Genomic DNA, 270,704 nt, shown 5'->3' with positions numbered 1-270,704 from the left:
AGACTCAGACCGGCTGACAGCAAAAATTCATTGCTAACACTAAAATCTAAAATATCATACATCAACATTAAAATTAACCAATACATATAGGATAAATTACATAACAGCCATTCACCAAGATATAATCATGTCCAACTCAGTCCGTATATTCAGTCCATATATTGTGGTCAGTAACTTTGGTCAATTGCCGGTCTCAGACATCATTCCGCAAAAGCTTCGTTCCACAGCCAAGTTTTCACTAGCTTCCTATAGGTCAGGATGTATGTAATGTTCCTATTCCGACGTTTGTTCATTTTTTGGTGCTGGTCATTGACCCTAATCAATAAATATATATCACTCAAGAACACTTTATATCCTTTATATCCTACCCCAATCTAACCAGAGTGAAGCCAGCATCGAGGGCACTTAGGCTGAACCTGATAGCCAGTGAATTCAAACTTTGGTTCAAACTCATTGATTGAAGCATAGGAAACTGATGGCATACTAACTTTGAAAATGACTGGATTGATTTAGCTTATTATTCATATCCCCTATTTTCCTATCTCTGCACATCAGAATTGGCAATTCCATCAGCTGCTCTCTTTTTCTCTCAAATTGTGCATTTTTTTTAAAGATTTCTTTTATTAACCGGAAATGAAACACTTGTCCATTCCTAATGGCAGTCCCTCCCAGCCCTCCCTTCCTTGACTTTTCTCACTGACTGGCAAAGAAAATAGTTTTGGATACATGGTAAATATTGGTTTCAGATGTGGATTAATTTTTCCCAGTTCCTTAATCCTCAAGCATAAGAATGGATTGGGAACACATTCCTCTGCACAAAACTATCTCTATGTTCCTAAACATGTGGCTATCAGAGGTGTCATTTTAGCTCTTTTAAAATTCATACTAATAGTTGCAACAATATTTGTTTTAGATCAGCATGATCCTAGTAGTACAATGTCCAACAAGCATTCTAGAAATCACATTCACATCAAAGATATGGGATGTTCTGGAATTTGGATAGGAATAAACATAGTCATCTGCCATATAAATCTTCAAACTATTTGGATTTTTTTTAAGTATAGAAGGAAGAATATGGGAAACCTTTACCTTTACCTTTTTACTAATGAAGAATAGTATTTAAATAAGTGAGGGATTTTTAAAAAAATACAAAGGTACTTCAATTAATGGTTTGGTGACTCTTGAGAACGAACAAAGTAAAGAATGACTTTTAAACTACTTGGGTGGAAGAGTTTTGAACTAAAACTGTAATTAGTAAGTAATTTAAAATAGTTTTCATTCTCTGATGAAAAGACTACTCTTCTCCCTTCCAATTAATCAAAATGAGGCAGTTGCCTCGAGCAATGCATTTTGGCAGTTAAGAAAAGGCAGCAAAGTGTTAGTTATTCATTTTTGTTATTATTATATATAGATTTCCATAGATAGCAAGAGGGGTTTGTGGGATTTTCTGGCTTATGCAGCAAAATAACTTGGCTAGATTTGGGGGTCTTTGAACCTAAGCCAGAATGTTTGTGTTTGTGTGCCAGTTATAATTGGCCCACAACAAACCCAGAAAGAGGTGTGCTGCCACCAAACCTGAGGAGCCTAATAAAGCAAATTAATAATGCCCTGTTTGTCTCTGAGTAAACGATACTCATCCTTAACATTGAACAGCATCTCCTTATGTTTTCAGCATCATTAACACTTCTTAAAATCATTCTATCCAAGGCTATCGTGTTTATTCAGTTTTTTGCAGGTGATTTCAGTTGTTTCATTGCATCTTCCTTGCACCCTCTGTAGTGCTGTGCATTTTAAACTTTGTTCTTTTAAATAGATTGTTCCAAAAGAGATTGTTTATATATTTGTTTATATATTTTTACTCATTTGTGGGACATACTCAGAAGGAACTTTAATATGGATGAAAACCAATGGACCCTAACCATGTCTGCCTGCTGAAAGAGAACAAGCTGATAATGCAGACTGCAAAGTTCAAAGAGACCTTGCCTAAAGACAAAGGCAAGGTTAGAGATTACTTGAGAAAAGTAGAGCAGGGCAAGGATTACAAAGAAGGGAGGACACGGGTTGGAAAAGATGATAGCTCTTTTTAAAAGATTGCTCTTCCTTAGAGCCTGCTATCTAAAATGTTTAAGTTCAGTGGCAAAAGACACCATTACATTCAAGATCCTGATTGCTTAAGCATTTTTTAACCAAAAATAAAAACCATAAACTTGAAGTGTTTCAGCGGTCAGCAAAAAAGTTGTAATGGCCTCTCATGAAACAAGGATGAAGGTTATCAGTGTAACCTCCAAAGTTCTATAAATTTTGCCACTAAAATGAAGTCATAAGAAAAGTGGAGCTTGGAGAAATAAGGTATTCATGGATGCACTTTGGAAGAAATCTTCAAGGGGACCTTAAAATTTTAAAATGTATGTTTACTCACACAAAGTTTATCTTAATTGGCTATTTTATTTTAAAAATGTATGTCTTCTTAGTGTTAGATAAAATGTTATCTGAAACATATCTCTTTCTCCTCCTCCTCCTCTTCTTCTGTTGGAATCTATTCCTATTCTTTCCATGTGGTTTCTGCCTCTGACACCAAATTTTCTCTTTAAAAGACATGCTCAGGAACGCATCTAATTTGTTAACTGAGGCAAACCTACCACACCTCGCTGAACACACCCAATTATGTCCAAATGTGAGAAACTATCAAGATAGTTCCCACCATGGAAGACCAAAGATCTCCAGCAAGGGTAGGAGGGAATCTAGAGAATTGTTGCTGCCTTTTGGAGCTGACAACACTGAGCTAAGTGGATCAAGGCTCTGGCTTTGTATAAAGTAACTTCCTACATTCACAATTTAAATGTGCACTTGTGACACATTGTCTTATAAGAACACTCAAGTAAACAGGGTGTGCTCTTTGTCATCTTCAGTTTAGGCTTTGGAATGTTATTTCCAGGATTGAACACTCTAGGCCTATCCAGAAGAATACTGTGTGTCTTCTACAGACATGTGAGAAGAGCTGTGCCACACAGCCCTATTCCTGATGTACACAATGAAAATTTATAAAAGAAAAGAAAGTTCTGTCCTAAAAGAGTTTTACACTATACATATGGATGCCAGAGCAAGGGTAGTCATTATATGCTGCCTCAAGAACTGGGCCAAGGATTGTGCATTGATAGAAATTGTCAGTTGTTGTTATGTGCCTTCAGGTTGTTTCCGACATATGGAGGCATTCCTCCATCAGTTCACAATGTATTTAGTAGCAGCTTCAACTGATGTGCATGTGTACACACACACACGATATTCATTCTGCAATTGAACTGTTTGTATCCTAGTGGTTCCATATGAAGAAGAATTTCAACATGGATCAGGCTTCATGTGGTACCGCTATAATGTGTTTCCCTTGTGTGGCCTCATGTAATCTTAAACCTTATGGCCACAGGGCTCCCTTTTATCTATTTCTGATCTGTTTGCCTCATGTTCTTTCCTTCCTACTAAGATAGCTCCACCTCAGGAAAGGTATAATCCCATGCAAAATTTACAGAGCTTTCTTGCTCTCTTTCTTGTGCTTGTCTGTGCCAAGTCTGGAAAGCAGTTCTCTAGACAAATATCTTTTTCAGAGCTGCTCAAGCTATGCCAGAAGGTAGAGTTGTTTATTATCCTGCTGTCAGATTTGCTTTTTGGGGAAATGGGATAGGGTGGGGAATAACATACTATCTGTTGAGGTTTTTTTTCCCCCAAAAGGGTTTTCAACACAAAGTCAATTGTTCCTGTCATATCATCAGTAAATGTGCCACAACCAAGAACAGAGCTTGGAAAAGTGACTTCAAAAAGTGTCTACTAGGCTTGTGCAATTCGGCTGGAGGGTAATCTGTTTTTGGTATCTGAATTTTGTTGGGTACCTAGATCCATTTTCAGGAACCTCCCAAAAATCACCTAATAGAAAAATCTATTTTTGGATAGGCAGCTGAAAGATCTGGGAAGATCCAGCCAATTGGTAGCAATGGGGACTTACAAGACTCACCCCTTTATTCCTGGGACCCTTTCCATTCTTCCTTTCAAGGGAGTCTGGGTTTGAGCAATGGAGTTAAGAAAGAATGCACCACGTGCTCCCAAATACAATGGAAGAAGCTGCGCCTGGCAGCCACATGAGCCGTTTCAGTTAAAAAAACAAGATGCCTGGGCCCTTACCGATTCCAGCCTAACAAACCAAACAGGCCTGATTGGCTGAAGAGAACGAACCAAACAAAATCTGTGCACAAGCCTATTGTCTGCAGCTCCTGTAATAGCCCCAGCCACCATATATTCAAGGGCTGGGGCATCTGGGCATTATAAGAATCTTAGAATAATAGATGGAAGACACCACATGGACTATCTAGTCCAACCCCTTGCCATGCAAGAAAACCACAATCAAAGTATGTAGATGTTATTTCCCTGGTTTGAAAAGTAACATTATTGTGTGTTTGCCTTCCTCATATTTAAATATATTATTTCAAGTGGGCAATGTTGTTTGAATTATATATTTTTATTGCTCTGATGTGTTGTGAACTCATATTTGAGATTTTAAAGATGGAAGCAAACAGATAGACATCTAAAGTAGCCAAGATAGTGCCAGGAGAGGTATGAGGTTTAGTCTAAAAGAGTAAGTTGTCCGAACTCTGAAAAATTGTATTGATAGACACATAATTAGAACCCCCATAACTGAACACCCTTCTCTGGACCAGAAATATAAGCACAGTCCTGATAGATCAGAGAAAAGGCCTTGGTAGTCTACCATTCTCTCTATAAGCATCAAGATGTCTTCAGGAGGCTTCAACATACTGCCCGGATTTGGTCACCCCAATTAATCTTTTGTTATTCCACTGTTTCAGCTGCTTTTAAAAATATCTGATTTTCTCTCTCCTCCACCCACTTTCCCTCTTTGTTCTCAGATTTTTTTCAATTGCCACAAACTAAGTTGAAAGTACAACAATAATTTGCCCTCAGTTAACCCAACAGGAAAGGGGAGAGGAGGGGACAATATCTTGTCTTTTCCAATCAGCTCAGGAAAAAACTACTACAGTTTATCTAATCTAATCACTTTCTAAGTCCAGCTTAACAAGAACTCATTACAATAGTTTGGGCTGTGAATTTCATAAATTATTGATGATATAGAATCATAAAATCATAGCGTTGGAAGAGACCTCATGGGCCATCCAGTCCAACCCCCTGCCAAGAAGAAGGAAAATTGCATTCAAAGCACCCCCGACAGATGGCCATCCAGCCTCTGTTTAAAAGCTTCCAAAGAAGGAGCCTCCACCACACTCCAGGGCAGAGAGTTCCACTGCTGAACGGCTCTCACAGTCAGGAAGTTCTTCTGAATGTTCACATGGAATCTTGTAGTTTGAAGGCATTGTTCTGCGTCCTAGTCTCCGGGGCATCAGAAAACAAGCTGCTCCCTCTTGTCTATTACTTCTTCTCACATATTTAAACATGGCTATCATGTCTCCACTCAGCCTTCTCTTCTTCAGGCTAAACATACCCAGCTGTTTAAGCCACTGCTCATAGGGCTTGTTCCCTAGACCCTTGATCATTTTAGTTGCTCTCCTCTGGACACATTCTAGCTTGTCAATATCTCTCTTCAATTGTGGTGCCCAGAATTGGACACAATATTCCGGGTGTGGTCTAACCAAGGCAGAATAGAGGGGTAGCATGACTTCCCTGGATCTAGACACTATATTCCTATTGATGCAGGCCAAAATCTCATTGGCTTTTTTATTTTTTATTTTTTTATTTTTTTGCTGCTGCATCACATTGTTGGCTCTTGTTTAACTTGTTGTCCATGAGGACTCCAAGATCTTTTTCACACGTACTGCTCTTGAGCCACACATCCCCCATTCTGTAAATTTGCATTTCATTTTTTCTGCCTAAGTGAGGTATCTTGCATTTGTCACTGTTGAACTTCATTTTGTTAGTTTTGGCCCATTCAGTAGCACAATCATTATACATTGGTCCATATTCAGTAGCACAATCAATATACATGGCACTTCACAAGTAAAACAATCAAAAAGAGGTCTTGCCAAAGGCATACAAGCTCACAAATATTTGCATGTTCTTACATACATGTAGGGAAGAAAATAATAATAAAATACAATTGCAAAACAAATTATACAAATAAAATACAGAAACTACAATATAATATAAAGCAACCTGATCAATACATGTAAACAAAATATAGAAAACAACACTGAAATAACATTCCAAACTTCTGGGGGGAAAGGGAAGTTTTAAACAAGATTTTAAAAAATAAACAAGGGAAGAAGCAATTCGTAAAAGTTTAGGAAAGCAATTCCAAGAATATGGAGGAGCAAATGAAAAAGGGTGAAGTCAAGTCAAGAAAGTGGAAAGCTTCGGTAGGACAAGAAGCCTAGAACTCCAAAGAGCTGAAAAATATGATGAAACTAGATTGATGAATCAGGTTGAAAAATATCTGAATAGTGTATTGTCGAAGGTTTTCATGGCCGGAATCACTGGGTTGTTGTAGGTTTCCCCCCCCCCAAAAAAAAAAAAAACCTACAACGACCCAGTGATTCTGGCCATGAAAGCCTTCGACAATACATTGGCCATATATCTGAATAGTGTTCTGCCTTTTGAACATCATTGCATCTTTGCTTATGATGATGATGATGATGATGATGATGATGATGATGACGATGACGACGGCGGCGACTTTATTTATATTCCTTTCTATCTCCCCAAAGGGACTCAGGACAGATATTAATTGTTCAGGCAGTCCCCAAGTGATGAGCAAGATAGGTTCTGTATATTGGTACTTAAATTGAATTTGTTTGTAAGTCAGAAGAGGTACATTTTTAACTCAGGCCATGCAGTGGAACCTTGACTTGAGTATCCCAACTTGAGAGTGTTTTATTTAAGAGCAATCACTTGGTCCAGGTTTGCTTTGACATCCAAGCAGCATTCTGAGTTAAGTGTTAGTGTCAGAGGAAGTGCTAGCACCAGAGGGAGTGCTAGTGAGAGAGTAGAGAGCTTTAGGGCTTCAAGAGAGCAGCCTCCATGCCTTATGCCTCCATTTTGGGAGATTTGCTCTTGTCTCTTGTGCTAGCGCTCCCTTTGACACTAGCTCTTATCTCAAAACACTGCTCTTATATCAAAGTGAAACCTGGGTCGAGTGATGGGTCTGAAGTCAAAATGCTCTCAATTTGGGATGCTCTTAAGTCGAGGTTCCACTGTATTAATACATTTATAACAGAAACACAATGAGTGAACAGTGACTAGGGGACTTTAGTCTTGCTGTCCAAGTTCATGCACAGGTGAATAGTGTGTCGGCCAAGTTTGAGAGGGAAAGTGGAAAGAGATCATCTTAGGAGATGTTTCGTACTTAAGTTAATTTGGCCCAACGTGTCTATGGATTCAATCATCAACAGCTTGAAAATATTCCAAAAAGATCCCAGAGAGCAAACTTAGATTTTGTTTTTTTATATAAGGAACGTCATGTTACAACACTAGTGTATATAATTGAATTTGAGCATCCATGGATTTTGCTATCCAGAGGGGAGACTGAAACCAAATGGCAACAGATACTGAGGATCCACTAGAGCTGATACAGTATTCTGGGAAACAGGAAACTTGATGATGTGAGCCTTCCTGTTAGGTACAATTTTCATATATTAGAAAATTTAAGCTGCTGTCCAGACTCTATAATGTCCACCTGTGTTTTCATATTAAAAGAATTCAGAACATAACCTAAAATCCATTCCTTTCTATCTTCCTCACTTCACCTCACCCTTACTCTCCAAATCCCAATAGGTTCATGAGCACAAGGGCTGGGAAGTAAGCCAAAAGATCAACATGTTGATGCGATGATCAGTAATCCTTCTGTGCATATACATAATATAACAGAAGGGAGGATCACTCCTTGCTTTTCTCAAGACACATATCTATTTTCCTACTTTATTGGTAGGTAATTGCACACTGTGGAACAAAACATGGAATATTTTGTCTCTCCAAGTTAGAGAAACAGAATTTTCTCCCTCTCTGTTTTTCTTTCTTCTTCCAATGTCTATCAAATGGTTGGGGATTTGGAGGGGGTTGTTTCTCTCTTTTTTCATGCACAGATGGCATGACAATTTTGTAGATGTGGTTCTTATGTTGAAATTAATTATCTGTCAGTTTTTGCTATCTGATAAGTCTTTTATTACTATTGCCCTGGAAATATAAACATTTTCAGGTGGGTGCAAATCAAAACAATGATGTGGGTTGGGGCAAAAGGAAAAAGAAAGTTGTATTTGGTAATCAAAATTCTTGAACAGTGATCTGCTGTAGTCTTTCCTTGTATAAGAGAATAATAGAAATAGTAATCCAACACATTTGCACATTTGGTTGAAAAGGTTAATCATACAGTAATCAAGAACTTTTGCTCTGTAACCAAACAATTGCATCTTGTATAGGAATGGAAATATTTCTTAATAGTCAAAAACATTTATTGAGTGTCAAGAAACCTATGCAATAGAGATTTATTCTGCACAAAAAATTGTATTTGCCATTTTTATAGAGGAATTTTATTTATTTATTTATTTATTTTGGCAAAAAGGTATGAATTTTATAGAAGTCTCCAAATGTAGCAGTTCTGTACAAGTATCTACTGTGCAGAAAATATTGTTTGCTCTGGAGTGGGGAATATTTGAATTTTGCACAGGAGAAGTTATATTTTCTCACAGTGGGAATACAATTGTTAAAAAATGGGGCTGGAAATAATAACATTATCAGAAAGACATCCCTATTTTTTGTGGTATAAAGCCAGGCAAAATTATTGGGAAGCAAATTTTGCTGTGTTCAGTGGATCTCTCTTCATACAACCCCAAATTTATCAGAGGTCATGTAATGAAACTTTTCAACATGTTTCAGCTAGAGAGCATGTAAATGAATGGAAACGAGAAAATCCCATATGCAGAATGAGAAGGGAATTAGCTTCAAAGGAAATATATGCTCTGAAACTAATTGCCTATCTTAACTCCATGATCTTTTATTTTAAGAAGACAGGAAGATTGACTTTCCTGTAAAGACAAATACTGGCTTCCCATTACCTTCATGGGTAACTTGGGTCATTAGGTGTGAATCAGTCCAGTATAAAATATAATTGAATATTGGGGAGGGGAGACACAGAATCCCCATCAAAGTGCCAAACTCATATATAGTATGTAATGAAGGCAAACTATAAATGCAAAAGGGGGAGGGAGCTAAACATAGCATCTTGGAATGGGTAAAGTGTTCTGAATGAATTTCTGGAGCCTGTATTTCTCAATGGTATGGCCTAGGTCAGATGCAGTCATTAAGGAAAGGCATGATCTCATGCTATAGGAGTTCTGTCTGATCAGTTTAGTGCATTAGGGTATCAGCAACGAAAAGCTTGACCTCCTCTAAAGTGGAAGTGCATAAAGGCACCCCAGGGATTTTCTTTAAGACAAAAAAGCCACTATTCTTCTTGCAAAATATTACATGATAGTTGATGGACAGACCTAGCTAGCTTGCTCCTAACTATGTTCACTCAACAGTAAATCCCACTAACTGCAACATTTGCTTTTGAAAAAACATGCTTAGAATGGACACCCAAGAATGGTTTCCTTGTTGTTGATGTTCAGGTTGGACAACTGTGTGTGGTAATGTTAGGAGTGTTGGACCAGCAGTGAATAGACCTGAATTCCATAATTCACATGAAACATGAGGTCATTCACTAAGAGGGTTTGAAAAAGATCCTTTTGTAGTCACATTGTAGAGGCTACAGCTAACATACTGAGTTCAAGGATTCTGAACACTATCCAGACATTCTCTTTCTCAGGTTCTAATCATTCCTTCTCAATTTAGCTCAGAAGGTTTCTATGAGGATAAAGTGGTCAGGGGAAGGACCATATGCATTGCCTTGAACTTTATGGAGTCACATAAATAAGTTTTCTATCCCAAGAACTCTGTGTGCACACACAGCTGTGAATTCCATCATGGTCAACAAATCCTTCTTGAGAAGTACTCTTCCGTTCATTTTTGCCACTGGGGAAGTCTGCGTTGAGAGTCAATAATTCAGCAATAGCAGCAATCTTCTAGCTTTCATGCAGGGATAAAAACGCTATAAATTGCTTCCAAAATACTGCAACATACTGTAAAATGAATGTTAAAAACATTTTTAAAACTGGCTTTGAATTGTTTATGAGCAGTTGCAGGTGTGGTTCCATTTTGACAAGTTGCTGTGCACAGCCTTTAAGTGCCACCCATACTCTGAGTCTTTTGTTAAACTATCAAAAGGGAATGGCTTAATCATCTTGTCTAAATAAACCTTGGAAATCTGTTCACCAGCTATGTCCCATAAAACATGTCACAAAAGTGAGATTGCAGTTAAGGTTTTCCAATTTAAAACTGAGATGAAATGAGAATCATGCCCATGGGTGGCAGATACGTGCCAGTTGTGAAATCACCCAGCATGAACTTGCTTCAAAATGACCAAGCATAAAAAGCACAGTGAGCTTAGGAATATTGCTTGCAGAGACACCAACTGTGCTGCTAAGAAAAAGATCTACGCCAGTGCAAAAGCTGAAGTCCAAAGAAGGACAAGAGAACTCAAGAACATCTGGTGGACAAAGAAGGCTGAAGAAATCCAACACCTGGCAGATACCCATGATGCTCAGGGATTCTTCAAAGCCACAAAGGTCATCTATGGACCAAGAAACCATGGCATACAGCCTCTATGCTCATCAGATGGAACCAAACTCCTGAAGGACCAAAACTCAATTGCACTACGTTGGAAAGAACACTACCAAAGCCTCCTAAACCGCAGCTCCAATGTGGCCGAAGAGGTCCTCTTACAAATCCCGCAACAACAAACCAGGGATGAGCTTGTAGCACTGCCTAGTTTGGAAGAAGTAAGCAATGCCATTAGCCAACAAAAGAATAACAAAGCCAGCAGACCGGATGGGATCCCTGCTGAAATCTTTAAAGAGGGAGGACCTGAGCTAACACAACAACTCCACCAGCTCATAGAAAAAGTGTGAGTGACCGAGAAAATCCCAGCAGATTTCAAGGAAGCCACCATCATCACCCTCTTCAAAAAAGGGGAAAGAACAGACTGCGGAAACTATCGAGGTATCTCCCTTCTAACCTCCGCTGGGAAAATCCTCGCAAGAATCCTTGCAAACCGCCTTCTGCCCCTCTCAGAAGACACCCTCCCAGAATCCCAGAACGGCTTCCGCCCCTCCAGAGGAACCGTGGACATGATCTTCACTGCAGGACAGCTCCAAGAAAAATGCAGAGAACAAAATCAACCTCTGTACATGGCATTCGGAGTTTCGGAATGAGATGTTATCTCTACGCAGATGATGTCCAAATCTGTCACTCCTTCTCACCTGTCACCAAGGAGGCTGTCCAGCCCTTGAACCGGTGCTTGGCTGCTGTGTCGGACTGGATGAGAGCTAACAAATTGAAATTGAATCCAGACAAGACAGAGGTCCTACTGGTCAATCGTAAGGCCGAGCAGGGTATAGGGTTACAGCCTGTGTTAGACGGGGTTACACTCCCCCTGAAGACGCAGGTTCGCAGCTTGGGAGTGATCCTGGACTCATCGCTGAGCCTGGAACCCCAGGTCTCAGCGGTGGCCGGGAGAGCTTTCGCACAATTAAAACTTGTGCGCCAGCTGCGCCCGTACCTTGGGAAGTCGGATCTGGCCACGGTGGTCCACGCTCTTGTCACATCCCGGTTGGATTACTGCAACGCACTCTACGTGGGGTTGCCTTTGAAGACTGCTCGGAAACTCCAACTAGTCCAACGGGAGGCAGCCAGATTGCTCACCGGAGCGGCATACAGGGAGCATACCACCCCCCTGTTATGCCAGCTCCACTGGCTGCCGATCCAATTCCGAGCACAATTCAAGGTGCTGGTTTTAACCTACAAAACCCTATACGGTTCCGGCCCAGTGTATCTGTCCGAACGGATCTCCCTCTACATCCCACCTCGGAGTCTAAGATCTTCTGGGGAGGCCCTGCTCTCGACCCCGCCTTTATCACAAGTGAGACTGGCGGGGACGAGGAGCAGGGCCTTCTCAGTGGTGGCCCCCCACCTGTGGAACTCACTCGCTGGGGAGATCAGATCAGCGACTTCCCTTCTCTCATTCAGGAAAAAGCTGAAAACTTGGATGTGGGACCAGGCTTTTGGAAACTCTGGCAGCTAAAAAGAAAGACCATAATGATGGGCAAATAATGAAGAAACCTATTGGACCTATGGAACGCGGAACACTGACCATGAGACTGTTTATTGATGTGCTATTGTGCTATATATTAATGTTTTAATCTGTTAATTGTTTAACTATTGTAATTGTTTTTATATTTGTATGTGTTGGATAAGGGCATCGAATTGTGCCTTCTTTTTGTAAGCCGCCCTGAGTCCCCCCTCGGGGGTGAGAAGGGCGGGGTATAAGCAGCAGAAATAAATAAATAAATAAAATTCATCGACCTTGCAAAGGCATTCGACACAGTGAATCGCAGCGCTCTCTGGACCATCCTCCAAAAAATCGGGTGCCCAAACAAATTTGTGAACATCCTGCGGCTCCTCCATGATGACATGATGGCAACAGTTTTGGACAGCAGTGGCTCCCAAAGTGACCCATTTAAGGTGGAATCGGGTGTCAAACAGGGATGTGTTATTGCCCCAACTCTATTCTCCATCTTCATCGCTATGATACTTCACCTTGTTGATGGGAAGCTTCCCACCGGAGTGGAAATCATCTATCGGACAGATGGCAAGCTATTCAACCTCAGCAGACTGAAAGCCAAAACCAAAGTTACAACAACATCTGTTATAGAACTCCAGTATGCTGATGACAACGTCGTTTGTGCGCATTCAGAAGATGATCTACAAGCCACCCTAAACACCTTTGCAGAAGCATACGAGAAGCTCGGCCTGTCATTGAACATTGAAAAAACCAAGGTGCTTTTCCAGCCGGCACCAGCCATCCCCTCTCCAATGCCAGTGATACTGCTTAAAGGTGTAACATTAGAAAATGTTGATCATTTCCGCTACCTTGGCAGCCACCTCTCCACCAAAGTCAACATTGACACCGAAATACAACACCGCCTGAGCTCTGCAAGGGCAGCATTTTTCCGAATGAAGCAGAGAGTGTTTGAGGACCGGGACATCCGTAGGGATACCAAGGTGCTTGTTTATAAAGCTATTGTCCTCCCAACCCTGCTCTATGCCTGTGAGACGTGGACTGTCTACAGACGTCACATGCAACTCCTGGAACGATTCCATCAGCGCTGCCTCCGGAAAATCCTGCAAATCTCTTGGGAAGACAAGCGGACAAACGTCAGCGTGCTGGAAGAAGCAAAGACCACCAGCATTGAAGCGATGGTCCTCCGCCACCAACTCCACTGGACCGGCCATGTTGTCCGGATGCCCGACCACCATCTCCCAAAGCAGTTGCTCTACTCCGATCTTAAGAACGGAAAACGGAATGTTGGAGGACAGGAAAAGAGATTTAAAGATGGGTTCAAAGCCAACCTTAAAAACTCTGGCATAGACACTGAGAACTGGGAAGCCCTGGCCCTTGACTGCTCCAGCTGGAGGTCAGCTGTGACCAGCAGTGCTGCAGAATTTGAGGAGGCACGAGTGGAGGGTGAAAAAGAGAAACGTGCCAAGAGGAAGGCGCGTCAAGCCAACCCCGGCCGAGACCACCTTCCACCTGGAAACCAATGCCCTCACTGCGGAAGAAGATGCAGAGCAAGAATAGGGCTCCACAGCCACATACGGACCCACAAGAATATTGGAAGACAATCATCCTCGGAAAGCGAGGGATCGCCTAAGTAAGTAAGTAAGTAAGTAATTGCTTGCAGATCTTCTCTAGACTGAACCATACACTCATCCCCAACTTTTGTGAAGTTTATTTGCACTAGAACAAGAAGGTTGCTCAGATATTAGGAGCGGTTCAGGCGCCTAATGGTTTCAGATGATGATGATGATTATTATTATTATTATTATCTTTATTTGTACCCCACTAGCATCTCTCGAAGGACTCGATGCGGCTTACAAAGGCCAAGGCCTCAAACACAGTATAACAATGCACAACCTAAAGGAAATAAAAAACAGTTAAGCAATATTAAAACAGCAAGCAATAAAAAAATACACCAAGACACAATAAAACTGGGCCAGGCCAAAGCAATGGGTACAGATTAAAAGTGCTGATGTAACAGGTGATACATAGGATTATAGGGTAAGTGCAGTGTGCAGCAATCTTAATTTCTACTAAAGTGCTTCTGGGACTTGATGTTGGAGTTTTCCTATTCTGGAAAGGCACATCGGGACAGCCAGGTCTTCAAGTTCTTCCTAAAGACTCTGTTTCCTGAAAATAAATGGTTACTTAACTTATCTTCCACAAAACTATGTTCACTCACAGGAGACCTAACTGGGCTTTTCAAAACATCTCAGTCCTCCCTTCCAGAGGCCCCTAATATAAGCACTCTGTCCCTTAGAGGATCTCTAAAATGTAGTACTTCTCCCCAAAGGCTATTGTTAATTCCCTCTTCACAGAGGTTTTTCCTCCAACCTCCAAACGCTTCCATTCTCCCTCTCAGACTACTCTCCATCTAACAGAATACCACTCTCTCTCTGGCACCCTCTAGCTTCCATAGCCAGGCAACACTCTCTAACGCCCCCACCAATCAGGTACCACTAGCATATAAGGAGCGGGCTGTTCCCTCCTCCTTTAACTTGGATTGGACCTTTTCTCTCAGGGCCTAGAACTTTTCCTACACTAGTCTGGCAAGGTAGGCCCATTCCGTGACACAGGACCTGTAAAAGTGGAAAATATTTGAATAAAAAAAAACACTCTGTTTTTTATCCTGAGAAAAAGCCGCTCTGAGTCCCCCTGCGGGGGTGAGAAGAGTGGGGTAGAAATGCTGTTAAATAAAAAAATAGGAATTTCTACGTCTCCCGACAATAACCTGTCATCAACTTCAGCCTGTAGCTGACATAATCAGAGTGGAAGATTTAAAGATTCTTAGATAGGTATTCTCTCTAGGAATCCGTAGATTCACCAGCATGATTCTATCATCAATTTTCAGTGGAAGCTGACCATAGCGTCATACTAAAGGACCTAAAGATTCCTAGAGGGAAGATTAAATCAAATTGATGAATAATCACATCTGCCAAGGTGAAACCCACAAATTTGGAGGGCCAGCAGTACATAATTCATAGATTAGTGGTTCTCAACCTGGAGTCCCCAGATGTTTTTTGGCCTACAACTCCCAGAAATCCCAGCCCATTTACCAGCTGTTAGGATTTCTGAGAGTTGAAGACCAAAAACATATGGGGATCCCAGGTTGAAAATCACTGTCTTAGATCAACCATCTTTGGCATTCATATTATTCAAAAACTACTCAGAACCACTGGGGTTTTATAAGGAAGTATAAAATTAATGATACTAATGATTGATGAGCTAGGATGGTTAATGATTTCAGTGTTGGACAAGGATTGTGAGGCACCAGGGTTCAAACCTGTGACCTTGTCACAGGGCCCTTTTGGGCTTTTGCCAGTGAAAGGGAAGGTGTGGGGAATGGCTCGGGGTGCCCCGTGCGCCTTCCCTCCTGTCCTCATCACATGGTGGGGATGGGAAAGGGTGCGTTGGTGCCCCGCATGTTGCCTCGCCTTCCTTTCTGCAATCACTCAGAGATTTGGGGAGGAAAATATGGGTAGCTCAGTCAGAGCTAACCGAACAACACTTTCCTCCCCGTGGTGGGGAGGAAAGTGGGTGGGGCCTGCCATGCATCATGTGCTGGCATACGGCAGACCCCGTCCAACCCATTAAATAAGGTGGCAAAATGGGGCATTTTTGCCCATGTGAAGGGGTCCCTAGTGTCTGACTTAGGGTAAGTGATACGCTTCAGAGGAAGGTGATGGAAAAACTCATTTGAACAGATTCTGTCAAGAAAGTTACATGATAAGTTGGACTTAGAGTTGCTGTAAATCGGAAACAACTAGACGGCACACAATGTCAGCAATAATAACAAGGTATGGTCAAGCAGTATGTCGCAAAACGTGACTTTTAGAGGAAAGTTTGTTGAAAAATATGAATATTGGTGGGGAAAATGTACAAAACAGATTTAGGGAGGCAGATTTGGTAAAAGTATGTATAACAGACAAAACTGCATAAAACATGCGCGTGGACAAAGTCTGCATTCCTTTCATTGGTCCTGGGAAGGGTTTTGGCTGAGAATATCAAAATATTTTAAATAACTAAGTATGTAAATAAATGTCCAGCATAATATGTCCTTGTTCCAAACTATTACTTTCTTTAAATTACAGCAATAATACTTCTACAATTGTAAGAAGTACACCAATAATACTTCTACAATTGTTATTAGTATTTATGCCTCTTTTCTTCCATGTGATCCTGAATATCTAATTTCTTGAGTTGGCCGTATTTCTGTTTTATAGCTTTTCAGTTCATTGACCTTGTCTTGTGTTTCTATCTGCCTGTTCAGGCGTGATGCATTTCTAGTTGCAAACACTGTATGAGGTTTCACTGCAATGTGAATAATTCCATGGGAACCATATATATAGGTGTCTTTAGTAGTGAGCGTTTTCATTTTATATAATGGTGAACTCTAAGCCAAATGCCCTAAGTGGAGGATCAAGTTATTTTTCTTTGTCTGCACCCAACCATAGAAGCTTACACATAATAATACATCACCAGTGCTCACCAATGCCTGGAGGCCTCTGACCTGCACACCAAGAATTTAATCCTGCCATCCATGTCCAAAGAGCTACAAGTGGGAGCAGAGAGCAGGGCCATATCTCTGTATCAGACCACCTACTTTCTAAAAGAAGGTCTTAGATTCATTCTCTAGCATCTCAAGGAGCCCTTTTACACCACAGTTTTAATGCCATCATTCCACTTTAATTGCCACAGCAACATCCTATGCAATTTCGGTTAGTGTTATTGTGTGCCTTCAGGTCATTTCCAATTTATGGCAATCTTAAGGTAAACCTTTCATTGTTTTTTTTCTTGGCAAGATTTGTTCTTTGCCTCCTCTGAGAGAGTGAGCAAGCATTGTTCATGTAATTTCAGCATGGAAGCAAGTTGGGGACCAATTTAGGCCAACTCATTCAAGATATATTTAGCCAAACTGTCTTTATACTGGTCCTGCAATGCTGCATCATTCCAGGCCAAGTACTGAACCAAGAGCCAGTAGGTGGTAATTTTTGTGGCAATAGACTCCTTCCTTTGAAGGAGGCAATGGATACATTGGTTTGCAATCCTCCTAACTCCTTGTTTTCTTCAGAGTCAATTGGGTTGGTCATGAGAGAGCTTGTTTGATGGAGAAAGGGGGCAGCTCATTTTGCACCTAGACTAGTGAGCAGCCTATGAATGCCACCTTTATCTGGTCCTTGGGGAAGTCTTCAGGACGGAGCTGCATGTTTAGCTGGCAATGTGTTGAAAAGGCCTGGAACTGATCCAGAGGAGTGGGGGGGGGGGTAATTCCACTGGCGGGTGACACAGGGCACTTGCCCCAAGGAAACTACTGTGGAGGTGATGGTTGCTACTCTAATAGATTTAGTTCACTCAATCCACTGCATTGTAGGCTTACTGGCCTGCATTGTCCATCACAATTCTGGGAATTGTAGTCTGAAATAGTAATGTTTCACAAATGTGGGCCTTTGTCACTTATCTATGAGCCATTCAGATAAATTCAGACAGTTGACAGAATCACAGTTTTATCTTGAGCAAACATGCTGGGTTACCACATATATTAACACAATGTGTGATTGTTCTGCATATAATTTTGCATTCTAGACCTTAAATAACCATTTCACTTTCAGTAACAATAATTGACTGATTACTTTGACAGCTTGTCGGCCCAGTGAGATTTTTATAGATCTACAGGGGCATGGTCTTTTCACAGCATTTCATTTATCTTCATTAATATAGGTGTCATAAGATAGGTATTATAAATGTATTGTTACAAGTTTGGCTTAGTCTTTCCACTCTTTCATTTCTATTTCTTTTTAATATCTTGGCCTCTTCAGCATTCACCCACTAATTTTTTCATTCATCATGTACATTGTGTCAGGGTCGCTCTCTCTTTTTAATCTCACTGCTTCAGACATTCTTCCCCCAATAGATTCAGATATCATCTTCTCTTCCTTTAATCACCAAGGTCAGTTAAGCATGCTAGAGGAGCACAAGTCTCCACCAATATATTTATAATATTAGGGAGAAGGGAAAGCTGTTCCCTTTTCCATAATCCCGAGGTGTGCTATAAAGGGGACTCCCAAGAAAACTCTTGTCCCCACAGCAATTGAGTGGCCTGGGGATTAACTTGGGTTTATGCCAGGAGTGTTTGACTAACTTTTTTTTCCATGTCAGGAGCGACTTGAGAAACTGCAAGTCACTTCTGATGTGAGATAATTGGCCGTCTACAAGGACATTGCCCAGGGGACAGCCAGATGTTTTCATGCTTTATCATCCTTGAGGGAGGCTTCTCTCGTGTCCCCACATAGGGAGCAGGAGCTGATAGAGGGAGCTCATCCGTGCTCTCCCCAGATTCGTACCTCCAACCTGTCGGTCTTCAGTCCTGCCAGCACAAGAGTTTAACCCATTATACCACAGGGGGCTCCACTTGACTAGCTGGGGAAGAAGGAATGGAGATGGAAGCTATTCCTTCTCTGGTTGTATGAGGGTAGCTAGAGTGGCCTGGATACCCTCCTGAAGCAAATCTGGACGCCCCCCCCCCCCCCCAAACAAAAATGTTGTAAATTTGTTTTTGAGCATTAGGGACAAGCTTGGGGAAAGGGTAGTATTTGAGAAGATATTGGATATCTTCTTCCCCAATGAACATGGAGCATCTGGGGATTACATCAATGTATTAAGTCATTAATAGAATTCTGGCCAAAAAAATATTTATTTTTCCTTCTGTGAACCTGCTTGGATTAATATCTGATTAACAGAGAGAAAGGAAGCCACAAAATGCTTCTCTGGAATGAACATTAGGAGCCAGCTTTTAATATTAAGAGTCAACATGATGTAGTTGTTTGAGTGTTGAACTAAAACCTTAGAAACATGGTTCAATTCCCTGCTTGGCCATGGAAACCCACTGGTTGACCTTGGGTGAGTCACACACACACACAGTTCTCCAAAGCTCTGTGATAGGTTTGCCTTAGGGGCACCACAGTTGGAAAAATGACTTGAAGGCACACAGCAATGACAACTAGTCTTATATACTTCGGTTTCATGTATACTTAGGGGGGTTCCTTAAGGGTTACAGAAATGTCTTTTGGCATATTGAACACTGAAGTCTTTATCAAACTCATGTGTTGGAATGTGCCTGCCAGTGTTTTTCTTCTCCTTAACTTTAGACCTGATGGTAAGATATCACCTTGTGTTTCAGTGTCTTTCAAGCTTGCAAATCTCTTAGGAAGACAGGCGGACAAATGTAGGTGTGCTGGAAGAAGCAAAGACCACCAGCATTGAAGTGATGCTCCTATGCTATCAACTCCACTGGACTGGCACATTGTCCGAATGCCCGATCACCGTCTCCCAAAGTAGTTATTATACTCCCAACTCAAGAACAGAAAATGTAATGTTGGTGGACAGGAAAAGAGATTTAAAGATGGGCTTAAAGCCAACCTTAAAAACTGTGGTATTGACACTGAGAACTGGGAAGCCCTAGTCTTTGAGTGCTCTAACTGGAGATGAGCTGTGACCAGCAGTGCTGCAGAATTTGAAGAGGGGGGGGGATGTGCCAAGAGGAAGGTGCATTAAGCCAACCTTGTCAGGGACCGCCTTCCACCTGGAAACTGATGTCCTAACTGCAGGAGAACATGTGGATCAAGAATGGGGCTCCACAGCCACCTACGTACCCACCGCCAAGACACTACACTTGAAGGACCATCATCCTCAGGCTACAAGGGATTGCCTAAGTAAGTAAGCAAGCTTGCAAATAAAGCTCTGTTACCGTTTTAACACTTGCATGTGCTTTTAAAATACCTGCATTTATCTTTTTGCCTCTTACTTTACCCCTTTATCTACAAGATTTTTTCACTTGCTGCAAACTGAGTTCAAAGTTCAAAAGTAGTTTATACAAATTAACTCAGAACTTGGATTAGAGAGAAGATAGTGGAGTCTTGCCATTCTCATATGGTTCAGGCAAAAGCAAATTGCTGCAGCCTCCCCTTGCTTATTTTTCTTTGTCATCTTGGCCACAAATGTTAAATGTTAAATGTTAATAAAGAATAATGCTGGGTAAGGTAAAATGCAGTAGGAAAAAGGGAGGACTGCATTCCAAATAGATTCAATCAACCATAGAATCCATTGGATCTCGGAAGCTTTGCATTGTCAATATGGAAAGGAAGGCCATCAGGGAAGAGCAGATGTTGCATGCTATATTTCAGAGGAGGACAATGGCAAGTCACTGCTGAGCATTTCTTTCCAAAGGGTGCATCTATTACACTGTAGAATTAATGCCATGGCTCAGTGCTATGGAATCATAGGAACTGCAGTTTAATGAGACACCAGCACTCTTTGGCAGAGAAGATTGAAGGCCTTGTAAAAATGCAACTCCCACTATTCCATAACATTGAGCCTTGATAGTTAAAAGTGTCAAGCTGCATTCATTCTACAGTGTAGATGCACCCTAAGAAAAACCCTGTGAAATGCCTGTGATCATCCAAAGTAAAAAAAAAAAAAAAAAAAGCATCTTGAAGGCATATCATAAAGGTGATCCTGTATCTGTTTACTCAGGCATAAGTCACAAACTCTATGAGGCTTAGCAGGCAAAGCTGTAAGCAGTATTTTGTGTACATGCAGACACACACACTCTTTATCCTCAGTGTAGTTGTTTGCCACTTGTCCTTTGCCTGGACTCCTTGGGGAGTACAATATCCCTTTCACGTCATACCGCGCCAGCTCTCCAGTGCAAGGGGGATGCTTCCTGAAGGGCTTATTAAGCACCACAGGGGAGAAGCAGTCAGGCGGCACGGAGCACACACGGCTTCCCATTGTGGGAAGGAAGAAAGAGAAGCAGAAAGAAAATAGGAGGCCGGGGGTTCATGGAAGTCTCGTTTACTGGCACTTATAACAACCTCTGCTCCCTCCCCCCAGCCCTCGCAGGAAGGAAGCTGCTTTGACAATGACGACTTTGGGTTAATGCAGAAATCAGCCAAAAGAAAAAGAAAGAGATAAAGATATAGTATCATTTTTCTCCACAGGAGCCCCCAGGGTCGAGAAGCACAATTGATAGAATAGGCCAAGAGATAGAGGGCTCTCAGTCATCAATGAGGACAAAGACAATGTTATCGGCAAAGCTGTTTGTTTTGTTTTCTAAATTGATTGCCTTAGTGGGCACCAGGAGAGACAGTAAGACCAGAATATCTTTCGTTCTCTCTTTGGTATGTGTGCATGCCGGGCCAGTGGTGGCATTCAGTTGGCAACAATGGTGAAATCACACAGAGAATTCTGTTGGGAATTGAAACCAGTAAAGGGCCTTAATACCTCAAAAGAGCCAGATCTCATCTCATTTTGGAAGCTAAGCAGGGCCAGTTCCGGTTAGTACTTAGATGAGGGATCACTACTGAATAGGAAGTTGTATTTCAGAGGAAGGAACTGGCAAAACTATCTCTGAGCATTCATTGTCTAAGGCCCCTTTTACATTGCCATATAAAATCCAGGTTATTTGCATTGAACTGGATTATATGGCAGTGTAGACAGATAATCCAGTTTAAAGCAGATAATTTGGATTATTTGCTTTGATAATCTGGATTATATGACAGTGTACAAGGGGCCTAAGAAAACTCCATGGAATTCTTGGGGTCTTCATAAGTCAACAGGTGATTTGAAGGCAATACACTCACAACAGGCACTCTGAAGAAGTGGGAAGCTTTGCTAGCTCACAACTCCTAGTCTGTGCCTGTGCTGACTGGGGGATGCAAGAAGTGATAACTCCCTAAAATTAAATCCCAATAGGCTACTGGGATAAGGACATTTTTCACTCCTACACCTTCTGGGATGCATGATGAGATCAGAAGTGATGTTGTGTCATGTCTATTTTCATTTTTGGCCTCTGAAAGGGAAAATTTATTATTTGTTTTGGGTGGGGAAAGGCAAACCTAGTTTGTTTTGCAACAATTTTGATGCTTTGGAGTGGTTTGGGGGTGAAGAATTTTCAGACAGATAGAGAGCAAGATTCTTTTAATTTGAGGGGCTTCAGTGGCTGCCAGTTTGAGTCCTGAAAATCACGGGTACTCTATCAGATGCACTTTGTCAAGCCAATCTATGATGTTCAGTTTGTCTGTTTTGACTTCTCTCTCTCCATCCTGAATATGAAAAGGATGGACACATTTTAGTAAGTTGGTATCAAGACAAAAAAAAGCTAAATTCCCACCCATCTCTACTTACTGGTGAGACTTGGGGAACCCTAAAGTTTATACTTGAGCTACAAGGGATAGAAATGGTTGTAGATGGTGAAATGGACAAATTTTCTACTTTGATCAAAGAAAGGGAACCCTTAATTGCCCCTTTGTAGAGAAAGGGGGATAATATGGATAATGGTAGGTTTGATAATTAGTAGGTTTCAGTTATTGGGAGAAATGTATGTAGTATTTTTCATTAGCTAGTGAAGTTAGGTACTTTATATTAAGACTCACAACCAAGGTGAAGAACGTTGGTATCTATTATTAACTTTTCTTGCCTTTTTTATCTTTACTCATATGGATAGGAATGATATAGAATTATGGAATCATAGAGTTGGAAGAGACCTCATGGGCCATCCAGTCCAACCCCCTGCCAAGAAGCAGGAAAATCGTATTGAAAGCACCCACGACAGGTGGCCATCCAGCCTCTGTTTAAAAGCCTCCAAAGAAGGAGCCTCCATGACACTTCAGGGAAGAGAGTTCCACTGCTGAACAGCTCTCAGTCAGGAAGTTCTTCCTAATGTTCAAGTGGAATCTCCTTTCCTGTAGTTTGAAGCCATTGTTCCACATCCTAGATGGGTTGTGGTGACTCTGTGCTTGAAAGGGAAAACACTTCATTTTAGTGACTGCAAGGCAAACCTATTATGGGGGTTTCCTGGCAAGATTTGCTCAAAAGGGCTTTTGTCTTTGCCTTCCTTTACAGTTGAGAGAGTGTGACTCTCCTAAGGTAACTTGCAGAGTTGCCATAACTGAGCGGGGATTTAAACTCTGGTCATCTAAGTCCACTGCTCAAACCACTACACTTCACTGGCTCACAAAACACTCTAAACATGTTCAACATTTGCATTTAAATGGGTTTTGTTTTAGTGAGTAGCATATAAGAAAGAAACAAAGGTCCAATTCTAACAGCTGTTACCAAAGATCAAAAGAATTGATATGTAGTACAATTTCGAAATAGTCACTAGAGTGATGCCTCTCCTCCTCTTGGTGCAAATGCAGTCAGAATGTAAGATAATAATTGACATTTGAGGTGTGAAAAATTACACATTTCTCCAAAACAAGTGAGAAAAGGGTAGTCAGACTAATTAACAAGTGACTAAATAAGTTTAAGAGAAATCTTGAACCAGTTTCAAAGTGCTTAAGTACTGGTCCTCTGGTTTGTTTTTTTAAAATGCATACAATTCCTAACCATCTTAAAGTCCATTTTAAAGGAATGCTGGAATGGCAGCTTCAAAACACCTGGAGGGCCAGAGTTGTTCAACCTTTACCCTTACTCACTACACAATTACACCATTTTGACACCACTTTACCTGGCTTGGTGGCACCCCATGTAATCCTGAGATTTGTCATTTTGTAGAGGATGATGCCATGTTAAACTAAAATCTCAGGATAGAGCGATCAATGTGCTATAACTGTGTAGCAAAAAAAGAAACTTTAGACCATGGAATTTAAATGTCCCAATGAAACAACACATTCTTGGCATGAAAAAAAATCCATAGCATACATACAGCTGCCTTGCTTTGCCAAACGTTTCCCATTTAGTTCAGTGGGGTCAAGATAATCTGTACTCTTTCCATTGGAGTGATTGGGGATAAGTACTGCGAGGCTTGTACATTTTGGATGAATCCTGACCCTTTTCCACTAGCCGGATATCAGAAGCCCCCATATCATTCCTCAGCCAAAAAAGGCTATTTTCAGTCCATTGGCGGTAATGGGGGGGGGGATTCCCCTACCCTTCCCATTATTTTAGGCAATAGCATTGTTTGTGCTTATATCCTTAATTAAGACCTGAATTAAAAGTATCAGAGTTGCTTAAGATACCACTCTTCCTGTGATGCTTTCCCCTTGGTCTGCAGAGGAGACCTGGTTTTCAATAAAGGGCTTATGATACCATTCTTCCTGTGATGCTTTCCCCTCAGTCTGCAGAGGAGACCTGGGCTTCAATAAGGGCTTAAGATACACATTCAGGACTCATGAAAGCAGGGGGGGGGGCAGTGATAGTCTCCCACTTACTTTCATATCGAGCAGGCTTTCATGCTGGGGGGGGGGGGGGGGTTCCTGTTACAAGCTCGTGAAGGTGCTGCAGGTGTCAAAGAAAATGGTACACAACCCTAACGCCTGCATGTGCTAGAGTGCTGCATAATATAAAATACAGCACATGTACATTGCAAGGCACATCTGAATCTGAGAATAATAGTGAACCTCTGTATCAAATGCCTACTTTTCACAATGCATACATTTCTCTGTGTGTTTCCATTTCACCCTCCATCCTTCTCTCTGTTATTTCCTTCTCTCTCTGAATCTGTCATAGCATATTTCCCTTCTTGTAGAAAAATATATTGTCATCTCTATACAAATATGAGCATAACAAAATAAACATTGAATTTGGCATAACAACCAAGGAAAATTCCAAGCAGTCAATTATGATGTGGAGATGGAATTAGAAGACAAAACTGCCTTTGTGCCACAGCTAGAAGTAACCCATCCTAGCAGACCCTCATAATGCTGTCAGACAGATTTTTTTATAGTCCCTAGCACAGTTTGTATTTTTACACTGACCAGTGTCTCTATCATCTACCTATTTATCTATCTTTTTTGGAAAGCAACATAAGCCAATGATAATAATTCAGCCACTTTTTCAAGTGCTTGATTTTAATTCATCTTCCCCAGTCTTGAAATCATCTGGGTTCATATATATGCTTCTTGAGATATATGGGCCATTTAAATTGCCTTATTTTATTCTGTTTTTTTTTTAAAAGAAAAACCATAAACCAAGCTCTGAAAATAGTCACTAGAGTGAAATAAGTAGTTAGACAAAGCCATCTGTAAACCATCCCGTTGCTGGGAAATGAATAAAGCTCACAAAGTAGAAGGAATAAGGAGCTGTACAGCAGAAATATGGTGAGCTATCCAAGCAAGACACTGGCAATGAATCTATTTCCCTTGGTATGACCTTTGTTTGTTTATCCCTACCCCACAACCAATCATTTGATTTCTTCCATTACCATGCATGGAATCAGCAAGCATTTTTGTCTATTAGAGATGAGGCATCTTTACTTTTCCAGTGATGGCTACATTGGCTGCTTATCACAGTAGTTAATTTAGCCATTTATTTTAATTGTGGGTAGATGCTGCAATGTTGATTATTTAGTGGAATTACTGTGATGGGGCCAGCTGTTACAGCATCTGAAATAAAAGCCATTTGAAGACCATTTCGTTAACCAGCTTGGTATTGGATAGTTAAATGAGTCTCCAAGGAGTGATATAAAAACTGGAAGTAGGGAATTTTACTTAGGACATAATTATGAAAACACCTTATCATGGTGCTTCTTTGGCAAAATTTATATCAGAGTAGGTTTGGCATTGCTTTCACTGAGACTGTGAGTCTGACAAGGACACTGAGTACTAGTAGATCTCTATGGTTGGGTGGGATTCATACCCTGGTTTTACAATATCCTAGTCCAGCACCTACTAAGTCCCCAGATTATCCAGATTATCTGCTTTGAACTGGATTATGTGACAGTGTAGACAGTGTTATCATTCAGGAACCAAGTAAAAATATTCCTGTGGTAACAGGCCTTCCCCTGAATGAATGCTAGACCTATCATGTGCAATATTTGAACTGAACTGGATCTCCTGCAATGTATTTGACTACAGCCTAAAGGAACTAATACTAGATAAAGTTTTAATCCTGTTGAAAGTTTTAACTGTGTTTTTGTTAAGATTAATAATAATAATAATAATAATAATAATAATTTACAAAAAATAACAAAATGGCAAAAATTCAATGCCCAAAAACAAATAGACAATCAAATATATTAACTATATTTGATGTGGATTATTATAATTTTATTAGATAGGAGTGTTTGTGATGGGACTGTTTATTTTCATTGTACATTATGTCTTTGCTTTTTATATGTTGTTCACCGCTTTGAGTCCTGATTTGGGAGAAAAGTGGGACAGAAATAATATAATATAATCAAGTTGAAAGCAGATAATCTGGATTCAGAAACTGGATTCTATGGCAGTATAGATGGGGCTTCAAGTACACAGGACAAAGTCCACAAATCTGGCTTTTGATCTTCCTCCCCACAAATAATTATAAGAATATGACTTTTTCTTTTCAATGGGAAGATGTCTTTTTGAAAAGGCAATACAAAAAGGAAGAGAGTTGGAATGGAGCCATAGTATCCACCTTCTCATGGTGGCACATCCACTATTTTCACCATGGCAATACTAACTTGGGGGGGGGGGGCATTAGACTTTGCAATCAATAATTTTTCAAGAAAACAAATCCAGATTGAGTAGACCAGAAGAATTATTATCTATAAGTGTGGACTGCTAAAAAGGCAAAGAAATGGGCCCCAGGGTAAATCCATTTTGAACTCTTCCTGGAAGCCTAGGTGACTAAATTCAGACTGTCAAGCTTTGGCTATGTCATAAAAAGGCCTATCTTTCTTTAAAAAAAATACAATTATGCTTAGTAAGGTGGAGAAAATAAGGAAGGCTACATTCTAGATCAGTGGTTCCCCACCTTTGGTTCTCCAGTTGTTTTGGACTTCAACATCCAGAAACCCCAGCCATCTTATCAGCTGTTAGAAATTGTGGGAACTGAGGTCCAAAGGTTGAGAACCACTGTTCTAGATGGATAGACTTAATCAAGGAAGCCATGGGCCTGACTCTGCAAGGAACTAGGTGGTCTCTCATTCATATGGTCACCATAAGTCCAAATTGACTTGATATTAGTTAATAACAACAGTAATGTTGAAGTTGAGATTCTTAGAAGGGTGGGTGATAATATATTTCAACTATAGACCAGGGATCTTCTGCAGTAGCCCCCCAAATACCATCCTTTCTTGTGAAATTTGTGGGAAATCTCTTGTGAGACCCTACAATTTTTTTAAAAAGTTAATCAAGCTCTACTCCTTCTCTGACCTTGGCATATAATTCTTGTCCTGTTTTAATCATGTCTTGTTTAACATATGTTTTCATGACAAAGCTATAGTATAAGGGCCTGCCTTAAAAGGCAAAGTAATTGTAGAAATAAATAAACAAACATAATTAATATCTGTAGGGTATGATAGTTCCATACTTCTTCCAGCATGCTTGGCAGACAAACCCAGAAAAAAGCCACAGTCAGAGCATTATGCAGAAACGAGGAATCTCACTACCTTTTGCAAGTCTGTGGAACAAGACCCTAATTCCCTAGCATTGCTTAACACCCAAATGACCACATTCATCTGGAAACAAGAAGTACTTATCAAAATGCAGTGAGACTGCTGTGACCCCATGGAAGAGCTGGGTAATGTACTGCTTGACTGTTACACGCATCACAAGCCATTTAGCAAATGGGCTATTGCTTTCTTTATTTAAGACTCTCTTTTACTTTATTTTTTGTTCATCTATTTATTCATTTATTCTTTATGAAATACAAAACTCGGACTTATCAGTGTAATGAATGATACATCAAGTGACTTTTGAATCTTTTTGAATCCTGACATGCAGACTTTAAAAGCTGAGTCCTCTTAAGTATTCATTGCTTACTGCTGCAAAATGTCACCCATATAGCCAGGAAGCTGTTATCCTGCCAAATATGCAAGATCTAAGCCAGCAGGATCCAGTTCAATGGATCCTTTAGCCAACTTTGGAAAATGAATAGAATTTGTGACCCAGAACATAGGCAGTATATAAACGAGTGGTCAAGTACAGCTGTTCTACATCGAGCTTTCCAGCTTTCACATCTAACACACAAAATGTTTTGTGTCTTTGGAAAACACATTGGCTGTTGGTCCTCAAATGATTTCATGAAGCACGCACACATTGGAACAACTGACAAAAATACTCACTGCTAGTTATATGAGTTGTTTGTAGCTTGCCCATCCAAGTTCTTATTGTGTCATTTCCATGGTGTGCCTGAGAAATCCAAAAAACATGTGAAATATGCTTTATTTGGTGCTTCCCAAAAAATCTTTTATGTGTGCCAACTGACTCAATAGAAGATCTTTTTAGATGTTCAAGAACATATCTTACCTTCATATGTAGAGTTTCTGGAAGCATGCTGAAAGCAACATGACTTGGGCAATTAATTGTAGTCCATGCAGTTTTGAGCATTCTTGGATTCATATTTATAAAGTGCCACTGGCCAGAAGCATTAACTACCTGATCAGATGGGCCCTTGGAATCACCACGCATATGGTGAATCCAGCAGTGCCTGGCCAGGGGGGCATGAGGAACTCATCGCCTCATACCCCACATCGATCTGTTTCTCACCTACCTCATCCCATGGGGGAAGTGTGTCCCTCCTAGCTCACCCCCCCCCCCCCAATGATCCAATGAAACATGGGAAGCCTCCTGTGTTGATGCTGTGGGTGCATGCACCAGTTCCTCTATAGTTCTATGACTGAGCCCCACTGGAAGTAGTCCTATGTTGTAGGAGGGGAGCCAGCGGGCTCTGTTGTTAAAACTATAGAGGAATCAGCATGTGCCACTGAAAATTACTTCATCTGATGAGGTCATAAGACACCATAGACAACCCAGATAATCAAATATTGCATTTCTAAGGAAGAAATTGGCCCTCTGGTGGCACAGAGGGTTAAACTGCTGAGCTCCTGAACTTGCTGACCGAAAGGTTGGTGGTTTGAATTCAGGGAGCAGGGTGAGCTCCCACTATTAGGGCCAGCTTCTGCCAACCTAGGAGTTCGAAAACATGCACATGTAAGTAGATCAATAGATACCACCTTGGTGGGAAGGTAACAGCACTCCATGCAGTCATGCTGGCCCCATGATCTTGGAGGTGTCTATGGACAACGCCAGCTCTTCGACTTAGAAATGGAGAGCAACATCCCCCATAATCGGACACGACTAGATTGAATGTCAGGGAAAACCTTTACCTTTATGGAAGAAAAGGCATTAGGCACCTAATTGATTAATATATGAATTATCCTTTAACTCAAAGAGTTTTAAGAAATTTACACTAAAACCATAGAAACAATAACAATGCCAAAATTGATTTAAAAACACACATGTTGCAATGAAACAGGAGACCCTTCTAAAAATGTCCTAAAATATTTTAGGCTTCTACATATTGAATCTGATTTTGTTATCACTCTATCCTAAACCTAACTAATATTGGTTGGGCAAAGGAAAGCAAATGACATCTCCATCATGTTCTTTGAAAGGAGGAAATACTTTTCCACACAATGTGTATGGAGTTCAGTACTATAGGACATAATATCACCAAACTGATTGAAAATAAGGCTGTGATTACCAGAAGTATCTGAGATATCTTTCAACAATGTTACTGGAAAATGTGAGCTGAATGGGATTATTACATTTACATCCTTCTTAGGGGTAGCTGTTTTGCCAATGTATAAGCAGAACCCTCGACAAAATAAGTCTTTGCTTTCTTCTAGGAGTACTCTTCCTATACTCTTCACTGTGGCTAGATTCACTGTGTAGTAGGCAGTCCATATCGTCATCATAATATAATGACATTAGTAACCAGAAGCAAAAGTAATTATTATACCATATGGAGGGAAACATATGGGAGTATAATTCATGCTGAATAGTTGGAAGACAAGGGTACGTTTGATGGGATATTTTGTATAGCACGTAAAATACTATATATGTGAAAAGTGTAATATGTAATATATTCAAAATTAAAAGTTCAAAATTTTCTATATTTACACTCAATCATTAATCATAATAGAAACTTCAGTTAATAAATCACTAGAGGCACATCTACACTGACCACTTACATCTGTTTCAAGCCAGTACTGAAGTAAGTTATTTCTCTGTGTATCGTATAGATAATCTGGGAATGGGTTTGAGGCCTGGATAGTGATTAGATGAACTACAGAGCAGTGATATGCATGAAGGCATCCTTTCATGTGTTTTTATGGGTGTTTATTGTTTAGTTGACATAGTTTAAAGCTATTTCCAATCTACATTAAAGGGTCGGTGTAGGTGGGTCCTAGGACTTGGAAGACAGTAATGAAATAGCTAGATGAGATCCTGAAGTATCAAAATATCACCAAACACTTACATTAGGATTGTCCATGGCTATTTCTATGTATAATTGTAAAATCTGGACAATGAAGAAAACTGATAGGAAGAAAATCAACGTATTTGAAATGTGGTAGAAGACAAGACTTGTACAGATACCATGGATTGCTAAAAAAAATCAATTTGTCCTAGAGCAAATTCTGCCTTAACTCTCCCTAGAAGTCAGGATAACTAAACTGAGACTTGTATTTTGTCCATATCATGAAATCATTAGAAAAGAGGAAGATGGCAATTGGGATGGATAGATTCAATCAAGTAAGCCACAGTCCTGAGTTTGGGGAATGGTATTGCTGATACTCAAGAGGTAGCTGCGAAGCCCAGAAATTCAAACCTTTAGTCCATCAGAGGGATCCTTAGATAGACAAAGTTAAAAGGAAGAGTGAAATGTACTCACTTTTTGCTCTTCTGCTGCCATCATACAACATAACTTTTAGGGTATCTGCAAGGTTGTTGATACCCGCCATTCCTCCTCCCTCTATGAGCCACAGTATGTTATCATGTACCATTGTTTGTCAATGATTGGCTTATTCATTTCTAAACATAAAGACATTAATAGCTGGCATTTTAATTTGTCCTGTTTCACTTCAACAACAACAACAACAATAACACTTTAATTATATTACACCCTTCTCACCCTGAAGGGGCCTCAAGGCGGATCACAGTACACATACATGGCAAACATTCAATGCCATTTTTTGGATGGGACAAAGTCAGACAGAACAGAAAGGAGGTATATTGTGTTGTATTGACATCCAGTTGAACATCCAGCTTGTCGGCACCTTTGGAAGTTGCCAACCACAGAGGGGCACTGTCGCTTCATCAGGACTTCCTCCTTCCTTTTGGTCACTGGCATTCTTTGATCTTTTTCTTTATGGTGTCGTAAAATACCTCCCCTGCATTAGTGGTACCTAATTTCTCTAATCACAGCTGTAAGCTGTTTTCGAACTGCTTGGGTAAACAGTGAGCAGGGCTGACAGTCGGGTGCTCATGCAGACCCAGGGCTTTGAACTTACAACCTCTTAGTTGGTAGATTTTATTATTGTTGGTGATTTACCAGCTGTGCTAAAGCCCCGGCCCCTTCTTGCCGCTGGGCTTATGACAAACCTCAAAAAACCACATACTAACATGAAGTGAGGCATCTTTTTTCCAAGCCACAATAATTCATTATTCATTCAAATCTGGAAATACAGCAACTGTTTTTTCACTGAAGTAATTTTTGAGTGGTTTATTTCATCTTGCTTTCCATGCTCTCTCCCACATGCACGCACAATAAATGGTTTTCTTTGTTGGGGTTTATTTAGGAAATAACTAAACAAACAAGTAATAAATCTTGGCTGTAAGTCTTCTATCACAGTGACCACATCATCATGAGATGTCGTCTCATCTTCGATCACAGCTTTACAACTATGCTAAATAACCAGAAAGACACAAAGAGCTTGAAAGGGAAATAGACTGTGTTTCTCACTGGTCTGTTAATTTGTTATTAGAAATCTTTGATGAATCAAACAGGTATTTTCCTTCACGCACATTGCAACCCATTGGAAAAGTTATTTCACACCTCTTCCCTAAATCAGCTGGAGAGACATTCTTATGATTGTGTGTTCCCTCTCTCTGAAAGACATTGGACCTGGCATATCTTCATCTCACATCCTATCTGCAGGAATTGGTCTAGTACAGATGTTGGATTCTCTTGCTACAAAAGTGGATAGTTGCCATGTCAGTAAGATGGAGAATTTATTCCAGATTTTACCCAACTTGAATCTTACTGCCAATATTTGCTTCAGGTTTTAGCCTGCAATTTAAAAGATCTGACCAAAATCCCCAAAATTTGTTGTGGCTTTTCATCCACAATTTAAAAGATCTGGCCAAGGTGCTGAATCCTATCCCCAAAATTGGATCAGTACTTTGGTAAGCACTTTTAAAATTCAAATTAAACTACAGAGTGGATTTACTACCCTAAGGGCATGGAATCTACCAGCTACAAGAGTTCTTCTTGACAGTTTATGCATGATGCCCTTGCCTGGTAAAAGAGGGCATGAAATAGGTAGTATATCAGCAACTATGAATCACAAAATATGCACTTCTTCCTCATTTCCCAGGTCAAGATTGCACCTCAGCAACACTCATAACTACAGAGCTAGAGTATTGCCTTGCATTCCTTATTTCATGAAGAAATCAATAGTGTGCATGCACATGTCAAAATAAGTGCTATACCACCATCCCAGCAATGAATAACTTCTTAACCCTGGGATATTTCTGTCCTTCTCCTGCCAACCTACTTAAAGTCTACAGCACCATTGTGAGGTTTCAAAATGAAAAATATTGAGAGTGTACATGATTTTATAATCAGCCTCTATTAGGATAGAAAAGAAGTCCTCATCAGCTTTTCTTAATTCCAAATTAACTGTTCAAAATATATGTGAACATATTACACTGTCTTGCAGTGAGCTAGATAATTAGTCTTCTAGCCTAGTTTTATCTATTGTGATTGGCAATTACTGATCAGGCTCTCAAGATATTTTATCACATAAGTTCTTCCAGGGATGAATTCCCATTCTTCTGGTAACCAGACAACACTAATTTACTCAATTAACTAGGTAGCATGAATTCAAGGACATAGCTGCACTAGTCTGGAATATTAGTATGTAAAGAACTGTTGCAGTACCTTGGAGACAAATTGAGAAAAAGACTAGATTGAGAATGCATCTACACAATCAAGGTGTATATATATATATATCACAATGGTGGAAATCAAGGTAGATATATATATATATATATATATATATATATATATATATATATAAACACAATGGTGGATTGTTACTCCAATAGACACTTGATGGGCACTTTTTTCTCTTTTCCTTTTTTATCTTACCTTTCCCTTATTTTCTCCAATTCTTCATTCCCCATATTCCATTCCTTTTTATTCAAAATATAAAATGTGCAGTTAATAAAAAAAAATATTATTAAAAGGGGGGGGGGAACCCTCTGCCTAAACTTTAGAAAGTTCTTCCTGTATTTTGACTCCATTTTGTTATTTAACGTTATTTACACAATACATGTAGGAGGTCTAGCGCTTCCCCAGCAGCTGGTCTTGGTTCCAAGAGGGAAGGAAACAAGGATTCAACTATGTATTGAGCACACGCTTCTTTCCCTCCCCCAGGAGCCCAGAGCACTTCATTGTACAAATTGCTTTTTATCCCTTCTCACCTCACTGTTAAGCAGTGATAGTAGCAGCCCCTCAAAGACTTGATGGATACTGGAGTTTTTCAACCTATCCAAAGAGAGAGAAACATGCCTGTTAGCCATGTTTATAGGAGTGTATGTTTCACAGAATCATAGAACCAAATATCTGGGGAAAAAAACACAAGGGCCATCCAGCTCAACCTTCTTTGAAGGTTTTTAAACAGAAACCTTTTTTGTTATAGGAATGAGAGTAGATGGGCATCCAGTTTCTGCTTAAAGACCTCAAGAGAAGGAAACTCCAATACACTCCAAAGCAGAATAATCCACTGTGGAATAGCTATGACCACTAGGATGTTCTTCCTAATGTTTTAGGTGGAATCTCTTTTCCTGATACCTCTATATGTTCACCAAGGGATGGGGCAAGCAAAGTTTTTCTGGCAATTTCATATGCCTTCTCAAACTTTCATTAATGGACATTTTCCTTAAATGTCAGAAATGTTTATATTTATATACATATTGAGATATGTATTTCAGAACATCTTTTCTGTCAAAACACGTGCTTTTGAGCCAGAAAACAATGTGTTAAGTCATTGAGGATTCATAAAACTGATGAATTACTTGGTGCTGATCTTCATATTAGTCCATAAAAGAGATGATTTTGGAATCTGCAAATATCACATTCCTCAGACATCCATAGCTCCTCATTTTGTGGTCTTTTCTTAACTGTTTTGAGGACCACCAGGGATGAGGGGATGAACCCATCTCTTTCTGTTCATATAATCTCTAAGCACAATGAAACACTTGTGGTTTAATAGAAACATAAAATATGAAGTTGTTTCCTCATCTTGTAATTCTCTCTGCCCTTGTTTTTCTTTCTTTAAAGAAATAATTGGGGGTTTTTTGCCACCAAAGTAATATGTGTCCATTATTGCCTATTAAAATGTCTCTTTCACACATAGATGTATAAAAAGTTACATTGCTCTAGAAAAGATAATTGCATTAGCATGTTATTCTGTTTCTTTGGCAGCCGATGACAAGACTGCAGCTTCAAGTCTTGCCATTTTCATCGTTCTTCCATTTTATTGCCTTTGTTTTATCCCTTTGTAGGCACCCTAGTTGAAAGAAATGGGTGGCCTACAGTCAAAATGGTTGTGGCTTGTGGATGACGTAGCTTCTCTGATAAAGAAATAAAAACTTTCTGTTGGTTTCTCTCTTTTTTTTTAAACTGTGTCCTTAGCCAAAAGAAAGCAATGCTGAAATTGGTGGGATTTACTTCTAATTTAGTATTGGATTCTAAAGCAAAGAAGCCTTCCAGCTACCTAATATTCTTCAACTAAGATGCTATAAGGATGCACACCGGATGTGGGAGAGAACCTTTTACATATACCAAACAAATGCTCTCAAGAGATGTATGACTACCTGTGATGTTTCCATGATCCAGAAACCACAAACCAAACATCTGTTATATCTAGCAAAGCCAGATGTGGGAAAGGAAATATCCTCCAAAATGTTTGGGAAGTTTGTGGCCAAGCAACATCAGAGTGCTGAATGGCAAACGTTATTTCAGAGTGCTGAATGGCAAACATTATTAATGAAAATAAAAATAAAAAATACATGGGGGGCCATGGGGTGGGGAAAGGACATCCACACAGTTCAAAAACATAATGAAAAAAGGGTGTATTCAAAGAAATATGTTTATTACCCAACATATTTCCATCAATTTCTACATATGGTTCCAAACCAGAGCTGGGTCATATGATGTGTTGCACATGGCAGTTCATATTAAACTGATATTTATCTTGGGCAGAGAAGACTAAAAACCTTGTAAAATTCTAATGATTCCATAGTATTGAGCCATGGCAGTGAAAGTGATGTCAAACTGCACTAATTCTATAGTGTAGCCTTACTTGCAGAAGGGTTCATAGAATGTATAGTCGAAGTCTTTCATGGCCAGAATCATTGGGTTGTTGTAGGTTTTTCGGGCTATATGGCCATGTTCTAGAAGTATTCTCTCCTGCTGTTTCATCTGCATCTGTGGCAGGCATCCTCAGAGGTTGTGAGATGCAGGTGAAACGTCAGGAGAGGATCCTTCTAGAACATGGCCATACAGCTTGAAAAACCTATAACAACTCAAAGATTCATAGATCTTGTAGACATTTGCATGTGCCAGATTTGTTGTGAAGTAGCAGCTTGCAAAAGCTACAGAAGCCAAAAACCTATAAATGGTATCTGGAATGCACAGTTTAATAAGCCTTTCTGTTCTCAGAGGCAAGTTTAGCCTCTTCCAAATACAACTCCTGATTAAAATGGATTAGTCCCTGGTACCACTGTTACTCAGGCCTCTTTGACAGTTTGTTCCTAAACAACTTCTTGCATTTGAAATTGTAGACAGGTATCTGGTGATCTCTGAAACAGGAGTAGAACTGTCATGTTTCTCCAGACTGTACCAGGGAGTGAAGGAATTAAAAATTTAAGGCTGCCCAGCCATTATTTCTTGCCCAGAAGCCTGAAACTGTAATTGTCTCTTTCTGCTAGGTTCTGCCAGCTGCTAGTTACTTTCTCCTTCCTGTTTTAAGAGTTGAGATTGTTTGTGTTCTGTGTTCTTTTGTGCTTGCTAAGAGGGCAAGGGAATTGACAGCAGAGGAGTCTATTCCTCAATCTTTCATCGAAAAAAATAACTGCCCCCCCCCCCCCTGTCAATAGTAATCTTCAGGAAAACTAAATGCATTTGGGGATAATTTTCAATTAGCATTCCACAGTGACTTTGTGCTGTAGTTTTTATTTATTGTGTCAGAAGCAAATTGAGAGTACAGTTGTAATGTATACAAAAACTACAAAGTTAAAAACTTGGAATTATACTAATTTCCTTTTACCAAAAGTTGGCTACTTTGCGTGCCTCTGGTGTTGTGTAACAAGGTCCTCCATTGTGCATATGGCAGGGCTCAGACTGCATTGTAGTAAGTGGGCTGTAGTAAAGGCACCAAATTCCATATGATCTTGGAAACTAAGCAGGATGAGCTCTGGTTAGTTCTTGGATAGGAGAGTGACAAGGAATACCAGGTGTTTTACGCAAACCACCTCCGTGTATTTTTGCCTTAGAGACCATCCACACTGCAGAATTGTAATGAATTCAGCACCACTTTAATAGGCATGGCACAAGCCCATGGAATCCTGTAATTTGTGTTGTGTTGTGGCACCAGAGCTCACAGAATTACAAATTCTAGAATTCAATTGCATTGAGCCATGGCATTTAATGTGGCATCAAACAGCTATAATTTTACACTGTGGATAGAGTCTAAGAAACCCCTATGGAATATATGAGTTTGCCATAAGTCAACAGGTGACATGAAGGCAATGGCACACAGGCCTTCCAAGGCACCAGAGTTATCACCATTGTCTTTTAGCTTATGCTTTCATTGTTTAGGAGCTCAAGTGAAACAGCTTGAATCAACCCAGTGACTTGTACTACATAATCTTCTATACTTGTCTCAAAGCTCTCTCTTTCCACCACCCAGCATGGTCTCCCTCCTGCTGTTTCCAATGCTGTTTCCCTTCTCTGCTTTCATTAAAATGGCAACTCATTCTAGGAAAGGGTACCTGGAATTAATCTCTTCCGGAATACCTTCCTTCTGTTTGTTAATTTAGCATATTTATGCAATTGCTCCTGCTCAGATTTCTGCCTTCTGGACAAGGCAGAAAAGAATGCTCACCCCAAAATAGCCCCTTAATCCTGTTGCTGTAGTGTTTCCTACTTTATGAACTACTCTTTAGAATGGCACACTCTTCTTCCACAATGGGTTTCTTTTCACTCTGGCATGATTCCATGCCGAGACATATTCCATACTGAAAGTACAGAAAAGAATCGAGGTGAAACAGTGAGACTAGAAGGGAAAGAACATGGATAAATGGTAAATTTAAATACACAGGCAGTAGTCCTTCACAAACATTGGTGTGGAAATAGAGATCCTATCGGTTAAGGACTTGGTGGTTAAAATAGATTCAAGCAGAACTAACTTCAAATTCTACAGTTTTGGACAGCAAGCTTTAATTATCAGGATGAAGAAAGTGCATTACTCAAATCATGCCTCAAATGATTTTAAAAAGTGTGCATTACACACAATCATTTATCAACATTTAAGAGGTAAACAACACATGTATTATATACTCTCGAACTCCTAATATGTCAGGGCACTATTGATACTCTGTTGTCCCACATTTTCAGCTGCTTTTTAAATGTTTTGGTTTTTCTTGTCTCTTCTCACCTTTCCCCTTTGTTTTCAGCTAACTTCAATTGGTGAAAATTGATTTCATGTTGCTCAAGGTGTTTGTAGCCCATTAATTAATCATAACAGAAAGACAAGGAGAAGGTGGACTCTTGCCCTCCCCAGTCAGCTAGGAAAAAGCCAACTGCTGCAGCCTTTTTTAACTTGTCTGTTCAAATCGCACCTCAAGTACAATCCAATATTGCTTGGCCCCGAGTTTGCTGGATTTTGTCTGTGAAATGTTGAAGAACATGTATTAAACCTTGTGCACCAGCTGCAACCATACCTCAAAAAGCCTGACTTGACCACAGTGACAAATGCCTTAGTTACATCCAGAATGGACTACTGTAATGCACGCTATGTGGGGCTGTCTTTGAAGACTATTCATGGGGCTGCCTTTGCAATTGCAGTTAGTGCAAAAGTAAACAGCCGGATTAATAACCAGGACGAGTATTAATAACCAGGACGAAAGCATACCGCACCCCTCCTAAACCAGCTCCACTGGCTCCCGATGTGTTTCTGGATCCAATATAATGTGCAGGTGATTATCCATAAAGCCCTATACACTTCAGGTCCAACCTATCTTTGAGACTGCATCCCCTATAAACCGGTGTGGCCATTGAGATCTGCTGGAGAGACCCTTCTCTTGGTCCCACCACTGTCTCAAATATGGTTGGTGGGGATGAGAAAGAGGGCCTTATTGCTGGTGGCACCCGGCTCTGGAATACTCTTCCTAGAGAGATCAGGTTAGCCCCCTCACTTCACAAGCCTTTGATCTTATGTAGGTTTTTAAGGATTAGTCCGAGGACTTACTATTGGCGTTATATCGGCACTGGGCTGTGTTATTTTTATGTGACTGCATCTTATGAATTTTTATGTTTCACATTGTAATTATGTATGTGCATGATTGAAATTCTATGGTTTTATCATTTTAGATTTATGTATTGTCTATATGCAGTACTTTGCTGTATTTTGTTAGCCTCCCCAAGTCCCTTCAGGGAAATGTTGGCAGGGTAGAAATAAAATGTATTATCATTATTATTATTATTATTATTATTATTATGACACAAAAATACAGTATGACACAGGAAGCAAGATATATATGCTGGATTTCATATCACAAAACCATAAGTTGAATATTTCCCAATCGTTTAGGACTGTGGGATGTATTTTCGAATGCTACACACAGATCCAAGTAAGGTGGCCTTTTGCTGTTGACAGACAGTGATTTTGTTAATGTTTATTGTTTCCAAATGCTGGCTGAGATAAATTGTTGTTGTTGTTGTTGATGATGATGATGATTATGATGATTAAATGCACAGCACAGAGCTAGAGGCCAGAAGAGAAACAGTATTGCATATAGTGGTTTGAGTGTTGGACTATGATTCTGGAAATTGACTGGTTGGCCATGGGCAGGTTATTCTTTCTCAGTTTCAGAGAAAAGCAATGGCAAACCCCCTCTGAATAAATCATGCCAATAAAACCTTGCAGTAGGCTTGCCTTTCGGTTGCAGTAACTAAGAAATAATTTGAAGACAAACAACAACTAACACAGCTTAGAAAAAGTTTTACTTGCAGATTAGCATACAGGGCCCGATTACAATTGGACTCAACAAACAAGGTAGAGGACAATTAACCCCCTAAATTTTCTACTTGCCTGGATTCCTTGAAATGCTCATCCACACACAAACAGGTGACTTCATTGACACCGATAACTGTTTTAACTGGGGGGGGGGGGGAGGAAATTGGGGGGGGGGGTAAGCAGCTGAGGTTAGGTTCAGACCTTTATGTGTTTAACTGTTAATAAATAATAAAGAGGTTTAAAGTATACTGTGTTTTCTTCAGGGGTCCTGTGAAGCCTGTTAACCTTTTAACATAACTTTGAAGGAGGTGTTTTGAGAAAGTAGTTTCTCAAAATGATCATTTGTGTATTCTAGTTAATGACCCAGGGTGGGTACTGGGGAGGAGGTGCAGTCAGCTGTAGGATATTGTTGACACAGCAGCCAGAGACATCTGGAGTTCTGCTTGGCAAGTTGAGACCAGTTGGTTTTTGTGGCTGCATGTAGTTTGGACCAGAGCTCAGTGCTTTCTCCACCAGCTAAGGAGGACTTGGATCCACTGCTGCTCAATAACCTTAAAGAACTGGGTTGGGATGTGGGGATGTGCGTCCTTACCTGGAAACCTCTAAATTGTGGGAATGGCTTTTAATTGAATTCAAGATAAAGTCAGTTCTACTCAAATGACTCAGCTGGGGAAAAGGAGAGGCAGAAGCAGCATCTTTCCCTCTCCAAGAGGCTCAAGCAAACACCACTGCAGTCTCTCCTTGTTAGTGTGTATACACAATGTTCCAAAGCAACACAATTTTCACCCGATATGGATTTTATTCATTTGTTTTCCATGCTGTTCTGTGATCAAATACACATTATGGGTGTGCATTTTGTAGCAACCCACCCACCCCCTTTTATCCCACATTCTTCTGAGTTTTCAGGCCTATGTAGATGGGCCCCTAGAGAGAATTTTTAAATCAAACCCATGAATAATCAAATTCACAAATGTGGAGGGGCAACTGTAATTGCATGTACTCCTATCATTTTCAGCCTCATTACTCACTTTTTTTCCTTAATGAAAAAGAATTATAGCATTATATAGGAGGTGGCTTTTCTGTGATTCTAAGATTCCATCATATAAAGCTGCTGCTACAGCTCCTCAATGTTGCTTGTCTAGTGGGACTTAAAAGTGACGCATTCAGTCACACAATACTTGGAGTTTTTTCAGAAATTTTAATTTTGGGGATTTATCTCTTTCGAAAGGCGGTTGCCAGTTTTCAGTCAGACAACATTTTCCAGTTGTGCAGCCATGTGTTGTGTTGCTATTTCATCAATGGCATGGGTACATTCAGCAAGATGGTGTTTATTGTGTTTATTGCTTAGGGGCTTCAAGTGCTCATAAAGCACACCCAAAAGTTAATTTGCATCGAATCAAACACATGCTGTCACGGTATATTCATGACAGGCTCCATTCATAGAAGTCAGCCCTGAAAACTGGCTGCCACATGCAGAGAAACTTGTGGGAACAAACCCTGAAAGGGCAAGAAAAACACATTAAAAGTCACCCTCAAAGAATGGGAAAAAATGTTTCATTAAAACATGCTGGCAAAACATTTGACCCATCAAGCCAGATATAACCAACTAACCACAATGGAGGCCAACCAAGCCCTCAATGATCTGCAGAATGTGTTCTGTGTTAACTTTGATGATAAAATGCAGACTCCATAACAAAAATGATAACTTCATTGGTTTAACACAATCTTACACTGCGCCTGGTAAGATCTGACAAAATTCACTGTTTGTTCCTTGACCAAAGAAAAAAGGGAATTGAGAAGATGAAAATGGATTATATTTTAGAGATTTGCTGTTTCTGAATAAAATAAAGGAAATCATTTTTTTAAAAAAAATAGGTTTTTGAAACATTTGTGCATTGCTTTGAGATTTATCAGAAATTTTACATATAGAAGTCATACCTTCAAATGGAGTCAAATCTGGAACAACCTAGGAAGTTACAGAAGATATTCAAGAATGTGTTGATGTTGTTGTGTGCCTTCAAGTCATTTTACAGTTATGGTGACCGTAAGGCAAACCATAAGGTTTTTATTTTTGGCAAGATTTGTTCAGAGACGGTTTGCTACTACCTTCCTTTGAGGCTAAGAGAATGTAATATGCCTATTAGACATGTTCTCCAGAATCGTAGTTAACTGCTTAAAGCACTACAAAACTCTGGCTTGAGGAATTCTTTCAAATTTCCAGCTATCTGGAAATGTTCCCAGTGGCACAGTGGGTTAAACCTCTGAGCTGCTGAACTTGCTGACTGAAAGCTCTGTGGTTCAAACCCTGGAAGCAGGGTGAACTCTCACTGTTAGCCCCAGTTTCTGCCAACCTAGCAGTTCAAAAACATGCAAATGTGAGTAGCTCAATAGATACCACTCTGGCAGGAAGGTAATGGCACTCCATGTAGTAATGTCAGCCACAAGACCTTGGAGGCATCTATGTACAACAGTGGCTCTTTACCTTAGAAATGGAGATGAGCACCAACCACCAGAATCGGACACGACTAGACTTAATGTCAAGGGGAGACCTTTATTTTTACTTATATACTGAGAAATTCCCACCCTGACCCAAATTTTCTTCAGTTACCAGTTGAAGCAAGAAGTCAATACCAGGTCCTCCTGTTTTGGCTTCTTTTCTCCAATTGCAAATCAGAAGGTTGTTAAATATTTGGCAGACTATACTACATGTTTAGTGGACTGTATTAGATTTCTCAGGTCACAAGGTGTCCAGTCCTGCTTTAAAATATAACTGCATGTTTATCTCTCTCCCTGCCTCCCTCCCTTCCTCATGCACATATTTTCTGTTTGTGTGTGTGTGCACCCATGTCTATATGGAGGGAGAGATAATCCCAATTTTAATAAGTGTGTCTACTGGCATAGTAAGCTATTCAGATTCATTAACAATAAGCCTGCAGATAGGCGAGGCTATGGATACGGAGCATGTGAAACTGTGCCAGAAGTCAGTTATGCTCTGCTACATCTTATGCCAGACAAAATCTTAGGTGCAGTGAGACTTTTAGCTTGAATCAGTTAAGTGTGCTGGGATTAGAGAAGAAAAAGGGAGAAGGGAAATAGAAGCATTCAATATAGGTCCACTACAGATGTATATGACAACTGTCAAAGAGGAGAAATAATCTATCATAGACGGCACAGAACAAACTTCTGCACAGAAGGAAAAATAACTGTTGAAATCAACAAAACAAACAAACAGAAACCAAATAATACAGATTGGAATAGAAGGTGGCTGAAGCAACCAAAACTGTGATAATTGTGGTCTGAGTGTTGAGCAGATTTACTAGGCAATAAAGGCTACAATGTATTGTTGGAATAAAAAGGCCATGGTGTCATCAGTTACAGTTGAAGAGGTTTGGCTGTGCACAGACATGGGTGCATACATGAGGTACAGGCTAACTGCCTTAAACCAGTATTTCTTCCCAACACGGGTTGGGAGATGTCAGAACCCACCCGGAATACTGTGTCCAGTTCCGGACACCACAGATCAAGAAAAATTTTGACTAGCAGGATTTATCCAGCAGACAGTGATCAAAATGGTCAATAGAAAATATGCTCTGTAAGGAGTGGCTTAAGCAGCTGGGTATGTTTAGCCTGGAGAAGAAAAAGTTAAGATGGATATGATAGCCATGTTTAAATATTTGAATGGATGTCTTTCATTGGAGCAAGCTTGATATCTGAAAGTTGTCATATTGGAGATATTGGAAATACTGTTTTCTGCTGCTCCAGAGACTAGGACACAGAGCAATGCATTCAAATGTAAGGAAATAAGATTCCACCTAAATGTTTGGAAGAACTTCCCGATGGTATGAGCTGTTCAACAGACTGTGGTGGGGTCTCCTTCTCTGGAGGTTTTTAAACCGAGTCTGGGTGGCCATCTGTTCTCTGAGTGTGTGTTCCTATGTGGCAAAATGAGGTTCAACTAGAAGGCCCTTGTGATCGTTTTCAATGCTGTGATACTATGTAGGATTGTCTATGGGCAAAGGCCACCATGTGGCTTTTCATGGCATGAAACAGGCTGATCAGCCTCCAAGCTTGACTTGAAACTGGCTGCCTACACCTCTAAATGGGATCCCTAAACTAGAGATGACAAGTACTCCCACTCACAAACTGGATCTTTCCCTTCACTAAAGCCACCAACAATTGTGACAAAGGAAATAGTAAAGAACAAAAATATAGTCAAAGAACCCCAGCACATTGGAAAGCAAAACTAGCACTTAGGAATAGAAAGCAAAAAAGTAAATCCCAAATATGGGCAGTGTGTTGTGACATATGGCAAAATGTTTTGTAGGCATAAGAGAGATTGAAGTAATGCCAAGAGGCAGGATGGCCCACTGTAAATGTGTTCTTGGAGCAGCTCTAGATGCAACATTACCCAGACAGCCCATGATCACATTCATTCTGCTTTGCTATCTGCTGTGCACTCTCCATTCCTTCTTGCTGGTCACGCATGTGCCCCATTCTGACATCAGCACACAACAGACAGGAGCTTGGCTAGACCTCCTTATGTGTGAGTGCGCGCACATGAGCATGCGCATGCATGACAAATAATTAAAGGACCTGTGAATATCTTCTTGATCTCTAAAGACCTTCCAGGACAATCCTATAAAACAAATTAAGTCAAGGTGACTGTCAGGCAGGCAGGGAATAGGCCATGCTACAACACAAATTATTGCAAGATTCTGTTGCCTGAGATCAGGCAAATAAAGTTACACTGCCCACCTAAAACTCAGAACTGTTGCATCCAGAGCAAGGTCATGCTGGTCTAAGGCAGATGATCCCACAAAAATACATATCAAAATAATTATAGTTTGCTTCCTTCCAAGTCACTCAAAATTATCAGCCTTTGATTGCTGCCTGACACTGCTCAATAATAGATGGACAAGCCGTAACTATGACTAGCTTGCATTGATTTTAATACAGGGGTGGGTTCATGAGATCTAGTTGCTCTCCTCTGGAAAGTGTCCAGAGGAAGGCAACTAAAATGATCAAGGGTCTGGAGAACAAGCCTATGAGGAGCTGATTAAAGAGCTGGGCATGTTTAGCCTGAAGAAGCGAAGGCTGAGATGAGATATGATAGCCATGTATAAATATGTGAGAGGAAGTCATAGGGAGGAGGGAGCAAGCTGGTTTTCTGCTTCCCTGGAGACTAGGATGTGGAACAATGGCTTCAAACTACAAGAGATTCCATCTGAACATTAGGAAGAACTTCTTGACTGTGAGAGCCGTTCAGCAGTGGAACTGCCCCAGAGTGTGGTGGAGGTTCCTTCTTTGGAAGCTTTTAAACAGAGGCTGGATGGCCATCTGTCAGGGGTGCTTTGAATGCAATATTCTTGCTTCTTGGCAGCGGGTTGGACTGGATGCCGATGAGGTCTCTTCCAACTCTATGATTCTAAGATTCTATGATTCTATGATTCTGATATTGTTGAATTGTAACTTCCGTCAACCCTAGAAAGTATAGCCAGCGATAAGGATTACTGAGAGCTGCAGTCCAACAATATCTTGAAGGATACATTATCCTGTGGTTTCCTGGTTGTTTGGGATTCTTTAACAGTGCATTTACACTTTAAAATTAATACTTTAACTGCTATGGCCCTATACTATGGAATCATGAGAGATGTATTTTACAAGGTCTTCAACATTTTCTGCCAAAAAGTGCTGGTGCCTCACCAAACCACAACTCCCATGATTCCATAGCATTGAGCCATGACAGTTAAAGAGGTCTCAACTGGCATTAACTTTAGTGTAGATGTCATTGTTTGAAAAAGGCTATATTTGATTTCTCTATGAAGTGACTGTGATATTCTCGTGAAGCTAAATATAATATTGATCTTTTTAATAAATATTCTAAAAATAAATGTGTTGCTATACTGGTTTATGATGGTGACCTCATACTTTAGCTCTGAGAACATGGGTTACTTGAAAGGGAAAAGCCTACTATGACAAACCTAGTTTACTTTACAATGTTTTGGGAAGAAGCTGAATGCCAATTCAAGGACTGACACAAGTATTTAGTTCAGAAAACTTGTGCCATCACACATTACTTTGCAAGGTGCCAGCAAGATTCAGATTTTCTATATCTAGAGAGAGGACCCTCTGATATCCTCCAGCTATATGCAGCGATTTTAAAGTCAAAATTGCAATTTCTAGTAGAACCTGCATCTGTGGCGCTTCAGTCATAGAGGACATTCTTTATATTTTGTTCAATTGTTGTTTATATGCCTAGGTGAGATCTCAACATTTACAACCGCTTTTGATTAGAACAACCAACTGGGATCCAAATGCCAAATTGTTCTATTTATTTTCTGGGGAGAATCATTCCACTACATAGGTGAATTTATTATAAAAGTTGTACACCTGAGAGATCTCTCTCACACACAAAATGGAGTCTCTTGTCATGGCAATGAACTTATTTCAAATCATTTTGTACTTTAATCTAATTAGATTTTAGCATAGTTATTATTTAATCAAGTTTTAGGTGCTTAAATGTATTTTATTATAGGAGTGTTAGGATAGGGATTTGTGTTTATTGTATCTTTGTATACTTGTCTTTTGTCTTTTACCATTGATATATTAGAGCAGTAATCAATAAATCTATCTATCTATCTATCTATCTATCTATCTATCTATCTATCTATCTGTGTAGTAGAAATATGGAATGGCAGAAAAGTAAGGAAAGAGCTCTTTTTTAGTGGTTCCACTAAATCCTCCATCTATGCAATGCTTGTTAATCAGGAGAAATAAAGGGAAGCATATAACTTCCTTTTGCAACAACTCAACAGGCTGCTGGTCTGTTACTAGACACATTTCAAATTGCTAGTTATGATTTATGAAGCCCTATATATTTTGGGCTTAGTCTATTTGGAGGACTGTATCTATCTCTATAAACTATTCTGAACTCTAAGATATTCAAGAGAGGTCCTTTTCTCAGTCTCAAAAATGTCTCATGCATGTTTGGTGGGAACAAACCACTTTAATTGCCATGTCTCAATGCTATACATAGAACCTTTGGACTTGTAGTTTGGTGAGACACTTGCAATCTTAGAAGAGAAGATTAAAGATTTTGTAAAAAGATAGCTTCCAGGATTTCATAGTATTGAGTCATGGCCATTAAAGTGATGCCAAACTGTATTAATTCTACAGTGTAGATCAGGCATGGGCAAACCTCCAAGTGTTTTGAATTCAATTCTCAGAAATCTCAGCCAGTTTGGCCATTCATGGCTGTTAGGAATTGTGGGAGTTGAAGTCCAAAACACCTGGAGGGCCAAAGTTTGCCCATTCATGGTGTATATGATATGTACCCCCAGGATCTCATCACACGATGCAAAGCTACTTCTGGCGGGGCTTGGTGCCAACTGCATCGGTGAAGTGTGCTATGAGGGGGAATTCTGAACATGGGAAACTACCTGTGTTCAGATAGGAAATCATGGGTACAATACGGGAGCACTCTGGAAAGGTATGCTTTCCGGCATGTGATGGGCAAGCAAGTGATGCAGGTGATACGGGACTCTAAGCGATGGAGTCACCCCGCTGCACCAAGGTTTGCTCTTCTGCCCTACAGATCCCCCAATGTCCCCTGCATCAAGTACCTCCATGTGATAATGTCCCTAGTGTGTAAGACAGATGAGGGAGGAATTGCTATGCTCTCTGTTTGGTATATACAAGTATGGCTTTAAAATACACTCTACCTCCTTCTCTTCATAATGATGATAACAGCATGGATTACACAGAGCTTGGTTAAAAAAAAATTGGCACCAGGCCTCATCTCTCTTTTCTCTATCTGTCAAAACCAAGTAAGGCTTTGGTCGTACAAGCCCACCCCATAAACTTCCAGCAAGCTTGCAATTTCAGCATATGTCCCCTTCCCCATATTAGGTCATTCTAAGTGTTCAATTTTAAAGATACAAAGGAGAGGCAATGTCTGCTTATTTTAAGCGAAAGGTTTTAATCAAGCTTAGTCAACAGTATAAACCATTTTCTAGGAACCACAATGTTTTCATTTATTGAATAATCGACTAGACAAGAATTAATGCTGATGTGAGACATTCAAATTGCACTTCTGATGATGTTACATTCATAGCTTTTTGAAAATCGGTTCCTTATGGGGTCAGGGGAAGTAAAGGAGATCTAGGGGCAACTCAAGGACTAAAAACCTCCTACAGGCCCAAAACTGATTGTTCTGCATCTGCAACTTATTATACATCATTGTTTTTCCTGTCTAGTTTAGTAGCTCCAATTAAGACTAATTCATCTTCCTTTGTTTCAATTGCTGGAAATAATATAATATCTACCAGGAGGCCGCTACATCAATGAAACACCAATGTAAGCAGAAACCTCCTCTGTTCTACTGGAAGTATTCATTTGAGAGCCTGGAGTGGAGTGTTTTTCATCTAGGGTGGCACCTAGCTCTACTGGTCTTTAGTCCATTTCTTCCGGAAGATTACTAACATGAGCCAGGGACAGGGAGCCATATCTACCATGTTTCCCTGAAAATAAGACACTGCCTTATATTTATTTTTCCTCAAGAAGACACACTAAAGTTTATTTTCAGGAGATGTTTTCTTTTTATTAACTATGTTATAACAATCTACATTCATTCAAATATAGTATAGTTCTTCTTCTACCTGAGAGCACACAATACGTAAGGCAGAGCATCCTGCTCCACACTTCACTGAGGAGACTTTTACTTTCACTTTCTATGTCTCCGTCTATGCCTCAGCTTGCACCATGCACAGAACGACCAGGACCTGACAGGGGAAGCTGACCTTGTTGATGGGGCTGCCCGGTCACCTCCGAGATAGCAGCTGTCATGATGGGGCAGATGAGAAGGGATGCCCATCTTCCTTATCACTCCATGCTGGTACGCTGCATAGACACATCTATCACTATGTCTTATTTTTGAGGTTATATTGGCTTATATTGATCAAATGCTTAGAAATCATGCTACGGCTTATTTTATGGGTGTGTCTTATTTTTGGAAAAACACAGTAGGTGGTTAAAACCTAGATTTGGATTGGCTTTCTTCTAGACAAGATAAACAATGATTCAGGTTTTATAAGTACAGAATTAGTCTGTTTCCCAAAAAGTAGTCACACAATACATGTGTTGATTCTGGTTTTTATTTTGCAGTTACTTTGGACTTCTGTTCCCAGAAGCCTATATAGAATGGTCAATAGGATTCCAGGAGTCCAAGTCCAAAACATCTGAAGGTTCCATAGTGGTGAAACACTTGTTGTTTTCTGTCTTCAGAGAACAATGCATAACGTAGACTTATGTTTTCATAACCATGCCATATTCTCAATAGCATAGGGAACACATAGGTATTGTAAAAGTTCCTCAATCCTTGTGAAGAAAATGCCATGAAACCTCGAGGTCATCATGAGTCAGGAAATCCTTGAAGGTTCACCTTAGTGTCAGCTGTCATAAGTTGGAAACTACTTGAAGGCACATAACAACAACAGATTGCAAAAATCCTGCAGCTTGACTACCTAATTTGGTGATCTTAGTAAATGCTTTACTACGTTTTTATCAACTCTCTTCAACCATAAGAGGTCTAAGATGGCAGTTGTATAGTGAGATAAATACACTTGAGGTTTCCTCTAAAAGTGTACAAGAGGAGAACAAGCAATCTCTCCCCCCCCCCCCCCCCCATTTTATTGATTTCATTTTTATCTATAACAGATAGAGTAGTTCTGAGTAGTTCTGGCTGCCCAAATGTCATTGAAATGATATTCCCATTAGTACTAGCCTGCAAAGCCAATGCTGGATAATGGATCTGCATTCCAAAATATCCAATTGACCATAATTGCCTATCCCTGGCATAGAACATTACCAGTAAGAGAGGTGGGGGACTAAAAAATCTAGCATTTGCCTTGGTGCCACAAGATGGCACTATGTTCAAGATGGCACCTGCAATATTTGAAGGTTTTCCCTCTTTAACATGACCTACCTGGCAGTATTTGTGGCCCTTGATCTTCCTGACCCCTTTTTCTACACCCAAACTGCTGCATTGCCTGTCCTAGAAAAGTACAGGAGAGAAAATTCATCTTTTAAATAGACTGCAGGGACAACTCACATGGTTTAATATTTTTAAAAGAAACAAACCCACTAAATGATATTTATGACCAATGATTTCCAGCAAGTTTAAGTTTATTTTTATGTGGGGGACAGCATTTTTAGCTCTCCAAGCATCCCCAAGAAGGGGTGTATACAAGAAATTGATCTGGGCCTGCTGTAGTTGCCTCAGGAAAAGCAAAAATGCAATAGAAATAAATACATACATATTGAAATATTTGTACTCTGTCCAGAGGTAGCCTCTCTGTACTGGCCTCTGATGGCAATGTACAGTTGCCAGATCCTCAGGTCCTGGCCGTCTTCAACAATTCTCAGCATGAAGAAAACAAATCTCAAGGTGAGAGCACTTGAAAAGTATGTATATACACATTTTCTAAATTTGTTAGACTTTATGATTTTTTTTAAAAAAACAAACCGAGCCAGCTTCAGTTGATTTGATATATACTGCTTACAGACATCATAAGGGGTTTATCCTTATAATGTTGCCCTTGCAATATCCCCAATTGGAATAGGAATTGTAAATGCAAAAGCATGGACCATCCTAACTTTAGTATGATTCAGTGATATATCCTGACACTTAAGAATCTTGCATAGTTCCTTCATAGTGTCCTTGCTCAGTTTCTACTGGCCCCGGAGTCTCAGTAACTGGGATGGTCATATCCACCCATCCCACCTTAAGTTTCCTGTTGTTGTTTATTTGTTTAGTCACTTCCGACTCTTCATGACCTCATGAACCAGACCATGCCAGAGCTCCCTGTTGGCCATTACCACCAGCAGCTCCTTCAAGAACAAGCCAGTCACTTCAAGGATACCATCCATCCATCTTGCCCTTGGTCGGCCCCTCTTCCTTTTTCCTTCTATTTCCCCCCAGCATCATTATCTTCTCCAAGCTTTCCTGTCTTCTCATTATATGGCCAAAGTACTTCATCTTTGCCTCTAATATCCTTCCCACCAGTGAGCAGCTAGGCATTATTACCTGGAGTATGGACTGGTTTGATCTTCTTGAAGTCCACGGCACCCTCAGATTTTCCTCAAACACTACAGTTCATAAGCGTCTATCTTCCTTCGCTCAGCCTTCTTTATGGCCCAGCTCTCACATCCATAGGTTACTATGGGGAATACCATTGCTTTAACTAAGCAGATCTTTGTTGCCAGTATAATGTCTCTTCACTATTTTATCGAGATTGGTCATTACTCTCCTCCCAAGAAGTAAACGTCAGGAGAGAATGCCTCTAGACCATGGCCATATAGCCCGAAAAAACCTACAACAACTAAGCATCTTCTGATTTCTTGGTTGCAGTCTGTGTCTACAGTAATCTTTGTGCCTAGAAATACAAAGTCTGTCACTGCTTCCACGTTTTCTCCATTTGCCAGTTATCAATTAGTCTGGTTGCCATAACCTTGCCCCAGCATTGGTTTGGGACTGCTGGGGGGTGGGGGGGGGGAAGCATTTAGAGAGTTGACTATTCCTAGTATAGACAATGAAAATCAGGTCCAGCTTTGAAAGGGATCTCAGGCCTAGTAAATTCCATCTTCTACAGTTCAAAAAGGCCACTTTGTGGAATACAGCTACAATGTTGGTGTAGAATTCTGGGAGTTGTTGTCCAAAATGTGGATTCTGCTTGTTAGTGCCAATGTTCTAAAGAGTTTGGGGTCACTGTGTCTTGGCAATCTTTAAAGGTGCCACAATGCCCTGGGTATGGCATTTAGTTTTGTTGTTGAGTGCCTTCAGTCAACCTCAACATATGGTGACCTCATGAATGGAGGACCTGTAAGTCACTCAGTCATCAGAAGCCCTGCTTGTATCTTACAGACTCAAGGCCATGGCTTCCTTGATTGAATCTACCGGTGGAATGTGGTCTTTCTCTTTTCCAGTTGCTTTCTACCTTATCAAGCATCATTGCCTTTTCTAAGTTAGTCTTGTCTTCTTATGATATCTCTGAATTAGGGCAGTCCCAGTTTAATCATTTTAACTTGTAGGGAGAGTCTAGACTTGATTTTCTCTAGGCTCCTTTGATTTTGTCTTTCCAGCAGTCCATGGTATCTTTTGAAGTTTCTCCAGTACACCATTTTAAATAAGTTGATTTTCTTATTGGCTTCCTTCACTGTCTGTATTTCAGAACCATACATAGCAATTGGAAATTTGATGGAATGGACCATCCCAACTTTAATTTTCAGGGATTTATCTTGACACCAGGTTCTTGCCTAGTTCTTTCACAGTGCCCTTCTTAGGCTGGATCTACACTGCCATATATGGTATCATTTGCATATCTTGCATTGCTACTGTTCCTTCCTCCAACACCTCTTTCCTCCACATCTAATCCTACTTCACTTGCATACCACATTAAATAAAGCTGGTACAACCATATTTTCCTGTCCATTGTAGCTGTTCTTGAGGCGGTTACCATCACTGTTGCTATTATTGTCAGCAACAGTCTTTCACTTGCTCTTGTCATCATCTCCCCATCTCCTCTTAAAGCACCAAATGTTGCCTTTTTACTACACAATTGCCTGACAGAGGCACCACCAGCTCGGATGGCTCCTCCTGAGATGGTGATGAGGTGCTGCAGTTTGACACAGTGAAGGCTCAGTTAGTCACAATGGAGGAAATGGGTCCAGTTCCTATAAAGACAAGGAGGAGGGGGTGATTTGGCTTTCTACTCAGCCTGGCTGAGACTTCACTAACCATGCCAAGCAGAGCAACAGTGAAAACAAGGAGTGTGATGGTGACTTGGCCCTCCACCTCACCTTACCAGATGGAGGAACTGCTAGTGGTGGAATCAAAATTGAAAGCTTTGGGGTATGTCAGCCTTCCCCCTGAAGTAGTTGAGCTTTCAGAAAGCATGCTGAATAATGGAAGCAGTATCTAGCTGCTTGAGGAAGTAGTGACAATAGTGCCACAGATGAGGAAAGCAATGGCCTGTCCTTTAGCAACATCTCCACCACCTTCCTCCTAATCTCTGCCACAATTTATTGACCAACCTTTTTTCTTCACTGCCACTTTTACCACCCAGCCTAACTCAGGGTTCACTGGTCATGCTAAGCAGCAGTGTCAGACCTTCATGAAACATCCTGAACAGGGTATCTGGGACATTTTTAAAGAAATCCAAGAAGAAAGAGGCGGACAATACAGGGTAACTGTCCTTACTAAAATGGGACAATTGGCAGTTGTAGGGTATGGGTTTTTCTTGGAAAGATTAGAGGCTGAGAGAAAGTAACTTGCTAAAGGTTGCACAGTAGGTTCCATGGCCGAGCAAAGATTTGAACCCTGGGCTCTCAGAATCCTCGTCCAACACTCAAACCACAACACCATGATATTTCATTGAATGACAATAGTCAAGGGGTTAAATTGATGGATTATCTATTTATCATCAGTAGTAGCCCTGCTAATGCCCTGGTAATTGTTGTCCAGACAAAGTGGGGCCTAAGACTCACCTTGCTCTTTTGTGAACTTAAATAAGCAATAAGGCTTAGTAATGCCATATTCTAGGCTCCTGGTCTATTTAAGCGTGTCACGTTCAAAATGCCTATACAGTGAGACTTGCCTTTGGATCTGACCTCACTTTTCTAGCACGAGGCCCACTGGCACGTAACAAAGCAAATCCAAACATGCTGCTGTGTTCACTGAAGCAGCAAAGACAGCATAAAGAAAATTTCCCTACATCGCCCCCCCCTCCCCAACCCCCCCAGTTCATGCTGTTCTTCTAAACTGTTTATAAATAACTGCAGTCAGTCCTTGGCTGAAGAATACTCTGCAGCTCTAGCCTTCAAGGATTTGGTCCAACTTTAAAACAGAGGTCAGACTGACTTCCCTGCTTTAGAAAGCAAAGTGAAGAAGGAAACTAAAGCTGCAACGGTGAATACTGGGGCACTGGGGTAAAAAAGAAAAAGAAAAGCAGACCTTGTGCCAGTTCCCTTGGTAAAAAACCAAATTGGTCAGTAACCTTGCCAGCTTCTCTGTCTGCTGCCCTCAATTTCCTTATCAAGCAATGACTTCTAATCCTGCTTAATCTGCTTGTGGCTATTTGGTGTCAGTATCAGTGCAGGACAAAATGTGTTGTTCTTCCTGCAGCAAGCTCCAATTCTAGTTTGGCCTGGCGTTGATCCCATCCTTATCTTCCTTGTTTTATGCAACAAAGTAATAGATAAATCTATTGCTCTAATTTTTTTTCTTTACTCCCATAGAAAATCTGATGCCATAAATGGATTCTTGTACTGAGTCAGATACTTGGCTCATCTAAGCATAATTGTCCACTGTGACCTGCAGTGGCTCTCCAAATACTTGATTATACTTGATACAGTAGCACCAAAAGCACCAAAAATCAAAGGGGTTATAGACATGTAAATAGTATGTAATCAGAAGAGATATGTAGAGAAATGAACTCATACAAAATATATTTAGACAACATATTTCCCAAAAACTAGATTCTACCCTTGCCAGCCTCCAGCCCAAACTATCCAAAGGGATTTCAAGTGGGACATGAACTTGCACAATAGGTATTTCAAGATTACTGTCCTTAAGATCTTTCCCTAGGAACAGGATTGTGAGGAAAATCTCACCATTGTCAAGGTACCACAGCACTCATGACTGATAATTTCAGTATATTTTTATGGCACATTCAAAAATCTTTACCCACTCAAAACATTTAGCTCCAGCATAGTATTTGCAGTTTATAGAAAATATTATTTGTTTCCAACTTAAGGAGAGTTCAAGGTGAGAGACGACGGCTTGCCCAAGATCACTAATGACCTCTTCATACAATGCTTTCGGGCCATGCCGCTGCGCTGGCAATTGCCGGTGAAAGGGAAGGCGTGTGGTTCAGCAATGGAGGCAATCGTCACATGGAGGCAATGGGAGGGGGTACTTTGACACCTTTCCCTCCCCCCATCAAATAGCAGAAATTGCAGCAACGCACATTGCCATGCCATCCTTTCTGCCATCACATGGCAAAAAGGGGAGGAAAGTGTAGGCAGTTCCATTGGAGATAACCAAATGGCCCTTTCCTCCCAGTCGTGGAGGAGAAAGTGTCTTTTGGCACTTCTCCACTTTGAGAGGAATGTGAGCAGCGCCGGCTGTGCATCATGTGATGGCAGGCCCCATCCTTGCTGTGCATAAAAGTAGTAAAATGGGGCAAAAATACCCCATATGAAGAGGTCCCAAGTAGGTTTTCTTTGAATCCTAGGCTTCAGAGTCATAGTGCAACTCTCAAACTACAACACCATTCTAGCTCTTAGAAAATACTATACAAAGGGCCTAAAGGTTCAGCCTCTTCAGAAACAAGCATATTCCTGATCTTTGTGAAGTAATTCCAAAAGAACAGACTGACTGACCACAAAGATACAAGACCCTTCAGGACATCTTATTTGTAATCTAACGTTTTTTACTTTATAGAGCACACAAAACATGAACACTCAGAAAATATGCATATTTTCTCAAAATCAACAAAATCAACAGTCTTGCAAGGCCTTGCATTAAACATGTTAAAAGAAACTATACAAGGACTAATCAAGTCAGGTTTTACATCCCTGTCTAGGAATACTCAGTGGAAATTTATTAAAATTAGCAACCATTCCATGCCTGTTCTCACTTATTGCTCTAGTTTGCATGATACTATCTAGTTATTCAGGCACGGCATATATATATATATATTAGGCCTGGGTAACAACGCAAAAATTTGTTTCTAAAATCGATTTGTAATTGGGGTGTTTTTTTGTTTCGATATTTAAAATAATTACAAAATTTTCCCTTAAAAAAGTTCGGTATTTACGAAATTTCGTAAATATTTACGAATCGATTCGTTAAGATGGCGGACCCCCCGCGCATGCGCAAATCGCTTCCGAAGCTTCGTTATTGGCGTGGGGTCGATTCGTTAAGGTTATAACGAATCGATTCGTTAAAATGGCGGACGCGATTTGCGCATGCGCAAGAGCGACTTCCGAAACTTCGTTATTAAATACGAATCGATTCGCTATTAAAATAACAACGAATCAATTCGTTAAAATTGCGGACGCGATTGCGTAATGCTAAATGCTCTATAAACAAAATCATTTCATAAAATAAATCAAATAAAATAATCAAATAGAACAAGATATTAAGATATTAAATAAAAAAGTAATAAGTAAAAGTAATAAGTAAAAGTAATAAGTAAAAAGTAATAAAAAAGTAATAAGATAAAGTATCTTATTACACAAATAACGAGCAAAAGGAGCGCACTGGTTGGAACTACACAAATGAGCGAGCAGTGTATGTAGCACTTTGTGTTGGCAAAAGGAGCGCACTGGTTGGAACTACACAAATGATGAGCGAGCAGTGTATGTAGCACTTTGTGTTGGCAAAAGGAGCGCACTGGTTGGAACTACACAAATGATGAGCGAGCACTGTATTATAGCACTTTCTGTTGGCAAAAGGAGCGCACTGGTTGGAACTACACAAATGACAAACGCACACACAGCCACCGAAGACTCTTTTATTTTTTTAGAATATTTTTTGTATTTTTTTTAAGAATAAAAGACAGGTATTTTTAAAAAATATTCAAAAATGGAAAATTAACCAAAAACTGGCCCTGATGTAGAGCTAACACAGGCAGGAGACAGGGCAATCGAGAGCACACACCAACAGGAGACTCTTTTCTTTTTTTAGAATATTTTTTTGTATTTATTTAAGAATAAAACACGGGTATTTTTAGAAAATATTCAGAAATGGAAAATGAACCAAAAACTGGCCCTGATGTAGAGCTAACACAGGCAGGAGACAGGGCAATCGAGAGCACACACCAACAGGAGACTCTTTTCTTTTTTTGGAATATTTTTTGTATTTTTTTAAGAATAAAACACGGGTATTTTTAGAAAATATTCAAAAATGGAAAATGAACCAAAAACTGGCCCTGATGTGAAGCAATCACAGGCAGGAGACAGGGCAAACGAGAGCACACACCAACAGAAGAGTCTCTCTTTTTTTGGAATATTTTTTGTATTTTCTTTAAGAATAAAACACAGGTATTTTTTTAAAAAAAATCAGAAATGGAAAATGAACCAAAAACTGGCCCTGATGTAGAGCTAACACAGGCAGGAGACAGGGCAATTGAGAGCACACACCAACAGGAGACTCTTTTCTTTTTTTGGAATATTTTTTGTATTTTTTTTAAGAATAAAACACAGGTATTTTTAGAAAATATTCAGAAATGGAAAATGAACCAAAAACTGGCCCTGATGTAGAGCTAACACAGGCAGGAGACAGGGCAATCGAGAGCACAAACCAACAGAAGACTCTTTTCTTTTTTTAGAATATTTTTTGTATTTTTTAAAGAATAAAACACAGGTATTTTTAAAAAATATTCAAAAATGGAAAATGAACCAAAAACTGGCCCTGATGTAGACCTAACACAGGCAGGAGACAGGGCAATCGAGAGCACAAACCAACAGAAGACTCTTTTCTTTTTTTAGAATATTTTTTGTATTTTTTTAAGAATAAAACACAGGTATTTTTAAAAAATATTCAAAAATGGAAAATTAACCAAAAACTGGCCCTGATGTAGACCTAACACAGCCAAAAGACAGGGCAATCGAGAGCACACACAGAAGAGTCTTTTCCAACGAAGCCAACCCAATGCAAGTCTTTTTCCTACCCAAGCCAAGCCAAGCCAACCCAAAGCAAGCACAAGCAGCCCTCCCGGACCTCTCTCCTCCCTCGCCTCCGCGCAACAAATGAGCTCCGCGGCCACGCGGAGCCGCTTTTAAAGGCCTTGCCGGCCAATCAGACACTGCCACGGTGCACTGCTTGCTTGCTGATTGGCTCCAGCCTCCCAGGGCACCAGCAGCATCCTCCATCCCATTTCCAAAATGGGTGGAAGCTCGTTAAAAGTATGGGGGATGCCGCTTTGTTATTTTTAAACCCTTCCGGGTTTGAAAATGTGTTTCGTAATCGTTTTGTAATTCATTAAAATAACGAATAATTAACGAATTACAAAATTAACGAACGAAACCGCCCAGGCCTAATATATATATATATATATAGAGAGAGAGAGAGAGAGAGAGAGAGAGCGCTTAAGCATTTCTTCCCCATGATGTCTTACTTCCTGCATTGAGGTAACTTGCAGCCAGCCTAGACCATTGATTATGGACTTTGGAGGGCAAAGATATCAATTCCTGCCGCCCCAACTCCATGAGAGTGCTTGTTATTATACTGTATGTGCTCATCTTTATTATTCTTTTGAGGACACTGTATTCTCCAAAACTGATGAGTCTGGTTCTCTTTCATTGTCCACCTCTGCAGACAGATTTTAAAATATATCCATATATCATAGTCTAAACAATTATAGTCTTGTGAAGATATTATTAGTTCCTCTGTGATTATTTGATTTGTTTTACTTCCTTAAAATGTTTCCAGATTTAAGCCATTGTTAATATGTGTCTTGAATTATTATTATCCTTCTCATCATCTTCATCCTTTATTTATTTGTCATCTCTAGAAGTGCATTATTATACCATCACTATGGGATTGGGACTAAGGAAGTGAAGTTTATCTTGGCTTAACTTTTTACAACTGTGGTTGTCTCTTTGGCATCTCTTTTGTGGAGGAACTATTTGTATAACAGTTGTCTGCCTCTCTGCTTGTGGTTATGGAGGGTGGAATGGAGACTTAGTTGTACTAAGATATTTACTTTATCAATGTGCTGCCTACTCACAGATTATTTACATAACTTTAAACTAGATGATGAAGACACTGGAATAGAAGGTGTTCATACCTTTGCTCAATCATAAATCAAAATGGAGCAATTGTGAGAATCAGTGTATTGAAGCAGTTTTGAAAACTGTAATCTTATAATGTTTGAATAAAGAGAATTTTTGGATATATACATAGCCTCATAAACTTATGGGATAATATCAATCTCACATCCAGCACCATCATTTGAATTTCATCCTTAGATCCTGTAAATTCTATATAGCTGTCTCTCTGTAGCCGCATATTCTGTATCCACAGATTTAACAATCCACAGTGTGATTTTTTTTAAAGTAATTAAAAATTATTTTGCTATTTTATATAAGGGACACAATTTTCCTACGCTTTTGTATATAATGAAACTTTAGTATCCATGCATTTGGTATCGTGTGCGCGGGGTGTCCTAGAACAAAATCCCAGCAAATGCCAAAGATCTACTGTACCTTCTCACTGGATGCTGTTCATTGCTTTTATTCCAGCAAACATCATCAAACAAAGAGGAAGCCAAATGGCTTTATTCTTCTTTCAAGTGTTTTTGTGTTTTACCCTTCTGTTGTGAACATCTTTGGCCATTTGATGGTTTAAATGTAAATCTTTTTAAAAATACATTTAAAAAGGTGAGTATGTTCCTGCTTTATCAACAGAAAACATTGGTACCAAAGACAGAAATAACATGGAAAGAATCAGCATAGGTTCCTACACCAAAGAAATGAACAGCAGGTCAACTGTTTTCTAAAATCTTCTATCAAGAACTGACAATCTGAAATGCATATTGACAGGCTGACAAAAAGGTCAGCCAAAACCTGCACAGTAAACAAAAATATTTTGGCCAATACACCTAGAAATTTTTTCCAAAATGTATCCTCTTTCACCACTTCCTCCTTTTCTTATCATTTCCATTTTGGAAGCTGAACTTATAGACCTCTGCTTTTATGCACTCACAACTTGCTGGAAATAGCTGGTGAGACAGGCATTATTTGCAGTCTTTTATTCTCCCTCTTTTGGTGTTCGTGCATATCAGTAAGAGATTTTGGAGACAGCTGTCATTAAAGAATTACACATGACTATAAAATGGTAGTTCCCAGTCTTTGGTCCTCCAGTTATTTTGGACTTCAACTTCCAGAAATTTATTTATTTATTTATTTATTTATTTACACTATTTCTATCCCAGCCATATCAGCCCAAAAGCGACTCGGGGCAGCATGTTTTTATGATCTATATGACAACATCAATTTAGTTTTTCTTTACAAGCAAAAATCCCAGCCAGTTTACCAGCTGTTAGAAATTGTGAGAGTTGAAGTCCAAAAGACCTGGAAGAACAAAGGTTGGGAACTACTGTTATAGAAAAATCTGTTATACTAGAGTCCCATACCTTCCCATCCCAAAATGCATTGCTGCAAAAAGGAACTTTACTGTCAGAAGCTTTATCAAGTCATTTTTAATTTTAATACTGTTAAATTGTTTTTTAATGTTTGTATTTGCTCTGTCTTCAATTGATCGAAGTGTGTTCGCCACCTTGAGTCCATTCGGGGAGGAAGGCAGGGTATAAATAAAATAAATAATAAATAAAATAATAATAATAATAATAATACTTTTGCTTGTAAAGAAAAGCTAAATTGATGTTGTCATATAGATGTTAAAGACATTACCCGTGTAAAACTTGGCATTACATACCAAAAGTAACTGAGGGAATCAACCTGGGTTGGCTCCAGAAAACTAAACTGTAAAACAGATGGGACAATGCCAAGAAAGGATATCCAATGCATCAATATTCACACAACTAACCAGAGGAATGGAGTATAGTAAAACAGGACAGAAAGCTTGCCTTGGAAGGTGCAGCTATGCAGACATAACTATGTCCCTGTAGTCAAAGCAATATCCACATTGCAGAATTATAGCAGATTGACACCACATTGGCATGGTTCCACATTATGGAATTCTGGGTTTTGTAGTTTTGTGAGATATATACCCTTCACTGTTAAAGAGCTCTTGTGCCACAATAAACTATGAATCTCAGGATTCCATAGGGTAGAGCCATGGCAGTTAAAGTGGTGCCAAACTACTATAATTCTGCAAATATTCTCTATGCCTCCCTATGCTACCTGCCAAAACTTCCTTTTAAGCAGGACATTCTCCTACATTACTATAGGAAAAGAGCTCAAAAGGTAGATTTGGGGAAAAACTGTAGACATTGCATGGTATGTGCAACAACTGAAAAAGTGAATTACAATGGTTTAAACCAGACTTATGCCATCATAATTCATGAACAGAATGCCAGCCCAGATTTGCTGTAAGAGATAGAGTAGCAACCATGCGTATGCGTGTGCTGAATAGTTTATCAAGCAGAAACAAGAAGCAAGCATTTGATAAAAAAATAAATACAGAGTTGTAGCTGAAGCATACAATAAAATATACCAGCTTTTTGGAGTGGCAAGTTCAAAATCAATCTTCATAAAATGCATTTGCTGGCTTTATGTCAATACTGCATAATCAAACTGATCATGTGTAAAGAAGCAGATGCATATTGTATAACATGTTACTACAACAGAAATGTCAACAGTCTTTTTCATACAGTCTCCAGAATTTTTGCAAAAGCACTTCACTGCTGAACATCTTCTTTGCTGCTGTTCTTATCTAATAATTGCCAGAATAACTGTACTTCATTTTGTATCCATCAGAGTCAATTTTTAAATTCTATTTGGGAATGGAACATATTGCTTTCTAATGCATTGTGGTATCATGACATAATAATATTTTGTGGATTTCTATTCACAAAGGAAATAAATCCATTTGCAGAAGTATATGCACAAAGTTTCATCTAGAAAAAAATAAGTGAAGTAATAAAAAGAAGATAAGGAACAATAGAATAATCCAAAACAGTTTTTGAAAGACATAATGGTACACTACAGGTACATAGGACATATTTGAATCTTGCCATAAGCCAATATACTGTATGAATCCTGGTTTATCAGGGATAAACCAGAATGCTATTCTTTCTCCTTGTAGCAGGAGTGGCTAGGGAAACTATAGCCATTTGGTCCATGGTTGGTTGGTTGGTTTTACAAAGTTGACAACTATCTATCTTCCACAGACCTATTCATATTATATTACTATTATTCCATTCTAATTGACATGGTTGTATTCTGTGAAATTCTGGAATTTGCAGTCTGTTGAGCTACTAGAGCGGTGGTTCTCAACCTGTGGGTCCCCAGATGTTTTGGCCTTCAACTCCCAGAAATCCTAACAGCTGGTAAACTGGCTGGGATTTCTGGGAGTTGTAGGCCAAAACACCTGGGGACGCACAGGTTGAGAACCACTGTACTAGAGCTTCCATTTGAGAATTCAAAATGCCAAACCTTATTGGCAAATTCAGGCTTCCATTGTAATCATGGCAGTTAAAATTGAATACAGTATGACCCCCCCCCCAAAAAAAAATCACCACAGGGGGTACATTCCAAAATCCAACTGAGATTATAAATAATACTGAATTATTATTAGGCCAGAAGTATACCACAGAGCAGCCCTGGAGGATTTAGAGATGCCCACAAACCCTTCCATGGAGTAATTTTTTTTGAAGGGTGCATAAGTGAAATCATGGATGTCAAGTCCATGGTAAATAGAATCATCTTGTAATAGTGTTATAGTTTCATAATGTGAATGCGCCTCAGATGTGTTTTTTAGGCATGGTTAGGTTCAGTCAGAATCTTTGTAATTCAGAATAAATTTGGAAAGATTTGCTTTTTGAAGTGATTTTGAAGTTTTTAAGGAAACCGGAAGTCCCTTTGCCCTTCTGAAACTTTTTCCGTAATTTCTGTTATGCAGAAGTAAGTGAGTTGGAAATTATTCAGCTTTTGCCTGCTTCTGGTCCCTGGCCTTGGCTCAAGACTGAGAAGCCGTTTTAAACCAGAGTGAATGAATTTCCTCCCTCTCCTCTCCCCTCGCTTCTGTCTCAAGCCTGTGAAGCATTTTAAACCAGAGTGGATGAATTTCGTCCCTTTGGTTTCCCCCCACCCCCCTGCTTCTGGAGTAAAATAACTACTTTCAAAGTAAAAACCACCCAATGATACAGGAAACAACACTTTCAAATCATTAGGGAAGGATTCAGAAGTCACAGAAGTTTTGAAAATTTTTGAACATTTTTTTTTCTGTAAAAATCGGAATTGACTTCCGAATCGAACCACCAGCATCCCCTACATCTGAAACAAGTTTTGAACCATTTTTTTAATCAAATAAGCTTAGTTTTGTTCTAAAACCGCTTGAAGCCTCAAAGAGCATCACTACTGGCAAAGGCTTACCTGAGGATATCGTACAAAAGGAATGAAAATCATTTCTTTACTAAAGAATAATAGACCCAGAGCAATAAATGGATCATATAACAAATCAGTCCTGAATTCTCCCAAGAAGCCAAAATGACCAAACTAGAGCTATTGTACGTTTGACCCCATCGTGAGAAAACATTATCCATAAATAAGAAAAGAGGAAGACGGCATCCCAGATGGATAAACTCAATCAAAAAAGTCACAGTCCTGGATCTGCAAGACAAGAACAGAACTGTTTATGATAGGGTAATTTAAAATTGAAATCAACTTGAAGTCGAAGAAACAACCCCCAAAACCCCCAGACAGTCTGCTCTTGGTAAGATTTTTTTCAGTTACAATCCAAAACTGCAACACTTCTAAACTCTCCCGATATAACTGAGTAATTCTCTTTTGTAAACAAAGAGACATTAATTTCAAACTGATCTACCTCAAAATGTACTACTCTTAAGAAAAATGACTTCCTTTTTGAGGTAGATTTTTGCATGGGTGCCAGACAGTTTTTCACCTGAGGGTCTTTTAAAAGCGTATGGTTCTCCATGTGAAAACTGAAGAGCTAAAATCTCATGAGACCATTGAAAGCCAATGTTTGGCTTGGCTCTCTGTTCTAATGTTATCAATTTTATGAACTCACAGGAGGCACAGTTGTGTGAGCCCTACACAATTGCTTCTTTTTCTCTGCAGAACAAAAGGGAAGGCAAGCTCCTTACCAACCCCTCAAGAAAATGTTTCAATTCTGTGTTTTCTCTTTTTATTATCTGGCTCACATTTTTATAGTAACTAGAACTGATGATATAGACAAATGTTGCCTCAAAAGAAATGATCTGTTATAAATATAAACACAACCCCTAGATAGATTCAGGCATGAAAGCAGAACTTGTCTTCTGTTTAATTTTCTTCCAAAGCCATCTGGTATCTTACATTTCATGGCCAAGAAATACAGTAATTTTATTTCATTTTTTTAAAAAGAAGAAGCTGCAGTTTCTAATCTTAGACTCTGGTCTCTCTTGGGTACCAGTTTAGACAAGATATTTCAAGTGGTACAGAAGAGTTTAACTCAAATTGGTAGGCGGTTTGAATCTATACCAGTGATATGAATGCATTTTCGAGGAAGGACCCAAACAAACAGCTGCAATGATTGAACAACAACATAAATGCAGTGGAGGAGTGAGGCAGAAAAAAGAAATTTGGGCTGTGTTTGGATAGGATGCTGTTTTGTTCCATTTGCTTTCCCAGAGAAGCATTATCTTAAGGTTCAGCAGCACTCCCACATCATTCCAGAGGAATCTGCAGCAATAAACTCAATATATCAAAATAACTATTATCCCTAAAATCTGGCTGTACAATTGTGAAGGAAATAATTATGCTGAAAGTTGTGGATGGAGGGAAGCTTTTGGGAGATACTGGCGTTTTCTACTATGCAGTAGCAAATAGGGCCTGCAGTGAAATATTATAGCATCACATAAGCACTTTTATTCAGCCAACCATATACCATCATTGCATGTGGTTGTGTTGCAACCAGGAGAACTCTGTTATATTTTCAATGAATCTACAAGAACAGCGAAGGACTGTACAGCCATTCTTCCCTCTCTCTTTGGCTGCATTCTCCCTTTCTCCTTTTCTATAGAAAGGATGCTCGTTTTGCTGCAAAACAAACAAGTGATGGGACCAGAAGAAAATAAGGATATATCCTTTTTTTCTTCACGCCGAAGGTTTACTAAAGAGACAGAATGGCTTCTCTAGTTGTGATCCTGGCAAAGAACATCTCCTAGAAATGCAGTCTATCCATTGAATTGTAGTTATTGTTGTTATGTGCCTCCAGTGTTTTTGTATGACTCAATATGGATTAATAGGATCAAAATATCATATACCTGAAAGAAACCATCAGGGCCATCCAATCCAACCTCTTTTTTGTTGTTTATTGGTTCAGTTGCTTCCAACTCTTCGTGACTTCATGGACCAGCCCACGCCTGTCAGCCATCACCACCTCCAGCTCCTTCAGAGTCAAGCTAGTCACTTCAAGGATACCATCCATCCATCTTGCCCTTGGTCGGACCCTCTTCCTTTTTTCCTTCCATTTTCCCAAGCTTTCCTGTCTTCTCATTATGTGGCCAAAGTACTTCAACTTTGCCTCTAATATCCTTCCTGCCAATGAGCAGTCGGGCTTTATTTCCTGAAGTATGGACTGGTTAGATCTTCTCATGGTCCATGGCACTTTCAGAGTTTTCCTCCAATACCACAGCTCAAAAGTGTCTATCTTCCTTTGCTCAGCCTTCCTTATGGTCCACCTCTCACATAAAAGCACCCTTGACAGATGGCTATACAGCCTCTGTTTAAAAACCTTCATAGAAGGAAACTCCATCACTTTCCAAGGCCATGTATTCCACTGTCGTACAACACTTATCGTCAGGAAGTTCTTCTTAATATTTGAGTGGAATCTCTTTTCCTGTAATTTGAATCTATTGCTCTATATCCTAGTCTCTAGAGCTGCGCAACAGTTTGCTTCCTCCTCAATATGACACGAGATGCAGAGCCAACCTTTAGAAATGGGGCTACAAAGTAGAATCCTCGACATGCGAATGTGGAGAAGAGCAAACCACTGACCACCTGCTGCAATGCAACCTGAGCCCTGCCACATGCACAATGGAGGACCTTCTTGCAGCAACACTGGAAGCACTCCAAGTGGCCAGATACTGGTCAAAGGACATTTAACCAGCTACCAAACTCATAAGTTGTGTATTTTTCTGTTTGTTTGCTTTGTTCTGTTAGAAATGTAATATAATGGACTGGTTGCTCTGACACGACAAATAAATAAATATGACATGCTTTTAGATATTTAAACATGGCTATTGTGTCACCTTTTAACTTTCTCTTCTTCAGGCAAAACAACCCTGAGCCACTCTTCATAGGGCCTAGCTTCCAGATCTTTTGCCATTTTTGACACCCTCCTCCGAACCCGTTCCACCACTCTATGCCTTTATATCCAGTAGTTGAACTGTTGGCTTGAACAATATACCAGGTCATCACACATGGTTTTATTCCACTAGAAATGGGAGTGTCATGCAAACATATGCTTTTCATGTTCATACTGAGGAATACATCTTTCACTGTAAAGAAAGAGGCAGTCTATACAACTGCATTCCTCCCTGACAAGAAAGAGGTGACATCCAACAGAAACATATCAAGTTGTTTCATTCCTCAGTGACAATTGTTGAGATGCAGCAAGCAAATGTGTGCCAGATTGCTGCAGCACAAGCAAATATAGCTGGCAACAACTCAATCATTCCTGATCATTTAAATAACATTGTGGAAAAGCACCAAGTTGTTTCACTGTCTATATTTTATGCCTGTCTGAGTTGGCACAAGTGATCTTACCGCTTAAGAGAAAAACAAGAGACCAATCACTTCCCAGTCTAAGTATAGCAGGGACAGAGAAGGTATTATCCCTGAGCCCCATTTTAATTTTTTTCTTGGACTTTCTTTTCTTGCTCCCAATTTGCCAGAAAAGAGATCATTTTTAAAAAAAACTGCAGTAAATGTGTTCTCTCAATCCTCAACATGCCCATAATATGGCTGAAAATAAAAGTAACACTGATGGAAAATAAAAAAAGTTTGGTACAGTGGGGAAACCTGTGAGGAGGCAGAACAACAAATGCCATATTCTCAGTGCAGTTACCCTCCCATGAAATATAGTGGACAGTCAGTATATCTATCTTTGATTTAATTGATTGGAGGCCATTCACTACTATATCTGACCCCCAAAGGTCGTGTTGCACTACACAATTATAGCAAGGTAATTCCAGTTTAACTCCATAAGCTGCAGCCAATGGAATCCAACAGCTTGCAGCATAGGTAGACATTCTCTAGCTGAGAATTGTAACTACCTTTCCTTAACTATTTAATTCAGTGTATTCATGGCTGCTTGAGTTTTTGTATTATGATTTATTGTTTCACTGATGACATCCAGAACCTGGGTTGCCAAGCAAAATTGAAAATATGGCAAGATAAACTGCAGTGGTTTGCTTTTGCCTGAGCCCAATGGAAAGGCCAGATTCCATCCCTTCTCATCTCTTTCCCCTCTTGTGTTCATTGAGTAAATATCACTTTTGCACTTTGAAGCAAGCCAAGGATAAAGGTCAAAAGGAAGAGGAAATAGTAGCTAGGAACTTTAATAGCAGCTGAAAAAGTGAATGACCGGATAAACTGGATTTGTCTCTAGTAAGTCAGGGCTCTTGGGCAGGAGGATGGGGGGGGGGGAGTATGAGGAATGCACTGAGAAGCCACAAGGACAGATGTGACAGGGATACTTCTTCCAAACGCCAACATCTGCCATCAGAAGTAGTCCTTTCACATCGCTTTACAGAAGGTGTGGTTCACATTTGTTTAACATAGGACCTTTCTATACTGACATGTAATCCACATTATCTACTTTGAACTGGATTATATGAGCCTACACTGCCATATAATTGAGTTCAAAGCAGATAATCTGGATTTTATATGGCAACGTAGAAGAGGCCATACAGATCCATTTCCAGAGGGAAAAATAGATGGATCTATATATGTGTTCTTGTGATATTGTTTTCTGTCTCTTAAGAGCCAGATATCTGAAGGTTTTCCAGCTGTAAGAGAAAAAGATACTTTCTTTGTGGGCTTGTTTTTGAGCAATATGTTTATGACAACATACATTATGTAATATTTAATGTAAGAATGCATGGTCATAGAGTGAAAAAAACCTCTCTGGACCTTTATAAAAGCTCCTTGTTTCACAAGTTCTTTTCCGTCTTACAGGAAAGAAGCATCTGTTGTTTTTCCACTTAATTGGGTACTATTTATAATTTTGTTGGCAAACTCACTTGGGTCACTCTTCCAAGCACACTTGTTCCTGCAGCCTCACCATCCTGTTATGATGTAAACTTATATTTCTTTTCTTATAAGAAAACCGCCCTAATTTCAGTGGAATTGAGTTCACTGAAAAGTAGAAAATATTATGGCAAAACGGATCAGTGGAGCATGAGCATTCAACAGGGTGCTAAGCTCTCCAAGAATACAGTTTAGTGAGATATTGTTTGAAAGAACAAAAGTGTGTAGAAGGCTAAAGGTGTAGCCTACTACAACCTCAGGTATGAGAATAAATATGGCACGAATGTTGTAGGTCACTGTACCATCACCAGCACCATCTATGTCTTTCCTCTCCATAAGCAGTGACCGCTAGACTTCCTGCTTCATACTCAAGCATTAAGCATCCACATAATACATTCCATTTATCTCCCTGTTAACTCACTTTCTGCTCATGAACTCACACAGATTGTGAGCATGGCTGCATAAAGTTGTGGCTGCTAACGCCACCCCAACCAAAGGTTTATCTACACTGCACAAATAATGCTGTTTGATACCACTTTAACGACTGTGGCTCAATACTATGAAATCCTAGGTTTGCAGCTTGGTGAGGCACCAGTACTCTTTGGCAGAAAAAGCTATTTTTAATTAAGCTACAGTGCCTATGATTTGATAACCTTGAGTCAAGGTATTTAAAGCAGTGCCGAACTGCTTTAATTCTATGGTATAGATGCACCCTACATTGGCAACTTCCTTCCTCTTAACACAAACTCGGGCCTTTAAACCCTGTGCTCTAATATAGAGCATTTGGCTGCAAAAACTGTAGAAGTGCATAAAAGAGTCTCCAAACAGCTCAGCCAAATAACTGGCCTTAACCCAAAAACACAAGCTCATCTTGTTCTGTCTTTTCCACATATCCCACTGTTTGATCTCTCTGTTTATGAGCTCTGATTCATAACAAGACATTTTCTGCAAACAATCTGTGTATTGATGCCTTATTGTATGTATGTGTATACATACATACATATAAACACATGCATGCACACACACACACAGATCATATCCGGTTTAGGTTATCCTGGTTTGTTGTTGCAGTTACTGCAGCTGCTTGTGTGTGTGATAGAGTGTGATTTGTTATCTGATTTTTACAAAATGCAGATTCTTGAAAAATTCTTGAAAAAATCCAATAGTCTCATAACAACAAACTCTCTCCAAAGCTGCGTCTCACTCTAGTTAATTTTCACCCCACAACAGACTATTTTCCAACTTTATGTAAAACAATTATTGTCTGGCAAATAAGTGTAAAAGTAAGTGAACCCACTGTGTTAAATCTAGCGTCCTGCATTTCACACAGAGCCCCCCAACTACCCTGAATCCCTGAAAGCTAGAGACTGTAGGGCCATGATATTTGGGGACAACAGAGAAGTGAAATCCAGAGTCAGGAGGACTAGCTACTGCTTAAGAGTTTGACCATAAATTAAAAATCTGTCAACCAGTGCATGATCAAAAGCTTTTGCTTGGCAGGCTGACATTTGAAAATTACATGTACGCCAAGAACCCACAGGATTTTGGCTTCCTGGCTAGGCTTGCAAATCCTGAATGCTCCAGGATTTGTAACAAACGCTCTGGCAAAATTACTGAGAATATATTTGTAAGAGATAAGTCTCCTTGTAAGGGTAAGACTCACAAAATTGAGGGAAAAAAAATAGACAGTTGGGAGAAACACAGAATCTTGAGTGAACACACATGATAACTTGAGGACACAATACCAAGAAATTGTGAGCACCAAGCTTTCTCTGGATTGTATCTATGTTTTTTTTTTTAAAAAAAGGATGTATAAGAGTTCAAAAATAATGGAATGTGAAACCTGTTGATTTAAAACATGATTCCTGTTATATAGATATAGATATCTAAGATTTTAGACTAACCACTCATATAAGAGATAATGGTTAATAGAGACCGAGTATCCAGTTGGTATCCAGTTCATTAGTCAACATCTCAATCTGTTGGGTTATTGTATGTTTTTGGGCTATATGGCCATGTTCTAGAGGCATTCTCTCCTGATGCTTCACCTGCTTCTATGACAAGCATCCTCAGAGGTAGAGGTCACCTCACTACCTCTGAGGATGCCTGCCATAGATGCAGATTAAACGTCAGGGGAAATGCCTCTAGAACATGGCCATATAGCCCGAAAAAACCTACAACAGCCCAGTGCTTCCGGCCATGAAAGCCTTTGACAACACATGTCAATCAGTTGTCTTTTGTTCATACTATATGTCCTGCCCATCTTCTTTTTGCCTCATAGATTTCATTGATCACGTCATGTATCCCGGTTCTTAGATGCACCTCTTTATTGCTGACTTTATCTCTTATTGTCACACCACACATCCTTCTTTACATTGTTTTCTGAGTCACCACTAGTTTTTCCTCCTCTAACTTTATTGTTGCCAATATTTCAAATACGTATAACATTGCCAGTAGAACTATAGTGTTGAAGATATCTCTTCTGGCCTTCATTGGCAGCATATCATCTGTTTCAATTAAAATATGTCCAAGCAGCCTTACGTCTTCTTGCCCATTTGTCTTCTGCCAACTGGATATCATGAGACCACAAGCAGCCCTTGGGCAGACCTCGTATTTGATGGGGCGAACCAGTGGTTAAGCTATTCAGTCAGAAATGGAAAAGAAAAGCACAGGATCATATATTTTTTGCAAATAGTAGATTTCCATGAAGCTCAAAGGAGTGGATCGATGACAAATTGGATGGGACATGATAGAGACCGAACACTCTTAGGTAAAGTTGAATAATTTGGATAGAAATACACAAAATTTTGGCAGTAGTAAAAAGGAGGATGAATGATAGTGATATGTAGTAAATCTTGTATGCATATAATACTAAATAACTAATAAACAAATTAAATTAAAAATTTCTAAGACATAATAAAACAGGAGTTAAATGTCGCAGCTATCGTGTCGCTGCTTTAAAGTTGGAGTTGATTCCAAGCATCCAAACCCCCTTTCCAGAAGCTGCGCCCCGTTGCCCAAGGAGTACAACCAACAGAAAACAAACTCTTTTCCAGATAAACGTTTATATACAATAGTCACAAAAATAGTTTCATTCCTCAATCCTCCAGCAAACCTTTCTTCAGCCTCTTCAGCAATCTCTTGCTCTTGCTCTTGCTCTCATCTCTTCATTACTCTAGCATTCTCTGCTCATTCTCTTCTCTACATTCTCTACAACACACAGTTTTTAGTCCCAATTTGTAGCATCTAATCTATCACAGGTGGCTTAACAGTTGCTCTCCATGCAATGCTTGGACATGGTCCTTACAAATACTTACTCACTTTTTCACTTAAGAAATGACTCAATTGATATAAAACTCTGACACCCCTTTCCTTTCTTAAGTGAAAAACCAATACAAAATATTACAATTATACAGCAAATAATATCACATTTACATAATTTTACATACAGGCATACAGGATACACTTATCTATTCAATTTTCTTTTACATTTACCAAACTCAAACCATTTTTCTTATGTAAAAACACCTTGCACCATGAACCTATCTGGAGGTACCCCTATATTTGTTCTTTTTGACCTCTTAGGAATTTCAATCTTTTCTACTTTTTTTATCTTGTTCATCACTGCTAGATTGATGTTCCCTTTTTACTCCAGTCATGGATCTAGCCGCTTTATTGCTGGTGCTAGGATATGCTGTGTAAATTGTATAAGTTTTTGTCCTGAAGCCAAAGTTGGAGTCGGTACAAAATCCAGTTCCAGCTCCTATCTAAAACTGCATTTGATTCAGACTCTAACACCCATGAGACATATTGTTGAAGCAAAAGTGAACTCATTGTATTAGTTCAATCACCAGTATGTTTCAAAGGTCCCATCTTCACTGCACTACAATGCAGTGTAGGGGGCATGTTGTCATGAGGCATTCAAATGATGCCTTCTGACAATGCAAATTAGTCCAGAATAAACCTGGAAATTCAGGTGTCTTCCAGGTTTTAAAAATATTTTCAAACATCCAGATGTTTCAGTAAGATCCACATCTTTGGATGTGTGGGGCCTGTGGAGACTGCTCCTGAGATTTCCATTCACGATCTCAGGAGTGGTTTTCACAGTGATCCTGCCTCTGTGGGCTCAAGAGGTCCACGGAGGAGGAATAGCTGTGCCAGTCTCCCCTCCTTTGTCCCTGTTTTGGCATTAAAATTCTAAAAAAGATCTTCTTACTGAGCCTGGAAGCTTTTCCCTCTGCTGCACCTGTAAATTACAAATTGAAGCTTTTGAGAGGGGAGAGGGAAATTCTCCTTTGAAAGCTCTGTGCATCATTTATAGGTGCCACATAGCAAGGAGAAGCCTCCAGGCTGGGTAAGGATCATACTTTTAGCTTTTTAAAACAAAAGGGGAGGGGAGGGGAGGGGAGGGACTAGTGGCCATACCTCTCCACCTGTGTGCAAATTGGCATAGAAGGGAATGTGACCACCCCTTTGCCAAAATGGTAATGTTTTGGCCTGCGGTGTGGGTATTAAATTTACATGAAATTGGCATTTTAAATACTGATTTCATGCAAATTTGGGCCAGTTTAGAAGGGACCATAGAATCATAGAACTGGAAGAGACCACAAGGGCCATCCAGTACAACCCCTGCCATGCAAGAACACACCATCTAAACACCCCTGATGGATGGCCATTCAGCCTCTGCTTAAAGGAGACTCCACCATGCTCCGAGGTAGCATATTGCATTGCCAAAAGCTCCTGATGCCGGGAATGCCTGCCTAATATCTCCAGAGCAGCTGAAAACAAGCTTGCCCCCTCCTCAATGTGAAATCCGTTCAGATATTTTAATATGGCTATCATGTCACCCCTCAACCTTTTCCCTTCTAAGCCAAAGACACTCAATTCCCTAAATCAATTCTCATAAGTTTTTCTTTCCAAACCTCTGACTACTTCGGCTGCTCTTCTCTGGACATGTTCCAGCTTGTCAAAATCCTTCCTGAATTGTAGAGTCCAGAACCACAAAAGGTGAGGTCTGACCAAAACAAAATATAACAGAACTATGACTTCCCTCGATCATGACATTATACTCCTATTGATGCAGCCTAGATTCGGAGTGGCTTTTTTAGTGCCATGGCTCAGTGCTATGGAATATTGGAAGTTGGAGTTTGGTGAGACAATATCACTTCTTGGCTAACCTGAAAAGATTAAAATCCTAGCAAAATTACAGCTCCCACAATTCCATAGCATTGAGCCTTGACTGTTAAAATAGTGTCAAAATTAATTTTACATTGTAGAGGCACCATAAGACATGTATTGGAGCAGCATGGGAATAATTTCCCATAGCTCAGATCTACACCATTCCAAAACATGTATACAGAGGAACCATCCAAACAAAACCTTTTTTCCTAACTGAAATACAAATGTTACCAGAGTCAAGAAGGAATAATATGAGGACCTTATCACATGAACATTGGAACAACTGAAATCCGTATGCATCAAATTGTTTTTAAGGACTGAGTGCATACTATATTCAGACGGGATGCATATAAACCCCATTACACCTGGTTTCTAACTTTTGGAAATACAGCACTTTGACTCATCACACCACAGAAGGCTGACTCATCCCCGTTCATTTGAATCCCTCCTTACATCACTTCTGTTTTTGTTTTTTTATTATAAATTTGTGAAGTGATATATGAAAGTATTGAACTACAGATGTCATGAGATTTTAGAAGATCTTGTGTTTGTGCTGTAGTAGGTTTCGCTGGTTGCTATCCTTTGATGCAAACAGGAAAATCCAACAGAGGGAAGAAATTGTGCAGATTTCAGTCAAAACAATGAGAGGGGAAAATAAAAGTTAAACCATCAATTACTGATTTGCTGATCCCGGCAGTCTTTCCCTGGTAACTACCAAAAGAGAAATGGTGACTGCTTCCATAACAAAGACTCCTGGGGTCAGCAGAATCCACCCCCAGATACACCCCCAAAGGAAACATCACAGCACAACTGATGGAATGCATACTAATTTTCTTATCGCATGTAAAAAACAGTGCTTCAGCCTATATGAAATCAGTTTCTTAGGCCGTTTGCAGACAGATTCAATCAGATTGCTGAAAGAATGGGACAAATTTCATGTGATAAGACCTGTTTGGAATCGTGTACAAAGGATCTCAGAAACAGAGTATCTCGTAGTGTGATAAGGTTCTGAATCAGACCTGCTTCTTGCTGGAATCAGAGCCCATCCAGACAGTATCTTTATCCCAGGAGTTTCCACAGCAAACAGGAGGGTGGCCAGATGCCGTTCCCTGTAAACCTGGAAGCAATCACTACAAAAGGCAAAAAACACAAGATTTCCAGGTGCGGGAATATCATGGTTTTCAGCTGAATATCCAGATTTTCTCATGTCTGTATAGGTAGAAAGAGACAGTCCCAAAAAGCAAAAGATAAATCTCCAATACAAAGGTTAAAGCTTGAACATCAATCCAAAAAACAAGGAACAAAACAAGAGCTTGAATCTATAGGTAAAATCCCCACCACTGGGTAGCAAATCTTGATGAGAAAACTTGGCCTGAAGCTAAAACATGGCCAGGAATAAAGCAGGAGCTTCTCACTCCAGTCATAACATTGCTTGATCTGAAACCTAACAGCTTCCTTTCCCTAATTAAGGACAGCAATGCATGTAGGCATTCCGTTTACCTTGAGAAGCCTTTCTCTGCCTCTCTTTCCCATGGCTCTGCTTGCACCTGGATTTCTTTCCCAGCAGGAGCAGCCTTGATTCTCTGTCCAAACCCCCTTCTTTGGGTGAGCTCATGTCCTCCTCCCTTCTCTGCCTGTCAGCCTCTAAAACAGTTTCATTTTCACACAGAGGAGCAGCATCTAATTCCAAAACCCCTTCCATTCTCCCAACTGTGGAATCACCATCTTGTTCCAACATCCCCTCTGTTTGAATATCTCCCAAAGCATCAGCATCAGGCCTTGCACCCCCAAACCCCTCATCATCATTATCAGTTGGCTGAACTACAACAGCAGAAATCCCAGGACCAACAGGTCTGTATGTGGAACTCTCCTGAAGTCCCAGGATTTTTTGCCCCTCACTAAAACCCATGATTTAGTGCTGTCTGGAAGTACTCTCAGTGAGAGAAGTTAGTCATTATTATTTGAAATCTTAGAGATTTTGTGGATTTCATGTGGATTTAGCTATCTGTGGGTTTGGCTGACACATTCAAGTAATTTTAGAACTGTTGACAAACAGAATCAGGTTGATTGCTCAGTAATTAATCCTATCCTAAATCACAAGAAGAATTTGGACTTTAGATGCATTTAAATGAAGCTTTATAAGCTGCTGGTTCAGTGCTGCTTATGATCTTTAAAGCCCTATATGGCTTGGGTCCAGAGTATCTGAAAGACTATATCTCCCAATGTAATCCTGGCTGAGTTTTTTATTAATATTTTATTAGCTAAAATCTACATACAATAATAGAAGTAGCTTATGACTAGTATATATAATACAAATAATATGACACAATAGCAATTACTAAGCATTTGCTAATTTACTAATCTACAAACTGCTAAAATTACAAACTGAAAAAATACATTAAGTAAAAACTATAAAATGATAAACATGAAATACAGATCACGAAAAAAAGTTTAACTGCATTAAAATGTTCCTACTGATAATAAATTCTACTTCCCTTACATACACAAGACTATACGCTTCTACTTCTTGTTCTAAACTACTACTTCTCAGTCTGTACAATTAATATCTTCTTGCATCTTTCTGCAAAAAAAACAAAAAACAAACAAAAACAATTAAAGACTCCCAATCTTTCATAAAATTTCCCAGTAATTTTTCTTTGATCAAAATAGATGATTTGTCCATTTCCATCAGTTCAAACACTTTGATTATCCAATCTTCCTGGATTTCTATTTTTGTCAATTTCTTCACCTTCAGCAATTTTGCTGATGTGGTAATGTACTGCAGGACTCTTTCACCTGAGTTTTAACGATCTATAGGAGAATGCTTTGTTTTGCTCCCACCACTATCACATGAATATTTAACAAGTATGTGGGAGAGAGCCTTCTGAGTATGCATCTATACTGTAGAATTACTGTAGTTCATCACCACTTTAACTGTCATAGCTCAGTGCTATGGAATTACAGGGGTTGTAGTTCTACAGGTCTTTAGCTTAAATCTCAAAGAGTATGGGTGCCTCTTTAACAGAAATTTCAGTATTCCACAGCATTGAGTTAACACTACAGTGTTGATGGCCCCTCAGTGACTGTTCTCAGGTTTTGAGTTTTCATTCACAGGTAGCTCAGGGCTACTTGATCAGCTCCGTGGCAGCCAATATGCAGCTGAGCCAAGATAATATAAGGCAAAACCACCTTAACACAGCCTTGTCTATGTTAACCAAAGTTGGGGGATAGTCTGAATTATGCCCAAGAATTCAGACTGTCTCCCAACTTTGGGCTTGATTGAATAGTTGGACTGGTTCTACAACTGTCCCCATTGCCATCCTATGTTTCCAGGCTTGGGTGCTCTAAGAACATAGTATGGCAGTCACCATTGTCTCCTGCCTTCCATTTGCAATGGTTTCTGGGCATGACATGTGACCTACACACCTGTCATTCTCTGTAGTGACAGCTGGGGTGACTGAGCACTTTGGGAAGGAAGAGGAGGTGAATACTCTTATTCATGTTCCCTCCTCTCCTTGCCCTGTTGCTCCATCCAACATCACTGGAGGTGAAAGCAGATTTTAGGTCCCAGGTGAAGGTCAGAGACTGTCTCAACATGGAGGGTGGGAGAGGATGGTTAAGGTAGCCACCCAAAGGCACTGGGCCAGCTGGGGAGGTCCCATATTAAGGCCAATCCAGCATATGACATCCCAACACTGGGGATGATCCAATATATGACACGTCAATATAAGGTCAAAGGCTTTCATGGCCAGAATCACTGGGTTGTTGTAGGTTTTTTGGCTGTATGGCCATGTTCTAGAAGCATTCTCTCCTGACGTTTTGCCTGCATCTATGACAGGCAACCTCAGAGGTTGTAAGGTCACCACACAACCTCTGAGGATCCCTGCCATAGCTGCAGGTGAAACGTCAAGAGAGAATGCTTCTAGAACATGGTCATACAGCCCGAAAAACCTACAACTTATGACATGTCAGATTGGCTGTGGATTATCAATCAGTGTCGCTCCATGTCCAGTTGGTTTTTTCTCTCCTCTTTTCCCAACAAGAGGCAATTGGTGGCAACTGACCCACTGATGTAGCATAAAGGGCTTTTAATGGGGCTGTCCTTTCATCTTTTTTTATATACTTTGAAAAGTCTTAACTTTGTGTTTTGGACAGAACTGTGTGCTTAATTTTGTTTTAACTTTTCTGCTAATTATTTGTGGGTGGAAGGGATGTTAACCTAGGCCCTATTTTAAATTGTATCTAAGCCAACTTCGGTCCTGTGTAAGAATAAAAGCAAGATATATTAATATTAACTACTCAGTGTGTTCTTAGTGCACATATTAGTTCCAGAGCTGTCTGTAAGTAAAAGCAGATCCTTCATGATAGGAGTGTTGTTTGCTGAGTTTGCATTTAGAATTAAAGCTTCAGATCTTGCGTATCTCTTCAACCAGGCTTGGATTTCCCTGCTGTCTCAGGCCTCTCATCTGCAAAGATTCACAACACTGAGCTGTACAAGGCTTGTCTGTATATCATCCAAACTGCCAATAAAAAGTCATTTTGATTGTCAAATACTATACCACCCACGACCTGATGGCAACAGCAGGGGCTGATCTATAGTACCATTCCACAGTTGATGGCTCTTTAAGCATAAGCATAAAAATATGTCGATAGGGGCCTGGAAACAAAAACAAAACAAAAAGCATCTGACCTTTTAGCGTTAAATTTGGAGTCACTTTGAAAGAAGAAGAAAGAAGAAAATCAACATGATTTACATGGTCGTCATGACTATCGCAGGATGCATCTATTCCCATTAACCACAATGGCACAGTTAAATGAGTTTGTCACTGCAGTCTTGTAACACAGTATAATATCAACAGACCTTAATACTGTGCATTATTCTTTAAAGCATCTGTTTCCTTATGGTGCACATTTTTTGCAGAGAGTCTAAAAGGGTAAAAGGTAATCAAGATTGCAACCCTAAATGCACTTCTGAAAGAGTAAACTCTGTAAAACACAGGGAGATTTACCTCCAAGTAAATAATGCTATTGACTTTAGAGCCTTCTGATAAATGATAATGTTTAGATTTTAGGGTAGTTTTTTTCAAGATTCCTTTTATGTTTTCCAGATTTCCTGTGTTCTGTTTGAAAAATGGAACAATGTGAAGATATGGTCACAAAAGCTTATCTTAATGTGATTTACTTGAATAAAGTAAATTAAAATAAAGTAGCATAACAGTCTGTGCTTCACATTACAATTTAGTTTTAAGAACTAAAAATCAGGACTGTACAAGGAGTTGCTAAGTTTACCGTGATGTCTTCTAGCACCTTTATATTGATATTTATTGTGAAATATTGTAAATGCTTTATGATTGCCCACTTATTGTTGGATGCTTTTATACAATTTGATATCCTACAGATGTGTTGAACTTCATCGTCCTGTGGAAGGCTATTGTTGGGGGACACATATGTCTTTCCCACCAGCCAAAAGCATGTATTTTGGGAAAATCATTTTCTGGAGGTCATATTGTAGTGCTTTGTAACCCAAAAAATGCAGTTTCCACTCCAGAGATTACTCCAGTTGTAATTTGCTATTCTGTGTTTATTATTTATCACATGTATATCCGGCCATTCATGTTCAGGATGAAATATGCATTTCCTCTCCCCTTTGCTTTGTCACAGTGCTGTGACTTAGGTTAAATTACAAGATAGAATCACAGAGTTGGAAGAGACCTCATAGGCCATCCAGTCCAACCCTCTGCTAAGAAGCAGGAAAATTTCATTCAAAGTACCCCCAGCAGATGGCCATCTGTTTAAAAGCTTCCAAAAAAGGAGCCTCTACCACACATCAGGGTAAAGAGTTCCACTGCTGAACAGCTCTCACAATCAGGATGTTCTTCTTAATGTTCAAATGGAATCTCATTTCTTATAGTTTGAAGCCATTGTTCTGCATCCTAGTCTCCAGGGCATCAGAAAACAAGTTCGCCCCTTCCTCCCTATGACTCTATAGAGGCTGGCCTAGGGTCTGTTCATGATTTGTATCACTAATTGAAACTCCTTTAGAAAGTGGGCTCACTGCTGGAAGCTACAACTGCTTCTAGCAAGAATTCTGGGAATCTAGGAGTTAATCACACAAGGATGGCAGTTGCATGATCACTGATAGTGGTACATATTGGTATGAGCACCCTTGGTATGTGCATTCATGCAACAGCACCAATTCACCATATGTGGTCCTACCCTCCTACTTCCGCATGACCCCATGCTCCTGAATTCTGTATCTCCGTTACACTGTATTTTTTTAAAATAAAAAATGCAATTGCAGGTATAATTAATTTTAAAAATCAAGTACAACTGAACATAATTACTTCCTTGGGAATAGTGAGGCAGGAAGATGAGGAGAGGAGGAGAATCCTACTGCTTGACATCATTTCACTTCATTTTGGCACAGAAGTGGAATGACCCAGTTGCACCCGGTAAGTGATGGGAACAAGTGTGATTTGACTGTCTTTAACAGGGGATGGGTTTAACAGGGGTAGAAGGAAGACCAGCAACAGGATGCGCATGGCATCATGCCTCAATGCTATTTGCCAACTTCAGGTGATAAAGTTTCTAGCTGAATACATCATACGTACTTCTGTCTTCTCACAAGAAATTCAGCTAGTTTCACTTCAGTATTTTGTCTTTGAGGCAAACACTGATTTTGTTTTATTTATTTGTAGTTTCTCAACACCAGACACATCATTTTAAGGTATAGTGTCATCTTTACTATTACAGTGAGCTATAAGTTGTTGAACGACAACAACAATAAGTTAAAACCTACAACAACCCAACAATAAGTTAGCTCTTGTATACATGATAAGACTGCCAGAACGAAAACTGGAGATGGTACTTGTGTTGTTAATGTGTTGAAGAGGGAATTTTAGCAGGTATTGCTTGTGATTTAGCTGTGTAACAAGCTAAAGCTACTTCTTCTATATTAATGGTACATAAATCATCTCCAGTTTTCATTCTGTCAGCTTTATCCCATGGGTATTCCAAGAAGTAAGGGATTATAAAATTTAATTAGGATGAGAAGAACAAACATGCAAACCATCCATATGTACGTTCTCACTCTTATGAACAAATGTACATGAAGAAAAACAATGTTGGAACTGCAATGCTGTGAGCAGAACATGATGATCTTGTACTAAAGATATCCTACAAACATGTAAGAAACAATGGGGGGGGGGGTGTGCTTCGACATCTGAAGGGGTCCTAGCTTTGTGTTCTTTCTAACCTCTGATTTTTCACACATAATGCTAAAGTTCCACATCTACATAAGTGATTGGCTTCCATCAAAGGATGTTCTTAATTTAGAGCAGTGCTTGTCCAGGAAACGTATGCCCAACAGACTGAAATAATTTGAATTGGTCTTTTCCATTCTCTGGTTTATTTTAGCTTGTTTGGACCTGCATTTATATATAACATTAGCTACTAATAAGCGAATGTGGTTTACAAATGTTGGACCTCGCAGCATAGTTTCCGCTAGCGCCTCTTAAACATGTTGAGAAACATCCTGACATGCATCCAGGAATATTTTGTTATGCCAAAATGTTCAAGGCTAGATCCCCTCATGACCCAAATTTAGGATACAGCTTAATGCAACACGAATCTGAAATCCCAATGAACTTAATGGGACTTCCTTCTGAGTAGATTGCACCTTAATTTTAATACCTTTTTAAAAGTCTCCTATGTCTTTATGAGGGAAGAGTTTTGCTTTTTTATATTGTTAATCTGATTTGTTTATTGCCTTCATAGAAATACAGATCAGTGCAGACTAATTCTCATGAAATTGTCATTTGCACTATCTGCCAACTTTGGTTTAAGCGGGACAAGGTCATGTTGAGATGACCTTGCCCCACATTATCCTGGATCAACTCCATGTGGCACTTGGCCACCAAGGAGCTGACCTAGAGCCCATCCGACTAAAGCAGTCAGTGTAGATGTGCCCTTTGATATTGTTTCTGCATCAATATCAAGCAACTCACTAGTCAATATTCATTCACTTCCTTTCTGATTTCTATACTAAAGAGCTGTGCTGGGAGTAGTGTAACTACCAGCAGGTCTAACCAAGTCAGAGAGGTCTCAGCTGAGGAGTGGAACTAAGAGCACCTAAGAGCACCTAACCCATTAGTACTATGGAGAAGCAAACCAAAACCAAGTCTATACTGGTTCGGTTGACACCCAGGATAAAAACGACCGTGATGGATGCTGCTGATTCTAGACATCCATCAACAAGTGGGCTACAGAATCAAAATACAAATGAACAATCACTGAAGCAGCAGAAGTATACAATGCCAGAAAAATGCACTATTATTATTATTATTATTATTATTATTATTATTATTATTATTGATTTTCCTTTTTGTAAGCTGCTGAGTTCCCTTGGGGAGAGGAGGTGGGATATAAATAAATAAATACATAAATAATAATAATAATTATTATTATTAGGATGTAGGTGCTGGATTTAACTAAGAGGTAGAGAAGAGATTTAAGGGAAACTTTGCTTTCTTCATAATATGGTTGGATATTACAAGTTGGAGCAGTTTGTGTTTCTCCGAGCCAATTAATTACAAACTTTGGCAACACCACTACTTCTGTTTATTACACAAGCTCATCTTCCACCAGCCTTAAAACTGCTATTTTAAGCATCGTAGACTCAAGCAGTTTGCGGGCTTATGTGAGTTTACAGTTGGCTTGTTTGAATAACCTGGGGCATAATGGATAATCTTGAAGGAAAGTGGGGAAAATATTAAGAGTAAACAGAAAACATCATCATTCAAAAGTGAAAATGCAACTAAGAAGCATGTTGATTCAGTTAACACTCATTTCACTGCTACTGTTTTGCATCTTACAAGAAAAATCTGTTTCAGGAACTGCTGAGCTGGAAGCATAATGGGTTTCTTTACAATTTTCAGATATATGTGAAAAATCTATGGATTGTGTGCACTTGTGGGCATGTTTTTTACTCTGTTGAGATTTGTAACAAAATTAAGCCTTGCTGAGCATAGATATACATATCCCAGGGATATGCTAGGCTTCTTGGTGCTCATGATGTCCTTCAAAGTAATTATTTTGATTATTTGGATAAAAACTAGTAAATCTGGGTAAACTTTTATTGCATCACCACAAACTGATTTTGGAATGGTTCTAACTTCAGCTTGACAAATGAACAAAAAAAAGTTACAGTATTTCTATCCTAACTTATATCAAGAGACTTAGGATATAAATAACAGAGGTAACATAACCAATGTAAAACATGTAATAAAGCACACAATTAAAAGGTTTAAACAATTTTAAGCAATGTGCACAGAGACAGACCTTCACAGTCAAGTCATACCATGATTTGTAGGCCCTGAAATCCTTGAAATGTTAGCCCCAATTGGTCCCCCAAGTGGAGGACATTTCATAACCAATGTGCCACAGGAGAGAAGGCCATCTCCTATGTCCTTACAGATTGGACATAGAAAAGACTGTGAAAAGGACCCCTGGAAAATATTGAGAATTCTGTTTCCATGGTCTTGCTTCTTGTCAGAAGCACAACATGAGCTTGAAAAACTGGAGCTGGGAACTACAGAAGAATTACAGTTTTGTTCTAAAAGAATCACTGAATAGCAAATGACTTCAGAATGTTGTATCAGAAGCACAACATGAAAAAAATAATTTCCCAAGTTTTGTAAGAAAAATCTGAAATAGCTTCACTAAGGGATTTGCTTTGCTCTTTGCTCCTTGTTTTTAGACAGATAGCCATGGCAATTGCATTTCAGAAATTTTCTCAGGTGGGGTGGGTATATCATGCATAGTATGGTGTTGAGTTGCTGATGCTCTTCATTCTGTTGTTTGTTTAATGTTGTGAGTTCTGTAATGTTTTTGGAATGCAATAGACCAAACAAGGGAAGTCTAAGCAAGTGAAGCATTCCCTGCCTGCAATATGCTTACTTGTTGGATGGAATATTTATTTTAAATAATTCCCTAACACAAATAGATTGATAGTGCAAAATTTAAAAAATGGAATATATACACCATCGTTTATATTATTGGATTTTGATGTACTACTACAAGTCAAATATCCCTCATCCAAATTGTTTGGGAACAGGAGTGTTTTGGAGGTTCAATGGAGTTATTTTTTTCGGGGTGGGGTGGAATATTTGTAGCTGCATATACATCTCATATACACTTAGGCAATCCCTCGTTGTCCAAGTAGGATAGTTTTCCAAGATCAGTGGACTGGTGGTCCGTAGGTGACTGTGGAGCCCTATTATTGATCTGCATCTTCTCCCACAGAGAGGGCATTGGTTTCCAGATAGAAGGCAGTCTTGGTCGGGGTTGGCTTGATGCGCCTTCCTCTTGGCATGTTTTCCTCCATCTGTGCCTCTTCAAATTCTACAGCACTGCTGGTCACAGCTAACCTCCAGCTGGAGCGCTCAATGGCCAAGGCTTCCCAGTTCTCAGTGTCTATGCCAGAGTTTTTAAGGTTGGCTTTGAGCCCATCTTTAAGTCTCTTTTCCTGCCCACCAACATTCTGTTTTCCGTTCTTGAGTTCGGAGTAGAGCAACTGCTTTGGGAGACGGTGGTCAGGCATCTGGACAACGTGGCCAGTCCAGTGGAGTTGATGGCGGAGGACCATCGCTTCAGTACTGGTGGTCTTTGCTTCTTCCAGGATGCTGACATTTGCCTGCTTGTCTTCCCAAGAGATTTGCAGGATTTTCTGGAGGCAGCGCTGATGGAATCATTCCAGGAGTTGCATGTGACATCTGTAGACAGTCCATGTTTCGCAGGCGTGTAGCAGGGTTGGGAGTACAATGGCTTTATAAACAAGCACTTTGGTATAGGCCTGTAGCCAGGATTTTGATTCAGGGGGTGCTGAGTTTGATTCGAAGTGGGGGGGGGGGGCTGAGGATCTACCCTAGCAAACTTTTGTATTGTTATCCCAATACCCCCATGCATATGGGATATATTGAGCAGGTGATCAGATCATGATATGAATAAACATAACAGTTTAGATAATGTACTAGTAAGGCCTTCTCGCGGACCACCCTGAGAATTTCGGAGGGGGGGGGGCTGAAGCCCATCAAGCCCCCCCCCTCCCCCGGCTACATGCCTGCCTTGGTATTCCTACAGTTGTCCCGGTCTTTTTTCTGCTTCATTCAGAAAAAAGCTGCACTCGCAGAGCTCAGGTGGTGTTGCATTTCAGTGTCAATGCTGACTTTTGTGGAGAGATGGCTGCCAAGGTAGTGGAAATGATCAACATTTTAAATGTTACACCATTATTTCTGGCATTGGAGAGGGATTGGCTGGTGACTGCTGGAAGAGCACTTTGGTTTTCTCGATGTTCAATGACAGGCCGAGCTTCTCGTATGCTTCTGCGAAGGTGTTTAGAGTGGCTTGTAAGTCATCAGCATATTGGAGTTCTATAACAGATGTTGTTGTAACCTTGGTTTTGGCTTTCGGTCTGCTGAGGTTAAATACCTTGCCATCTGTCTGATAGATGATTTGCACTCCGGTGGGAAGCTTCTCGTCAACAAGATGAAATATCATAGCGATGAAAATGGAAAATAAAGTGACCTTAAATGGGTCACTTTGGGAGCCACTGCTGTCCAAGACTGTTGCCATGGAGGAACTGCAGGATGTTCACAAATTTGTTTGGGCACCCAATTTTTTTAGGATGGTCTAGAGAGCACTGCGAGTCACTGAGTCGAATGCCTTTGCAAGGTCAGTGAATGCAAAGGTATTCATATACACTTTATATGTATAATCTGAAGATAATTTAATACAATATCTTAAATAATTTTGTGCATGAAACAAAGTTTGCATACATTGAACTGCCAGAAAGCATAAATCCCACTACCTCAGCCACTGTGTGGACCATTTTGGAGTGTTTGGGATTTTGGAATTCCAGATAAGAGATGTTTAACCTGTATTCACTTTTTAAAATGTGAAGCACACTGTATGCATGCCCTCCAACATTTCACCAATGAAACTGGAGAAGATATCTAATCAACATCAGAATATAGTCAAGATGACACTTTGCTTTTGGAACCCAAACTACAGCAACTAAAGTAACCTGAAGATGAAGTGGGGATTCTGGAGAAGGACAGAGAAACAGGGACATTTTAAAAGCAGTTGAAACATTGGGGTGGTAGAGTATTCTGTTATTTTCTATGCCAAACTGGTACAATGGAAGGTATATGTGCACCATTTAATATGAAACTTCAAACTCTAAATATTGTTGCTATTAATAATTTTAATCCAGGGAAAAATCTCTTGGCAATAGAATGGTTTTTTTTCAATAGCATGCAGCATTTAAATGTTTGAGAAATTGAAGCCACTGAGTGTGGAGGAAGCAGTTTGAAATCTGGAATAATTATTCTGCTTAAAAATGGTAAAACACTATTGTAGGCACTACACTATCCTTCTTTCCCGCAGTGAAGCTGCAGTAAAGTGTTAAGTTCATTACTGACTTCACTTACGATTCTCAAGTTGAGTGTAAAAAGGGATTCAATTTAAATGATAAAATATATGGACATGCACAATGGTCTCCATTATCAAAAGCATATATAAATAGATGGATCTTTCTGTATTAAGCTCGGAAGTGGCATTTGGGAATGAATCACTTCCCTATTTAATGCAGACGAATGAGGCCATTTAAATGCACGTGCAGAACTCACAACTGACAGGACCAAATGTGTATATTGCTATTTTAATTAGGATACTTTTTGTACTAAGGCTTAAATAGTAAACGGTGACTCTGATGTCAATTGAGCTGTATCATGATGACTACAGTTTCATAGGCTAGTAGGACAATTAATGAGGATGAGTAAACTTTATTAGGTACAAAGCTATTTATACTAAAGTCTGATAGCATCTGCTCCATACTCCCATTTTCTTCAAGCCCTGCTCTTATCTCTGTGTTGATCCTCCCTTCCACCTTTAAGATTCCATTCCTTAAAGCTACACAAAGACACAGACATATAAATACACTCTAATACTGGATTCATTAAGCCTTTGGGATGTGCAGATTTAAGTATTATTCAACCTTCAGGGGATGGTAGGTCTTCTGCTGTTTTACAAATAAACATTGGGCAGGGTAAACTGACCTTTTCTTCAAAACTTTGCCAAACCAAAAAAAAATGGCAATCCAGCACAAATCCTATTATAGTTTTACGAACTCAAAGACATAGTCATGTTAGTTTTGATCAGAGCACAAAGAGATATTGTAGCATCTTTGAGAGTTATAGCAAAAAAGGTTGTAGCATAACTTTAATAGGTTGAATCTACTTCATTAAGTAGACTCAGTCTACAAAAGCTTACGCTTCATTAAGTAGATTCCATTCATGAAACCTAATCTAATACTAATGATTTTATTTCTTACCTGCCTCTCCTCGTGGCTCAAGGTGGGTTAAAGCAAAGTTAAAACACATCAATATTGTAATTTTTTTTATAAATACACATATTAAATATATTTCTATAAAAGATACATATGAAAACATATTTCTATAAAGTACATATTAAAATACACAGGACACGAGTTTAAAATTCATGACTTCAAAAATGCTACAATCTCTATTCTTTTTGTCAATCTCAAAAGTGCTAAAATATCCCTTTGTATACAGAATTAAGAGTTATGTGTTATGTATTTATATATTATTGGTGCATTTCTGTCCTGTCAAAATGACTCTGGATGGGATTTCTCCCTATTTTAAACCTCTCAAGCTTGTCTACACTAGGAAGGTGCTAAAAACTTCAAAAGTTTTGAAGACTGCCATCACTGGATTTAGGTGAGCATAGATGTTTTTCCCCCCATGTAGACACAGTCCTAGCCTGCCATATTCTAAGGATGTTGTGGCTTTAACATTGTTGTTCTGTTGGATCTAGGGCTGAACTTGTATACATCATCCCATTGTGGGATTTTTTTGTGGGAATAGAGGACATGGTAGACAACATCTATAGAATGATTTTTTTTCTTGCCATGGCCAATTTTTTGGACAAATAGTGACTGCCACAATGGAACTCTTTTGGATACTGCATGAAGATTATGCACCTTCCTCCCTGTATGATCCTGATTGACTTTAAGAAAGATAATACAGGATGATCTATTGTACTTAACTAGGACACTATGAAGGAAACTAGTTGCTACCAATAAGCAGCCATGGAGAAGAGCAAGCCGAGTTAGAATGATATTTACCTTATGAAATAGTTATATATCTTCTCTGTATATTAGGATCTTAGGACAGTGTACAATTAAAATAAACTGAAGCCTTTAAAACAAATAGCAAATAATAATTTGAATCCATTAAAACATATCAAATTAAAATAGTTTAACCATTTGGATGTAAAAATTTGGACAGTAATATTATATCCTCAAAAGCTTCGTTTTCTAAAAGATGGTTTAGCTCAGTGCCAGAATTAAGGCAGCATCACTATCAATGTGACTTCCAAAGTGTAGGCATTCTATGATCAGGGTGCCGTAAGAGAAAATCATCTCCCATGTCTTTTCAGCAATTGCTCCCACTGCTGGGACAGAGAAAATCCCTTTGTGAGGGTTTTCATTGCTGATTTGCTTAGGCAGCAAATATCCACGCTCTATCTAAATACTTTTGTTCATTTGTCTGATTTATGGCTGTGAGAAGAGATAATCTGTAAATGTATAAACTCTTCAAAATCACATATAAACAATAACTTCATAGAAATCTTAATAACCTGTATTTGGTATTGTGGGTCAAACATGTCATAGCTTTGCTTTACATATATAGGCATGAGTATACTATGATCTTTTTTTAGACTGAGACACCTGGTCTACACAAGCAGTAGAATGAGACTCCCAATGTAACAGTCTGGACAATAGAAAATCATGCTGCAAGAACAGAATTCTCAAGGGTTAGAAAAAACCTGCAAATTAACTCACCAAATTATCAATTTGGTACGTTTTTCTAGTGATTAATCCTAAATCACTAAATCCCCCAATTAACACTGGAGTGACTGACAAAGAATAACAATTATAAAAGCCAGCAACTTGGTGGCAAGAGCAAAAAAGTGGGACATTTTGAGACTTGCCTAGGCACTGTGATTGCAGAGGATTACTGGTGGTAGAACTAGCTGATGGAGCCAGATATATTGTGCCAAGCAGATAACCAGAGCAAGCCATATTTATATATTTACTATCCTGCCTTTCTCCCAAAGTAAGATTCATGAAAAGATGGGAGGTTAATATTGTCCTGAGACTATCTTCTTGTTATATTTATGTTCAGTGTTTCTCACCTTTTTACTGTAAGAATGGGCAAGCATTGTGAAACAAAAATTACAAAGAAGTCTTACTAAATTCTTACTACTTTTTAAAATTAAAAGATGTCAAGACAATGCAAGAGTTTGACTTTCCAAGAAGGAAAAAAAGAGCAAGGAAGACATTGAAACATTTCTACTAATACCACAAAATCCAGAAATTATTTGTAAGATGGGTTTAATCCTGGTAAAATTAGATGTGATTAAATTATTACAGAAGAAAGCTGTGTTGGAATTAATTAGGTTTCTTTTTGGAGGAAACAAGAGCAGCTCTCTAACTGAAATAAACATGATATTTTGGTGGTCACTCCTTTGGAGGCTATTAAAACAGAAGCTGGATGGCCATCTGTTGGAAGTGCTTTGAATGTAATTTTCCTGCTTCCTGGCAGGGGGTTGGACTGGATGGCCCTTGAGGTCTCTTCCAACTCTCTGATTCTATGATTTTCCAAAAAGGTATCTCACTTATGAGGGAAAGCCAATGTTTTATCTGTAATATTATCTGCAGTTAGTGTAAATATAAATGGTAGTTTCAACCCATTCTTGCTGCCTTTTGCTTGGTGCAGCAGAGTCCCGGCTCAGCAAGAACAACAATGGGTTTTCACACTCCATAAAGTATTAATAAAGTGCTTGATCGTTTCAGATTAACTCTTAATCCACGGAAGGATAAATCTGGACAAATTTTGCTGGCTGCTGCCTCACAGCTCCAAAGCCTGGAAGTCACTTCTCATTTACAGAAGAAGAAATTACACCGATGTGGGTAGTCTAATCTTTCCAAAAGGGAGGGCAATGGTATCTCTAGTGGGCTGTAGAAGAAACGGATTATTTTCAAAATATAAACTATCCATGTACCCAACTACAATCACAAAAATAGATATACTTTATCAATATGCCTAAAAGGCTAAAACTCTATGCTGATTTACTTCTTGAATCTTCTAGTGCACATGATCTCTGGTCACAGCTATGGTTATTATCCCAATACAATGCTTTCAATCACATGGTTTTGTCTGCATGCACTTCAAACAATTGATTTTATTGTTGCTTCTGGTTTTGTATTGTGTCATTACATCCAGTGATGTATGGGGATTATGATTTATGTGTAACATCAGCATATGAAACATTACTAAGGATTCTATATGTATGGTTTGATACAGAGGAGGCCCATGGGGTAACACCATGATGATACCAACCCTGGGGCACATCTACACTGACCACTTAATGCAGTTTGAAGGCAGCTTGGCAGTGTAGTGTTTAAATTATACACAGTGAAAATATGCAGCAAAGCACATTAAAGGGCTTTAAACTGGGATAAGCAACATTAGGGGATATTCCAAAACAGAGCCTGTAATGTGCATCAGTGTGCCTAAGTGTAAACCACATCACATGGTGAAACTGATTAAGAGCCACGGTTTGATAAACTGAAGATACTGCAGATCCTTGAACTGGTTAAAGGCCATTTGATACTACTTAAACTGCCATGACTGAATGCTATGAATATGGTTTTTACAAAATCTTTATTTTTCCAGTGTCAAAAAGTGCTGGTATCTCATGTGCATCCATAATCCTGAGCAACAGCAATTAAAGTGGTGTTAAACTGCATTAAATCTACAGTGTAGATATACCCTGTAAGCACACCTAGACCTTAAATCAGGACCTCACAGATAATCATTTTGTTTCACTGCTGGTTTCACACCAACCTAAGTGGCCTATGTAGATGTACCTCAAGTGGCACCACTGGGAAAAGAAGAAGATGGGGTACACACAAAGGAAACCATACGCACCCACACAAAATGCCACATTGACTACTTTTGGGGGATTTGATTCTATCCTGGGCGACCATGTAGCCCATTCCAACTATTAAGAGAACTCTCCCCAATCCATGCTTAAGGAAGAAAATTTTTCAAGGCAGATGCATCATGACGGTGGCTCAAATTTTGAAGAAGTTAAAGGTCTCTGGGATTATATTTGACCCTACAAGACAGAGGCTACTTGTGCTATATAAAACTCCAACCTCCATGATTCCATAACATTGACCCCTGGCAGTTCAAATGGTGCCAAGCTGCACCCATTCCACAGTATAAATGCAGCCTCTCTCTCAGGGAGAAAATTCTTCAAGTTGGACACATGCTGGGGGCTGAAGTCGGTCTTTGGGATATTATTTGCCCCTACACAACAGAATGTACTGGTGCATTACCAAGCTATAACTCCATCATTTCGTAGCAGTTAAAGTGGGCCAAACTGTGTTCATTCTACAACGTAGATCAATGGTTTTCAACCTTCGTAATGTCATGACTCCTTAATACAGTTCCTCATGCTGTGGTGACCCCCAACCATAAAATTATTTACATTGCTATTTCATAACTGTAATTTTGCTACTGTTATGAATCGTAATGTAAATATCCGATATGCAGGATGTATTTTCATTTACTAAACCCAATTTGGCACAAATACCCAAATTAGAATTCTGGTGGGGTTGGGGGGGGGGTTGATTTTGTCACTTGCGAGCTGCAGTTGCTGGGATTTATAGTTCACCTACAATCAAAGAGCATTCTGAACTCCACCAACGATAGAATTGGGCCAAACTTCCCACACAGAACCTCCAAGACCACCAGAAAATACTGTGTTTTCTGATGATTTTTGGTGACCCCTCTGACACCATCTCATGACCCCCTCCCCCCGGAGGTCCCGACCCCTAGGTTGAGAAACACTGATGTAGACGCATCCTCTCTCTCTCTCTCTCTCAAGGGTGAGTTTTTCAAGACTCATGCTGGTGGGTCATGTTTTTGAGAGGTTGTAGGCCTCTGGGATTATATTTGAGCCTACACTACAAAGATTACTTGTGCCTCAAAAAGCTACAGCTGCCCTTAGTCCATAGCATTGAGCCCTGGAAGTTCTAGCAGTGCCAAACTGAATTCATTATACAGTGTAGAGCAGGCATGGGCAGGTGGAAAACATCTCACCATGTTAAAACAGTGGATATGGCGCTGAATGAGACATGCCACAGGATGTCTATACCCCACACCACTGGAGAATTTACACTGTTTAGCTCATATCGCACCACCTGACATTTGCTGGGAAATAGCAGCCAGCAATGAACGGACCAAGACATTGACATCTTCAGCCCATCCTCTGTTCAGTTATGTGCCAGAATGCCAACACCTTAAATCAAGAAACAGCTTGCTAAGACTTACAGAGATACTCGCAGGAGCACCTCAGCAAGCAAGAGTCCTAAAGCGGCAGGTGAAAACCCAGTACCTCAATTAGTGGCTGAGACTAGATGAGAAACTCCCTCCTGGGCAAAAAGAAGAGTGGACGACCTGGAAGGTGCTGAACAGACTGCACTCTGGCACCATAAGATGCAGAGCTAACCTTAAGAAATGGGGCCATGGCATGTGAGTGTGGAGAAGAACAGACCACAGACCACCTGCTGCAATGCAACCTGAGCCCTGCCACATGCACAATGGAGGACCTTCTCACAGCAACACCAGAGGCACTCAAAGTGGCCAGCTTTTGGTCAGAGGACATTTAGTATAATGTCAAGTCCTTTTTAAAATATACTCTGTGTCTTTAAATGCATTTTAACTGTACCCTCTACTTGCATCTGACATGATAAATAAGTAAAGGCTGCATTCATTCTACAGTGCAGATCAGCAGGTTCCAAACACCTGGGGGATCAAAGTTTGGGAACTGCTGATCTAAACTGTAGAATGAATGCAGTTTGGCACCACTTTAAACTCCCATGGCCCCTTGTTATGGAATCATAGAATCACAGAGTTGAAGGGACCTCGTGGGCCATCCAGTCCACCTTCCTGTCAAGAAGCAGAAAAATCGCCTTCAAAGAACCCCCAACAGATGACCATCCAGCCTCTGTTTAAAAGCCTCCAAAGATGGAGCCTCCACCACACTCTGGGGCAGAGAGTCCCACTGCTGAACAGCTCTCACTGTTAGGAAGTTCTCCTAATGTTAGAAATGAGATTCTGGTGGGATCACAAAGCAAAGAAGGACTTCAGATATGGGGAGCATAACGGGCATCACAATGAGGGAAAGGAGAAGAAATTATTATATGAATTTTAGAGATGAATGGAAATGTAATAAAAACTATTGAGAAAAAAGGAAGTTCTCCCTAAAGTTCAGGTGGAATCTCCTTTCCTGTAGTTTGAAGCCATTGTTCCCAAACTTTGATCCCCCAGGTGTTTGGGACCTGGAACTCCTAGCAGCCCAGGTGGCCAACTCCTAGCTTGGCCAACAGGTAGGAACTCTGGACGTTGATGTGGCAAACATCTGGAGAACCAAAGTTGGGGAACTGGTGAGCTGGTGTCGATGCAGCTCTCAAGGGAGAAAGTTCTTCAAGTCGACTGGTTTTGGGGAGCCTGGGCTATATTCCACCCCAGAGGACAGAGCGAGGAGAGGAACTAAACCAGGGGAAGGCCTTGGTGGGGTGAGGCAGGGTGCCCCTCTCTCCCAAGGAGAGTTGGAGCTGCTGCCTTCCCCCGGGCCGTGCGCTTCCTCCCTCCTTCCTCCCTCCTTCCCAAGGCAGAGAGGCGGGACCTGGGGCGCCTTGGCTGCCCGCCCCTCTCCTCCAGTATCCTAAACCAGTTCCCAAGCCCTCGGGACCAGTCCAGCGGGCCGGCCGGGAGGGGGAGAGAGAGAGAGAGGGAGGGAGAGAGAAGGGAAGAGAGAGGGGAAGAGCGGAGGGAAGGCAGCCCCTTCACCTCTCTCCCCAAAAGAAGCTCAGCCTCTCCAAGCGCGCCCGGCTGCACTATGCGGGCGCCTCGGACTCTCCTCCTCGGCTTCCCTCGGCTCCTCCCGATCCAGTTGTCGCCGCTGCCGAACCCGGGACGAGCCCAGCTGGAGGAGAGGGATCCTCACGTTGAATAAAGGGAAAGTGAACTTGCGGGGAGAGGAAGAGGAGGAGGAGGAGGAGGGGAAGGGGAAGGTGTGGGAGGAGGAAGGAGGAGGAGGAGGAGGAGGAGGAGGAGGAGGAGGGGGCCAAGCCGGGAAGGAACAGCTCTCTCCCTCCCTGTCTCTGAAGTTTGGGCTCCAGCTGCCCTCCCTGTCCCCTCCCCACGAAGGCGAAGGAAGGGGAGACGAGAAAGCACTTCTTCTCCTTCTTTTGGTGGTTGCAACCACCATGCAGCTGGTCTTCTGGGCGGTGGGATTCAGCACGCTTTTCCTGCAGGATTTCTTGGAAGGAGCCGGCAGGAAGCAGCAAGGACAAGGTAAGAGGCTGGCTCAGTGGCTTTGCAACCAGGAAAGCTCCCAAAGGGGATTCTTGAGTTGGAGGGAAAGTTTGGCACTTCTTTGCCCCCCTTTCCCCCTTCCTTCCTTCCTTCCTTCCTTCCTTCCTTCCTTCCTTCCTTCCTTCCTTCGAGGAAGAGAAAATGGCAAGCTGTCTCCAAGGGCGCATCTACACTGTAAAGTGGAGTCACTTTGACACCGGTGGGATCCTTGGACTTTTAGTGGCAGAGAAGGCGAAATGACCATGCTGGCCTCGCTGCCAGGATTCCAGAGCACCGTCCCCTGGCAAAGTGGTGCCAAACTGTGTCCATTCCAAAGTGTAGACGCGCCCCAAGCCTCCCCGCTCTCCTTGCGGCCCCGCCTCCCGAGGTAAGCTGAAAGTTTTGGGCCCAGAGTGGAAACTAGTTCTCCAAAGTGCTGAAGAAGCCAAGAACTGTGTGCCATGCGTTGGTGGGCCTCCCCTTTGGCATTTGCATTTCAAGTCAGCAGCAAACTTTTCCATGTTGGCAAGGAGGCACAGTTGAAAAGTGCAGTCTGCCCTGCCTGGGGGGAAAGACCTTTTGATGGCTTATGGGGTGTTAAGATGCAGTTTAATTGGTCTGCTCCTAGGGCATTCTAGCTTGCTAGGAGATAAGCTCAGTGCCTTCATCCCTGGGCATGTCTGATTGTAAGGATGGCAAAGCTGTATTGGCAATCCCACTTGAGTTTGAGTTCTGTTCTGGAAGTGTTGCTGGGTGCACGATTTCTGCCGCTCACTACTGCTCACTATGCTGAGGCATGGTTACATAAGGGCAAAAAAGTTATTCTCAATTTGTTGGAGGCACTTTCTGCACCACTGATCTAAACCAGTCAGCTTTCTTATCTCCCAGGCTATCTGTTTGTATGCCTATTACAGCTACATAAAAGAATAAGATGACTGGGGGAGGCTGATGAGCAGCACTTTGGAGAAAGATTCCTTGCATCTGAAGATGCCTGCCATAGATGTGGGCAAAATGTCAGGAGATAATGCTCCTGGAACATGGCCATATAGCCCAGAAAACTCACAGCAACCCACTCGGGAGAAAAATCATCCAGTCTACAGTTTCAGGCTGGATCTTCCCCCAGTTGTTGGCTGAAGTTGAAGAGATGGCCCAATTTTGGTTCTTTTGCCTGCTATTGTCTCGCAGGATAGGGTAATATCAGATATGTGTTATTGAATGCTTTCATGGCCGGAATCACTGGATTGCTGTGAATTTTCCAGGCTGTATGGCCATGTTCCAGAAGAATTCTCTCCTGACATTTCACCCACATCTATGCCAGGCATCCTCAGAGGTTGTGAGGTCTGTTGGAAACTAAGCAAGGGAGGTTTACATATCTGTGGGAGGTCCAGGGTGGGAGAAAGAATTCTTGTCTGTTGGAGGCAAGTGTGAATGTTGCAATTAATCACCTTGATTAGCATTGCAAAGCCTTGCAGCTTCAAAGCCTGGCTGATTACTTGTCTCCAACAGACAAGCGTTCTTTCTCCCACCCTGGACCTTCCACAGATATATAAGCCTCCCTTGCTTAGTTCCAACTGACCTCACAACCTCTGAGGATGCCTGCCATAGATGTGGGTGGAACGTCAGGAGAGAATGCTTCTTTAAAATGGTCATGCAGCCCGGAAAACTCACAGCAACCCAGTAATATCAGATAGTTTGCACACTCATGTATGTATCCGCAATGGTGTGTGTTAACTCTTCACAGCTCAACTGCTGGAGACGCTTAGCGAGTACGAGATCGTGACGCCCACCAGGGTGAACGAGTTTGGAGAACCCTTCCCTACCACAGTCCACTTTCAAAGGAAGAAGCGGAGCCTTCGCTGGGACACTGAGAGCCCGGATGCTTCCTCCTCCTCCTCCTCCTCCTCTTCTACTAGTACCACCCAAGCACACTACGAGCTCACAGCCTTTGGGCAGCACTTCTTTTTCAACCTTACAGCCCATTCAGGATTTATCGCCCCTCTTTTCACTGTCGACTTCCTTGGAGAACCTGAGGTTAACCAAACTGACTTTTACACTACGGAGCAAAGCAACATTAAGCACTGTTTTTATAAAGGACATGTCAACACGGATCCCCAACACATGGCAGTCATCAGCCTCTGTTCTGGGATGGTAAGTGCTTGTCTCACTGTTTGCTGGATTCAGTTTCTTTGCTTCTGCCTTAAAAGCCTTCTTATCTTTCTTTTTAATCCTCAACTCTTGAAGTTGAACCTCCCTGGGAGATCTGGAATCACATACCACAAATATCCTTGTCCCAGTTTCCTGTGGCTTTCTCCATATTGGAGGGATGGGGGGGGGGGCATATTCAAATACAGTATGACCTCAGTATATGCGAAACCAATACCCACAGTTTCACTTCCTCAAAATAGGTTATTTGTAGGTCTACGGTAGCCATGTGCCATAAGTCCTTTGATTCGATAAAGTTTGCTATTATCCTCAGTTTTGGTTGCTGTGAGTTTTCTGGGCTGTATGGCCATGTTCCAGAGGCATTATCTCCTGATGTTTTGCCCACATCTATGGCAAGCATCCTCAGAGGTTGGGAGCCCCTGGTGGCACAGTGGGTTAAACCCTTTTGCTGGCAGGACTGATCACTTGGAGGTTGGGTTGCTGACTTGAAGGTTGCCGATTCAAATCCAACCCGGAGAGAGCATGGATGAGCTCCCTCTATCAGCTCCAGCTCCATATGGGGACATGAGAGAAGCCCCCCACAAGGATGGTAAAAACATCAAAAAACCATTTGGGCGACATCCTTGCAGACGGCCAATACTCTCACACCAGAAGTGACTTGCAGTTTCTCAAGTTGCTCCTGACATGGAAAAAAAATCCTCAGAGGTTGTGAGGTCTGTTGGAAACTAGGAAGGTGAAGTTTATATACGTGTAGAATGTCCAGGGTGGGAGAGAAAACTCTTGCCTGTTTGAGGCAGGTGTGAATGTTGTAATTGATCACTTTGATTAGCATTTAATAGCCTTGCAGTTTCAAGGTCTAGCTGCCTGGGGAAATCCTTTGTTGGAAGGTAATTACCTGGCCCTGAGAATGCTTCTGGAAGATGGCCATACAGCCCAGAAAACTCACAGCAACCCAGTGATTCCAGCCAAGAAAGCTTTCAGCAATACATCCTCAGTTTTGCTCCTCCACACAAGTCCAGTGACATATCCCCTGCAGACATTGGGGTCACACTGTAAAGCAAGACAGTTCTCTCTCTTAAAAGGAGTCTTGTAGTGCTGGCTATCAAAGCTGTCTACTTTCTCCAGACCTCCCCACTCTTGTCTGAAAGTTTTCAAAGTACTCAAGTGAACGCATAGTATCTCCCTCAAAGCCAAAGTCAGGGAATCATAATTGAAGTCCGTGGCAAAAGCAATAGATCATGAATCAAAGGCTTTGCTTTTAAGGAGGGCTCGCTTTGATTGATGGGAAGGAGGGGGAATAGGGGAGGACCGGGGAGTGGCATTAATGAACAAATTCAGCATTTTCCTCCAGAGGTCATTAGAGGCAGGTACTCTTTTCTTCACACAGGGAGACTCTTAACAGGGGTTCTCTGACATGAGGCTAGCAGTGCAGTGGGAGCGGAAGCAAGGAGGTGGGATTACCCCAGGCGGCTTTTCAGGGGAGGGAGGGGTGGGTTGGGAGGAGGGTCTCCAGTCAGAACCCCAAACAAGGGTGGTGCTTTGAAGCATGAGAGCCTTTTAAGGTGGAGGGAGTCAAACCCGAGAAAGCATGCTGTTTCTTGGCTTCTCCCTCTAGTGATATGAAGTTGGCTTTAGAGCAAAGAGTCTCTTTTTGCCCTCAGCTGACACTCAAGTGGAATTTCACAGCAATGGGTCCTTCTACACATCTCTATATCCCATAATATCAAGGCAGAAGATATTGTGGGATTTTCTGCCTTGATATTCTGGGATATAGCGCTGTGTGGAAGGGCCCCCACTTCCACTCTTAAGGTTTTTAAGACTACGGGGCTAGTCACACCTATTGCAAAGAACCACTCTCAGTGATGATAAATAATGAATATTATTCCAACTATGTCTTTGCGTGGGACTTTTCAAAGTATGAAAGCCACTGATTTTTTTTTTTTTGGGGGGGGGGGGGGATTTGTCACATTACAGTTTAGGGAGCACGTCCTTTCTTCTAACTTTTGGGAGCTGCACGAGAGCCTCTGTGCCAGGCATGAGCAAACCGGCCTTCCAGGGATTTTGGACTTCAATTCCCACAATTCCTAACATCCTGCTAGATGTTATGAATTGCGGGCGTTGAAGTCCAAAACACCTGGAGGGCCAGAGTTTGCCCATGCTTGTTCTAAGCTAACAGTTTCAATAGCTTGTCGAAGGCTTTCATGGCTGAAATCACTGGGTTGTTGTAGGTTTTTCAGGCTATATGGCCATGTTCTAGAGGCATTCTCTCCTGATGTTTCACCTGCATCTATGACAAGCATCCTCAGAGGTTTTGAGGCCTCTAGAAGATGGCCATATAGCCTGAAAAGCCTACAACAACCCAGTTTCAATAGCTTTCATCCCCAACTGAACAGCACATGACACTGCGTTCTGTTGTGCGTATATAAGATCCTTCCTGCAAATCAAACTGAGAGGAAAAGAAGAATGTGTCCTCTCATCTCTGAACCCCCTCATGGTCCCCTCTGTCCCAGAGGCAGAGATGCAAGAAGCTAAATTTAGCCAGTACTTACCAGCCAGGCAAAACTGAGCTCTTGTTGGGGTTCTCAGTAGTAGTGCCCTACAGGTAGCACAGCAAAAAGAAACCAAAGAGGAGCGCGGGGACAAAAAACCCAATTCCGCCACCCCAAAACCCTCTTTCGTTCCTCCAAGGTGCTGCTTGCGCAGTAGTTAAAGCAACCCTCAGTGCTTGTTGTTGTTGTGATGTTCTGGCCTTTGGTGGGCGGAGGCAGGGAAGGAGGAGGGAGCCCATGGTTGTGTAGAGAGAAGCAGCGGGAGGGTGGGAGTATGTTATTCCAACCCTCCAGGCAAGCATCATGTTCCTGGGCTGGTCAGAGGAGGAGGGGGAAGAAGCATTCACACCCTCTTCCTCATGGAGGAAGCACAGACCCAACTTGGGCATTCTGCCTTCTTGCTCAGATCGACTTTAAGGGAGTTCAGGAACTCTGCAGTCCTTTGCCTGCTGGAGGCTTAAGGCGGAAAGGAAAGACAGAAATGTCAAAAAAGAAGTCTTACCTCCATGCTTAGGAAAAACAGGGATTGGGGGAGAGCAGGAAGCAAAAAGAGCAGGTTTGTTATGGGAAAGTTTCCTTTAGTGGCAAGAACCTTTAGAAATATGTAGCTGTTTTGCAATTTCTCCTGGCCAGTCCCTGTAATTTCCGAGTCTTTAGTTGTGCCCCCCCCCCCCAGTGGCGCAGAGGGTTAAACCACTGAGTTGTTGAACTTGCTGACGGAAAGGTCACCAGTTTGAATCTGAGGAGCGGGGTGAGAACCCGCTGTTAGCCCCAGCTTCTGCCAACCTAGCAGTTTAAAAACATGCAAATGTAAGTAGATCAATAGGTACTGCTCCAGCAAGAAGGTAACGGAGCTCCATGCAGTCATGTTGGCCACATGACCTTGGAGGTGTCTACAGACAATGCCAGCTCTTCAGCTTAGAGATGGAGATGAGCATCAACCCTCAGAGTTTAACACAACTAGAATTAAATGTCAGGTGGAAACCTTTACCTTTACCTTAGGTATAAGACCCAGAATTATTTTCTGGATGGGAACATACATCTTGTAAAGAAAGAATGTTTCCTTCAACTGTATTCTTTTCTGTCAGTTTGAAGGTACAGTAGTAATTGCCACTTCCTGGTATTGTTGTGATTGCACACCTTCAAGTTGTTTCTGATATATGGCTACTCTAAGGCAACCCTATTATTGGATATTCTAGGGTTGAGAGTGTGTGCCTTGCTCAAGATCACTCAGTGGCTTCCATAGTTGAGTGGGGAATGGGCCCTGGTCTCCAGAGATGTTATCTAAAATCCAAACTACAGCTCTACAATAGCTAGTTCTACATCATTTTAGATACAGCTTGTTTTAGAAGCTAACTGAAAAGAGACGTCAACATTTCTCATTTCTTGTTTCCTACCTTGATTACACCCCTTTGTCTAGTACAGTGGTTCTCAACCTATGGGTCTTTAGATATTTTGGCCTTCAATCCCCAGAAATCCCAACAGCTGGTAAACTGGCTGAGATTTCTGGGAGTTGTAGACCAAAACACCTGGGGACCACAGGTTGAGAACCACTGGTCTAGTAACTGAGTTATTGGTAGAACACTTCAGAAGATAGTTTAGTCCTGTTTGGTTTGGAAAAGGCCATCAGGAATTCAGAGAGAGGAATGACAAACAAGCCTGGCATTGAAGTCTCAACAGCTTCTTGTGCTGGGAGACTTCAACGTCCATGCCGAGACGACCCTCACAGGCGCGGCTCAGGACTTCATGTCTGCCATGGCAACCATGGGGCTGTCCCAACAAATATCTGGCCCCACCCACTGTGCTGGACACACATTGGATTTGGTTTTCTGTCAGGGATGGGAACAGGGTGGCGGTGTGGAGGAGTTGTCCATCTCTCCGTTGCCATGGACCGACCACTTCCTGATCAGATTTAGGCTCACTGCGCCCCCTAACCTCTGCAAAGGTGGAGGACCCATTAAGATGGTCCGCCCCAGGAGACTGATGGATCCGAATGGCTTCCTGACGGCTCTTGGGGATTTTCCCGCCACCTCGGTAGGTGACCATGTCGAAGCCTTGGTGGCTCTCTGGAATGGGGAGATGACCAGGGCTATTGACATGATTGCTCCGGAACGTCCCCTCTCAAGTAGCCGAGCTAAACCAGCCCCTTGGTTTACTGAGGAGCTGGCAGCTATGAAGCGAAGGAAGAGGGAACTAGAGAGCGTGTGGCGTTCGGAACCGAGCGAGTCAAACCGAGCACGGTTTGTGTCCTTTCTTAGGGCATATGCCGCGGCAATAAAGACCGCAAAGAAAACTTTCTTTGCGGCCACTATTGCGTCTGCAAAGAACCGTCCGGCGGAGCTGTTTCGGATTGTCAGAGGTCTTTTAACTCCCGCCTCTGCAGGTGGGAGCCCTGACAATTCGGTCGCGCGCTGTGAAGCATTTGCTCGGTTCTTCGCAGACAAAGTCGCCTTGATCCGTTCTGGGCTGGACGCCGCGTTAGACGCAGACTCTGTGGATGTAACGAGAGCACCTGCTTGTCCTATTTTGTTGGATTCTTTTCAGTTTGTGAAACCCGAGGATGTGGACAAGATACTTGGAGGAATGAGGCCCACCACGTCCATCCTAGACCCCTGCCCATCCTGGCTTCTGAGAGAGGCCAGAGGGGGATTGGCCGAGTGGGTAACAGTGGTGGTGAATGCCTCCCTTCGGGAAGGCAAGATTCCAGCGAGCCTAAAACAGGCTATTATAAAGCCGCTGTTGAAGAAGCCATCACTGGACCCCACTAAATTGGACAACTTTCGGCCTGTTTCCAATCTCCCCTTTTTGGGCAAAGTCATGGAAAGCGTGGTGGCCTCACAACTCCAGGTATTCTTGAGAGACACGGATTATCTGGATCCGGCACAGTCTGGTTTCAGACCGGGGCATGGTACCGAGACGGTCTTGGTCGCCTTAGTGGATGATCTCCGCCGGGAGCTAGACAGGGGGAGTGTGTCCCTGTTGGTGCTCCTGGACCTCTCAGCGGCCTTCGATACCGTCGACCACGGTATCCTTCTGGGGCGCCTTGCGGAAATGGGTCTTGGAGGCATTGCTTTGCGGTGGCTCCGGTCATTTCTGGAGGGTCGCACCCAGAAGGTGTCATTGGGGGACTCCTGTTCCGCACCACAACCTTTGACTTGTGGGGTGCCACAGGGTTCCATACTGTCCCCCATGCTGTTTAACATCTACATGAAGCCGCTGGGTGAGATCATCCGGAGTTTCAGGGTGCGGTGTCATCTGTACGCAGATGATGTCCAACTCTGTCACTCCTTCCCACCTGCTACTAAGGAGGCTGTTGAGGTCCTGAACCGGTGCCTGGCCGCTGTAACGGTCTGGATGAGGGCGAACAAACTGAAACTAAATCCAGACAAGACAGAGGTACTCCTGGTCAGTCGCAAGGCCGAACGGGATATAGGGTTACAGCCTGTGCTGGACGGGGTCGCACTCCCCTTGAAGGCGCAGGTTCGCAGCTTGGGTGTGACCCTGGACTCATCGTTGAGCCTGGATCCCCAGGTTTCAGCGGTGACCAGGGGAGCATTTGCACAGCTTAGGCTCGTGCGCCAGCTGCGCCCGTATCTCGGGAAGTCTGACTTGGCCACGGTGGTACACGCTCTGGTCACATCCCGCCTTGACTACTGCAACGCTCTCTACGTGGGGCTGCCCTTGAAGACGGCCCGGAAGCTTCAGCTGGTCCAGCGTGCGGCAGCCATGTTACTAACTGGAGCGGGTAGCAGGGAGCACACAACGCCCTTGTTGTCCCAGCTTCACTGGCTGCCGATTTGCTACCGGACCCAATTCAAGGTGCTGGTCTTGGCCTACAAAGCCCTAAACGGTTCCGGCCCAAAATACCTTTCTGACCGCATCTTGGCCTACGAGCCCACGAGGACCTTGAGATCGTCTGGGGAGGCCCTTCTCTCGATCCCGCCTGCATCACAGGCACGGCTGGCGGGGACGAGGGAGAGGGCCTTCTCGGTGGTGGCCCCCCGGCTGTGGAACACTCTCCCGGCACACATCAGACAGGCGCCCTCCCTCATGTCCTTTCGAAAAAGCCTTAAGACCTGGCTGTTCGAGAGGGCATTTAATTAAGTGCTAAGCAACAACATTACGGTAATGAGAACTGGAATGGTATAAGGAATATGAGACTGGCTATGATTCTACTAAGAGACGAAGCGGATTTTTATGTAGTTTGTATTTGTTGTATAGTCATATGTTGTTGATACTGGCCTCTGTAACTGTCTTTTTTATGTGTACTGTACACCGCCATGAGTCGCCCGTAAGGGCTGAGAATGGCGGTCAATAAGTGCATCTAATAAATAAATAAATAAATCTATGCGATAATGTGCTTCCTTGTGATAGCATGAGGAAGCACTAAGGCCATTTCCTGCAGTGTGCAGAGGCAAATTCCGGTGGGTTTTTTTTAAAAAACCCACTGGAATACATGACATAATATGCATTTGACCAGGGTTGAACTCATATAGTGCCCCCCAAGGTTGTTAAACTGCACTTTCTATCTGTCCTGATCAGTATATTTCATGATAAAGAATGCTAGGAGCTGCATTCCAACAACATCAGGAAAGCTTCATGATTTTAGTCTTGACACTACAGTATAAGATTTATTTATTTATTGATTTATTTATTTAGAACATTTATATCCCATCCTATTCTCGACCTCCGAAGAGGGACTCAGGGTGGCTTCCAACAATATAAAAACAACAATAAAATACACAATTACATAAAATGATAATAAATATACATTAAAAAACAGTTTGCCAAGTTTAAAACATGCTCCAAATCAGTCCAAAAATGTGGTCCATACAATTTCATCTAAGCCAATAAAAACCGTCTATTCTGCGAATGCTTGCTCCCACAGCCAAGTCTTAAGTGTCTTGCGAAAAGTCAGGATGGAGGGGGCAGATCTAACCTCTTTAGGGAGGGAGTTCTACAGCCAAATTGAGACAATTGAACAAAGAGAAAGGTGCAGAGCAGCTTTTCTGCGTACCAAACATTCAGTGCGTAAATTTTGGGTTCTCAGTACAAAATTTAGAAGTTGATCTCTTGATTCTTTTGTAGCTTCTTTCGTGTAGTTTCATTACAAGTTTTATGATGTTTCCTTCCTTCCTTTTCAGCTAGGCACATTCAGATCTCATGCTGGAGAGTATTTTGTCGAGCCCCTCATAACACCAGGCCAGCAAGAGTATGAAGAGGAGCACAAAAAGCCACATGTTGTCTACCGACGCAGCTTACCCCCAACATTTCGGCCAGAAAACAAGCAGACTTGTGACACTTCAGGTACTTGAGATTTGGATTTTTCCAGGCCTTTGGTCTGGGTGTGGAAAAAATAAAATAACTATGCATGAGACGCCATGTGGTATGGAATCTTACATCTGATATGAAGTCGTGTTGTAAGTGGGCTGTTTCTTCTTTTATGTACTCTAAAAATAGCTTCCCAGAATTTAAAAACTGATACCACTGTGTGATTGTGATGGCTTTAGGCTTTAACATTATTGATTACCCTAAGGCAAAGTGCAGCCACTTTCAACTCCACCTTTCATCCCTTGTGTTTGAATATTCTTTTTGTTCCACCCTGCTTGTGTCTGGAAACGTGCCCTCTTTCTCCTTCAAACAACAGGAGTGCAGACTTCTGTGATACTCATCTGAAACTTCACCCTACAACTGTATGATCCTTTGCCACAAATATTCTTTTGGAACAAAATCCAGCACCCTTCCACACAGCCCTATATCCCAGAATATCAAGGCAGGAAATCCCACATTATCTGAGTGTGGACTCAGATAACCCAGTTCAAAACAGATATTGTGGGATTTCCTGCCTTGATATCCTGGGGTATAGGGCTGTGTGGAAGGGTGCTGGATTTTGTTCCAAAAGAATATTTGTGGCAAAGGATCATACAATTGTAGGGTGAAGTTTCAGATGAGTATCACATAGTAGCCACTTCCCACACTCCAGAAGGTTCCCTAATTCCTCTATGGCAGGCTGCAGGGAGAAGACTGACCATGGGAGTTGCAGTTTTACAAGGTTTTTAACTTTCACTGCCAAAGAGTGATCATGCCTCACCAAATTACAAATCCTAAGATTCCATAGCATTGAGCCATGGCAGTTAAAGTTGTGTCAAACTGCATTAATTCTACAGTAAAGGTGTAACCCAAGTCCATGTCTGCTAATTCCAATCATTTCCTCAGTGAGCAAAGTAAATAATTCTCCTCACTTCCCAACAAAACTTGATTTTTAAACTTGTTTAATTACCTTTCAAAAATTACCCCCCCCCCCCTTGTCTTATAAATCTGAAAACCCATAATTTGGCCAACATTGAGAATGTTACAACTAAAAAATGCCTGTGAAAAATCTCAGGATTAAAATAGGATTTCAGGAAGGAAAATAGTGTCGTTGCAGCTGTTCTCTTTGCTGGTTCCACACAGGCACAAAATGTGGCTCTGAACCGGCATGAAACAGTTTAGCATGGTTGGGAATGGGCCTGGTTTCCACACATCTATTTCTACACCAAACAGAGTGAAAGTGGGATATACCTGATCTCCTGCCTGTTGACTTCCTGGTCCCTGCCTTGCTGGTCACTTGGAGAAGGACCAGGAAGTAGAGCTGCCAGAGATCAGGTACTTCCCATTTTTATTTGGTTGTTGTTGGTGGTGGGGGCAAAGAGCAGGAAGGACCACCATCCCTATCCCCAGGCTGCCTGATTCCAGGGAGTGTGAGATGACTGTTGGGACACCATCCGATTCTACATAGGTTTACACTGCTTCAATACAGGGAAAGACTCAGGTCCTGCTGCAGGGTTCAGATTTTCCCCTGTGGTTTTTAAACACAGGCTGCAATTGCATTACACAGTTTACCCTGGATTAAATGGCATCAGCCTGCATGTGTTGCATAGACAGCTGCAACCTGATGAGACCCTACACCCAATGAGACCCTAAATGGCATGTGTAGAGTCACCCTTAGACTCATAGAGTCAGAAGGGACTGCAAGTGAGAAGAATGGTCAGCATTTGCATCATTGTCAAATGAGGGATTTGGCGCAACCCTCTTGGACATCCATAAATGTGTAAAAGGTTTGCCTGAACTCTCCATGTGTCAGAGGTAGAAACATTATGTTGGCACATAGCCAATGAGGCTGTGTGTTAGTAGTTCTAGGGGGCAATGAATCAAGCAGTTACCTTTGCTAATGTGTGTGTGACAGAAGACACATCTACTCATTTTCTCAGAGAAATGTAGGCTATTTTGTATGTGACATATTTGCATTTCTGCCCCCTTCCCTGCTGTGACTTCCTTCCTGATTCTAAGTCATTCCCAATTCATTTGATCTTGAGGACAGGTAATCATTTATCTGTACCTTCCTGTGTGTAGAAAAGCCTCTACATTGTTTATCAGCATGATGTGCTTATTTATGGTGTGAAGTGGAGGAAGGAGTTCCATTCCTGATAATCTATGTTGTGTGGAGATAGTAGCACTAAGATTATCACAGGAATTGTAGTCGTCCTTCCACATTTGTGGGTTTGACCTTTGCTGATTTGATAATCCATGCATTTGATTAAAAGGTTCCCATTAGGAATCCCTAGGACCTCAAGTGTAACTCTATGGTCAGCTTTCTCTGGTCATGCTGGAGGACCCAGAGAGAACATCTCTCTAGTCCTCCAGTGCAATTCTTTGGTTAGCTCCCAGTAAAAGTTGACATAAACATGTGCTGGAAGATCTTGAAATTCCTAGAGAGGTGTTCTTTTGGGTAAAGAAATATCAATTTCTTTATTCACAGTTGTTCACTTTCATGGGGGTTCAGTGCCCCTAGCCCCTGCAGATGAGAAGGGCTGACTGTATTAGGAGTGATAATGGGAAAGGGGGGAGTGGGACCTGAATTGACTTCCATACAGTTGTAAAGAGAGGTCTTTTAAATCCTACTTGGTGATTCAGGGGAATGGAGAATGGATGAGAGAATGGTACTCTCACAAGGTTTTTATTGTTTGTTCTTCCAAGGGTTGCTGCTGGACTATGCCACTCTGGTTTCTCTCTTCCAGCTGTCTCTGCTCCCTTCTTTGAGATCAGATGCAGGAGACTCAGAACAGTTGGAAAGAAACATGGGATCTGGCACAATTCATCAGCAACCCTTGGAAGAACGCATCTGTGGAATGTGAAGCTCATGGACTCAAAGGTAGTTGAAGGATCTTGAAAATTGTTTAGTGATTCCTCTGCTTTCCCCCTTATCTCCTGCCTCCTTTTGCTATCTTACCTGCCCCAACATCTGGAGAAGATCATGAGTGCTGTCTTATTTTTTAACCAGAGGGATGCTTTGCCCATTTGTTTCTTTGCTTGATTTTAAATTTACCAGGTTGAATCTAAGAATGCCTCTCTTTTCCAGAATGTCTTTCCCATCCTTATTCAACTTCTTTATATTGTTGTGCTGGTGACACCTTGCCTTAAAGATGTATGAGAGGCACCCCATAGGTGGCATGCTGCTCTGCTCATATTCTTCTGTTCTGACCTTTCTATTTGAGTGAGTGGCTTGCTCCAAAAGCGAGGGGGTTAGTTGGGGGGGGGGGGCACTGACTATTGTCAGCTCCATCACTGGACTTTGGCTTGCCGCAGTCCTTTTGTGAAGGCTGACTTCATCAGTCACAGCCGCTGGCCAACCAGAGAAAAAGAAATAATCTCATTGCCACTTTGAAGCTCAGCTGTATTCCAGAGAGACACTTGGGTTTGCTTTCATGGCATTACTGGAACAAACAATCATTTACACACTACAACTTAGCAGCAAGGCTTGAGTAGCTAAAGAATAAAATTGCAAAGACGGAAAATACCTTAAAGCCCTGTTAGTAATAGTTAAGCTCTGTGCAGCAGAGAAGAGTTTATTGTAGCTTAACTGGAAATGAAGATTTCTAGGATACCATCATCCAGGAAATATTTCTTAAATGTACTGGCATAGAAGAGTAAGTGTTCCACGACCTTTTTTCTACTTAGGGGGCCTCAGAAATGTGATTTGCCTTGGTTTGGGCTACACACTCATCCTTGAAGTTGTTTCTTTGAACTTCTTCTTTCCAGAGGTGGATTTACCCCACCCTTTTTGAGTTGATTTTAAAGAAAGATTAAATGTTTAAGATAAGGAATTACAAGATGACTTTAGGACACTGATTTTTCTCCTTGACCTTTTACTGATTAAAGTGACTAAATAAATGAAGCAATTGTTACACAAGATAGAAATCCTTCTTATAATATCCAGGAAGTGTCCAGAAAAGAGAAAACATGCTTCATTTCCCTCTGTCCAATATCACTGCACCAATCCCCAAATATAACAACCCAGGAAGTGATAGCACATCATGTCCTAGTGACACTCTCCAAAATTTTTAATGGACTTTATCCTTTACATCAGGAACTGTCCCTTATTACAGCTTCAAGCAAAGTAAAGTAGATATAATCCGATTTTAGTATTTGTGTATATCTTTAATTATTTTATGTTCTGCATGGAATACTTGCTGTGTATATGTTGTGCTCCACCCTGACTCCTCTTCCAGGGGAGAAAGGTGGAATATAAATGTTTCAAATAAATAATAAAATAATAAACTATTTTCAGTGTGTGTGAGAGAGAGAAAAAGGTGGGGGGGGGCAATCTCCACTGTGAAATAAATGAAGTTTTATACCACTTTAACTGCCATGGCTCAACGCTATGTTAATTCTGCAGTGTAGATGCATCTCAAGAAACCTTGAAGTTCTGCCATCTTGTAAATATAAGTAACATGAAAGTGGTGCAGTATATTTAACAAAAATAGTCTTACTACACATAGCTTCAATATTATTTGAGGACATACTGGGAAACATTTGCTTCCCGCCATTGACATGATCTTGCCCATCCTTGCTTCTTGGCTATTGCGAAAAAATTTAAAATACTATTCTTTGTGAGTTTCCTATGACTTTTAACATAATAAACACTGGCTGCCTGCGGAAGTCACGTTCATGATCTTCCAAACTCTGGATTATTCCAAACCTTCTCCCTTTATTTTTCTTTTTTCTTTTGTTTTTTGTTATTAAAATGTGTTGCCAAATTATTAAATATCCTTTTTGTGTATACATAAGAAAGTTTGTTGTCTCGATATTCTCCAATTCATTGTGTAGGATATAATGTAATAGATTAACTTTTTAAACATAAAATCCCCATGTTGAAATTTTCTTCTCTTCAAGGATTTTTTGAAGGGTTCTCAGCCTTTGTTGGACATTGAAGGGTCCTTTATCTGAAGATATCTTGTCAAAATGTCCATTTCCACTTTTTCAGATACTTCTACTATTCATTCTTCCATTTTTTGTGTTTCTTGTAGTTTCCACATTCATGTGTACACAATTCTTGCCACAGTTATCATCAGAATGACAAGTTTGTCATATGTCTTCAAAAGTGTTCTATCTGTTATGTTTAGTAGGAATACTTCTGGATACATGGGCACTTTTAGCATTAATACTTTTTCTATAGTTTTATGGATCTCAATCCAATTTGTTTTGCCTTCTTGCAGGACCACCACATATGAAAAAGTGATCCCATTGCTTGTTTATATTTCCAACAGATATTTTTTTCAATTGTGGCTGCATTTTGACTATTTTTACAGGTGTCATGTAGTATTGATAGAACATTTTGTTAAAGTTTTCCAACAGTTAGTAATTTCTGAATAGTTTTATTTTTTTACTTTCCAGAGGCATTCCCACTTGTCTAGACTAATCATGCAGCTAATGTTTTTAGCCCATTTCCGCATACATTCTTTGATAAATTCATCTTCCATGGATAGTTTTAGCAGCTGGGCATAAGTTATTTATTTCTTACTTGTAGTATTTTGTCAAAATCAGCCCTTTCTTCCTCAGATCCTATGTGTATACTCTTTTGGCATTGATAGTGCATTTGTGTAAATTCAAACCAGTTTGGGCTGTAGCCATGTTGGATTATTTCTGTCATTGTTTTTAGTTGGAGATTGCCTCATGTCGTCTTGAGTAAATCAACATAGTTTAACCATCTTCTGTTACTCTTGGGATCTCCACTTTGCTTAAAGGCTTCCTGAGTTGAAGTCTGTTGTGAGACAGACTTCAACTTCAAAATTTTGGTATAAAATTTTGTTTTGTGCTTTTTCAAGTGCTCATCAGAATTTTTCTAATTGGGTGTGAATTAAAGTTTGGGTCCTCTGCCACTTTCCCATAAATCAGGTATGTCTGCAAGCCAAATTTTAAATTGCACCTTCAAGAACGATGAGGCTTTGATTATCAAGATATATTCATTACCATAAACAATTTAATATAGCTGCTTCTAGGTATAGTTTTAAGTTTGGGATGGCAGGTCCTCCTCTTCGTTTAGCATCTTGTACATTTTTTCGTCTTTATTCTAGGTTTTTTCCCTCTCCAAATAAATCTGGTAATTTCAACATTCCAGTTCTTGTATACTTTTTCCTTAATATCAATTGAGATATTTTGGAACAAGAAGCATTGAGTTCTTTTTTTTTTTTTTGGATGTTCATTTTCATTGTAGCTATCCATCCTCTCCTTTTCTTTTTCTTGTAGGACACTTCATAGTTTCAACCAATCCATCTTTCTGTCCTACCATACTAAAGGTGATAATAGTTTCTAGTATGATCACCTTGCAAGCATGGGAAGAAGTTGAACAATATGGACATGAATGGACAAAATCACAAAATCTGTGCATAGGTTTGCCTCATTGTGTAGAAGCAATAATTTCAGCAGGTGTTCATTGCATAAGAAGCAACACATGCTGAAACCCCATCTTCTACATGTTTGAAGTATAGCAGCTTTCTTTCTCCTATGATACATATTTGTGTATCAAAGTTGTTGAGGAAAGTTTATGATGAATTTGGTGGCTATGATTTATCCGGAGGAGTATATCTAGAAAGTTACCTTATACTTGATACACAACTTTATATATCTTTACAAAGATGTAGGCCCTGCTAAACGCCATGGTGTTTCTCCCATGTGCTTGGAAACAAACATAATCTACATTTGGCTGTATAATTTGAAGCCAGTGTGGATCATTATACTTCCAAATGGCCCCAGATCAACCAAGATGGCAGCCTCATATACCTGGCTGAATCAATTGGGTGTCCACACAGACCAGTCAGACTGGCTCTTGGTCAGCAAGGAAGCAGTGGTGACATGAGGATGACCCATCCCCTTTCCTTCTCTGATCAGCACAATAATGATGCTCATGTGGGCAATGGATCAGACCAAATTGAACCTGATCCACCTGAATGTCCTTTGGGTATTACCCCTGATGACACTCAGGGCTTTCCTGAACTTAGTCCCCTGACTTTGCTTGCTATGGTGCATCTGTGTTTGGGATCAGAAGTCGTCTGTTATGAAGACTACTAGTTCCAGCTTCTGGGTGAATACAGGTCTTTTTTTTTACACGTGTAGACTCACCCATAATTACAAGTCTCTTTTCCTGGTCTATCCTTTTATGTACTTAAACTGATTCACAGTGTTTCAATCCTCCATATATTGTTGGATGGCAACTCCCAGCATTCCACCAGCTATGGCTGATGAGCGTTACACTCTTACAGTTTTTACAGGCTTGCACTTTGTGTAGCAGTCTAAAGTTTCAGAAGATAACTTGGAAAATTTCTTTGAGATGCTTTGGTTTGGACCATGTTCTTTGCCAGTGAGCTGCTGCCCTTCATGTATGCATACCAGAGGATCCCCCCCCCCCCCAAAATGTAATCTTGTTGTGCATTGGAAGTGTCAAATAGCTGAAGTGTCAAATAGCATTTTTGTTCCACTTTTAAAAAAAGTCTAATTGCACCCCAATCTTGAATTTTGTTCAGTGTCCTTTTGATGACCAAGGACTCAACACACAAGACTGAGTGGAGCTAGAATAACTTGGATTCTCTAACTGCAAGCACAAACCTGTGGCAACTGTTGTACTCCTTTTCATTTCTGTGCCAGCATCCCTGTTGAGTGGCCTTTCAAATCTGAACTTCAAATAGCATTTGATCTAAACATTTCCAGTTATTGTGGGGAGGGGACATGGGCAGGGAAGTGGAAGGAAGAAGGAGGGGACTTGGAACTTAAAAATAAGCTTTAAGAAAGAAAGGAAATTGCTCACTGCACAGCTCAAGAACTGCCTCTTTTCCTGAATTCCTGAGAAGGAACACTGGGAGGAGGAGAAAGAGGATGGGCTCAATAATTAGGGTGTGAGTCCAAGAATTACAGGAGATGGAGTATAGTTTAAAGGTTGGGAGTGAAATTTCTGGAGCTGAGAGGATGATTGCATGGTATCCAAGTCATAGGATTGTGAAATACCGGACACTCACTTCCTACCTTCCCATAGTTCATATTTCAATTGTTCCCACAATGTGTACAGATGGTGACTTGGATTCAGACTTTGTCATGCTTAGAATAGACCTATGGGACAAATTATGGGACATGTTATTCATGGGACAATTAATTACACACTTTAATTTCCACTGGTTTCAATAAACATGGTAAGCATGACTAAGACTGGACTCAACCATTATGCACAGAATTACTTTCTACTGGTGGAACATTTTAAGAAGTAAATATTTACTGTTGTTGTGTTCAGTAAATTGGGGTGGGGGGAGAGGGGACAAATCAACAAAAGGCATCTGTATCACAAATTATGTGGGGCAGAAGTAAAGAATGAGTAGCTCTAAATCTTCTTTCCTTTATTTCAGAATTCTGAAACAGAGGAATTGTTTTACTTTCATGTCTCTTTTGGAATCTTTTAAAACATATTTGTCATAGGAATCTTCTATTTCTTCACTTTTATGGCCTTTGTGTAAAAACTTTCCTTAAAAAATCTCTTTTCTACCATGCAAGGCTGCAATTATATTCATCTAGCATTGTTGTTGTTGTGCCTTCAAGTCAACCCTTATGGCAACCCTATCACAGGGGTTTCTTGGCAAGGTTTGTTCAGAGGGGATTTGCCTTCGCCTTCCTCTGAGACTGAGAAAGTGTGATTTGCACAAGGTCACCTGGAACTTGTCTACACAGGTTTAATAACTGTACGCATCATGCAGCTTGTTCTGGCTGTGTCCCCACTATATTCCGCTACGTCGAGTGAGTATTGCAGAGTGAACTGGATTAATCTGATTTAGCTCTACATTTTGTTGGAAATTCCAGAGCAACCACGTGGCTTCAGCAGAGTGTAGACAGTAGGACAAGGACCAATGTGGACTGGTCCACCACCCCATGGACCAACATCCCCTTTCCCCTGTGCGTATCAGCTCAGAAAAAAGGTACAGATGGAACCCGTGCCACTGCATGACAGTTGCTCTGTGGGAAGTCCTGGCCATGATGGGTACACCATGCTAACATCAGCAGAGGTGCCCACAATAGTAAGGAAAAGGGAGGGAAGATCATTCTATGGTCACCTGACATGGCCACATGGTGCTTATCCAGAGAACCCAATGAGGTCTCTTCCCGGTTGGACCATCTGGAGTCTAACCCATGGATTGGGGATGGTGTGTGTGACTGAGACTGCCACCAGAGCAATTGGCTAACATAGATGAGGCCCTAGTGGATTTTCATGTCTGAATGGGAATTTAAATGTAGTTTCCAGAGTCATTGTTGAATATTCAAACCACTACACAAAGCACACATCCAGGTGACTGTGGTTGGAGAGACTGGCTATTGGAAGGGAACCTCATATGAAATACAAATCCATCTTGATGCTTGTTGCTTAGCTAAAGTTCTGTATTGCTTCCTGGTTACCAAGGCCACTGGTGATGTTGCCACTTTGTTTCAGTTTGTAAGAAGGCACTCAGCTATGTGATCAGTGATGGGAGGATTAGTCCAGTCATTCCCCCACCTCTTCTAACAATCTCAGAGTAAGCAATGGGGCTCTTGCGTGGGAACATGGTGACTTTGAAAGCTCAAACCACTACACCACACTGGCTCCACCATTCCAGTTAATGTTGCAGTACTGGATGGGATGAAAACACCTGTAGTCCAGGTGGCCAAGACTGATTACTTTGTAAAGTTAGCATGGAACCTCAGAGTTAAATTGACGTTCTCATGACTTCCTTTCTGCCATCCTTCTCATTTACTCCCTGAAATTCCTTCCAGAGAAAATCTGGAGCATGTGCAGAAGTGCGAAACAGGAGAAATAAATCAATTTTGCATTCTTCCAATACAGCAGGCAGTTTGCTCTAGTTTTCTATCCAAATATTATGCAAAATCTAAATTTTGTCTTTCTCCCCGTCTGCATGCCCATGTGTGCTTATTTTCTCTCCCTGGTCCCAGTTGTATTTAAAGCCTGTATTTTTAATTAGCTGTTTCTGGAATTTCCTTCTCAGTGTCATGAAATGATTTTAAACTTCTCTCCCCTTATCGGTTGACCTTCCTTAGGCTTACTCCATTTCCTTCCTGACTTTACCTTTATGGGATTTAAAGTATGTCATACTGGTTGCCCTCTTCTTCCTCTATTCCACTTTTCCTCTGACCTTTTACTTGGTATTGTAACAGAGTCTGGCTCTGGTTCCTGTAGCTGATAAGAAGTTTTATCTCATATATTAGGAATGAAGACTAAAAGCAGTTGGCCAAGACTGGCTCCCACATAGGAGGCTGTCTGCACGTACAGAGTCTTTTTAAAACGGTTTCATAAGGGCAGGAATTCCACCAGAATAGCACCGAGGTTCTTTACATCTCCTTGTGTCATACTTCTTTCAACAAGAGGTGAAATGTTCACAAAAGGCCAATTGCTCCAGTGACCTAAATTTATTCATCTCCTTTATGAGTAGGAAGGTCATCAGGGACCTTTCTTTCTTGAGGAGAGAGAAAGAGGGGAGGACACTTCCACCAATTCTCATTACTTGTGGCAAGGGACTGAGCTTGTTCTTAGCATGGTGCCAGCCTTTAACAAAATGTGTGGGATCTGACACCAGAGTTTTGCTTCTCCTCCTATCAGTGAATGATAAGGAGAAGTGGAGGTGATAAAATGCTTCAGGACTTTGCCTGGGATCCATTTCCATTTCATTCCCACAAATCTCTTGGGGCTCAATGGCACAAAATTACTTGATTTGGAGAGTATTAGGCCTGCAATAGTTATTTTAACAGATATCTTCATGTTTAAAAATTGAATTTTTATATATTGGGACAATTTGAATATCTCTATTTTATTTTCCTCCAACTGACTTTTTTGTTGTTTAATGTCCTTTCTCTCAGTGAACAAGGTAAATAGAATAAAAGTCCACACTTACATTTTACTGTTTTAGTGCAGTTTGACACCACTCTAACTGCCATGTCTTAATGTTATGGAATCATGGATGTTGTAGTTCTTTAGCAATTATGACCTTGTGAAAAATCAACTTTATTTCATTTTGTGTTAAAAGCCTTGCATAAGTAAGTATAAAACTGATAAAACAGAGGGAGCACAAGCGGCTAAATAATTTTTTACCAAACAGCAGCCTCATTGTCTGTGGCTTTAATCAATTCTTCCTCTGTGCATGAGGCAGGGCATTGTGGGCAAGCATACAGATGTGGAATTGTTTGTTCTGCTCTACAGTCACACAAGATGGAGGGTTCTTCTAGGTAGTGCCATTTTGCCAGGTTGTCTTTTGATCTGCCCAATCCACTTCTGAGTGTATTCAGGGACTTCCTGAATACACTGCTAGTTCTTGGTTTGCCCTGGAGGAAGACCCCCGTGGAGGACCATTCATTTGGGATTTCCTGGTTTAGCTGCCCAGAGGGATACTCTTGCTTTTGGAGGAACAGAGTGGTGGTTCTCATGAAGCTTTTCCTTGTGAACCCTTGCTGGCTGTTGTACACTAATATGGATGTTTTCTTTAGATTTATGTTATTATAGAATTTGGTCTGATTACATGTAGTTTAATTTATTGATGTCAGGTTTAATTTACTGATGTTAGGCTTTAATATTACTTTTATATTTGGGGGTTTTCTGGGATTTTATGTTAGTATTGTATGTTTTATGTAGGCATTGAATGTTTGCCATTGTTATGTTGGAATTTGCCCTGAGTCCCTTCAGGGAAATAACAATTATTATTATTATTATTATTATTATTATTATTATTATTATTGATTTGAGTCTGCTGGGAGGCTTATAGCCATACAGTGGGTGGCTTTCACAGTGTTCAACCTTATTTCTCTCATACTTAGTAGCAACTTCCTATCACACATCAGGGTGGGGGGGGGGTAAGCGTTAGGGTTGATTAGAGTCTATCAACAGGTGTGGGTTTGAGACATTCTGTGATTATTCTACATGTTTCATTCAGTGCTATATTCACCTTTTTCGTGTGACAAACATGTGCCAAACAGGGCAGACATATCCAGCAGTTGAGCAAGACAAGGTCAGGGCTGATGCTCTTATTAATTTTGGGTCTGCAACCTTTGCACTGCCAGTAAGTTTCTGCAGGATGTTATTGCGTGCAGCTAATTTGTGCTTGGTGTTCATACATTGTTTCCTAAATGTTAGGATGGGAACAATGTTCAAGCTCTTGGCCTTCCCAGGTAACTTTCAATTTCCTGTTGGCTTCACAGTTATGAAGATAGAAAGCACACATTGTGTCTTGGCAGGATTAGGCTTTAGATGGTTATCTTTGTAGTAGCAACGAGATCTTTCAAGGCATTAGTAAGTTGGTTTTTGACAGTTTCAAAGTCTATTGCTTGTATTGTTAGACCAATTATCAGTATATATAAATCTCTTTGTGAGTGGTGACTGTAGCTGAACATTATACTATGATGCCATAGAATAAAGTGGTGACAAACTATATTAATTCTGCAGTGATAAGTACCCTGAATGTAAAACCACTGACAAGATGGGGGTGTTGATGATGCAGCAGTTCTTTTTCAATGAATTTAATCCTACCTCAACCTTTTGATATTGCGGTTAGACTTCAATGAGTGAAGAACCTTTGTTCCTGTGTATTTTTCTTTGAAAGAAAATGTGGCACCAAAGGCAGAAATATGGAAATTACAAGCATCAGTTCCTGCACTGTGAAAAAACGAAGGACAATTCAATTTGTTTCATAACTTGTTTTTGTTTTTGTGACAAGGTCCTCTTTCAGGTCCTCACCAAAAGTACTTGAGATTTTGGGGCTGCTGAAGCTCTCAGGACTCATATGGGTATATTTGTATACACAGACATCCCACGACAGTTCAGTGAATGTCCATTATTTCTGCAGAATCATGCAATCATATAATGTTGTAAAGATGAAGGAAACTGTAAGAACCATCTAGTCCACCTTCCTGCCGTACAGGAAGATAAAATTAAAAATTTCTGAAAAATGTACACCAACTTCTTTAAGGTTTAAGAAAAATCTTTGTAGATAGAAATTTCTTTACTACTTTGCTTAGCCTGACAGGAAAAAACCCAATGTGTGGCTAAAAATTGCATTATTGTCCAGAATATAGGGAAATATAATTTTGAGGTTACATTTCTTTAGATGCATTCCTAAGTGTGCTAGCTCTAGAAGCTGTAGTCCCAAAAAGTAACTTCTGAAAATGTACCTGTTGCAGAAATGGACATCAGCCCTTTCACACTGAAGGATGGACAATAATAGAAGACTGCCGTTCTTGAAAAAATTAGAATAGGGATTCTGCCCTGCTTTAGTTTAACTTTAGTGAGGTCTTTCTGCATGACTGTTTTCATTTTTGCTTTTTATTACACTACCACTTGCTGCCTTAAGTATCCCAGCAAAAATACGTAACATAAATGTTTAAAACAAAGAAATACAGTTGAGTGTTTTGCTTGTGTTGAAACTTCGCAAGAGGGGAAAGAAAAAGGGAGTGCTGGCATATTTTTCTAGTCTTGCCTCTCTGGAATGGTCTCAGTTTCAGAGTCCCCATTACAGAAACATAGGCCAAATTGGGTTCCTTTTGTTGACTGCTCACTTGACTGGACACAGAAATGGAATGGTTGCTAGCAGTGGCCCCATAAAGTCAAGGTTGAAACACATTAGCAGAATATGGGAAGCTTGGATTACTGCGGCTCATGCTGGGTACCTGGAATTCCTTCTTGCTTTTTTTTTTTCCAAAGGGTAATGCCAATAGAGCTTTGATTCCCTGTGTCTCCAGGTTTAGCAGCTTTCATTAGCTTTAATCAAAGGGTCCTTTGAAATCATGGAAACGATTTATAATGGGTTCATTTAGAGATAAGCTGAGTTGAAAAGGTACTTTTGTTGCTATGGATGTTTTAGGATAGCCCCCATCATAAGAAAAGAGTCAGGATGGTGCCACTCTGCCATTCAAGTACACTGTGGAACAGAATATGAGGAAGGGGTGAATTTATGTCATATTTTCCTTATGCCTCCTTATGTCTGTTTGGGAAATACAAGTTTGACCCCTCTGTTTGGCATATGAAACACATATTTCTCAGATACAAACAGGATAATGTTTTATAAGGTGAGGGTCGATTTTGATGCTTTGTACTGTATTTTATCAATGGCATTGGATTTTGCCAAGGCTGTGAACCGCCCTGAAGTCCCCTTTGGGGTTGAGAAGTGCAGTATACAAATACCACAAATAATAAATAATAATAATAATCAATAATAATAATCTTAAATTAAAATTGCTTTTATAAGAATTTAATTTAAAAGCAGAAGTGTGAGCATTTGAACTTCAAGTTTGTTTTTTGTTTGTTTTGCCAGCAAAAGCATTTCACAGAAGATAAACTATGGAAGTCTCAGGACACATCTACATTAACCAATTAGGTCAGTGTAAAACTGGCAGGAAGGAATTGATTTCACTGTGTGAGCAATTACATTTGAAGTCCTAGTTTAAGGCTTGGAAGGTGCACTGCTGAAGTTGGTCTTGAATAAAATCCAGTAACCACAGGATCCCTGGCTTCTCAGTCATGGAGAAATTGAAAGCCCCCACCTCCCCTCTGTTGCAATATGCAAGTGCAGATTGCAGCAGCACCTATCCCTTTATTGATTTCACCATGCGATGTGGTTTACACTTAGGCATGTTGATGCACATTATGGACTCCATTTTGAAGTATTCCCCAATTTTGCTTGTGTTGGTTGAAAGCCTCTAGTGTACGGTGTTGTGCATTTTTATGGCATGCAGCATCTAAACACTGCATGCCATGAAAAGCTGCCTTTGAAATGCATTAAGTGGTCAGTGTAAATTTCCCTTCAGTAACAAGTAGAACTTGGTGTTTGCTCTTACCACACAATTTTAGATAGTAGTATGGTTCCACTTTAACAGCTATGCCTACATTGTATGAAATCCTATTGTCTACGTTTTGGTGAGACCCAGAGATCTTGAGTTGAGAATGCTAAATAGGCCTAGCTAAATTGCAAGGATTCTGTAAAATGGAACCATGGTACTAAAAAGTCATTATGGCATTATAATTACATAGTTAAGCTGGGAGCTAAGCTCTAAGCCAGTGTTTCTCAATCTGGGGGTTGGGACCCCCGTGAGGGTCATGAAGGGGTGTCAGAGGGGTTGCCAAAGACCATTAGAAAACACAGTATTTCTTTTGGCCATGGAGGTTCTGTGTGGGAAGTTTGGCCCAATTCTATCTTTGGTGGGGTTCAGAATGCTCTTTGATTGTAGGTGAACTATAAATCCCAGCAACTACAATTCCCAAATGTCAAGGTCTATTTTTCCCCAAACTCCACCAGTGTTCACATTTGGGCATATTGAGTATTCGTGACAAGTTTGGTTCAGATCCATCATATCTGGATGGAGGTGAACTACAAGTCCAAAACTCAAGGCCAATGCCCACCAAACCCTTCCAGTGTTTTCTCTTGGTCTTGGGAGTTCTGTGTGACAAGTTTGGTTCAAGGTCTTCCTTGGTCGAGTGTAGAATGCTTTTTGATTATGAGGGAACTATAAATACCAGCAAACTACAACTTCCAAATGACAAACTCAATCCCCCCAACTCCACCAGTATTCACATTTGGGCATATCGGGTATCTGTGACAAATTGGGTTTAGTGAATGAAAATACATCCTACATATCAGATGTTTACATAACGATTCATAACAGTAGCAAAATTACAGTTAAGAAATAGCAATGAAAATTATTTTATGGTTGAGGGTCACCACAACATGAGGAACTGTACTAAGGGGTCACGGCATTAGGAAGGTTGAGAAATACTGCTCTAAATATTTATTTATTTATTTATTTATTTGTTTATTTACGGTATTTTTATGCTGCCCTTTTAACCCCAAAGGGGACTCAGAGCGGCTTACAATATATATTTTCATACAATATATTATATTATATACTACAATTTCTGAATGTTTGAAGCAGTTACTATAACAGAACCTAAAGAAATTCAATCTGCAGTGTCAATTCCTCTTATCCTTTCTCTTTTCTTTTGTAATAGCATTGACTGAGGGGTTTGTCTTTTGATTTCAACCTAAGTGATGGATTCTGGTGTTTTTTCCCCCTCAGTAATATTAATTTATATTTTCTGTTTCCAGCATTTCTCAGAAAATATCTTTGTAGTCTTGGTAGAATCTCACATATGGGAGAGCAAGGAGAGGCAACTGTGTGGAGCCAGGAAGCTGCATTTAACCCTAAGGTGACCTTAAAGGTTGCACAATTCCAAAGGAATTGCATCAAATGCCCTCTAGGCTTGGGGAGCATTTTTTACCCATTTTTAGCATCTTTGAGCCATTTTAGGTCCAAGAGAGGCCTTTTATTTTCAAAATTCTTGTTTACTTCCATTTATTAAAAAGAGCATTTACTGGGCTTCAACTGGACATGGTTGAACCAAAACCTGGGGGGGACGGGACGACATGTGCACTGTAGAATTAAAGCAGTTTGATAACACTTTCGCTGCCAAGGTTCAATGTTATGAAATCCTGCTCTTTCAATTTGGTGAGAAACTAGCCCTCACCAGCAGAGAAGACTAAAAATCTGGTAAAACTACAACCCACATGATTTCATAGCATTGAACAATGGCAGTTAAAATGACGTCAAATTAATTCTATTGTGTAGATGCATCCTGGGAGGCTTGTCTCATTCCTAGGGTATATGAGGAGGAGAGGCCTTCCAGTCAGTTCAGTTTCTGTCACTTTTCTATAGGAAACTATAGAAATGCATGGCTACTTGGATGATGACAGTGAGGTGCTAGACTGTTTTTCATGTTTGTACAACTGTCTAGTTCTGAAGAATGGTTCCCATATTCCATATTCCTATATTCCAAATGTTTTAGGCTTAAACTCCCAGAAACCCCAACCAGTTTGGCCAACAGTCAGGAATTCTGGGAGCTGAAGCCCAAAACATCTGCAAAAGCAAAGTTTGGGAAACACTTATAGAGGAATTATAGTAAAATATGTTATAGATTAGCATTTGTGAGTAATAAGGTAAGGCATGAAAGTCAGACAGGAAAGAATGGTAGAAGGCTGGAGTGTGCCGGGTGGCTGGAGAAAGCTGATTAAATATATTTCTCTAATAGTTTCTTGTCTCTTTTAAATGTTTTCTTTGCTTTATGTTCCTTTCAACCATACTTCAAATGTAAAACCTGTCTATTCTACCGTCTGCTTCCCATCATCAAATTCAAAGGTGCTACTTCCTGACTCCTGTTTCTCCCATCTCAAAAAGATGCATTCAATCAGCATTTTATTGTTTAATAAAATCTGAGCCTTCAACTATGCTGGATTACTTGATCAAACTATCCAGTGCTTTGTCAAAGCATCAAAGGAATAAATATCATAGGATATGTTAACAGCGGTTTACCATTAAAAGATACAAAAGTAAATGGTATTACCGTTGCCCCTCCACATTTGCAGTTGTGACATTTGCAAATTTTATTATTCACCAATTTGATTCAGAATGTTCTTGACAATGGAATTTGGGCAATGTTTTTAACTAGGAGACATGGATGATAATGATGATGTTGATTTTTATTGTTTCTGTTGTGGTTTTATATTGTTTTAATGCTTAATCTGTATTTTGCTATTATGTGTACTCACTTGTTGTAAACTGCTTTGAGTCGCCGATACGCTGAGAAAGGTGGTATACATATAATAAATAAATAAATAAATAAATTCTCTCTAGGAATCACCAACAAGTTATGTGATCACCCACAAGTCATGCTGGAAAGACAGAGATTTCTAGAGAAAACACTCCTTTAGGTATCTCTAGTTCTTCTATGCCATTCAATGGTCATTTTCCAGCAGAAATCAACCATAGAGTCATGCTGGAAGATGTAGAAATTCTTAGGGCCCTTCCAGAGAGGCCCAAAACGTGGGACCTGTCTTGCTTTTACCTAAGATGTTCAAACAACACCTCAGGTAAAAAAAAACAAAACAATTAATGCAGAGAAACCTGGGTTTTCCCAGTTTACTGTGCATTAATTTGACACCTGGAAAGATTCTGACCTTAAGGTAAGTTCCAGATCTTTCCAGATGTGGATCCTGTGGGGTTTGACTCCTGGAACTGCTTTCACAGTTTTGGGGGTCAACCCCCACTGTTCTTCAGGCTCCTGGAGGTTGATTTCAACTGGAAAATGACCATAGAATTGCACTGGAGAACTAGAGATCCCTAGAGGGGTGTTCTCTCTACTCCCCCCCTCCGGCCCCCCATTTCCCCCCCCAAAAAAACCCTTACTGTGATGGGAGGGGGATGTGTGTGTGCCAGCAGTGCAAGCCCCTCTTCACAGTACTTCTGACGTGAGAAAAGCACATCACAGGAGGTAGAGGGGAGGGAGGGATTTCTCTCTTGACAACTCCGGAGATCATTTTCTCACATCAGAAGTACTGTGAAGAAGGGCCTGCACTGCTGTCAGGCCCCTCCAGTAGGGTTTGGGAAAAAAATGGAGGGCTGGGGGATGGCTCCATGCAGTTGTGCCGGCCACATGACCTTGGAGGTGTCTACAGACAATGCCGGCTCTTTGGCTTAGAAATGGAGATGAGCACCAACTCCCAGAGTCGGATACAACTGGACTTAATGTCAGGGGACAACCTTTACCTACCTTTACTAACCCGCACCTCCCCCAAGAGAAAGCCTGGGTTTGTGGGAGGGAGACTGGGGACTGAAACCCAGGAGTTTTGGGGCAGCGTTGAAGGGCCCTTAGAGAGGTGTTCTCTTAGGCAAAAAAAATAGCGATTTATTTATTTGTGGGTTTTCACTTTCGCAGGAGTTCCATGTCCCTAAGCCCAGCAAATGTGGAGAACTGACCATACTATAAAATGCAGTCAGAGGAAGTAAAGGTGATTCTGTTGACACATTCGAGGTTCCTGTAAAATTTCATGCATGGCAAAGGAGAGATGCAAATGATGGGAACACCATTTGGATCCAGGCCAATTACAAACAAACATTTATTTTCAGCCTATAACACATGTAACTGCCCAAGGCTATATTGGTTAACATTTGATAATCTCCATGAAGGGCCATGAAATAATTAACTTCCTAGTTATCGTATTTGGCTTCATCAAGGCAACTCGGAGTCACTGTAGAAACTGTTCTCTCTCCCCCCACATACTCAAACTTTCCTGAAACTGCACTGGATTTGCTTTCATTGTCACATGCCACATTTAATAGTGCAAAATGCCTTCTATTCTGAAGGACAAGTTAATGTGGAAATGAAAGGGATTAGTGTGGCTAAGAAGTGATTGCCTTCTTTCATTTTCTCAGTTTAACATAACAATACTTGTGGACACAGGGATTATATATATATAGTGTTGAGTTGCCATACTGACTTGGGTAGCCAGGGTTTTTTTGGGATTCCAGGCCTGCCACCTTGTGCCTGTTTGGGGCATTCACTGCCTGTCCCAGATTCTTAGAAGCATTTACTTAATAATTTACTTAAAAGGTATTTCTGGCCTTTATAGTTTCCAAGATTTAAGGGAATTGTGGAAAATATTCTTCTCAATCATCCAGGAATGACAATCTTGTGCTTCTCTATTGCCAGTGTGAAGACTGGCAGACAGCTATTGGAAATAAAAGAAGAAAATAAAATTTCTCCACTGTGTAATTCATTCTAGCAAAAAATGGTCCTCCAGATGTTTTTGGGCCACTCTGCAGAATGATAGCAGTTCAAAACCACATTAACTGACATGGCTCCATCCTATGGATGCTGTGGAATCCTGTGATTTGTAGCTTGGTGATGCACCAGCACTATTTGACAAAGAAGGCTAAAGAACTTGTGAAACCACAGCATTGAGCCATGGCAGTATAGATGTGTCTCTATAGACACAACACACTGCAGAATTAAATCAGCTTGACACCACTGTGACTGTGATGGGTCCATTCCATAGAATACTGGGGTTTATAGTTTGTTGTGCCACCAAAACACCCGACAGAAATGGTAAATATCTCACAAAACTACACATCCCAGAATTCTATAGCACTGAGCTATTATAGTTCACATGGTGTCAAACTGCTATAATTCTGCAGTGTGGATGCAACCTTAGCTAGAGTAGTCAGCGGTGAAGCAGAATGCGAACTGCAGCCCAACAACCTCATTTGCCAAACTGACAGGCATTAAAAGTCCCACTTTTGATATCAAATGGCAATACAATTATTGATACTAATCAAGTTTGGGTTGGGAGCTCTGTCTTAAAGGAATGGTGATTGACTCTTTCTTTTTTAAAAAAAACCTACAGGACATGCAAAAAATCACAGGAAGTTTAAGAGGAGAAGCAAAACAGGACAGTGGCCTCCTAATACCATGTTGTCTGATATACAGTCATTGAAACACAGCTTAGTCTCAGAACAGTTTCCTGCAACCAATAAAAACAAGACAAGCAGTATCAGAGGAAAGAACACACGCCGAAGAACCAAACGCTTTCTCTCCTATCCTCGATATGTGGAAGTAATGGTAGTGGCAGATAGCCGAATGGTTGCTTACCATGGAGCCAACCTCGAGCACTACATTTTGACATTAATGTCCATAGTAAGTACAAAAATCAAGGATGATGTATTACATTGGGGTAGATTTTACATAGCTGTTATTAGAATCTAATCCCCAGCTTCTTCAGCTTTTTCATTCGTGACCCCTTTTGGTCAGAGAAATGTTTACATGACCCTGGGTATATAGTAGTATAAAAACCAGAAATTTACTGATAACAAATCATCATTTCGAGACTTGCTGAACAGGCTGTTTTTCCTTTTTATTAAGTACAGCTGGAGCATCTTCTATAGAGTCTATCGTAAATACTACACAACAAATTTGTGTAAATGTCTAAAACAGACATGAGTGAGGCTCAGAAAACTTTTGCCGATTTTTGGGACACCAATATTGAGTTAAGGGGACCCCATTTATGTTCAGGACTCACAGTTTGAGAAGCGGTGGTGTAATCAATGCATCAGATATTCCAGCAGGTTACATCAAAACTAGTATTTCCTGTATATTTCAAAGCTTCCAGCTTCCCACCCCAGCAGATGCTGGGATGGGAGGCAGGAGTGGAGGGGGCGTCAGTGCGTTGTCACTTTGCCTGATGTGAAAGTAAGTACAGGGGATAAGGCCGGCAGCTTGTCACAGCCAGGAGCCACCACGACAGAGGGGACATCTAGGGCAGCTGCCCAGCTGCACCAAACCATGTAGATTTCCATTATTGGTAAATGCTGAAACAAGCTGGGTATATTTTACTTAAAGAAGAGAAGACATGACAGCCATATTTAATTGAAAATGAGGTGGGAGCAAGCTTGCTTTCTGGTGCTCTGTAGACTAGGAAAAGTAGCAATGGATTCAAAAGACTCTGTCTGAATATTGGGAAGAACTTTCTGATGGTAAGAACTGATCAAAGGTGGAAAATGCTTCCTAGAATTGTGGTGAAGTCTCCTTCTCTGGGATTTAAACAAAGGCTGGATGGCCTTGGATCCAGGCCAATTACAGGCCAATGTATTTGCTCCTATGGCAGAGGGCTGGACTAGATGGCCCTTACGGTTTCTTCCAGCTTTTTGATTTTGTGATTCTATGAGATGCTTTCTATTAGCAGTTATGTAGGGCAAGCAATGATTGAATCTGGCTCCATGCTCAGGGCACTTCCAGTTATAAAATCTGTGTTTTATAAAGGAGGCAAAAAAATCCCAGGACCTTTCAGTCCTGGGAAATGGTCCCTCACCATCCTTTGTTGCAGATCAAGATGAAAGGTAGATGGGGGACATCCAGCAGAAGATTATTTTTTTTAAAAAAAATATCAATCTGTTATTTCGCTGGACCTCATATGTGCACATGCAAATATCTTAATGAAAACACAAGCAGATTCACATGTGTGCATATGAGTCCAGTGTGTAATGGAGTGAATTTTTAAAAAACCTTCTGTCAGATCTCTCTTCACCCAATTGTTAATTCAAGCTCTGTTTAATATTATAAAGTTTTAAAGAAAGAGTTTCAGAGAGTTCTAATTGTTTTCCATTCTGCTTCCCTTGAGCTACCTGTGTGTCCATGGCTCCATGTTTTGACAGCCTGATCAGCTGAACAGCTGTTTGGGGCTTTTAAAAAGCACAAGTATGCTGGAGCAGTCCACACAGAGGGAAGGAAATTGAAGCATGTGTTTTGCATGACTACAGGGATATACAGTCATGCAAAAGTTCACATTTTTCAGGTGGAATTGTGTTTTAAGTGTACCTTTTTAACTCATGCTTTTCAGCTATTAACCCAATTCCACTCGCACTTTGTCTAAAGATCATTTACCCACCCACTCACCTCACGTTTAAGTCACTTTCGGGGTTTTAGCCATGTGTAGAAGGGCCCTCGGCTACATTTCTTTAGCAGGAACCAGCAAAACTGACAATTGCTTTCAAATCCAGCAAAGATGTCTTGTTTTATTTCTGGCTGAGCAGAACCCATCCTTTGCTATTGGGCCTACAAAGTTCTTATGTCCAGAATTAAATCAGGGTCTAGGAGTGAACATCTTCAGTGTTTTATGGGGTGGGGGTAGGGGCATTGTTACTTCCTTGCTAGCTTGTATGATTATAAACACTAACTTAAAGTTTTTATTTCCAGGTAGCATCTATATATAAAGATCCAAGCATTGGCAATTTAATTAATATTGTTGTTGTGAAGTTAGCTGTCATTCCTAATGAACAGGTAATTACTTTTCAGATTGTGTCTTACTTTCCTCATCCACACCCTTCACACATTTTATCTCCTTGACATATCTCTAGTGACTTCTTATCGTTAATTATTCTTTCAAGTACATCCCTTTGCAACTGGAAAAACACAGTGTGCTCTGCCCAAAGGATCACCAAGACCTGGCTGGATAAGGCAGGCAGCTAGTGTTTTGATTGCCTCTGATATTGGTGGTAGTTAGGAAATTATTTGCTAATCTATTTATCTTAATTTGCTGTCTTATGTCTGCCGTTTTTTATGTTGTACTGTTTTAATTGCAGATTTGTTTCGTATGCTTTTATTTTGGTCTTATTGGTATCTGTTGTCAGCCCAAAAAGTGACATGCAAAAATGTACAGTCAGCCTTCTGAATACAAGGATTCTGTATCCACGAGTTCAACTGTTCATGGCTTGATAATATTCCTAATTTGCCAAAGCAAACTTTGATTTTTTTTTCACTTTATATAAGGATCACAATTTTATGCCATTGACTATAATGAGACTTGAGATCTGCTGGTGTTTGCACCCTGGAACCAAATCCCAATGGATGCCAAGGCCCCATTATAATAGTACTTGTAATGGATCTTACTTCTGAGTAGATATTCCTTAATGATCTAGAATGGTATAGTGCTTTGAATGTCAGATTAAGACTCCAAGAGATCAGAGTTTGAATCCTCGCTTAGCTATGAAAACCCATTGGGTGATCCTGGGCAAGTCACACTCTCTCACCTTAGAGAAAGGCAAGGGTAAAACAAAATTGAAGAAACCTTTCAAAGGCAGAAAAGGGATAAGTGGAGAATGGTAGTTTATAAGAAGTTGTAATACTTTTTGTCTGTTTGAACCTAGGATGGTCCTTCCATATCTTACAATGCTCAGACGACACTAAAAAACTTTTGCCAATGGCAGCAAACCCAAAACCATCCAAATGAAGACAATCCAGAGAAACATGACACGGCTGTATTAGTGACAAGGTATGTTCTGGGCAGATGGTTGTCTTGGTGCGAATGAAATAGCAGTATGATTGCTGAATTGTATAATGTGTTGTGTAGAACATACAATCGAAGTGTTATGGCATAAAAATTAGCATTTGGGTTATGGTGAATGGATGTGAACCAATGTTTCAGCTCCCATTTGTGATCCACAGTATTTAAATTTCTTAGAAAACAACTCTGACAACCGTGTTTTCAAAACTGAAAGGTCTGTTGCAAAGAGTTTAAAGTCAGGGGAGGAAGTGGCTTCAAGAATACACAATCATTTCCATTTCAGTTGTGACTAACATGTACACATTCTTTTCCATTTTTGCTCCAATTCCCGGTCAATTGCAAAATTCATTTTAGATGTGTGAATTTTTAAAAGGGGGTTTATCAGTAGGGTAGGTGGGTAAGTGCTGCTGAAGTGCAAGTGTTGGTTTGTGGGTGGAAGGAAACCACATGTACAAGTTGTAGTGCTTTCAGTTGATACTTCTAGATTATGGTTGTAAAATGGAAAAAAATACTATAACTGGTTATCCCTGTAGAAAGTTCTAAACCTATCCAGTATCATAGCATACACTGATGACTTAAGATAACAATGCTATGTTTTTAATTGTAAACAAAAGCAGCATCTGAATTGTATTGTGTTGGCAATATTATAAGATGCCTGTGAAATAAAAGATACTGTCAGATGAATGACTCCAAGTCTGGGTAGATCCCCTGGGGACTGGAAACCTTGTTAACTACCCTAAGGATTAGTGCATATGTGGTTCTTCCCATCTTTCTGAATTAGAGGTCCCATTATGTCTAATCATTAGTTTGTTGGCTAGGAGTGCCATGCTAGGGGAAAAACATAACGGATTTGATTCCAGATCTCACTGAAAAGGGAGAGGATAAGGTAGATATTAGATAGTTCCATTGCTGATCATCTGAAATTTATCACGAAAATGTAGAAATAACTAGGGCTATGCACATTTCTGTTTTTGAAAATGTGCTCCGTATGGTTAAGAGAATTTGGCTGCAGAATCCATGAAAATGAACCAGGTGGGGAGTAGCCAAAGTCTTAGCTGGAATAGATCACAGCAGCCAGATCTTTTCAACTAATAGGGGCTAATAGAGACCAATAAGGCTGAGTGAGTGGCACTGACTATACCTGAGGTGGACGCGATGGTGTGTAGGCAGAGCAGCCTTACTAATCAGGAAAGCTGCTGCTTCTCCTTTACTTTATACCCCAATCGCCTCCTCCATTCTGTCCCAAAGTGCCCCCCCCCCCCCCCGCACCTGCTTGAGGCAAACGGGAACCTGCTTTTTCAGCAGCACTTTGTGCTACACAATCATTGATGAAGTCTTGTGCTACCTTCCTAGTCATGATGAGAGTTCAGGTTTTTCTCTCTGTATGTTTCTCATTTTCTTTCTCAACTAATTAGAGACCTTGATGATTGTGTTCATTCTCCTTCCCTCTTGTGGGGTGTGCACTTTGGACTTCAATTCCCAGAACCCCCTTTTGTGGTTTTTTTTTAAAATGGTATGGTAAAAACGTTTTCCAAAATATTAGCAGATTGGTGAAACATTCTGAAAGTTGGCAGGCTTGCAGAAGTAAGCCAACAAGTGAGGCAAGTTTCATGTTGATAAGCCTAAAAATGAAGGAGAAATGAGCCTCTAAAGTGTGTAGCAATGGACCAAATCTCTTCAGCATGAAAACAGAAACCCCTCCTGAATTTAGAAAGTTCCCTAAAAACAAAATAGGAGGCAACTGAAAACCGGACACCAAAAATTGCATCGTTTGTTTTTTTTTAATTGCACACCCCTAAAAACAACCTTTTAGTTGTTCCTTCATTACCGTGATAAATTTCAGATCATCAGTGGTTGAAAGCAAATCAGAGGTCTTCCAAGTTTTATGTTGGTTCTTCTGATGCTGGAAACAAAATTTCAACTGTCTTTTGAAAAATGCAAATTAGATGTTACACTGTTAGGCGTCTTGAACATTTGGGACTCAACAGGTTATATATAGACAGAAACTGAAAAATAAGTGTCTGGCAATAAACCCAGTATGTTTTGGATATTGGTTAAATTGTGCATATTGATTGTTTATTCTAATTGATGGAAATTAAAAGCATCGTCTGTTTGCTTTCAGACAGGATATTTGCAGAGCTCACGACAAATGTGATACTTTAGGTAAGCTTAATCTCCTTTTGCTTACTCTTTAAGGTAACTATATTAACATGTTCTTGACAGAATGTTCTGTGTCTTAATTTAGACTACAAACTTTATTTTGTTCTGCTTTTGGTTTCCCAGGTCTGGCTGAGTTGGGCACAGTCTGTGATCCATACCGGAGCTGTTCAATTAGTGAAGACAGTGGACTAAGTACTGCTTTTACGATTGCACATGAACTTGGCCATGTGTATGTTCTGTAACATTACCAATAAATTTACAGCAACATTGGACTATATAACAAGCCTGTAATGTGCATGCCGTATAAATTGCATGATAAAAAACTTATTGTGGGGCAGGAAATTGGTACACTGGAGTCAGGCCTGTAGCTGGGGGGGGGGGGGCTTGAGGGACTTCAGCTCCCCCTCTGAAATTCTCAGAGTGGTCCGCAAGAAGGCCTTACTGGTACATTACCATGATCTGATCACCATGCTCAGTATATCCCATATGCATGGAGGTATTGGGATAATGATACAAAAGGTTTGCTAGGGTAGATCCTGAGCCCCCCCCCCCCCCCCAGAACCAAACTCACACACACCCCCACCACCCCCCGAATCAAAATCCTGGCTACGGGCCTGACTGGAGTAGCACTGTGGACTTGAATCCTGTCTTTCCTCCTATAAACAGGAGAGAATTCAATGTCTGCACAGCAACGCTTTCCTGCTCTTTCCTTTCCTGTCCCACCCCAGGGCATTGCAGGAAGTCCTTTGGGAATGGAGTGGGATCTAATATAAGAGAATGAACATTGGGATGGAGTTGGCAAGAATGCGTTTTCCACAGGGTTGTAGGAAGAATGTAGGATCCAAACCACATATGTTTTCTGAATTTGAAATTATTATATTACTGTGAAGTACTTTTTGCTTCAAAAGCAGGTAATTAAGCTTCATATTTTCAGTGTATTTTATTGGCAATGTATCTGACTACATGACAAGTTGATGACCTATAGATATAAACCCAATGTCATTTTAATATTCAACTATTGCACAATAGGACTTCCTTTTCCCCTTCACAACACTCCATGCTGTTGCAAATGTGCTCAGGAGATTTCCCCTTCCCTCTTGTTTGGTTTTGAGAATGCTCAGGAGTGGTATCTTGGGGATAAATACAGTTCCATCAGAGGAACAACCCCAGTGGATCCCATTCATAGTGTCCAGCCACAAGATGGGCCATTTTTATTTATATATATATATATATATATATATATATATATATATATTACATTGTTCTCTGAAATTCTTTTCAGTTCTGAATATATATGATAATAAAACAAACAACTAGTAATGATAAAACAAACAACCATGAAAAAGAAAGGATAATAGCAGGTAGTCACTTGTTGATTTGTTTTTGTGAGGTGTTTAACATTTTAACTCATTGAAGATTATATATCTATGCCCTGAAGTAGGAGTGTCACATTTAGAGACTTAAGATGTTGGGCATTCCATCTTCTAGGCAAACTTCCACTGCACTTTATTTAATTGAATATGAAACTTCATTGGAGATTTGTGTCATACCCTCAAGGCCTACACATGTTTTCTAACCTTAAGTGCTTGAGCAATAATCATAAAAATTAAATTCTCATTTGCGCACTTAGCTTTACTTTGAATTGTTGCATAAAATTTAGGGAGTGCATCGTAATTATTTGATTTTGAAAACATAAAAACACGAATCTCTGAAATATTTTAATAGCAATGATTTTAGATGGCTCTCAAAACTTTGCATGATTTAAGTTTCATTTGTAGTAGCTAAATCATCATCTGGAGCTCACTGAAGTTCATTCTGTGTTTTCAAAATCATCTGTAGTCTCAGCTGTCATCATCTATTCTTTATCTCAAATGTTGCCAGTGATGCAAAGACAGTAGATAAATTGTTTGGAAGTAAAATGCAAACTTGTTGAATGCAGTCTCTTATACAAGAAGCACTTTGAATAGTATGGAATCATGCAGCAGGAGCTATTAATGCCTAGCTATGTCTGCAGTGCAAATTTATGGTGCATTTCTGGCAGAGTTTATCTATCTAGAAAGCTGTCTTCTGTCTTCTACTTTACCAAGCATCGCTATCTCTGTTGGTGAGTCATAATGTCTCATGATACGTCCAAACTACGACACTCTCTGTTCAGTCATCTTGGCTCCCAGGGAGAGTTCAGACCCATTTATTTGTTTTTAGCAGCTCCCTCTATTTATTTATTTATTTATTTATTTATTTATTTACAACATTTCTATTTCTCCTTTTTCCACCCCGAAGGGAACTCAAGGTGGTTTACACATAGGCAACTATTTGATGCCGTAAAACGATATACAATTAAAATAAAGATTTAAATAGAATTTTAAAAAATACATTAAAACAATTAAAAACATTTAAGACAATATCTCCACAATTAATCACATAATCCTCAAGTGTAATCTAGGCCATTCCAATAGTCATTGCACATCATTCCATATCTATCTATTGCACAAGTTCTCCAAAGGCTTGGTCACATGTTTTCACTCTCTTACAGAAGGTCAGGAGGGAGGGGTCTGATCTAATATCCCTGAGGGAGAATTCCACAGCTGAGGGGCCACCACTGAGAGGGTCCTGTCTCTCGTCCCTGCCAATTGTTCCTGTGAAGGCGGCGCAAGTGAGAGCAGGGCCTCCCCAGGCGATCTTAAACTCCACAGAGCTCTTGAAAAGCACTATATTCTAAATGAATTGATTTCTTTTCCCCATTACTAACCAAAACTATACATAGTTTGGACAATCTTTGCCATACTTCAGGATCCTACCAAGTTCTTGTCTTCTTCTGATTTCTTGACTCCAATGTCCATTCTAATTAATGACTGGGTGAAGGTATGGAAAATCTTGAACTATTTCAATATCTTCAGTAATAGCCACAAGCCATTTATACAACTGCATGGGTAAACTACAAAAAATATAATATATAAAACAAATACTATATGAAGAGAACAGGGATGAGAAAAGTTGAGTTCTTGCAAAATTGCTGAGCTATAATGTTCTAAACAATGTAACAAGTTCTTTTGCAGTGACCCATTTTGCATGTGTTTCCCCTCCTAAAATTGCTGATTTTCCGTGTTTTCATTTGGATTTCTGTTGGTAGTTTGTAGGGATCAGGTCCTACATACAGTTTGCAGATTTTGTTCATTTCATTGGTAGTGACTGGGGTTAGAAACCACCCTAAACAGGAAGCTTTTTTTTTTTTTTTTTTTTTGCTCTTTTAGCAGAGTGCAGAATTTGTTCATTGGAGTCAAGCTTAATGGAAATGTAAACTCAACAGCCTTCAAATTTAGGATCACATCAGGTCATTTCCTCTCTTCCACTTCAAGTAGCACAGCAGCTTAAGCTGTTCGGTCTCTGTGGCATATTTGCAACATTCTTTTATATATCATGTGCTGCAAACCCCATAGGTGGTTTTTTTATTTAAAAAAAGATACTGATATTGATGCTTGATGGCATGTAGTAATTGCACCACATTAAGAAGGGGAGCCAAATTCATCCCTGGAGTATAATTGTCCCTGGAGACTAACTCTGTATAATAGATGATAGCAGGAATATAATGTACACGGATGACTTAAGCTGAGAGTTCTGCTTCATTAGAAAACTTTGCTACGAGAAACTTATACTCAATTTTGTTTCAATGCAAGTGGATTTACAGTCATGACAAATAGGCATTTAGTTGTCCCCAACAGGAATTGGGGGACCCTGAGGGTCATACATCAAAGAAGGGATCCGCATTTGAAAGCACTTCAAGATTAAAAAGGGGACTATTTCCTTGCACCCTGATACTGTAGGGCACATGTGGACAAAGTATGCCCTCAGATACTATTTTTTGGCCTCTCAAACCTTCACCAGTCCTTAAAGTTTCCTCCCAACATTATTATGTTTGGCATTTTCAACCACCTTTTATCCCCAAGCAATACAAAAAGCCCTCCAAATATATAGAAAAATGCAAACATATGCCCACCCACACAAATACTCTACAGTTTCATAGCACCTCAGAAACCTTCATTTTGCCCTGAAGGACCTGTCAAAATGGTGTCAGGAAATGATGCAATGGTACTTACTGTTGACAGTTTGGAAAGAACTGCAGAAGAAAACAGGGTTATTTAGGCTTTGCTGAGAGGGAGCATGCAACCCACAGACAGTTGTCCACCTCAGCCATAAGGGAAAAGCTTTATTCTCTAAGGTTACTGAGTGAGTGAATAAAAGGGAAATCAAGGAATAGTGATTCACGACCATCAGTGAATTGACAGCAAGTGCAGGTACCTCTTACACACTGACCAACATATGACATGAACCAGCATGTTATTAAAAATGTGGTGGTGTTTTTTAATAACTATTAGGCCAGAAGAAAGAATAGAAAAACAATGTAACAGAAAGGAAGAACGTAACTATATATGAATGTCTCCAATCCAAAGGACAGGAAATCACCACAATGGGAAGGGTGGAAGGAGGAAGGGCATAGTCAAATACAATTACTGTAGATGTTAGGTAGTATTGTACTGGTCCATATATAGGTAAAGGTAAAGGTTTCCCCTTGACATTAAGTCTAGTCATGTCCGACTCTGGGGGATAGTACTCATTTCCATTTCTAACCTGAAGAGCCAGCATTGTCCGTAGATGCCTCCAAGGTCGTGGCTGGCATGACTGCATGGAGTGTCATTACCTTCTCGCTGAAGCGGTACCTATTGATCTCACATTTGCATGTTTCCAAACTGCTAGGTTGGTAGAAGCTGGCACTAACAAAGGGTTTAACACATTGCACCACCGGGGGTTCTGGTCTGTGTATATGTGTGAGTGTGTGTGTGCGCAAGCGCATGCCAAATTAAAAAAAAATATAACATGCATGATTTCATAGCATTAAACCATGACAATTTAAAAAAAATGTGCAGGGTTTTTTTTAACATGGGATAAATCTGCAATCACAGGTTCATCCAGGACTATATTGCATATTGCAAATTTAAAGATGGAATTAGATTGGCTCTTATAAGGTGTATTTCTCTGTATGTGGCCGCATGTGTCTGCGTGTCATCAAAAATAGCCATGCATGTCAGTGCTGACACGCATGTCATAGGTTCACCATCACGGGACTAGGGAGTCGTTTGGATGCCCCAGATTAATGCATCATTACACTGCATTATGTGTTGGTGTAGATGGGCCCAAAGACTGCTGTTAGGAGTTGTCTGTATGCTATATAAAAGAGCTATTCTTAGTGATTTTTCAAAGAGAGGTAATCTGATCTATTCTTTATAGTGCTACATATTAAAATGGTATACATGGGCATGAATTAGAGGTCCAATGTTTTAAACATTTTAAACAGGACCTGGCTAGATTCTATAAAACTTGTTGCTGGCAGCATGCTGTATTGTTTGCTATCTGTGAGTCAGTAGAAAGTCTTCATTTGAAAAATCCTTTCCATCCTCTTGACTTCTAAAACCTAGAAATGTATCTTTACCTTTCTTGAGAGCAAACCTTTTTTTTAAAAAAAATGTAAAATATCTTTGCTCCCAAATGTAAATCCTTGAATCCAAACAAATAGTTGAATCTGTGAATTGTTTTAAATCTTCACAGAATATGAAAGCACAAATGGGCTATTGAGTTGTATTTGTTTACTGCTCACTTCCCTTTCGAATAATAAACACATCACTTCAGCTAACTAATTCCATAAGTGCTTTTAAGACTCATTGATTTTAGCAAACTATATGCTTAAATCTTTTCAACTGAAATCCATGATATTTTGACTTTGGCAGGGTTGTACCTTTAATTGCCTTCTTTCTAAAATTCAAGTTAACACAGTGGTCAATATGCTGTTTGTTTAGATTTAATATGCCGCATGATGACAACAATAAGTGCAAAGAAGATGGAGGTAAAAACCAGCAACATGTTATGGCTCCCACCCTGAACTACAACACCAACCCCTGGATGTGGTCAAAATGTAGCCGGAAATACATCACAGAGTTTCTAGAGTAAGGTCTTAATTAATTTCATATTTGTTTATCTGTCTGTTGGGTACTGTATTGGGCAGAAAAGTGTGGGAAAGCTGCATGCAAATGTATGGATGAGGATGATATTCAAAAATTGGAAAATTACTTTTTAAAAAAGTATTAATTTATTACAGCATTTATATTGAGAAACAATGAGGCAGCATTGAACAATTATACGTAACTACTTGCAGCAATTAGTTACAGTTGTAGAACAAGCAGCCTGTACTTAAGGTAGTTGACTACTGCTTTATTGTACTTGTAAGTCTTAAAAAAAACTTTACTTTCCTAATTTTCTCAAGAAATATAAATATCAAGTATTATTTATTTTTCAGATATCATGATCCGTTCTTTTCAGGTTCTGAATTGATACTTGCAAATGTGAAATGTGAAATGAATATGATTAAGTCAATACATATGTTATATGTACACATTTTCCCATTCCGTCTATTCACTTTCATATGCTACATGTGCTTGAAAGACTTGTCATGGTTCATTCATACTAATTACATTGTTTTCCTTCACTGCACGAAGTAGAAGATGAATAAAAAATGGGTCAAAATGACATTAAATATATTATATAAAGAGAAAACGTGCTTGAAAATGTTTTCTTGAAAATAAGTGGGATCTGCCACAAAATATTGGAGTGCATCCTATCATTTTGATCAGAACTTTTGTTTAAGCTATCAGCCAGTTCTACACACTGTTCTCCCAAAGTTTGCTCCTTCCCCTCACTACTGCTAGTTATCATTGTAAGTTTAGTCATCACTGGATAGTTGTAGGGGATGATTGACCTTATTTGCTTTTTAAAATAAATTCTCTATGTTGGCAAATTTTGGCAAACCCCTTTTTGGTAGTTGATTCTCAGGATTGTTGCTTTTAGCTTTTTGTGTGATTAATAGTCTTCCTAAATATGAATATGAATAAGATCAGATAGGTAAGAAATAGTGTATCTTGATGTCTACTTCATCCGAGCACTCAATACCACTCAATAATACCACTCCACATGTGAAAACGTGGGCAAGTGATGTGGATTCACTTCTTTCTTGGTTTTCTATACGCTATACGTAGCAAAAACTAAAATCAAGCTGGCAGTCTCAAACAAAATTTGCCTGCTCAGAAAGCTGGTAGAGGTATGTGTCTGGTGAAAAGAATTATGCAAGTTTTCACTGATACAATAAAACATAAACTATCTGCTGTTATGCAGTCCAGCAGTTTTATAGCATGGTTGCAATTATCATGTAGTCTAACATCACAGTGAATCTGGTTTTTTTTTCTCTCACATTGGTAGCTTCAAAATAGATTTAATGTTGGGTAGTAATCCTCTGTTGAATACCTTAAAATGATCATAACTTTTCCCATACAGCCATGAAGATAAATGTAACAATTTTTTTATTCCAGTACTGGTTATGGGGAGTGTTTGCTTGACGAACCTTCACCCAGGAGGTATCCTTTACCCCAACAGCTTCCAGGACACATATATGATGTCAATAAGCAGTGTGAGTTAATATTTGGCCCCGGAGCTAAGGTTTGCCCTTATATGGTAAGATGCTTTTCTTCTATCATTGCCTTCCTTTCATCCCTTTATTCTTGCTTTAATTATGACAAACCAAACCAAGGAGAATACACTGGAAATAATACTGTCTTCTGAACAATATGACAGCCTGTTTGACTAGATTTGGAGTTTTCAGTTCCCAATAACAGATTACCTCATATTTCTGCCTTCTTGCATATGCCGCATCCTCAAGAGTATGAAAGCCACTTTCACATAGTGCTATCTCTTATGGCTATGGTACATGCATTGATGCCACAATAAGTGGGAGTAGGTCATCCTGTAGACTTTTCACCCAATCAGTGCCATGCCTCCTTGGAGTGTGTTGATGCTATTAGAAAAATGTATTTGATCAGTTGTTCCTACTAAAAAGACACATCCATGAGCTGGGAGCATTCACATAAACTCTCAGTAGTAGTGACATGGGAGAGCTCCACAGCAAACCACAGGAGATAAATCTGGATATATATATATATATAGAGAGAGAGAGAGAGAGAGAGAGAGAGAGAGAGAGAGAGAAGGAAACTAATTAGCAATCAGATGTCTAGGTTTTACTATAAACTAGGGATAAAATGTAATAGATGGATATAAAACAGGATGGGTGGTAGACAAATTGGTCATTGTGGTCCTTTCCAGCTGAATTTTTCTGGAATTGTAAAATTAAAATCACGTATTCATATTATAGGCTATCATTCGTGGCTGAGTAGGATTGTCCCTTATTAACATCACTGGAATGAGAAACAATAACTTAAGAGATAACAAAGAAAAAGGGTTTCATACAAGTCCCAACTATTTATTATTACAGTTGTTTTGCATGTTTTTGATATTCTTAATTTACTTTTAAAATTTCTAAACTACATCATCAGGTTTCAGGATAGACTAAAATTGCTACATTCACCTGAAAATAATTTAAAACAGCAGCCATGAAATTGCTAATGCCAAGGTAATGACCAGGCTGTTGTTTACAAAATGTTCAGCATCAAGGTGACCGTTCGAAACTGATGGTAAACAAAAGGAGCCAAAGACAACATGCCTATTCGATGTAATTAACTTTAATTGCATATTGTTTTTATCACCATGCCAGGTGCTAAACTGCTATTGGAAGTGACACACACACATATTCCAGTGTCTGTTTTTCGGATGGGGGGGGGGATGCGGGGGGGAGATACTATTCTGAGGATTCAGAAGCTTAATGACTTAAGGCTTTGTATTCATATGACATCCCAAACTTTCAAGAAAGCCCATCTTTGTTGGAGTTCTGACAGGTTACACCCTTATTTAGCAATCTGCAGATTTTAAAAGATGTTTTCATTTTGCTTTAGCTTTTATTGTATATACTATAAAAACATATTAGAGGCAGATTGAATGGAAAAGGCAAGGTTCCCATGATGCCATCTTATTTCTAAGTAATCAAAAGTTCCTAATTGTCCAGATTTGGTGGTTTTCAACTGAATTTTAATAGGAAATATTTAACCACTTTCCCATAATACGACTTCCAGCTATTTCTGTGTGGGTACAGACTCAGCTGCAAGGCCATCTGCAAATCCAGGCGTTTAAGCAAAAACGTTATCTGTCTGCAGCCTTAGACAAAATTCCTTCCTCTATTTTATTGTGTTCATTGTTTATACTTCCTTTCTCAGTGATGATAATAACACCAGGGAGATAATCTAAAATGTATATGTGGCCTGTAGCATATGTTAGACTGGCTGTTCAGTAATGCTGAGACCATTTGAAATCACTTAAGCAGAAGCAGTGCAGAAGACTTTGGTGCATCAATGCAGATGGAGCTCATAAAGGATGTCGCACTCAACACACGCCATGGGCTGATGGAACCGAATGTGGCCAAGGGAAGGTCTGTTATTGCCACTGTTACTATCTTTTGGTTCTTCAACACTGTGTAGACAGAAGTGCTGGTGCCATTATTATCTTAGTGCAAGGAGAAAACTTTTGATCACTTGATATATTATTATAGCAACAGGGTTTTAAAACTGCTACATCACAGTTCAGTGCTTGTTCACAAACCATCTGACTGCTGAGGAGAGCCAATTTTCTGTTTTCTTCTGTTAGTTGTTCTTTTGATATTTCCTGCTCTTTCTCATAAAAGGCCAAGGGTGGCTAATATCCAACATGAAACACAATACAACAGCCAAACACCATTAAAATCTTAATTCTAGTATCACAGATGTGGATTTGAAGGCTCCAAGAATAGTTTTGTACTGTATTCCTGGACGGCTTACTGTGTGCACTTGTGTATAAGGGCACATCTACAATGATCACTTAAGGTGGGACAAAACGGTCAGAGGAGGAAGCAATTCGGACATAGAGCTGATCACATTTCAAGTCCTGGAACCTGGTCAGGGCCTGAGCTGTGCTTTGCTTATACACACTGGAGAGGCTGAAATTTCAGGACACAAGTGCTCAAAACTTCAAAGTGCACAATTTATATTATAAACAGGTTTTATTATTATTCAGAAGCAAAGACCGTCATGTGCCAAAGGCCCATTCTCAAGGTGATTTGCAATTAATTGGGATTAAGCATCTGTACTACAAACTACTGACATTAAATCTTGAGCTGAATTTCCCCACTCAGAGAAGCTATCTTTTAAAACATTTTCTACAGCTTGTAGTCCTGTACAACCAGTGTACTGAGACTAGTGTTTTGCCTCAATTCTTCTGGTATGACATATAGACTAGTCAACAAAATACAATGCCGTTGTTGTTGTTTTGTGAAGGTAATATCTTTGGAGACTTGAAAGCTTTTTATGGCCAAGACATTTGACAGTAAAAGCCTTATAGGCATTCTTAATTTAAGACTCCTTGTTGCATTAGACATGTGTATTGGGTTAGACATATTTCAAATATGATAGCATTGAGCTAGGAAATATTAAATCTCATAGTAATCCAGACTAAAATTTTGGACATTTGGGGGCAAATGCTTGCTATTTCTACTTCTTTTCATTGTGGGTCAACCTGTTGCCAATTTGACACACTCATAACTTCAAATGCCAACCATGATGGAGTGTTCAGTTTTATTACACTCATGATTGACGCTGAGGATTTCATTTAAGTACTCAGTCTTCTAGTTGAGCCTTCTGCCTTCGATTGTCAACCCTAATCTGTATAAAACATGTGTTGAATGAGTTTTGCGTGCTCAAAAGCCAAGTCGTCTGTTCTATGGCAAGCATGATTGCTATTCACATTTTTCCCTGCACATGGCAGCTGTTCCACAAGATGTTCCTCCTTTGGGATAGCACTGTCTTATTGATCCCATGTGTATCCTTATTTATGACAGATGTCGAAATTATATGCCAATATGGAAGGTTAGTATAGCGACTGAGCTCAACATTCTTAAAAATCTGAGAATTTTTCCTTGGTGGGGAGTGATATGGTTACATTTAAGCCATGTTATTCCCCCACCCCCCAGAATAGATTATACCTAGTGCACTTGCATTTTTCACTCAGAGATATATGAATCCAACCAGATGTTTTTACATCTCTCTACATATTTACATCCTATTTCCACTTTCCACATGTTTTGAGAGGTTCTTCCAACATGTCTGATCTGGAAATGTGTCTCTCCTACTGACACATTGTGACATCGAACCTGTAATAAAAAATTCAGGCAGGCTGCTTTCCCCAGAAGCTGTCACAACTTAGGCTTCCTGTTTTGGATCAGTGAAGGGATACAACTCAATGGCTTGGGGAGCTGTCTGTCACTCTGAGGGCCTCAGGAGTTTGTCTGCTCTTCATCATCTGGGAAATCAGAGCCATTTGTGCCTTCTGTAGTCATGGAATTGGCAGAAATGTATTAACATGTAATTTATATCCACTAGTGCATTTCAGGTATATAATTTATAGTCACTGGTCCATTTCAGATACAAGCAATGGTTTAAGTTAACAATGGGCAATTGACTTCCCAGATATTGTTGCACTGCATCTCAGTTGAAGAGATAAAAGGGGGATATAAATCATCAACATCTATGGCCTCTCACTATTGTCTATACTGACGAGGACTGATCACAGCTGCAGTCCAACAACATCTTGAGGGTAACAGCTGGCTGCCCTTGCCGTGGGTTTGGTAGGCAATTATGGGATGTTGGGAGGTTAGAATCAGATTCACTAGAGACCACAGAATATTTATCACCCACTGTATATTCTGGAAAAATAAAATATCCTCTGGAAATAACAAAAACAGCCCTGTGTAATACAGGCTGCATTTTCTCCACTTCATACCAGGTGAAGGAGCTTGTCCCAGACAAGGACAGTGGAAATATCTGATGCCCCATTTAAACAAACTGTAGTTGTCTGTGATGTCTTAACTCAGCAAGCTGTGACTTGTGGAAACCCTAGGCCTCTGTATACATTGTCATATAAAGCAGTTTCGACTTGCATTATATGGCAATGTAGATGGGACCATAGTGTCAAAACAAACCAAAATCTGAAAGTTGAGTTTTTGCTGCCCATAGGTACTTTGCAGCTACTTCCCTTTCATATCTTCTTTTCAGGTAAACCTTATTTGAAAAAGCTGAAAGGGAAACTGCATAGCATAAATACGCCAAACAATTTTGCAGCTGGTTACAAAATCCAATTCATGCTTTATATATTTTTTAAAAAGTATATTCTTTGACATCCAACATATTTATATACTGTTGTATCATCTAACATCTAGGAGCCCCTGGTGGCACAGTAGGTTAAACCACTGAGCTGCTGAACTTGCTAACCGAAAGGTCGGCGGTTCAAATCTGGGGAGCAGAGTGAGCTCCTACTGTTAGTCACAGCTTCTGCCAACCTACCAGTTCGAAAACATACAAATGTGAGTAGATCAATAGGTACTACTCCGGCTAGAAGGTAACAGCGCTCCTTGCAGTCACGCCAGCCACATGACCTTGGAGGTATCTATAGACAACGCCAGCGCTTCATCTTAGAAATGGAGATGAGCACCAACTCCCAGAGTTGGACATGACTAGACATAAATGTCAGGGGAGCACCCTTACCTTTACCTATAATCTAACTAACTCTGATACTGAAAACACTGGATATGACCAGTGTTCTAAAATGAGAATATAATTCTGCTTACCTTTGGTTATTTAACTCTCCTTGTGAACAAATCATAGGACTTAAACTAACTCTAGAGAATGGTACAAGATTCTTCCTATTTAAACCACTGTGGTAATCTTAACTTTTTTGTATTCTTCTTATACTGTTTCCTTGCTTCATCTATGTTCTCAGAGAATAGAAGGTGAAGAGTGCTGTCTAGATTTTATACTATTATGTATTTCTATTTTTCTCCTTTTTCTATTATAAACTCATTATAAGAATAAAAATTGTATTTTAACCAATTCAAAATCTATCATCACAACATTGCAAAGCACTGAGGACATTAATTAGAATGCATACATATGTCCCTCAGTTAAGACCGCACCCTCCTCCTGATTCTGAAAGAGTATTTTATAGGAAGGAATTTTAAAAACAGGTTTTTAAAACTGATAATAATGTCTATCTCAAATTAAATTTAGAATTCTAGAATCCAGATCAAAGCAATGAACTGGTGTTGTAAAAGTCTTTCTGTTGTTCTTCCTTTTGGAGTTTAGCACTGCAAGTTTGGCCACTGTGTTCCCAGAGAGCGGGAAGTACCTGTGATAGATGGAACATGGGGTGCATGGAGTCCCTTTGGAGCTTGCTCACGAACGTGTGGTGGGGGCATTAAAAATGCTGTCCGAGAATGCAACAGACCAGAGTAAGTACAGAACTGCTGAAGGAAATACATTAACTGTGTCTATCTTTCTCTTTAAGCTGGTTGTCCTGGCCTAATAAATCATGATATGAACAAATGATGTGCTAGTGAATATACAGCATATATTCTAGACTTAATGCCAGGGGAAAACCTTTACTAATAGGGGATAATATCACATCTTGCCATAGAACTGTAATTTTTGCTTACTTTTAGAATTGCATGGAGTGTAACCCCATTACATGGTGAAGGGAAATGTCCCTTTGTTAAATTTGTTGCTTATGCTGTGCTGTGTGCTGTGCTGTGAACAAGGAGAAATGTGTATGTCATCCCACAGTCCAGCAAATTGTAGTATTCAGAATAGGTTGCTTGATTTAAATCTTTTCAACCCATCCCATATCACAAACTCTTAGGATGATATACAAGGAAAATCCATGTTAAGGAATTAAAATAATATGAAACCTTAAAAAAAATCAAATATTACATTAATGTTAAACAAGTGGTCCGATCAAAAACAGGTTAAGATTAAAACAATTTAAAACCATATGTATAAATATACTGGAATTAATCAGTTGGACTCCAAAAGCTTTGTGGAATACATTTGATCTTACTTGGCACCTAAATAAAGCCATCATTGTTACTAGTTGATCCTTCAAAAGGAGGGCATTTCACAATTGGGGTGCCAGATCTATGAAGGTCCAGTACTGACTTGCGACCACCCATTGCCTTATCCTCCATGAAAGCATTTCCTCCTCTTTTAGAACTGTGCTTTATGGCAGCAAATTCCATAATTTATTTACATGTTGCACTTCTAAAGAATCCAACCTCTATGCATTTCTCGGAGACAGCAAAACAGCTGTAGCTGCTTGTCCAAAGGACTAAAACAATTGCAGTGAGACCAAAACCATTGTAATCTGGCTATAACTATTTTAAAGATTTATTTTAAAATATCAATAACTTTTTGGAGACCTTGAAAGCATTGTGTCCTTGTGTGCCTACAAGTTGTTTTTGACATATGGTAGCCCTAAGGCAAACCTATCACAGGGTTTTCTTGGCAAGATTAGTTCAGAAGGGGTTTGCAGTTTTCTTCCTCTGCTGCTGAAAATGGTAACTTGCTCAAGGCAATTTTATGGGTTTCTGTGATCAAGCAGGAATTTGAACCCTGGGATCCAGAGTTTTAGTCCAACTCTAAAACCACTACACAACATGGGCTCTCTCTTAGAAATATAGCAGCAACAAATTGCTTTTTCAAAGTGATATTCCAAGCTCTGCCTGAATGTAAAGATATTCTTGTATCAAAAATAAGCCTAAACTATACGTAACCCATCACTGTGTTTACTGAGTCTCAAAGAAATATATGATTGCTAAAAAGTTGAACCCCAAACCTGTTGAGGCTATGGATCTTTTGAGAAGTATTCCTCCCAAACTATTACACAGATTTTGTAAGGAAATCGTGCCATTGGCACCAATTGAAGAGTCCCTCCCAATGTCAGTTCTAACTTCAGATCCTCCTCAGCATTACAGTTAAAAAAAGAAAAGAAAGAATGGTGTCACTCTACTTCTCCTTGCCTGGTGCACTCCTTAAACAAGTAATTCCCATACATATGCCCTCTGATGTTTGCAGTAGTGAGATGTTTTCTTGAGTCATTTGGAGCCACTAAGCTCCTCGTTCACATCACACCCTGACCCTGAAAAGAGGATTTCCAGGTGTGGGAGGAGGAGGAAGCTTCTCATTGAAAGAGAATCTCTTGGGCACACATAACAATGTGTCCAGTTGTTTGGATCATTGCCATAGTCTGCACAAAAATACCCTTCAAAAAGACAGAACTTTCAAAAAATAATGTAGACGCCTTACATTCATTCCTTGCTTTTTTGCTAAACAAGGGCATCTGTCAGCGACTCACTTCTTTGCCAAGTTGTCAGGAGTGTAGACGTTGACATTGACCCAGTAAAGCTCTAGGGATGATGAGGTCAGTAACAATTGCAGTTTCTGCAACAACAGGGGAAGCTCTTTTCCAGACATGTTCAGCAAGGAAGTAAAGCTCCAGTGACTGATTCCAAGAGAACTATCCGGCTGATGTCATAGTTTGAAGACTGCAGTGAATATGGCTTGCCCTGGGATAAACAGAAATTGTGTGTTTATGATAAACAAAGAGTCCCCTGTGTTGTTACTTTATCCGTTGGTTTAAAGGTGTGTGAGGATTGTGTGGCCATAAAAATGTTGTAGCACTTAAAGTAATGGCAGCCCAAATTAGTATGGTTAGTGATGAAGAACCCTGGGGATTTTAGCCTAACAACATCTGGAGTGTGATATAGTTCCAACCTCAATTTACATTGACCTATAAAATGTAGGTCTAACTACCATAAAAATGACAGATCCATCTTGATCTTGGAATAGTTTTTTTTTTCATGTCAGGAGTGATTTGAGAAACTGCAAGTCACTTCTGGTGTGAGAGAATTGGCCGTCTGTAAGGATGTTGCCCAGGGGACAGCTGTATGTTTTTGATGTTTTATCATCCTTGTGGTAGGCTTCTCTCATGTCCCCACATGGGGAGCTGGAGCTGATGGAGGGAGCTCATCCACGCTCTCCCCAGATTCGAACCTGCAACCTGTCGGTCTTCAGTCCTGCCAGAACAAGGGTTTAAACCATTGTGCCACCAGGGGCTCTTGGAAGTGAAGCAAGATCACTCCAGTTTAGTACTTGAATGTGAGACTGCAAATGAATTCCAGGCGCTATAAGCAATATTTCAGAGGAAGGAACTGCAAAACCACTTCTGACTATACCTTGCCAAAGAAAACCCCATGAAATTCACGGTTTTGCCATAAGTTGGCAGGTAACTTGAAAGTACATATGTGTACACACACACATATATACACAAGATGTGCAAGCTCGTATTAGCACATTTATATGTCTGCATGGCCCATTGAACCACGCAAGCACAATAAGCTTTTGATGGCATTTCTCACCTCAGTGCCACATTACTCTTTGCTGGCTGAAACATCACAGAGATTTTACAATTTCTGTTTAGTGGAGTGAATTTATTGGTCAAAGTTCCCTTCACTCGAGACAAAAGAACTAGAGAGATTTTACAAACTCTTGTTTTTAGTGAGCTTTTTCTTCACGTGATGAAGGAAAACAGCATGTCTCTGTTGCGTGATAAAACCCACTACAAGAACTGGGACTGAAAATCCTGGTAATCCTACTTCTAAGATGTTATAAATGCTATGTATATGTTGTTACAAGAAAGAAAATCCAGGTCTTACTTTTAAAGGCCTTTAAAAGCCATTCCTCCAAATCCTGTTTCAGTGAAGTCTCCTTGTATTTTTATTTATAGAAATCCAAAGTGTTTCTGGCTTATGGAGACCCTAAGGTTGTTTTTTGTTATTTATGTTGTTTTTGTTGTTGCTGCAGAATTGTTTCTTATTTGTGTGTGTGTGTTGGGGGGGGGGGTATTTTTGCCTTCTTCTGAGACTGAGAAGGTGTGACTTGCCCACAGTCTCCCATGGATGAATGAGATTTATTTATTTATTTCATAGACTTTTACCCCACTCTTCTCCCTCCAAGGGGGGACTCAGGGCAGTCTCACATAAGCACCGTATGATACTATCATCATACAAATAGTCAACAAATACATTAAAACGTTAAAACAATTCATTAAAACAATAGATTAGTAATGTGTACAATGCTATCATCATACAAATAGTCAACAAATACATTAAAACAATTCATTAAAACAATAGATTAGTCATGCTAGTTAAAACCAAAACCAAGTTTAGGATTAACAAAGTCTGGGGAGATGAACCCTGTTCTACAGAATAGTTGTCAAATGCTCAGATCACTCTACCACACTGGCTCTCCAAGGAATGTTTCATCCATATTGCAGAATCCAGGGGATTCTGGGATGTGTGTTTTTGAAATATTTACCCTTCTCTGTCAAAGAGCTCTGGTGTCACAATGAACTAGAAATCCCAGGATTCCATATAATTCTGCAGCATGTCTAGGAAGCCATGGGTACTTTTGTGGCTGGATCCATGGATGTCTATCAGAGTTATCTGCTTCTGAGCAAAATAAATTCATTTGGTAATACTTTGTTACCAAATGAATTGTTTGACACAGCATTTTATTTGAGAACACAAAAATGCTGGACCACTCTCACAACCACCATGTCAGACTACACAGAGAAGCCATTGAAATACACAAACATGTGGACAATTTCAACAGAAAGGAGGAAACCATGAAAGTGAACAAGATCTGGCTACCAGTATTTAAAAAAATCTAAAATTGCAACAGCAAAAACAGCAGAGAGGAAACAGGCAGGGACATCTAATTACCTTTCAAGAAGAGTTTGCTCCAGGCACAGTCAGCCCATTGTATGCTAATCAAGGTGTTCAGTTGAAATATTCACACCTAGCCCAACTGACAAAAGTCCTTTGTCTCACCCTGGTCATTCCACAGATATATAAACCCTTTTTCCCAGTTCCGACAGACCTCACCTCTGAGGATGCTTGCCATAGATGCAGGCGAAACATCAGGAGAAATGCCTCTAGAACATGGCCATATAGCCCAAAAAAACCCACAAGAACTTAATACTTTGTATTGTTGAAAGAACTCATTTTACAGTGGGTGGAGGAGACCAGACACAGAGCTCTGCTGTTTACATTGTAAGAATGGTTTAAGCAATAATACAAGTACATAGTGTGATGAATGGGTTCCCACCTCCTTGCTGCTTGTGTCAGAAAAATGTTTGCCCAGGAAATAGATTGCTTATAGCTATCTCTGGTTTTGCATGTCTTTGCCAAATTTCTTGCAAACCCTTTGAAGTTAGTGATACTTGGGTGTTAATTGAGGCTAAGGATGCTGACAGCTAGAGACACTTGCTAGAGGATATCCTCCTGTTGAAAGAAACATTGGGGACTAAGGGAGCGGTAATCACATAGAAAAAGCTACACAAATGTAATGAGGGCCAGACCAGAAGTATCTCTCCTTGATCTCCATTGAAGGCGTTATTGTACCACAATAATGTATTGTGTTGTGTTATGGCATGCATTTATTTATTTATATTTTGTTTTATTGATTCATGTGTATTGTGCCTTTCTCCCAGAGATACACCCAAGGCAATGTAATGTTTTAGCACCATAGCAGTTAAATTGCTTTGTAAAATAACTGTACTTTCATCCAAGCTTTTGTATAGTTTTAATCTATACAAACAGTACATGTAAAAAGGGTTTAGGAGTCTTAGTAGACCACAAGCTGAACATGAGTCAACAGTCTGATGCAGCAACTAAAAAACTACATCAATTAGACTATAGTGTCTATATGACAGGTTTCCAAAATGTATGTTGTGAAACATGAAATGTTTAGAAAGCTCTGGTCTAGATTGAGGGAAGTAATAGTACTACTCAGGGCCTAGGCAGGCAGTTAGGATCATACAAGGAGATGTGATCTGTCCAATAGCTTGGACCTAAACCACCTAGGGCTTTATAGGTAATAATCAGCACTTTGAATTGGACCTGGAAACAAACTGGCGCCCAGTGGAACTATTGCAACAGGGGTTTACTTGCATGTTTTTTTTTTTTGTTTAGCTGAAGGATTGACTTCTTCTATGTGTGGCCTGCCTTCGAAGCCCTCACTTCCTCTTCAGAGACCCCTGCAAGTTAGTTAACTACATAGAGAAGGCTTTTCTGACAGTTGTACCCCAAGCACAAAACAGTTTTTCAGGGAGATTTCAGTGACACCATTTTTATGGTCTTTTCAGCACCCTTTTATTGACTTAGGCATGTTAAATTGCTTGGAGAGGGTGAGGACAGGTTTCATTTCTCTCAGTTGACACTGCATTTTGCTGTAAGTGGAGTTTGAGGATAATCAGGAATCTTGCTCAGGCAAAAGGTCTGTGGTTGTTTTGATAAGTTGAAAAGATTTCAAAACCATTAGTGACATATCTGCAGTTTTGTTCCACCAGCTGTCCTGTGCTGCCTAAGGCAAATACCTAAATGAAGCACATTGTCTGTGAAGGCAATGAGTGTTTGGGAAATTTATTCCATAAGTTATCAAATATACAAAATTATACAGGAAAGAGTGGATTCATACATTTTTTTTAAAAAAAACCATCTGTTTGACAAAAGGAAGCAAATGCCAATTTGTTACTTTCTTTGTAATCCAGTTTAATGTTTCAAATACCAAACAACTTCAGGCCATCTCAGTAAGGCCAGATAATGTTAAAACTAGTTTCTTAGAGGCCTGTAACATTTTTTGGGTTGGCGTGAGTAATCAAAATGTTTTAAACAACGTTTATATATTAAATATTTGTTTTATTTATTACAGAATCTTGGAACAGATATTAGTAATCTGGTTTGCAGAGGTCTTAAACTGGAATATTAGTCTGGAATGCTAGAGTTGTTAAATGAGTGAATGGCAAGGATTTTATTTATTTATTTATTTGCGACATTTCTACCCCGCTTTTCTCCACCCCAGAGGGGACTCAATGTGGCTTACACATAGCTAACTATTCGATGTGATAAAACAATGTACAATTAAAATAAACATTTAAATAGAATTATAAAAAACATTAAAACAATTAAAAACATTTAAGACAATATCTTACAATTAATCACATACTCCTCAAACATAGTCCGGACTGTTCCAATAGTCATTGCACATCATTCCACATCTATCTATTGTACAAGTTCTCCAAAGGCTTGGTCACAGAATCACATTTTTACTCTCTTATGGAAGATCAGGAAGGAGAGGGCTGATCTAATATCTCTGGGGAAGGAATCCCACAGCTGAGGGGTCACTGCAGAAAAGGTCCTGTCTCTCGTCCCCACCAATTGCGCCTGCAAAGGAGGTGAGACCGAGAGCAGGGTCTCCCCAGATGATCTTAAACTTGAGATGGTTCATAGAGGAAGATCCATTTGGACAGGTAAGTTGGGCCAGAACCATTTAGGGCTTTATAGGCTAAAACAAGTGCTTTGAATTGTGCTTGGTAGCAGACTGGCAGCCAGAGGAGCTGATGTAACAGGGTTGTATACTTCCTGTACACCACTCTGGTGAGCAGTCTGGTTGCCGCCCATTGGGCCATTTGAAACTTCAAAGGCAACCCCATGTAGCGCACATTGCGGTAGTCTATACAGGATGTAACCAGAGCATGGACTACTGTGGCCAGGTCTGAAAAGATCTAATAGAGATGGGCAATATTGAAGGCACATTTATTCCTTCCAGTGTTTGCAACTGAAGCTCCTTCCACACAGCTGACTAAAATCCCACATTATCTTCTTTGAACTGGAATATATGGCAGTGTGGATTCAGATAACCCAGTTCAAAGCAGATACTGTGGGATTTTTCTGCCTTGATATTCTGGGTTATATGGCTGTGCTGAAGGGCCCTAAGTTCAGTTTTCCTAAGTATGTAATCTGATATATATCTGAGTATGCACTACTGAATTCAGGGTAAATTATCTTCAGATGGGTGGGGCATGACCTAAATACCCTAAAGGCATCAGATCATGTTTGATCATAGAAGCAAAGCATGGTCTGTCCTGGTTAGACAGGAGATGGCCAACAGATGCTGTAGGCAACATTTTTAGGAAAGAAACTAGCAAAACCACCCTTGAGTATTCCTTGCCTAAGAAAACCATGTGAAATTCATGGGGTCACCATAAGTCAATGGGGTCTTGAAGGCAGACAGACAAATGCAACATGCAAAGAAGAAGCATTGTCATGCAGTGGTTTGGGTATTGGACTAGACCTTTGTGAGGCAGCATTTGAATTCTTGCTCAACCACAGAAATTTGCTGAGTGATCTTGGGCAAATAATAATAATAATAATAATAATAATAATAATAATAATAATTTATTTATACCCCGCCACCATCTCCCCAAGGGGACTCGGGGTGGCTTACATGAGGCCAAGCCCAACAACACATCAGTAAAAACAAAACAGCAAGCAAATAAAACAGTACAATTAATATAACTCACATATAAACAATAACACCTCAGCCACTCACATGACTGCATTGTAGACTTACTGAAGGGTGTGGAGTGGAAAATTGAGAGAGACACTTCTTAGCTCCTCAGTACACTTTAGGAGTCACCATTTAGAATAATCCCACAGTGATGAAGTATTATGCATCCTATCAAACATAGTTGCTCACAGTTTGCCATTTAAACAGGTTAAGACAGGGAGGGAGGGATTATTCTTCTATTTGGAAATTAAGGACCCTTCCAGACAGGCCCTATATCTCAGGATCTGATCGCAGGTTTTCTTCTTTAAACTGGATTACATGAGTCCACACTGCCCGATAATCTGGGATAAACAGAAACCCTGAGATCAGATTCTGGGATATAGGGCCTGTCTGAGAGGACCCTAAGAGAGAAGTACTTGCTAAAGGTGAAGAATAAACATGCAGATATTCTTTCTCTAGGTAGGGGTTAAGCTGTGGTGCAACAATGAGTGGGAACAAAGGAGGATGATAACCAAATGCATAGATTCCTTTGAGCATCTTTAAACATTTCAGCAACTGATCAATTAAACCTTGGAAATTGCAGCAAGCTGATGGTCTCTGGCAACCCTAATGCATCTTCTGCCCTTTAGTTAAAGTTACAGGCCCTTTCTTGTAATCATAGTTATATTAAAGAGTTAATAGTATAATAGTAAAAAGAGAGGAAGATTCTGAGAGTGGAAAAGAGCTGGAACGGGAGCCAAGTGGGGCTCAGTGCTATCAGTATCTTTATGATATTTCTCCAGCCTTAGGTAAGAACACTGTGTCTCCTCTGAATGAATGCCTAGAGGAGGTAATGAGTTGCGTGAAGAAAAACAAACTGAAACTCAATCCTAACAAGACACAGGTGCTTTCTGTCAAGGGTCATAACCTAGATTTGGAGCTGTCAACTAATCATAGATGGTGTTACACTCCCTCATAAGACTGTTTGCAGCCTAGGGGTGTTTCTGGACCCATAGGTCCACGACACAGATAAATGTGAAAGCTAGGAGTCCTTCACATTAGCATTGGATCTAAATATGCTAGTACATGTGCTGGTAATGTTCAGGCTGGACTTCTGCAATGCATGGTACATTGGGCTACAAGGAATGCAACTTCATTTAGTTCATATTTTACTGATATATCTAGAGCTCATATTACACCAGTATTAAAATCTCTCCCTTGGTGATCAATTAGTTTTTGTGTAAAGTAGTAAGTGTTGTCGAGTACCTTTAAAACCCTGCATGGTGACCTATGTGATCACCTTAATTGCATATCATCAATCCCATAAATTCAGGTTCTTCAGGGGGATATTTATTTTAATCATCCAGGGCTAGGTTGGCAACTGTCACCCATTTGAGTTTTTCTTCAGCCAGCTCCAGATTGTGGAATTATCTAATGGAAAAGCTTCAACACCTGGATATGCTATCTAAATTTAAACCAGTATTAAAAACCAGTATCTTCTGGTGGATGGATTGAACTGATTTTAAATTATGAATTTCTAAGTATTCCTAAGATTCTAATGTGTTTTGGTTTTATATGCCCTTTTAAATGATAGGTATTTTTAACTTCTGGCTTGTGTTGTGTATTAATGTGTTGTTGTTCCCCACCTGATTCATAGGAAGAGGCAAGCAGTAGTAATAGTAGTACTAAATAATAATAATAATAATAATAATAATAATAATAATAATAATAATAATAATGCAGAGCTGTTGACACAGGTGGGTGCCTAAATCTGTTCTACTGAATCCAAAAGACATTTCTTGCAGATGTCTGCATTCATCATGTGGTAATTGGAGGCAAGATGATTGGCATAGCAGCATTAGCCATAACTAATTCTTGTGTAGAGCTTAGTTTTATGTGTTTTTTTAAAGGTCACCCCTAAAAACGAAAAGCAAAACAGCTATACCCAGATGTTTATACTTCCCTTCCCTAGAACAAAACACCTAAGTTGAGTCTTTCCAAATGACTCCACATGATTTCATTCTACATGTTCAACTGCTGATTGGGAATACTTGAATATGATTTAAGTACATTGCAAAACTTCATTTTGTGTTAATTACTAATGAGGCATATAATGTTGAACATCCCTATTGTACAATGAGTTTGTTATACTTCAGAAACAGAGCCCAGTTTATATCTGTTTTTGCTTGCTTCTGAAAAGATTTTATTAAGCCTGAAAGGTCTTTAATGGTTTCTTAAAATGTGTTAGGGTGGTTGAAAGGTTGTTTGGAAAAGAAAATTCAGTGGAGAGCTGTGTTTTAACCCACACATCCTGATGGAAAGGAATTTCATTATGGTACTGTGAAGCTGATGAATGATAGCTTGGCAGCATAAATCGGCATCCTGCTGTTTGTAACAGTTTCCTATATGCAATATACTGCCTGCGATGCATGGATAAATAGCATTGCTCTCAAAATGTAGTATATAGCTTAGATTTTTGGTGACTTATGCAACTCCTAGAGAACTCACCAGGCTGGCTAGGAGAAAGTAGAAGTTGTATTATAAGACCAGTAATTTTTTCAGGCTTTGCTTTGAATGAGGCTTCAAGACCCATGTGTCATTGATTACTTCATTCAATTGAAAAAGATACAAAACAAATAAAACTCAATACAATTTGAACAAAAAAGAACTATTCTTGGGATAATAATGAACTAAAATTCCTGGGGGGAAAATCTTTTTGGAAAATTTCTGTAGAAGTCATGTTGAATCTTGTCCTGGGAGAAAGTTGAGATATGACACACATTCCCCCACATAATAAAATGCATGTCTACACAGATATAAGCTTTGAATTCAATTAGGAGTGAGTAGCTAATTTTTTTCCAGCGGAAAGTCTTTAAAACAAAAACAGACATATCAAATGTGCATAATAAAACATGATAATAATATTATAATAATATAATACTGATATTAATTGTGTTGACATGATTATTTTGAATATGTTTTAAATTTATTTATATATAGTCTAGCACAGTGGTTCTCAACAGTGTTTTGGTAAACTGGCCAGAAATCCCAGTCAGTTGTTTATTATTATTATTATTATTATTATTATTATTATTATTATTAATTTCGGGTATCTATTAGGCCTGTCGGTTTCGTTTCGTTAATTCGTTATTTCGTATTAAAATCGTTATTTTTTGCATATCCGAAGCGATATCAAAACATATTTTTAAACCCGGAAGGGTTTAAAAATATCGAAGCAGCAGCCCCATGTATTTTACGAGCTGAAGCTCCGCTCGTTAATGGCATGGAGGCTGCTGCTGAGTGGTGCTGCAGTGCTGGTGCCTGGGAGCCAATCCGGCGCTCCCAAGCACCCCAGCAGTGCACCGTGGCAGAAGCCGGATGGCGCGCGGAGGCCGCTTGTGAGCGCGCGCGCGCCATCCAATGGGCTCCGGCTCCTGCGCCCCCCTCCTCCTCCTCCTCCTCCCAGCTGGGAGGAGGAGGAGGAGGAGGAGGGGGGCGCAGAAGCCGGAGCCCATTGGATGGCGCGCTCGCGCTCACAAGCGGCCTCCGCGCGCCATCCAGCTCTGGCTCCTGCGCCCCCCTCCTCCTCCTCTTTAGTGCAGTTCACGGTTGAGAAATCTCCCCCTAAGATTCCCACGGGGTGGCACGGGGGGGGGGGTGTTGCCCAGGCAACCCCACTGAGTTGGTCGCGGGTGGAAGTGGGAAGCGCTTACCTGCCAAGCCCACCCGTCCCCGGAGCAGCCAGCTGCATTCACTCCGGCGCCGCGGCTGTCATGCTGCCACTGCTCTTCTTCCTTTTCCCGGTCCCTTTCTCCGCCTGACTGGCCTCGCGACTAGCAAACCAGCGTGCCCCGCAAGGACACCTCACTTCCTGCCTGGGCTTCCCAGGGTCCTCTGTTTTGTAGTTCTTTGGGCGCCTTTGCTGCAGCCACGTGGGCGGATGGGTGTCCCCGTTTGCAGCATGAGTGAAGGCGCCCAGAGTGCATCTACACCACATATGGCATACTTGGGGCCCTCCAGGCGCGCTCACAAGCGGCCTCCGCGCGCCATCCGGCTTGTGTAACTTTTCAGGGCTGTATGACCATGTTCCAGAAGCATTCTCTCCTGACATTTTGCCCACATCTATGGCAGGCATCCTCAGAGGTCTGTTGGAAACTAGGCAAATGGTGAGTTATATATCATCTAATACTATGGAATGTCCAGGGTGGGAGAAAGCCATTCAATGCTAATCATTACTGCAACATTCACACTTAGCCTGTTTGATCAAGAAAATTTTTTTTTCTAAAATGTTTTGTAAAATATTTACGAAAATTCGTAAATAACAAAACATTTTTTTGGAAAGTTTTGTAAATATTTTTAATATCGAAACAAAAAAACACCCCAATTAAGAATCGAATTTAGAAACAAATTTTTTCTTGATCAAACAGGCCTAGTATCTATATCCCACCCTTCTCAAACCGGGGGGGGGGGGGACTCAGGGTGGCTCCCAGCCAGAACATATGCGATGCCTACAAGTAAACAAAATAAAATACACATCAAAATAAATAATTATAAATAGTTAAAAACATTAAGTTAATACAATAAAATCTACTAAATAGAGAGAGCCAATCTGGTGGCCATTGTCTCACCGAGTTCTGTAGTTGGAGACTCCATTAATCTTGTCCATAATCAATTTCCATAGCAATTGTCATCATTGTCATCATCAAGTAGGCAAGATTACCCAAAGCCCAGGTCCCACTTCCATGTTTTTAATTTCTAAAGCTGTTAAAATTTCTGGGAGTTGAAGGCCAAAACATCTGGGGACCCACAGGCTGAGAACCATTGGTCTAGCAGAACATGAATGATATATCCACTCAGTAATATTCAAAGGCTTTGATATTATGTTACCTGTGGTCTCTGATCCAGTCCATTCCTTTCAGTCTCAAAGCTGTTTATTATGAAATCTTCTTCTATGTAAATGATCTCTATGAAAAGGGAGTATATGTACATATTTCCAACATATTAACTTCAGTGTTCAGATGTATATGTCTGAAAGTTCTTCCTTCTCCATCCCTTTAGCAGTATGGAAGGTCACATAAGTGGGTCATAATTAGATTCAGGCAATTATCTTTAGTTACTATACAAGTTGTGACCCATTCTGCCAAATGGAACCCACAACTGCATAGAGTGGCCTACTATGTGTTTAAAAACTCTTATGTTTGTGTAGTCATACCAGAACACTCCTGTCTTCTTTTCCCTCCTCATTTTTTCCCAATCCTTTAATCAACATGTCTGGGGTTTTCCTGTTCCATCTGTAATGTAGGCTGCACTCACAAATCAGAGGTGCATCCTGGCTTGCAAAACCATGATTATACACATAAATTAAACCACAATGTCCTTATTCAGCTGTAACAATATGGTTGTTTGACAAGCCCCTGAATTGTTTAAGTTGGAAAAGAGTAGTTAACTCAAACTGTTCTGGGCTTGGAATACTAGAATGAAATGAGAACCTGAGAGAAGTGATCATAGCTGCAAAAACTGTTGTTTTTTTTAAATGTTGCAATATAATAATATATTTTCTCATTTCATTTTTAGACCCAAAAATGGTGGAAAATATTGTGTGGGACGAAGAATGAAATTTAAATCCTGCAACATAGAACCATGTTCTAAGCAAAAGAAAGATTTCCGCGATGAACAGTGTGCAATCTTTGATGGGAAGCATTTCAACATTAACGGTCTACCTCCTAATGTGCGCTGGGTTCCTAAATATAGTGGAAGTAGGTATATTAATGAATGGGCCAGATGCAAGGTCTCACATATCTAGTCACATCTTTCCAGCTACGAGTTTAATGTTTTGCTTTCCGTAGACCTAGAGCTGATTTTTGTGATGGAAGGCTTATCATGAGGAAAATTTCATGGCAATCTGACATGGCAATCTGACAAAATTTCATGGCAATCTGACAAACATACACAATTTAAAGTTTCACAATTTAAAGAGCAAGGTACATATCTTGGAAGAAATGGCTTGAGTTGAAAAGAACATGATAAATACAATCCTAACAGAAAACAACCTGAAGATACAGGTCACCTTGTGGTGACTTTTCAATATCAGAAATTGGGATATGTTTATTTTTTCCTCTCCAGAAACAAAGCTCTAGATATCAAGCCCTGTTCAGGGATTCACTTTAATGTACCATGGGTCAAATGGGTGATGGGACATGGATGTGCCTATATATGTATCACACTTTCAGACATACTAGGAAGTGTCACAGATCTTCACCATTTATCACAAAGGTTCCTGTTTATTGGAAAGAATTTTTGTAACAGTGTTTTTCTAAACACTTGTACAACGTCAGGGTGCTGATCACAAGAGCTTGTTAATAAGGGGTTTACATGTATGCCTATTCCTATCACCACTTAATCCTCCACATATTTAACTAAGCATTTGAAGAGGGAGGGTTTCTAGGGCCAGGTCTGTACTGGTGAGTAGACTCAAAGACAGTCCTGGCAGTCCAAACAACATATATCAACCCCCAGGGAAGAACTGTCCTTTGTGTGTGTGTGTGTGTGTGTGTGTGTGTGTGACTTTAATCCAACTTTGCTCTAAACTGTGCAAAGTTGGGCAAAAGTCAATTTTCCCTCCAGAAACTCAGAAGAGATCTCATATTCTTTAGCCATGTGGACAGGTGGATCAGATTCAATTTGGTTTAATTAGTCATCCATATGTCAGAAAGCATACCATCCCATTCCTTGTGCGATCAGCATAGAGGGCAAACTGCTTCAATTACACAGGGATATGGCAGTCCATTGAACAGGTGGGGAGTCAAATAAGATGGGGTGGAAAAGGGCAGGCAGAATAAAAAGGTAGGCTTAACCTGGAGTCTATCAGAAATGAACTTGGGCCATGTCTTCACTAGGAAAACACTCTGTCGTTCACATGCCTGGGCTGGTCCTTAATGGAGGTCCTAGGCTGGCAAGGAAGCAGTGGCAGCAGTACCAACAACATGGGATGAGTCAGCACGATTGACGCGGTACTAATCCATCTTACCTGTGTAGATAACAAAGTTCCATTGTACAGTATTCAGCTCAGTGTGTAGACAGTCAGGGCCAGTCTGGAACATAATGTGGTCAGCAAATGTCCATATTTGATGGGCTCCGGGTTATATCTGTCCTTTTGTCCTGGCTGCCCTTCCCTTTTATATTCTCACCTCTCTTGTTCAGTTTACTGCCACATCCCTGTATGGTTGAAGCAGTCCTCAACCTGTGACCCCCAACTCATGTTTATCTTGCCAGCTAATCTTGAAATAGTCTAACAAGCAAAATATTGTCTCTTGCTGAAGGATGTACCAGCCTTCTGTTCCTTGAGTAGCCTCTTGAGAGGGAAGGGAAACAATTTCAAAGTTGGGGGACACTAGTAAGACAATTCTCACTTACCATATGCAATGAAAGTGGAGCAATAAAATAACGTGATTCTTTTGCCTTGGCAGTTTTAATGAAAGATAGGTGCAAGCTCTTCTGCAGAGTGGCAGGAAATACAGCCTATTATCAGCTCAGGGACAGGGTTATTGATGGCACCCCTTGTGGCCCAGACACAAATGACATCTGTGTACAAGGACTTTGTCGGGTAAATATAATTTTCTTCCGTTTAATTCATTTAACCTTATGCAACGAAAGATCACTTTCTCCATCTTCCTCTCACGTAAGCTGATATCACATTACTAAATTACTCTTCATTACTAAATTGCTCTTCATTACTAAATTAGAGCCTTGTTGTCTATCTTAGACTGTAGTCATTCTGTTTTACATTTACATTTTGCATCATCCTCACTTTTACCACTTCTGGCCCTATCCTATGATATTGGACACCAGATCTCTTCAACTCTAGCTTGGTTAGCCAGTAGTGAATGATGATGGGATATGGAGTCCAATTAAAACTAGGAGGACTGCAGGTTCCCCACCATGTGCACTAGGCCTTAGAACAGAGCTTTCGAAACTTTTCATGTTAGTGACATAGTTTTTAGTCCTTCATCATTTTCATGACACAGTAATTCGGTTTTATTAGCAAACCAGAGGTTAAACCAGCCCCTAATAAGAGATATGGACACATATATAAATTGTAATAACAGAATGTATGAAGACACAACATATCTCCTTAAAAACCTTCATTTATAAATATTTTAAATACCAGTATATAATTTATTGCTTTTTTCACATAGACCTCGTAGTTCCTTGTTAGGTTCCTGTGACACACCTACACATTTGAGGCAATACATTGACCTGTCATGACACACAGTTTGGAAAACTCTGTGCTAGAGCATAGTTCGTTGGTATCCATCTGCTAGAGCTGAGAGGCACTGAAGAACCTAATTTAAATGCAATTTGGTTTGAATATATAGCACCCAGCATTTCATTACCAGAATTTGCTTCCAATTGTACTACAGGAAAACATACCTGATGGTAAGAGATGTTCCAGAATGGCTCAAAGCATGGTAGAATTTTCTTCTTTGGAATTTTTCAAATATTGTGCTTTAATTATATATTCCTGCATAGCATGTGGTTAGACTATATGGCCCTTGGGTTTTTTCCAGATCTATGATTCTATTATTCTGTTTATGTGGAGAAGAAAACTCAGTAGTAAATACTGGTAGATTACATGCTTTGCATGCAAAAGATCTCAAGTTCAGTCCACTGTGTTTCCAGGTAGAACTAGGAAAGATATTTATCTGTAAATCTGGGGAGTCATTGCCTATCAGTTTCCAAATACTGAGCTAGGTGAATGATTTAGCGAAGTATAAACCACCCTTTTTTTCCCCCCTGAAATATTTTCCTCTTTTGGAAATTAGGTGAAACTGAATGAAGTAGCAGAAGTAAACATTGCATATACTCTGTGTTCCTTGCTTTTTTCATCCTGATCTATTGGTTTCTGAACTGGAGCTTTTGCATCACTTTTTCTTGTTCAGAGACTATTATATATACACTGTTATATAGTCATAGCTATTTCATATATAGATAGCATGTATGTGTATATATAGAGAGAAAGCACAAATAATGCATATGCTTATATATTTGTGCATACAGTATATATGTGTGTGTTTATTACCTACACGTGTGCAAGATAGATAGACATAGTGTGTGTGCATACATATCACCTGATTTATATCCTACTCATTTATCTAAGAGATGTGTAAGACAGCTTACAATAATAAAAGGAGTGCAGGAGGGACATAAATGTTCCATGAGGGATGTATTCAAAAACACAGGAAAATGAAAAACAGGTTCCTGAACATCTGAAACCACTCTTAAAACACAAGATTTTAGAAAAAAAAATTGACACTGGGAGATTGTGGTATTGAGCAGCTGGGTTTCTTATCTTAGGCTCCGTATTTGTATCTCTCTGCTGCATGTGAAATCTTTAAAATCCTTTTTACTGGGAGCTACTGGTGTGTGGGAAAGTGCATGTAAAATTGACTATATTTCATCTTGCATTATGGACATCTTGTTGTGGAAGCTGTAGTCCAGGTTTATTATAAGTTTGTGAAATGTTAGTAAAACCAAATGTATCAACATAGTTCTCTTCATTTCTGATACAGCTCCTGAATATGACTACAGGGTGTAACCAAAGCTTGGGAAAATGTATTTTGAACAACAGCCCCCAGAATCCTGCTGCTGTGGTTTTCTAACTTCTCAGCAAAACTATAATGTAGTCATGTTTGCTGCTCATGCTGGATTATTTGTATTCCTACTGTCACTCCTGCCCTTAATGCTGAGTGGGTTTGTATTTCCCATTGTAGGGCTGGAAGAGACTCATTTTTCATGTTCTAATTGGGAAATTGCTATAATTATAGCTTGAGAGGGAGGATATTGGCAAAGAAAAGAATGAATGAGACTGTCAGAGGCCTTCAGTGGCAGATGTATGTTTTTCATTTGGAGTGCAGTAAATTCTATCCTATTTTCGTATTTGTTCAATCTAGTTCTGAATTTTTCTTTCTGTAAAGCAAGCCGGATGTGATCATGTGCTCGGTTCCAAAGCCAGAAGAGATAAATGTGGTGTGTGTGGCGGTGACAATTCTTCATGCAAAACTGTTGCAGGGACATTCAATACAGTGCACTATGGTAAGGATCTCCTGCAGAATTTTCTTTCCTAGAGAAAAGACGTGAGAATAAAAGAAACCTTTACCACATAGAATACACTTTAAAGTGAACACTATAACAAAACACTATAACAAAAAAGAATTAACATAATATTTGACTTCCATGTCAGTAGAAGGAACCTCTGATGGTGCAATGGATTAAACTCTTGTGCCAGCAGGACTGCTGATTGAAAGATCGGCGGTTCAAATCCGGGGAGTGGGGTGAGCTCCCGTCTGTCAGCTCCAGTTTCCCATGCAGGGAGATGAAAGATGGTAAAACATCTGGGCGTCCCTTGGGCAATGTCCTTGCGGACAGCCAATTCTCTCATACCAGAAGCAACTTGCAGTTTCTCAAGTCACTCCTGATACAAAAAAAAATCACTAGAATATAGTATTAACTGGATGTGGTAGTCATTGTAACTGTGTTATTTTTTTTTTTTTTTTTGAAGCTAGAGAATACAAAGGCGTGGTAAGCTTAACTTTCTGGTTTATTTCTTCAGGTTATAACACTGTGATACGCATACCAGCTGGTGCTACAAATATTGACGTACGGCAACATAGTTACTCAGGGAAACCAGAAGATGATAATTATCTTGGTAAGATATTACCCTCTTTTGAAAGATATTATACTCTTTTGAAAAAAAAAATTCTGATGTACAGATATTCCTAACGTACTTCCATAAAGTTGTTGGATATAAAACGATCGGAAGATCATATAGTTAGAGGTTACCCTCTATACTTTGTGGTCCTTTACCAAATCAGAATGCTTAAAAAACCTTTGAACGTAGGGGAGAATAATTTCTATCCAGCCCCAATGGTGAACCAATAAATACACTGACAGTGGGCAGGAGGGTGGGTCAGCACCAAGCCAAAGAATGAGCTCTGGGGCAGAGCTTCTTGGTTAGATTAGCTCCACCCCTGAACACTCCCAGTTGGGACTATTTCTATGGTCTCTTCACCAGAGGGGGGCAAATTACCCTCCCCGCTCAGCAAGCGGGGAGGGGAAAGCTAAATACAGCAAATTTAATAATGTTCTCATTTTGCTCCACCACTGCACTCTGTAGATACACCTCTGGAAAACACTCAGATTTTCTACATAGCTCTGTGTTATTCGATATCATAAAAACCCACCAGTACATGACAAATTACAGTGACGGGATTCTGTGTGCTGAAAAGTTTCCTCTTATATGTGACCTTTCAGTGTAATAAATCTTTATCTTTTGCAGTCCTGTTCAAAGAATACCTCAGTTATATGCAGAGCACTCCTTTAGGCAATATAGTAGCTGTGATGGGTGAAATGGTGGGGAAACTAACTTAGGAAATTAACTACATAATCGCATTAGTGTGAAGTTGTTCAGCAGACTGCTGTTTTCAGGAAACCGTCCCTTTTAAGAAAGCTTTTACAGTTTAAGCCTTTGGCATTTTTGTGCATAGTTTGAATTTTGCAAAATACTATTCCAGCCAAGCACCTTATACACCTCCATTTGTAATGCTAGCTTAAGGAGCATAGCTATACTAATAAGAAATAGATTTATTTAATGTGAGTGTGGAGAGGATTGGTGGAGAAGGGAAAGAACTAATGTATGGAGAGAGGGAGATAGAGACAATGATGGAAATAATAGCTGAAATCCTTAACATTGGAAAATTAGTTTCCTGAGTGTCAAGAAGCTATGACAAAGAGAATTCTGGACAGATGAGAATCTTTGCAATGTAGGCCTTAAACTGCACAAAATTCATATATGGTATTTTTGTGCGGAAATTCCATTTTCTGTACAGAAAATAATTTTTCTACACAAAGCTATTATTTTTTCTGAAGAAAGTTATATTTCCTGTACCAAAATGATGTCCTTTACTATAAGAAATGTGCAACTTTTGCACAGAATATTTCCTGAACTTCAGATAATATTCAAATTGGCAAAATTGTTCATTGCTTCCTTTGAGAACAAAATGAATGAAGAATTATATCAGAATGTGTGTCTTTCTAGTTTTCCCATATTTTGAGAGAATAAATACAGTACTGGGAAAAAAAAACCTTACATAAAAATGGTAGACTTATGGCTAAAGAACATTTTTTTTTTAGTTTTAATACTGTGTTTTAAAAGAATGGTCTTTCCTTTTATATTGGTCCATCTACGTTTTAAATCATTATGTCTTGACATTCTTTGATGGTCCCAGGATTCTTGAAGACCTTTATTTCCTAATAAACAGATTACTCCCTGCCCTACTATAGTTCCATTCCATTCAAAGACTTACTTATACTCCAGTTTTCCATTCTTCTTTCTTAGTCTTTCCAAGCACAGTTCTTCTTTAGCACAAGGCAAGATCTTTAGCTGTAAAAAAAAAAATCTTTCCCTTCTTGGTTTGGTGATCCCAAAGGAATAACACAGATTAGCCTGCCTAACAACAGAGTCATGCGATCCTTTTCTCCAATTCTAATATTTATTTTCCTCTCGTACCATGCCCACCTTTTTTTTTTTTTTGCTATATGTGTCAGAGGGCGAAGCAGCCATTCTAATGAATTCTAATGACCTAATTTACTAGCTACTATTTTTCATCTCAGTGTCAATTGGGGAATCCAGAAAGTTATGTGAAGTTACTAGAAAAATCTATCCAATTGCTAATTTAATGACTTAAGCAATGAATTAATTCCAAACCTCATAGTTATCTGATATCCCTGTGAGAATCTTTTTAAATACCGCTGTACTTCTACTATTTGAAGTGATCCATCATTTTAGAAAGAAAAGGCATTGCAGGCAGTCCCCAAATTGCAAACAAGATAGGTTCTGTAGGTTTGTTCTCAAGTTGAATTTATTTGTAAGTTGGAACAGGTACTTTTAAAAGTGTAACTCTAGCCAAAGATATATAGAGATGTAGATAGATAGCTTTGGGTAGCATAGGGAAGAATTGACACCTCTGTGGTGTTTGTTTTGCTATCTGTGCCCCTGCTCAGAAGATTTCACCTCGCCTTCTATCCCTGTGATAATTGGATTTTGAAAAAATTGGCTCATGGAAACAAGGATTAGTGCTAAAGCTTCAATGGGGATACCTTTTCCTCTGATAACTCTTTTAGAAGTGAATTTCCCTTCCAAGAGGTGGATTTCTCTCACTTCCTGTTATCTTACCCCTCGTTTGTAACTAAAAGTCATTTGTAAATCAGATGTTTGGAACTCAGGAAGTGCTACAGTATTCTTTTTTCCGAGACAGAGGCAGTATTTAATCAGTATTAAAATGAAAGGCTGTCTTCTGCAGCAATTGTATACAGAAGTTTGTTATAATTCAAGTATGTACCTTGGACAAAAAATGCCAGTAGGTAGTACACACATCTCCACCTTGACTGCAATGTAAAGATAAGAGTTATATAGCAGGAGGCAGTCTCTACTCACTTGCCTGTCAGATGCTATTTCTTGTCATTTGTGGACTAACTTTACAATATAGTAAAACTTCTAGGAATGGCTAAACCATTCTAAGTTGCCTATGATTAGATGGCACTGATGCAGAATTCCAGACCTAATGGAATTTAACCAGGAGTAATGTAGGAACACTAGGTTCAGTGTTGCACAAACCCCCAGTCATCACTAGCAGAAAATGAAGAATCTGATATTTCACATGCCCTTTATTTGTAGTATGTATGGTGAACCTCTGGTTTACAGATGAGAGGTTATCTGCAGGGATTCTACATCCTCATAATCTGCATGTTTCTTCCACAAGCCCATCTCTTCCACGCAAAAGGTCTTGGCTTAATTCTAATTGATAGCCAAAACTAGATTAAATTTCTTGAATTATGTTCTGCCTTAAATCTTGTTTATCTTGATTAGAGCAGATGCATTGAATGAGTTAGATTTTCCCATGTGTTGACTTCCCATTTAACAAATGAATCATTCTATTGTAGTTCAGAGTAACCGATAGGATTCCTATTGATGTATTGAGTTTATTACAGTGAGGATTAAGAACTATATTTCGGTTTTACTTCTTATCAGCAACTGAATGGAGATAAACACTCTATTCTGATCAACACTTGCCTATTATAGCATTTTGTTTAAGCCGTTTTGGAAACAAAATCAAATGAATGACATTTCTCTAAAAATTAGTCTAATTAAAATGATCCATAGGTAATCTAGCCCAAGCATCTCCACAAGTGTTATTCCACACAAAGAGCTGATTATGCTGTTTATTTCAAATATCTCACAGTATTATAGGCCATAGCAATGTCTTAGTCTCCGTGGTTCATGATTCCACCCTTCCCAGTTTTGCTTTGACTAGATTGCCTCTCCAAAAATAAATAAAGTTCCTGATTTGATTAAAATACATTTCAAATAACATCCTTCTTGATCTACACAAGCAAAATGTATTGATATCATTTTTTTCTTATTGTTTCTGTGAATCTAGCATTGTCAAGTAATGATGGCTTCATATTAAATGGAGACTATGTTGTCAGCATGTTTAAGAAGGAAATCAGAGTTGGAAATGCTGTGATAGAATACAGTGGCTCAGACACACCAATTGAACGAATCAATTCTACATACCGTATTGATCAAGAAATAGTTCTTCAGGTTAGACATCTTTATTCAGGGTGGCCTTTTGCATGTAAGTTGGTCTGATGTTGAGGGAGGGGTAACTGCTTGGGTGTGGGTCTCTTTTTAATTGCTGTGTTTTTATTTGTTTTGCGGTTTTAATTGGTTTAATCTTTGCAATTGTTGATTGGCTTTTATGTTACATTGTAATGAACACTTTGTTTGTAATTCTGTCTTTTTATCATTTTGCATTGTTAGTTGTCTTGATCACCTTTCTATCAAAGGTGGGACACCAATTTAAAACTCAACCTATGCCACTCTTTAAATTTTGCTTTTTTCCTGAAGCAGCCCAAGATTTCTGTCTTTTTTATACCTTTCTGTGTTTTTTCTTCTCAGGTTTTATCAGTGGGTAATTTATATAACCCTGATGTTCGATACACATTCAACATCCCAATCGAAGATAAACCTCAACAGTTTTATTGGAATATCTATGGCCCTTGGCAAGCCTGTAGTAAGCTATGCCAAGGTATGTAGTTCCAGGCCTTTTAAAAGTCATTTTCCTTCTTTATTAGTTTATCTTGGATTCCCATGGTGATGACAAATATGTTTCTCTCATCTGTGCTTGGCTTCTGTTATAATTGAAGCATTATGTTTTTCGGATATCTGTTATAGCTGAATGCTATATGTTGTCCTTTCAAAATGCCAAACCCCTTCTTAGCCTTTTGCTTCACAGAATAATAGCTGACCAAACCACTTTAAGCTGGCCCTTTTTCTTGCCCTGCTCAAGGCAAAGCACAGAAGCTGGAATCGTGGGTTACTCATGCATCATGTTCTTCTTTCACTTTATAATGTCCAGAGCCTCTCAATAGGATAACTATGACTAACTCCCAGCTCCTGCCACTCCTGCCACTTTTGAACAAAATAATTGCTGCTAACATGTTTCCACTGCTGCTGTACCCCTTGTGGGTTTCAGTGGTTCTCCCCCAAATTCCAATCTTCTATAACTGCTTCTGATAATATTGGTAAGAAGCAACTCTAGCAAGTAACATTTCTTGTCCACCTGTCCTCATGGCTCAAGGTGGGTTACAACATTGCTAAAACACATAATCAAAACACATAATCATTTAATAACACTGTATAGAGTACACATATTAAAACATATTTCCATAAAATATTGAACTCCATGGTTTCACATTGATGTGACACTGGGGATTGTGTGGTGGTGGAATGTGGAGGGATTGGTGTGTAGTTTTGTGATGTGTTCTGGGGAAAGCATTTAATTTCATTCTACAATGTACAATGACAATAAAGTTGTTCTATTCTAAAAATACATATTAAAATACACAAAACAAAAGTTAGACATGGAACGGAAGTTTAAAATTCGTCATTAAAACTGCCTGGGTATGCCTGCTGGAGGAGATAGGTCTTCACTTAAGTTTTAAATTCCGACAGCTGATGTAGCTGTTGGAGCTCCACCAGCAGGTTGTTCCACAGTCATGGGGCAGCCAATGAAAAGGGTCTCTGGGTGGTGGTTGCCAGTCAGGTTTTGGCACGCTGGAACAGATGCCCCCCAGAGGACCTCAGTTTTCGAAGCGGATTGTATGAGAGAAAGCGATCCTGTAGATAACCTGGACCCAAACCATGTAGGCCTTTAAAGGTCAATACCAGTACCTTATACTTTGCCCAGAAATAATTGGCAGCCAGTAGAGTGTTTTTAGGATAGGGTGCTCACTCCTGGGTGTTGCTGTAACAAATCTGGTTGCTGTATTTTTAACCAATTGGTATCTCCACAGATAGCACAATGTAAAGCACATTGCAGAAGTCCAACATCGAGGTTACCAGTGCATGCACTGCCATCTTAAGGTCCTCCAAATTTAGGAAGGGGCACAGCTGGTATATCAGCTAAAGCTGATTATGAGCACTCCTGACCTTTCGGATCTACCTGGTCTGAGAGACTGATCCAGAAGCACTCCCAAGCTACTAATATGGTCTTTATGGAGGAGTGTAACCATATGCAGGACTGGTGGACACACCTCCATCCCCAGATTTGGACCCTTGATGGCAAGCACCTCCGTTTTGTCTGGATTCAGTTTCAATTTATTTTTTTCTCATCCATCCTATTACCTCTACCAGGCATTCATTCAGAAGAGACATACTATCTTTAGCTGAAGCTATTTTTGAAGGCATTGAGAAATATATTTGGGTGTTATCAGCATACTGATAACACTCAGCCCCATGCCTACAGGTGCTCTCTCCCAGTGGCTTCATGTAAATATTAAAAAGCATTAAAATAAACACTAGAGCCAAAAAAAAAAAGTGTCAGGTATTCATAGCTATGTGATGAATAGAAAACACTTCAGGACCATGTAGGCAACATCCTAGCACAAACAGAAAGGTTTTTACAGTCAGCTTTCCATATTCGCTAAGGTTAAAGGCACAAGGTTGACAAGGCTGACAGGAAGCTCTGGCGTGGGCTGATCCTTGAGGTCACAAAGAGTCAGAAGTGACTGAATGAATAAACAACAACAACAAAGACACAAGAACCCTGCAAAAGTGAAAAAACTCTGGATTAAAAAAGCTGCTAAGTTTTAACCTGATGGAACATTTCTATTAGAAACTTTTGGTCATCTACAAATACCTGGAGAGGGGATTCCCTCTCACAATCTCTAGGTTCTTAGGCATGATCAACTCCCAATGGAGAAAATAGAGATTCCTAGAAAGATCATATTTATCAAATAGTGAATAACATTATCTGCAAAAGTAAAATCCACAAATGATGAGGGTGATTGCCTATAAATAGGGTTTTAGCAGACCATGAATATCCTTCAATGTCAGAAACATTTTCTGAACATGATTTCCAAAGAGAGCAACTATAAACTGAGTAAAAACATTGCAACTATAAACTGAGTAAAAACATTGCATAGCTATTGACAGGTAAGTCTTTGATATTCCAGTTTTCAGATGGGGAATTTCAGATGAAGAATACACTTGTGCAAGTCTGACAGGTTTCCTTGATAAAAGGCTAGTTCTTTGTTTATGGGACCAACCTGGCTTTTACTATGAAGCCAGGCATCCCAATTATTTAGCATAGGAGGAGAGTGAGTAAAGGATTAGAGCTACAGATGATGTAGGGATGAATATTAATACTATAAAAATACTAAGGTGCATCAGGAATGGACAGCAACCAATGTAGTCCCATTTACCTTAATAGCCTCCCCCCCCCCCCCGCCAATTGATACTATAAACCTTATTATGAAGATTGAAAAATTGTAACTAGGATACTAAGGGCCACAATGCTCAAATAACAGAACATGTTATCCTTTTCTTTCTGTACTTACAAAAGAGACAGGGGGAAATGGTGTAGGTGGTGACAACTGGATGATGAGGTTGCTGGCTCCTAATCATATATTTCTAATATTTTTCCAGAGGGATTAATGGAATCAAGACAGTATAGTGACTTTCTGGTATCATCATCCAAGACATCCCTCCCATATTGATGCTGCCTCACTCTCTTGGTGAGGCAGCATCAATATGGGATGCTGCCTCATCAAGGCCGCTCATTTTTCTGGTCTCCATCATTGGTGTCACCATGGTAGTGGACCCAAAAGATCCCTGGCTTTAACTAGAGTCACAGATGTGAATGATAGAAAAAATGTGTTTCTCTGTTTTTTTTTTTCTTTCTCTAACATGATGTATTTTCAAACATTTGATGAACCTCTTTCACAGTTTCTGGCTGTTCCTTTTTTCTTGGAATCAGAACTCTTCTCTGTTCATATCCAACAGAGTAGCAAGCAGTATGACCCTGCCTCTTGGGGCTTGGGATCAGCCAGGAGCCGGAATATTTATTTTATTTTATTTGGCCATTATCCTGGGAAGTAGGAGCTTAATTCTGATCTTACAATTCATTGAGTAGTTTAACTGAAAGGGAAACATCCGTATAGTTCAACTCAGAAAACTAAATGCCACAAATTTGCCTTGAGTCACATAAAATTGTATGTATAAAACCTGCACTGTTTTTATTCAAGCATGATCCTATTGATTCTATTGATTCCAACTGTGTCAGGCTAGTTATTTATTATGGCATTGTGTGTGAAAGAGAGATAAGGAACCCTGTCAAAATAGCATGAGATAAAAGAATTAAAACAATGTTTAGGTTTCATTCTGCATCAAGATATAGCTTTAGGAAATGTAAACAAATAAATTGGAGGGTGGGAATGTTTGTGGAGGTAAAGACTTGAAGTTTTCAGAGGTAACATAAATTCATTTCGGCTGTGTCCCATACAATTATATTTACCTTTCTTATTTAGGAGAACGAAAAAGGAAACCTATTTGCACCCGAGAATCTGACCAGCTCATGGTGTCTGACCAAAGATGTGACCGAATTCCCCAGCCTGATCCAGTGACTGAGTTGTGTAATACAAACTGTGAATTAAGGTATTCCCTGGCCATTCTAGTTTATCTCTTATATATTCAGCTAATTGTATTCTTTAATAACTGTTTTCTGACTGTTCTGAGTAGTATAATGGAAAATAAAAAGCTCTGCACTTGCTTAATGTTTCAGCTTGAAAAAGGCAACAACCATTGAACAGCTTGCAATCCACTAGAAAGTACTTACATATACTTGTACTATTGCTTTACATAACACTTATGCTGTGGTTTGCCAGGTGTCTCTTCTTTGAAGTGACAATAAATGTACCCTATTTTAGGCATTTTCTCCTCTTCTTTCTCCATCCCAAGATATCACAGTTCCAGAAAACTGTGCTCCTTCTCTCTCTAACACACACACACATACAAACCTATACACTCATGTTCATCCATCTGGCAACCAGAATTGTACTCATAATCTCCCTGTTCATAATGTATGATTCCTTTTTTTCAATCCGTTCGCCCTCAGGGAAGATTTTGGGGGTGCCTTTTCAGAATATTACTGTGAGCGCATGTGAATTAGCTCACATTTTACTCCTGCCAACCCCTCAGAACTTCATTCAGATAGTAAATGTTGCTGAATGCATTTTGAATTGCAGCCATTCTGTGACAAGTACAACCAGATCTATTGTGAGATTAAAATGCCATTAAATATTCTACATCCTGCTTCCAAAGCTAGTAGAGGTCAACCCTTTGCCTGGCAAATGAATTCCAAAATAGAAACTATTTCTTTCTGAAATATTTGCCAGAGGGTGGCTTTGGAAGTGCTGATTCCTTTGAAAGTAGAGGTGTTACAAGTATACATATGCTCATATTACATTTGTTCAAACTGAAGGATAAAGAATTGGATAGAAGTCTTGCTTCAGTCCTATATTTGCAATGTCCTATAATGCAGGGGGTGGGGGACAAAAAGATCAAAGTGAAATTCGAGCATTAGACTCCAGTAACAATTATGTATTTCTAGCATCCTAAGTGAATTCTTTTTCAAAAATGTTTTTGCAAATGACTGTGCATAGTTTTAGGTCCAACATAATCTCTTTCTCAATTTTACCTGAAGATACAAGGGCTTAAACCTGAGATTTTTCATTTGCAAAGTATGTGTTTAACCACCTTACAGTCTTGTTTCAGTTTCTGTTGTGTGGTTCAGTTTTGTAACACTGCACAACCAGTTGTTATAGTGTAAACTTGAGTTTTAACCAGCCAGCAGTGCTTTTCTTCTGATTGTTCTATTCCTTTCCACTTTTTTTCCTCTGGACCTTAAACATGCATTTTTTCTTGTTTCCCCTTGAGTTCTACTCCCTTCTAAAAAAAAGCAATGCATTTAGTGTGTATGGTATGATATTGGCTACAGCAATGTCAAAGCCACCTTGACAAATTCAAGGATGATGAGAAAATTAACAAAATGGATTTCTCTATAATGTAAGATACTACCTGTACGTAGGGAAAATGAAATGTACAAATATAGAATAGGTGACACCTGGCTTCAAAGCAGTCCATGTGAAAAGGGTGAAATAGATTACAAGTTAAACATGTGGCAACAGTGTGAAGTAGAGGTGCCCTCTCCTCCTCAATATAATTCTGGACTGCATCAACTGGAACATAGTGTGCAGATCAAGAAAAGTATTTCTGGCACTATATTTTGCTTTAGTCAGACTTCACTTGGAATACAGTGTCCTAAGTCTGGGCACAACATTCAAAAAGGGTATTAACAAGATGAAATGTGCCTAGAGAAGAGTGACCAAGATGAACAAAGGATCCGGAAGCCAAGTTTTATTTGGAATGTTTGAGGTAGCTGGTTATGTGTTGTTTGGAGAAGATGGAGAGATGACATTATAGATGTCTTTAAATATCTGAAATAATGTCATGTAGAAATGGACCAAGCACCATTTCAGCAGGCATTGAAAAGAAAGCCTTATGGAACCATGTGCTAGATCTGAAATTTTAGCTCCCGCTAAATTCCCTTGACTTAGTTGAGAGTGTCACAGGGGAGCGATGCAAGCTTCTCAATTCAGCCTAACATGCTCTTTGTCTGAGAATGGAACACTTCACTCTTGTTGAGCTGAATGGCACCCACAAAAGCCAGCATCCTCTGTTCTACTACTTTTTCCTTGACTCCCCCTAGCAGCAGAGTAAATGACAGGGGATGCTATTTGACTTCCAGTTTTCCTTACTGTCCCACTTCTCTGGAGGTTTTTAAGCAGAGGCTGGATGGCATTTATTAGCAGTACTTTGACTGTGTTTTCTTTCATGGCATGTTTTCCAGTGATCTCTTCCAGATCTATGATTCTGTGATTTCTAATAATCTGTTGTTGTTGCTATGTGATTTCAAGTTAACTCTGGCTTATAGCAATTCTGTAATAGAGATTTTTTGGGGGGGCATATTGTATTCAGAGAAGGTTTTGCTAAGGTTGAGAAACCATGGCTTTCCCAACATCATCCAGTAGGTTTCCATGACTAAGCAGCAATTTGAAACCTGGTCTCACAGATTCCTTTGACCCCATCACACGGGCTTTCTTACCCATCGTAGGACACAACACAGTTCAAGGATGGGGCTCGCCAGGTACCACCAAATGATGTACAGCTCCTCCTGGAATCATCCTACAATGGAGCAAGGAGAACACAGGAGGTTTCCTGTGTTCTCATTGCCATCAATGGGAGTAAGGCAAGCAGTGATGCTTTTCCCCATGTGATGGGGAAGACAGCGATGCTGGGCGATAGATTCCCCCGTTGCCCCACGAATTCGCAAATCCCCCCGCTGTCGCCCACGTTAGGGCACTTAATGTGATGAGATCCTTAAGCAGCCCTCTGAGCACTACACCACTCTGGCTCTTCCTTTTTCTGCATGTTCAGGCATTCCTATAGAATACGACTGAGAGCCTTACCCCGTGCTCTAATAATACTTCATTTCATGCATCAGGAAAAGGCTATGCTTTCTCTTCACTCAGCCGGTCTGAGTCCCTCTATGGAGGTAGAGAAGATCAGGATATAAAAGTTTTAAATAAATAAATTTCATAGATGACCCACAACCTTCTGCATGATGGAGAGAGCCCCTCTAGCAGTCACAATTCAGTTCAGTGTGTTCCTGTTTTGTTGGACATTCTATAGTTTGAAGGGCATCTTGCAGCAAGAAGCAGTTCCAATCTTCTCAGTGTTCTACATTTATAAATAGGCAACATGGTAATGCAAACTGGGTGAGTTGCGATTTGAACAGGAAAATCCGTAATGGTACATTGCTTTCATACCAGAATGTTCCAATAATTTGGAGGAGATGAAGTTAGGAAAGCTTTCAAACACTGTGCCTGCCACACCTTCAGGCTGCTCTTGATCTTTAGTCAATGACCTGTGTGTTGTAGCACTCCTTCATGTGTTTTGTAGCAATGACTTTCACTTTTTGGCAATCTTGTTGTTTTTGAACTTCAGCCAGTTTGGAATTCTAGGAAGTGAACTTCGAACAACTTGGAAAGCCACAATTTAAGAATAAGTTGTGAGACTAGGATATTTTCATCTGGTGCGTTCTTCCTTATGATGAACCTGAATGCAAAACTGAGTTTGTGCAAGTCAAATACAGTATTTGCCAACCCTAATATAGACGATTTAAAGTAAATTAAGCTATTCCATAGTTTGGAAACTTCAGTCATGTATCAAGTAAACTATTCTCAAGGCGCAAACCTCCCCATTTATTGTTTTCACAATCTAAGGTCTATACTAGGGATAGAATGGCATGATTAAGTGGTAAGACACAGGTTTTAGTGTGCAGGGTTTTCCAAAATCAGTTCCTAATACCTGAACTTATAGTGGTTAGATGTAGACAGTACAGAAGTCCTTTGTCTGAGAGTCTGGAAAGGTACTGCATGCTGTTGCTTGGATAGATGGACTCACCCACTGACCTACTATTAGAATACATCCAATTTTGGTAATATAGAAAAGGGACACAATCTTTTCAAATGCAACTCTAAAGCAATCTACAAGGATTTCTAAAAGAGAATACCTGCAGACAGTTTCAGAGTAATACTATAAGTTATATTTTTTTTTCTTTTATAAATGTGGATTAATAGGTGTTTTTGAAACTGAGACATTTTACAGGCATTTTGATGTAAGATATAACTGATATAACAAAATATAACTCTTTTTAATTCTTGTCATTTATATGTTGTCCCTTCTTTATTTAATTATTGTCATTTATATGTTGTCCATTTGATCTCTGATATTGCTGTTTTGAAATTGTTTTAAATGGTTTTTAAATTGTGTTCGACTTTAGCCTGTTCTTGTGAGCCGCTCTGAGCCCCAGGGGAGTGGCGGCATATAAGTTCGAATAATAAAATAAATAAATAAATAAATAAATAATTTTTTATCAGCCTCTGAAGAAGGCCACTAAGTATTATTAGGCTAAAATGCATTGGGCTAATTGGAAAAATACAATTGTCTCTTTCAGCATTCTTGAGATTGTAGGCGTATCTACACTTTAGATGTAATGCAGCTTAACACCACAGCTAATGTTGTCAGTTGCTGTGCTGGTTTAAGGCAAGTCATTTTTAACTACCATATTTGCCCAATCCTAATGCTCACCTTTTTTGACTAAATTACCTACTCAAAATTAGGGTGTGCATTAGATTTGTGTAATATGGTAAATACTTTATTTGGTTTCAAGCCTTTGAAAATTGAGGTGTGCATTAGATACAATGGCACATTAGACTCGAGTAAATATGGGTAATAGCTGCGTGTCTAAAAGAACACACAGTCCTAGCTTTTGAACACATAGTGGAGACAAATGGACACATGCAATAACAGTGTGTTTAAGATCAGGCATCACATGTTTGTTCGATTTCTGTTTGCCTTGTTCATTCCAGCTTCACCTGGAATGATCTCACCAGTTTTCTCTTACAGTGAATCACATCACTAAGACATGCTTTTGATCCTACTTAGGTGGCACGTTGTCAGAAAGAGTGAATGTACAGCGCAGTGTGGATTGGGTTACCAAACCCTGGAGATTTCCTGCACAAAATACAGCAAGTTGGATGGGAAAATTGAGAAATACGATGATCGATATTGCAGTGGCGTTCCCAAACCAAGCTCTAGGGAAAAATGTTCAACAGAATGTAGCACAGGAGGATGGCGCTATTCTGCCTGGACGGAAGTAAGCCAGTGATTTGTAGAGAAAATATAGCAGGTCCTGAAGGGTGGAAAAGGAAAATGTAATAATAATATAAATATATTTATTACCCACCTTATGACTCGAGGCAGAGCTCAACCTAGTTAAAATACCTCATAATACTAAAATACATTCCATTTAAAGCACATATTAAAACATGCATATATTAAAAGACATAGAAAAATTAAAACACAATCAACATATAATGTGATTTTAAAATTCATAGTTAAAACTGACTGGGCAGGCTTGCTGGAAGAGATAGGTCTTCAGTTGTGTATTAATTTCTGACAGCTCATTTAGCTGTCAGGTCTCTCCTGACACGTTATTCCATAGTCTTGAAACAGGTATGAAAGGGTGCCAATACCATGAGCTGTAGGCAGCAAAAAAATTGCACCAAAAAGAGTTGCAACCAGAATAATTTGTGCACATATTACATAAATTTGCTTAATGTAATCGATGCACAGTGTGCCATCGGTATCTGGTGGGGCTTGATTTCAGAATCTACTGTGGTTACAAAAATCCATGGACACTCAAATCCCATTATATACAATGGCACTGTAAAATTAGGCCCCGCATAAATCAAGGATTACTTTTGGGACATTACAGGCCATGGATGGAGAATCCATGGATATAGAGGGCCAACTGTATTGTGCAATATGCTTAATACTGAATGAATATTTTATAAGTACTTTACATGATTTCTATTTAGATTTTATTTATTTAAGAATAATATGTAATGTATGTATTCATATTTAAAAATAATAGTTATCATTGGGTTTCTGTGAGTTTTCTGGGCTGTATGGCCATGTTTCAGAAGCATTCTCTCCTGACGTTTCACCTACATCTATGGCAGGCATCCTCAGAGGTTGTCTGAGGATGCCTGCCATAGATGTGGGCAAAATGTCTGGAGAGAATGCTTCTGAAACATGGCCATACAGCCCAGAAAACTCACAGCACCCAGTGATTTCAACCATGAAAGCCTTTGACAACACAATATCATATTTTAGGAGGCATGGAGATGGGCAAGAGGCTGTAGAGAACAATGAGTTATCATTTTTTGGCTACTAGAAGTGTTGTTTGTCATCTTTCTGGTTGCATAGAGCAGTTTTTTTTAACTAGCCACAGCCATAGATAGAAATTGGTAATACTTTGGCATAGGCAATCCTGTCTTCAGTTTGATTGATAGATAGAGAGAGAGAGAGAGAGAGATATAGATAGATAGATAGATAGATAGATAGATAGATAGATAGATAGATAGATAGATGATAGATAGATAGACAGACAGATAGTGGTGTGAATTGTTCTTGTGTAATTTCAATTTGTTTCCAACAGATAACATCCCTAAGGCAATTTACACCTAAGGCAAATCTGTTATGGGGTTTTGCAGGGCTGAAAGTGTGTGCCTAACCCAAGTTCCTGATGGACTTCCATGTCTAAGTGAGAAATGGAACACTGGTCTCCAGAGCTCTAGTCCTACATTCAAACCACAACACCATGCTTGTGTAATATTATCTAATAACATTTAGTGACAACAAATTGACAGCAGTTAATCAAAGACACTTCTTAAAAGCATTTTGTATTTTAAAGATCATGTCCCCTTGGTTCTATTGATTCTATTTATGATTTTAAATAAACATTAAAAAAATCCAATAGTCTGCTTAAATGTAGCACATAGAAGGACACCAGGGTTTTTCATTTTCACTCTTGCATAGGAAGGATAAAACTTTATAGTGTCTGTAAAGAAGATATTCTTATAGTCAGGTTTTTCTTAAGAGAGAGTGCTGATTTTGCGTCTTAAGTCATCACAGACAAATCCAAGTTTGAAGACTTTGTGATCTGCTGATCGGGGTCAAGAAGGTAATAGTTGTTTATCTGCTCTGTACTGTTCTGTCACGTACTGATTCTACTTTTCTCACTGAAAGTGTTCTAAAAGCTGTGGCGGTGGCACAAGAAGACGCCGAGCTGTCTGCATGAATACCTTCAATGACGTCCTGGAAGACAGTAAGTGCAGTCAACAGGAGAAAGTGACTGCACAGCGATGCAACGAACTCTCATGCCCACAGTGGAAAACAGGCGATTGGTCAGAAGTAAGAGGCTTATTACCTTAAAGTCATAAAGCAGTAAATTTTAATACTGAAATAAATTCAATGTAGGATGTTGGAGTCTATGTGTTTGTATATTTGTTTACTAAGAGGTCAACCAATACTCAATTCCCCAGCAAGGCATGCTGAATTTCCCCCTAGCCTCCTTGGATGACTCTTCCTCAACAAAGACACAAAAATGTAGCAGCCAACCCAAAAGTACATCATCATCAGGTGGAAGCTGTTTGTGACAGTTATTCAAAGCAGTTCTTTGTTTCTAAGGACTTTGTGGCTAAAGATAAATCAAGCGTTTGGGAGTGTTGGTTTTCCTATTATTATTATTGTTGTTGTTGTTGTTGTTGTTGTTGTTATTATTATTTTACTGAAACAAAACCACAGTATGTCACAGCAAATGAGATCTATATGCTGGATTTCGTATCACAAAATCACAAGTTGAACATTTCCCAAGCATTTAAGACTGTGTGATGTATTTTCGGATGATGCGCTCAATCCAAGTAAGGTGGCCTTTTGCAGTTGACAGATCATGATTTTGTCAGTTATCATCATCATTTTATTTCTTACCCACCTCTCCTCATGACTTGAGGCAGGTTACAACATTGCTAAAACACAAAACCATCCAAAAACATTCTATAAAATACACATATTAAAACATATTTCCACAAGATACATATTAAACTACACAGAACAAAGAAATAAGAATAGACCTTTGAGTCTTGTTTGAGAGAAAAGTGGGGAATAAATCATCATCCAATTGTCTTCAGCAGGGGTTACTCATGGGTTCAATATCCATAGGAGTACAACCTAAGTTTTTCTTTAGTTGCACTAAAATAAGTGGGAATGTTCATGGTGGCAACGCTCCATTGGTCAGGCCCAACTTACCTAAGTGCTTACTTTTGCTTAGAACTAAGGTATTTGACAGCCTGAAAAATTAGTCCATTTTATGAACTTCAACAATGAATAGAAGACCTTTGATCCACTCAAACTGCTAACTCTCAGATTGTGATAGCCAAGGGGTTTCCTTATGCAAATACCTCAATAATGTCTTGAGGTTTTCTAAGGAGGCCTAGAGCATCTCATTGGCTTATTAGCATATTGGTATATTTTAAATTGCAATGAGTTTCTGGAGTCATTGCAAAAGATGGAGTGAGCTAAAACAAATTTTACAAAAGGAGTTCCCTTTTTATAAAAGCCTATCTACATAATCATTCTGAAGTTCAAGGGACAACCTGCCTGGGTCAGCTGCCCATACGGTTCTTATCTTTTGAGAATCCAGTTTTAGCTCTCAGTTGGTCATTGTAAACCAAGTGTATTTAAACCATGTTTTTTTTTTCTTTTATTTATTGTGTTACCCTGATATTTCAATATACAAAACAGACATGAGATTTGATTTTATTGTTCTTTCAGTGCTTGGTAACCTGTGGGAAAGGGCACAAGCACCGGCAGATCTGGTGTCAGTTTGGAGGAGATCGGATAAATGACAGGCTTTGCAATTCTGAGACTAAGCCAGATTCCATGCAAGCTTGCCAGCAGCAGGAATGTGCAGCATGGCAAGTGGGACCCTGGGGCCAGGTATTTGAACCCATTTATTCTTTTCCTTTAGCTGCCGCAAGCTATGTATGTATGCGTTTAAATATTTATATCCCACCTTCTCTATCTAGTATACAATACAACCAGTCTGACAGATGTATATTATGAAAATGGTAGAATGATTTTGAAAAGCTAGAAACATTTTAACCTAACCAATTAACAATTGATTAAAGCCAATTAAAATAGTTTGAAAGGATTCAAAATGATGCACACATGAAGGTTTATGTAAAATGAATTAGATACAAAAAGCTTTAGTAAGCAACCATATTTCATTTGGTGCCAGAATAAGTGATGTTGCCACCAACCAGACCTCTGGGATGGCACAGCAAAGAAGACCTTCCCCTTATTCTCCCACAGCATATTGTGTAGAGAGAGTTAATAAGCTTCCATAGCATATATTTTGGGGACCGAGTAAATCAGTGATTCCCAGGCTGTAGTCCATGGACCACCAGTGGTCTGCAAGAACTAAAATATGGTCCGCGGCCTTACCATTGAAATGAGAATGACTGGTCTCGCAAAACTTTCTTATAGTGCTGAGGCAATGGTGATTCAGGAGGGGGGAGGCTTACTACCCATGAAAGGGATGTCTTTGTTTTTAGGCCTGTTTCTGGGTATATTTGGAGTGCTGATTCAGAAAATTGTATTGGATAGACCACATAAGCTCTAGATTACGAAATATGGTTTTCTCTGGGTAAGCAGAAGGCGTCTACTGGATGTCATAAGTTCTGTATCAGAAACTAGACCTGATGTGGTCTGTTCAATTCAGTTGTCTGAATCAGCACAACAAATAACAAATCAAATCTAAAGTCGACCAACAACTGATTCATAACCTTTCTGGAACTAACGTTGGAGAGTGGTCCCTGGACAAGTGGTCCCCGGTTTTAAAAAAAAAGTTGGGTACCACTGGAGTAAATGAAGAAGATGATAAGGAACTTAAAACAAGTTACAAAAATAAAAACAAATATAGCTAAAACCATTTAAAAAGAATTAAGAATTAAGCAAAACCATCAAAAATTGTATTGGTGAAATGCACTTTATGTACAGAATAAAGAGTATGGCATGGTGCCAAAGAATAACAGGCAATTGCAGTATAGATCAAAACAGATTCCTGGGCCTTGTTATTTCAGGGTTTGGAGAAGAGCAACAATTAAATACCACATTAACTGTGTATGCACCTTCTTTAAAATTTGACATTTTACAAATGCAAATATTTAAAAAACAGTTTCATATAACTAGTCCAGAGATGGAAAAGATGAAGGATGGATCCACGCTGCCATATAATGCAGTTTGAACTGCATTATATGAACAATGCAGACCCATATAATACTATTCAATCAGCATTATATGAGTCTACACAGATCATATAATGCAGCCCAAATTGCATTTATATGACAGTGCTGGTCCAGCCTTATCCTTATTAGGAATGCTAGCCAATCAGTTCTTGTTTACTGCCTGGTTGTTTCTGATAGTTTTTTTATTGCCTCATCTTGAAGAAAAAACGTTTTACTGAATGCTTTCAAACCAGCTCTTTTATATAGGAACCTGCCTTATACTGCCCCAGACCACTGGGAAATCTCATCCAGCTTTATCAACTCTGAGCAGCAGCAATGATTCTGCAGGATTCTTTTATATCCCTGCTTAAATGTCTTGGTTAACTCCCACCCAAGTAGTAACCCTGATAAACCTTGGTTAGCTTTGGGCTAATATATGATAAATGTGTAAACCTATAGACTGTCTTTTAAAAGGTATGTAAAGTATTGCATTGGCATAGGCCGAAGCTGTAACAGTGTAACAGCAGAACTGCTATTCCACGACCTTCCTTCATTGTTTTCATTGGCATTTCTGGACAAGATCCATCTGCAAAACTTTTGTGCTTTGCAAGTGTGTGAGTCTTTTGAAGCTTCGCAAGAAGACATCTCCACATATACAGAATAGGGCTTTATCATGAATGCCTCTGAAAGGTTTCCTTCACTTTCTTTAATCTCAATTGGAGTGATCATTCTGGTCTTACAACTTATTCAAACAAGTAAATGAATAAACCTGTCGGAACCACACACATTTATCTCCACTCAGTCATGCCTTCATGTCATGATCATGTTCTGTTAAGGTTATTGCTATTGTCATTTTGGTAAAGAACTGTGTTGTTGTTGTTGTTCATTCGTTCAGTCGTCTCCGACTCTTCGTGACCTCATGGACCAGTCCACGTCAGAGCTCCCTGTCGGCCATCACCACCCCCAGCTCCTTCAAGGTCAGTCCAGTCACTTCAAGGATGCCATCCATCCATCTTGCCCTTGGTCGGCCCCTCTTCCTTTTACCTTCCACTTTCCCCAGCATAATTGTCTTCTCTAGGCTTTGCTGTCTCCTCATGATGTGGCCAAAGGAGACAGCAAAGCCTAGAGAAGACAATTATGCTGGGGAAAGTGGAAGGCAAAAGGAAGAGGGGCCGACCAAGGGCAAGATGGATGGATGGCATCCTTGAAGTGACTTGAAGAACTGTGGCAGAAATTATATGAAATTCATAAGCCACAGAATGCTAAATGATTTAAACACTTGCACATGTATATTTGAAAGGAATAAATGAAGCACACGGGATTTCAAGGGAAGCAGCCAGGTTTAGCTGTTTGACCTAATTTGAAATGGAAGTGACTGAATCAGTAGAATGAGTCCATATTTATTTTAAACTTCTTGGAGTTTTGCATAAAGCATTGTGTGCTTTGAACTGCAATTCTGTTGAAAAGCCTAGCCAAAGCTATGCTTTTCAGCATGTCATTAAATTGACACTGAAACTAGCCTTACTGTATTGATAAATATCCTGAACTTCCTTTTCTCTTTTCCTAGTGTACTGCAACGTGTGGGCAAGGCTATCAGATGAGGGCAGTGAAGTGTGTGGTTGGTGCCTATGTGTCTGTGGTAGATGACAATGAATGCAATGCTGCCACCAAACCGACAGATACGCAGGTAGGTATGTTGGTAAAGTCAAGAAACAACAATCTGTATTTTTCTTTAAAAATATTAAAGGGTGCATGAAAACCCATTAAAGAAGGATTGTGTTATATCCAGGGTCTGTAGAGATGGAGGGGCAGAGTGCTACATGTGATGCCTTTAGCTGGAGGGGGTAAACTAGCATTCTAATTTGTAGGGAATAATTCAAAAAGTAACCCCCAACTGAAAGTCTTAACTAAGGTCAAGTCTACATTTAATTAATCTGAGGCCCATTTGGAGCATTGTTCTCTAGACTGGTCCCGGATTGACCATGATGGTAGCTATACCCATAGGGCAGAATCCTGTGCAATGCTGCATCATTGTCCACACAGACCAGCCATATTGTCACTGCATTGTTTCCACTGGTTTGTCCCCTGTTCTCAATGTTGATAACTACTTGGACCATACCAGATCTGATCCAGCTGTCAACCCGGCAAAAGAACTTGAGTTAACTCTACAGAGTTTCCAGGAAACACTGGGCTTTTCCCCATCTTCCCTTAACTTTTAAGAAAGTTAGCCAAAAAAACTATGGTTCCAGCTTGGAAACAGCTATATCTCACTGGTTCTCAACCTGTGGGTCCCCAGATTTTTTGGCCTTCAATTCCCAGAAATCTGAACAGCTGGTAAACTGATTGGAATTTCTGGGAGTTGTAGGCCAAAACACCTAGGGACCCACAGGTTGAGAACCACTGCTATATATTGTCTGGATGGCATTTTTCACCAGTGTGTAGGTTGTAAACTCTCTGTAGGATTTGTATGGGGCTTATACTGTGCATTTTGGTGCTGTACACATGAGAACCATTGTGTTGCAGTGGCTTGAGTGTTGGACTGGGGCTCTGGGAGGCCAGAGATTGAATCCATGCTCAACCATGGGAACCCACTGGATAACATTCTGTCAGCTTCAAAGGAAGGCAGTGGAAAACCTCCTCTGAATAAATTTTGCCAAGAGAATCCCAAGTGTGTCCTTTAGGTTTCCATAAGTTGGGGACAACTTGAAAGCACACAGCAGCAGCAACAAAAGTCTGTGCTTTTCTGAGTGTGCATGCACAACATCTGTGAGAGCTGATATTTTGCAGTGAGATAGGAAGAGAATACAGCTGGATCAAAAGACTATGATAACTTGGACAACAATGCTTAGGTAAGTATATTCTACAGTTCGCCAGATGCACTCAGGGTGCCAACATTTAATGTGAAGTGAATCATTTGTAAAAGCATTAGCTTTTAAAAAGATGATAGAAAGATCTCTAGTATGGCCACATTTTCCCTTCTAATGCAAGGTCTGTCCAGTCCAAGTCTGATTTAAAGACAAAGAACTATAAGGAGGAAGAGTAGGGACTTTAAAGAGTTAATATCTGCACAGCTGGCACACATATCATATGGTCTCTGTCTTCCTGTGTAGTGACATGTTTTGTAGTTGTTTCAGATACACATATTTCTTGGGGCAAATCATTTTCTTTTATTCTCTGTTTAGGTGATATCTGAGTAGTCATCCTATTCTTTTCCTTCATATTTATGCAATGCAGTACTTGTGAGTTGTTGATGTTCCTTAGTAGCGTGCCTTTTTTGATCTTTCATACCAAACAGGATTGTGAGATAGCGCCGTGCCGTCTTCACCCAAGTAGCCCAGAAACAAAGCAAAGCAGCCACCGAACCCAGTGGAGATTTGGATCCTGGACTCCCGTACGTTAAACCGGTCAGCTTAGGTTACAAGGAACCATTTTGTAGTCCCCTTGATAAATACTATCTGCAGTCTTCAGACTGTGGAGTTCTTGTCAAAAGGGTCAGCTTTTCCCATTGGCATTCTTGTCGCTCTTCCCTAGTGCTCAACTACATGTGGGAAAGGCACCCGGATGAGATATGTCAGCTGTCGAGATGATCAGGGCTCTGTAGCTGATGAGGCCGCCTGCTTTCAACTTCCAAAGCCATCGGCAACAGAAGCATGCACAGTAACACCATGCGGACAGTGGAAAGCTGCAGAATGGACCTCAGTAAGCAGCTTTCTTCTTGACAGGGGTGGCATAACATAAAAACCCACCAAGATGTCTGTTGTTTATAAAGTCGCCTTTGTCAATGGTCAAGAAGAATAAAACAAAGGGTGTAATTGGGTTGAAAGGCAAGGCTTGCACTGTCTCCCAAATGCTATCAAATGAAGCAGATTCATCAGTGCATTCAATGACTCTCCATTAGCAGTGACTACAGCGTCTTCACTCTGTTCTTCCTACTGTTTTATTGTTGGTGTCACCGTAGTTGGAACCAGCAGCAAAACCAGTCAACTTTTAGCAATAAAATGGGGCTAGACACTAGTGTTTACAGGAACTAACATAGGCAAATAAAGTATACGTTCCAGTTTCAATGTCTGGAGTGTCCAGACAGAACAATCACATACTTCCCCAACATGATACTTACCAGATATGTTAGCCTGCTGCTCTTCAACTCTCGGGGATGTTGACTGGAGATTCCTGTAGAAAACATCTGGAAGGCACCATGCTGAAGAGGGGTGGGATAGCAGAATTGAGTTGGCTGAGACAGAGGTGGGTAAAATGTAGTCATACAAATCTGTTTTGGGGTTCTTGGTACTTTTGGACTGCCTTTTTGGGACCAAAAGAAAATCTGAATTGTCTCATTTGATTCCTCCTAGAGTATAAATTCATTTTTAATTAGGTTGCATACCTCCTCTGCAAATGCAGTGTTTAACAGTTTTTTTTAAACCTTCAATATTTTTTTTAAAAAAATCCTCAGTTTCAAAAATCCTTCAATTTTCAAAACTAGAAGTGGTTTGCTAGCCTTTGGGAGGGTGGTGAAGGCTATTATTGGTCATCTGTGTGACCCCTGGGAATGCAGGAAAATGGCCTCCAGATTCATTAAGATTGCCCAGCTCTTGGCTGCATAGGTATTCTCAACTGGTACAAGGCAGATTTCTGTGTTCCTCATACTGTGAAATTGCCAAATATATGGGACTTGCATCAGTAAATATGCTAATACTTAATATGCTTTTACACAAATGAGTTTCATTTAGTATTTCTCAGAGCACATTTCTTGTGAGGGTAATCATTCCAATTTTCTCCTCTATTAATGCAGTGCTCTGTGACTTGTGGGCAAGGTAAAGTGACCCGGCAAGTGGTCTGCGTAGATTACAGTGACCAGATTGTTAATAGGAGTGAATGTGATATGGAGGATATTCCAGCAACAGAGCAAGAGTGTTCTATGCCATCATGCCAACAAATCAATCCTGATTACAACAGGCCAATCCATCCCTTCCCTTACCCTGACTATCGTCAAAATAATAACCAAGGAGGAAACTTGAACCGAAACCAAGGTCGTGGACATGTACACGGAGGCAACCAGTGGAGAACTGGCCCATGGGGAGCGGTAAGTAGCTAGCAGAGATTCCATTTTGATTCCATTGAAGATTGAATGGAGCTATACTTTCTTCATTTTCTCCATTTCAAGGTTATGCCAAAAAAAATGAACTTAGAGCTCTAAGAAAGAGGTGCTTGCTGTTTCTAGCCAAAAATGAATAGTGGGGAATTACATAAAATGGAAAATATTCTCCAGTTTCCAAGGGCACAGTTGGAGCTTGGAACTTGGAGAGGGGTGCAGTTCTCCAATGTTCAAAGGAGAGCAAAATGATCTACAGACATTGTCTATCTCTGAACTAAAGTTAAATGGTAACTGGAAAGAAAAAAATGTGATAGTTTCCAGAATGCCCATGTGACTGGAGGATGCTGTAAGCTGCAGTCCCCAGCTTTTCCAACTCTGGTTACTTTAATGAAAAATAAATTCAGAACACACTGCTTGGGAAAATAATAGAAAGTGGAATTTGTAAAGTATCCTTCTTCAGGTTGGAGGGATGGAGTTTTCCCATCCTACATATGAAAAGTATTTAGTAATTATTGTCCTTTCAACCACTAGCATGTATTACACATGAATTAACACTGAAGGTAACATACAGAAGATGTAGAAGGACTTATTCGTCCCAATAGATACACAAGCCAGATATTTTGGAGACGACTGTGGCTATAAAATAGAAGCAGGAAGAAACCTTTGGTGTTCCATATAACCATCAAGCTACCCTAGAAGAAACTATCTTAGCATTTGTTAATTATCTTTTACAGTGTTCGAGTACATGTGCTGGAGGATTCCAGCGGCGGGTTGTCGTATGCCAGGATGAAAATGGATACACTGCCAGTAACTGTGATGTGAGGACAAAACCAGATGAGCAAAGATCATGTGAATCAGGACCCTGCCCTCAGTGGGCCTATGGCAGCTGGGGTGAGGTGAGTAAAGTGTTTCTTTCTATGTTTATTTAGAAACAAAGACTCCCAAGTATTTTATTTCAATAGATGAATTGTTAATTATAAAACTAATTTAACATTGACAATACCTTTTCCAAAAGGTTCTATTTTGAAAATGGCACTTGATTTTCTATCAGAAATGTGAATTGAACCATCTAGGAACGTAGAATGGTTCTTATGTGTTCCTTATGGCCAGGCACTAACATCTCTCTCTATCTAATTATAATCATAGGGAATTAATTATAATTAAAATAGCTAAACTGGAAAGTTTCAAATTAACTTTTGAGAAATTAGCCAAACAGCACCTGTACACTAAGTATCCATGGATAAATTGAGGTATCAGAGGAGATCTGCATGTGAAAATGACTGTATTTCAAAGTTTATTGACACTATCAATATTTGTATATTGAAGGAAAATTGGAAAATTGTGCTTGAAGCATTTCTTTAGCAGCTTGATGTGATCAATTTTATTTTCAGTATTATGCCTTTTACTGTATTTTTTAAATAAAAAAGATAGAAGCACTTAAAGGAAGTACAAATGTGGAACATGTGGACATTTTCCAGTGAACCGTGGTTTGCAAGTATGAGATTGTTATCCCTGAACCACTTCTAAAAATGAACGCGAGGGTAGTTGGAATTAGATTTTAGCAACATCCTTTTTGTGTTCTCCATGGGGATGGCTTTTCATGATGAAGGAGATGCCAAAGAGACTACGCACAAAATAATTTTGTTTTTTCTTCCTCTTTCTACCCTGTCCCTGACAATCCCTTGCTTTAACTCATTTGGGTGCCATTCCTCATCTTCTTTAGAAATAAGTAATAAACTTCTCATCTATCATTCGGAGAACCAATTTAGATGTTAATTCTTTCCTAGGTTTTACTGTTATGAGAGTCTCTCACACATTTATGGATCTAGAAAAAACAAAGAATAGAATGTGTTATGTGGAAAGTAGAAACACTGGTGTCACCTCCAATCAGATCAGAACACTCTTGAACATTTTCATACGCTGATCTGACAGATTGCATTGCTATGTTAAATCTTGCTATTTTTATGATAACTAGCAATGTGAATCTCTTGTCCCAAAATAAACAATCATCCAGATTGGATGTCCTATCAAGAAAGAGGAGGATAGCAATCATAAAGTGTATATGACCCCAGTCATTGCAAATGTGATCTTAACCCACTGCCTTTTCTCCCCCCAGTGTACAAAACCATGCGGCGGAGGAACCAGAACAAGACTGGTTGTGTGCCAGCATCCCAATGGAGAGAGATTTACAGATTTGAGCTGTGAAATCCTTGACAAGCCACCAGACCGTGAGCAGTGCAATATGCAGGACTGCTCTCAAGATGCTACCTGGAATTCTGGCCCTTGGAGCTCGGTACGAACGTAACATGCTTCTTCCTTTTTTACTTTTTTATAATGATTTGACAAACAATTCATAGGAGTGGAATGAGTTGTCCTTAAAAACCAAGGTGCTAATATTTGGAGTGTGTGTGCTTTTTGGGTGGTTGGCTCTTTTTTGTTTAAGAAAAGAGACTGCACTTAAAAAAAACCCTTTTTAAAATGATGCATTCCAAATAAAATAGGCATTCAGGAAGGGCTTCAGCTAGGGAATCAGTTTTATTTTAAAAGGCACTTTCTGATTAATAATGAAGTCCATACATTGTATTAACCCAGTGTTTCTCAACCTATGAGTCCCCAGATGTTTTGGCCTTCAACTCCCAGAAATCCTAACAGCTGGTAAACTGGCTGGAATTTTTGGGAGTTGTCGGCCAAAACACCTGGGGACCCACAGGTTGAAAACCATAGTATTAACCCATTGCAAGTGCTGCACATTACAAATCACTACTATGAAGGAGTCTTTTGCAAGCAAGTTTAAGTCTGATTTCCACAATCTTCCTTTATTTCTATATAGGACTGTTTCAGTGATTCTTATAGTACATGTTCTTCACTCTCAACAGAAGTACCATAGTTAATTTCAGTAATAAGCTAATCTCACTTCATGTAGCTAATTCTGTATATTTATTTTTGAATGTGTGTGTATAGTGCAGCATTTATTTATCCAGATTATCTGGATAAGCACCCTTAAACAAAAGAAGTAAGGTCTAGATTTGTTGAGGTGTTTAATTAATGCAAAGTAAACTGGTAAAACATGGTTTATTCCACATTAATTCACTTTTACCGGAGGCAAAATGAGACAGGTCCTGCATTAAAGGCCTATCTGGAAGGATCCACAGAACACTGTTTCCTTTATAACATCCTCATGCCCCACAGACTCCCCCAAAAATTGTTGTCCAAAATAAGAAATATAAACCACAGGTAGACTTCCAGTTACTTCTGGGATAGCTTTGAGCCAACAATGCAGTCTACAAGAAGAAAGGTTTGCCCCTTCTGCTGTTTCCCAATAGGCTAATACATGAGCTAGTGTTGTGATGTGAGAAATGGATTAGCCCAAATAAAGAACAAGACACATCGTTTACCAGGAATAACCATGAGATTTTTTTTTGCTTTGTCTCCTACCAGAAGACAACATTAGCATGTACATATACATTGTCATATGTATACACACACACACACACACACACTCTTCTTGAATGCTTGGGAATGTCTTGCAAGTTCTTCCTGTTCAGTCATTTGAATTAAGACTATGGCCAGACAACGAATCAATCCATTTGAAAAAAGGCACTCCCAAATTAACTTTTAAATAACATTATTGTTGTGTTATAGTATAGTTTGAAGATTTATAAAACCATCCTTTGACTTTAAGGCACTTTATAGAGAGAGCATTGTTTTCTACCAAACTATGAATTGGCGAAACAAGTGTGATATTTATAGTTACATTTCTGATCTAAGCTTTCCTACCTTCCTTCCATCTTTCCTGCCTTCCTTCACTTTCATTTTTGTGATGGTTGTGATCATCATACCTCAGTGAATGATGTAATAGCCATACTTCCGCTGAAAGAATATTTTGTATGGTGCTTTGTCATTATAAGGGACAGTGCTGTAAAATATTTTCATTCAAGGTGCTAACGTAGCTGTTTCTATATTGAGGGCCATGGCTGGTGCTGAGAGCTAATGTGCTCATTACAGCTCAGTCTCTGCAGGCACTTGGTTTCTTGTGCCCAAATTATGTACTGAAAGTTGCTGCTAATGTTGGATCACACTTGCTTTGAAGATTCTCAGAAATTAAAGGGTATGGAATTGAAAGATCTTTATGGTGAAATTCTTCTGGCAATATCCCTGCTCCCTGCAATTTTCCAAGGAAGAAATCCTGTCAGAAATACCCTGATGCATCATGGTAGATTTGCTTCCCAAAGCACAAGAGAACAGAACTTTAAGTTTCAAATGCAGCCATGCATTATTTAATAAAACATTAGTTGCAGGAAACAGTGATAGTATTAACATCCTAGATCAGGGGTATCAAACTCATTTTCACTTAGGGCCACATCAGCCTTATGGTTGCCTTCAAAGGGCTGTTTGTAATTGTAAGGTTGTATAAATGTAACTATGTTGCCCTGGCATTGAAAGCCTTGTAGGCCACATGAAATGACATGGCGGACCGGATTTGGCCCACGGGCCTTGCATTTGACACGTGTGTCCTATCTAGGATGCTAAAAAAGTTATAATGCAAACATCTAGAATGCTAAATAAATCATTACACAATTGATCTACATATTCATCGTATAAATCTTGATAATTAGACATTAGCATTCATTTTTTCATACAAAATGAAGCTGTTAAATGAAGCTCCCAAGCTGTTAAAAGAAAGAGCACAACCAAATACCTGCCATCATGCTATTAATGGAGTTACTGCAGTAGTTGTAAAACCACAATGAAAATGTGCAAGATTGCCTTTCTTGGGATTTAAATGGAAGCTTAGCAGATTCTGAAATGGAGAAAATTATGTAGGCCAAATTACAGAGTGTTTGAAATTGATGGAGCCAATTTGAAATTGATATATTTCTGCAACCATGAACTGCCCATGAATAAAACTCTTGGCACTTTAAAGATCAGGCATAGAGTTTCCAGTGATTACCACTGGTTTCTACTTCCAGCACACAAACATCCCTTAGCCACAATCATTCACAAGATGGCACCTCTGTAACATAAGGCATTTTGTATTCTGTTCTTACAAATGACTGAGCGCTAAGGGCTGTTTGTGCACTTGAAAAGGCAACCAGCAGTAATCAAACTCTACTGAGTCCCCCTCGGTGGAGATAAAACAGGGTGATAATAATAATAATAATAATAATAATAATATGCCCCATCCTTTCATTATTATTATGTTTATGTATACCCCACTTTTTCTCTCCACAAAGAGACTTTCATTCATGGGCAATTTGTGGTTGTAAGAAATATAGCAATTTCAAATCGGGTCCATCTTTTTTAAAATACCCTGTATATATACCCTACATAATATGGTCCTCCTACTCTCCCTTAAATGGAATTGCAGTTTGCCTATCCACCTCTCCCCTGTTACCTGGGACTGACAGCAGAAGGACAAATGGTTGCAGAGCAGAAAAAACTATAGCTATGCTTCTCTCCTGCAAGAAGTCCCACCATTAGTGCCCCTTTCACAATGTAATCAGACCCTTCCAGAACAAGATCTATTATCGCTCTTTAAGTGGCTACAAGGAACAGCGAATTGTGTTCCTTTTCTTACATGACTGGTTTTGGCACTTAAGTCAAAAGTCTTGTGACCAAAGTCTTGGGAGTTCTTTACTAAATTCCAGCAGTTCTCCCATGTGAAAAATCCCCTCCCATCTGCCCCAGAAACAAGCCTTCAGGGCTGAGCCATTTTTTTACATATCGTGATCAAAATGTATCAAAGATCTAAATTTCACACCATTTAACTGAAACAGCTTACTGTTTTAAAATGACGATAATACATATGTCTCTGAGTAAGACAAAAGCAATCCCTACAAATAAATAACCATAAGCTAAGATTTCCTGCAACGCCTGAAGAGTGCAGCCAGTAATGTTTGTCTACCTCGTTTTTGATACCGTGTACTACTACAATTCGTAGTAGAGGACAGCCATCTTTTATTTTGATGTTGCCACACTTCCATATAGCTCTGACATTTATTACCACCTTTCTGATTTAGATGTGCATACTTCATCTGTAGCAGATGGAGTGTTGCTTCCATGTTTATGGACACTTTTGAAACAAGAGTATAGTATTGGCTGAAACTATTTTTCAGCAGAATGGATTTCTTTATGTATTTATGTTAATGATGTGTATTTATTTTTCAACTAATTGTTATTTAATTTTATATAAATGTTGCATTATCTTTTCAATGTTTGAATGCTGGTCTGAGGAGAAAAAAAATTAAAGTAGAATATAATCATCAATACGTTTTGTAGAATGATTTCTTGCCTTTGGGATCATATAGTCATGATATATGTGTAATTCACACTGAGAGAGCAGACTTCTTCAGTAGAAAAGCTTCAGGCTGTGTTTCAAGTCTGTTTATTTGCATGATAGCACAATATCTTGAAGTTCTTGAAGAACTGTAATCTCATTGATGCAAGTAGTCTCTCTTAACAATTCAAAACATAACAATCCCACACCATTATTGTATTCACAGCTGCTATAACCAGATTGTTACCTGGTGCTAATCTTCTAATATAGTGGTTCTCGTGTTAGGTCTGTATTTAGTTAGATTGGCCCTCAGGTAGTCACCCTTCAGAGCCATACCCATAGCTTTATCAGTTTAATGGAACCGATAAGAGCTTGGGTTCCTCTGGCATTGCCATCATGATTTTCAGGGTTACCTCCATGTCACGACAGTGCTCTGAATAAGAATGTAAACATACAAAAATGTATCTGGAAAAACAGTTGTTATTTTATTGGTGTTTATTTATTTTATATCAAAAGCATTGCATAAATTAGTATAAAACTGATAAAAATAGAAGGAGCACAGGCAGCTAAATATCCTTTGACCAAAAACGGGCAACAGCAATGGCATTGTCTGTAGCCTCCGACAATTCTTCCTCTATAAATGAGACAGGGCATAGTGGACAAGCATACAGATGTGGAGTTGTCTGTTCTGCTCCACAGTCACACAAGGTGTGGGATTCTTTTAGGTAGTGCCATTTTGCCAGGTTGTCTTTTGATCTGCCCACTCCACTTCTGAGTCTTTTCAGGAACTTCCAAGTTGCTCATTCTTGGTTTGCACCTGGAGGAAGACCCTCGTGGGGGGGGGGGATCCAATTTGGATTTCCTGGTTTAGCTGCCCAGAGGGATACCCTTACTGTTGCTGGGGGATACCATGAGGAGTGGCAGTTCTCATAAAACATTTCCTTGATTTGAGTCTACTGGGAGGAGGCTGGTAGCCATGTAGTGGATGGCTTTCACAGTGTTCAACCTTATTTCTCTCACATTTAGCAGCAACTTCCCATTGCACATTGGGGAGGGGGCAATGCCAGCTAACTTGTAGAGTTTATCAACAGGTGTAGATTTAAGACATCCTGTGATTATTCTGCATGTTTCATTCAATGCTGTGTTCACTTGCTTTTCATGGGCAGACCTATGCCAAACAAGGCAGGCATACTCGGCAGTTGAGTAACACATTATTACTGGTGGTGCAAAATATAAGTACCATATATATATATACCACAGAATCTCCAGACTGGTCAGGAGGTTACATAGTCCACAATAGGCAGCAGTGGCATCACAGAGTCCAGATAGCCACATTAGGCCTGCTGGACCATCTCCTGACTTTACTTCTTGCCACCTTCACTCCAAGATTATTACAGTTCCATGGAAGCTCCTGGCCATTGCAGGATTCCTTGCTAACATGAAACAGGAGGGAGCTGATATCAGCACCTGTGCCCACAGAGGCCAGGATTTCTTGTGGAGTTTTGCACCCCAATCCATCCCATTTTTTTCCTGTGCTGATGAGCACAGGGAAAAAGAGATGTAGGTTGTTGACCATATGGACTCCAGATTCAGCTGGCTTACCCTGCAATGACCACTAGAAATGGCAGAATGATGCAGGAATAGCCAGAATTGGCTGCACGGTGTGCAAGGGTTATTATGCCTGTGTAGATGAATCCTAAATTAGGAGATATACAGGGACCATTCCAAAAGAACCACAAACCAGAATTCTTGCTGGAAATAAGACAGGGTGTTTCCCCATGCTGCTTTATCACTCTTGTTGCAAGCTTGTCTTGTTAAACAAACAATCCATAGGAAGATCTGTGCATAGCTCTGCACACACAGTGTCACACTCCGCTATTACAGTTGGGAAGAGAAGCGGTTCAGATCCTTGTAGGGGGATTGAGAAACAACAACTTGAACTCAAACAGTGTGCACCCATTGTTTTCTTCCCTAAGGATCCCAAATCTTCATGATCTGCAGGCCTCAAGCATCTTCTCCTGTGTGGTCTTTGTATATGGCCAAATGTTAGGGTTCTTTGAGTAACAGGGAGGTTCCAATCTATCAAACCTCAAGTTGGTTTGGGAATAGCATCCTTATCCTGATGTGTATGCATGCCATATATAGGCATATCTCATCAAAAAGAGCAACAGACTAATAGATTATGTTTTATTTGTAAACATTGTAGCTAGTCTTTCTTGGGTTTTCCAGCATCCAATCCACAGGATGTGAATTTAAGACACAGACAGATTGACTGCTGTGTAAGAATTTGCATTGTTGGAAGCAGTCCACAGTTTCAATGATGGTGTAAGACTCATTGTCGTATGCCTGAACAATCTGGGTGTCTTAAAATATTTCTATAATAGAGCTCAATTTATAAGTAACAGTATGTTGTTCAGCTAGGTGCCACTTAAAAATTTGAGATCTATAAATGACTAACAAATAACTAACATACATTTACAAATGATTCATAAGGCTCTTTAAAATATATGATTATTACACAATGATTCCACTTTAAGTGCCATGACAAGTGTAAGTGGAATTTTGGATTTTGCAATTTAGGAAAAGGCCCTTAGAATTCCAAAATGTAGAGCATTAGTGTCTCTGAACAAACTACAAATCCCAGGATTCTATTGGATGGAGCCATGGCAATTAAAGTGGAATCTATAACTGGGTGTGAAAGGGCCCATTGTGATTAATTGTCATAAATCAGGACAGGCAGTGTAACCTATATAACAAAACATATCAGACACGATATAACCCCAAAATGTGGCCCTTGAAGACCCACAAAGCTCCCAGAATATTTTTTTTAAACGCACATTGGCTTTCACCTAAAATCTAACCAAAACAGTCTGAGATGTGACAGTTTACTTTCTCTCAAAGATCTGCCCAAATAGCAGCCCGATTGTTGTGCTATCACCTTTAGTGTGTCAAACACAATGATGTGGCCTGTTATGGGCACAGTATGAATGGCTCCTGCCTTCTCTATGATTGCTCCCTCTCTTTTAATTTATTTGGCCACCAGTAACAGTTTACAACCAAATATGGACTGTAGATCTGTCCCACCACTTATTGCATATAGAAGAAAAACAAAGCATGGCAGCTGAGAATTCTTTAGAACTGTACAGGTGACATTGTCTCTCAAACAGCCTACTGGATATACTCATGTAATCAACCTCATATATAAGGTAACAGCACGTTTTAGGGTCAAAATTATGGATTTTGATATAATCCATGGAAAATTCGAAGATCATTCCACGGAGAGGGGAAACATCAATGCTGTCAGGGAGTCAGCTGCCATTTCCCTGCCCAGACATCTACAAAGGCCAGAAAGGGTGTCATGGCTGAGAGAGAGGAGAGGATCAGTGTTACCTTTACATTCTTGTGAGGTCAACTAAGCTCTTGCCTTTCTCCACTCTACTCAGAGAAGGCAAGGGTTCCTTTTTTAAATTAAGAGTTATGGTACAGAACTTAAGCTGACATAGATAAATTCACCCAGATTTTGGGGATAAAATTTTTCTAGACTTATATATAGGGTATATAGAAAGCATGGGAGAACAATGGCAAAGCAAAAACAGCTATGTGTTATGTTTCATGGCCGGAATCACTGGGTTGCTGTGGGTTTTCCATGCTGTATGGCTATGTTCCAGAAGCCTCTACTTAAGACAGTTCTTCCATCAAGTTCAACTATCTCTATTTTAATTACAAAATGACAGTAGAAAGTTGTGAGGGATTACAGATGAAAATGTCAGTTGTGGAGGGATAGCCACACATTTGGGATGGTTTTTTGTTTTTTGTTTCTTTGGTGAAGTTTTCTTTTAAAAAAAAAAGCCTACAAATTGTGCATTTAAAAAGTGCCATAAATAAGGGGTCTAGGGGCCACATGTGGGCTATCCAACACTGATTTATACATGTTTTATCAAGGGGCTCATAACATGTAAACTAGTTTCCATTACAATGTAGGGTGTACCATCTTATACATTTTTTAAAAGTTGTATATTATAAATTAATCAGAGCTTGTTTACATAATTTCTGTGTGTGTAAATATGGATGGTATTTGAGTTGGGTTAGTATTTCTTCCTTTCCCATCTTGTGAGCCCTGTTCTACTTTTATTTGTCTAATTGGCTTTGCTAATTTTACTTCTTTTCACACCATAGCAAGAAAAATATTGACAACTCTTTAACAGTGAATATTTAAACCCGAAGAAGCCAATGTAACGTAGTTGTTTAAATGTCAGACTAGGATTGTTCAAGATGAGGAACATTATTGAGTGACCTTGGAGAAGTCGTACTCTATTAGAAAAACCATAGCAAACTTCTTTTAAATAAATTTTGCCAAGAAAACTCAATGATAGGATCCCTGCATGTCAGAGCAAACTTGGCAACACAACAAGATGAAAAACAAAATCAAATTGTGTAACCAAAAAATACATCATATTAGCTGACAGGTCACAAAACGATTACAATTATAAACTGTAAATATTGTGGATATTATAAATTATAATAGTTTATCATTACAACTACCATATGACATATTTCTTGTGTCTGCTTATGGTTCTGTAATTTCTCTGCAACAAGAATAGAAATATATCCTACACACGTTGCTGGACTGCAACTCCAGTAAGTCTCTGGCTAACTAAAGGATGCAACATAACGGTTGTGGAACATGTAAAGGATTGGATGCAGGCACTGTCCAACAGTGTAAGATGGAGTGCATAAAACAAGATTTACAAAATGAAATCATAGCAGTCTTTCTTGTGATGAGAATTCTGTCAAGAATATACATCTCGTATTAGTTGTGCCATCATCTTTCTACATGCCTTCAAAATGTTGAAATGAACATTTCATCCCTCCTATCAGGTGTGGATACATCTCAGAAGGAATTTGTTGTGTTAATATGCATAGAAATATGTTGCTTCTAGAAACCTGGTGCAGTGCTACCCTTGGTATCATTGTGACTAGAAAATAATCTTTAACTTTTAGGGATACCACTTAAGGAGAGAACACAGCCTGGAGTAACATATTGCAAGTAATGTTGTTACCATTGTTGTTGTTGTATCTTCAAGTGTAGTTTTTTCTTAGGCATACTCAGAGTTGGTTTTGCCAGTATCTTCTCTTGGGATATAACCTACAGTATCAGGTATTTGTTGGCGGACTCTCTTCCAAATACTAACTAGGGCTGACCCTGCTTAGCTTCCAAGATCAGATGGAATATGGTGTTTTTTTTTGTAACAGCTTTGAGGATGTTACATTACTAAAATAACATAATGGAGTGCCATGTTACCTTTTTGAAGATACGTTTTCTCTTTCTGGGGTAGAATTGAGGGCAATGTGATAAAACAATTTTAGTGCTGTATAGATCAGGCTTTGAATTCCTGTTCAACCATGGAAATCCATTGAGTGACCTTAAACAATTTTGCTCTCTCAGCCTTGGATGAAGGCTATGGTAAATCAGCTCTGAAAACCCTGTGATGACTTGAAGGCACCCAACAACAACACGTTCCATAATAAATTCTTTTACAAGTAACTTTAGTTCTGGCATTCATGATCCTAAAAGAACATGCTGATCTGCCACGGGACACTGATGAAAATAGGGAGGGACCTGTTGCTTCTATGATATGGACACAATCAGCTTTTCTGTCCAACATTCAGTTCCAGTTTAGGAATCCATCACCCAATAGGGACCCGACAAGATAGCACAGTACAGTAAACATATCATTATGATGGAGAACTAAATTAGTTTAGTTGTACAAATTAAACATTGGATGCAGCTTTTCCTGAGAGGATCCAGCCTTTGTTCTTGTATCATCTTCCTTTGTTCTTGTAGGGCAGTGGTTCTCAACCTATGGGTCCCCAGATGTTTTGACCTTCAATTCCCAGAAATCCCAGCAGCTGGTAAACTGGCAGCGATTTCTGGGAGTTGTAGGCCAAAACACCTGGGGACCCACAGGTTGAGAACCATTACTGAAGGGTATTTGATTCCTTTGTTCCTAGACTCTATAAACATAATAGGTTGTGTTGACAATCCTACTGTCTTTATTTTGGGAATTTAAATATTTTAAAATGTAATTCCCACAGGCTGTGAAGAGTTGTTGAAAGCTGAAGTTTTGAAAACTATTTGCAGTCCAAGGCCTAATCTGTGCAAAAAATGGCATATAGCCCAAAAAGAAAAAAAGAAAAGAAAAATCATTTTCTGCTCAGGAAAAAAACATTTCTTTGCAGAAAACAAATTTCTGAGACAGAAAAAAAATCTGTGCAGAAATGTTGTACAGGCCCATATACAGTCTGCAGTTTTGTTTTGTCCTTGGGATGTTGGAAAAGTATTATTATGAGGGGCATTTCCATTTTTTCCACTACAACATTAGTTAGTATGAAGCAGAAATGAACAAAGTAATTCTGTGAAGGGCACGAACAGAATTACAATCTACAATAATCCTACCAACTGAAACATTACTCTTTAGTAAATATTTTTTGCCATTACATAATAGCATTATTATCTGAAAGCACAGGCTATTCAATTTTCTGCATTGCCTTGGTCTCTTCTACATTTTTATTCCTCTACAGATTTCCTGCACAAAAATGCCCATGGGAACTGGACAATTTTCTCTTTCCTTCTTTCTGAGAACTTCTAAGTCTGCAATCTAATCCTTTTTTCCTGGTGTATGGTAATTTGCTGTATAACCATCCAGTTCTTTCTCTCTCATCATTTGAGATGTGTTAGGGAACATGTCCCCAAGCAAATCATAATTGCTGAGGACATTTAACTGATTTAGTTGGAATTTATAAAGTGAGTGTTTTACTACTCCTTTTTAAAAATCATAATAGTCTATTTCCAAGCAAGACGGATATTGTGCATTGGTCCAAAATACAGGTGGGAATCACATATAACTCCAAATATTCTTGGACTCTGGTTCCCAACTGTGCTATTGACTGCTGGAGGATGGCACAGGTAGGAGGGACATGTGAAGAGGTACCTATATGGCAGTGTGGAAATCTGAGGGTCTAAGTTATAAAAACACCTGGAAGTTTGCATCATTCCTGTCCCAGTTTTAGAATGAGTGCCTTCATTGTTTCTCATGTATCTCTTCACAAAAATCTTCAATGAGCAGTGGTAGTTCTCAAAACACTGAGCAATGTGTATAACAAGCATATTTACTCAAAAGTTTGGATGTCACCAGTTTTGAGGAGATGTGAAGTCCATGTAAGTGAGTTACTGAAAGCGAAACATAAGAGGAGATGAAAGGAAGGCAGCACATCTAAAGCATGATCTTGGCCAAAATAGAAGTGCCAGGAAACTTTAGCTACCATATTTCTCACTAGCGAGAATCCTTTTAGTGACATCAGAAGTGTGACTCACGTGTGTTTTGACATGTGTTCAAGGAATTATTCTGTAGCAGTTTGTGCACCATCCCAAAACTTCCCCATCCCGACAGCTTTGAAAACTCAGGATGGGTTCAGAAAAGATGGAAAGTGGAGTCAGTTCTGACAGTAAAGATCCAACTGGTAAGGTCTGGCCTGAGATGGAGGGATAAGTTCAGGAGAGTGCATTTTATTCATGAGCACGCACTGCTTCCCATTCCTAAGAACCATATCTTTATAATTTGGTTTGCTTCCCCTCTCCATATCTTTCTAGCACTGGCAGCCCCTGCCAGGACTTGAAAGCTACTGAGTAAAGGACATGGAACTGCATGGATGGAGTATTAATATGTTCTGCCTCTGCATTGTCTCCAGATAACATGACCAATGGTTGTGCTGACCTAGGCAATAGAACTTGTAGTCCAATACCATGATAAGATGGATGTTCTGTGAATTAGGGGTTCTTGGGTCTTGGAACTGGGTAGTCAGTCTGTTCTGGATAAGGTTACATTTCTTCTGAAAATGTGTAGTTTGGAAATACTCCCAGATCTATCCCTGTCAGAGATCAAAAATGACTCTGTGGTTCTGGGTGCTTGATGCCAGCTTTGTATGGTATGGCAGCTTTGACCCTTCCTGGACAGAGATAGCCTAGACAGAGAGGCTCGAGCAGTGTTACCTTCTGATTAGACTGCTGTAATGCACTCTATGTGTGGCTGCCCTTGAAAAAGGCTTGGAAGTTGTAGCTAATGCAAAATGTAGCCATTTTACTGCCATATAAATAGCATATAATACAATTCTTAAAAGAATTGCATTTTCAGCTGTGGCAGACCAACTGTGGAATGCCCTCCCCTTGGATGCCCACATGTGGAGCTTGTTTCCAAAAGGTACCAAATCAATCTGAACAAATTTTACAGGAATTTGGGAAAAATCGTGCAGAGGATATGCATTCTTTTGCTATAAAATGCAGTTTTCTGAGTTTTGTAACATTTTGATAGTTTGGATCTCTATGTAATATTCTACCAATAGCCAGTAATGTGCTGTGAGCTCATTTGGGGAGTGGGGATTTGGTCGCTTTTGGAAACAAACTCCATAAATGGGTCAACATTGATTTCATTTAGGCACCAAGTAAAAGCGTTCAAGGGCTTTGATTCATCTTGAATATTGATGTACTTAGCAGGCATGGTTAGGTCCAGTCAGAATCTTTGTAATTTGAATTAAATTCAGATCAAATTCCTTTTTGAAGTGATTTAGAAGTGATTTGGGAACCCATAAGTATCCTTGCCATTTTGAAGCCACTGTCGCCATCTTTGTTCCGACTCAGAAAGTGAATCGGAAAAGACCCAGCGTTTGGAGGCAAGCAGCAGCTTGCATGCTGGGATGCTTGCCTCCAACCAATGAAGGGAAACCATGTGGGGAGGGGCAGGGTTTCGGCATGGCATGCCTCTTGGGCTCATTGCCAACCGGAGACATGAAGGGAGAGGGAATAGGGCAGGCTGCTTGGGTGGGAAAGGTGCCACGCCACTGCTTAGTAAGGGAAGGACAGGGTTGGGAACAAATAATTTCCTTTGGTAACCACATAAAATACAACTAAGGAGCCCCCTTTGTCTGTATGGGTTACACGTTGTACTTTTGGGAACAAGAAATCTCCTATAATCTGCTAATCATTTCCTTGAGGAAAAACAAAACTCCACTTTGGAGCACCCTTCCTCTGCTTGGTGTTTCCAGTTGTACATTTGGAAACCAGTCACCTCCTAATCTAATAATTTCCTTGGGAAAACACAAAATCCCACATTTTCTGCTTTGAACTGGAATATATGACAATGTGGACTCAGATAACCCACTTAAAAGCAGATATTGTGGGATTTTCTGCCTTGATATTATGGGTTATATGGCTGTGTGGAAGGGCCCTATGAAAAACAAAATAAATGTACTATGATCCACACTACCTCAAAAAGACTCGATAAAAGCATCTATTAAAGGCACTTTACATTACCAGAAGGAACAGCCGGGCTTCAGCCTTGTGAGGCTGAAGCTCGGCAGTGGGAACCAAGCAAAGCAGCTCCAGAGGGGCTTCAGCCTGACTGAGGGGCTCTTCCACTCCAGGCCTGTTAATGCAGAGGAGGAGGAGGAGACAGACCCTCCAGCGAGTGTATCGCCTTCTCTGCATTTTTTCTACTGCGCATGCGTGTCTGCCATTAACAAAGTATTCCGAAGTTTCAGAAATTTTGGAAAGTTTCGATTCCCCCCCCCCCCCAAAAAAAATTCAGAATTCAATTCCAAATCGAACCACCCCCTACATCCGAAGCGACTTTTGAACCATTTTGTTTTATCAAACAAGCCTAGTACTTAGTATTATTTTTCTCTCTTGTTACTATGTTTAATATGCTTTACCATATTTTAATTATAGTTATTAAGTCAACTTGTTTAATGTGTTTGTTTTAATTCTATTTATGCCCACCCTCAAATATAGGGCAGGGTAGAAATGGTGCCAGGTGGAGAAGACTGACATAAATTGTCATTGTTCATTCAGTAGCATAGGTTAGATCAAGATTTGGCCCTTCTGAAATGGAGGCAATTTCTTTACTGATGCAAGGAACCAATATTTTGGTGATCTCTCTCTGGATATGGGGACAGATTGGCAATTTCAACCAATCCCTGCTGCTCTTAAACACTCTTTTGGCATTGTGCTTAGATACTCAGAACTGATCTTCGAAGCATATGGAGATTTAGTGACAAGGGAAATTCCCTCCTAATCGTTTTGCAGGATCATTTTGTTGTGAGAGTTCTGTTCTATGCAACTGTGGATCCAGTATAGAGATTGTTGTTGGTTTTTAAAGAATATCTTATCTCTGTAATGCTCCAGTCATCAAAAGTTCCTGCAGGAAAAAAGCAAAACCAAAGAATAATAGGGCAGATATTTTGTGGCATTTTGTTTGCATGTAACATTCAAATGTATTATGTTAGACGAAACCCAAAAGCCACAAATAATATTAATGAAAGCCTGTTGCCTTAACTGCAGATACTCTATTCAAGAATAACTTCATCTGCTAAAAGCATGCATTTTTTTAATGTACTTTCAAAGGTTGCCTTTGAGCTGAATGACTACTGACAATTCTAGAATTTTCCCATATATTTTCCCACATTACATACTGAAAATGTCCACATTGAATCCAAATATATATATGGCTGTGTGGTAATAGAAATAAATCTTCCCCAAGTTTGTGCTATTCTTTCTTTCTTTCTTTCTTTCTTTCTTTCTTTCTTTCTTTGTTGATGCACTCGAAATAGAAAGGGGCCCTCATTTGCAGATGTAGCATCTGAAACTGTAAGGAAACTACAACTGTATCATTGTCAGCTCCATGTTGTCTATTCTTGTTGTCCATGTTTGCTTTCTACATGTTACACATCTAGATTATGTAGAGTACTCTAAAGGGAAACTAAAGGAAAAAGAAGTCCAGAATGAACTGCATCAGAGCAGATCTTGACCTAAATTAGTTTTGTCATTTCACCTAAAATAAACCAATCAAATCATTAGGATTTACACAAGTGTTATATTATTACCAATCCACCTTTGAGTCAGTGGATCTACTCTAGTTGGGACTATGGAAATTTAGGCCCTTCGTTTGGTTTTTATTTTTTTGTTTAGCTGTATACTTTGTGATTTGGTTTCAGAGCACTATACTCTGTTTTGTGATAATGTAATGTGACTAGCTTCATCTGAAACATGTTCCCAGGACTTCTTCAGATGTGCCATTAGAAACGCTGCAGATCATGGCAATTTTGGTGGTACATGTCCAGGGAAGTGGGAACCTGTCACAACATGCCCTGCACCGTCCTGGCTTCCCTGCTACCTTATCACATGGGAGGAAGCATCCGTTAGCCAGCTTGCCCCGTTGAGAGCAATGCAACCATAGGAAGCCTCCCATGTTACCGCTGCAAGCTTTTTTCAGTGGCAATTCTGCTTCTGCAGCAGTTTTGTCACAGAACTGCCCCAGAAGTACTTCTCCAGTGTGTGATGGAGCAGGCTCCGTGGCAAAGCTGCTGCAGAACCAGAGTTGCCCCCAAAATATGCCCCATGTGAAGAGGTCCCAGAGAAGTATCATGTTTAGGAAGTTGTTAGCTCTTCCAATGCAACTCTGTGTTAATGTCCATGGGAAGTATATCTTAGAGTTGCCTGGAAGACCTAACAAATTCCTACAGAAATCAATTTTCTCCTGGGTGTGGGTCGGTGAAACCATGGGTATGGGTTCCACGGTTACAGGAGTCTTAGTAAACGTGGTCTAAACTTGGTCTTAATAAAAGCAAGTTTCTCTCTATGCTATTTATAGAATTATTAATCTCATGCTCCCACTTATTTAATTGTGGCTAAAAATATTGCCACAATTGAAATAGGTGGGAGAAGGAGATGATTAGCTAAATTTCAATTAAAGTGCATATGAAAAGTGTACTTTCTTAAACTCCCTAACTGTCCCTCCACATTTCCAGAGAAAATATTGTGGAATTTTGCCTCAAAACATCACACCCACAATTGTTTCTCCTTATTGTAAGGCATAGCAGAAAAATGAGTTTAGTAATCTCATTTATGTCATTTAGGATGATTTACTATGATTTACTATTAGGTGTTTTAACCTAAGTAACTGGGGCGGGGAAAAGCTGTTATGGACATTTCATCCATATCACACATTGACTTTAGAACCCAGCAAATCATTTCAGACATCATTTTAGTATAAGAGAAATTATTGAGGAGAACTGCAGTAATCAGATATAAATGAAACTTTCCAGAAATGAATGTCAAAAAGGCAAAGAAATAATATTGAGTTAAAAATAAGTTGATGTTAAGAGCTGGGTGAAATAGCAGGCCTAAAAAAATATTGGGCTTTCTAAATTTTCAGGTCAATTATGTGGGCATTCCTTTCCAAATTTAAGCATCTGAAAAATAAAGAGTTAAATGATTATTAGTGTGTTTATTTCCTTGTTTTCAGGGGTCATATAAAATCTTCTGAATGAGGTTCAGGGGGGATGTCAAGTGACTAGGGTATGTTTGTTATTGTGTGCCCTCACACCATTTTTGGACTTACGGAGACTCCATTGTTTTCTGGAGTTGGGGACATGATTTCTTCAGAGTATTATAGTTTGGTTCTTAGGCTGGCAGAATGTGACAGAATTTTCATGTCTGAGCAGAGATTCAAACCTTGATTTTCAGAGTCATAGCCCAACACTCAAACCACTACACCACATTGGGTCTGAAATAAGGTTTAATTTAGTTGTGTTGTTATATGCTTTCAAGTCATTTCTGATTTATGGAGACCTTGTCATGGGGGTTTCTAGAGCTGACAGTGTGTAATTTGTCCATTGTCACTTAGTGGGTTTCCATACTGAATGGGGCAATGAACCTTGGTCTCCAGAGTCTTAATCCAGTGCTCAAACCACTATATCAATTCCTTGAAGAGTAAGTGGACCAGAAGTTGCTCTTGGAGGTCCACACAATGTCTAGAGACTTCTGGTTTTCCTGGTTCTCCCTAGTTTATCCTGCATTAAGCAAAGTTGAGGAATGCTCCATAGTTTTGACAAAACTCCAGAGTAACCCTTCCCTTCAGAGTATGGATAATATGACCAGTTCCAATACTAGGTGGTCTGTTATCCACATGGTCCAATGCTGCCATCCCCTTTTCCCTGTAGCTTTCAATGCAAGGAAAGGGGAATGGATCATGCCCATGCTAGCAGATTACATAGTGATAGATTACAGAGCTCTGGGAATGCTCCTGACTATCGTAGGGTATCTTTGCTAACCCCAGCAAACGTATTTGTGTGACCAGGGAGAAAAAGTAGACTCTGTGGCTGTCCAGCAGTTGTGATGGTGACAGAAAAGGTAATATGATGGTTGAATGGGACTGAAACAATTTCAGAACAGCCTGATCATGTAAGATGTTGTTCTGCTGCCGCTGCAGGATACCCATGGAGCGTGTTTTTAGCTCCAAGGGCAATATTGCAATTCTGGATTGGCTGTGGATTAAGTAGCCATTATAAATAAGCCCTAGAAGTATTTCTTGACCCATCTTTGGTCTTTCAAGTTATTAGTGCATTCTTTTTATTCCTCTAAACCTTTCTGCAGACACATTTCCGGAAGATGTCTTGATCACCTCATGAACTGACTACAGTAAATTAGTTTTTCTATAGATCACATATTGATTTCTGTAGCTCCTCTGTAGAGATGTATAGCTGGAAACATGGCACAGTTATAGTCAAGCATTATACCCTTCACTTATCATTTGTAGTCCTACTTTTAACCATTACATGTTTTACATGTATATCTAAGATAAAGCCTTCTGCTGTATTAAATAGTTTGCTTTAGATTGAAGCTCTATGCATACTTGTCTGGAAGTATGTCCCATTTATCAAAATGGAGCCTACTTCTGTGAGCTGTGAATATTAATAAGAAAAGTAAAATGTGATTTTTAAACCTTTCAGTTTATCTAAAACAAATTAGCAAATTTGCATTCAAATGTAGAGGAGATGCTGGTGGTATTAATTAGCAGCTGCACTGTATTTGCAATGTGTAAAATGTTTTGCCATTTTTATCTGTTGATCGGCATGGGGACCTTGTAATGCAAATAATCAAGTAATGGCATTAATACTTGATAATGAGGGGAGATGAAAAAATTAATATATTTTTTACCATTTGAGACCTGAGAATTATACTTGCCCAAGGCTATAAATGGGTAGAGATTAAAGCAAACATTTGTTAGGTCCAGATATTAACATTAATCATTCCATGAAGGTTTGCCAGCTATAACAACTCTCCCTTAATTAACACAAATGAGAAGAATATGACCTTGTATGAATGGTTGTAAATTTAGTGTCTTTTCATACAGCCTGGGACTAGCAATGCAATAGGTATAGATACAGCAAGACCTTGAACTATGAATCTTGTCTAATACACATGCTGGGCTGAGATTTAAGGCATCCAAGGCAACATCTCCATTGATCACTGGATTACTTTGGACAAGTTTCAACCTGATCTACCTCACAGTGAAGATAAGGTGGAGAAGAAAAGGGTTTAAATGCTGTCTTGAACACATCTGGAGGAAGGACAAGGTATTAAATATGAATAATAAATAATAAGTAGACCTTTCCACCTCACCTCACTCCAACTAGAGGAAATGAAATGAACAAGGCATTTCTCATCTGTTATTGCTGTTGCCCTCAAGTTGCTTCTGACCACCGGGGATCCTATCATGGAGTTTTCTTGGCAAGATTTGTTCCAGTAAGGTTTTCTGTTGCCTTCTTCTGAGTCTAAGAGAGTGGTTGTCGATGGATTAATGCCAATCCAAGAGCCATCTGCTGCCAAACTATTGAGAAGCTTCCAAGGCAAAAAGAAATAATTGTAGCCAGTGGGCATAAATATGGTACTTGTCTCTGTCACATGGAGGGCAAACCCTAAACGGCCCTGGCCCAATTTACCTGTCTGGATACATCTCCCCCTGTGAACCACCATGGAGATTAAGATCTTCTGGGGAGGCCCTGCTCGTGGTTCCACCACCATCACAGGCGCGTTTGGCGGGAACGAGAGACAGGGCCTTCTCAGTAATTGCCCCTCAGCTATGGAACTCCCTTCCTAATGAGATCAGGTCAGCCCCCTCCCTCTTGTCCTTTAGAAGGATGATAAAAACATGGCTGTGGGACTGAGACTTTGGGACTGTGCAATGAGGCAGCGATAGGAACCCTTAGTATGCCAACCAAATTTGATATGGTTGTTGAGACAGTTTAAACTAGAGGATTTTAATGTCAAGATAAGTGATTTTAATGCTTTTGTATGTGTATGGTCTAGTATGTTTCGGCATTGAAGGTTTGCCGTTTATATGTTGTGCTCCGCCCTGAGTCCCCCTCGGGGTGAGAAGGGCGGAATATAAATGCTTTAAATAAAATAAATAAATAAATAAATATTGCTAGACTTTTGTTTCAGGTATCTTATGAAGCACTGATCTAAAAGATTCATCAGGCATAATGTTATCTGTAATATAACTCAGTTAGTAGTGGCATACATGTTATCTTTCTGATCCGGGCTCTATAGAGATGAGTCCTAATACAAATATTTACCTCCCGATAGTTTCAAAACTATAGATGCTAGTTGATACCACATTTTGGATTGATTGTTAGAGCTGTAGGGTTTGTGGTTCAGTCTGAGTCAAAATAAATTCATTTATTTAGAATGCCTTTCCATGCCACATTGTACAGCATTCCCTTAGTATCTCCTGAGCTTTGGTTCCACCTGATACCAAAAGCTGCAGATATTCATGTCTTCCTAAATGTAATAGGGTAGTAAAATGATGTCCTTTATATAAAATGGTAAAATCAGGCTTTTCTTTCTGGATCTCATATATATATATATATATATATATATATATATATATATATATATATATTCAAGCTGTAGTTGAGTAAATCCAGGGATGCAGAAAGAAAGCCTACAAAAAGACTCTACTTTTTCTAATCAAAAGTATTTCATGCTGGCATGCCGTTCTGTACACGATATACAGATATCCAGGATTGCTGTTCTGAACTTTTTCTATGTATTCAAGATGCCCAAGGTCAAAGCTTTCTTCACTATGGGATTGTTACAGATAGGAACGGCAAACAGGATGCTTAGCTTGCAGCTGCAAAAACAGTTCTTGGAGTCAGCCAGTGGCATGAGAAACTGATGAAAGAAAAAGGGTCAGAGGAAGATTGCATCTTTTCGGTGTATGAAGCATGTAAACAGTGTTATACAAATCTGGGGTGCAAACCGGCTTCTGACTCATAGATTTGTTTCACAATAATTTCCATTCTAGAAGTGCACTTGAAAGAGTATGGGGAGAACAAGTTTCTGTGGGGTTTGTTGGAAAGACAACAAGCAGAGTTCATGCATAAAAATAATGGTTATAATTGTAGATGGAGGTAGGCGTGAATGAACTCAGGGTTGTTCTGATGGCTTTCCTTTGAAAAGCATTTTATAATCGTATTTCAGTGGGTTTTTATGAGTGTCTTTTTATTTTATGTTTTGAAAAATAATGAATTTGATTGTGGAATAGATTAGATGCTTTAAAAAGTTTATATATATATATGTGTGTGTGTGTGTGTGAGAGAGAGAGAGAGAGAGATTAACAGCATGGATATGATTGGCATGTTTCAACATATATTGGGTTGATGTTTTGGATGGATGCTTATCCTTGCAACATTTTACTGATTATATCAAAATGACAAACTGTTTTATAGCATCATCAATATATATAATTGAAAGAAGGCAGAGTTTTAAAAATAGACTACAGTATTTGAGAAATCACATTGCTGAATAAATAAACTATTGGACTGTGAATAGGCAATGGTTTTCCTTTTGCATTCCAATGCTTTCCCTTCTTGTTTCCTTTCTCAAGAAAGCTTTCATGTCCTTATTTAAACAAAAATCCAGTGATATCTGAAAAATAATTGATTCCACAGAATCCTTCCTGGAATTTGTGACTTTAAAGCAAAAGTTCTAAAAACTGGTTCAAGAGACCAGAATATATTTTCTGAAGATGGAAATATGGATGGCAGACAAATGAGAAAGGAAAGGTCAGGAGGGACAAGTTGGAAATAGCAACCTTCCAAGTCTTCACTTTTTGTTTTTTAATGTATATATTTGCTAACCTGTATTGTATGAATATATTGATTTGCCAGTTTGGCTGGTGTGGGAGAGGCTACAGACATGTGATTGTACTGAGCGTGTTCAGACTCAAGACTCCATTTTGTTATTAGTATGCTTTTGGACTTCAATGGATGAAGTATGGTTTTGGACTTCAATGTTAGCCACTTGCTTTAGACCTCAGTGGAGGTGGATACAGTATGCTTTTGGACTTAAATGTTAGCAGTTCACTTTAGACCTCAACGGAGAGATGCATGGACTATGATTTTGGACTTCAATGTTAGCAGTTGCATTTGGACTTATGCAGAACAGTTTACTATATCTTTGCTTTGAGAAGCAGTGAGTACAGTTATACAGTTTGGACTTTCACAAGATGTATACTTAAAGACTTTGGATTATGGACTATTGATTAAGAATGATGTCCTGTGTTCTAAACACAGAGAAACTACATCCTATCTATAACCGAACTTTAATAAGAATTAAAGTCTGAGGAATCACAATTTATCAAAGAAATTTGAACCAAGCAAATGTTAGATGCCTATATATCACGATTTCATGTTTGAGTGCTCTACCTCTTTGTTTCATTTTTTCTCTGTTCATATTAAAACTCAGCTGAGTGAGAATATCAATCACTTCCTTCTCAACTTGTGGTTTCTGCACAACTTGTGGGGTAGATGAAGTGTGGCCTCCTAAATATTATTGGATCTCCCACTCTTCCTCACTATTGGCTCTTCTGGCGAGGGTTGATGAGAGTTGTGAATCTATAACTTCTGGAAGATCACAGGTTGCCTATGCCTGGTGTAGTTGGTGGAATTCTGAAGAGAAAATAAAAATTTTGTTACCTAGAATTCTACCCTAGAATGGTTTGACAGAGTGCATCTAAACCAGGCATGGGCAAACTTCAGCCCTCCAAGTGTTCTGGACCTCAATTTCTAACAACTGGTAAGCTGGCTGGGATTTTTGAGAGTTGAAGTCAAATACTTGGAGGCCTGTAGTTTGCCCATGCCATCTAAACCCTGCCATTCAAGATCTAAAATAGGTTCAAGGGATAACATGTACATGACAAATTTTGTTCCAGATTTACATTTCAGAGCAAATGTTTGTTTTGGGAGGTGAGGCACTGCAGACTGAGCCCTGTCTGGACGAAAACAAAAATGGTCCCTGCTCGTTTGCATATAGTCCAGCTCCATCTAGAACTTGGTTAACTACAATCACCCCTCCACATTTCTGGAATTAACTTTTGTGGATCTGATATTTTTCAATCCCATTAATATGATGTCTCTAGGAATTTCTAAGTCTTACATCACAGGATCAATGTCTGCTATTCATTGATTATGGGGTCTCACCAGAGGACCTCAAGATTCCTAGAGAAGTGTTCTCTCAGGTTAAAAATTAGTACTTTTTTATTCTCAAATTTTCCACTTCTGCAAGGAGCCTACGTTCTAATCTCAATGAATGTGGAGAGACTACTACAGATAGTTTTGGAGTCTAATTATTTTCCTTCCATTCTCCACGTACTAATATGGGACATAAGTGGAAATTGATATATCAAGACTGGCAGTATTTAGAAATTGAATCTATATGTATGTGTAATGAGTTCCTACCTCTATGATATTGTTTGATGGTTTCGTTGCTGGACTGTACAAGGATAGTAATTTAAGAACATTGCAATAATGCCAAGTGAAATTTTGCCAGGAGCAAGGGCAGGAGAAGAGCTCATCTACCAGCTTTGCTGTACTGACTGTAATAGGTCATGATATCATTCTGACATGAAGTTTGGTATGGCTTTCTATAGAAAGCATATGAGTTTTATGTATCAGGGAAACCTGGCAGCGAAAGGAAATGGCAACTTTTTAATGAAGGGGAATGTTTAATGGCGGTAATGACACTGCAGATATAGAAACCAATGATGGTGTAATTAGTAATAAAACCAGGCAGTTTTCTAAATCTCCAGACAAAATGATGAATGCTTCTAGCTTTTGCATTCCCTATTTAAGGTTACCTGAAATGATTTTTTAAAAACTGCCATTCAAAGGGAGGGTGGAGACTCTTAGAGATCACTAAGGTTAGGTCATCTTGCACAGACGGCGCTCTAAAAAGAAAAGAAGACAATGTTATTTGGAGAGATCACAGCAAAATGTGATTTGCGCTAAAGGGTTAAGCTGACATTGTGTGTGATATAACATGCAATGACTTGTTTCACATGTAATGAAGAAAACGAAATTGAATCTTTCTCTGCATCATGCTGAGTTAGAGGCCCATTCGGCAAGAAACTGTCATATTAAATTCTTGTTGTGCTTCCAGACCCCTTTTGATTCCTAAATCTTTTGGTGGAGACTAATCTAAAATCAAAATGGTTCAGGGGGCCCGCATGCCAGAAGTGGTCACATTTGTAAAAGCTCAATGAACCTGCAGAAGGAGGTTGAATGTTGTTGCTTTGTTACAAAGCTTGCAGCCAATTTACCTGCTGGTTTGCTTTTGGCTTGGGCTCATAATGTCATGTTGTTCCTGCTTTGCCTTCTTTGGAACTGGCTACAAAAGTGTAAAAAGAAATACCGAGCCCCTTCTGGATAAGTTCCTGTGCAATTTAACAAGCACCGAACTCAAACTTTTTTTTTTTTTAAAGCATCTTTGAATACAGTTTGAATCTTAGAAGCTTGTAGTTCAATTTCTTCCTCTCATTATGGCCTCTAAAAGACAGATTCCTGCAATGTAGAAGGTTAAGGTCATCTGCCAAAAAATAAGTCAGTCTAGTTATCCAAGTAGTTTTGTGACATAACCTTCTTTCATGTCTCTCTGGCCTTCCCCCAACCTCTCCAACACTTTACTGTTTACATAATCCAGCTCCTTTGAATTGCCACTGTAGGAGTTCTTCAGTCTCCAGTGTATTCCACTGCTTATATAACAGAGCAATCTTTACCTTTCTTTAACAGTGACAAAGTATCAGTGCTTTCTTTAATTGTCAGTTCATACACTCAACCCTGATGAAAGTGTATCCCCCATCTCTTTTTGCATTTTCCAATCACTACTGGATGCCTTAACTCCCAGTGCATTGGTTCAATAGCAAGGGTCTTCAGGACAGTGTTGTTAGCATCTGCAATTTTATGGCACTGACTGAGGGTAGATTTTCACTGTAGAATTAATGTAGTTTGGCATCACTTTAACTGCCTTGGCCCCAAGAATCTTGGGAGCTGTAGTTTGGTAAGGTACTATTACTCCTAGGTAAAGAAAGGCAAAAGGTCTTGTAAAAATCCAGGTCCCAGGATCTCATAACATTGTGCCAGGGCAATTAAAGTGGTCTCAAACCACATTCATTCTACAGTTAGATGCAACTTGAGACTGTTATTTATTGTTTCCTTTTAATAGGGAGAAAGCAATCTGAATTGTAACTGTTGCCCAAAACTTTTGTCCCTGTTAAGAAGATTTTAGTCTAAAGCAACTTGAAGCAAGAGGTTTGAGTCTTACTGGATTCACTGCCCAACGTTTTTCTGGAGATGGCTCTCTTCTGAAATACAAAGCCAATGTTATATGGCATTTCAAATTCCATTGCCAACATTAGCACAAGACACTTTTTAACCCTTGATCAGCGTGGGGATTGTGCAGTCATCCAGATGTTGTTGGCCTGCAGCTCCCTGTAACTGGACTGAGATCATCAGTAGTGACCAGTTAGAGAAGGCTGGTGTTTGCTTGGACATTATATACTTAAAATATTATTTTTAAGTATTTCAAATAAGCATGTGTAAGGATGTGAACATAGTTGTGTAAGACATGTTTGTGTTTGCCTTTACATTTCAGTGTTCTGTCTCTTGTGGACGAGGACAGAAGTACCGAGATGTTTATTGCATGTCCAAGGATGGGAAACATTTAGAAAACAATCTTTGTAAACAACTGGCTAAACCGAATGTGCAAAGAAAGTGTAGAGGTGGCAGGTGCCCAAAATGGAAGACAGGAGGCTGGGGACAGGTAAGGTATAACATCCTCATTTTCTCACTACAAGTTTTGCTATTTTAAAAATGTGTGTGTGTGCTGACTTTCAGAAAATCCATAGAGTTAGAGTGCTTGCTTTGCATTGGTAAAAGTAATTGTTCCAGTTATTACCAACTTTTTCAAGGGAGTCAGCTTGACCTCTCTAAGATCAGCTGCTGTCTGCTGGAGACAAATGAGTCATATGGTTTAATTGGTTGATTCATTGTATGGTAGTTATAGCCATTGGGTTTTAGTAGGATTGTCTTTTTCTAGTATATTTGTGGTGTTAGTCTTCTGGAAACATATGGCTAAGACCATCAGCTGCATTTGCATAGGACCAAAGGAGCACACAGATTCCTCAATTCTATTTTCATGCAAAGGATCAAGCCTGCCATACTAGATGTTCAACATTAGTAGGAAACCAAGAAGGCATAAGCAGAGCCCTTTCCACACTGGCACCGAAGATACCAAAGTTGACGGGCAGGATCAATGAACACAATCCTGTCCTTTGTATTGTCAAAGACTTTCATGGCTGGAATCACTGGGTTGTTGTAGGTTTTTCGGGCTATATGGCCTCCTTCTAGAGGCATTCTCTCCCGACATCTCACCTGCATCTATGGCAAGCAATCTCTGAGGATGCTTGCCATAGATGCAGGCGAAACATCAGGAGATAATGCCCTAGAACATGGCCATATAGCCTGAAAAACCTACAACAATTCAATCCTATTTTTCAGCAAAGGGCCATCTTCAACAAAACTGTTTTAAACGGGGAGGGGGAGGGGTTAAATATCAGAAGTGGGGTGATCCATAGGCAGGTGGATTGAATGCTGCCTGTAGTGGTCTGCCTTTGTGGCATATTAAATTTAATGATTCAGTCTTCCTTTGTACGCATTCCTATATATATATATATATATATATATATATATATATATATATATAGGGCCAGACTGAGGTGGAGCAGCAAATGTTGTCTCCCATTGCCTCAAGCCAAATGTCATAGTACTCAAAGCCAGCCCACTTATTTTGGCACATTTTGTCAGAAAATCCCATAAACAGTGATAACAAGCAAAATTATAATGCTGGCATTGAGCATTTTTAAATGCCTGCAGACCTGCTGCCTGGGACAGCTGCTTCATTCTTGTGTGATCCTACATATATATGCCTACATAGAAGTATATCACATTGAATCTAGTGAGGCTTACTCCTGATAAGGTAAGTGACTGTATAACTGTGCTGCCCTAAAGATATTTGTTTTACTAACTCCCTTAACAACCTCTACTGCTAAAACTTCAGTTAAGAAAGAGCAAAGTGAGCCTTTGAGCACTTTTTCAAGAAGGAATACAAAACATTGTATTACAGGGAGAATCATTTCTGTCACTCTGGCAGTGTATTTCTCATATCCTGGGCCACTTACATCTGCATCATGGACAAATGTGTAAGGAAGGACCCTTCTAACTAATGTAGTACTCTCCTTTTAAAAATAGATTTGACTGAAGGAGATCAGGACTAGCAGTTGCTAAGCAACTATAGGCTGCAGTAAGGTGCTGCATCAAGCAACCTGAATCACAGAAAAATAACTGGACCTGCATTTTATCAGTTGCTGTGTGGTCTAGAGAGGGAAAGGTAGAAGAAAAATTAGGTGGGTCTGTGTAGAGAAGAAAAGAGGGCATGTGTGAAGGACAAGTAAAAGTAATTGATAAGACTGATTCCTAAAGAGACAGTGTTAGACCATTGATCCAGCAAAGCCCGGAAAGTTGAGAACCCTTAAAATTGCAACGTGATTCTGTTCAAGTCATGTGCCGCGTTATTAAAATACCAAGTATTTGCTGCACAAGAAAGAAGGATAACACAAGAGCCAATGTTGCTTGAGTATACTTTCATTAAGAATTGAAGGACATCCAGCCTTCCACATTTACCTGTCCGAACGCATCTCCCCCTATGAACCATCGTGGAGATTAAGATCCTCTGGGGAGGCCCTGGTCTCCGTCCTGCCATTATCACGGGCATAATTGTTGGGGACAAGAGACAGGGCGTTCTTGGTGACTGCCCCCCAGCTATGGAACTCCCTTCCTGGTGAGATCAGATCGGCCCCCTTGGAAAAAACTTGGCTGTGGGACCAAGCTTTCGGGACAGGGCAATAAAGCAGCAATAGAAAAGATTACCAGGCCAATTAGGTTTGACGCAGATGACCAAGACGGTTTTAAATGGTGTATTTTAATATTGAGATAAATGTTTTTAATGTTTATGTATGCATATATGAATTCTTGTCCTGGCATTGAATGTTTGCCGTATATATGCTGTGCTCTGCCCTGAGTCCCCTTCAGGGTGAGAAGGGTGGAATATAAACGTTTTAAATAAATAAATAAAGAAAGAAATAAAGAATTTCTGGGGATTAGGGACACAGTACCTCCACTAAAAGGTGGCGGGCATAATTTTTAAAATTATCATATTCATTAGCTTTATTTATACCCCACTTTTTCTCCACAAGGAGACTCAAAGCATGCCTCCACAGAGGCTTTTACTGTTTTCTTTGTAAAGCCTCAGTTGTCCCTTAGTTGGAATGGGTTCAGTTCCTTTTTTATAGTTTTCTATGGGAACCTTAATTAGACCCTATCCCTTTAGGAAACCCATCCCAGAGGTAGAGATTGCAGTTCTCCTCAGTTGACTCTTTCTCTTTCACAGTTAGTCAGTTTAAGGGTGCCAATGAGCCTAGAGGCTGCAATATCTTCTCTGTCTAAGGTTAAGGTGATTCAGGAAACTCAAAGAATTTTTTAGGAAATTCAGCCAAAGTTTAAGGAAACTTTGTCAAAGTTTAAGAAGCCAAAGGTTGAAGAAGCTAAGTTTAAGACTTTGAGAAACAAACTTTAAGCACCGAGGAACCAAATCTGCAATTTAAAGAAGAAAAGATACTTAACAGGAGATGTTAACAGAAGTCAAGACCAGACAAAGGACACAGAAAAAAAAGGCTAGGAAGAAACTCTCTTTGGAAGAAATCAAGAGAAACCTAATTAAATTTTAAGCTTCCATCTGTTCCTTCTAGTTATTGTTTGTTAGTCAGACCCTGGGAGGAATTGGGGTACTGATCTTCAATACAATTAAATTCCTTTTTTGTTTAGGGTTTCACCTTTTGTTGTGAGTTTCCAACTTTGTTCTTGCCGAGAAGAGGGAGACAGAAGAGGCAATATCTCTAACCTAAGGAATCTCTAGCAATCTCTGGGCCTTCCAGTACAACTCAACTGGAAGTTGGTATGTGTTTCTCTAGGAATCTCTAGGTTCTCCAGTATGGTTCTGTGATCAATTTCTGGCTGAAGATTACCATAGAGTCATGCTGGAGAAGCTAGAGATTCTTACAGAGAACATTTTAATTTGTGAATAATCAAATCTGTAAAAGTCAAATCTGCAAATGTGGAGAGAACTGTACCTTCAGTTTTTCATCCTCACTATAGGAATGTAGTCAAATAGAAACCAGGGGAAAAATTCCTTCAGTAATGTCATGTTCAGAAAGCTCCCAGAACATGCTCAGTTGTGGAGGACCACCTCATATAGTTATTGTTAGAGGTCTAATGTAAGTTCAGTACTAGGCTTAAATGGGTTCTGGCCTGTTCAAAAGGTTATCATGAAGAGATGAGAATGGAAGATGGCACTGAAAGAGATTCATTTTGAGTAGTCATATACTTATTCAGGCCAATGCTTTTTAAGAGGAGTTCTTGGTTAACAACTGCTGTTTCTAACCTCTTTCACCAGAGATAGAAACCATGGAAAATGGCAGCAGCAGCTGCTGTCTGGTTTAGCCCTTCTCTCCATCACTCAGAACCATTAAAAGAGTTTAAAATTTTAAGAAAAGCAACCTGATCCAAGGTGATCAACTGGATATTTTGGAAACCAGCATTTTCCATTCCATTCCTAAAGCTGATGCCAGGACTGGATGCTTGTCTTTAAGTGAAAGTGCTGACCAGGTCATTCATATCTAGTTTGGGGCCAGTCCTTTAGGCTGAATGCATTTTGCTGAGTGCTGAGTTACTGCTGGTGATAAAATCTTAATGGCTATCTCTGTGGCACTCAGAGGCAGAATAATGAGCTCATTCTTTGTGAGACGGAGATCTTGTTTCAAACTACGACAAGATTGCTATATAGGCAAAGATGGAAGAATTCAATAACATCGGGAACTGAAGAATGGTTAGTAAAACCAAATGACTTAAAGAAGTTGATCATTTATCTGCTTTGATTAGAGAAAAATTATTAGTGACATCTTTAAAAGACTGGAACCCCTGATTAACTTTTTGCAGAAAACAAAAAATGTTTTGAAGGATGTGCTTATATGAAAAAAGTATTTAACATAATTTGAGAGAGAGAGAGAGAGAGATGATTATATTATATTTATCTACAACCACAGAAAAGAAAATCCAAACCCACTTTTTATTTCTATGTATCTTTAACTTATTTCCTCTCAAATAGTTTTTCTTTCTTTTTTTTCTTTGAAAATTGTATTTAGAAGACTTCCAAAAATATTATGCGAACTTTTATTTAAAAATTCAAAACGTGGATTCACAAAAGGTTGACATGATATGTTTTTGACCATAGGTTTTATTACAGGTTTAGGAACAATGTGACCCTCCAGAACTGTCCAATAACATCTGGAGAGGCACATGATTTCCACCAATGTTTTCATGCCTATTTCCTCAAAATTGCAGTTTACCATGACAATTTTTGTAGCTGAATAAAAGGCATACTGGTTAATATGTTTCTGTCAGATGCCTGAACTGATTGATATAAATATTGATGCTTTCACATTTTAAGCATTATTACTGATAATTGGTTCCAATTTAAAAAGAAACACAAATTAATAAGGGTCTGGTATGATTTATAGCCTATAACAATCACTTCTGACTTTATAATTAAACATTATGATTGCCATGCTCTGCTAGTTGCATATATTCGTAGTCCCATTGACACCAATAAGGAAAATATGCCTAGTTGACTGCAGGATTTCAGCTAAGCAAATGCTAACATTCAGTCATCTGTCTGGCCAGTGAGTGTTTTGTTCTTCAGATCATGCATACTAAAATATCTGACACCTTTATAAATATCTGTGAGTGAGAGCAATTGAAGCCATCTGGGGATCTGGCCTCAATGCTGCAACATTGCCATTAAATTGTTTGGGGGTTTTATGTTTACAAAAATATATCTAGTCACACCCACTGAAAACTTTCTTATATATGTCATCAGTCTTGCAGTTGCGGTTCCTTATATAGTCAGGCTAGAAAGAGTATATCATCCATCATGGCTCAGGGAAATAGCACATTTTTTGAGCTTTGCCTCATTGGAATGTCATGTCTTTTTATGCTGGATGCTGATGCTAGTGAAATATTATTATTAGTTCATGCATCATATTCCTTACATAATGTTTTCTAAATCCCATTCTGTAGACCACACAAAGAACTGATCATTTTTTTTTAAAAAAAGGACAGTTACTAATTCTTTTGTTATGATCAGATTAGTGACAATCAAAGCCTACTATCCATCAGTGAACAGATGGGCATCGTCTATAGTCCTCTTCACCATGCACAGAATAGCTTATCACTTCCTATAACTCAAGCCTCCTTCCACAAAACTAATTTCAACCACAAAATCTGTTGATAGTGTTTTATAAAGGTGAATTGTTCATATAATTTTGCATGTTTTAGACCAGTGGTTCTCAAACTTTGGTTGTGCAGAAGTTTTGGACTTCAGCTTCCATAATTCATGTTTTAGACCATTAGACCACTGGTTCTCAAGCTTTGGTTGTCCAGATGTATTGGGCTTCAGCTCACATAATTCCTCACCACTGGACTGTTAAAAGATTCATTCTGCCCATATCTAAACTTTGCCTACCACTGCAATGCAGGCTCTTCTGAATTTTTTTTTTTGCGTAATTATCATTGTTTCTACCATATACTTTCTTCTTAACTGGGACTCAAAGTAGCTTGATAAATATGCCCAAGTATTATTCTGCTGTGACATCTTCCAAAGTAAACACTGTGGTATAACTGATGCTTCATATCCCAATAAGCAGGAGCCCCCCAGTGGGGCAGTGGGTTAAACCCTTGTGCTGACAGGACTGAAGACTGACAGGTTACCAATTTGAATCTGGGGAGAGCGCAGATGAGCTCCCTCTATCAGCTCCAGCTCCCTATGCGGGGACATGAGAGAAGCCTCCCACAAGGATGGTAAAATATCAAAACATTCAGGCTTCCCCTGGACAATGTCCTTGCAGACGGCCAATTCTCTCACATCAGAAGTGACTTGCAGTTTCTCAAATCACTCCTGGCACAAAAAATTAGCATGCTTTCTCTTTTGGTATCCACTGGGGGTTTGTTCCAAGACCTCCATGGATACCAAAATCCATAGATATTCAATCCCCATTATATAGAATCAATGTTTAAATTCTCTCACATCAGAAGTGACTTGCAGTTTCTCAAATCATTCCTAACACACAAAAAATAGCATGCTTTCTCATTTGGTATCCACGGGAGGTTTGTTCCAAGATCTTCATGGATACTAAAATCCATAGATATTCAATTCCCATTTCTAGAATGAATGTTTAAAAAGTAATTTGGAATATTTTCAAGCCACAATTGGTGGATACAGAGGATTGACTGAACGGAACTCTTTTTTCCATCCTGTCCGTATAATTGAAAATATTCCGTGTAGGTATGAGAGAGAGAAAATAAGCAAACCACTCACCTTCACTAAGTATAGAGGAGACCATGGTAGAGATGTATTTTGACAGACTAGACATCTGTATTAGCAGTATGCAGTGAGAACTGTCTCTAAAGAGCTATCACTACCTTAGTATTGTATCGACTCATTAGTTAGAGGAAGAATTCTTCTCATTTCAATTTAGCTTCACCCATATTATATCTGTCATATAATGGAACCTCTGAATATTACAAGAAAGAGAGGCAAAACCTCTTTCAGACTACATTAAAGTGAGCTCTTTTGTGTACATTCCTCTGGATTTTGCTAACCAACTCCATGAGGAATACTGAGGCTAAACAGTGTTATTAATCACAACAGAAAGCAACACACCATATGGGAAGCATTTGCATCAGCCTTGTGTAGAAATCAAACTGCATTGTGTTCCACTTCTTCAAGTTACAAAACTGGCCTTTCATAAACATTTATAGCCTAAAGGAATGTCCACAGTCAGCATGTTCTTTGGGTCTACTCAGTTTATGGGCCATAAAGAAACTAAAGTGATGCACTATAGTAAAAGCCCGTCATTGTATTTTTCTCATAAGAAATAGCACTTTGTTACCTTATACTAGATTGTAAATGTAAGAAAATGACATTAAATCTTAATTTATACAGAATCAATAATTTCACTATGTAACATGATTTCTGTTCTTGGGTTATAAATGTCATTTCTTAATCGGTTCTATAATAAAAACATGAAAACGTTTATTAAACGGCAGAAACATTGTTTTTGCGGTGTGCACAAAGGTTAAAAATGGCATGATATCATTAAGGAAATTTACAAACCAATTCCTAGAGTAGACTGAAAGAAATAGAAATACTACCCTCAGCCACAAAAACAAAGTTTCTGAAGTATAACAACTACTTTCAAAATCAGTACTGCACAATTAAACAGGAAATAACACTTTCAAACCAGAAACAGAACATTTTTCAAATTTTGTTGCATAGTGATCTGTATCAAAATACAAAGACATTGTGTTGTTTAAGGCATTCATGGCAGAATCACTGTGTTGCTGTGAGTTTTCCAGGCTGTATGGCCATGTTCCAGAAGCATTCTCTCCTGATGTTTCACCCACATCTATGGCAGGCATCCTCAGAGACAGACTTTGAAGCTACAAGGCCATTAAATACTAATTAAGGTGGCCAATTGCAACATTCACACTTGCCTCAAGCAGACAAGAGTTCTTTCTCTCACCCTGGAGAAAGAACTCTTCCACAGATATATAAACCTCACTTGACTAGTTTCCAAGAGACAAATAATAATAATAATAATAATAATAATAATAATAACACTTTATTTATACCCCGCTACCATCTCCCCAAGGGACTCGGTGCGGCTTACATGAGGCCGAGCCCAAACACAACAATACAAGCAATAATAACAATGCAAGCAATTAAAATAAAAACATAGACAATAAAATATACAACATTAGCAATAAGACAACACACAATTAAAAACAGTGGGAAGGCCAAATGTAAAGTTAAAATTGGGAATAATGCTGGGACATAGACGGAAAGGTGATTTTGGTGTTTGTGGAAGGGCATACGAGCAGACCTAAAAAATGTAAAGTGCTTTGAGGACAAAGTGCTATGGGATCATTATTCCGGGAAGGCACACTGGAACAACCACGTCTTCAAGCTCCTCCTAAATACTGCCGGAGTTGGGGCCTGTCTGATGTCTTTAGGGAGAGAGTTCCAAAGTCGAGGGGCCACCACCAAAAAGGCCCTTTCTCTCGTCCCCACCAATCGTGCCTGCAAGGCTGGTGGGATCGAGAGCAGGGCCTCTCCGGATGATCGAAGGGATCGTGTGGGTTCGTATACAGAGATGCGGTCATGCAGGTAGGCGGGTCCCAAAGCATTCAGGGCTTTGCAGGTAAGAACCTGCACCTTGAATTGGGTCCGGTAAATGAATGGTAGCCAGTGGAGCTCCTTGAACAGGAGGGTTGACCGCTCCCTGTAAGGTGCCCCAGTTAACAACTTCACAACCTTTGAGGATGCCTGCCATAGATGTGGGTGAAACATCACAAGAGAATGCTTCTAGAACATGACCATACAGTCCAGAAAACAAAGACATTATTGGCCATATTTATTGGACCATTATTGATATACCTAAAGCCATTATAAACATTTTATATGAACAAGAGCTCAAAAAAGTAACACCTGTAAATGTCTAAATGTTATCTCTCTCAAAGTATCTTAAAAATTCAAGAGCACTTACAAATATTATAGTAATAGTTTATAAATTAGAGTTCAATAGTTCTTGCATTATTAGGAGGCCTATCAAATTCTTATCTTCAAAAATGTGAAATGTCAGCAGTAATATCGGCTTAATAATATCAGCTACAAATGTTTCCGCTAGAAACCTTCTTGACTTTTAAATCTCTTCTCTCTACATTTAATTATCCTCTTCTAGACACCCTCAAACTGCATTTCAGGTACTAATGAATATATCACCCATTGCTTCATTCTGGCAGTAATTCAATGCACATTTACTAGGAAGCAAGTCAAAGTCAATCATGGGATTTACTTCTATGTAAACATGAGTTGCAAGCAACATGTACTTAGCAGCAGCAGTACTACATCTCATTAATGGGTATCTACACATTGCAAGCATTATTATTGCTAACTTTTATGCAATTACTTTAATGATCTTATTAAAAACAAAGACCAGCTGGTAAATTTGTAAATTGGTGTGTGCCTATTTTATATGTGAAACAAATATATCTCTACCCTTCATTGCAAGTAACTTTAGAGTGAATATGTTGTGATGATAATAACATCAAGGCAAAATTAATGTAATAATGCAGAGAGATTGTTAGCAAGGAAACGGAAATGCACATGCTATAGCAGATGCCCATGGGGATCTGCTATATGTGGGTGTGATCCCATTGGATTACCTTACAGTATTTCTCAGCAGCCACTTTCTCACAGCTAGATTTTATCTGCAGGAGTAGCAGCCTCAGGGCCCTTCCACACAGTCATATAACTCAGAATATCAAGGCAGATCATCCACAATATCTGCTTTGAACTGGATCATCTCAGTCCACACTGCCATATAATCCAGTTCAATGTGGATTTTATACACCTGTGTGGAAGGGCCTCAGTGTTGTGTTTTGCTGCTTCTGCTGTTCTCTAAATGTTTATTAACCCGTGGAACTACTGAAACCAGTTACTGCTTTGGGGAGGATCTTGAAAGTTGATGTCCAAAAAAGGAACTTTCCCAAGCTCAGAGTTTATCTATGTAACCGTGATTGTCACTTTCTTAGCAAAAGGAAGATCTGTTTCATACAAATAGTTATATATGGAACAATCTCTTCGAAATTGATGTTTGCATGTGTAAAATTTTGTGGGTTTTTTTCCTCCCAAAAGTGATATCTCGAAAAGAAAGCTAAAGATCTTGTAAAAGTACAGATGTCATGACTCCATAGCACTGAGCCATGGCAGCTAAAGTGATGTTAAACTGCATTAGTTCTACAGCATAGATGCACTCCATGTAAGCAGATTTTAGACAGCAGTGTCATATAGCTTACCATTGTTTGTGCATTTTTTTTTTGGAACAGCGCTGTAAACGTGATATGTTGTTGTACTGCCAATGAATATGAGCTGCTGTAGGCAATATGTCAGAGGAAGATAATTGGCAAAACCACCTCTGAATATTCCTACCCTAAGAAACTCTGTGAAATTCATGGAGACACCATAAGTAGACAGGTGACTAGAAAACATGTGCACATGCTCATGTTTTACATAAGGTAATGTAGTGATTCAGACTTAAAATCAATTTTATATTTCAGAATCATTACATTATACAGAGACAGAAAACAGCAGCACAAACACATCATCATGTTTACTATTTGTTAACCTGATTGGAAAGGACTGCCACATATGAGTCAGATTTTATAATAAACATTCTTATAACACCATTAGGATTTTTGTCAATATTTTGGTGCAGCTCAAAAGCATTGAATGTAGCTGGAAACAATTTTTCATATGATCTGGGATTTCTTTTGCTATAATCCAGAACACTTTCCTTGTCAAAAAAAGTTCAAAAACTAGACGGGCATGGTTTCTGACACTTACTTTTTGTACCCCATCAGTGTTCAGTGTCCTGTGGAAGAGGAGTTCAGCAGAGAAGCGTCTTCTGCCACATTGGTACTCACAAAACAACTAGAGAAACAGAATGCAATCAGTCAAGCAGACCAGCATCTGAACAGGAATGTCAAATGGCTGAGTGTACTACCTACAGTTGGGAAACAGAGGATTGGCAAGATGTAAGTAGACAAAGAAAGTGGTGGAAGCCACAAACTGTGTTAAAAAGTAATCAAAACCTGGTAGTATTCACTGATATATTATTTCTTGTGGGAAGTTATGAGATAGAGAGATCACTGGTTCAAAATAGACCAGTAACAAGTGCCCGGAGTTCATGATACCTCTTAAACCACATTTACGGATGCTCAGTAAAGCTCTGGAAAAGTTGATATTGTGGCATACACTGTTGATAAAGTGGGCTTAAAAGTTCCTCAATTAATTGCATTGGATAGGTTAACCCCAGACACACAAGGCGTACGCACTCAAAAGGATACCAATATCTTCATTTCTTTGCCTTTGTATTGTAACTGCTTATTTCCGTTTGTTACTTGATTAAATATAGTTTCAGAAATTGTCTTCTTCACAATACAAAATGTTCAATGCCGTATCCCAAAAGTATTGCAAAAAGGGGAGAGCATGGCAGATTTCTGGCAGAGGCTGTAGCATGACTGTAAAACCTGATTAACAGTAAAAAGAAACAAAGAAAACAAAGAAGCTGTACCAGTTAGGTTGGTTATCAGTTTAGCTGTGTTGGCTCGAGATGTGCAACCTAGATACGCTGCCATGAGCAAGAATGTTAGCTCAGGCAAACACTGAGCATCAAGTTCTTAAGGAGACACCAGGACATGTTTAAAACCCTGTTAATGCCACTGGCTTGATTTGTTAATTGAAGCAAAGAAGCTTAATTTCCTGAAGGCAAAATGCAGATCTTTTTTTAATAGGATGTATTTCATATATCAAGTATAAGAAACAGACAACATAAGGAGTAACTTTAATTATTTTTCTATATGGTAAATAGTTTTCAGCTTTTTCAACAGTGTAATCTATTTTGCTGATACATTATATTGGATGAAAAGTGTCTTCTATTGTGGGAATAGCTTACTGCTATTATCATCATGACATATTGGAAGCCAGTGTGGTATAGTCGTCTGAGCATTGAATTACAGCTCTGGAGACCCAGGTTTGAATCTCCATTTTACTAAATGGAAAGCCCTTCAAGACAGGTCCTATATTCCAGGATCTGATCCCAGGTTTTCTGCTTTAAACTGGATTATATGAGTCTACACTGCCAGATAATCTGGAGAAAACCAGAAAACCAGGGATCAGATCCTGGAATATAGGGCCTGCCTGGAAGGGCCCTGAGAACACATCGGAATGAACCTTGATAAAATCTAGAAATGGATGCTCTCTTTTGGGTTCTGCATCACTGAAAATACAGCCAGTCCCTGAGTTACAAACATTCTACTTACAGACAACTTATAGTTAAGAACAGGTGTGAGATATCAGGAAATGAGAAAATTCTACCTCTCGTTAGGGAAATTCACCCCGAAAGAGTTATGGGGAAAAGGTGTTTCAGCTGAAGCTTAATCACCAATCCTTGTTTCCACAACAAGTGATTTTTTTCAAAATCTAATTATCACAGGGACAGAAAATATGGTGAAATCTTCTGAACAGGGGCACAGGCAGCAAAGTAAACACTACAGTGGTGTTAAACCTTCTTTTTTCTATCCTAGGCATATATATATTTGGCTGGAGTTACGCTGAAAAATCTACTTGTTTTGACTTAAGAACAAATCTACAGAACCTATCTTGATCATAATTTGGGAACTGCCCTTAATGTGCTTCTGGCATGGCCCTGGCTAACTTATAATGTATTTAGAAAGGCAGGTCTAGCTATCCAAATCTGCAAATAATTTGTGCGGTTGGTGTTCGAGCTGGATCTGGCTGTATGTAATTTCAGGCTTTCATAAAACTTTGCTTGGTACTGCAAAACTGGCAAACATGACTGTTATAAAATAAGCTTTATTGGTAGTAAATGATGTTGCAGGTGCTCTGTAGCATAGAAAGTGTTTCAGTCCTTTAGCAGATGAGGTCCAGCATCCCTTCATAGCAAGTGATAGAATTGGGACTAATAACAACCAATTCTACACTTCGATTATTCTGACTGTCTTACAGTATCCCTGAACTGGGGAGCATCTTTCCCCAAAGCTAAAACCTATGGATGGTGGATTCAAAAGGTTTATATAGAGCAGAAGTGAACAAAAACAATTAACATTTGCAGACATTGTTCATTTATCATCCTAATAACCATGAGAATTGGACAAGCAAGTTGCTGAAAGAAAAGGTCTCTAGTCCTTTCCCAGCCTTGAACACTGAAGATAATATCAAATTATGTATCGGGGCCCAAATACAATGCACAGCGAGCCCTTAGTAGCCACTGGGCTTTGATTCCAGGATCCCCAAGGATGTCAAAATCTGTGGATACTACAATTGTGTAGCAAAATGGCTTTTTTTATATAACATGTTGAACATGAACAACTCAGATGAGTGCTAGAAAGAACCTGATTTGTGAAATAGTTGATAGCTGCAGCAGGGTATGCTTACATAAAGTGTAACACTTTTTGAGGTGTAGTTGGCTGAATTTGTGGATGAGTGCAGAAGGCTAACCACAACTCTTTCTGTGATAATTGTTAACATTTGGCCATGAGGCTAACAAGGACTCAAAAATATTTTGAAGCCTATCTGCCTAGTCACCAAACCCACGGTTATTTCCTGTTCCACATCTTGTGGAACTACTGATTTGGGTTTTCCCATAGTATAAGAAAGGAATACAGGTGAGTAGTAGAACACATACTTTGCACAACAGAAAGTTCAAGTTTTAACCTTTAGTATGTCTAATCAGGGCTGCAAAAATCTCTGCCTAAAAACTATGAGATCCACTGCCAGTTGGAATCGTCCGTATTTAATGAACTTGAGTTTAGACTCAATATAATAAAATTTATGTTGCAAAAATTTACAGTTTAGTAGACAGTAGTGAAATCCAGATGTATGTATGCGTGGTTATAATTCTAGAAACTAGAATTCAGCTTCCTCCAAACCTATTGGTTTGTGATGGCATAGAACAAGGCATTTATTGTTAATTATTTATTCAAGTTATGATTTCACAGAAGATTCAAGTCAAGGTATATATTCATAATATATATAATATTTATAATTTTTCTCATTTGGGTTTATTTAAAAATAAGTGTTATGGTGGGAGGTATCTAAATGGAGACTGTAGAGAAACTGTTACGCATATGGGAAAGCTTAATTCTTGCCCAACCCTGGCCACTTCTTCAAAATCATCCCCTCCAAACAGTAGTAAAACTGCTTGGAAGGGAGAACAAGTCAGCAAACCAGCCTCCAGTCATACTCTTGTTGAAATTGATAAGAAATGGGGTGCGTTTGAATAAAATATTACCCAGAAAAGGCACTGTATATTGTGTATTTAATGTAATACATATTCCTGGGTCAACGGTTTTAACTGGAGAAAGACAAGGTGTGTGTGAAGTCAACATTCCTATTCCTGTTGTCACTCAACTGTCTGCCTATTATTATATTTTCATTTTGTTGATATTTTCTTAGGCAGCTCAGAACTTTTCTGGATTATTTTGAGGGTGAGGTTAAACCCGGTGTTTCTTTCACATAGCTTCAAATAGAGAAAATATTTTTATAACTATGACATAAACACTGAATAAAACTTTGATAAAAGTCTGTAGGAGTCTTTATCTTACACCCACCTGCTTCAAAATAATTTTAGAAACATTTCAGAATCATTGAATAAACATGTTTTGTTAAGATTATGAAATACATTAATTACATGTTAAATTTATTGTGTCTTGTTGCACTCTTGGAATAGCATAAAAGTATTTCATTTGTTTCTGTGTGTATTTTTGTAGTTATATAAAAGTACTCTCCCTCCACCCTTTAAGAGCTCAACTTACATTTGGGAGGACAGGAATGAATTCTGCACTGTTCCTATTTCTCCAAAATCTGAAGAAACAAACTTTTCCTTATAGCAAGAAAAAAATAAGATAAAAACATGAGTCCCTATTCGCTATGCTTTTCTTTCACAATGAGATTGCCCTTCCTTGGGCACATTAAACAATGGTACAGAATAAAAATGATTATTCTTGTACTGTGTAAAATTGAGTTAATTCCAAAAGGGGGAAAAATACAGTGATGTTATTTTATGTAGTTTAAGATCCACAAATGCCAACTTCCAGATATAATAGATGGTTAACAGAAATTCCAAGCAAGAATATGTAATAGTCTGCTGATGTAAAAAATTCAGGACTTCAACAGCATTAGGTGAATCTACGCCAGCTCAAAGTCCACTTCTTTTCATCACTATTAGCTAAGTAGGGAACAAAAGAAAGACCCAGCCTTGCCTTGTCAATCTCTAGCAGAATCCCTTTCAAAAGAAGTTCCATATGTGGTATCAAAGGACATGCATTTAAGGCATCAAAACTCATTCAGACAGCACACATAACTGCTATTTGAAAATCAAGTCATTGAATAGTATGCATTTTGCCAGACTTACCCAACTGGAGTGGTTAGCCTCCAAAACAATTGCTTCTGCCCTGTGTTGCTTGCTCTCTCTCTTTCTCTCTGTCTCTTTCTCCTCATTTTTAGTTATAACTTTCCACAACTGGAAAGCATTAGATACCCCTTCCCCCTCCCACATACTGCCCACCCTTTTGTGGGAGGTGAATGTTTGATGGGTCACGCTGGTTTTGTAAAGCTTTCCAGGCTCCCCCTGTGCTGTTTGTGTGTGTCTGTGTCTATGCTGTGTAAATCTCAAACATGTGACAGAATGGACTACAAGGAATGTATTTCTTTTCTCAGGGGGGAAAATCCCTTGCAAAAACCTTTATATCTTATCCCTTACAAAAAGATATTAAATGACAGACTCGACCTTGCACGCTTAATCCTTTATATCTCAATATTCAGCTTATGCCTCCCCTTTTCTTTGGGAGAAGGGGTTGCTTTGGTTGATGGGCTGCAAAAGCAAAGGAGGAGGGGGAACCGCATCTCCCTTGGAAATAGTTTGCAAGTTTATTTATTGAGATATGAGGTGCAGACTGAATTGAACTTGGTGGTAGTAAATCCTTGCAGATGTGAAAGACTCTTTTGGAAACAAGGTTACAACCTCATTAATGCCTAAACTTGAACCTCGCTCCTTTCCTGAGTCTGTTTCCTCTGCTCTTATTTACAGTCATTGGAGAATATTAGAATGCTTATACTGATGTACTTCATTTAAAAAAAAGCAGAGTAACTTTCTACATGACAGTTTAATAGTCTATGCTAGAGCATGAGGAAAAATTCCGTTAGAAAATATTATGCATTCCAACTATCTCAGTTTGGTATGGATAGTCCTAATTAAGCCCCTTCTGTTCCACTTTTGAGGCACTTCAAAAATGTCCCAGTTTCTATCACCTCCTCCCACTTCTCTCCTTTGTCCCATCTTAATTCAGTTCCTGCAAACTGAGTTGAAAGTGTAAAAGTAGTTCTCACTAAGGGTGCACCTACACTTGTAGAATTAATGTAGTGTGACTGAACTTCAACTGTCATGGCTCAATGCTGTGGAATCATTGGAGTAATAGTTTTCCAAAATCTTTAGGCTTCTCCGCCAAAGAGTATTGGTGCCTCACCCAACTACAACTCCCTGAACTTCATACCATTGAGTCATGATAGTTAAAATGGTGTCAAACTGCATTAATTCTACAGTGTAGATATTCCCTAAGTTAACTCAGCAAGGGGGAGAGGATGGATTGAGTCATCCACTTGAAATGAAATCCTGCTGCAGAGCAGGACTTTTGTCCTTATCACATTGGTGGGCGAAATTGCCACGGATTGTGGTGACCCCTGCAATGTCCAGTGGGGGAACACGTCACCTCACAGCCCACACCACCTGACTTACACTTAACCCTATTCCACAGGAGGAAGTGCCTTCCATCCGGCTTCCTCTCATTGCTGCTAATGTTACACAGGAAGCCTTACTGAATCCATTTTAGCCATGGATTCCTGCCAGAAGTAGCTGTATGTCATGGGATGGGAGCCGATGGTTTCTGTAGCTAAGCTGGAGAGGAACCAGCATATGCCATTGAATTCAGCCCCATCTGATGAGGTTGTAGATCAGATCTTGAATGCTCATTGGGAAGGAGCTGTCCCAGGAAAGACACATCAGCTTAATAATGTTATATAATTCCTTCTATCAGATTCTCAGATTTGGGAAATCCACTCCTCTCCAGCAGATTTACCCTTCCCTACCCTCACCCTCTTGTGCCTACTGGATAAATTCTACCCAATAGGCCTGCAAATGTAGTCAGGGGTAAAGGTGTCTGTAGAAATAACAATGAGTATTAGAGATGTATGGATCTTGCCATATGAATCAATAAGGTAGACATTTAAATTATTTTAAAAAGATAATAGTAGCTGTAGTTATTTTTTTTAATGTTTGCTTTGCTGCTGTTGTTGTAATTGTGTTTATTCCTAAAGGATGCCAATAATAGCCTTTAGGGACAGATATAAATGATTTTTCTCGATCAGAAACTTTCTATTCATTCTAATATTATCAAATACATAAACATGTTATCTGGAATATCTGTATGCAAAGGGAACTTATTGCATTTCTAAGGTGACCTGAGAGAATAAAGTTGGTAGCATAAAGTTTCATAGACTAAGAACATGCTTACATGTGCCAAATAAAATGGTCTGCAAGGAGTCTACATGATGTATGGCTGGTTTTGCAGCAGAAGTGCTGCTTCCAGCCATTTGTCTAATGTAATATGAACTGCATTTTACTTGGGCACTTCCAAGAAGTCCTGGAACCATCCCAGTGTTTGATACAAGATTGGATCAAGATTGGGCAGATCCAGTGTCCACACATCAGACATAAGCTCTGCTGTGTCACCTGTTAAAAGTAGCTTCCCAACAGAACCTTGTTGGTGATGTCACTGCTGCTGGTCACTTGGCTGGACACCTTGTTGTGACATAATCAGAAGTTATCAGGAAGCTCCTGCTAGGGAGCTGTTGTTAGCCAGTGAAACAAAATAGCATCCTTGGCCCTAATGCATTCTTAGCCTAGCCAATCATCTGGAGACCAAGGGACTCAAGGGATGCTTCCATGCTGCATCCAGGGCAGCTCCACTGTACAGTACTCTCATGGACAACATCAGACAATTTATTTATTTATTTCATTCCTACAGTAGTTGTATTGGTGCTGACACACAATCTCAAGTTCTCTCTTATTCCAATCTCTGTTTCTACAGTGTAGCAAAACCTGTGGTGAAGGGTCCAGATACCGTAAAGTGTTCTGTGTGGATCAAAATACACAAGAAGTAGACAGTCTTCATTGTGATCCAAGCAAAAGGCCAACTGAAATTGAAGCCTGCAATTTACCACCTTGTGAATACATTTGGATTACTGGAGATTGGTCAGAGGTATGTGTGTTCAACCTTTTGTGGGAGGCTGCATATGTCTTTGCATAACTGTTAAGAACATATATTTAAAATACCATGATTTATTTTTTTAAATGGACTTTGAGAAGAGAAACTATGACTTGAGACAGAACAGTGGATAAAGAAATCTTCAGAGTATACTTCCTGCTAGCTTATGATAGAAAGGAGTTCTGTGATTGTGGGATAAGCACTGTTAATGCCTGTTTGCCATTCAGATATGGAGCATTGTTGTTTTAAAAATATTACCAGTGTTTATTATTGCAGCAAAGATTTGCATCAAAAGCAAGAGTAACTGTTTGTCTGCCAAGGTCTACATCCCTACAGATCCTGGATAATCTTACTGTTCTCACTGTCTCTATTTGTTTACATTTCTCTCCAAGCATGCAAATAGCATCAAAGCTGAGACAGTAGCATAGCATATTCCACTTGTTCAGCTGGTCAATGGATGATTATGTAGAATAGGTAGCAACAACTGGAACATTGCATGGGGATGCAGCTCACAGAAACTAGAAGTTCTAGTTTGGAAAAAGGTGGGATATAGATGAGGATTGTGGTATTGTGGACTATCAGCAAGCATGAAAGAGGGAAGTGCTCATAGATTCAATCCATGATGATGATGATGATAATGATGATGATGGTGGTGATGGTGATGATGATGGCGATGGTGATGCTTCGTGTTCTTTTTCTTCTTATTATTGTTGTTATTATTATTAATATTATTATTAGTAGTAGTAGCAGTAGTAGTAGTAATAGTAGTAGTAACAGCAGCAGCAAATACATATTACAATACACAGAACACAGATTAAACATAAGATGTGTGATTAAAACTGGTTGGGTAGGCCTGCCAGAAGAGCTAGGTCTTTAGATGTTTGTTTGTTTTTCTTACAGCATATTTAGCTGTCTGAGCTCTTCTGGCAGGTCGTTCCATAGTCTTGGGGAAGCCAATGAAAATGTCTTCTGGGTGAGAGTTGTCAGTCTAGTTCTGGCTAGTTGGAGTAGCCGCTCCCAGAGGACCTCAGTGTTTGGGCGAAATGGTACAGGAGAAAGCGATCTTGAAAGTAACCTGGACCCAAAACATGTAGGGCTTTAAAGATCAAAACCAATTCTTCGTGCTTTACCCAGAAACTAATTGGCAGTCAGTGGAGTGACTTTAGTATGTGTGTAATATGTTGTCTCCTGAATGTTCCTATAACTAATCTGGCTGGCATATTTTGAACCAACTGGAGTTTCCAAACTTATTACAAAGGTAACCCAATATAAAGCACATTGCAGAAGCCCAAACTTGAGGTTACCAGTGTGTGCACTACCATCTTTGGGTCCTACAAATCTAGGAAGGGGTGCAGTGATATACTGAAACAGAATCAAAACCAAATTGGGAGATACAACAAATAGCTGTGGTATTTTTACTGCACAGACAAGATTTCAATGGTCCCAGTTTCCAAAAAATCTTGGATGGAAAGAGAAGACAAAATCTAGAATTTGGCCACATGTATGATTGCAGATGTTGATCATAATATTTACAAATCAAAGTAGCTTCAGCTGGCAACAGAGTTACAGATCATCTCCTTTTATTATCTAACAGTGCTTTTCCTCTCTTCTTAACTTGATTCAAACTAGTATTTTGGCTTGCCTTATTTGGAAGTAGGAATCAAGAGTCCCAGAAATCCATGTTTGTCTGGAAGCTCCTTGGCCCTGAAGAAGATTACTTTGTTCTCATGAAACAGAAAAAAGCCTTTGCAGAAACCTGGGCAGCAGTGCTAGACTTCATTTCTAGGTCCTTCTAGGAAACATGAATCTCTTCAAAAGTCAAAAAGTTTATCATGAGCAGTGGAAAAGTCAGGCAGTAGGGAAAACACAGTAAAAAAGGCATTTTGGACTGTTACATTTTTGTTAACTTACTACCAATTATTGTACTGTTCAAAGACCAGCATCACATTGTATTCAATGCATCTTTATGTAAGTGATTCCTCACCTAACCTTAGTGCAATATGACATGTGTTTTTGGCTTTGCTCTGAAATCCCAGGAACAGAATGGCCACCAAAATAAACTTGAAAGTCACAGACACACCAGAGCCAACCACCAGTATTTTTAGTTGCATAAACATTATATTTTTCCAGCATTGAACAAGACTTTGGCCAAAATGTTAGACAGCCACTGAATCATGGCCCAGATGTGTCCACAGATTATATCAAGGCTTGCCGTAAAAATGTAATAAATGTGCATTTTCTACTATGTTGAACAGATGCAGAATGACTTTCCTGTGCCACTAAGTAAATAGAACAACCCACACCCTATGCTAATAAAATAAAATAATTCCCTAAAAGCCATTTACCCACATCCCCTTTAGGTTTTTTGTTTTTTTGTTTTTAAATCAAATGTGGCTTCCCACTTTTCTGATGCAACTTTTGCAACTCCTTAATAAAAAATTCCGGTCCTAGTTTTTTAAAAACTCTGTTCAAGCTATTCCCTTTTGGCCAGTATTATAACTGACATAAATAGATCAGGGGAATGAAGAATGACATCCAAGGCTGTGAAGTTACAAAGAGAAGGAAGACCTGCTATGGTGATGCTGGGATCTAGGTGGTGTCAGTTCAAAGCCCCATAGACTAAATATACAGGGTGAACAATTTAGGAAAGGTCATCAGAATATTGTTTTTAACTGTCTTTAGTAGAGTAGCTGCTCTTCAGTGGTACAAAGCTGCAGAGAGCCATACCTGTCATTTTCATTTCCCAGATTGCTTTTTCATAGTAACTCTGGGAATGAAGCCATTGTGTTTAACTTTTTAAAACAAGGGTTCTCAAGCTTTGGTCCTCCAGCCATTTTTTACTCCCAGAACCTCCATCAGCATGGCAAATAATGATGGATTCTGGGAGGTGAATTGCAAAACATCTGGAAGACCTAAGTGTGAGAAGCAGTAGTCTAAAAAACATCACACCATGGTAGCCAGCCATAATGTGTGTGTGTGTGTGTGTGTGTGTGTGTGTGTGTGTGTATTTTTGAAAAAGAGCAGGGAAGAAGCCAACTAATTGGTGCCACAAGAACATAATGAGAAGGTTGTTTTTTTCTTTCAACAAAATTGTAACATGTGGTGCCACTAATTCTATGAAATGTTTTCATAACATTTTCATTTGTTCCTTTCTCATCATCTGGGAAGTTAGGGAGGAGGTGAAAAGAACTCCTTTTACCTTTCTTTCTCCCACATTTCTCTATTTCTTTCTCTTTTTAGAGAGGGGAAGCCAGAACCTAGGGCAATAAGGTGGGGTGAGATGTGTCAGAGTAGACCCCACAGGGCATCATGCCCAAGATCTCGTCAGTTATGGCAATCCCACTGGAAGCAAGTACTAAACAGACCAAGCTTTAAAAAGACCAAAGCCTTCTCATGGCTGCTCACTAGAATTAAATTCATAATCATCAGAGCAACTGTGGTGCCTGATTTGTTGGCTGTGCTCTAAAGCATTTGTTCCCAAAGGGCAGAGGGCTCATAAAAGCACAAGATTTCAGTATGGCCTTGCTGTCACTCTGCCTCTTTTCCCCTTTCTTTTATACTTCTTCCCTTTTCTCTCCTCCTTCCACCAGTGATTTATAGTGTACTCAGGATTAACTGAGAAATCTGTGCTCTAATTTAAGCATATATGCATGCAGGTTTCAACTGATAATAGCAGAAATAACAATTAGCTTGTTGTGTTTTGTGATCCAAAGATGTGTCCATAGTTGGCTCTGCTGTTGTCAAGAAGTGTAGGGTCCTGTTGTTGTATGAAGTGAAAAATCAATAAGAACCTGGGGTAGGAGAGAAAGGTTTTAAGGAACTGGCTGACAAGTAAAAAAATAATCATTTGTTCTCATAAATATCAGGGTTGGATTCATACTTTTTGAACAAATTTGAACTGGCATTTCTGCCCCACAACATTGAGCATACCTGTCAAGGGAAATCAGCTGCTTTCAATTGTCACCAAAGCTGAACACAGGAGGAAACAGACCGATCCTGACCTGTTCCTTCTGCATCATATGAAGGAGCATTTCACACCTGGAAGGAAAATGATGGCACTATTGCTGACCTAGCATAAAAGGGGAAACTGAGGTGCTGAAGAGGACTGAATTATAAAAAAAGATGCATACAGATATATAGCACCAGAAAGGAGATTGTGAAAAACCATTGTTCATTTGCATGAGCAAACTAACTTTCCCTATGTTCTAAATATGGATTACTTGAGAATGTTCTATTAATTGCTATGTATTTCAGTTGAGAAGAAGTAATAGCAGTTACATGACTTCAAGTCAACATCTACTTATGGTAATCCTATCATAGGATTTTCCTATCAAGAATCTTCCAACAGAAGGGTTACTCTCTATCTGAGAGACTGACTTGCCTAAGGTTATCCAGGATGTTTTGATAACTGAGTGGGCATTCAAGTCCTTCATCTCCCACTGCCCTGGTTCAATGTTCTTGTATATTTCTGCACTACTCTTCTAAATAAATTGTCTAGAGATTCCAGAATAAATGATAAAACGAGCATTTTCTGAAACATTTTCTAATCATCTCAAATTAGCCTAGTGGTGATTTTGAATGAAAGGAATAGCCTTTGGATAGTAATTGTAGTGCAATAAATTAATACAGAATATGTGCAATGACAACTGGAATGGCTCCAGATTATGATGTTGGACTGCATGATTAAAACAATTGGTGTGATGTTTAGATGTTTTAATTTCTTTGGTTTTAATGTTATTTTTTTTTAAAAAAATTAATTGTATGTTGTTTCTATGGCATTGAATCATTGTCTATGTGTAAATGCTGCTCTGAGTCCCCTTCGGGGTGAGAAGGGCAGGGCATAAATATGGCAAATAAATAAATAAATAAAACAAAGTCATAGTGATGAAATAGTTTAAGGGGAAAATACAAGTTACAGAACTTGATGACAAGTGGGGATTGGGAAGTCTTTATGGAGTCCCATAAAGGGTCCCATTTGGGTCTCTGGTTCTTCTTACACTGCCGTGCCCCCCTTTTCCAGGATACCATCACTTGGTGGCTGATCTTTTTTTTCACAGGGCTTTCACCAATCTAAAAGTCTGAAGTACCTGCTCTAAAGTTAGAACTTAAAGCTAAAATATTCTGATATTTTACTCCTCACCGCTGTTGCCTTTGTCCTTGCTGATCATTGACATGCAGCCTCAACAACCTCTCTGAAACTGAATTCAGTTGTTGAGGTGAAAAAGGTTTCCCATCAGAGTGGTCAATCACTTTTTCTTCAATTTGCTCACCCTGTACTGGAAATGGTGCATTTTCCCGTATAGTAATATCAAAGCCAATATCATATTCCAATGCACATTATTTTGTTTTAGCTACTGAAGTTCAGTAATGCTTGATTTAAGTCCATGTGATACTGCCTTCCTTGTGAAACAAGGCATTGTCACAAGTATAACTCTACTGTTCCTAGTTCACAATGCTGAAAGAAGGGGATGTGCGCATCCAGTGAAAGAACGCTCTCTTCTGACACCACACACAGATCTTCAGCTGCTTCTTTCAGCAACCACTTTACACTGTTTTTGGCTTGGCATCCTTTGAAAGTATTTCCTGTGAAGGCTTATTTTCAGATTACAGTCTGTGGCTCATACACTCACTGGCCTTAGACTGTTGATGAATCACAGGACATCTGAGCCAGTACTAACCTGCAATATTTCCTCTCATGATCAGAGTCTGTACTGAGTTGGTGAGAGCAGCAAAGGCAAAGAGAATATGCTAGATTTCTTTCACAGCCAGTTTTCTAGCTCTAGTTTAGAGAAGTTATATTTTTTGGACTACAGTTTCCATAAATGACAATCCTATGAATTGTAGTCCTTAAAATATTTTTTTTATCCCTGAGCTCTGGCATCAGCCTTTAATTACCTGAATCCTTCCGGTTATATTGACCTATTACTCTTATCAGCTCCAGCTAATGAAGACATGGTCAGCAATGACAGACATTGTCGATTGGAAAATATTTGAATAGAGCCAAGCTGCGGAAGACTAAAATACCTCAACCTGCTCATAAATTTTCACAGTTGGTAGATAATACAAGAATGTTGGGCAGCAGGAGATATTTAATGCCTTGTTAAAAAATACCTTACTTTGAATATGACCACAAACCATTTCAATTTCTTTTCCTTCCAGTGCTCTGTGACATGCGGCAAAGGCTACAAGCAGAGGCTGGTTTCCTGCAGTGAAATTTATACAGGGAAGGATCATTATGAATATGGTTATCAGAACACCGTCAACTGTCCAGGCACACAACCACCCAATGTGCAATCATGCTATCTAGGCGAGTGCCCAGTTTTGGCATCGTGGAGAGTTGGAAATTGGGGAAGTGTATGTTTCTAATCTTATTTTCAAAAAACTATTCATGATTAATTGTAATGTGTGGCTCACTGTGTGCTAAGAATTCAAAGGCCAAGATCATAGATAGTGGAAGGTAAGTTTCTAAGATGAAGCACCGGAACCGCTGGGAAGCTGTGGAGCATAGCTGTGTCTTACTGATGGGTCAAGGGCAGTAAAACCCCTGTCTATTGTCCCACCCTAGTCTTAAAAGAAATGTGGCTGTGAAAGAGTTCATCAGGGTACCTTGCTGTCTTACATTTCTCTGTCTATCTTGTACTGCCCTGTAATCTATTCCCATTGCTACGCACTTTATTTTTCACCTAGTCTTTCTTAATATATTGATCAGTACCCAATAATGGTGACAACCTTCTTTGACATGTTCAAGGCATAATCTTACTTGCTCACCAGATACTGAAACTAAAATTTGCCATTCGCTGTTGTACCTTCACTAATTGGAGTGGCTTCGAAAAATTTTATTCACAACATAGAAGTCATACTCTCAGTGGTCATAATTCTTCTTTCTTCACCCATAAGAGTTTCCATAATGAAAACTCTTAGCACTGAATGAATGAGGAAGATAAAGAAGGGAAGCATTGAAGACACTCTTATGACCCTTCAGTATTTTGTATTTTGGACTATTGTGGTCTTTCCAATAGTCCTTTGTGCTAGGAGCAATGGAATTTCTCTACTGAAAAATAATAATCACAGAAATTGTACTTTCAGTGTCACAGATACATTTTCCTTTCCTTTTAACACAATTGGAATGCCTCTGGTGTTTGTGTGGAGTTCAAAAGGATCTAATCTTGCTGTGACCAATTCTTTGTATTGCTTAGGTACAAAAATAAGTTTTGACATTAGAAACTTTAGAAAAGAGCTTTTCTGAAAGAGTCTACATGAGCTTCCTACTTCTAAGACAGATATTCACCTAGCTTCATGTTATTGTGCATATTTTGGGGTTGCTATTGTTGTTATACATCTTTATAGATTGTGTTCAAAGGGAGCCTTCTGTACTGAAAAGGTGAGGCAATCAGTATGACAGTGTTTTGTTAGTAAAGCCTTTTATTTTCTTTCTGTAATTATTATTGCTTCAGAAATAGAAGTGTCCTTCACATCTTTGCACTTCAAACAAGGGAGGTTTCCATCAGAATAAAATGGGGTAACCTCACTCCTAACACATAGACCACTAGAAATCCTCTCTTCTTTTTTTTTTTAGCTGTTTATGTACAGCAAGTCCTCATGTTCTTCTCCATTGGTTGAGTGATTGGAACTTCTGGGACTTACTGTTGAGAAACACATAGAGGGCTTTGTGATTCATAACTCTGACCTAATACCTGGGATTCAAGTGGCAAACAGTGTAAGGGATTGGCCGAGAATTAGGGAAGAGTGTTATGGCTATATCACAATTAATAACTGTTTTATAGGTTAAGAGATGAAGAATTCATAAATTGCACACACTCTCAGAACTTGGTAAAATATTTTTCCAGCTCTATGCCCCAGACAGCATAGCCAGCCGAGCTTGCTGAGATGCCGAGATTTTATACACTTTTTCTCTCAGTTATTGGGAGCACCTTCTTGTTTTGGAAATATTGGAGAGAACTGGCAGCTGCCCTATCCCTGTTGTCCTCAGTACAACTACCTTGTCAAGTCAAACCTGTTGCAGAGATCGCATTAATGCTGTTTTTGGGAAGTGTTATCTAACACCTTGGTCCCAAACATGTGTATTCATAAGCTGTGGTATGTGTGCAGCAGCTGAGTTTCTTTGTTATGCAAATTATTTTCTTTAACATACCACCAGCATCTCCTGCACTCTGCAGTTTATCCTAGTATCTGGGCTTAGTTGCCCAGTCCTTTATATGCAATTTATTTGTGGGTTTCTTTCCAGAAAGATCTGTAGTATTTTAAGAGAGATTATTTATTTATTTATTAAATTTAAAACATTTATATTCTGCCCTTCTCACCCCGCAGGGTGTATATATGGCAAACATTCAGTGCCATGACATAAAACCATAAATATATACAAACATTAAAATCAGTTTATATACAGTTTAAAAGCAGTTGCTTAAAAACCAAGAGAGTTGCTTGTCTTCAACATTCTCTGCTTTCAAAGGGTATATGGATGTGCCTGAGCCACCAAATAAATCCTTCTGCCAATTCATACCCCAGAGAAAGTTGTATATGTTCCAGTTTTAGCATGGAGTAGGACAGTTACCAAACTTGAAAAACATGATTCTCCTTCCTCATTTTTACATTTCTAAAAAAAAATATGTAAGCCTTAGTAGATCTCAAACTATCTTTGTACATAGTTGTACCTGTAGAATAGGGTTCCATGTTACATACCACTGAATATGGTATGCACAAGGACTGGTGTCGGAATAAAAAAAGCTAGCACATACGAGAAGGGCAAATAATGAATACTGCTGTGGATATATCCTTGAAACAGGCATAGTTTCACACCCCTATCACTTTAGATTAAATGTTTGTTCTTATTTGGCAGTTAAGCCACATCTGTTTGGATCGCCTCTCATCACCTAGATATCACAACTCCCAATGTATGAGCAATAATAAAATACAAACAGACAGATTTAGCATCAAACTCCATTCAAGCACTCTTAATATTTTTAATATGAGGATTTTTAATATGAGAGAAGGATCAGGTTGCTTAATAATCCTTTCAGATGTTTATTAGAATGAACAAACACATAACTAATATATAGAATCATAGAATCATAGAGTTGGAAGAGACCTCATGGGCCATCCAGTCCAACCCCATTCTGCCAAGAAGCAGGAATATTGCATTCAAAGCACCCCCCAACAGATGGCCATCTAGCCTCTGTTTAAAAACCTCCAAAGAAGGATCCTCCACCGCACTCTGGGGCAGAGAGTTCCACTGTTGAATGGCTCTCACAGTCAGGAAGTTCTTCCTCATGTTCAGATGGAATCTCCTTTCTCGTAGTTTGAAACCATTATTCCGCGTCCTAGTCTTCAGGGCAGCAGAAAACAAGCTTGCTCCCTCCTCCCTGTGACTTCCTTTCACATATTTATACATGGCTATCATATCTCCTCTCAGCCTTCTCTTCTTCAGGCTAAAAATGCCCAGTTCCTTAAGCCGCTCTTCATAGGACTTGTTCTCCAGACCCTTGATCGTTTTAGTCGCCCTCCTCCAGACACATCCAGCTTGTCAACATCTCTCTTCAATTGTGGTGCCCAGAATTGGACACAATATTCCAGGTGTGGTCTAACAAAGGCAGAATATCTTATTGTCTAGATACAAAGCTTAGTGTATATTGATGTTACATGTCACATAAGGCTTCACACATTGTGCATAACTATAGGCAGCCGCATACTTAAAGAACTGTACATAATTATACATCTTAAATAGCAGTCATATGATCCATATAAACGTATGTTCGATCCCATCTGCTTTAACTCTAGCAGACATCTATATATGTTGATTCAAAAATAGTACTTAATTATTTGTTTGCTTTGCTTTGTTTTGTTTTGTTTTGTTTTCTCCCTACCTGCCTCCTCCTTTTGTTCAAGGCAGGGAAAAGCAACATATTAAAATACAATACATATCATAAGTTTAAAATGTACATCAGTTAAAAACACATAAACTATTGTGGAATAAAGTTGACTAATGCCGATCAATATCAACAAAAATTCTCCAGTCCAATCAGAAATAAGATCTTATTGGGACTCTGTTTGAATTCATTCAATGACCAATCATGGGCCACCACTATACTTATAGAAGATTGCATCCATTAGACAGATGTGTCAGGCTCCCTAAAGTTGCTTGTATCAAATGCAGCATACCTTTTTCGTTTCATCTCTAGATTCTGATCACCCATTTGCTATTTTTCCTCTACAAGCTGTCTCTTATTTCCTCTATACAAGCTGTGTCTCTTATTTTCAGTTTAGATAACTTCGTACCTAGAACTAGTTGGTAAATAGTATTTTTTTTATAAAAGACACATTACTTTTTATTCTACATAAAATGTTTATTTCCTTAATATTCAGGCTTCGGAGACTTAAATTTTGCAAAACACATATCAAATTAGTGCACATCCTGTATCATCCTTATTGGCATTTATTTCTTTTAAAGTTTTATTTTTTAGTATTGCAATTACAGTTTAATTAGTGTGATAACCATTTGCATTTCATTTCCTTTGTTTTTGCAGTGTTCCGTGAGTTGTGGAATTGGGGTAATGCACCGGTCAGTTCAGTGCCTAACAAACAATGACCAACCAAGCACTTTGTGCCTTGAAGATCTGAAACCTGGAGAAAGGAGGAGATGCCACAATATTCATGACTGTAAGGATCCTTGCTAATGATTTCCATGAAATCTTAGAATCTTAGAGCTGGAAGGAGTATAAAGGACCATCTAGTCCAGCTCCCTATCATGTAGGAATACAAACTATAGCACTCCTGAAAGATAATTAATTATCTCCAAGAAAAAGACACTCCCATGATGGTGCAAACCTGATCCAACAGGGATTATAAACTCTAAAGAATATTCTCATTTCCTGGCTGAAAATTGTTTCTTTACATTCAGGAAATCAAATCAAGAAAACAACACAGAAACCATCTGACATACACACAAAATCGTTGTATCCAAAAACATAGTTCTTTGTGCAAAATGCTTATTTTTCATATTTTGCATCTAAAAAAAGCATATTTCAAGAAATGAGGTGGGGTTTGGTGCAACAAAATGCAAAACATACAATTTTCATGCAAAAAGGTCCATATGTATTTTTTTCTAGAATCATTTCCTAGGACCTAGGGTGAAACTAGACAAGAAATATTTATTCCTTCTGCAAGGAGAGCTGGGAGTGAGGGTTATTATACTGATGTAATTTCTTTCTGCATTGTCTGCAATGCTAATCTCGCCTATACTAGTCTTGTGTCTCCCAGAAAATGAGACAGTGCTGATTTTGGAAAAAGCTGAATCGGGTCTTCTCCCAAATGATCTGAAATTGAAAATTCGGATATTACTTTTGCAGTATGTTAAGTAGATGCCCTGCAGCGGATTAGGGACATCACAAAAGGCACTCAAAATAGCCATTAATATTCTATCTGGCAAGTTAATTCATATTTAAGTTCCCAGTTCATAACTATAAGGCACATGGTGCATGCAATGCATCTTTGCTCACACTAAACAGGCTTAGAGTTTGTTCAGTGTTTGGAAGAAAGACCGCCATGTATGCTATATTTTAATTTATACAGAAAATAAATCAGGTATAGCAATATAGTCTAAACTACAGGAAGTTCCCAAGTTATATACAAGATAGGTTCTGTAGGTCCGTTCTTAAGTTGAATTTGGACATAAGTCGAAATAGGTGTGCGCTAATGGCTGGCATGCAAGGGGAGCAATGCAGCACAATTGGTGCACATTATGATTCCTGTGTGATTAGAATTCCTTTTTAAAAAACAAAAGTGTTAGAACACCAAAGCTTCCAAACAATGGAAAGAAAAACCATATAAATAGTAGGCTTGTGCATTTTGGCTGAACTTCAATCCGTTTCTGCTGGCTGGATTCCGGTAGACCCTTGTATCTGTTTTCACGCGTCTCCCAAAACCGGGTGAGTAGCCGGATAGCCGTTTTCGGACTGCAGCTGAAAAATGCAGCTAGATCCAGCCCATTGGCGCTAATGGGGGGGGGGGGGCTTCCCAGGGTCCCCTTCCCATCCATTTTAGACTTATTGAGGTGAAAATGGCCACACTTAGAAGACACATCAACGATTGTCAGCCCACCATATTTCATAACATTTGGATCATACCCTGATTTTTAGGAATTTATTTTCTTTTTAGAAATAAAATCTCCTTTAAACATTCCCCCAAAGGTATCCCACTGCTGGCCCCGCCCTATAAGTTGTCCAGGAGCAGCAGCAGCAGAGCACCATTCTTTCCTGCCTAATGTCAAAGATGCACTTCCACATCACCCAGTCTCACTATTACACTTTCTATTTTACTAGTAAAACACAACAGCAAGCAACTTCTTCCAAAGCTTTTGCATCTTGTTCTCACAAAACATACTGGAAGAGGGCACCAGCAACAATCAGAGCAAGCATTGCCCCCTTATTAGAACAAGCACTGCTGTATGATCCACTGGGGGGAAAAAATTCAAAATGTATTGGGGAAAATCTAGCCATGTTTAGGGAAAAACATGTTTTTGGAGCATATTATTTTAAGTCTTAGGGGTTCAGAGCAGGGCCCAAATGTGTATGAACCTTACCCACTCATCCCATCCCATACATTACCAACTCCCAGTCAGTCCCACTAAATAAAAAGAATCAAGAAAATATAGGAAAATAAAGGAAAATCCAAAAGATTCAATGCTAGAGAGTGGCCAAGCCAAGTCAAAAATAAAGCTCAGAGTGAGTGGCAAGGCTGAAGCTCCTCTCTAGAGCCAGGGCACAACTGAGAGCAATGGGGGTGTTCGCTGACAAAACTTGTGTAAGTCACATCACGGCATTCTTCTATTCTGATTGGCCCAACAGGCAGGGCTCACAGGGAAACACATGCAAGCATAACGCAGCAGCCTCTCCGTGCACCATGTGGTACCAAATAGAGGAGGAGAAGCCATGACCGGCTGCCATATAGTCCCGTTATGGAGGAAAAATGTAATGGCTGAGCCCTTACCATTACGGCCATCCGGCCAAGCTAGATTGGCTGAAGGGAACCGACCGAAACAAATGAGTACACAAGCCTAATAAATAGATAACCCTTCCTTCTCCTGCTTATCCTTCTTCAGCTTCCTTAGGATATATTTATGCTGTGGAATGAATACAGTTTGACACCACTTTAACTGCTCTGGTTCATTGCTATGAAATCCTAGGAGGTGTAGTTTTACAAGGTCTTGAAGCTTTTTCTGCCAACAAATGTTGCTGCCTCACTAAACTACAAATCCCAGCATTGCATAGCATTAAAAGTAGTGCCAGGCATAGATGAGGGGATTGTTAGAAAGATACATGGATGGAGGAAGAAAAAGGAAAGGGAACTTGGAGAAATATCAATAGGAAGAATAGGGAAGGAAGGTTTGGAGAGATAGATTGGGAAGAAAAAAAGGGGGGCTTGGAAAGATCAATAGGAAGAAAAAAGAAAGATTTTGGAAATATATTGATAGGAAGGAAAAGGAAAGGGAATTTGGAAAAATCAATAGGGGCTTGGAGAGATACAAAGAGGCTTTGGCTCAGCACTAAGGACTTCATCAAATGGAACTGGAGGAAATGGGGGAAAGCAGGATAAATTGTCTTCTCTGCATGGGATTCCATCTTTAAAGAAGATGGAGAATTTACCCCCATCACGCAGGATCACCTCTTCCCACCTCTAGTTCAACCATCCATAGAGAGAGAGAAGGAATTGTTCTTAAGGCAGACACCACTTCTCTCGGCTCCTCTCTTTTTCCTGCCATTCTTTTTACTCTCAAAGAGACAAAATGCATCTTTCTTAAGGCAGACATCCCATCTCTGTTTTTCCATTTCCCAGTCAACCTGTATTTTAGAATCCATTTAAGAGAAGTCAAAAATGTAGATGGAGCAGAATAATCGTGATTATGTTAGGTAAGACCAGCTTGAAAGATTAGGTTTGAAAATAAATTTAATTAATCTTTAGAAATTGGGAAAATAATTCATTGCCAATAATTGAAATTGTTTTAATCTGTTTAATATTCTGTAATTCCTTGTTTTCAACTGATAGAATTGATGAAAACCTTGTACTGGGAATAGTATGGAGATTGACACTGTTGACCTCAAGGAAGCACATTTTGTTATTGGCTCTTTCAAAATGACTCATTCTGTTCTTCTAATAGCACTCTTTTCCAACTTAAAATTTTCCCCATATGGGCTATAAATCCCATAATATGAACATTGCCTGCAAGCACTGGAAATGCAGCATGTCCTCTTCAGTTCAGTTTGTTACACATCTGCACCTCTCTTTTCTTTTCCATTCCCATCAACACATTACACTTCACTCACTCTTCAAATGTCTTGTTTGTTAAAGGATAATAAAGAGTGATTTATTTCAGTTGGAGGGCATTGATCCATTGCAAGTACAGCAATAAGTGAATAGCTACAAAGATCGGTCAATTAAGCAGGAGCGTTGAATTCTTAAAATGCTTCGAGTCTCTAAGCATATGTACAATATTTTCCTTCAGAACTGAATCATTGCATCCTTTCTGCCTCCCCACTCCAGGATGCTCTGCAAAGTGGCTTTGCATGCAGGAGGCAGATATCCTAATCTGGGGCATCTTCAGTATTGATAACCATGTGTCTAATAAACCTATTAGTGCCTGCACTCATCTCACATTAAGTGTATAACTGAATGATGTGAGTCAAGAAATGGAGGGAGTAAAAAGAAGAATGGGAAGGGGAGGGAGAGAGAGAAGAAGTTAGGAAGAAAGAAAATGGAGATGGGTAAAGTTTTACTTAATTATCTAGGTGTATAGTACTATATGAGCAAAATGAGATTTTAAAAGAATTCACTTCAACTCACTGCACTGCATTATTATTCAATAATAATAATTATATATTGATTTTATTTTTCTGTACAGCAGGGAGTTGGGCTGCATTTATTTATTTCGTGTCAAAATAATTGCATAAATAAGTATAAAACTAATAAAAATAGAGGGAGCATAAACAGCTAAATAATTTTAGACCAAAAACTGGCAACAGCAACCGCATAGTCTGTAGCTTTAAACAATTCTGCCTCTGTGCATGAGGCAGGGCATTGTGGGCAAGCTTACAGATGCAGAGTTGTTTGCTCTGCTCCACAGAGGATTCCTCTTGGCAGTGCCATTTTACCAAGTTGTCTTTTGATCTGCCGAATTCACTTCTGAGCCTGTTCAGGGACTTCCAAGTTGCCCACTCTTGGTTTGCTCCTGGACGCAGATCCTCGTGGGGGGAGCAGCCAATTGGGATTTTCTGGTTTAGCCTCCCAGAAAGATGCACTTGCTGTTGTTCATGAACCTTAAGAGGAGTGGTGGTTCTCATGAAGTTTTTCCTTGATTTCAGTCTATCAGGAGGAGGCTGATAGCCATACAGTGGGTGGCTTTAAGTGTTCAACATTATTTCTCTTCCAGTTAGCAGCACACCAGCTAGCTTATAGAGTTTATCAACAGGTGTAGGTTGAGACATCCTGTGATTATTCTGCATGTTTCATTCAGTGTTGTATTCACCTGCTTCACATGGACAGACTTGTGTCAAACATTGCAGGCATACTCAGCAGTTGAGTAAGACAAGGCCAGGGCTGATGTTCTTATTAATTTTGGGTCTGCATCCCATACGCTGCCAATAAGTTTCCCAATGATGTTATTGCATCCAGTTACTTTGTACTTGGTATTCATACAATGTTTCCTAAATGTTAGTGTTCGATCTAAGGTGACACTGAGATATTTAGGATGGAAACAGTGTTCGAGCTCTTAACCTGGATTACCTTAGTGGTCTCTTCCAACTCTATAATTCTATGTTTTTTGTACAATAACATGCGGCTCTAATATACAGTAGAAACAAAACAGAATATAATCAATAGAAGAGGGAAAATACTGACAAGAGTCACTGTACTCCAGATAGTTTCAAACACATCCTTCATCCTGAACCCATTCTATTCCAAAACTCTTTTTTTCCATTCATTAATGTATTGTCAAAGGCTTTCATGGCTGGAATCACTGGGTTGTTGTAGGTTTTTTCGGGCTATATGGCCATGTTCTAGAGGCATTCTCTCCTGACGTTTCGCCTGCATCTATAGCAAGCATCCTCAGAGGTAGTGAGGTCTGTTGGAACTAGGAAAAAGGGTTTATTAATGACTCACTACCTCTGAGGATGCTTGCCATAGATGCAGGTGAAACGTCAGGAGAGAATGCCTCTAGAACATGGCCATATAGCCCGAAAAAACTTACAGCAACCTGGTTTATTAATGGTTATTCATTAATGGTTATTTCTTTTACTGTCCTGAGCTGGGCTTCAGAAACTTCCCCCTGAAGCATGCATAACTTGTCTTCCTAACAACAGTGTTATGAAATATATTTCCTCCTATCCTAAAACCTTTAGTTATGATGACAAAGGGAGAGGCACCAATTTGTTATGGTTTATTTTTAACTTCAGAATTATTGGGTAAATTAGTGACCTAAAATAAATTCATAGATAAATGCAGCAAATCAATAACTGAACATATTCATTCCTAGTCAATCAAAACATTTTAAACGATTTGAAGATATACAGTTATATTTCAATGTACCAATCAAGATTTGACATTGTGAAATTTTGATTTTTTTTTATGTTAGTCATTCCTTCCTATGCTTAGTTCTTCTTTTCTTTTATTTTAGGTGAATTGCCAACGAGTTGCAAAGAAGTAAAACAGCTCAAAACAATCAGTGAGGATGGAGAATATTACCTTAAAGTTAAAGGAAGGCTCTTAAAGGTATTATTAATAAAACTTACACATGGTGTTAAGCTACAGTCAGATCACTGTAGGTGCTTGCCTTTCTGCTTTGCATTTCTATAAAATGTGTGCCACCATGTTATTACTTATAGATTTGGAATTCCATCTTCGCAGCATTAGAAACAGGATAGTCCACATTATGCAACATTGTCATTATAAATTCCTACATCAGTCTTTAATTTCTAGGCTTTGGAGGTGAAAAGTGAAAGCTGCCTGTGTGTGTGTGTGACAGAGAGATTAATCCTTGAATTTTAATTATGTGGTTGCATCTTGACGACTGCTTGCACTGTATAATTTTTTCTCAAGAATCCTAAACCATAATTAATTCTTTTCCTTTGTGACTTCTGCCTTTCTATTTTTCAACTTTTGATTTCCTAGCCATGCACTTAGCAGCAAGTGTTAGACGTTTGATAGAATTATGGTGTATTTCTTTCAGATATATTGTGCTGGTATGGAATCTGACAGACCAAAAGAGTATGTGACTCTGGTGAAGGGCGAAGCAGAGAATTTCTCAGAAGTCTACAGCTACAGGTAAGAACACACGCCACCCCACATTTGATGTTACTTTGTTTTCTGTTCCTGGTGTTATTATTTGTTGTCATGAGTAGAAAAAGGGCTTTCTTTTGATTCAGATTACATAACCCAACCGAGTGTCCATACAATGGAAGTAGAAGAGAAGATTGCCAATGTAGGAAAGATTACACCGCAGCTGGCTTTACCACCTTCAGCAAAGTCAGGCTGGACCTGAATGCGATGCAAATAATAAGTGAGTAACAACAAGGCTTTTATCACCTGAATATTTTCTGATGCATGAGGTTCAATTATCCATTTAAAGTAGACTAATCTAGCAAGCACATTCCTTGCATTGCATGGATTCAACATTTATGGTACAGGGTGTCAGGGCTTCTTAAATCTTTTTCCATTTGCAACCTGTTTTTGCCTGAGAAATATTTAGGCAACCCCGGGGTATATAAGTATATAGAATAGATATACAAATCAAATATTTTCTGATAACAAATCATAAAGAAATTTATTTCAAAAATATCTCTTTGTTATACATATGATTTTGCCATTTATTAAAGATGAAAGCAAACTTGTATACTAATGAGATGGATATGCTTGTTTATTTTTCAATAAGGTAAGGGTAAAGGCTTCCCCTGACATTAAGTCTAGTCGTGTCCAACTCTCGGTGGTGGTGCTCATCTCCATTTCAAAGCCAAAGAGCTGGCATTGTCCATAGACATCTCCAAGGTCATGCGGCCAGCATAACTGCATGAAGCAGTACCTATTGATCTACTCACATTTACATGTTTTCAAACTGCTAGGTTGGCAGAAGCTGGGACTAACAGCAGTAGCTCACCACGCTCCCCTGATTTGAACCACCCGCCTTTTGGTCAGCAAGTTCAGCAACTGAATGGTTTAACCCACTGCGCCACCAGGGGTCTTTCTTCTTTTTTTACATAAAGAATTAAATCTTAGCTGAATAGTTGATACCAAGAGACACAGAGCAATATTTCTAATTCCATTCTGTAATGCTTGAATTGAACTCATATCGACATCTCTCTTGTTCCCATCACTGTCTGTTCACATACATGTATTTGGTCCATATCCTTTCTTTCCTTCCCCAAAACAAATAAACTTGTCCTTCCTGCACAAGTTGCATGCAAATTCTACATGAACTTTTTACTGACAGATGACTGATGTTTTTGATTTCAAATGAGTATGGTTTGTTTTTTATTATCAAAATTTGAAGGGATGTTTTTCTGAAACTGGCAAGATAGCTTTCAAGCAAAATTGGCATTTCCAAGGTTTGCTAAACAAGGCCGACTATTTTCCCCTTTTTTATGAAGTACAGCTGAACCATTTGCTGCATATTGTTGCTAACAGATTCATGTAAATGTTTAAAACAGTCATTAAGTGGCAAGATGAACTTTTTTTCAAAACCACATTCGAGAACTCCAAATAAGACTCAAAACCCACAGTTTAAGAAGCTTTGCACTATGGTACAGTACTTTTTCTTTAGGTTAGTTCCAAAAGGCAACAAGAACTCAGTTTCCTAGAGTTTGCTCCATATTCTTGCACCTTACAACATTAAGCTTCTAGAAAGTTTTATTTATCTCTTCAAAGTTCAAATGTGATAAAACACAAATGTAACCCTCTAAATCCTGTTCCACATGTCAGCTCATTTTTCCCAATGGCAGAATAATAAATTCTTGGAGGAAAAGGTATATGGCCTCCTTGCAGCTTTCTTTTTAGATTCAAGCCCTGCTTGAAAGCAAAAAAGACGTGCAGTAAAAAGTGTGTGGCGTGTTTCACCCTTTAGCAAAAATGCTGTAGCTTATCTTTGTTTCAGCCAGACTTTGGTCTAGAGACTGTTCCCCTTGAAATACTGCCGAAAGGTGACAGTGGGATTTGAGTTAAGCCAAATGGAATTAAGTTGCAGATCTTTACACAGCATAGGACCAATCTAAAGCCTGTTTATACCGTACCCAAATCAACTTGAGATGAAGCATGCCTCCGCTCCACCTCCATGAGAATCCTAAAATTTCAAACATGATGCAAAACATAATAAGAAAACTAGACTATAGCTTTGAGGTGAGAGAAATATCAGCAGAAATACCCTGAGCATGCTTCCTCTGGATAAAAGTGGGGAGATTTAAAAGCTTGGTGTTTCTGCATATTTAAGATGTCTGTAGTCTTAAAGGTTTTTCAAGAGATCCTTTCCCATTTTTTAATGTGCACACATCAAAATGCCATTCCAAGCTGCACACTTGATTGTCAGCTTTATTATGTATAGAACTCCCCAGTGGATCCATATAATCAATGTATAAAGACAGTTGGGCTACATGAAAACTAATACATTAGTTTTGTTTCGTTTTTCTTTTTGCTTTTTTCGCAGCAACTGATTTACAGTTTGCACAGACACTTGATGGACGACCTGTTCCTTTTGCCACTGCTGGGGATTGCTACAGTGCAGCCAAGTGCCCACAGGTAACTCAACAATATTTCCCAAATCATGGATCCATTTGTTACAGTCCAGAATCGAGATTTTCCTTGATCAAAGCAGTCACACTTCAGTTGTTGTTGCATTCTACACTTCCTAATCGAATGCTCCCCCCCCCCCCCCCGCGTATTATAGTGCATTGTCTTCTAACAGCAATGCTCAAATGGTCAGTTAATGTGACTTATATTCTTCAAAAGCATTCTCAGGGCAGCAAACAAAAAAAATGGTTAAAGTAATCAGTCATCTAACATCATTTTGTGAAACAGGATAATATTACAAAGAGGTTCTTATAAATTAGAGCCACTCAGGTAAAATATACAAGTGTAAAATTATGAGCAAATAAAAATATATGTAGTATGTTTGGACAGTTTACCTGTCCGAATGTATCTTCCTTTACGAACCATCAAGGACCTTAAGATCATCCGGAGAGACCCTGCTCTCAGTCCCACCGCCTTTGCAGTGGCGTTTGGTGGGGGTGAGAGACAGGGCCTTTTCCTTTGTGGCTCCTCGGCTGTGGAACTCCCTTCCTAATGAGATCAGATCCTCCCCCTCACTCCTGACCTTCTGGAAGAAACTCAAATCCTGGATGTGGGATCAAGTGTTTGCAGAATAGACTGATTTTTCTGGGAAAGCGAATGTTTTAATGGATAACAATGGACTGTTTTTAGGATGATGATTTGAACTGGCAAACTGTTTTAATGCAATGTGTATTGATAACTGTCTTAATTTGTACTGACTGTATTTTAAGCTATGTTTTATTGTGTGTTGGCATTGAATAGTTCCTGTTGGTAGCCGTCCTGCGTTCCTCTTTGGAGGTTTAGAAGGACGGGATATAAATGTTTTAAATACATACATACATACATACATACATACATACATACATACAGTGTTTCTCAACCTGTGGGTCAGGACCCCTGGAAAGGTTGTGAGGTTGACAAAAACCATCACAAAACACATATTTCTGATGGTCTTAGGAACCCCTTTGGCAGAGGAGGCTGAAGATCTCTCCGCCTGTCTTTCTCTTCCTTGTTGTTGGTGAACTGCAACTCCCAGAATTCTAAAACAGCCTCTCCCCCAACCCCACCAGTATTCAATGTTGGTCATGTAGGTAGCGTGCCAAGTTTGGTGCAATAGCAAAATTACAGTTATGAAATAGCAACGAAAATAATTTTATGGTTGGAGGTCACCACAACATGGGGAACTGTCTTAAGGGTTCGTGGCATTAGGAAGGTTGAGAACAACTGCTGTAGTAGGTAGTGTTGGGGGTACCTCTGTAGAAAAGGAATTCTAAATACAGTGGATGGACAAAGAGATAGGATTATCTGGTCATTTTGGATGATCAAAGGCTCCAGATGAGAACCCCGTAAAAGCCATCTATGTAACTAGGTAATTTTATGTGGTAGCAAGTATCCCTTGAGCTACACTATTATTTTTTTAGTATAATTTTTATTGAAGGTTTTCAAGGGTAAAGGTCCAGAAAGGATCTGGGTTTGGATTTGGGTTGGGGTTGGGGTTAGGGTTAAAGCTTGAGAGATAGAAAAAAAGGAAGAAAGAGGAAAAAAAAGAGCGAAAGAAAAAATAAGAAAAAAGTATTAAACTTCCATTCTTCTTTATAATGGTATTGAAAAAAACTTAAGAATTCCTTTCTTTTTTCTATATGGGTTGTTTGATGTCGGTGATTCTCCGCTCCTAGACTCTCTTCATAGTAGCATCTTGAAATTGTTTTCTTTTATCCATTCCTTAATGAGGGTCCAGTTTGTTACTTTAATATGTATTCTGTTGTACTGCTAATAAAAACGTCAGACGATCCATGTTCATTATGTCTAATGTCTTTTCTAACCAGTCTTCCTTTGTTGGTATTATATTTTGTCTCCAAACTCTCGCAAATACAATTCGGGCTGCTGACATTAGATAGATGAACAGTTTATCTGTATTTGTATCCCAGTCTGTATTGATCATCCCTAAATTGAGCTACGCTATTCTTAATTTATTATGTTTCAAACTTAGGAAGCATTTGCATTAAGATCCCATCCTTTTAAGCATTGCATTGAGAGACCCAGCCTTTTAATATATTAAATAAGAACGCTTCTCTTTCTGTTTAATAACAAGTTAAGAAGGGAAAAAGAAAAAAATGTCTCTTCAGCTAGTCAAATATGGAAAAGGGCTGGTTGGCTTTCTCTGATCACCAGCAGAACATGATGTGCATGACATTATTATGCAAAGGACACGAATGCCCTCAGCTGGCGGTCTGCTGTAAAGCAGCCTTTCTCCAGAAAGCAAGAAATGAGAAGAAATGCTTAATCTCACTCCTGCTGTGATTTGTACAGTATGTGCTAATCGCTATGAGGGTTTGGAACAATTGAAAACATCGCCGGGGAGATCTTGTTAGAATAGCAACACTGTTACATGGGAGTTTGCAGGCATTTTATTTCATTTTATGCGTGCCTTGTATTGTTCAGTAACCATTTCAGGAAGCATGTATAATTCTTGCCTTTTTCCATTTCTAATTTTTTTCAAGGGTCGCTTTAGCATCAACCTCTCTGGAACTGATCTAGCAGTACCACAAGCATCAAAATGGCTTTCCCAAGGGAACTACGCTGTTTCCGAAATTATAAAATCACCAGTAAGGAAAAAAATATGTCACTGTTCTTACCAAACACAGCATATTTCTTCTTTCCTGACATGCAGCTAATTGCGGTGTGCCTCCTCCTGGGAGGAGGGGAACTAAACCAATCTTTTGACATCTAATGTAAAGTGCACTAAGTGCAAAACATAGTCTGTCATGGGTGGATTTGGAGAAACAGATTGGCATAAATTCAACTTGATCTGTATTATTGCAATTAATTAGTGGGTCTGCTTAACCGTGAAGCTAAAAACATTGAGCACAGTGGTCCAGACACTTCTTTAATTAGTTGTCTGAGTCCTCAGGAAGTGTACAGTTGGGAGCCTGCTCTAACAGGGCTACTGAGCATAATAAAATACTAAGGGGATTACTCCTCCAAGGGCCTGTGGGCCGGCCTCTCTCCCTCCCGTTCTGGATCCAGGTACAACATTTGCAGACACACAGCAAATCATTTCTTAAACACAGTTAGAATCATAAAATCGTAGAGTTGGAAAGAGACCACAATGGCCATCCAATCCAACCCCCTGCCATGCAGGAACACACTATCAAAGCAACCCAGACAGCCCCTGCTTAGAAACCTCCAGAGGAGACTCCACCACAATCTGGAACAGCATATTCCATGGCCAAACAGCTCTTACCATCAGGAAGTTCTTCCTAAAGCTTAGGTGGAATCTCTTTTCTTTGTGTTAGATGCAGTTGTATATGCCAGTTGTGTAGTACTTCTCAGCCTCAAAAAGCAGTAAACTTTTAAACAAACCAGTATGGGGTAAATTTAGTGTTTTAAAACATTTACCTTTTTAGTGCCCACTGACTAATAGGCAGTACTTTTAAAGCAGCTCCACTGGCTCCCAATAAGTTTCTGGGCCCAATTCAAAGTGCAGGAGATTACCTATAAAGCCCTATACGCTTCAGGTCTAACCTATCTTTGAGACCGCATCTCCTTCTACGAACTGGCATGGGCATTAAGATCTGCTGAGGAGGCCCTTCTTTCAGTCACACCACCATCTCAAACACGGTTGGTGGGGACGAGAGTGAGGGCCATCTTAGTGGTGGCTCCCTAGCTCTGGAATACCCCCCCTAAAGAAATTAGATTAGCCTCCTTTCTTCAGGCCTTCCAGGTGAGTCTAAAAACATGGCTCTTCAGGTAGGCCTTTGAGCCTGAAGAAATCCATGGCCAATGTCCATGGTCATTGATAGTACTGGCCCACACTTTAATTGATTGTTATGACAGATAGATGGCCCTCAGGTTCCACTGCATTTTAGGAATTTTATAATTTTCAAATGTTTATAATTTTATCACTGAGATTTTTATGCACTGTTGGTTATACTTATGTCATTGTATTTATACTTACATATTGTTGTCTGCATGTGGCACTTAGAGTGCTTCTGAGAGCTACCCTAAGTCCCATTGAGGAGATGGTGGTGGGGTACAAATAAAGATGATGATGATGATGATGATGATGATGATGATGATGATTATTATTATTATTATTATTTAAGATCTGCACCCAAATGATCCAGAGATATTCAGGAAGTGGAGGCAGCACATATAGGGTAAAGAGCAGGGTGAAATCTTCCAAAAAACAAAACATTATAGAGCATTTTTTTTAAAAAAAATAGGACATTCCCAAGGATCATCTGCATCTTGTACCCTGGCTCTCAAAGCCATTGTGACCTTACCAAATAGATGCATGTAAAAATTGGACCTAATACTCTCAGAAATTAAATTACTATGTCACATACTAGGTTTCTTAAATAAAACCACGTGGGTAGTGAAAGATAAATAATATATAATATCTGTGTGTTTACTTTGCAAGAACTAGTTTGTTGCCCTGGACAGGGCACTGCAAACAACAGAACTGCTGTCAAGCTTGAGCTGTTCACAATTTTAGCTGTCAGAGTTTAAAACAGAAAAGCCAGGGCAGTGAAAAATAAAAGCCATTTTAGACTCAATCTTAAAAGTGACAGTGCAGAAGAAAGCTTTCACTGGTAAAGCTAAAGCAGCTGAAAGAAATCAGTGCTGAGCACAAAAGACCAAGGGAGAGTCCCAGCTGACAAAATTAAAATGAAAGCTAAGAGGCAATTGATGTAGAATACATCACTTTACCTGCATAACCTATCAGACATCGCTCTTGAAATTTAAATACGAAGAGAATAAGGGAGCAACACTGCTCATAGGAATTGGGTACCAGGTTCACAGATCAATAATATCACACAGAATTTTCATACTAATAGCAAAAAAGGGACTGGAAGATTTTGAATGCCACTTGGCCTATCTTTGATCTGTCTTTTTCCTTCTGAGGGCCCTTCCTCACAGCCCTATATCCCAGAATATCAAGACAGAAAGTCCCACAATATATGCTTTGAACTGGGTTATCTGAGTCCACACTCAGATAATGTGGGATTTTTTTTTTTGCCTTGATATCCTGAGATAAAGGGCTGAGTGGAAGGACCCTGAGAAATATTTGAATGTCAAAAAGGATCCAAGTACAGCATATACTTTAGGGGAGGAGTTAGAAGATTTATTGCACTTATTTGTATGCTAGCTAAGGCCCCTTCCTCACTGCATTAGTTCACAATATTTTAAATGGAGATCAAATTAATGTGAATCTTGAAGGTGCTGCTTGTTTTGTTGTCTCATTTCTTCGTCATATTTTTTTCTCTTTAAATAAAGCTCTTTCAAAGCAAAAACATCCTTTTAGAGTTTTGAAAAAAAAACCTTGCCTACTCAGAAGTAAGTTCCCTTCTGTTTACTAGGATTTATTCTGAAGAGTTCACTTATGCAATCTTTCCATATTTTAGCAGTAAACTATCTGTCTGTGACCAATGCTTGTTGTTTGTGTCAGTAGACAAGCCAGTAGTGTTGGTATTGTGCTCTTAGGCTGGATCTACACTGCCCTATAGCCCAGGATCTGAATTTGTTTTTATTATTCCCTATATCTGTTTTAAACTGGATTATATGAGTCTACACTGCCAGATAATCTAGGATAAACAGATAATCTGGGGGCCCTTCCACACAACTGAATAAAATCCTACATTATCTGCTTTGAACTGGAATATATGGCAGTGTGGATTCAGATAACGTAATTCAAAGCAAATATTGTGGTTTTTCTCCCTTGATATTCTGGGTTATATGGCTATGTGGAAGGGGAATGTGATCAGATCTTGGGATATAGGGCAGTATAGATGCAGCCTTATTCTTATTCCATATGTTGCTCTCTCCCCCCCCCCCTCTCTATATATATTCCTTGTGTTTGTACAGTACATGGACTCACTCACATACATACAGGTTGTAAAGAATTCCATTTACTCTATTCTGACTCCTTTCTTTCTTTCTTAAACTACAGGATGGTACCAAAGTTATAGGGAAATGTGGTGGTTACTGTGGAAAATGTACTCCATCATCTGGAACTGGCCTCGATGTCCAAGTGTTTTAGCAATAGTAAGTTCTGAATTTTGGATTTTGCTACCATACAAGCATTGAAAAGTCCTGATACCCCTGATACTAAGGAATATATTTATTTTTACTAAATAAATAAGTAATCAATCAATTAGTCAGTAAGTACTACTCATTTAAGTAAAACGTAATTCTAGGTAAGCAGACTTTGGATTACAAGAACACAGCCTGAGGCTGGATCTACACTGCCATATAATGGAGTTTCAGACTGCAGATGAACAATTATATGTCAGTATAGATTCATATAATCCAGTTCAATACAGTTATGTGGCAGTGTAGCTCCAGACTGAGATTTTGGTGCACTGCACTAACAAACTGGTGCAGTTGAGTCTAATAAGCTCAGTTCTAGCATAAGGACACACACTCTCCCTCAGCCAGTCTTCCCATATCATTAAATCTTTTGGGGAGGATTTTTTCAAAGTATCTATCACACATGTTGGTCACCATCATGTCAATAGCATATGCAAGTATAAGTTCCACTTACATTTGCATATGGATTCCTTTGGCTATTGTGGAGGTTGCTACCTTCTTCCGCTCTCTATCATTTCCAAAATGCCCACTGGATATGCCTTTTTACTTCAGTAATCCCCTACTCCACTCTATGGCTGTTCCTTTGCTGATGGAGAGTGGCCAGGATCTGTGAAGTTCTTGCTTATATTCTTATAGTCAAACACTCATCGTCCTCCAGAGCAGCTCTTAGTCCTTGGTCTGTGACTAGCAGTGGAGACATCTTGAAGGTTTCTCCAACCCCCACATCCCCTCTCTCCATCAGTAATGGAATAGTTATGGGAGAGTCCGTCACAACACTGCTGAATCCTGGGCTTGGCGATAGGACAACCATAGCAGAGTTCCACATACACAATGTTTACTCTATACACAGCCATGTAAAATCTCAAGGCCCTTCCACACAGCCATATAACCTAGAATATCAAGGCAGAAAATCCCACAATATGTGCTTTGAACTGGGTTATTTGAGTCTACACTGCCATATATTCTAGTTCAAAACAATTAATGTGGGATTTTATTCAGCTCTGTGGAAGGGGCCTCAGTCATTTTGTGTTTTTCAAAAGGGGAAATTTGTTTTTATTATTCCCTATTTGTGGAACTCTCACTCCATAAAGGAATGACTATCAACCACTTTGCTGTCTTTTTAGTTCGAAGTTAAAACACATTTTCTCTCTTGGCCTCAGCATGTTAATCCTTTTTTCTGTTTTATTATGTCTTGTTTTCATTGGGCTTAGGATAATATGACCATTGCTCTGATATATTTCAGTGAGGGCAGTTTTACTGTCTTTGAGTAAATTACAAAAATAGTGCCAGTAGTAGCAGTGGTAGTAGTATCACTTTTGCATAAATGGATAAAATATATAAATTGTAACAGTGGTCATGACTGTGATGAAATAGCTACAGATGCAGTGACACCACTGAGCACCCTTCACATCAATCTTTGGACTACTTCATGAACACAACACAAAGGCCCCTTGCCAATTGGAAGGGTGTATGCTATGTCAGATGACAACAATCCCATAATTTTGGTTGCTCCAGAACCTGACAGTTTATGGGAAAGAGTAAATAATTCCTTGAGCATGTGTGGCCATACAAGCAGAATTCCTTTAGAAGCATACAAAGCCAACAGGAAATGCCGTAGATGTAATTTTCATGATACAATGATTTAGTGTCGAGGATATTATTCTTCCAGGAGAAAGTATAAAAATATATTTGACCCAGATTGAGCTGTATAAAGAAAGAAAAGTGCTCTTTTGTGTCCTGTGCTCATTCAGATGGCTTCCCTCATGAAGGGACAAACTGTTCTTTTTTAGTCCACCAATGCTACTGAAAGTTGAAATGAAAAGTCTGCATCATGTTTTCAATTCCCAGGAGTTCTGAATGCCGGGAGCTGAAGCAAGACGGATGAAGGATAATGAAGCAATACCTCTTGCCTTCCACTTTTGTACTTTTTCCTCTTTGTGTGCATCTGAATGTGTGTATGGATGCATGCATGTCTATGCTTGTTTGCATATGTATGTGTGTGTGTGCATGCGTATGTATGGGAGTGTGTGGTGTATATTCTTTATGTTGTAAAGTATAATATTTATGTCTGGAATTATTTATTTTTGATTTAATATTTTTGTACGTAAAATGTTTATATTAAGGCTGCTTATCCTGTGTTTTTTTTTAATTTTAATTTTTAAATCTTGCAGTCATACCACTGCATTTTACGTACTCTACATTATATGTAGCATTATGACAAAAGTGATACTTTTATTGTCACTATACTCAATTGTTTACCTTCAATCAGTCATTTTTCATCATTTTTACAGGCTGCACTGATCTTTGTAAGGTGCTAAATGGTTTGTGTTAGGTATTTTTGGCATTTTAGAACTTCTTTCTTAGGAGAAAGAGAAAATTATGATATTTTTAAAAAATGTGTAAGTCCATTGGTGTTATGCAGGGACTCAGTGAAAACACACCAGGATACCATGGCTTTATCAATAGCCTTGGATATTTTTGTAATGGCATACAACCTCTTCTGGCCAGTACCTTAATAGCCACTGGCCTGGTGCTAACATGATAATATTTATTAATATCCTTTAGGATTTATAGACTAAATCCTGTAGCACACCACATAGTAATGGAAGATAAATAAGTAATTTGGGATCAATTGAGGTCACATCCAAACATTGGCCAAGATTCTGCACTGAGCGACAGGGCATAAAGTTTAGTTCAGACAGAAAATGCCCTGTCACCCTTCTCGCCTTCCTCAGGACTCATCTTCCTGCTGCAGGACTCATGTCATTTTCTGAGAACTCCTCCAAAGTCTACATATTTCTTGTATGACTGTCCTTTGGAGAGTATAGGCAAATAACTAATCCCTCCACCACTGCCCAGTGCCCGCCTCTCTCCGCTGGCCACTATTCAGTCATAGTGCAGTTCCCTTGGAAAAAGTCTGTTTTGAGGGGGTAGAGGCCATTGTATGGAAGAGGTTTTAAGTTCTTCGTTCTATAATGACTAAAAGAAAAAGACATAAAATACTAGAGTATGTTACTATTAGGATGCCAGTCTTTGAAAATAAGAATGATTTTTAAACAGAGTTCAAGGGAACCTTCGTGTTCTTCAGAAGTTCACAGAAAGTTCTTTCCTGATTTTATTTATTTATGCTTAGGAAATGAATGTATTTCCTAGGAATTATACTGATTTCTTACCACTCTTTCATTTCATGCATATTTGCAGCCATGTGGGGGGTAGCTGTCTCACCTGTTGCAAGAAAAATAAGGAATTTAATGGCACTTTAGGGACGAACTAGTTTTACTCAGCGTAAGCTTTCATGGATGCAAAGATCATACTTTTTGAGTTCTCCTTCACTACCCAGCATGAGGCAGGAGTCACATGATTTCTACTGTTCTTTCTGAAGACTCCAGGCCCCCTTGTGTCATGTTTTTCTTTGCAACCTTTGAATCAGAACTAGAAAGACTAGCACCTCAAAGAAGAAAGAGTACCAAGCAAAATAAAATTCTCACAAATGCATTAATTTATTGTACAGATAATTAGAAAAATAAACCAATATCCCACAATCAGTTATTGAATTGTGTATGACTGATTCCCAACACATATTCTGTGGTCAGGGCAGAGGAGAAAACCATTTTGTTTGGGATTTATCAAATTTCAATATCCATAATTATTTTTGGGATGACTGTCAACTACAGCAAAACTGTTGCCTGCAGTACCAGATTTGCAAAATCTTAACAAATATGAATAAACTTCTCCATACTTCTGTTTCGGTTTCTTATAGTGATGTATTAATTCAAAATGCCACAGTAACAGCAAATGAACTGAATGTGCAAAGACTTTACCTCACCACTGCAAATTTTAAAACACATGCATTGGAGACATACAGATCTTCATCCATCTTGCCAAAATAGACCTCAATGGACAGGTGTTTACTGATGAAGGACTTTGTGTCATGTCATGTCACATTGCTACTGCTGTTAACTGCCACCACCTTTACTTTGAATTATATCAACTCTAAGAATGAGAAATGTCTATGTTTCTCTATCACCAGCATCCCTGCTCAGCTCTTGCAGGCGCAAGGGATCCCTGCTCCCTTGATTTAGTCTATTCATTTGGAACTCAGTCTTCCTCTTTTTCTCCTGCATTCTCTCTTACCAAGCATTGTTGCCTTTTCTAGTGAGTCATACCTTCTCTGATGTGTCCCAAGTATAACAGTCTCTGTTTAGTCAACTTGGCCTCTAGAGAGAGTTCAGGCTTGATTTGATCTAGGGCCCAGTGAGGTGTCCTTTTAGCACTCCACAGTATCTTTTTGCAGCACCACATTTCAAATGATTTCATTTTTTCCTGTCAGCAATCTTCCTTGTCCAAGTTTTGAAACCATATGTTGAAATTGGAAATGTGGTGAGCCATCTAAACTTTAGTACTCAATGATACATCTTAATACTTGAGAATCTTGTCTAGTTCCTTCATAAGCTGCTTGTCGAAGTGCAAGGTATCACAGAATCATAGAATCATTGAATTGGAAGAGACCTCATGGACCATCCAGTCCAACCCCCTGCCAAGAAGCAGGAAAGATACATTCCGATGTCTTGACTATACTCTCCATTATGATTAATGACTGAACCAAGGTATAGAAAATCTTGAACTATTTTAGTTTCTTCATCGTCTACTTTATCTTCCTGTAAATCATTTCTGGTCGTTATTTTTATTTTCTTAAGGTTCAGCTGTAAATCTGCCTTTGCATTTTCTTCCTTGACTTGCTTCAGTAATCATTCCAAGTCTTCCCTTTCCTGGCACCTTTAGTCCTCTCATCTGAAGTATGGCAGTATTCCATTTGTTTCACTATATCTAGCTTCCCCTGAGTCATGCTTTTCACATTTTGTGTTTCTATAATATGTATTGTTCAGTTACAGACTTTTCTTTCACCATCAATTGCCCAAGTTGACATCAATTGTCTTAAGTTAAACTATACTTTACAATCAATATGGTGCTATCAGAATTGTTAACTCTTTTCTCACTATCCTTAACACTGGCATAGGAAGAAGTAGGTCTAATAGACTCTGAAGTCATTGCAAGATCAGGGCACCATGTTCCTCAACTCATGCATCCGGTTTTGTGATAATGAGGCAGTTTGTGATTTTCTCTGGATGTCTAGATCCATCTGAAAAAAAAAAGTATTTGGATCTCTTTAAAACTCTGGTGTGTAAACTGTTGTCCTTGATGTCTGTGAAGGAAAGCTTATGCCAATTAAAACTTGTTCATCTTTAGAGTTTGCTAGTCTTTTAGGTTCCACAAGCCTCTTGGCTGTTTCTGATTTAAAACAGAACTGCAAAATAATGACTTCACAAAAGAAGTTCTAAAACAAATGTTAGAGAAAAATGCACACTTTTCTATATGTGTGCACAGAAAGTAATAGAAGAATCCCTAGATACAATGATTCTTTCCAAAGTGTCTTGTATGTTTGTATGTTTTTTACATACATAAATACACATACATGGATTTCCTGTATCCAATTTTGATCTCATATTTTGTATATTTTTCCTACATCAAATTAGAGATTAGATCCTTGGGGATGGAAAATTGCCATCCCTCTATATAGCTGGGGGTGGTTGGAATGGTAAAAGATAGACATTTTCCATTTGCTGGATTTAAATCACAGAGAATTTCATTTCCAGTCTAAACACAACCATCTGTTCAACAGGTTGTACCTAGGGATGAGCATAGTTGCTGGATTTTGCTCCAGAAATAATTCAGAAGAGCCAGAAGTTAATCTTGATTACTAGAAGTTCAGTTATGCTGAGACTCTGTTTTATTGCCAAATATGCAAGAGCCAGATGCTTCATTCGCATTGTAAGTTGTGGCTGGGCCTATCTGGAGACCTCATGCACCAACATGGTTGGAATTAAATTAAATCACTCATGGGACTCATGAGAACAATACCCTGGTATGTGTGAATCCATGTAAATAGAATAAAATGGGCAACTTGTGTTGGGTTTCTTTCCAGTATAAACTCAGTTATCTGCAAGACAAATGTTTTACCTTGGTTGGATCAAGGCCAGTGTATGACCTTCTGTAGACAAGTTTCACTAGACACACGTATGCACACACACACATAGAACCTCAACATTCTGTAAATGTAAAAGATACATTTTAAAAAGACACGCTTGGTTTTACATTACATTATAATATTGACCACTATGTACCCTGATTCATTGTGTAATGGTTCTGTACTGCTGTCATTCAGCAGTGACAAGCATATTTTGTATTCATAAAGCACTAGTAGACCTTCTAGATTAGAGCATATCTGAAATAAGCAAACTTCTGCCAGTCAGAGTAGGCAGTATTGGGCCAGCTGGGATACTGATCTTTAAGATCTCTTCACATAGGGCTAAATTCAGCAGCATATGCCCATTTGGCCTTGGTCACCCACTGAGCTAGGCGGCTCCTGTCAGATGATGCCGGCGCAGCTCTGTGAGTGAAGGAGGATGGAGATGGCATGTGCTGCCGTGGCAACATGGGAAACTTCCCATATTGCCATTAGACTCAGTGTGGGGAAGCCATGTTCTCCACATGCACTCCACACTTCCCCCCAGCTGGAAGCGAGCGATGTAGGCGAGGGTACCAGATTTCCCACACTCAACAACAAAGCAGAGTGACACTGGCAGCCATTTGACAAGGATGCATAGTTGAAGTCTGGGCAAAGATCTCAAGGTGTATAAGATCTTTGTAGACTGTATGACATGTTCTTGCCCAGTAGAAAAAATCATGCTTTGATTGTTTGAAGTATAATTTCTCCACTGAAATGGATCTCACCATGATCCTTCCATGGTTGTTGGCAGCCTAAGTAGACCTATACAATATAAGCAGCTTCCTATGTTCATTGACATTATCTAAAATCTCATCATCTAAAAGTTCTTGCTTTCTGCCACCCAGATGAATTAGACTGTATTTCATTTGGCTCTACACGTATTATTCTCTATATAAATTATCTTAGCATATATCTCAAAAGAACTAAATATCTAGATATCTGTGGAAGACTAAATGTTCATATGAAGGTTGTGTCCATTCTTTACAAAATGCCAAAAATACCATTTCAAGATACATTCTGTAGAAACCACAAGTAATTTAAGGAAAAGCTTTTTTTAAAAAAAATTAAAAGTTATTGCCACTCATCATTTTAAAACTGTGTAAGGAAAAGGGAAAATTGCACTATAAGCATTAGGACAGAAACAGTGGTGCTTAATTGATGCTTAGAAATTTGCAATTTGCTTTTTGTTTTCAGTAATGAAGTGACTATGTATTTATGTTAAGAAATATTGGTTTTTTTAAAGACTGTACCTGCTTTTATACCAAGTAGTATCATAATGACTATCAACAGGGCAAAAACAAGCCTTAAAATTATGAAATGTAAAGAAATGATTGTTACATACTATTTTTAGTGTGACTGATGGGTTGTCATTGCTTTGCAAAAGGAGGACCATGTCAAGTGCATATATAAATATTGTACTCTTGTACCCATGACATTATTTTTATGAAACTCAATAACTTTTGCAAGCACTTTGGATATTCTGCTTTCTCTTTTTAAAAAAAAAATTTGACCATCAAAAAAAGATTACAAGATGTGTTTCTCTGGTCTTCCTTTGTTTACCATCATCATGCATCATTGCCTATGTGGTATCCTATGGCCAAAACACACTGTACACATGGGTTTCAATAAAGTTGGGTTTTTTTAATTTAAAAGAGTGCTGTCCAGTCATTTTGTGATATAGTCATTCACATAGAGGAGGAAAAAATGTAACAGTGGATCAAGAGCCAGCATGATGTAGTAGTTTGAGTGTTAGACTAGAACACCGAGAGACCAGGATTTGAATCTCTGCTTGGTCCTGAAAACTTCCCTCGGGGCACATTTACCGTGGAGAATGAATGCAGTTTGACACCACTAACTGCCATGGCTTAATGCTGTGGAATCATGAGAGTTGTTGTTTGGTGAGACACTAGCACTCTTTGGCAGAGAAAGCTAAAGACCATCTGAAACTACAACTCCCATGACTCCCATGGTAGCTAAAGTGGTGCCAAACACATACAGAGAAGATGCTCTGCCAGATTCAGGCAATTCCCTTCTGAATAAATCTATCCATGGAAATGCCAGTGAAGTGCAGTGTGTGGTGGCAGCAAAACAGAGCACCGCCGAGAGTCACCATAATTCAGAAATGATTTCAAGCCACACAGCACTTAAAACAATACTGGATCAGAAACAAGTTATTTTTGGGTGGATTAAAATTCCCAGATTTCCCCAACCAGTACAACCAGAGCCTTTCTCAGAACTCTTGCCATTCAGTGTTCCATCCCCAGTCCCTGGAGCAAACGGACTTTTCTGCTCATTTGTCTGGTGGTTCTTTGCCCAAGATAGGAAGATAAAACAATACCCTTTGCACATCTAAGCTGTGCTATGACCACAGGGGAGTTCCTGACTACACCACTTTGCCATTCCTTTTTTGGATGGAAAGCACAGAGGTGATGTTCCTATTTTAGTGAAAGATCTACATCTGGGCAAGACCCATAGAATGGTTGAAGGAGCTGTGCATATTAAGCCTAATGAAGAGAAGATTGCACTCTTGAAAGGGCTGCTGAAGATGAGGTGGCAGGTTTGTTCTTTGCTGCCCTACAGGATAGGACCATGTCTAACGGTTTAAGTTACAAGTGAGTAGATTTCAATTAAATATTAGGAAGAACTTCCTGACAGCTAGAGCAGTTCACCAATTTCCTAGAAAAATATCTTCTGGAGATCTTTCAAAAGAGACTGGCAACTGGGGATTCTTTACCTGGAGATACTTCATTGAGTAGGAGTTGGATCCTTTCCACGAGGATCTTTCCAACTCTCTCATTCTATGAACAGTGTTCCCTCACTACGGTTCGCTTTTAGCGGACTCACTGTTTCACGGGTTTTTGAAAATATTACTTAAAAATATAAAATATTTACATCCAGTGGAGGCCAAGGACCCCGGAAGTGCAGCGGCCTGAGGCGCAGCGGTGAAGGTCTGCCTCCCTGGCCTCCAAAGACACTGGAAGTGCAGAGGCCTGAGGTGTGGCAGGGAAGGCCTTCCTCCCTGGCCTACTGCTGCCTGCGTGGCTCCAGAGGCTCGGCAGGGGTCTGCGGAGGCCAGGGAGGCAGGCAGGCGCCCTTGGGATGGGCCAGGAGGTGGGTAAGGAAGCGTGGCTAAGAAAATAATAAATAAAATAATGTATAAATATTTAAATTAATATAGCGTCCCTACTTTGCGGATTTTCACTTATGGTTCTGAAACAGAACCCCAGCAATAAGTGAGGGAACACTGTAGACCTGTGGATCCAAACCATGAGATAGTTTTTCCTTGCATCCCATAGAGGAGTGCAACTGTAAATGAAGATACTGTAGCATTTATTCTTTAACTTCAAAATGAAAGTGGTGGCATCAGTTTAACCTCTGAGGCAGCGGGAGGATTTTAAGTTGCAAGAGGGTACATTTCAGTTGAACCTTAGAAGGAACTCCTTGACAGTAACCAACATTCAGGAATGGTTCCTATTGCCTACGGAGGTGATGGAGTCTCCTTCTCTGGATGTCTTCAAAAAAGTGGCTGGGTAGCTACTTGCTGGTAATGCTTCAGCTAAAGATCCTGCAGTGAGCAGTAGGCTGGATTCAGTGGCCCCATTCCAACTCCATAATTCTATGTTTAAGTGACATGAGAGCAAGAGACATAAATGCTGGAGAGTATTTGTAATATTTAAATATTGGAAACAATTTATATTCTGCTATTATTGTACTATGTACTGACTAAAACATTATTTTTAATGTGGATTGGGTTCCTAATTTTTATTTATTCATAAACTCTGTTCAATATTGGCCTGTAGGTCAGAATAAATCACATTTCTAGGAATTGGGCACAACAAAACACATAAACATATTGGAAAACTTTATTTAAAAATGGGGAATACAAAATAAGGGAAAAGAGGGATTGTCTCAATAAAATACATAAATGTATGAAATTCAAATAGGACTTACAATAAAGAGTGTGCTGAGCTATGTATTTCTTTCTTCCCTTGCTTTCTCTCAGATTATAGCTTGCTTTATTTTTAAGTATTTCCAGAGCTTGTAGTGTATATAGTATTTGTCATGCTTATCAGTGCTTGGCAAAGTTTCTACAGAGAAAACATGCTTAAGCAGTTCTTATCTAAAACAAATGACAAGAATAAGAAAATGGAAAAGAAACATGCCTTAGAGCTAACTAGCTGAAGCCCCTTTTTATAGCTGCTGCTAATCTATGTGTGAAAGCCAGCATGGTGTAGTGCAGTGGTTCTCAACCTGGAGTCCCCAGATGTTTTTGGCCTACAACTCCCAGAAATCCCAGCCAATTTACCAGCTGTTAGAATTTTTTGGAGTTGAAGGCCAAAAACATCTGGAGACCCCAGGTTGAGAACCACTGGTGTAGTGGATTGGACTATGACTCCGGAGACCAGGGGTCAAATCCCCATTTGGCCATAGATACATACTAGATGGACTTGGACAAATATCACTCTCTCAGCTTCAGAAGAAGGCAACCCCCCCCCCCCCCCCGAGAACAACAACCTTGGCCTGCACTTAAACACAATCGATGCGGACAAAATTACCATCTGTCACCTGCAAAAGGCCACCCTACTGGGATCTGCATGCATTATTTGCCGATACATCACACAGTACTAGGCACTTGTGAAGTGTCTGACGTGTGATCCAATACAACAGCCAGCATAGTGACTTTGTTTGCTGTGTACTAATCTTGTTGTGTTTCAAATAATAATGATAATGATAACTTTATTTCTATCCAGCCACCATCTCTCTAAAGGGACTTGAGGCAGCTTAGAAGGCACTCCAGGTGCAGAACATAAGATAAAATGATACATGAGTATAAAACAGTATCACATAAAAATTATAAAAATAACCACTATCAACACATAAAATAAAATAAAACAACACAATTTAAAAACGCAGACCATCTGTAGTTAAAACTAGCTGCCATCAATTCACAACTAAAGCATCAGAGTGTCAGTGTCATATGGGCCCATTTCAGCCTACTCGAGGCCAAAAGCCTGCTTAAAAATCTATGTTTTTAGGCTGGACCAGAAGTATTCAAGGGTGATAGGGTCTTACAGTCAGAAATGAGACACACAACAAGAACAACCAATATATGTGTAATTACTGGAGTTTTTCAACCCTTTCCCAAGTTGTTTCAAGTAAGTTCAGCACAATGCAGATGCCCCCCATTCCGGATCCACATCAATGTATGTGGCCTCAATGGTGGAGCCAGCCTAAGTATAGGTAATATATAGAGATTGATATTATCTATAGTTTCAGGCATCCACAGGGGATCTTGGAATGTATCTCCCACAGATACGGGAATCATACTGTCCTGTGTCCAACACCTCATTAAGTTCAATAACTAAACCGAAAAGATCACTATATTTCCTAGTGCTGTCATTCATTCATCTTGCAAAACATTAGTGTGAAGTCAGTTCAAGTGGGACACTATATGGCAAAGGCAGGCAATGCATCTTTAACTTCTGCAGATAAGAAAGCATTTGTGAGTATAGCCTATCACAAGGTTTAAAGGGGAAATTGCACACACTGAAATCTCAACTTCTACACAATTATTAAAGGTTCATGAGACCATGCCTAATTTGTCTCTCTTAATCACCTAGATGCCCAATGGAATTTCTGATCATAGCAATTTTTTCTAGTCTAATAAAACACAAAATTGGAATTCCAAAGAGCTGATTTGATATGGATGCCAAGTTACCAAGAATGAAAAATACTGATTTATGGCAACTATGCCAGATTATTGCAAATATGAGGTAAAAAGATCTTTACTTTAAAAGCTACAAAATCGCTATCAGAGACATTTGGGGAGGTTAAAAAACCTAATCAGTGGATGAGATATAGGAAGTTTGGCAGTACTTCACACATTTGAGTAAGATTGCAGCAATGAATAGATTTTCCATGTGCAGATTTATAGAGGAAGTTAATGAGTGATATAAAAATAGCTGCATGCTGGGTTGTATTTCTTTTCCCCTTCTCTGGATTATCAAATGCCCTTTCTATTTAATTTCTTGCTACATATGGATTAACTCTTCTCTCCATCACCTATTATGAGTCCTATTATTATGTTTATTGGATCAGTTGAATGCATTCAGGGATGGATCATTTTATTGGGCATAATAAATCTGATCTAAAAATTCACTATAATTTGTAACAAGTTCCTGGAAGTTCTTATGGTGACTCCCTGACTCCTGCATAACCTCTTTGGCTGCTTTCCTTAACATGTGCTCATGATTTCACTGACTTCTGAGTGAGTTAGTGTCTCTGCTAACCTTTCCAGATCTATTCCTTCTGAGATAGTGAACGTCTGGAGGCATGTAAGGTATTCACAATATAGCCAAATGTCTGAACTTTGCATGGTGCAAATTGCTTAAATGCATAGCTAAATCACACTGAAGACATTTAAGCACATACCTTGTAGAACCTCAAGGAATTGGATTTAATCAAAGTAAGATTATACCTACCTTATAGTCAGGAGATATGTTATTTTAAGCCCTCTCAGGCCTGCTTCTCAAGGGAGGTTTTTGCAGCAGAAATATATTCATGAGAGGTGATTTGCATGCATTACGCATCACTTTCCCCCTTCTGTCTGTCTTTCTCACTCTCAAAATTAAAATTGCATGTTTCTTCTGGGCAGAAACCTCTGTGTGTATTGGAACAGGATGCTCATGAAATGGGGGTAGGGTTGGGAGTGCCAATACATTTATTGGTACCTACAACAGGAGGCCACCCATCTTATTTATTTTTGTCTCCAAAAGTTACCTTTTCTATGGAGCCTTTGTTTCAATCCATGCAACCCATGCATAAGCATAAGTGGTGGTCCTATCTTTTTCCCCCCTCCCTGGACCTACGATATCACCATAGACTTCTGGTCTTGTTTCATCTGTCAAATATTGGACTGTAAACTCCTTCCACTGAGAATCTGCTTATGTGTGTGTGTGCACACCCCTTCAAGTCACCTGTCATCTTATGGCAACACCATGAATTTCAAAAGGTTTTCTTAGGCAAGGAATGCTCAGAGGTGGTTTTGCCAGTTCCTTCATCGGAAATGTAGCCTACAGCACCTGGTCTTCATGAGCAGTTCTCCCATCCAAGTATTCACCAGGACTGATTTTGTTTAGCTTTCAATATCAAATGGGATGTGGTGCCTTTAAGTACATAAATAATATCATATTAATAAGAAACTTGTAAAGATCAATGGTTTCTTGCAGTCAGTTAAACAGTATTGCTGAGAGTAAGTCCTATAGAAAGTTCTGTGTTGGATGCAGTAAACACAGGGGGTTGCAAATGGAGAAATGCAGAAAGAACACTTCCGTCTATGCCCTCTTGCATAATCACAAGAATCAATTCCCCATAAAATAAAGCCAGTGTTGTATTCTCTAATTTTTCTGGACGGGCAAAATGCATGTGGGCCATGGGAGATACAGTGCAAAGCAAATACAGGTATGCCAGGGGGAAATGGCTAGGGAATCAATATATCTCTGGGACAGACTTTGAAGTTAGTGAGCACAAGCCCTTGGAGAAGATTGACCTAGAATGAAATCATAACTATTGGGGTTTTTTGTTGTTGTTGTTGCTGTATGCTTACAAGTCGTTTCTAACAGAGGGGAATCCTAAGGTGAAACCAATCACAGGGTTTTCTTTACTTGATTTGTTCAAAAGGGGTTGCCTTTGCCTTCCTCTGAGACTTTCTTGTGAAGGGTCTGGTGTTGTTCCAGACTTTGTGAAAACTATCCAAGGTGCTAAACACAGTTCTCAAATAAGTTCAGTACCTTGAATAGCTGCTTTGGTCTGGAGGAAACTTGGCACTCTAGGAAATTTACAAAGATTAAAACAAACACAGATCAAAATATATAAACCTATCAGTTGTAAAGTAAAGGTAAAGGTCTCCCCTTGATATTAAGTCATGTCCAATTCTGGGGTGGTGCTCATCTCCCTTTCTAAGCCGAAGAGCCAGCATTGTCTGTAGACACCTCCAAGGTCATGTGGCTGGCATGACAGCATTACCTTTCCGCCAAAGCGGTACCTATTGATTTACTCCCATTTGCATGTTTTCAAACTGCTAGGTTGGCAGACGCTGGGGCTAACAGCAGGAGCTCACCCCACTCCCCAGATTCAAGCCACTGAGCTTTCGATCAGCAAATTCAGCAGCTCAGCAATTTAACCCTCTGCACCATTGGGGGCTCCAACCTATCAGTAAAACCATATAAAAGTAAATGTTAGAATGCAGTTCAAAACCTTAAATTAAAGAAATAACATACACATAGTTCCCTGTAGTCAAGAATTCATATGAATGTTGACCAAACCCAGAAATACTGAAACTAAACCCATTTATGGGGAGTCCATGAGTGAAAAGGAGGTCCACAGACAACTATCTTACAAGTCCCCAAAGTCTCCTGCTGCTTTGCCCTCTGCATATCATGATAAAGCACAGGAAATCACTTTCATATAGTCATTAGTTGGTCATATTTCTATGATTCAAAGATGTAGCTAGTCACTGTAAGAGTAAACTATGGTTAGGATCCTATTTTGCAGTCACAATAACATAAGCTGGTAGAACACACATTTACAGAAC

At 39.5% G+C, this 270,704-nt stretch overlaps 1 protein-coding gene and 1 long non-coding RNA gene across 9 annotated transcripts; one reads left to right on the top strand and one right to left on the bottom strand.

The window, feature by feature from the left end:
* The first annotated feature begins 92,932 nt into the window (after nucleotides 1–92,932).
* Nucleotides 92,933–263,763, top strand: ADAMTS9 (ADAM metallopeptidase with thrombospondin type 1 motif 9). 7 transcript variants are annotated; one of them, XR_010909137.1, is made up of 41 exons: nucleotides 92,934–93,205; nucleotides 94,947–95,353; nucleotides 103,062–103,224; nucleotides 123,477–123,766; nucleotides 125,822–125,905; nucleotides 126,772–126,896; nucleotides 129,031–129,071; nucleotides 129,192–129,297; nucleotides 134,918–135,064; nucleotides 136,481–136,622; nucleotides 138,376–138,483; nucleotides 142,223–142,368; nucleotides 155,876–156,057; nucleotides 157,768–157,904; nucleotides 160,276–160,393; nucleotides 160,911–161,006; nucleotides 164,797–164,960; nucleotides 165,318–165,447; nucleotides 169,229–169,355; nucleotides 174,270–174,480; nucleotides 176,418–176,582; nucleotides 178,002–178,166; nucleotides 181,023–181,142; nucleotides 182,751–182,846; nucleotides 182,987–183,154; nucleotides 184,245–184,535; nucleotides 185,282–185,443; nucleotides 186,664–186,840; nucleotides 211,652–211,819; nucleotides 222,652–222,825; nucleotides 229,957–230,127; nucleotides 236,293–236,487; nucleotides 240,675–240,807; nucleotides 246,815–246,909; nucleotides 247,367–247,461; nucleotides 247,563–247,696; nucleotides 249,830–249,921; nucleotides 252,453–252,557; nucleotides 255,905–255,999; nucleotides 257,893–260,483; nucleotides 260,742–263,763. XR_010909137.1 is itself a non-coding variant. In XM_067463451.1 (40 exons), exons 1-39 carry the CDS (start codon nucleotides 93,118–93,120, stop codon nucleotides 255,992–255,994), a joined length of 5,805 nt encoding a protein of 1,934 aa, XP_067319552.1. In that variant the 5' UTR covers nucleotides 92,934–93,117; the 3' UTR covers nucleotides 255,995–255,999; nucleotides 257,893–263,763. The 7 variants fall into 7 exon arrangements, 5 of the variants coding, with proteins under 5 accessions (XP_060622406.2, XP_067319554.1, XP_067319552.1 ...); XM_067463451.1 differs by having other exon boundaries at nucleotides 138,379–138,483; nucleotides 257,893–263,763; XM_067463450.1 differs by having other exon boundaries at nucleotides 257,893–263,763.
* Nucleotides 192,571–227,350, bottom strand: LOC137096026 (uncharacterized). 2 transcript variants are annotated; one of them, XR_010909139.1, is made up of 6 exons: nucleotides 227,226–227,350; nucleotides 223,126–223,320; nucleotides 222,635–222,721; nucleotides 208,429–209,948; nucleotides 205,340–205,558; nucleotides 192,571–201,074 (listed from the first exon to the last, which is right to left on the bottom strand). It is a non-coding gene; the product is annotated as an uncharacterized lncRNA (long non-coding RNA). The 2 variants fall into 2 exon arrangements; XR_010909138.1 differs by lacking the exon at nucleotides 223,126–223,320.
* Nucleotides 263,764–270,704: the final 6,941 nt, after the last annotated feature.

Source organism: Anolis sagrei, chromosome 2 (genome assembly GCF_037176765.1).
Source record: "Anolis sagrei isolate rAnoSag1 chromosome 2, rAnoSag1.mat, whole genome shotgun sequence".
Lineage (NCBI taxonomy): Eukaryota > Metazoa > Chordata > Lepidosauria > Squamata > Dactyloidae > Anolis > Anolis sagrei.
This window is presented reverse-complemented; position numbering and strand designations above follow the sequence as displayed.

Excerpts from the sequence above, each read along its gene's own strand:
- ADAMTS9 (XM_067463450.1), top strand. The coding sequence starts at position 93,118 with ATGCAGCTGGTCTTCTGGGCGGTGGGATTCAGCACGCTTTTCCTGCAG. Across the intron at positions 181,143-182,750 it reads CCAAACCGACAGATACGCAG|GATTGTGAGATAGCGCCGTG; the intron begins GTAGGTATGTTG and ends CATACCAAACAG. Across the intron at positions 183,155-184,244 it reads AAGCTGCAGAATGGACCTCA|TGCTCTGTGACTTGTGGGCA; the intron begins GTAAGCAGCTTT and ends CTATTAATGCAG.